Source organism: Phacochoerus africanus, chromosome 7, assembly GCF_016906955.1.
Source record: "Phacochoerus africanus isolate WHEZ1 chromosome 7, ROS_Pafr_v1, whole genome shotgun sequence".
Classification (NCBI taxonomy): domain Eukaryota; kingdom Metazoa; phylum Chordata; class Mammalia; order Artiodactyla; family Suidae; genus Phacochoerus; species Phacochoerus africanus.
In genome coordinates, this window is record NC_062550.1 from 61,104,291 (window position 1) to 61,392,648 (window position 288,358).

At 40.0% G+C, this 288,358-nt stretch overlaps 4 protein-coding genes across 8 annotated transcripts; 3 read left to right on the forward strand and 1 right to left on the reverse strand.

Annotated features, from left to right (window-relative positions):
* The first annotated feature begins 1,297 nt into the window (after positions 1–1,297).
* Positions 1,298–115,831, forward strand: RERG (RAS like estrogen regulated growth inhibitor). Of its 2 annotated transcripts, none has more exons than XM_047787483.1 (5): positions 1,298–1,551; positions 5,456–5,611; positions 102,059–102,115; positions 112,527–112,600; positions 114,114–115,831. In XM_047787483.1, the coding sequence occupies exons 2-5, from the start codon at positions 5,551–5,553 to the stop codon at positions 114,519–114,521; spliced, it is 600 nt and encodes a 199-aa protein (XP_047643439.1). In that variant the 5' UTR covers positions 1,298–1,551; positions 5,456–5,550; the 3' UTR covers positions 114,522–115,831. The 2 variants fall into 2 exon arrangements, with proteins under 2 accessions (XP_047643439.1, XP_047643438.1); XM_047787482.1 differs by having other exon boundaries at positions 1,299–1,551; positions 5,448–5,611.
* A 94,299-nt stretch (positions 115,832–210,130) lies between these two features.
* Positions 210,131–221,180, reverse strand: PDE6H (phosphodiesterase 6H). Its single transcript, XM_047788552.1, has 4 exons — positions 221,125–221,180; positions 215,864–216,038; positions 214,440–214,480; positions 210,131–210,945 (listed from the first exon to the last, which is right to left on the reverse strand). The coding sequence occupies exons 2-4, from the start codon at positions 215,995–215,997 to the stop codon at positions 210,869–210,871; spliced, it is 252 nt and encodes an 83-aa protein (XP_047644508.1). The 5' UTR covers positions 215,998–216,038; positions 221,125–221,180; the 3' UTR covers positions 210,131–210,868.
* Positions 221,181–231,536: 10,356 nt separating this feature from the next.
* ARHGDIB (Rho GDP dissociation inhibitor beta) lies at positions 231,537–253,353 on the forward strand. The gene is made up of 6 exons (XM_047787484.1): positions 231,537–231,673; positions 241,556–241,739; positions 242,556–242,639; positions 245,539–245,615; positions 250,028–250,091; positions 252,612–253,353. Exons 2-6 carry the CDS (start codon positions 241,562–241,564, stop codon positions 252,809–252,811), a joined length of 603 nt encoding a protein of 200 aa, XP_047643440.1. The 5' UTR covers positions 231,537–231,673; positions 241,556–241,561; the 3' UTR covers positions 252,812–253,353.
* Positions 253,354–254,487: 1,134 nt separating this feature from the next.
* Positions 254,488–281,297, forward strand: ERP27 (endoplasmic reticulum protein 27). Of its 4 annotated transcripts, XM_047787487.1 has the most exons (7): positions 254,488–255,126; positions 255,515–255,612; positions 257,859–257,996; positions 273,131–273,247; positions 277,626–277,751; positions 279,686–279,883; positions 280,529–281,297. In XM_047787487.1, exons 1-7 carry the CDS (start codon positions 255,033–255,035, stop codon positions 280,574–280,576), a joined length of 819 nt encoding a protein of 272 aa, XP_047643443.1. In that variant the 5' UTR covers positions 254,488–255,032; the 3' UTR covers positions 280,577–281,297. The 4 variants fall into 4 exon arrangements, with proteins under 4 accessions (XP_047643443.1, XP_047643441.1, XP_047643445.1 ...); XM_047787485.1 differs by having other exon boundaries at positions 254,488–255,612; XM_047787489.1 differs by lacking the exon at positions 279,686–279,883.
* The last annotated feature ends 7,061 nt before the right edge of the window (positions 281,298–288,358 follow it).

Here is a 288,358-nt window from a genome sequence, read left to right on the forward strand (position 1 = left end):
TAATATGCAATTAATAATTTTTATTTCAGGTAGCTTTATTATGTAATAAGTAATTTTAACTCATATCTAATTATTATGCAGCTAATAATTTTAACCTTTAAGGTAAAATATCTCATGAGGTGAGTAAATATATTAAGATCCTGTTCAGGAAGGCAATTCCTAGCTTTGTGCAGACACAGCTCCTCCATTCAGCATGGCTCACAACTGGTGGCTTTCCAGGTCAGCTGGTCCTAGAAACTGCCTGCCCTGTTACACCTCTTCCATCAGGGACACAGACTGTTCACCTACCGCTGCTCACTTAGTCTGTTCTACATGGCAGTGGTTTTCTGGAGGCCATCGGGTGTCTTGTTAAGAACACCAGGCTTTACAGGAAAACAAATAATATGGGTGTTTCGTGCTTCTCATCAGAAGTTTCATAGTTTTGGGAAATCTTTTAATCTCCCTGAAACTCACCTCCTTGGCTCTGAAATGCAATTTTTTTTTTTTTTTAAATGGCTGCACCTGCTGCATATGGACTTTCTGGGCTAGGGGTTGAATCCAAGCTGCAGCTGGGGCCTACCACAGCCATGGCAACATCAGATCCTTAAACCCACTGAGCAAGGCCCAGGATGGAACCTGCATCCTCAGAGAGACAATGTGGGCTCTCCGCTGAGCCACAATAGGAAATCACGGAAGGCTAATAATTTTAATGAGTGCCTACCTTAATGAAGGGAGTAAATATCAGATGAGATGAGAGATGTGAAAGGGAATCTAGCACAGCACAAATATTAATCATCTTCGTTAGGTTTGAGGATGATTGAGTGTGATTTCAATTCGAACATTATCAATGCTGATCTTGTAAGGGGAAATGTGAATCTTTTGGAACTTTCTCCAGTATAGAGATATGAAGTTCAATTTAATGCAGTACATATGTCTCTCCTAGCATCTCAGCTTCCAATTGGCCTGGATTTTTATTCCAACCATTTACTAGCCTTGGACAAGTGATTTATCCTCTGTTTCCTTGTGGGAATCATGGGGAAAGTTAAACGTACCTCTAAGGGATGTTGTGAGGACCTTCTGAAGTAAGGAATCGAAAAGATCACATACTGATGCTTTTACAGGCAAATGTTTTAACCAAGGAGTGAGATCCTTCTGCGAGAACCTAGAGGCCGGGAATCTAGCAGGAGAAAAGGGAAGCCTGTCCGGGTGCAGCTCGAAAACTGATTTTTGGATGATCCAGCCTGGAGGCGGCTTCGCTGGAGGAGCCGAGCGCTGGCCCCAGTAGGGGGCGCGCGAGCGCCACACTGCAGCATCCCGGCGGCCTCGTCCGCCGGAGCCCGCGTCCTGCCGCAGTCCATCCGCCGCTAGTCGGAGAGAGTGGTTGCGGGGAGACCCGGGCCACTCCGCCAGCTATTACTGCTACTGCCGCTGCCCCCCGCAGTCGCAGCCCAGCAGCTGGGAAACGCCACGCACAGATTGGGCCGCGCAGCGTGGGAGGGGTAGCGGTCCCGGGGGACTGATTCTGAACTTGCAGGGGGACCGCGGCTCTCCGGGCCTGGAGAGTGTGAACAGGTGAGTGTCACGCACGTGCCCAGGTGGCTTTTTCGGGATGACTTCCTGAAGACCCTTCCGAGCCCCTGAACGCTCGGCCTCCGGGGCGGCCCTCCTGCCCACGGGGTCCTCTCAGCCAGGGCTTTGGGGGTCGCCGAGAGGGAGATGTAAGCGCTGGCGCCCCGAGCTTGACAGCGCCCTCGGTCAGAGCTGAGACCTAGAATGCCCTTTTGACTTAGGCAGCGTTTGCTTCCCAGGTTGAAAGCAAGTGACCCGCAGTCCATGATGGGTTCGTTTATCATTCCAGGATACCTGTTGCTTTCAGAATAACGCTATAGCCAGGGGTCTCTTACAACGGTACTCATCCCTGTGCGTGCTGCGTTGTGATAAAATGTGGGAGAATTCCTCATATTGAGACCAGGAAAACTTGATTTCAGAGCTAGGGAAGTAGCAGCCGGAAGATCAGACTAGATTCCCACGACCAGACTAGATTCTTTGCTTCCCTAAACACCTGCACTTTATTTTGATGAGACCATAAATACAGCAGTTAGAAACGCTATTACCTTATAAATCGTATATACCTTATCAAGATGCTTGTTTTTTTTTTTTTTTGCCAAGAGGAAGTAGAAAGCATGGACCTTGATAAGTATAATAGTCTGAAAAATGGTTTATGATGCATAAATTATTTTTTAAATAAATTTAAAAATCAGCTTATTAGTGAACCAAATGTCATACATCTATGGGATTGTAAGCTCCTTGAAGGTGGCCGCTTTTATTTATGTATGATTAGCATAAAAGTGGCATGAATCAATGCATGCATCAATAGTAACACAGAATTTCGAGTCTGGCTTTTTTTTTTTTTTCTTATTCTAAGCATTATTTTGGTATCTTTATGTTTAGGGGGAAAAATCAATACACCTTTAATCTCTGAAATATCTATGTGTGATTTTAGCTTTAGGAGTGATAGGAACTAAGAAGTTTTTGTCCTAATAAAGCACTATCCACATAAAAAGTGAATGGCAGCTTCAAGACCCAGCCAGAATATTTCTGCACAACAACATGAAAACGAATGTCTTTTTAGATCCATGTTATGGAAGGTCTTGGATCATGAATTATTTAGAACATCAGAGACTTGGCAACAGGTCACTTATTAAAATAAGGTACACATTTATCTTTGTTTTATACATTTATCAAATGTAACTTTGCACATTTTCATGTGAGAAATAAAATGTTGAAGGGTGTATGTCCGTTTTGTGTCTTTAAGGGATGTTTCTAAACATAAGATAGGCAGTAACTAGCTGTATCCTGATTAAGGTACATATGAAAAATTTAATCCACACAATTTTCCTTTCTCATGTCAAATTCCTATGCCTCTGAGGCTATTTGGGAGTTACTGAAAAATTAACTTAGCAATTTTTTTTTTAATCACATTTGATGGCTACTTTCTTGAAGCATAAATCAGATAGTAAATTATCTGGATTTTATGTGCATGGGAATGAACAGTTTTACATGAAATAAATTGTTGTTTATATAAGCTCCAGACACTTTCATGTTCTATGTTTCAAAGAAATGCTTGCCATTCTTATTTAGAAGGTATTTAGATAATATATCTCGATATATTATGCTTCTGTGATATTTCTGTGATGAGGCTCTGAACCTTAAACATAGAGGCCTTTACTTAATGAATGCATATAAAATGACAAATAAATTTCTTTTATCTTTAGCCAAAAGTATGGGACTAGACAAATTACAGATGTTAAATCCTTCTGGGGTTTATGCTATTAATGATCTCTAAGGAGTTTTTTCATTTGGGATGAAGTAAACCACAGCCAATGTTAGTATTGACCTTTTTGTCCTTCCGAGGAAGCTCTGGCACTGTAGAAATCAGCAAATGCAAAATTTGTCAGGTACAGATCAATGGTTTAGATGCATAATGAAGGAAACAATTGCATGAAGGAAACAATTTCTTTGTAGAAACACTTTTTCAAAAGAACCTTTACTTCTTTCTTGCTCCGGAGAAGCTCCTTTTGAAAATTTATAGATGCCAACAAGCTGGCAGAAGCAGTTCATTTGTTTAGATAACAGACTTGAAAGTGAAGTCTTGGGTTTAAGTTGAAAACATTGATTGCAGAAGTTCAGAACTGGAGAGCCTTAGTTTGAATTACTGTGAAAATATACCCCTAGTGCCCAGATGACAAAGAGGAAGAATCTCATGAAACTTTTGTTGGGTCATGGTCAGGTCACATCTCAAGGGGCAAATGCAGTAGATGCCTGGCTTCTAGAGTGAGTAAAGTAGCAAGTGCCAGAGGTGGGAGCTGCATATGGTCAAGGCGAGGGTCAAAAAAAATATAAACAAGAATAGGTGTCCTATAAAGAACAAGGAAGACACCATTTTCCTAGAAAGCAGGAGTCTTGAACAGAGCAAAGGTTCCTAATAGCTACTAGGCTACTTGAAGGCTCCGAGTTAAAAGTTACTTTAATGCCCCTTCTCCCCCTATATCTGGAAGTGGTAAGTTAGACACAGGATGGTTGTTAGATGGTTGTCTGATAAAAAGGAAAAATTCTTGTGATGGCTGGAGGATTTTTTCTTTTTCTTTTTCTTTTTAAACGGCCACACCTGCTACATATGTAAGTTCCCAGGCTAAGGGTCAAATTGGAGCTGCAGCTGCCAGCCTACGCCACAGCCACAGCAATGCCAGATCCAAGCTGCATCTGTGCCCTACACTGCACCTTGCAGCAACACCGGATCCTTAACCCACTGAGCGAGACCAGGGATTGAACCCACATCCTCAGAGAGACAACATCAGCTTCCTAACCCACTGAGCCACAGTGGGAACTCCTAGAGGATTTTTTCTTTGAATACTAGGCTATTTCCAACCTTTCATTTCCATAATACCAAGAATCTAAGTGTTGTTCCTAAAGCACCCACATATGTACGATGTGCTTATGTTGTATGTAATGTCACTTCCCAAGTGTCAGGACAGTACCATAAACTAATTTACCTGAGATTGTCATAGGAAAGGAATCAGAAGTCAGCACAGGGTGTTTGTCTTATGTGTATGAGGGCCTTGTGCCCAGAAAACATAAAATCTAGATGTTATATAACCATTCCTGGAACATGGGTATCTGTCACATGACTTGACCATGTGATCTAGTGTGAACATAGATAAACTTTAAACCTTGAAGTGCAAATTCAATTGTATTACAATGGGGTTGACTCATATGAATGTGTATTATTCAGCTCAAAGGGAAATGGAGTTCCAAGTGTGCCTCTCCCCATCATGTGTGTATATTTATTGGATGTTTACAGAGACATGGTAAGGACGTGTATTTACATACATCAGGTATTGGTATTAATTACTGACAAAAAAACATTCCTTGAGGAAGCACTTTTAAATGTACTATCTTTTACATGCACCCCAGTGTTCACTGTAGCACTGTTTACAATAGCCAAGACATGGAAGCAACCTAAATGCCTATTGACAGATGAATGGATAAAGAAGATGTGGTATATATATATATATATATGGGAATATTACTCAGCCATAAAAAAGAATGAAATCATGCCATTTGCAACAACATGGATGGACCTACAGGTTCTCATATTAAGTGAAGTAAGCCAGACAAAGACAAATATCATATGATATCACTCATGTGGAATCTTAAAAAAAGAAAAGATTATCTTATGTAAAAATTCATATGTTTTAGAACCAAACAGATATAAGTGCAAGTCCTGGATCTGTTGTTTCTTCGTTAAATAGTTTACAGTAAATAGCTATAGCCCTCTCACAAGAGTGTGGTGATGATCAGCAGGGAAGATGTTGATTAAGTGAACGGTGCTGGCATGTGGGAGATGCTTAGTAAATATGAATTTCTTTTTCTGGTCACTTATGAATCCCAAATCTCTTTTGTTTAAGAACTGCAGGTTTACAATGCTATGGTGACTCCAAAGGCCGGAACCAAAGAGATCTTCTCAGCTCTTTAGTTTGAACTACAGTGAATTGTCTACCAACACCCGGCATGGCGAAAAGTGCAGAGGTCAAACTGGCAGTATTTGGGAGAGCAGGTGTGGGCAAGTCAGGTAAGATTTTTGTTGTGGTTGCTGTAGTGTGTGTGTGTGTGTGTGTGTGTGTGTGTGTGTGTGTGTGTGTGTGTCTTTGTTACTGTGCTTTGTTATTCACTGAGCAAGAGGATGGTTGGCATTTCTCCCATTCTCAGGAGCTGCTCTTTTCGATGAAGCCTCTTACTCTTTCTCTAGAATTTTCATTGTGCGGAACCAGGTTTCTTGTACTTCTTGGCTTCTTTATGATAAAGTAGCTCTTCTGATAACACACAAGGCAATGGTTATGTCATAGGTCTTGGTTTTCTGAAAGAGGATGTTAAACGTCCAAAGAAATCAAATTGCGGAAGTTAAAAAATATATTTGCTCTTTTTGTTTCTGTATGAGATCCTCAGAGGCCAGTTTAATATCTCATCAATCCTGATATTCTCAGCAACCGACTCGATGTCAAGCCTGTGTTTGGTGCTGAATAAAGGCTTGCTGAGGGAATATATCTTTACGAGAAGCAGAAATGTATTATCGCCCAACACTTCCAAACTTGGGGAGGTCCAGTGAAACCTGACGTGTGCTTGACCTTAAGGAAAAAAGCCATTGCCCCATGTCTCTGGGGTGAATTTAAATGATCCAGTTGTGACCCACATTTGTAATTCAGAGGCTTTTTTTGTCCATACCCGAGTAAAGGTTTGCAGACCTTTAAGCTTAAGAGCAACAAGGTGGTATTAAAAATGTATCTAATGCAATTTGAAAAATGCATCACCGCTTTTATAATTAATGAATGTTAGGTGGATGTTGCCAAAATGTCAGGGCGACATGACTTTTCAGATACTGTTGCTTGAATCTCTTACTGGAGGAAAGACCCATAATTGACTTTGCACCGTGAGCTTTTGGTTCTCAGGAAGGGACTCAAACAGACATCTAGTAGGTGTGTGTTTATGGAGGGAAACCTGTTTGGATCACCCAGTTCAATGGACAGTCTGCATAATCTTCAGCAAACACACATGAGCAGCTTTTAATTCTGCGACCAACCTCTCTTTATGAACCAGCTCCCTGGGGTAATTTCAGCAGTAAATCTTCCCCATTCTAAGTCTCTGTCTCTGTTTATGTCTCTGTCTCTCTCTTAATTTTCTCAAGAGGGCTCTTTTCTGCCATCACCCTTTCTTCAACTTGCTGCTTGTTCTGGCCTCTGGCAGAAACCAAGCCAAGAAAATAGATGGTTGGCAAAGCTAAGAAACTGCCAGCCTTCACAAGACTGAAGATTAGTTAAACTCCTCCCTATTAATCTCCTCAGTGTTTCCTGATGGCGTGAGAACCTAATTTCTGAAGCTGGTAGAAGGATCTGGAGAATGAGGAAACTGTTCCAGTGAGTGGAGGATGAAGGTGAGGGAGGGTGTGGGAAGGCTCTCCCTCTGCCAACAATAGCTGGTGTGAGTTTTTCACAAGCCAGGGGTCTAGGCCTAGAGCTCACTGTTCAACATGCATTTGTTCAAAATTTAACACAGCCAATAAGAGATGGGGAATTTTTAACCTTATATCATTTACCAAAATAAACTCTCCATGATTTGAGAAGTAAAACCTAAAGAGGATAATATGAGGAAAAGAGTATATATATATATATATATATATATATATATATATATATATATACGTATATGTATATACACACATATGTATCTAGTCTGGGTCACTTCACTGTACCGCAGAAGTGGACAGAACATTGTAAATCAACTATAATAGAAAAAAGAAAAATCCAGTTGAGAGAACCACTTGGCTGTATGTATGCTTTCCCAACCCCTTTTCATCTGTGTGATCTCAGAACAAGCTGGGTGTCTTTCCCTCATAAGGCTGATCCAGCAGCAGGAGCTTAGACCTCAGTTTCCTTTGTCTTCCCTGAAAGAGTTTCAGTGATTGTTTCAGTGATTCCTCTCATTCTCCACTGACCTTTCTCCTTTAAGTTTTTTTAAGCCCACTACTGCATCTTTTTATTTTCTCCAAACTTACTGAACCTGGGCTCTGCTTTTACCGTCTTAAGTTTTTTTATAACCTCCCTTTATTGCTTAAAACATGGCAGTCGTCCATTGAGATCATGTTGCTGAAACTGCATTTTCAAAGGTCACTGCTGCTGCCAATCAATAACCAACCCGGCAATGGATATTTCCCAGTTCTGGTCTTCTTAGAGCTCTTGTTACCATTCAGCACAACTGCTTATTCTTTCCTAAAACTCCTTCCTTCCCAGGTGCCCATGACATCACATGCTTGGCTTTTCTGCCACCTCCCTTTTGACCCTAAGCAGCCATCTCCATGGGCTGCTTCTCGTTGGCCCACCTCGCAAAAATCAGGGCTCCAGGGTTCTACATATCATCCTTTGGTCTTCTTACTCAATACCCTCTCTGTAGGGGTGAGGCCTCACCCTTAGAGCTGAAGATAACACCTGTAATTAGAATCCATATTCTGCTGACCTTGGTTTCAATTTATGGAAAATGCAGAGGTTGAGTTTCTTCCTTAGGGTCCTCTCCAACTCTAAAATCCTGTAATTCTCAATTAATGAATCTTCTTTGGACTGGTTTCTTTTTTTTTTTTTTTTGTTTTTTGTTGTTGTTGTTGCTATTTCTTGGGCCGCTCCCTCGGCATATGGAGGTTCCAGGCTAGGGGTTGAATCGGAGCTGGAGCCACCGGCCTACGCCAGAGCCACAGCAACGCGGGATCCGAGCCGCGTCTGCAACCTACACCACAGCTCACGGCAACACCAGATCGTTAACCCACTGAGCAAGGGCAGGGACCGAACCCGCAACCTCATGGTTCCTAGTCGGATTCGTTAACCATTGCGCCACGAGGGGAACTCCTGGACTGGTTTCTTTATCCACCTTATAAATATTCTACCGTGTGTGTTTATTTTCATTTAGGTGAAAATGGCAGTAATAGACTACATGCCTTTAAACAATTGCCTTTTCGTCTGTCATCTGTAAACAGACAGTGTTTTCCTGTTTCAACATAAGACTGTTTTCCTGAAACCTTGTAACCACACCTCACATGTAAAAAGGGGTACCCATCTGACTTACGCATGGGAAACAGTTCTGAGACCTTTTCCCAGAGTTCAATGAAAACAACAACAGAGTGCTTTGTATCTATCAACGTTGAAACCAGACTGTAGTAATATTGAATGCATGTTTATTCTAGTTCTTTATTAAGGTGGATTATCTCTTGTCTCTGCCTTGTCATTGGATCCCAAGTTCACCTTCATATTGTGCAGATTATATCTGTCTTACAAGTGACTTTTGTTTCTCCAATTCTGCAAGAAATTATACCTCCTGGAATGTGACTCCAGCCTCCTCCAAATGGTCATGACCTGCCCATGGGCTCAGTCAGTTTCTCTCCAAACATCCAGTAGGGGAAGTATTCATCTGGATGGAGGCACAACAGCTTGTGAACTTGGAATGTAGAAACTGATCATCTCTGATTTGAACCTGGGTCTGTGTGAATTGCTTCAGAGACTTCACATCTTACCTGGCCCATTGATTTCCCCCACACTCAATACAAAATTGGAATTTGGAGTAGATAAGACCATGTTGCCCATTTGTTAATAGAGAGAAGGGTAGCCTGGAGTCAGAACAGTAGCCCTGGAGTCATACTATTAGGTCTCACTTCCAGTTCTACACTTTATTAACTGTGTGAACTTGACACCTTTGACAAAGTACTTAAATTCTCAATTTCCACAATTGTTCAAAGGATACAATAGTCCCTATCTCAAAGAGTTGTTGTTAGGACTGAATGGGTTACTACATGCAGATGTTTCAGAATAGCAGCTGGCATGTAGTAAGTGCTTATATATCAGCTTATATTGTTACAACTTTTCGAGGCATGCTCTTTTTAATTTGTAAGTTTGTGAAAACATACAAAGATATATTTATATTCAAGTGAGTATTTGGGTTTTCAGTAAAAATTAGAAGGCTAATAAGAAAAGAAATTCGGTATTGCTGCTGAGTACACCCTAAACACACACACCCACACACACAAGCACACGCATGTGCACACACACACCCACACACGGCACTTTCTCTGTCCCTCTCTTTCTCTTAAATCCACAGTCTGGTTAATGTCAATTACAGTTTGACCACTGATGATCATAACAATCCTTCTCCTGGCTTATATCTTGGAAATCTTGGAAAAAACAGCCAGAAATATTTTAGTGTCATCAATAAATTAACACCCTTAAATTTGAAAGTGCTTCTGGTATGTGGTAGATGGCTTCCTTAGCCCAGGTAATAGATAAGCCTTCCATGTTTAAAACAGAATTTAACACTAACCAGAACTCTTTGCTTGGCAGGCTGACATTAGATGTGTCAGCACAGGCGAAATTTAATAATGTGTTAATCATACAACGTGAGGTACGTGTGTGTGTGTGCAGTGTGTGGATTGCAGTATTTATAGGCTCTTTTCAATGGGGAGTATTTGTCTTCCTTCAGTTCAGTTTTGTAGTTCTTGCAATTCTGTCTTTAGCTGAGCTTCCCGGCTTAGCGAGCTTGCTGTTTCAGCATGGTCGCACTTGTGGATGCTACAAAGTGTAGAACTATGCTTTCCCAACCCATTCCTTCTTTTCTTGCCCCAGCAGAGTAAATGTGGCAGGCTCCAAGTAATTAAAGCAAAAAGAACTGCCATAAAACCTAGAATGCACACCGTATTTATTCCAGTGCTTCCCAGATTCACATTATTCACATTTGTAGTAAGTGTGGGAAGAGCTGAGGAAAAAACAACTGAAATATTAAATTTCATTTCACAGTTGACATTCTCCTTTTGGGAGTGAAATATGGCGTGCCATTGCTAAACATATTTCTTGAAAGGGCTGGTCTCAAAGTTAATGGAGTAATGCCATCCTCTAATTCAAAAGCCAATCGATGCACTCATTCTTGAAGGCTTAAGTTCACAGCCTCAGATTGCTGGGCTCTAAATCGGGTGCCAGGAGTTCCCATCATGGCGAAGTGGTTAACGAATCCGACTAGGAACCATGAGGTGGCGGGTTCGGTCCCTGCCCTTGCTCAGTGGGTTAACGATCCGGCGTTGCCGTGAGCTGTGGTGTAGGTTGCAGATGCGGCTCAGATCCTGCGTTGCTGTGGCTCTGGCGTAGGCCAGTGGCTACAGCTCCGATTAGACCCCTAGCCTGGGAACCTCCATATGCCGCGGAAGCGGCCCAAAGAAATAGCAAAAAGACCAAAAAAATAAATCGGGTGCCAAACACAAGCAAGAGTGTGATGTAGTTTCCCTTAGAAACAAAAGATTTATTTTTTCTTCCATTTTCTTATTCTCGTTTGCTTTTCCCTCTCTCTCCAGATTATAAAAAGTTTTGGAAAAACTCTTTTTCATTTTATTTTCAAGTGGGACAGGCAGGGACAGTTCTGATTTCAAATGTGACTTTTCCAGTGAGCACCAGATACTGCTTTAATATATATGTGTCCTTTATGGCTGAGTTATGTTTGTGAGATCTCATATATATATTAAATAAAAACAAGATCAATAGCATCTTGGGTAGGTCAATTTCCTTAGGCTACGAAGCTAATCTTTGTGTTTTCAGAACTTTTTCTTTACCCAAGTAGCTGTATATCAATTTGTTCCTCTCATTAATGATGCTTAGTGAACATTATTTTCAAAGTGCTTATAAAAGAAGGAGAAAGATCTAGAGGCTTGGGGGAATGTAAGCATCTTATAATCATGTAACAATTTTGCAAGTTTTACTAATTATGTAAAACATAGGGAAAACTCAACATCAACCCATAATATGTCTATGTTTGTTTGAATATAAAAATGATGTCTGGAGTTCCTCTTGTGGCTCAGTGGTAATGAACCCAGCTAGTATCCATGAGGATGTGGGTTCTATCCCTGGCCTTGATCAGTGAGTTAAGCATCCGGTGTTGCTGTGCGGTGTGGTGTAGTAGGTGGCAGACATGGCTTGGATCCTGCATTGCTGAGACTGTGGCTTAGGCCGGCAGCTACAACTCCAATTCGACCCCTAGCCTGAGAACTTCCATATGCAGGGGTGTTGTCCTAAAAAGACAAAATAATAATAATAATAATAATGATAATAATAATAATAATAATTTCTCCCCAAATCAGTGACTAAAATGAACTCTTCAGGAAGATGTAGCAATTCAATCTGTGGTTTCAATAACCCTTAGGCATTGAGTCCAATTTCAGGATCATGAGTAGAGGAAACGCCTCAACTATTTCACCTGAATGTGGACATTGATAACAGTCCTGTACCTCACTTCTAACCTACAAATTCTACAAATTCCCTTCAAATTCTTGTTTATTTTTGTCCTAAGAGTATATAGTATAATCTTAATGTTAAATTTTCTTTAAATATTTGTTTAGCTAAGAAGAGGGACAGATTGTTGTTTCAGGTATGTGCAGAATTTCCACAGCTCCTGGAAACAAGTGTGTGTGTGTGTGTATGTGTGTATGTGTGTGTGTGTGTGTGTGTGAAGCCTTTCTTAAATAGTTATTGAAATTCAAGGATTACCAGAAAGGAAACCCATTGGTTCCTTGTGTCGTTTATGGTAGAGAAATAATTGTTTTTTAATGAATTGGGCCACAGGGAGGAAGGTGGCACTGAGAGAGAGGTTTGAATGGGGCTGGAAAAATAGCTGTTCCCTTGTCACAAAATATGGTCATGTGGTTACCTGTGGCTTTCAAACATTTATGCCTTCCTTTACCTGCAAAGACAGAAAAGCAAGAAGAGGCAGACAATGAAAATGAGTTGATTTTCATTTGATTCATCCAACTCAAGAGGAATAAAAGGGTGTTTTCAAGTTGCAGGCATATACCTATGGATATGTACTAAAGTCAAACTTATATGCAAGGCTTAAGTCGTGCTCACCTTTTCTGCATGCCAGGAAGTAAAGCAAAGATGAAGAATGGTGTTTAGGAGAGCTTGGAAAAGGAAAAGCAAAGGAAAGAAAGAAGGGGAAAGAAAAAATAAAAATTACTAAAATCAGTTATTTATTATTGGGTAAACATTTTGGTATGTTGGTAGTAACCAGTTCTTAAGCTTTTCTCTTAAGAAAAATATAGTTAGGGAAGTTCCCATTATGGCTCAGAGGATTACAATCACAACTAGTATCCATGAGGATCCAGCATTGCCCTGAGCTGTGGTGTAGGCTATAGGCTCGACTTGGATCTGGCATTGCTGTGGCTGTGGTGTAGGCTGGCAGTTGCAGCTCTGATTCAATCTGGGAATTCCCATATGCCACAGGTGTGGCCCCACACTCCCCCCCAAAAAAGCAAAAAAGAAAGGAAGAAAGGAAGGAAGAAAAATATAATTAGGAAACAGTACTGGAAAACAAAAACAAAACAAAAAACAAGAACTGGTTTTTTTTTCAGAGTCAAAAGAACTTATCTCTGTCCCTGCTTTTTGCTGCTAGAATATATTGTTAAAATTAAGTTGTCCTTTATTTTTAATCTGATAGCTAATTTATTCATTTGAAATATTTCCCTATAGTTAATTATCTGTCACCCATTGGTTCCATTTTGATCCTGACTTGTTTTCTTGGCAACTGACAAAAACTAATTTTGAGAGAAGGGAGTGAAGAAAATTGTAAATCATCCTTGTAATTCCCCTTTTTATTACTGGTATTTCTCCAATTTATGGGTTTGGGGAAATCAGCCAAATTTTCAAGGTGGTGCTGATCTTGAAGCCAAGATTCCAGTGCAAACGCATCCCTGTTGCTCCAGCTGCCTTTGAAAATTGATGTGGTTTCAGAAAAACAGCCGTAATTTCCTCCATCCCATTAAAAATGAAGATCTTTATATTATGAAGACAAGGCAGCCTGAACTATGTCATTTCAGCCTAGAATAAGCAGATATATAAAGCTCCTATGCACACATATGAGAGATGCATAGGAGAGGGAAAGAGAGAGATAGAGAGAAGAGAAAAGAGAGAGGGAAATTGATTCTTAAGATCCCTCAGCTTCTTGGCATTGTTATAGGTAGGCTTCCAGTCCCCTTCAAGGAGATTAAACACCAAAGCCTCTGGCCATGTCTCATTGTAATACCTCTCCCCCACCTTAACCAGCTTGGGCTGCTCATTCCCTGCTAGAGAAGGAAGGAATGTTGCCCATTCCTCACCTGCCACTATATAACCTGTTCCCCATGCAAATAAGGTATTGTGCCCAAGACCAATCAGAAGATCAAATTGGGTTTCCACTCAGGTCGCATTGTGGGGTATAAAGACTATTGCAGAGTGAGTCAGGCCCTCTTTTTTAACCTGCATGCTCTTGAGTCCTCTCTCACTCTCTCTCTCTCTTTGAAAATGTACTTTCCACTTTAATCACTTTGTAAGACGTCTGCTGTTCCAATGCTTTGCTATGGCGAGATGGGGACGGAGGAAACTGTGACTGTGTCAGTGTCACAGCCAAGTCTAGAATCCCAGTTTATGACTATATAAGGCTTTTGCAACTTTTCTACTAAATGTAATCATTTTGTATCAGTCTGCTCTTTTCCACAGACTTTTCAACGCAGATCTTTTCAAATACCTTATATTTGGAAATGATCATTAGAATTTTGTAATGTGAACATTATACATTAAAAAAACTAACATGTTTTGTTTTTATAATATATTTCTGTAACCAATGAATTACTGATGCATGGCAAAGCCCCCAAGGGAGTACTGGGTATGTTGCCATTCACTACAGCCAAGATTCTCAGCAACCTGTGTGTTTATACGGAAATTTCCCTGTAATACAGTATTCCATTTCTTATAGCTTTGGATCAAGTGTAAAAGAACTGAGGAATCATCTTCCATTAAAGAATTCATTTTTCATTGTTATCAGAAGAGCGTATAATACACCATGTTCTGTCAATATGATCTAAAGAAGAAAAAAAAAGCACTCAACCCAATTGACTGAAAGGACTGGGATCTGAACTTCAACTTCTTCCACCCTTGTCTCTCTCTTTTTTTTTGTCTTTTTTTGTTGTTGTTGTTATTGTTGTTGTTGTTGCTATTTCTTGGGCTGCTCCCGCGGCACATGGAGGTTCCCAGGCTAGGGGTTGAATCGGAGCTGGAGCCACCGGCCTATGCCAGAGCCACAGCAACGCGGGATCCGAGCCTCGTCTGCAACCTACACCACAGCTCACGGCAACGCCGGATCGTTAACCCACTGAGCAAGGGCAGGGACCGAACCCGCCACCTCATGGTTCCTAGTCGGATTCGTTAACCACTGCGCCACGACGGGAACTCCTGTCTCTCTCTTTTTATTTATCTGTCAAATGATACATTTATTTGCTTTTTTTTTTTTTTTTTTTACAGTGGTGCAGGTTGAATAGGCTATGAAGGGATTTTGAAAAATTATAAATGTGGTATAAATAGGTCCTAATACTATCATGCTCTTATTATTGAAAACCATGAATCTCTTCCCCTGTGTTCCTTAACATTTGTGTTTGGAAAAGCAGCTTGGTCAGTTCCCTGGCCGTCCATCACTGGGCTGCATGAAGACACTCAGACCAGCGGTCAGCTGTGAGTTTTCCTCCGCTGAGTGTTTAACATCACAGCCCATCCTGAGATTGCAGATTCTATGCTGAAGGAATTTGCACTTTCAAATGTGTGAAATGAATAGATGTTGAGTCTGGGTGGGTTTTTTTGTTTGTTTGTTTGGGGTTTTTTTTTTTAGGATCAATAGGTAGAGGGAGGCAAAAAGGGGAATTTAGGAAAATACTTTGGACTTACACCTTATTGAAGAAGGAAGCATGATGTATCACAGAATTTTTTGATCATCATTATCTTATTCTTGTTAAAAAATTAAAGCTTTTAAACATTTAAACCTTTTTGATAGAAAGAGTTCTTAAAAATACATATAAATACATGTATCTACGTAGTTTACTATAATCTTAAACCATGTTTTTATTCATTCATTGCATTCAACAAATATCTGTTAAGCACCAAGTCAATGTTCCAGAATAACTTGCACATAGTACAGGGTTCATGTACATTCCAAAAAGGTAGAGTAGTTGCCATTTTTACTCATTATTGTACCCCTGGAACAGATGCAGCCTGGGTCCTTAATAAAATGAACAAATTGAGTAAGACTAAGTAGTCTATGCTTCCTTTATAATTTCATCCAGAATTGTATATTTTATTTTTTATTGAAGTATAGTTGATTTACAATGTTGTGTTAGTTTCAGGCATATAGCAAAGTGATTCAGTTATACATATGTATAAATATATTCTTTTTCAGATTCTTTTCCCTTATAGGTTATTAAAAAATACTGAGTTTAGTTTCCTATGCTATTCAGCAGGCCCTTGTTTTTTTATATATATATTTTTATATATAGTAGGATGTATTTGTTAATCTCAAACTCCTAATTTATCTCTCCCCCTCTTTTCCCTTTGGTAAACCATAACCTTTGTTTTCTATGTCTGTGGGTCTACTTCTGTTTTGTAAATACGTTCATTTGTACCATTTATTTATTTATTTTTTAGATTCCACACATAAGCAATACCATATGATATCTGTCTTTCTCTGTCTGGTTTACTTCACTTAGTCTGATCATCTTTAGATCCATCCATGTTGCTGCAAATAACATGATTTCATTCTTTTTATGGCTAAGATTCTGTTGTATATATGTACCACATCTTCATCTGTTCCTTTATTGATGGACATTTAGGTTGCTTCCATGTCTTGAATATTGTAAATATTTTAGTGCTACAATGAACATTGGGGTATATGTATCTTTTCCAATCAGAGTGGGATTGCAGGATCATACAGTAACTTTACTTTTAGTTTTTTAAGGAAACTCCATAGTGTTTTCCATAGTGGTGGTACCTACGTGCCCACCAACAGTGTAGGAGGGTTCCTTTTTCTCCCTGCCCTCTCCAGCATTTATTATTTGTGGACATTTGATGATGGCTAATCTGACTGGTATGAGGTGGTATCTCACTGTTATTTTGAAGAATCGTAAATTTTGAATGGTTTCTTTATTATAACCAAAGTGGTTTCCTCACCTGTGCTTGAATCTGGTGACAGAAACTCAGCATGACTGGAAATAGACCATCCTATTTGGGCACCTGTCTTAGTCACAGTCTTCCAGAGCAACAGAACCAATAGGACACACACACACACACACACACACAATTTATATATCTAAGTATATATGTATGTATGTATGTATATATTTGTGATGGCAGGACTGAAATTTGTAGAGGAAGGCGGCAGCCTGGTTACTCAGGCAGGAGTTAATGTTGCAATCTTGAGGCGGAATTTCTTTCATTCTGGGAAACCTCAGTTTTTGCATTAAAGGCCTTCCAGTAATTGGATGAGGCCCACGCACATTATTACGGCTAATCTCCCTTGCTTAAGGTCAACTGATTGTAGATGTTAACCACATCTGCAAAATACCTCCATGGCACCTCCTACATTAACATTCGATTGAATAACTGGGTACTAGAGCCCAGCCAAATTGGCACGTGAAATTATCACAACAACCCTTCCTTTCTGTAACTTTACTTCTTTGGAACCAAAGGCTGTTCATACAACTTCTACTCATTGACTTTAACCCCTTCAAGTCACATGGAGCGCTTTAATCCCTCTGCCTTAGGACAGCCCTAAGCATATTGGAAGATAGCACTCATCCCTGACTTTTCTCTTCCATTGTCTGGTTACTCATAGTTATTTCATTTGCTGTACAGAGATTAAGATTACTGGTCACAGACTCATCCTTGCTGTTCTACTCCAGCTATGCAGTTTATGGAGTGTGGGACTTGGAAATAAATGTGGCTATTCCATATGTGGGAAGTCCAGACCAAATCAGAGCATAACTGTAGTTTTTTGGGTTTTTTTTAAAATCTTTTTGTCTTTTTAGGGCCACACCAGCAGCATACGGAGGTTCCCAGGATAGGGGTCCAATCAGAGCTGTAGCCACTGGCCTACACCACAGCCGTATTAATGTCAGATCTGAGCCATGTCTGCAACATACACCACAGCTCACGGCAACGCCGGATCCTTAACCCACTGAACGAGGCCAGGGATCGAACCTGCAACCTCATGGTTCCTAGTAGGATTCGTTTCCGCTGCACCATGGCAGGAACTCCTAACTGTAGTTCTGATGCTGGATACTGTGCTTCCCCTAAGATGTTTGCAGTCACTGTTGCTTTTAGGGTGGCAGCAGGCACAGGGTTGGCTCATGGGGAATTTACGGCAAATGAAGCCGTATTATTACTTTTTTTAATATATATTCTATTGCAGAGTCAAATCTTCCCAAACCTATACCTAAGTGTATGTATGTTTCATTCAGGTGTAGAAGTTAATTTTTATCCTCTTGAATACTGTTTCATTCGATTTAATTTATTCTTCTGGCCTGCCAGGAGCCTTTTGGATTCAGCATGTATATCATCCTTTCTCTCCTTTTTGTCATCTAGAAATATGTTGGTTTTGGAACATTTTAGGCCCTTGATGCTCTTATTGAATCATAGAATTTTTCCACTTTGGTATTAGTTAGCTCATGGAAATGATGAAGGATCCCAGTGAGTTTTTTGGATAATTTACAGCTAGCAAAGAAAAGCAAAGTTCTTTGGCTCTTGGTGTAGGGACATTAACACTGTATCACATTACTTCTATATTTGTTAAATAAGTTCTATTTAGCTTTGCCATGAAAAAAAAAAAAGTTGTCTGGGAGGAAACCTCACCATTATAATCCCTTGTTTAATAATTTTTTAAAAACATTTCTTGTCTCTGTCTCACATTCTTGGCTTAGGACTCAAGTGTCTTGCTATATTAAGTACATAAGAGTGACCAACTTTATCTATTCTATACAGAAAGTCATTTTCCAGAGTCTCATTCCAGGATATGTATGCATACTTCTGTACTAAAAGAGCTGAATTAATGTGATGCAACTCAGAGATGAATTTGGGAAAGAGTTTTCTTCATTGGATTATACCAATAGATATGAAATTTTAGCATGTTTCAGAATCACCTGGAGAGCTTGTTAAAATATATGTTTCAGGTTCTCATCCCTGGAGGTTGATTCAGCTGGTCTATAGTTGGGCCAGAGAACTTGGATTTCTGGAGTTCCTGTCATGGCTCAGTGGCTAACAAACCCGACTAGTATCCATGAGGTCTTGGGTTCTATCCCTGGCCTTGCTCAGTGCGTTGTCGTGAGCTGTGGGGTAGATCGCAGATGTGGCTTGGATCTGGGATTGCTGTGGCTTTGGCTGTGGCCGGCAGCTGTAGCTCCGATTAGACCCCTAGCCTGGGAACCTCCATATGCTGCTGGTGTGGCCCTAAAAAGATGAAAAAAAAATTGGATTTCTAACAAATTCCTAGGAATTCCTAAATGGTGCTGTAGCTGCCTGTCTGGGGACCACATTGGCGGAACAATTGTTTTAATTTGCTAAGTACCCAATTTCCATTTGAAATCTGTGTCTTCTGCTTTAAAAAAGTACATAGCTTTTTGTGAGCTGCATGTAATCAACACTGAGTGCCAGACACTGTCATGAGTATCGATGATACAAGGATAATAAAACAAACAAACTCTCTGCCCTCACAAAGCTAACAATCCAGGAGAGGGTATTCTGGGTGAGTCAAAAAATACTCTATTGGGGAAGAGCCAATGAGAGGTTTTTCTGTGGCTCTATAAGACTAGAATCTTTCATTCAATTCATAGAAAGGTTAAGTGTTTTTTTAAAAAAGAAAGGAGGGGTAAGCTTCAAGGGACTATGACACACTAAGCTTTGATTTTAAGATGATACTTTGAGCTATTTGGCAATAGTAGGGGCAGGTTGGGCTAAACTAGTGTTAAAAGTCTGGGAGTTAAACATATAGTCAAAGACCATGGTACCACATATTCTACTGACAGAAGCTAAGTGGACCACATAGGAATCAAACCTAATAAATTTGAGCTTATTAACACCATGCGCCATCAGTCAATTAAAGCTAATGTAGAACCATATTAATATAAGAGAGTTGTTCTTTCTCCAACATTTGGAAAAAAAGTAACTTTAAATCGCTTGCTGACAGTGGCATTTATAAAATTTATGCAATGATTGTGTAGACAGAACTGCAATATTGAGAAAAGTTCATAAATTTCCACTGTTTTGGATAGAAAGATAACATCTTTTTCTCAATGATGCATTTCCTATTTTTTAAAGAAAATATTCTTTAAAGTTCTCTTTTGTGTTATGCCAGTGGGTAGTAATTTAAGAGGAGAAGCCAAAAATTTTAAAAAGAATAAAAATTGTGAATATTTATCTGTCTAAAAAGCATCTGACTTCTTTTTACATTAAGAATCTCATAAATTACAACTGAACCCAGCAACTGAGCCAACTTCCTAGTTTTTTGGCAATACGTGTTGAGTTAGATGTTTTAAAGGAAGACTCAACCACACTTGGTAATATGCGTAATGGTTATCTGTTCCAATTCCTGGGACTATTTTTCCATTCAGATATTTTATATGTTGAATTTATTTTTCTATCATTGTTCCAAAAGAGGAAATCAAGGACAGAATAACCATGAGCCACAAAATTTAACCCCACTTGTCTTATGTCTCCCACATGTCAATTTACAAATATTTATGAAATCCCCCTTCTGTTCCTGATTCTTGTACCCTCTGCATCCTCTCACCATGTTCCCAACAAAATGCCAGTATTGGTGGGGGATTCCAGAGAACTAGATGATTGTTTTGTCTTCAAGGACCTTCGTGTTTTGTTGGGTATGTATGACGTACAACTAGAAGTCAACTAGTGATTATTTCCAGCATAGTGATTGATTTCTACACATTTTTGTCTTGAAATATATTTGAAAATTGTCAGAGTTGCAAAAACAGGACAGAGAGCCCTTGTGTACCCTTCACCTTGTGTCCCCCAATGATAACACCCCATATAACAACAGCGCATGATCAAAACCAGGAAATTGACATGAACTCAGTATGAGTTACTTGACATGAATACAGCAGAGCTACAGATCTTAGAGTGATTGATTTTCGACTCAGTTCAAGCTCAGGGCACATTTGAAAAGACAAGTGGGGAGTGATCCAGAAGGATAGACTTCAAGAAAGGATAAAGCTCATCATGAGTTTTCAAAAGGGGAAAGCCCATAAGTTCTTGATGATCGGAAATGTATATGTTGTGGTCTGTGAGAGTTAGTGGGTCTTAAAGTGTATACAATACACAGCAGTTAAGTTCAGGCCATAAATACTCTTGAGTCAATGAGAGGGAGAGAAATCAGTGGGAAATACGTGCAGAAGTTTTGAGGGAGGCAATGAGACTGTGATACTATAAGTTCAGTGGGATTTTTATGGTTCTCTCTCTTGTTTTTCAAAATTATGATGTCTTCTTCATGCTAATTCATCTATGTCATTAATATTGGAACTAGAAGCGGACAAAGGACAATCAAGTGATAAAGGAAAGAGGTAGTAACTAAATGATGCTTCAGAAGGGAGAGGAGCTTTGGAGGTCCTTCTGGCTCAGTTGCAGGGAAGGCCCTCTTAAAGCTCCCCAGAGCCAGCTCTTCAGTCTCACTTTCCTTCTGTGGCAAGAACATGGGTTTCGAGCCCGACAGTCGATATATTAACTGTGTGTGTGGTCAGCTGACTTAACTTTGGTTCACTCCAGTTTCATCTTTAGTAAAATGCAGGTGATGATAATCATCTTCTGTTAGGTCTGTTTTGCACCCAACCCCAATGAGATCAGATGATAACCAGCAATCATAATAATTATGCTTATGGCATTGACTATAAGCCAATCACTATTATAGGACTTGACAGATAGGAAATCACATAATCATCACCACTTCTGTATGAATTGGCCTATTATTAGCCCTTCCTTACAGATGAGGAGCTTGAGGAGCAAGTAAATAACTTCTCAGTGTCTTACAGGCAGAGATGGGACTATAGCAGAAAGAGGATTTAAACCCAGGTAGTTTGCCTCCAGTGTCTGTGCTTTTCTCCACATATTCTGAACATGTCTAACAAAATGCCAGTGCAGAGTTGCAGGTGCTCAGGAAATGCCTTCTCCCCTTCCCCCTCTCTTGTCTTCTCTTCCTTGTTACTTAGGGACATTCATTTAGATTAATCAGTATCTACGAGAAGTACTTTACTCCACTTGAACTGTTACTAAAGAAAAATGAGGAGCCAGAACAGAGAAAACAGTGATTAAAGTACCAACAGGACTTCTAGTCTTATATTACACAGTTTTCTTCAGCTCAGTTCTTAAAATAATATTTCTATTCCAAATTCTGCCTATGATTTCATGCTCAAACCTTTTACAGGGCTTTTGAGGCACAGCGGTATGTGAAGGAGATATTACAGGAGGAGGGTGGAAGTTGTAAAGAAAGATGGGAGAGCTTAACATTTAGTATGTGAAAAATGCAACGTGTGTTAGTTAAATGTCCTCAGTGGAAAGGGAGGTTACATTAATAATTTGACCTGGAAGCGCCCCAAAAGCAAGACTCAGAAGCTATTTAAAAATGTGAAAGTCCTAGGATGTCTACATTAGGAAAATATATAGTCAAGTAAAAAATTTTAAATGATGAGATGTATTAAAAATATTGGATTGCAGTGATTTCTTCATTATTTATCACAATAAGAGGATGTTTTTTCCTCTACTGAAATACAAGATGTTCCTTGAACCAAATAGCTGGAAGAATCAGGCTCCTACACAGGGCAAAATGCCAGAGGCTTCAAACATTTTATGGGGGCAGATTGGGTAGGATTGGGTCCCATCAGATAACTGGAGATCTTTTATCTGCTATGAAAAATTCATGACTAATTATTGCCAGAGACTTCTAGGTCAATAAATATTGTTGAAGGCTATGATACCTCTTATAAATGCCAAGGACCACTGTCATAATTGTTGATGACTGTTTTTTATTCCATAATTTATTATTCAAAATTGCTTTATGATGGTGCTATTTTGGGGTGAATAATTGGTATAAACAGCCTTGATGGCAATGTGGAAACTTTACATATAGTTTTCATAGGTCACTTTTTCAGATTCAGTAAAAAGGAGGGTTTGTTCAGTATAAATTAAGAAAGTCCTCAAAATAACCATCACAAGGAAACATGAGCTTTTGTGAGTGTGTTTTATTTAAGGTATAATGAAACAAGATTTTTTTTTTGCTATCTTTTATTTATACGGTGTAGCGTTGCCATCGTTAGTAAGTAAACACTTTTATCTTACTTGGTCACCTACAACATGTTCATTATAATCTCCCAAATACCTTTATCTGTCTGCTCAGCCAAGTTAATTGTTTAGTCCTATGCACCTTGCACCGAGTTCCAGTATCACTCACAGTATTGGGAAGTTTTATTTCTAATGCGTTCTGGTTTGAATGACTTAAAATTACTGTAGAGTAATTTTATGACAGTGAAAAGATTTCATTTTATTGAGGGACAAATGAAAACAAAAAGAACTGGCCAAGAAATACCAAATTCATTTTTATTTTGGAATGCTTTTTCTATAAAGATATATAGTAAAGTTAGAAAGAAAACCGAATTCTTCAAGTTCCATATTTTAAAGATACTGGACTAGCCATTAGATCAAATTAGATAATGTTCAAATCCCTATTTTTTAATGAGTATGTGTATGTGAGTATGTTTATGTGAGAGAGAGAGAGAGAGAGAGTGTGTGTGTGTGTGTGTGTGTGTGTGTGTGTGTGTGTGTTGGCTAAAGAGTGCTAATCCAGAAGGTCAGAACCTCAACCAAATATGAAAGCAAAATTTTCTACATTTTAAACACTTGAAAAAATTTTGAGATACTAGTGGGCATAATATTTAGTCTCATGTTTAGCTTTTTCCTCCATATGTGGCAAACACTAATCTAGAATACAAGAATATAAGAAGAGCATGTTAATTAGCTCCACCCTGGGAGTAGAGAGTTACAGTCAGAATGGGAAGATTGAAATGGCGTATGATGGACCTGGTGAGGCATGCAGGAAAGCAAAAAAGAACACTTAGGGTCTTTTCCATAAAACAAACAAACAAACACCAAAAAAAGAAACACAAAAATACCCCCTCAGAATGTCATTACCAAATGGAAACATTTGATAACATGTGTACACTATAAAAACAACACGAATTATTTTGAAACATTCCCCTTGGAAAAAAGTTACCTTATGTTGCCACGGAGAGCCTCAGCCATACTTGGTTTATCTGCAATAGATAATAAGATTTGGGACTTGGAGTAGATACTGTAATGGATTGAGAATATTGAGGCCCTGAGGATGGCATGAATATATTTTCATGTGGAATTCCTTTTGGGGACCAGAGAGAGGGATGTGATGGACAGAATAATGGTCCCAAGATGTCCATGACCTAATCTCTGGAACCTGTGGATATGTGACCTTACATGGCAAAAGGGATTTTCCAGCATGATTGAAGTTATGAACCTTGAGATGGGAAGATTATCCTAGATTATCTGGTGAGCCCAACCTAATCGTGTGATTCCCTAACATTGAAGAAACTTTCCAGGCTGAGGTCAGAGGCTGAGGTCAGGGGAGCTGGGCACAGAGATAAATGTTGCTGGCTTTGAGGACAGAAGAAGGGAATCTTTAGCCAAGAATTATGGATAGACTCTGGAAAGCAGAGGAGGCAAGGAAATGGATTTTCCCCAAGGGCCTCCAGAGAGGCCCTCATCACCTGTGTCAGACTTCTAACCTACACAAGTGGAAGGCTCAAATTTGTGTTGTTTCAGAACATTTGTGTTGTTTCAGAACATTCAACTTGTGATCATTTGGCCTCTTATGCATGAAAATGGATCGTGGCTCCCAGGAGCTTTGATTTCATACGTTAGAGCCTGCCAAGAGTTAATGTGCACTTCACAGGGTAAGGACTCTGAGTCTGAGTCTGACCCTGAAGATCAGAATTGCCTATGGAAACATCAGAGTTGAGGGAGACCAAGGGCGTGTGGATGACCGACAGCCTAAAGACTCATAGCTGGTCAGTGTCCAAGTTCAGGGAATCCCATTCAGTGACCACATGAGATAGGAGAGCCCTCAGTGGACTGGGGTCCTACACTGCTCTTAGTGAAGGAGAGGGTGCCTTTGAGAACCACACACACAGGAGAGAAGGCAACCAAGAGGCATAACCCTATGGACTGGTCAATGGAAGGACAGGAAGACAGAGAACGAATGGATTCCAGAAGCTATGAACGGAAGAGAATTGAGGTACCAGGGGCGAAGCAGTCAGGCAAGCACCGTCCTCATGGACAAAGTGGTTTGTGACCATCTCTGTTTTCAATGGGCCCTGGGTGACCTGGTCATATTGAGGCCAGAGACCTAAGGAAGTCAAAGCTGGGGACTCAGGATAAAAGACCCAGGGTCCTTGATTCAGGGAGCTTGGTTTCCAAGTCAGGCTAAATGGTGCCCCTGGATAATGCAGGGCACCCTTCCTTCTCCCTTCACTGCACACACACACACACACACACACACACACAAACACACACGCACACACATACACACACTGGAGACAGATGGGCTAGAGACCTCTGCTCTGCCTCAGTCCATGCAGTCAATCATTTAGACATTGCAAGGCTGACATTCCAAGATGATCTTCTACCTCCTGGGTTTGTGGGCCCATAAACCACAGATCCTAAGAATAGTTTATAAAGCCAGACGCTTTACAAAATATTTTCTTTCTATTTTCTCATTTAATAGCTCACCACATCACAAGTAGGGTAGGTCTTGCTATAATCTCTTTTCCAGATGAGGCTCAGAGAGGTTTAACAAATTTGCCCAAAGCATCCAAGGAATAATTGGCAGAGCCAGAACTTGAACCAGGGGGTGCTGACTCCAAATGCCAGCTCTTTAGTTTCAGGCCTTGTCCCCACTATCCCCATGGAAAAGAGCTGGATCTCAAGACTCCAGCCATATCAGTCACAGAACCCAGCTGTCTCCCAGTCATTTCACATTGAACTATTGGTGATCGAGGATTCTCTCACTTTTCTCAGGTCTCCAAAAGAGGCTGTATTTTGTGACACCTGGTATTAACTATGGATTTTACAGCCTAGCAGCCAGACTTCTTGGATTCACACTTTGGCTACACTGGAATGTTAAGTAAAGAATGCAGGCCTTTGTATGGGTTTTGGTCAGTGCAATAGCCCTCAGACTAGCATTTGACACATTGTAGGTACTCGATAAATATTTGGAGAAGAAAAGACTGCCTCAGTTGTTACTGTAAACATTAAGTGGAAGGATCTATGAACATACTTAGAACCATGCCTAACAACTAATAAGTGCTCAGCCCATGTGAGTGATTGTTATTATACATGAGATTAAAGCCCTTGGTCTGTGGTCCAATAGGCCTGTGATCCCTCTGGATGCCAGTGAGAGGTTTGATTATTTTAGATTAGAACCTTCCTCCTTCATTCTTGGCCTTTCTTATTTCTCTTCTCATTCTCACCTAGGACTGTTTCAGTTCAGGGGCAGTAATTAAAGATTACACAGTGTTTATACAATATAAATAGGTGCTATGAATTCTGAAGAATAGCTTCTCCTCTCCGGTATAATTTGTATAAAATATCTTTCTCCGAATGAATTGCTGACGGTAATTGTGGAATCACCACTTCTAAAGGTCTTTCGAAACCATTTCTAAGTCCGAAGAGATGGCATGGATTTTGTTTTTAGTGTAAACTAAATGCTCATGAATCATCAAAATCATTCCCTTCTCTGGTGTGTTTACTTGAGTTGACACTTAACATCTTTCTGGTGCAAAGTCCACAGTCTTGGTAGCAGCGGAGACCTGATTGACCTTCATGCCAGGGCTTTAAACTTGAGCACAGTTGCTAATGTGAAGCCAAGTATGGGGTTGCATCTGTTTTGAGAAATGCTTGCTCAGGGGGAAAAGCATGATTAAGACAAGGTGTTATTTTCTAGCATGTTTGTGCCAACCTTTTAACAAGCCGATAATGTTAATTATCTCTGTCCATGAAACCAGGGTCAACTCCTCAGTCAGACAGAAAAGCTTTGCCTTGGCAGAATGACATGTTCTTTTTTTATTCGTACAAGCTCTGCCTCCATGCCATTTCCCTGGGCTGGAGGGGTGTGCTCCTTCCTGCGGTCTCTCTCCTCCTGGGCTACGTTCTCCTTTGACTTAAGATGAGTCCTGTTCACCAAATCGTTGACTAGGGAGGGCTCACTTATATAACCTTGGGGAGGAACAGCTATTCCTTTCTTGGATTTTTAAATGTCCTGAAAGAAGGAGGGAAGTGATGGGACATATACCTCAGTGATGGGGATCAGAGCGCACGCGCTCAGCTTTGGATGGGCCACATCTGCCGCCCACTGGGTTTCATGGGTGGATGGCTATGTCCCTTCCACATGCTCGAACATTTAGCCTGGAAAGTGACTCACGATGCACAAAATCCAAACCCTCCAACATCAGTTCTTAAATTGTTCTCTTCTCCTTAAGTTATTGTTCACCTATCCAATTTAAGCCATGATCTGGAAACAGGAGCATAGGATGGGAGCCAAAGCTGTGAGCCATCCGGGGAGAAGGCTGACGTAGTAACAGTGCATTCATCTCAGTGATGCAACTTCTACGTATCTGCTTACCTCGCAGCTGACACTGGTTTCCTCCCACCTTCCTGAACTGATTTTCTTTGGACCTCAGTTCAATTTGAGACAAATAAATGCTGATGGATTTAAGTAATTAACTAAACCAATGGGGAAAACATACAAACAAACCCATAGTCAAGGCAGCTGTGCATTAACAAGCTAAGTAGAGATTTTTTCCGTGGATGGCTATAGAACCAGGGTACACAATCATCTGTGAGGCAAGGGGAAGGCCACCTACTTTGCAGAAAAAATACAAGTGGGCAGAAAAGACTGAGAGCTTAACAATGACCTTCCTCTGTTGATCCAACTCTTCGTTTCCTAATGAGGCACCTTTGGCATGCCGGGCAATGCCCCTTCTGTGTAAGGTGGGAAGGGGAGGGGAAGCGGTGTTGGAGCGTTTACACCTCATTCGTTTTTTGACACCTTAACCTCATCCTCAGCAGTATTGGACCTTACCCAAAGCAACACTCCTGATGGCAGTGTGGAAAATCTCTTCAATTCTGCCACCATCTCCAGGCAGCTAATTAGAATCTTTCCATTTCAGTGTTTATTTGTCCATTAGCCACAACTGTAATGATGTTCGGAAGGGTTATGCTCAAGTCACTTTGCAAGTTTTAATTTGAGACTCTCTCTAGCTTTCTGGGTGGTACATTAAACTTTTCCACAAAGTGTATTCTGGAAGATAATATCGGCGGATGCTTCAAAAACCAAACCAAACCAGAAACCTCTCTCCACTTACGATGGATATAAAGGGGTGATTCCTTGACATAAGTTGCCATGTGCCATCTGGCAACCGGAAATTGGCCTTGCTGAGATAGTGGAAATCATACTCGGAGAAAGTGACATCACCAGTATGATTTCCTTTGTGGATTTCATCTAGTTCTCAGTGGGCAGACTATCCACCTAGGATCTTGCAGCAACCAGAGGGTGAAAAACAGACATAGCAAGAGATCCTGCTCTTGTCAACAGAGTAGCTTTTAACCAATAAAGCAAAGTAGAACTTCTTTCTTGGCAACTGCCAACTGGACATCATGTGAAGCATTCTTGGAAAAGATGGGCTCCAGGCTTTTAAACAACATCGAGGCTGTATATACAGTGCATGCATCTGAGATAATGGAATGCTAGTAAAAGAGTAAAGCTTTTCTTGTACAGATTTCACTGAATACCAGTTTTTTTTCCAGGAAATCAGACTTTTTTTTCTTAAAAATATTCAGTCTAATAAAACCAATTTTCAAAAGCATAGGTTCTGAGGGGACCTATGTATATATTTGGGGGGGTGGAGGAGCAGCAGACTATATGTGAGAGGAAAGAGTAGGAAAAGGATATTTCAAGAGATCTATTTCTAGTGACTTCAGAATGATCATTTCTAATCATCCTTAAATGTCTTCTGCCTTTTTGCTCCCTTCACGGCAGGCCTGGAATGTGCCGTTGAAGGAAGTCAGTGTTTATTGTTAAGAGTCCAGCCTGGATCCTGTGAATGTGTGTCAGGCGAATGTGGATGTCCTCCAGCTGTAGATATACGCTCTCCTTTTTCCCCATCAGTGTATAACTCAGCACAATCCCCTGAAAATTCTCAAAACAGGGAAACGGTCTTAAATCCCTGCCCCAAGTTTGTGAGTCATTGTTTTGATTGTTCTTGTAAAGGTACTTACTTTCTTTTTCCTTGCTGGCAAAGTGAAATCTCAGATTCAAATCCTTTTGGAGGCGGGGTGGGAAAGTTGAGAATAAAAAGAAGCAAGCCTCTTTTCACCAATTCACACCTTTTTATAGTATAATAAGAACCTGAATAGTTTTGCCTGCCTCTCAAATTCTGGAACATGAGAATGAATGCAGGGGAAATAATAGCCAAGGGTTCATAGGCAGATTTCGCTCACTTGCAATGGAATTTATGATTTCCCTTACTTCCAATGTCTTTTCTCTTCAAAGCAGACTGGGTCAAAAATGCCAGATGATCAGAATGTCTCCCAGCTCCAAGTTCAGCGCTCTTTCTGCTCTACTGTATCACCGTGTGTCAGTTATTGTGTCCTGGACCCATAGAGCTTCTAAAACTGTCATTTAAGGTTTGTCTTTCTTTGAGGAAAACAGAAAAGGGGACTTCAATGTGGGAAGCATGGGAATGGGTGCAGAGCTAAGACAATCACAATGTTCAGAAGCAGATATAATTCTCCTTTAAAGGAACCCGAATCCCTTGGAGAAGTGGTTCTGGGTCTGGAGTAGGCAAGTGAAAGATGAGCATGGAACATCTTGTGGTGCCAGGACGTAGGAAAGTGCTGAGAAACAAGAAAAGATGGAGGTGTGTCCAACCTGAAAGGGTTCCCAATGGCCAGAGTTGGAACAATTTGAGCAAAATAAATAACAACACAAATCCAATAATAGTATTGATTATAGCCCAGTGGATAAAATGGATTTAACCCAATGGTATCCTTGAGTTCACACTTATATAAACAACTAACCACATAAATCAAAGAGGAAGAAATAACAAGTCTTCTTCACAAAGCAATTCCAATTAGTAAAAAGAATGAATGAGGGGAATAGAACATTAGAACATTGCCGTAATAATTTCTGCAGGAAACTATGGATGGATTTCATGGGTGAAAGTTTAAGCAGAAAGAAGATATTTGCAGAGTTTCAAAGGATCTCCCCAAAATAAAAATTTATTAATTGCAAAGGAAAAGATGGTAACTTTACAATGAAGAAACCTGGCAGGAACCACTTCAACTGAGTACTAAAGGGAAAATTAAATAAGTAAGTAAATAAGTCAATCAAACAACCACTCGATCAAATAATAAATAAAAAAATCACTAGGTATAAGGCATATTGAAATGATATGATTCACTGAGAAGGGTACATTATCTCTGTGGCGTTCTTTCCAATTATGTATAATCTTAGTTTCACCATGGTTTAACACAGGACAAACTCAAATTGAAGGACATTCTGCAAATAGCTGGCCAGTACTCTTTAAAAGCGTCAAGACTGAAGTCCCCTGATGGCTCAGGGTTTAAGGAGCCAGCATTATCACTGCTGTGGCTCAGGTTGCTGCTGTAGCACAGGTTTGATCCCTGGCGCCACAACTTCTGCATGCCATGGGACTGGCCAAAATAAAATAAAAGTGTCAAGGTTGAGACAAGGAAAGTCTGAGAAACTGCCACCGTGTAGGGATACTTAAGAGATGTGGTGACTGAATGCAATGTGGTATACTGGATTGTACCCTGAAAGAGAAAAAAGGACATCATTGGAAAAGCTGATGAAATCCAAATGAAATCTGTGGTTTGGTTAATAGTACCAAATCACTGCTAATTTCCTAGTTTGGATCATCGCACTGTGGTTACATGAGATGTTATTACGTGAATGTAGTTGCAGGTTGTGCGGAACTCTCGGTACTATTTTTACAACTCTTTTGTAAGTCTAAGTGTACCTCAAAATGAGAAGTTATAGCATAGGTGATATGTAGTTATCTCTCTCTATTTTTCAACACTGGATAGACGCCTGTAAGGCATCCGGGATAGTAGCAAGAGAACAGCTTACAGGAATACTTGGCAGATGTTCGTTGAACCAGAAGCTACTAGGTTGAATCACTGCGTTAGTCTCAGGGATTTAGCAGCTAACAAGCCAGACAGATCTTGACAAGGCAGTAAGTGCCCGGACTTAGGAAAGTGGTTCTATGGGAAAACAGAGAAGCAACCCTTAACTGAGGCTTGAAGGATCAGAGAACACAGAGCTGAAGAATACAAACTAGACAAGTTGGTTGGCTGGAGAGGGGGTGTAGGGTTGGGGGGAAGTAGAGACGTGTTTCAGGCAGAAGAAACAGCATAAAAAGAATGGAAGCAAGAGAAAACATGAAACTTTTGCAAAACAGGGAAATAGTCAACTTAGCTATATCGCAGAATTCAAGAGGAGCTAAAAAGGGAAGAAGACACAAGATAATGTTAAGAAGTTTGTAACTTAACCTAAATGTGAAGGGCAGCTAGAAAAGAGCTCTCATCAAGGGGTGATGTGATCAGATTTCCAATTTAGAAAAATTACTCTGGCTTCCTTATGTCGACCAGATTATACAGAGGATGCGCCCAAGGGAGAGGGGCAGGAAGACCAAACAGGAGTCAGCAGTCCCAGCAAGGGATGCTAATGGCCTTGATGCAATGGCCAGAGCCAGAAAGTGGACATATTTAAGAGGTTCTAGGAAGGCATAATCAACAGAAGTCAGTGATTGACTATATGAGGGTGGTGAGGGAGAGGGGGAATCTACCATTTAGAATGTTCAAATCTGCATCTAGAATCATGACTCAGTCTGCACATAGATTTATGCTTTTTTTTTTTCCGTCCTTTTTAGGGCTGCACCTGAGGCATATGGAAGTTCCCAGGCTAGGGTTCAAATCAGAGCTGCAGCTGCTGGCCTACACCACAGCTCAGGGCAACACTGGATCCTTAACCCACTGAGCAAGGCCAGGGGTCAGACCCACATCCTCATGGATACTAGTTGGGTTCATTTCCACTGAGCTACAACGGGAACTCTGATTTATGCTGTCTTATATGGCATTGGCTTATGGCTCAACTCTGATTATCTGGAGATTTTTGATGATGCTCGTATAAGTATGACAGACACACCTTAATCTGACCCCTAGTGAGTCATGGCCCTTCCCCTTGAGTTTAGGTAGAACCTATAACTTGCTTCTAACTAATGGAAGATGGCAAGGGGGATGGGATGTCACCTCTGTGATTGCTACATAATGGAAGACTGTTTTAGCAGACTGGAGTGAGAGAGCCATCCCCCCCATACACACCCCGCCGCTAGCTTTGAAGAAGTAAGATGCCTTGTTATGAGAGAACTATGTGACAAAGAATTATAGGTAACTTCTAGGAGCTGAGAGGGCACCCCCCACAGCCAGCAAAAAAAAAAAAAAAAAAAAAATGAACCTTAGTCCTACAACCATGAGGAATTGAATTCTACCAACAACTGAAAGAGGCCTAAAAATGGATCTTTCCCAAGTCAAGGTTCTGATGAGGCCAGTCCCAAATGACACCTTGATTGCAGGCTAGTGAGACTCTGGACCCAAGAAACTATGAGATACTGAAGAGTGTTTTGAGCCACCACATTTGTGAGTTTGTTACTTGGCCACAGAACAACAAATAAACTTGCTGCAGATTCCTTTATTCCCTTGTTTGTATGTTCTGTCTTTAACTCTGTCCATTATCAGGGTCTTCAATCAGGGATCTTTCTTCTGGTTTTTATCTATCCCTTTATTTTCAGCTCTTTAACATGGATGTTCCAAATATCAAAAACTCTCCTTGGCTCTAGTTCCAGAACTGGGTCAACTTAAAAATTCAGGACCACCTTACCACCTTTGGACAACCATAGAACTATGCTATGTACATAACCCATAATCAGTGACATTTGCTTACAGGTTTTGGAGCAGCCCAGATGTCTTCCCACTGTTTAAACTCTGAGGACCCATTGTAGATCCAAGCTGCCTTTCCATGCCCTCCTGTGTCCCTTACCATAGACCCTGTGGGTGTAAGGTGCTTTGAAGCTTTGCTGTCATCATCTGCTTGAATTCTTATGGTTCTTTGAACTCCCTAATCTAATCCCTAAACTGGACTCTATTTAGTTCACTCTCAGCTACTCCCTGTCTCACTAAGAAATGTAACATTTCAAATTAATATTAGGAAATGGATAGATGCTTATGAAAAGTGTATATTTGGGAGTTCCCACCATAATGCAACAGGATTGGCAGCGTCTCTGGAGTGCTGGGGCACAGGTTTGATACCCAGCCAGGCACAGTAGGATCTGGCATTGCTGCAGCTGTGGTCACAACTGTAGCTCATATTTGATACTTGGCCTGGGAACACCATATGCCTTGGGGTGGCCCCCCCCCCAAAAAAAAGTGCATATTTGAGGATCTACAGAATCTAAGAAATCATACATATTTCTTTTTTTTCTTTCTTTTTTTTTGGTCTTTTTTGGCATTTCTTGGGCAGCTCCTGCGGCATATGGAGGTTCCCAGGCTAGGGGTCGAATCGGAGCTGTAGCCGCCAGCCTACGCCAGAGCCACAGCAATGCGAGATCCGAGCCGCGTCTGCAACCTACACCACAGCTCACGGCAACTCCAGATCCTTAACCCACTGAACAAGGCCAGGGATTGAACCTGCAACCTCATGGTTCCTAGTCGGATTCGTTAACCGCTGCGCCATGATGGGAACTCCCAGATTTCTTAATATCAAGATTTCTGGTTTGTATCCTTGCTGATTTGGGTCATCACTGGGAGATTGTGGCTTTTTGCCTTATTCATAATTTTTGAGGATGGGATTTACTAAGCTCTCCAATTCTTAACTCTCACTTATAGAACATCATGTAAATTTCTCTCCCAGAAGCCCCTTCTAACACTCTAGCTGCAGAACCATTTATTCAACTAGTATCTACTTACCATCTATTATATGCTAGTCACTGAGACTCTGGGGAGAGAACAATAAAGAAACTAGTTAAAAACAGTGGAATTAACATTCTAAAGGATCAGAGATATAATAATAAAATCAATATTTGCAATGTATGTTATCTCAGATGAAGATAGCTGTGATGGGGAGAAAAATAAAGATGGGAAGAGAAACAGTGTTGAGGATTGCAATTCTAAACAGATTGATCAGAGGAGATTTCAAGAAGAAGATTGCAATCTAAGCAAAGATCTGAAGAAAATGAGGGAGTAAGTCATTTGGTTATCTGAACAAAGAGCATTCCAGGCAAAGGGAACAGTGAGTGCAAAGGCCTTCTGTCTACAAGAACACCAAAGAGCTAGGCCAGTTTAGTTGGAGAGGAGAGAAGAAGAGTGGAGGAAGAAAAAGATACCAAACAGATTCTTGGGGGTTCTGAAGCCATATTTGGTGAAAGTCAAGGTCACTGTAAAGACTTTGACTCTTACTGGGATGACCTGAAAAGTCTTGGGACTATTTTAAGCAGAGGAATGACACGATTTGGCTTATGTTTTTATAACACCACTCTAATTTCTACACTTAGAACACAATATAGTATATGTTGAGGGAGAGAGGTTGAAATCAAAGAACAGAGCGATGAGTTAGGAGGCTATTTCGATAAGCCAGGTAGCACAACTATAGAATGTTTGCATCATCACAGACAGTTCTGTTTGACTTATCAGGAAGAGGGACAGTGTGGGAGACCTTGGCTGCTTTTGGTGACTGATATCAAGAGGTCAAGGGATGCTCTACTCTGAGAGGACATGGGGGGCTGGGGTGTTCTCTTAACTCTTGCCAGGGGAGAATAGAAAGCTGTGGGAGGAATAATAGATTTTTCCTTCTCCCAAGTAGAACATTTATTGTTCTCTAAGAATTACAATTTGGGCTGGAAAATCCCTTCAAAGCAAGAGCAGATAAAATATTACTGAGCATCCACTACGTGTTAAATACAATTTTAAGACAACATTGGTATAAGCACACATTATGTGTGCCCATTATGTGCTGAATACAGGACTTGTTAATTTTTTTGGCCGCACCAGCAGCATGTGGAAGTTCCTGGACTAGGGATCAAACACATGCCACAGCAGTCACCTGAGCCACAGCAGAAACAATGCTGGATCCTTAACCTGCTGAGCTCTCTAAATACAGTTAAATGTTATCTCGTTTTTATTTCCACACTATGTATGTAAAGGATATCCTCATTTCTTGGTCAAGCCAAAGTTCAGAAAAAAAGTAAAAATCAGTGACATGTTGAGAGTTCCCGTTGTGGATCGGTGGGTTAAAGACCCAACGTCATCTCTGTGAGGATGTTCCATCTCTGGCCTTGTTCGGTGGGTTAAGGATCCGGTGTTGCTGCAGGCTGTGGCACAGGTCATAGCTGCAGCTCCGATTTGACTGCTAGCCCAGAACTTCCATATGCTGCCAGTGAGGCTGTTAAAAAGAAAAGAAAAAAATAGTTAATGACACGTTCCAAGTAAGAATTAGTGTTACTAATTCAGAGCAAGAATTGATCCCACAGACCTTTCCCTTTTCATTGATATACTTTGTCCTGCCTCTTTTCTGAGTGTTTCTTCTTGCATGACTATCAAAGAAGAATGTTAATAGATTTGAAATCTTTGTATATGTGTTTGGGTACCTTTGTGAATGTGTCTGTAGAGACACTGTGAACTTCAAGTAACAGTGATTACCCAGGCTTGGATCTTTGAGCAGAATGTGCTTTCTTACCTTTTGTTAAATCCTATTCTGTTAGAGCCTAAGAGATAAACATCTCTTCACCAAAGAGGCGTTAAAGCTGGCCATGTGAGAAAAAGAAAATACTGGCGGAAGTACAGGAACATTGGATTGGGGGAGAGGCAGGCAACAGAAGTTGGGTCTTGGCTTGGCCACTGATTAGCCTTGTGACTCTGGACAAGTAATTAATCCGTCTCTTTGGATATTTACTTCCCATCCTTAAAATAAGACCACTGCCTGTCCAAGAACCCATTCCAGCTCTGGAACTCTAGAAACTAGCTTGGTGTTCTCTATTCTTACTTACTCCTGTGGGAAGAAATTTTCTAGAAGCTTGTATCTTCAGTATTTGTGTATTTCTTGATAATGAAGAGGAAAACAGTATGCAACCTCATAAAATTATGATAAAGTCTTACTTCAATGTAATTTCCCTAGAATAATGCAAAGCAATGTCTCAGTATTTCATTTTGCTATTAAAAATAGCCAAAAGACCAAGAAGAAGCAGTATGTGTATATGATTTTAATTCACATTTTTACCTAACATTGTCAAACTTAAGAGCTAGTAGTGTTATGGCTGGTTGTGGAAGTATCAGCAAATTAGTAATAGTACTAAAACCCCAGACCAAAAGCTCTTTCTGGCTGCCAGTCAAATCATAGTTAAATTTTGTGTTAATATATTCATATTTAGCATTTGGTTTTGCTAGATAATACATTTACTCTCAGGTCTGTTGTAAGTTTTGCTCTTCAAAAAGAGTAGTGTCTTGGAGTTCCCATCATGGCTCAGTGGTTAATGAATCTGACTAGGAACCATGAGGTTGCAGGTTCGACCCTGGCCTTGCTCAGTGGGTTAAGGATCTGGCATTGCAGTGAGCTGTGGTGTAGGTTGCAGACACAGCTCAGATCCCACATTGCTGTGGCTCTGGTGTAGGCTGGCGGCTACAGCTCCGATTCGACCCTAGCCTGGGAACCTCCATATGCCACAGGAGTGGCCCTAGAAAAGGCAAAAAGACCCCCCAAAAAAAAAGAAAAAGAAAAAAGAGTAGTGTCTTTTAGGGAGTTCCCTGGCAGTCTAGTGGTTAGGATTTTGTGCTTTCACTGCTGCAACCTTGGCTCAGTCCCTGGTCTGGGCAATGAGACCCCACATCAAGCTGCAGCACACAGAGGCCAAAAAGAAAAAGAAAATGGAAAAAGAAAAAGAAAGAAAGAGAAAAAGAAAGAAAGGGAAAGAAAGAAAGAAAGAAAGAAAGAAAGAAAGAAAGAAAGAAAGAAAGAAAGAAAGAAAGAAAGAAAGAAAGAAAGAAAGAGGAAGGAGGAAAGAAATAGTAGTGTCTTTTACTTGGGATTCATCTTGGTACCTTAATCCTACTTATTGACTGGAATGCTGATTCTACCATCTATTTTTTTCTGTTTTTTTGTTTACTGTTTTTTAAATGGCTGCACCCAAGGCAGGTGAAGTTTCTGGGCCAGGGATCTAATCTGATCTGCTGCTATGACCTTCAACCTATGCAGCTGCAGCAGCACTGGATCCTTTTTGACCCACTGTGCTACTGTGAGAACTCCTCTACCACCTCTTGAAATCCCAATTTTCATAAAGTCTATTCTTCCGCCTACCCACCTCCACCAAAAATTATCTTGGTCAAAACTCCCAGTTTAGCCTGGGATAGCGAAACGTTTTTAACCATAGTTAAGAGACTCGACGAGAGAGAGATGAAATAGGCAGTCTAATTATCTCCGTAGGAAACTTCATTGAAACCAAATTATCCTGTGTGTTAATTTTTTTTTAATAAGACGGGAAAAAAAAGAAAGCAAAACCAAGCACCCAAGTCCTTCTCTATTTTCTGCTTCATAGCAAAGTTAACAGGAGGCTTTTCCTGGGTATTATTCATTGACTGGGATCATTTTGGCTGTCCCCAGGGCCACCAACTCTTCCCAGCTGCTCCATTAATCTCCGGGAAATCCCCAGCGCTGCAAGTGTCACTGTATAATTTAATGCTTTGTTATTTTCTGCATGGTCCTAAACTTTGGCAGCGTATTTTCATTAATAGCGGGGCCTGTTCTTTGTCACTTATCCCATATGGCTGCGAAGAAGTAGCCTCTAAATCTTTTCTCTTTTTTATTTCTTCCTCTTCTCCTTCGGAATCAAGCAGGTTCCTTCTTCCTCCTCCTCTTCCTCCTCCTTCTCCTCCCTTTCCTCCCCTCTTCCTTTCCTCCTCCCCCTGCTCCTCCCTCTTCTTCTTCTCCTCCTTCCCCTCCTCCCCTCCTCCTCCGCCTTTTTCTCTTCCTCCTTCCCCTCCTCCTCTCCCTCCCACTCCTTCCCCCTTCCTCCTCCTCCTCCTCTCCCCTCCTCTCCCTCCTTCTCCTCTCCCTCCCCCTCTCCCCTCCTCTCCCTCCTCCTCTCCCCTCCTCTCTCTCCTGCTCGCCCCACCTCTCTCTCCTTCTCCTCTTCCTTCTCCTCTCCCCTCACTTTCCATCACCTTCCTCCTCCTCCTCCCCCTCCTTTTCCTTCTCTCTTCTCTTCCTCCTTCTCTCCTCCCCTCTTCACCCTCTTCCCTTCTTCATCATCTCTTTGGCTCAAAGATAGATTCTCCAAATAATATATCAGATGGCTAGCCATGGTTTTTTATTTTCCTTCTAACCTTTTCCTCCTCAGAAGAAGATTTAAAACTTGAGAATTTAATGTGCATTGCTTTTTCATTTTTTCCCCACCAAGATTCATCTTTGGTGTGAATGCTTGGCTCAGCAGACATCCAGACTGTGGATGGTTCTCAAAGCTGAACAGGAAAAAAATCAGCAATTTCACTTCTAAATCTTATCATTATGCTAGTCTTTTCTTAATTGTGGCAATAAGGACTACCCTGTGATCATAATACAGGAAGACCTTTTACATTTTAAATCGTTATTTTTCTCCAGAGAGCTTGATCTCAGAATTTTCCCTTAAGATATTATTGATCAAAGCTATGCCATTGCTCAAAGTGATGCCATTGCTTTCACGTATGTTATGGAGGTTTCTTGACAGTAAAAGGTAGCAGGGTCCCAGGAGATCTAGAGGAATGAAGTGTGCTAAGGGCAGACAGTCACTGAATTGAATTGCAAGCTCCCTAAAGAGCTTCCTACTCATGTTTGACCCCCTATCAATTGGTTCTCAGCCTTTGGGTGCACATTAGAATTAGGTTGGGGGAGCTTTAAAAATCTTGATGTCTAGGCCATTGCCAAGACCAGTGTGAGAAGGGATTGTTATGGGGAGACGTGATTAATTTCGTAACTTTAGAGGAGCAAATGAAGAGGGAAAATGACTGAGAGAGCTCATGGGAAACCAAGTGATGACACAGTTCCAATCTGGTCCCTGCCTGGTTGTCTTCCTTTCTCCTTCAGTGGAGGTGGAACAGGGCAGCCGGTGGTGCTTAGGCTCCGGAGTCACACCTAGATGAGAACCAGCACTGCTGCCTACACATCTGAAGTGACATCTCCGAGTCTCAGTTCTCTCATCCGCAAAGGGGAACAGTGTATGTGTGTGTGTGTGTGTGTCTATATATATATATATATATATATATATATATATATATATATCCCACAAAACTTCAATAAGAAAACACATGTAAAACACACACACAATGTATGATACTCCCCATGAACTTAATATATGATGACTGTTCTGTACTTTGCTTCTGTTACATACATGTGCCTCTGTTCCCACAAACTCACAGCTTACGGTCCAGGATTCACAATGGTCTTTCATGCCTGTATGGTTTTATAGGTATTTTCCATCTAACCCCAAGAAACTACCTCCTTTAACTATTTGCTTGGTAAAGTCATATTTATCCTTCGAGGCTTAACTTGGTATCTAACTGTGGAAGCATTCTTCACCTTCCCTAAATCAGACTTACATATTCCTTGGGTAACTTTCCTCCTGTACTTTGGACATACCTTGCAAAGGGTTGAAAGTATGCTGAAGGTTGAAAGCCCTGTCTGTCTGCCCACTAGATTCTAGTTGTTAAGGTAGGAACTAAATGGTTCTGTTTCATATCCCAGTGCCTTACACGATACCTAGAGTAGAGTAGGTGTTCAATAAAGATTTTTTTGGAATGAAGGAACAAATGAGTTCTTTTCATATATTTTTCACAAAAACAAGGTTGGAGTTGCCCAGAATGCTGTCAGGAGTCAGAAGGGAGAGGAGGACATGGAGAACGGGGCCCCCAAAGGTGGAGATTACTGGCAGTTAGAGAAAAGAAACTTGGACGATGAAAAGAGGGCAGTCAAATGCCATTAGTCTGCTGAGGAAAAAATGTTTTATTTTTTGAGGAGCTTTATACCTATTTTGCTTCCCTTAGTCACTGACTCTCAATCTGTCAGGGCATATTGGAATTACCTGGTGGCTTAAAAAAAAAAAAAAAAGTTTAGGTTACATCCTAAACCCAGGCATTAACATTTTTTAACGTTCCCTGACTGATTTCAGTGAGAAGCCAATGTTGAGAGCCTTCACCCCACACAGAACTTAGCTTAGCTGGTGGCCCATGGTAGAGGCTCAGAATCTGTTTTCTTTTTTTTTTTTGATAGGTATTTTTAATAATTAGAATATAGTTGACTTACAGTGTTGTGCCAATTTCTGCTGTATGGCATAGTGACCCAGTCACACACACACACACACACACACACACACACACACACACACACACACATTCTATATCTCATACTGTCTTCCATCATGTTCTAGTCTAGGAGACTGGATATAGTCTCTGAGCTATACAGTAGGACCTCATTGCTTATCTATTCTAAATGTCATAGTTTGCATCTACCAAGCCCAAACTCCCCATCCATCCCTCTCTCCCCGCTCCCGCCCCCCCACTTGGCACCACAAGTCTCTTCTCTATGTCTGTGAGTCTGTTCTGTCAATCTATTTTCTAATTATGTAACCTTTCACTCGTTACCCAACTCCTTCCTAGCTTATCATAGCTGAGAATGAAAGCAAATAGCAGCGTTTTCCAAATGCTGAATTAATCACCCCTACAAGTCTTCAAAACAGACAGGAGCAACTAATTTGTAGCTTCAGGGAATGAGTGTTTGTTATTACTATTTTTGTGTGTGCTCATCTTTGCTGTCAAATTGATATATTATGTTCTTAGAGGGGCAAGACAACTCGAAAGCTCTTGTGGCAGGAAGTAGTGATTCAGGGAGGGAGATAGAGTGATGGGGCCTTCTGTTTCAGCCAGTTGATTGCTCAGATATTTTGTCACCCTTACCAAAGCAATCAGATGATTGTTCCATGAGGACTTGGGCCATTCAGCACCTAAAGGCTCCTTGGCTTTCCCCCAAACTGCTGCTCTGCACTGAATTGTTCATGTCAGTGTAGAATTCCACAGCATCCTATGGTAAAGAAAAGAATCCACAAAGATCAAGATAACCTTCGCTCCCAGAAGGAAGAGAATGTTTATTGCACACTTGAAGATAGGAAGTGAGGTAGAAAAGAGATTAAGAAAGGGTACCACTTCAATGCTGACTTCCCTTACCATCTTGGTAGTCAAGTCATTCTGACCTCCGAGCTAAACTTCAGAGCTTCTGGATTCATGTTGAAACACGTGTGTGCCTGCCAATGGCTTCCGCAGCACTTGCATGCCATAGAGAGAAACTTATAAAAGCTCATCTTTCATCAGCATTCCCCGAGGGGGTGGATAGGCTGTTCCTTATAGATTGTCATAGATGAATATCATTAAGGAGATTGACTTCTCATCATTCAGAAGTGTATTACCATAGGAGAAGCAGTTTAACGCTTGAATCTTTACAGGTGTTTAATGTAGTACCTTGTGCACCTAAGGCCCATATATTATAAAGATAGATGACATTTGTACTACTTTTCTACTGCCACATTAAAAAAAATTTTCCACACGTCATGACTTCACACAATGCCTCTTTATGATCTCATAGTTTTCAGGGGTCAGGAGTCCAGAATCCTCTTAGATGTGTTCTCTGCGAAGAGTCTCAATCAAGGAGTCTGCTGGGGGTACATTCTCATCTAGAGGCTTGATGAGGGAAAAATCTGCTTCCAAGCTCATTTAGGATTTTGACGGAACTTTCTGCTTTGCAGCTGTATGTCCGAGGTCCCCATTTCCTTGTTGACTGTCAGCCAAGGAACCTTCCCTCCTTCTCAGCCCCAGAAGTGCCCACAGTTCCTCGCTGCACCGCCTCCTCACAACATGGTAGCTGGCTTCTTCAAAGCCAGCAAGGGAATTTGTCTCATCCAAGTCTTATGTAGCATGATTATGAGAGTGACATCCCATCACCTTTGCCATATGCCACTGGTTCAAAGCCAGTCACAGATTCTGCACCAAAGATGTGTGAGAGGAGGGGTTTACACACGTTGTAACTCATTGGTGTGACTATGTATTGCATTGATCGCAAAATTCCAAATAAGCATTTTATTGAGTTGTTGATTTATTAGAACCAACTCGGTAAAGGTGGCATAGTGTAGAGTAAAACAGAAAACACTGGGATAAATGTGCTTTGCAACTGTGCAGCTCCATAACCTTGGACTAGATACTTAAACTCTGAGACTCAGTTTTGTCACCAGTAAAATGGGAACAACTGATATCTACCATATAGAGGTGTAAATGTAAAATTACACATGTATTTAAAAGTTCCTATATGTTCCATTCAAAAGAGTGACCATGTTATATATTAAAGAATGATCATGTTGTATGAGATTATGTTATATGTCTGTGTCCTTTAAACCCAAGATGAAGTCACCAAGATTAAATCCTTCTTCATTTCACTCAATTTCTGGAATTTTAGCAACCTATCTGAAAACAGTATAACTTATTTTCACTGGAGAGTATGAACTCCTATATGCAGGGTGAAACTCCAGTTGAATCCTCCAGGGCCAGATTATATACAGGGAAAAATAATCGGACAAATTGAAGTAATTTAATTACCATAGACTTTTCTCCTCTCTACAAAAAGATGAAAGAGGCACATCTTTTCACATGGAGATTATAATGAAAGTCTTAGAATTCTGCGACCTACAGCTTGATATTCTATCACAGCCCACACTATTCCTTTTTAAGGAGTGCAGTCAGGGGTTTAGGTTGGTAAAGGACACTATTTTAGGAATATAAACCATACCTCCAGAGCAAAGAAACTAAATATTTTGTGTTCTATATTCTAGTTGTTGAAACATTGCAAAGTTTGGATTTAATTTATGCATATTCTGGCAATTGTTGCAAGGAACATAAGATCTAAGTCTTTAGGGGGGAATGAATATTATATAAATATAGCCATCAGGAAAAAAAAAATCAGTGGCATACCCCCTTCCCTAAGACCTTGCTTGCTTAGGAATGAAATAAATGTTGGGGAATTATATGGAGGCTGTTTATGCAGTGCTTCGTCTGTGTTTGACAAATTACCGGAGCTGCTTTTCTGTCATTTTCCATCAGGGTGTTATATTAGGTTAAGGGAAAACAAAATGATATGTAAAATAGAATCTTGTTCTTTATGCCTGCTTCTACCCTTCCTGGTGATATTTCAAATCATACCACCTAAGGGAGACATTATAAGTCCCTCGGTTCATATTCTGAAAAAACTCCTGAGGGGTGGCCCACTTAAGAAGTAAGAAGTACAGTCGCCCCCAAAGTGACTTGGTGATATGCGTTTTTCACAATTTGCCTCTGACAGCTTTTATGTCATTCTGATTTGCTGGCACTGGATGCTATTAAATTCATCAGTTCAAACATACTCTCTCCCTCTGTTTACAGCTTGTAATAATGATCTGGATATCTATGCAGTCCTGATAAATTAGGCCCATGTCATCATCTGGCATGCATGGGTAAATTCTGGGTTAAAAAGTTCCAGACATTCTGGCTTATAATATCATCTATAGAAAAAAATTTCATGGGTCATAGTTTTTTTTGAAGAAGCAAGCCGAAAGTTGAGAAAAACAAATAACATCCATTTGAGGATAAATGAGACCTACTTTCCTTCAAAACTAGTCCTATATACAAAGGAACATCTTTCCCTTTTGTCTGGACTAGGCCCGTTTGGATTAAATAACTATCGCTACAGTATTATTTGCATTATAAAAAAATATATAGACTTTTTTTTTGTCTTTTTTTTTTTGCCTTTTCTAGGGCCATTCCCGTGGCATATGGAGGTTCCCAGGCAAGGGGCCCAATTGGAGCTGTAGCCGCTGGCCTACCTATACCAGAGCCACAGCAGCGCAGGATCCGAGCTGCATCTGCCACCTACACCACAGCTCATGGCAACGCCAGATCCCCAACCCACTGAGCAAGGCCAGGGATGGAACCCGCAACCTTATGGTTCCTAGTCGGATTCGTTAACCACTGCACAATGACGGGAACTCCAAGTATAGACATTTTTAAAAGAAGAGGTTAAAATTAATGGAAACAACTGTGTAGCACAGGGAACTATATCCAATCTCCCAGGATAGACCATGATGGAAAATAATATTTTTTAAAAGAATGTGTATGTAAGTATGACTGAGGCACTTTACTGTACAGGAGAAATTGGCACAGTATTGTAAATCAATTATACTTTAAAAAAAATAAAGGAGTTCCCACTGTGGCTCAGCAGTAATGAACCCAGCTAGTATCCATGAGGATACGGGTTCGATCCCTGGTCCCACTCAGTGGGTTAAAGATCTGGTGTTGCCACGAGCTGTGGCATCGGCCAGCAGCGGCAGCTCCAGTTCAACCCCTAGCCTGGGCACTTTCATACCCCATGGGTTCAGCACTAGAAATAAATAAATAAGTAAAATTAATAGGAAACAATAATTTGAATATTTCCTCCCTGTATCCCTTTAGAGATTATGGGTGTAGGTGAGGCAATGGGATTAAAGGCGTGGTGATTCAGCCCTTTTCTTCCCTTGTCTGATTTGTGCTCCAATGAATGTCATTGGGTTTGACGTGAAGGTCTTGGTTCCAGGAGGTGAGGCGTGACAGCACATGGAGTGGGTTTTCCATAAATTCACATCACACATTTTACTTTTAGAAAAGTTACTTGGCTTCCTGCAAATATTTGATAGGAGGACAGAGATAGTAAGTGTTTGCTCACAGGCTCCTCATTATGCTCTTCAGAGAAGATGAAGGGATACATAGTTGAACTAAAACTGGGCATTATTCCCAGCTGGGTTCATGGCAGGCTGACGCTGAAATGTATGAGTTTTGGGTTAAGATGAGCCTTTGCTTTCTATACCATTCATGGGCCTGTGTAAAAACTGTGCTTTTTATGGACCTAGGATAAACTTTAATAAAATAATTTTTCTAAAATGAAATATGAAGGTCAGTTATTTAAAGAAAACATCTTCCTAATTGCTTTCTAAATGTTTGACATCTCAGAATGACACAGTGTAAAATAAACCTGCTGCAAGGCATAAAACTTTACATAACATCAGGGAAAATATTATTCTTAGGTTAGAAATTGTACACCTGAACTGGGATGCCATATTTCATGCTTTCATTGGCTTTTTTTCACTAACAATTGAGATAGATGCTTACTTTTTTTGGCTGCCAGAAAGAAAGACTTTTCTTTATCAGTATAAATTTCAAGAAGGTGACACAAATTTTTGAGTTGCAAACATGGTGGAGAATAAGTATACCATTACACATTTAAATTTGTAAACAAAATTAGTTTTATTTAACATTTACTTTTTAAAATTCTAAACTGTGTTAATTAGTCAATTTTAATCCTCTAGGGCTTTCTTGATCACAAATTATGTATTTTCTGGCTGTCTCACAGGTTAATGTTAAAATTTAAGTGGTGTCATGACTGAAAAGACATTTTTTCAACCATTAAAGGTGCTATGAGTTATTATTACATACTATTATTACTACATTTCCAGTTATTTATTACTATATTCATTGCCATTTATGTCTTCCAGTTCACATAGCTTACATCCCACTTTTTCATAATGTTTGGACAGGAATATCCCTTAATACCTTCTTAAGGAGCTAATGTCTGTGAAATATTTTTAAGTCATCAGGAAGTGAAAGATCGTCAAGTCAATGTAAAGACGAACGTTTATATCACTTGATGTTGATGTCATTTTGGAATCAACATGTATATGCAGAAAGCACATGTTTTGCAATTTAGCAGTTGATTCATCTTTCTTAGAATTATACATAGTTTAATGGCTTTAGATGAACAGAGAAGAAATAAGACGTGTGCTTTATGGTGCAATTGATGTTACCTCTTCAAGTCAATAGTTGATTATTTTTAATATCTGAAATTCTTTTTTTTTTCTTTCCACTTTTTAGATCCACACTCGTGACATGTGGAAATTCCCAGGCTGGTAGTAGAATCAGAGCTGTAGTTGCCTGCCTATGCCACAGCCACAGCAATACCAGAGCCAAGCCTCATCTGTGACCTCCACCACAGCTCATGGCAACACTGGATCCTTAACCCACTGAGCGAGGCCAGGGATCAAACCCACATCCTAATGGATACCAGTCAAGTTTGTTAACACTGAGCAACAACAGGAGCTCTTAAGCTCTGAAATTCTTATTAGCCAACAGCTATCCCTTGGTTCCATTACAGTTAACACTTGGGAGGGATTTCTTGGTGTAGATGGATAGTTCTTTTATCAAGAAGCCAGGAGACTTTTTTTCAAGCTGAATCTGCCAATTGTTTTCCTCTTCTGGGATAAAACTGTAATTTAATTTAATTCTTGAACTGTAATTTAATTCTTCAAAGTATAAAAGAGACAATGACTGAATTTCTTGGTGGCTCCTACTGATGGTCATTATGACATTCTTCCAGAGTTTGCTGTATAGCCAAGCCACTTGGTCGCACCTTTGCAAGGACCTCCAGGGCATTCTCCACCTGGCTGTATGTGACCTCACTTCTCACCTTCTTTTCTCCATTCTCCACTCTGTCCTCATTGATGATGAAACTTAGAGGGCCATGCCTGCAGGCTTTAGTCAATTCTTTCTTCCTATATGGGATGGAGAGTAGGTTCACCCAAACGTAATAACAAAACTAACGTTTATTGAGCTCGTCTGACATTCCAGGAATTGTTCTAAACATTTTGTGTATATTAATTAAATCCATTAAAATGTTATGGTATAGTTAATTAACATTATCCCTGCTTGTAGATGGGGAAACTGAAAGAGGAGGTTAAGTAAGTCGAACAACCAGGATTTGAAATCTAGCAGCCCTGGCTGCCAACACCCTGCACCGTGACCTTACAAATACTCATTGCTCTCGAAGTCTGCAAAGCTGGAGTTCCCGTTGTGCCCTAGCGGGTTAAGAACCCAGTCACTATCCATGAGGATGTGGTTTTAATCCCTGGCCTTCCTCATTGCATTAAGGATCCTGCGGTGCTGCAGCTGCAACCTGTATAGGTTGCAGCTGCGGCTCAGATCTGGTATTGCTGTGGCTGTCTAGGCCCTCAGCTACAGCTTCGAATCCGCTCCTGGCCTGGGAACTTCCATATACCACACATACGGCCCTAAAAAAGAAAAAAAAAAAGTCTGCAAAGCCCAGCCGTTTTAATGAATGGCATATCTGTGGACACAAACAAGGAAACAAGCCTCATGCCAGCTTTTGAATTGGATGTGGAATTTCATAAACGTGTTCTACTTTAACATGTCACATATTGTTTGGATTATTAAGATTTTTCAGGATGAAGACTCCCTTGCTGGCTCTTGGGTTCCTGGGTTAAATCCACATGGCTCAGTCATTATAGGGCTTCCACTGTCCTAGGAAGGTTGAAGGCTTTATTTGGATTGCTGTTTATGTGCTGGTTCTAAATGAAAGCAGAGTCTCGGATGCAGAAGGTGAACCGAAAACAGATTTTCAAAGCTATTGATGCCTGTGTTTGGTTTCCTCCCAAGGCGGGGGCGGGGGTGGTGGTGGAACAAATGCATGTCTGGGTATAATGGAATTGTCGGTCTTAATCATTTGTACACGTTATAGAAGAATTGAGACTGAGAACATATGAAATATCTCTGTAATTCATGGTCTCCCTAACAACTAGGAGCAACCTGTGTGGTCTTGTTTCCCAGCTTGGATAAAGAATACTGGAAAATTCTGCTTTCTATTCCGAAAGCTCGGGGCTCCCCCTCCGTCCCTTACCAAATCAGAATGGGGAGCTATGTCTGCATGGAGTCTTGAGTGAGACTGACTGGATCAGGAGTACCCAGAACAGCTGGTGGCTCCGAGTCATTGTGTTTCCAGCAGATGGGGGGGGCGGCCTCCACATTCTCCCTGTCGCCATAGGCCAGTGTGACTTCAGTCTCAAAGCTGGGGGCCTCCCGTTAGCGGGTGCTGGGAATGATTTATGAGATTTGCCTCAAGGGCATGGAGTTTTGCATTAGAACATTCTTGGCCACAGTCTGTGGCGCTACTGCTTACAGGAAGCTTGGCTGTGGGGCCTCTGCAGAGGCAGGATTCCTCCTGCTGCCAGATCCAGAGCCGGTAGCTCAGGGCTCCCCCTTCACGGCCCCAGCTTTCCTACCTCTCACTCAAGGACAGGAAAGAGTAGTTTAAAGAAGGCTCTGGAGGGACCGAATGGCCCCCAGCAGGGGCTCTCAGGACTCACAATGGATGTCCTTGTGGATTCATATCTTTGGGTTTTTTTTTCTGTTTTTATTTACTTTCATTTATTTGTGTATTTACTTTTTTATTTATTTTTGCTTTTTAGGGCTGCACCCACAGCATATGGAAGTTCCCAGGCTAGGAGTCAATTCGGAGCTGCAGCCACTGGCCTATGCCACAACAATGCAGGATCTGAGCTGCGTCTGCGACCTACAGTACAGCTGGGCAACACTGGATCCTTAACCCACTGAGCAAGGCCAGGGCTCGAATCCACATCCTCATGAATATTGGTCAGATTCTTACCGCTGAGCCACAATGGGAACTCCTGCATTTATTTCTTTAACTGAGGTATATTTGATTTACAATGCTGTGTTAGTTTCAGGTGTACAGAAGTGATTCAATTTTATTTATTTATAACGGAATATTATATATTCTTTTTTGGATTTTTTTTTTCCCTTAGAGGTGGTTACAAAGTATTGAATATCGTTCTCTGGGCTGTACAGTAAGTCGTTGTTGGTTATCTATTTTTTTTATATATAGTAGTGTGTATCTGTTAATCCCAACGTCTTAATGCATTTTTAATTTTATAATTTAAACCTTTGTTCACTTCCTGTATCAGCCCTTTGCAGTACAATTCCAAGGTTCCCATTGCTTGTGGAATATCATTCCTCTTGGCTTGAAAGGATAGTATTACATGATAGTTTTTGACTTTTCAGTTTTGAAAAAGTTCAATTCCTAGCTGAGAAATCCTGTTATCTTTTTTCTTTAATATTCTTCCACTGGAAACTCCCAAATGGGTTCATATGTGCAAATTTCATGTCTCTTCTTTCTTCTTCTCCGAACTACTAAACTCAGCCCATCTGCTTTTCATTACAACTTTGTCCTGGCCGCTGACCCTGATGATCGGTGTCCAAGCTTGGAAGTGCTGTTCTAGGCACTTCTATGTGAAGTCCAGACGTGCTCTTTTGAAGCTCCCGCTATGCAGTGGAGAAGCTGTGATAAAGCAGGGCTATAATTGGAGCTGCCCACACTATATCCCTCAGTGTCTCACTTTGCTTTCTCTGTTGATTGGTAATTTTCTTCGCGAGAAGCAATGAGTCACTGTGTTGTGGCTTTCAGCAAAGGCAATTAGAATAAGAAAACCCGTAGGCATTTTCTCACACATCTTTTAATGCCTTGATATTTTTGGATGTTACGTGGCAGCAAGCAAATGTTTCCTAACAATTTTTTGGAGAACGATGCAGCTTAAATATGGAAGATAATGCATTCAGCAAAATAAGCCAGATACTTCAACATTTTCCTGATGGAAATTCAGAAAATCTGTGCATTTCGTTACAGCACAGTGGGGCAGGAGATCGTTTCTGAGCAGGTACAGAACTCTCATCCTGGACTTGAACAGTAATTGATGGCAGAGACCTTAATGCAGTTCTACAGTTTGATTTAGATGGATAAAAGCAGGGCAGAGCCCTAGCTTTCAGCTTTTCTCCAAATTGGAGATCCTTTTGGTCCTTTGAGCTTGCAAAAAGTTATGGGCAATCAGGTAAGAAGAAAAATCTCTGCTGTCTTTAGCAGAAGTTGTATTGATGAAAGGACAGTAGAGGGGTTTAACTTGGTCCCAGGATAGCTAAGTAGTAGCCACTTAGCTACTCCACCTCCCCCACATACACACTCATTCCTATTCCCCACTCTTCCTCACCACCACCCCCTCACCCCATAATCACACATCCTTTCCTGCTCTCTCCCTTCTCTTCCCTTCTTTCTTTTCCTTCTACGTTTCTGATGTCCAGAACGTTCATTTAACTGGGGCACCGAGAAATGATTGTGTTTTAGGCAACATACCAAAACAGTAGAGTTATAATTTCAGTGCAAACACTTAGTAATTAATTAAGAAGCATTTCCTGTAGGCATTCACCTTTTATAACTGAGATAAGAGTTGACTGGATTTTTAATACAACTGTAACTCCAGAAAACAGTTATTGACTGATGGGGAAGCCTCTTCAGGAAAGCATATTGTTTTCACATCTCTAATGGGATCCTCCCTTTACTGGATCTCCATGTGAATTGAGGGACTCGGACAACGTGGTGCACATGTCCTGGATGGATGTCTTGCAGGTTTGTAGGAGTCAGACTTTCTTTCAGGGGAGTCATTTAATTTATGTTGTCATTTGGCCCTCCTATCAGGTTCCATTATACCTTTTTTACAGATCAGAAAATTGAAGCTCAAAGATAATATGTAAACTTGCATAAGATCACACAGTTATGTAGTAAGAAATGAACTTGGAACTCAGATTTAGGCTTCCATGAATTCTAGGCATAGTCTTATCTCAAACCAAATAGTTTGTAAAATTAATGAAAAAAAAAACCCAAATAGACGGATGTTGTCTTGTGTACCTTCATTGATACTGTATTGATCATTTCTTTCTGGTTCTTTGATCTTGCAGAGAAAAGATCCAGTCTATTCATTACTGCTGAGGTCCTAGTCTTCATATTTTTACTACAGACCCCCAAAACATATTTTTCTAAATGTTGCAGTAAACCCAGTGGTGTCTTTTTAAGTAATGACAAAGAAGCATGTTTGGGTCAGAAGTGGTTGAAATGAATAAGAATAGAGTCTGTGAGTTTCTAGAAAACTTAAAGCTACTCAAATTTATTTCATTACAGAATTAAGTTCTTAATACACAGTCAAAATGAGAGAATTGTAGAGTATTCCTTCATTATACCATTTAGCTTTCCCCTTTCCTGCTCCCGTCTGGCAGTAAAAATGTGAGATGTGTTCCCTCAGTTATCCAAGGAAGGGTTTCACCCTGTTGGGAAAAAAGCAGAAAAGGGCAGATCTGGGGTTGATAGCATGTAAGCATCTAAATGGACCCTTTGGACTCCCTTTGTTCTATGTGCTTTGCATTTCTGCTTAATACCACAAACAGTTAAGTTTGGTGCTATGCTTTTAAGCAGCAAAGGTAATTTAATAGATGATAACAAGTGAAAAAGAGATGGAATCAAGAGAACACAATTTTAGCTCATTCATTTTGTCTCTTGCTCCTTTATTTCTCATGTCCTTCATAGGTCCTTCTTTCAAGATGTGTGTGTGTGTGTGTGTGTGTGTGTGTGTGTGTGTGTGTGTGTGTCTGCTCTAGATTTTTAGTGGTAGCTTATGTGTTTATAGGATAGGAGGCTGAACAAAAGCCCCTTTAAGCTAATAGCTTAGGTGTCTTTAATTCTAAAATATTGAGATTATTTTTGCTGCCTTTCATGTTCAAACATGAAGCCATTGGACTTATTAGAAAGAAATACACTTTGAAGTGCTCTATTAAGCAGTGGTATGAATCTCAGAAGAAATTCATGAAGAAGTTGGCTAAATTATAGAGGGAGAATTTTTCTTTTGCAGTTTTAAAGTTTTTAAGAAATTAGAAATTATCATACTAAAATATATTCTTTTATTTTTTTGTCTTAATGTCCTTTTTTAGGGCCACACCCATGGCATATGGAGGTTCCCAGGCTAGGGGTCCAATCGGAGCTGTAGCCGCCGGCCTACGCCAGAGCCACAGCAACACCAGATCCAAGCCATGTCTGTGACCTACACCACAGCTCACGGCAATGCCAGATCCTTAACCCCCTGAGCAAGGCCAGGAATCAAACCCGCAACCTCATGGTTCCTAGTCGGATTCACTTCCACTGCACCCCAACGGGAACTCCCTATTCTTAAATTTATTTGAAAGTAAATGAAAGGATTATGCACACTTGTATATCATTAAGAGGTAGAAATGGGTGATGACTTTTTCAATAATATCAATAGTTTTCATACATTATGATAACATTTTAATAAGATATCATAAAGATGTAGTAGCCAAATAAATGTGTTTACTCTTTTTCTTTATGTTATTGGGATTTAAGGTATAGGGGGCATTTAGTTAAGGGGAATAAGTTCTTTTATTGAAAGATCAAATATTAGAAAAGTACTCTAGAAGTTCCTGTCATGGCTCAGTAGTAACAGACCTGACTAGTATCCACGAGGATGCAAGTTTGATCCCTGGCCTCGTGCAGTGGGTTAAGGATCTGGTCTTGTTGTGAGCTATGGTGTAGGTCGCAGACGTGGCTCGGATCCTGCATTGCTGTGGCTATGGCATAGGCTGGCAGCTACAGCTCCGATTCGACCCCTAGCCTGGGAACTTCCATATGCTGCAGGTGCAGCCCCCACCCCCCCAAAAAAGGAAAGATACTTTAAGTTAGTGCATTCCCCAGTGGAAGAAGAAATGGAAGAAAAAGCTAAATTAATCTAGTTTTTAAAAAAAAAAAATATATATATATATATATATATATATATATATCTTTAAAGAGTAACAAAATAAAGTACCAAGTAAAATTTTGTGTGTGCTAGTATTTTATTTTATTTTGTTTTATTTTATTTTATTTTATTTATTTTTTGGCTGCACCCATGGCATATGAAAATTCTTGGGCCAGGGATGGAATTGGATCTGCAGCTGCAACCTCTGTCACAGAGGCAGCAAGCGAAAGCCTTAACCCACTTGTGTCACAGCAGGAACTCCTGTGTGCTGGTGCTTTTCATTAGATCTTTATAATCATGAAATATAGATGAATATTTTTTCTTTTCATTATTGCCTAAAATATTTAGACATTATGGCAAGCAATTTGAAAGATGTGTTTCAGCAGACTAGCCTACTGACTGACCTTCTTCAAATAGCAAGATAACCAAGTAGCTGACCTCCACTAGAGAAAAACTTTTTTAAGCATCTGTTTTACAATTTTCGTTTTCCAATGTCCACTTCAAGCCAATGCAGGTTCACATACTCAGGTGATAAACAACAGCAATATAAACACAATTCCTATTACAGGGAGATGGAAAAGCCCTCCTATATTCTGTGAAGGTCTGATAGCATAGGAATATTGTGTTCTTTTCTGGGCACTAATGGTAAGAAAGACACAATCAAAATAAGGGGAAAGAAAGGAAGGTCACTTAGGAGAGATAATCTTTATAATATGAGGAACTATGTGATGTGAAGAGTGGACTGGGAAAAAGAAGGAAAATTTAGGTTTCTGCTGCATGTCATAAATTCATGAATTTTGAACTAAAATATGTAATTTCCTAATTAAATTAGATGAAAACAAAGATCAAGCATTACTTAGAATGTGCAAAAAGTTTCCATCTTATTTCCCTTTAAGAATAAATAATGGTGGGGGACTTCTGGAATGGCAGAGTGAGGGCCTCTGTGAATTTACTCCTTCATAAAAACAGTGAAAACACTGGTCAAATCATCAAAATCAGCTTTTAGACCTTGAGAAATTAACTGAAGTCTTGCAACAATCTGAAAATAGTTGTTCAGGAAAAATTGTTGAACCTCATTAAGAATTTTAGGGCTTGTGGCATTTTAACTTAATCTCCTGTTATCACTCTTTTCCCAGCTCTGCAAGTAGCCTTGAAAACCAGCAGAGTCACAACCAGGGTAGCTGTGAAAAATGGCCACTTTGGAGTCACTAGAGGGGCAGGCAGGGCAGGTTTGGAGCTCCACAAAAAGTTCTACCTACAGCATTGTCATTATTATTTGACTTATTTCACAGCCTCCAAAAAGCACATTTAGAGTGTTGTTGTTATTTGATCTGACTCAGAACACCTGCTGGAGGAAAAGCCCTATCTCCAGGGCATTTGTCAGAAAAAATCAGTAGTGATTGTTTAACATTACAGACAAACAAGAGCTTGACTAGAAGCTTAAAAGGAAGATAAGAGAAATATGATGTCCACAGGGGAGGTTGAAAAGCTCTAACATGTTCTTGGGGATCCAGAAGGTTGTACTTATGTACAAAGCTATATGCATGCTAAGAAAAGACCTGAGAAGACCTCAGTCTCTCATCTCTGGCTAATTTTGAAGCTCTGTGCAAGCAGAAAATGACGTCTAAAGCAGTTATAAATGGACTGCCCGATTATTGAAATTGTGCCCCAACATACACAGAGACTCTGACAGAAAAGGTTGGGAGACTTATTTTTTTCAAGATGTTTTTGTTGGTTTTTTTGTTTGTTTGTTTGTTTGTTTGTTTGTTTGTTTTTAGTTTTTAGTTTTTAGCACCCTGCCTGAGGCATGTGGAAGTTCCCAGGCTAGGAGAACTTCCCTACACCCCTATGCCGGCCTACACCACAGAAACTTGGGATTCAAGCCACATCTGGACCTACACCACAGCTCATGGCAACGCCAGATCCCCTACCCACTGAGCGAGGCCAGGGATTGTGAACCCACATCCTCATGGATATTAGTCAGATTCGTTTCTGCTGCACCCCAATGGGAACTCCTCAAGACATTTAAAGAAATCTCTGACCAGTCATTAGCTGATTAATAAGTTAACTGAACAGATGCTGCAGCTGTTATGCACTACAAAGAATACAAACTTTATAGGATTGGTCTAGGGAAGTTATAAAACAGACATCAGCAGCAGCAACAGTAAGAAAATTATAGCAACAGCGACAACAAAAAACTTGGTTGGAAGAAGGTGATCTAATTTCAGAATTTCCACATTATATTATTTAAAATGTCCAGTTTTCAACAACAAAAAATTAAAGTTATAAGGACTATAATGAAAAATTCACTAGCAGGGCCCAACAGCAGATTTTAGCTGACAGAAGCGATAGTCAATGAACTGGAATATAGGTTCATTGAGATTATCCAATGTAAGGAATAGAAAGGAAAAAGAAAGAAGTAACATAAATAGAGCCTCAGAGACCTGTGGGACACATTTAAGAATATTGACATACATATATAATGGAAATCTCAGAGTGGAAGAGAGAAAGAAGTGGAAATATTATTTAAAGAAGTAATGGCCTGGAGTTCCCTGGGGTCTAGCTGTAAGGATTTGGTATTATCCCTGCTGTGGTTCAGGTCTGACCCCTGGTCCAGGAACTTCTGTATGCTGCAGGTGTGAACCACACACACACACACACACAAAATAATAATGATGATAATGTCCCAAACTCCCCAAATTTGATTTAAAAAAAATTAGTCCAAATATCAAGGTAGGATACAAACTACAAGCAGGATAAACTCAAGGAGATATACTTACACATGTCACAGCCAAAGTTTCAAAAAGCAAAGACAAAGAAAGAATTTTGAAAGGAGCAAGAGAAAAATTATCCACTGCATATAATGAATCCTCAATAAAAGTAACAGTGAACTTTTCCTCCAAAGCTATGGAGGCCAAAAAGCAGTGAAGACAACCAAAGTGCTGAGAGAAGGACTGTCAACTGAGAAGTCAATATCCAGCAAAACTGTGCTTCAAAAAAGAAGGATAAATTATGGCACTTCCCCCAAAAAACAGAAGCTGACAAAGAATTTGTCCCTAACATATCTGCCTTACAAAACATACTATGGAAAAACCTTCAGGCAGAATTGGAAAGACAGAAGGAAGTGCTTGATACCACATGAAGAAATAAAGGGCATGGGTAAAGTTAACTGCATAGCTAAATATAAAAGGCAATATAAAAGTATTTTTAATAAAAAGCATCTAAAACCAACTATAATGGAAAAAATAAAAATCATTAAATAAATAAATAAATAAAGAAGAAATGAGATCCTGAGTATAGCACAGGGAACTATATCTAGTCACGTATGATGGAACATGATGGAGGATAATGTGAGAAAAAGAATGTGTATATGTATATGTGTGTATGTGTGTGTGTGTGACTGCGTCACTTTGCTGTGAAGTAGAAATTGACAGGACACTGTAAAACGACTGTAATGGAAAAAATAAAAAATCATTTTTAAAAAAGCATGTAGAGTAACAAAGAAGTAAAACAATACCTATTTGCATCTGGCATGATTGTGTGCATAGAAAATCCTAAGGAATTTACCAAAAAATATATATTGGAAGTAATAAATGAATATATCAAGATTTTAGAACGCAAATCAATTTATAAGAATCTGTTAGATTTCTAGACACTAGCAAGTAACAATTCAAAAATGAAATAAGAAAGAAATTCCATTTATGATAGCATAAAAGGAATAAAACACTTAGGTATAAATTTTACAAAATAAGTGCCACACCTGTACACTGAAAACTACAAAATATGCTCAAAGAAATTAAAGAATACCGAAGGAAGTGGAAAGATAACTCATGTTTATATTTTGAGTGAATTTCTGCTAAGTTGACAAGAAGGAAGTACTCCCTGAAGTGTTCTACAGATTCATTGCTGTTTCTATTGAATTGTTATCTGACATTTTTGCTGAAATTCATAATTTGAGCCTAAATTCACAGAGAAAATCAATGGGCCAAGAAGAGTTAAACAATTTTGATCAAGAGGAACAAAATTGGAGACTCGCATTCCCTTATTACAAAGCTATACTAATCAAGAAAGTGTACTGCTGCAGTAAGAATAGGAATATAAATCAATGAGACAGAATTGATAGCCCAGAAATAAATTCATATTCACGACAAATTGATTTTTGACAGAGGTATCAAGACAATTCAATGGAGAAAGGATAATCTTTCCAATAATTGTTTTGGGGACAACTAAATATCCAAGTGTGAAAGAATGAATTTGGACATATACCACACCACATAAAATATTTAACTCGAGATGGATAGATCATAAATCTAAATGTAAGAGCTAACACTTGACGTTCCCATTGTGGCTCAGTAGGTTAAGGACCCGATATTGTTTCTGTGAAGATGTGTGTTCAGTCCCTGGCCTCACTCAATGGGTTAAGGATCCAGCGATGCTGCAAGCTTGGATCTGGTGTTGCCATGGGTGTGATGTAGGCTGTTGCTGTAGCTCTAATTCCACCCTTGGTCTCAGAACTTCTATATGCCATAGGTGTAGCTGTAAAAAAATTTTTTAATTAAAAAATAATTTAAAAAGAGCTAAAACTAGAAGCTTTAGAAGAAAAAAGAAAAACTAGGAGTATTTGTGACTTTCAGTTAAGCAATAGTTTGTTAGATATGACATGTAAACACAAGCTACAAAAATTAAATAGATACATTGAACTTCACCAAAATTAAAACTTTTCATGCATCAAAGGACATTATCAAGAAAGTAAAAAAAAAAAAAAAAAAAGAAAAACAGCTCACAGAATGCGAGAAAGTACATTCAAATCAAATATCTTTTAAGGGACTTGTATCTAGAATTTATAAATGATAAATAATGAAAAGATGAATAACCCAATTTAAAAATGAATAGACATTTCTCCATACAATGAGCAATAAGCATATAAAGGAAACATCATTAGCCATTAAGGAAATGCAAATCAAAACCACAGTGATATCAATTTGCATCACTAAGATGGCTATAATGAGAAACACAGACAATGATAAATATTGGCAAGGCTGTGAAAAATGGAACTCAAACAATGCTGATTGGTATGTAAATTGGAGTATCCCTTTGGGGATAAACAATTGCAGTTCCTCAAAATGTTAAACATAGAGTGCTATATGACCAAGCAATTCTTCCAGCTATATATTCATTCAGTAGAAAGAAAACATATGTCCACATAGAACGGTGTATACAGATGTTTATAACAATATTATTCATAATAGCCCCCAAAGGAAAACAACTGAAATGTCCTTAAACTGATGAAACACATAAATAAAATGGTGTATCTATATAATGGAATATTTTCAGCAATAAATAGGAATGAGTACTCAACATGCTATAATCTGGATGAACTTTTAAACCATTATATTACATGAAAAAAGCCAGTTACAAAAGATCGCATATTGTATGATACCATTTATATGAAATTTTCACAATAGGAAAATCTGTAGATACAGAAAGATTAATGGTTGCCTAGGCCTGGGGGTGGGTGAGGTAGGATGGAGAATAACTACTAATGGGTATGGGGTTTCTTTTGGGGTGAGTAGAATAGTCTAAAATTAGACTATGTTGATGGTTGTACAACTCTGTGAATACACTGAAATGAACTGATTTGTTCGCTTGCTTCCGGTGAATTTTGTGGTGTGGTAATTATAATCTCCTTAATAAAACTTTTTAAAAAGCTCTTGTGTAGCTTAAAACACAAAGTTTAGGCCTTACACATGCCAAATATTTTACTTCATGAAAACTAGACTACTCTAAATCATAATTTTATTAATGCCTAGCATAATTTTTATCATTAGAATGTTTAACCAATATCTCCTATTATTTTAGGAAGGTTGTGCTCTTAGAATGTGTTAATGTTATTTTCTGTGGAAATACATCACTTACAAAATACTCATTTGTATGAGCTCAAGGAAACTGAATAATTTAATTTTATTGAAATTTCAAGATGTTTTCAGGTTAATTTAAAACCCATTTCAAAATAATTTAGTAACAGTATAAAATTAAATGAGAGAACAGTTGCTTTGTAGGTATGTCTAGATATTTACTCTGACTCATCATTGCTCCCAACCACTTTCTTTCAGTGTGTTCCTGCCCCCTGCAAACCCTTTATTTTTATTTTGTTTTTCTTTTTTTACTGCTAAAGTATAGTTGATTTACAATGTTGTGTCAATTTTTGCTCCATAGCAAAGTGACCCAGTCAGACATATATTGACATTATTTTTCTCATATTATCTTCTATCATGTTCTATCTCAAGAGATTTAATATAGTTCCCTATGCTACACATAGGATCCATTGGTCATCCATTCTAAATGTAATAGTTTGCATCTACTAACCCCAAATTCCCAGTCCATCCCATCCCCTCCCATTTCCCCTTGGCAAACACAAATCTGATGAGAACCCTTTATTTGTTCAGTTTCCCTTCGCCCCTAGGCTTCTCTGCTGGCTGGGCTGGATTTCCTACAGTCTAACTCCAATCCAAAGGCCAGTCTTACTTGCTGTTCTTACTAAATCATTCAACTTATTTGGTCTCTGGCCTCACCTGACGTTTATCCATCATTTAGTTCCTTAATCTTTCAATTAAAATACTTGTTCAATGTCTACTATGTATCATAAGTACTATAAGCTCAGGGTCTTGGTATGTGGGGAGGAATCAGAAGAGCACCAGGCAGAGTGAAAAACAACAGTATTATTCAATTCATACATGTGCAGCAAGAAGGCCGAACACCAGCTTTGATTACAGCTTCCCAAACAGGTGGACACACACATCCCAAAAAGAGATAGTGGCATCATACAGAAGTGATGCTCATAAGCCAAAGAGACCTGAAAATCCTCGTTCATGTTACACAATGATAAACCCAGTAAATACATCAATTACAGCCTCTGTGTTGGTTAAGTCAAAGAGAGTAATAACTGTGGTTTTCTAAAGCTTCCTTAAATTGTCTGCAGAGCTTTATGCTCACAGTCAGATAGTGAAAGAGAAAGGTGATTTCTACTCCCCCTGGCTGGTAGGGAAGTGGTTTCAATTTTTAAAAAGTGATCGTTTAGGGTCATTTTCTCTCCAGGGAGCTAAAGTCATTAGGAGGCAGAATTTATGGGAAAGCTATGCTATCTTCAGTAAGAGCTGGGAATGTCATTTTGACCCAGAGTGCCTTAACCCTGCAGAATTCTACAAATTTCCTTAAAATGAGGCTACCCATCTTGTGCTCTATAGAATGCGTTCATTCAGAACAAAAATCTGAGACCAAAAGTTAAGCAAGAGTACTGCCCTGAAACCAACATATTGCACTCAGAGATTGGGTGCCATTGGCCCTTGCAAGTGGTAAAACGCAGCAACACTCCTAAAGCCTACAACTCCAGAAAGTATGTCTTTAAAAAAAATTTATGAATATTTCTTTTTAAAAACGCTATGTTTTAGAGCAGTTCTGGGTTCACAGCTTAATTGAGTAAAAAGTACAGGGAGTTCCCATGTAAACTACTATCCCTGCCCCTTATTGCCTTCCCAACGTTGACATTCCATATGTGGTACATTTGTTACAATCAATGAACCTACAGTGACACATCATTGTCGCCTAAGCCATAGTTTATGTTAGGGTTCATTCTTTTAACATTTATGTTTGAAAGATGTAAAGCATTAATTGTATTTAAATAAAATTAAAATGTTAAAATGGTTCTAAGTCTTACTATCATTAGAGTAGTTGAATTCAGTTATGATTGCCATTTCTGTATATTTATGTCTCACTTTATATTGGGTGGGGTTTAAAGCAATTAAAAATACAAAAGCTGCTGCAAGCTGGGTTTTAAAAAATCTGGTCCCCTCAGCATTTCCTGCAATGAGGTCCCCCCCACACACACACACACACGCTTGCGCGCACTGTTAAGTGGATGATGTGTTTGTGTGTGTGCCCTCCTTGTTTCACTGCTTATATGGTGTCTGGCTTCTGTTAATGTTCCCACCTACTGCTCTCTATAAGAAGTGTAGATTAATCATTGAAAGAAGTTTAGTACAGGCCAGGAACTGCCGACATGTGAATACCTGGCTGGGAACTCATAAAAGTAAAAATCTGTACACATGTAAGAGGGAGCCTTTTATAGCTGGAGGAAACACTACAGATCTGTCTTTATAGGTTGGTTCTTACTGAACCTGTCATGAGCTGAAACCATTTAAACCTCACCACTTCAAGCCTTGTAGATTAAAGTTTGGGTTTATGGCTCATTTCACTGACAAAACAGAGGCGACTCCCGTTCTCTTGTTTTATTTCTCTGCCTTGGGATCCCCTTGATTTGTAAACTAAATCAAATCTTTTCTTCCTAAAAGTCATTAAAATAATATTCTCAAACAAAGGAGAAAACTTTAGTGTATCAACAGAACACATCCTTTGGTTGGCTATCTGCTGGTCTATCTGTCTATCTGTCTGTCCATCATCTATCATCTATCTGTCTATTATCTATCTACCTAGCACCTGCCTATCTCTCTGTCTCCCTAGCTAGCTAGTACCTTTCTACCTACCTGTTGCTTTATTTATTTTGGTTTCCCAGAAGAAAAATGTCCTTGTGATGGAAAGACCCCGGACATTTTGACAGGGCTGGGTTCTGTCCCTTACTTTGTATTGGGAAGATGGTAAGAATCTGCATCTTTGTTTCTTCATCTGTATATTGGGGGAATGATATTAACTGGACAGGGATGTAAGGATTAAGTGAGGTCCTCTCTTTGGAAGTGACTTCAGAACCTATGATGCAGCAGAGAAACGATAGCACTACCGTGGGCCTAGAGCTGTAATCCTCTCATCCAGCCACAAGCATACATCTGAAAAGCTGCTCGCTGGGAGCAGAAGCGCAGCCTGCGAACACAGACCAGGGCGGACTAACCATCCATCACTGAGAATATAGGGCTCCTGGAACATGACACCCAGAGAAGAAAACCTTGCCATTTTTAAGGCAAGGTTCCAAAGTGCACTCACTTATATTATCTCATTTTTATTTTGGTCATCAAAACAACCCTCTGAAGCAGTCCAGGCACAGATTATTGGCTTCATTTTAAAACTGGAAAATCTGGGGAATCAAGGGCTTCCTTGATGGTCTGGAACCAGTGAGCATTAAAGCTGGATGGAGGAGGAGTTTCCTTGTGGCTCTGTGGGTTAAGGATCTGCTGTTGTCACAACTGTGACTTGGGTTGCTGCTTTGGTGTAGGTTCAATCACAGGCCCTGGAATTTCTACACACTGCAGGCATAGCCAAAAAAAAAAAAAAAAAAAAAGCTGGATGAAGGCATTGTCTTTATAGATTCAGAACAGGACCCAGTCATTACAGGACTGCTTACCTGCTAACAAGGCAAGCAGACTAACAGACTGAGTGAGGCAGAAGCTGGACCATGCTTCTACTTCACTCTGATTTGTGATTGATAATTGAAGCTATAGGGGTCACACCCACATCATTAATACTGAACATGAAAACAGTACATAAATCTCAGGAAATGTAGTCTGTTTAGAAAAGTCGGGAATAGTACCTGGATTTTGTTGTGAGATAGTGTACTATTCAGGTGGAGCCCTGGAGCTCTGAGTGTGACAACAGAAAGGCTAAGAGCTTAATTGGTTAATTAGATGAAAAGCAATCATAAGCCAAACTTGAAAGTCTAATGAACAGGAAAACTGAGGTATAAAATTGACCTTACCTTCTCTCAGGGCATAATTTCTAATTCGTATTCAACTTTCAAAGGACAAATTGTAAATCGGTCTTGAAGTCTGAAAGCCTTTTGCCTCCATTTGGGTAAAGAACCAATTAAAACCTTATTCACTTTTATAACCAGAGGGATATAAAAAGATTAAACAAACAAAAGATACCAGAGGATTTTGTGTCTAACAAAATAGTAAAAAGAAGAGTCTACATGAAAAAAAGAATATTTATTTAGATGTAATTTATATATAATAGTATCTGTTTTAAAAGTTTATACCTATTATCCATACTTTTTTTGTTTGTTTCTTTAGGGCCATGCCTATGGCATATGGAAACTTCCTGGGCTAGAAGTCAAATTGGAACTACAGCTACTGCCCTACACCACAGCCACAGCAACACCAGATCCAAGCTACATCTTTGACCTTCACCTCAACTTATGACAATGCCAGAACTGTTTTTTGTCTTTTTGCCTTTTCTAGGGCCACTCCCTCGGCACATGGAGGTTCCCAGGCTAGGGGTCTAATCAGAGCTGTAGCCACCAGCCTACCCCAGAGCCACAGCAACGTGGGATCCGAGCTACATCTGCAACCTACACCACAGCTCACGGCAATGCCGGATCCTTAACTCACTGAGCAAGGCCAAGGATCAAACCTGCAACCTCATGGTTTCTAGTCGGATTTGTTAACCACTGTGCCACGATGGAAACTCCAACAATGCCAGAACCTTAACCCACTGAGTGAGGCCAGGGTTTGAACGTGCATCCTTATGGATATCGGTCAGGTTCATTACCACTGAGCCACAGCAGGAACTCCCTTGAGACACATTTAAAGGATTATTTTAGTTACCAGCATAAACGACGGCCCTTCAGAATGTGATTCTCAACATGTGATCCTCAGACCACCAACATCAGATCAGCATCATCTTGGAAATGCACATTTTCAGGCTTATCCCAGACCTAGCGAATCAGAAACCCTAAAATTGAGGGTCAGGGATCTCTCTGTTACAAGCTCTCCAAGTGATTCTGGTGATTCTGAACTTTGAAAAAAACTGCTCTGGAAGAGTCAGGCATTGGCATGGGAATGGGATAGGGTCCTTCCAATGCAGGACCTGCATCCCCACTGATTCCACCATAGAACAAATGGGGAGAGCCAGTCGTGGAGACTGGGCTGCCCTCAGGGCAACACAGCACAGGGTCACGTCCAATCCAGGCTGGGTCTAGTCTCTGAGAAATTCTCCTGTGCCTGAGCCTCCAGGCAGGCCCAGCTTTGAGAAAGCCAAGCCAGGCGAACCCTGAGGAACATTTACACATGCCCTACACTAGGTAAGGAAATGGATCCTCTGCACTTGACACAGGGGATATTCAAGTCTTGCTTATGCATTGTCTCCTTAATAAGCCTCACCTTACTTGCAAGATGTTATATTTTCTTTGGTGTTTTGACCTTGAGAGAGAACATGAGCCCATAGGATAATAGAATCTTAGGGTCAGGAGTATTCTTAAAAGCCCTGTGGTCCAGCTCATTGTTACAGTGTGGTGATTAATTATAACATTATGAATATTAATAATGACCATAATACCAAAGTACAACATCTTTTATAATTTCATACATGTTAACTTAATGTGATTTTCAGATAACCTGTGTATTAAGGAAGGTGGGTATTATTATCATCATCTTGAAGCTCAGAGTGACTTTTCCAGGGTCCCAAAGTTCAACGGGAGAGTTAAGACAAATTCACATTTTCCTGTCCTCTTTGCGTCACAACTCCACAGGATAAAAGAATTAGATTAAATTGATTGGATAGGATGAATGTGATATTTTATTTGTAAAAGCTCTCCTTGCAAGCCCATGAGAGTGGATATTCCTTTTCAATAATATTTATTTGTTTATCTATTTTTTATTTGCTATTTAGGGTCATGCCTATGGCACATGGAAGTTCCCAGGCTAAGGGTCAAATCAGAGCTGCAGCTGCCAGCCTATGCCACGGTCACAGCAACACCAGATCAGACCCGCATCTTCGACCTACACTGCAGCATCTGGGACCTTCACCACAGCTCATGGCAATGCCGGATCCCTGACCCACTGAATGAGGCCAGGGATTGAACCCACATCCTCCTGGATACTAGTCGGATTTGTTTCCACTGCCCCACAGTGGGAACTCCCCATTTTCAATAAGACACCTGTGCTCCTCTGCCCTTGGTCACCACCACCTTGCTTCAGTCCCTCGACCACATATCCTCACCCAGGCAGACAGCAGACCACTCTCTCATGTTTTTAAGAGCTTGACAACAAAAGAAGTGACTTAGGAATTCTTGAGGGGTTCTTATGGATCTAAGCCCTTCTCCACCCTGTGCATACAGAAAGGAGTGTTTTGAATTACCTGCAGCGGTGTTGATGCCTGTACACCACCTCCATATCCCCTCCCAGTTCTCCTACAATGAGTGACCTACACCTGGGAGATGATCAGAGAGCTCATTATAGTCATGGAGCCAACTGTGATCCAAGCGTCTCCTGGCTTTGTCGTTCTATCACCAAAAGATTGACAGGGATGGAGAGGAGAAGATTCTAAGATTAGCCAGTTGCAGAGTAATCCTGAGGGTTTGGAGTGAGAGGGTTAGCTGATCTCTGAAAGCAGAGTTAATTTTCAGGGCATCTAAACATGTACCAAACTGGGAGTGTTGTGGTTATTTTGTTCTTATTTTATAACTTCCTTGGGTCTTCCTGGTACTAACTCTAGGGCACCATGACCCCAGTTTAGAAAAAAAAAATTTTTTTTTCTACTTGTGAAGGCTTGCACAACAAATTGGGTAAGGCTGTTATTTAAAGCCCTTCTGGTCACTTCGTGCTGCAAGTCTGCAAGTCGAGGTACCTTATACATGGTAACTCTTACCACCACCCATGACAACAAAACCACTTGCCAGAGGGCAGGCAGTGCAGGGAAGGAGGGAGCCCAGGATCCCACATCATCCATCCTGTGAGCACCTTTAGGGAAGTACAGAGTGTATATTTTCTGGTAGTACAGTTTATTATGGTGTTTGAAAATGTTACTCTGAGCAACAGATGTTATTTTTGGAGCCCCAGCAACTTTATTTTAGTGAAAAAAAAAAAAAAGCTTTGGCAGAAGTTAAAAGATTGTTGGCTCGAAGAAGGGGTTGGTATATGGGCTTCCAATCTAGTCTCTGTAGTGGTACTGGAACAGTTTACAGGCAGAGGCAGAGGGCTGTAATTTTGCAGCCTCCAGGTGGCCACTGCCTTGCCAGGCCTAATGCCACCAAGGCTCAGCAGGGCAGGAAGGAGCCTTCCTCTCGTCTTCAGCTCTCAAGTGCCATATGGAGAAGGAAAGTGGTTGTGGCCGAGCAGCTGATTGTGTCCTCAAGTCCACCGGGGTTTTGGGACACTTCGTTCCCCCTCTTTATTTAGCTCAGAGTTTACTCTGGAGGAGCAGATTGAGACCTTGAAGAGAGAGCAGGATCTTCAGTGCCAAGAGGATTATTTACAATCTGCTCTTACATTTAAATGTTCAGAGTGGCACTCTGGCTTCATGATGAGAGGACGTCAAAGGAAAACTTCAGTGACACCCTTGTCGATTCTCTCCAGAGGGTTAAGGGTCAAGTTTCCACAGGAAATTTAGTTTTATTTCTACCTTTATTCTCATACACTTTTGACGATTTTGCAGTAATTAACATCTTTCATGGATGGCAAATTATCGAAGGACAGATAGAGAAAGAAACCCGGATGTGACTGCTTTGTGGACCAAGGGCATGGAACTGAGGCTCTGTTGCCCCCAAGGCTGGTAGCCTCTGCACAAAGACATGGCGCCACATAGGAAATTCTGCTGTGACCACATCAAGGAGATCCAACCTGACAGAAAGGGACACAGTCTGCGGACACTCACAGGTGGTGGTCAAGGACATCCCATGGGTGACTACACCAATGCACCAGACGATCAACTTGTTTTGGATCAATATCCTGGTCCAAATTTGAAGGTTCTGGCCCCACATCCCTTGGAATAGGGAGTTAATAAGAGCTGCACAGGCTTTTAGTTATTTATTTTGTCTTTTTTTTTTTTGCCTTTTTGTAGGGCCGCACTCATGGCATATGGACGTTCCCAGATTAGGTCTAATCAGCACCACAGCCACAGCCACGGCAGATCCAAGCAGTGTCTGTCATGGCATCGCTGGGTCCTTAACCCACTGAGTGAGGCCAGGGACCAAACCCATGACCTCATGGTTCCTAGTCAGATTTGTTAACCACTGAGCCATGACGGGAACCCCTGCATAGGCTTTTAGAGTCTCAGAAAAATGCTGCAGGATCAGAATGGACTCTGTGATGAGCTGGCGGTTGACTCTCTGATGGCCCAAACATCAGGGTTAAAGTTGGGTTGTTTAGGCAAACACTAAAATTTGGCAAATAGACAGTGAGTTTGGAGCTTACTTCAAAAGCACTGGAGAGGAGGATGGACAAATCCAGACTCCATGGTAACAGATGTTCTAATGGAAAACTTGCTTCACTTAAGATTGGCTCAGAGATCAATAGAATGGGATATGCTGGAATCAGATTTCATCAACTCTACTCTGTGTTCTGGTCACCAAACCGAGTAATTCCGGATTCATTTCTGTCCTTTCTCTGCTCTTTTCCATTTCAAATAGAACTATAGGAATTCCCGTCGTGGTGCAGTGGTTAACAAATCCGACTAGGAACCATGAGGTTTCGGGTTCAATCCCTGGCCTTGCTCAGTGGGTTAGGGATCCGGCGTTGCCCTGAGCTGTGGTGTAGGTTGCAGACGAGGCTCGGATCCCACGTTGCTGTGGCTACAGTTCCGATTAGACCCCTAGCCTAGGAACCTCCATATGCCACAGGAGCGGCCCAAGAAAAGGTTAAAAAAAAAAAAGACAAAAAAATCAAATAGAACTACATTTCCTAGGCTGCCGTTTCCTTTGCCTTCCTAGTTTGTTTGGCCAATGCAAGGCAATGACAGAAGACTGAAGGGTGAGAAGGAGGGGAAACCACCATATTTCTCCCTCTTTCTCTCTCTGCTCCCCCTTGTGTCTCCTGTACTAACAACATTTCCTCTTGAGTTCTAATTACCTCAAAAAAGTGCTTTCCTCCGTGAGCCTTGTCTCACTCACTCCAGCTCCTCTTGGAAGGCTCCAGATGTTAGACCCCAGTTACCCACTTCCTCCTTTTGTCCTAGGAGCTCTAGTTGTCATTGTAGCTTTCTGCTGTTGCCTCCCCATCCTTTGACTGGCTTCTCAGTTCTTCTATTGCTTTGGATAACAATTTCCCTCTATTAAATGCCCTCTGTTTGAAAGACTGGGCTGGTTTCTGTGTTCCTGGCAAGACTGTAGGATACACTCCCATTGAGAAGATGTGAAATTGCATCAAGACACCATCTGACTATTAAGTTATTTCCCTTCCCCAGTTCTAGATTTATGTTCCATCCTCTACTAGAAACCTTTCCCCTTTCTAGCCTTATTTTTCACATCCATGTTGAATTTTAGTTCTTTGGGGGTCATCCTGTCCTTTTCATCTCCAAGCTGTATATTCATCTTGAAATTAACTGGCACTGTTTGAAATACAACCTAGGAAAAATGACTCTGTGAGTCACAAAATGAAATTATAAATGTTAATTCTCATCTCTTCTTTTTCTCCCTTGTCTGAGTCATCTAATTTTCCTAGTATGTTATTCCTCTCTCCTATTTGAATATCAAGCCACCTGGCAGGGCTGGTGTCCGCTCAAGTTTGTGGAATGCTTCCGGCATTGTTGGCTCATAGCAAAAGGAGAGTCTCATAATCTCCACCTGCATCTGTCACATTTCAACAAAAGGCAGAAAAGCCATGTCTCCACGAAGCTAGTGATCCTCATTAACACAGCCAGGGGCTCAAGTAAAACAATAACTTGTATTGCTTCAGCAGAGTTTGTCAAAATTCTTAGCAAAAATTTAGGTTTAACACAAGCATCACTCTATAAAGCTACATTAATGATAGAATTTAAATTTCTCACAATAGAGACATGTATTATAGGATTCCAAGATCTGGCACAATATTATAAGGAGCCCTGGGTTCCATTATTCACTGTGCCAGTAATTAGCTATGTGACCAGGAGCAAGACTTTGCTTTCTGGGTTCATTTTCAAATTTGCAAAATAAGATAATTGGACTAGATAAATTCTATGAGCCCATAAGTATAAAGTTATAACTGTACAGTATATATGGTTGTGTGTGTGGGTTTTATATAAAGTTATAACTGTATAGTATATATGGTTGTGTGTGGGGGGGGTTGTTTTGTTTTTGTTTTTGTTTTTTAGTCTTCATGCTTTATTTTCCCTCCTCGAAGACAAAAAAAAAAGTGTCATGAGCAAAGAAAGAAAACCTTTTTCTTTTGCTGCCTTTTCCCACTCCAACACTCCCATCCATAGTCTCTTTTTTCCTTTAATGTATGATGCTTCCTTCATATTATCCTTTTGCCCTAGAAGCAGTGCTAAGACTGAGAGAAAAGACTAATGGGGTCTTTGATTCTGCATTTTTCAGTTTGTGGAGTTAGTGTTCATATACCCAAGCCCTCCCACCTTTTTTCGCTTGGAATAGCTTAGCTTTAGTATACTGGAAAACTTGGTCCCATTCATTTTTTCTGTATTCTGATTGTCCCACCCGTACTTTCTCCTGGTGGCAGTGCCCTGTCATGGCTATATATGAGCCTTGGGCCATTCTGTACATAACCAGAGTAGGGAGCCATTGTAACAGTGAGACTGAGGAGCTCCTATTGTGGCTCAGTGGCTTAAGAACCCCACAGAGTAAACATGAGGATGTGGATTTGATCCCTGGCCTCACTCAGTGGGTTCAGGAAAGAAAACAAAAATGAGATTTGGATTCTTCTGCCCTCAATCATTCCTCTTCTCAGTCCCCTACCATTGTCCTGTGTAGGGACTCCAGAAGCTTCATAAGAGATTCATTTCTATTAAGATAATATCTCCTTTTTCAAGTCTCAGTTTAGACAACTTCCTCAAGAAAGCCTTTCATTTCTACCCCCAGCATGGGTTAGAGTATGTTTCTACAATGCCCTCTACTCTTATTATTTTATTTTTATTTTTTTATCTTTTCAGGGCCACACCCATGGCATATGGAAGTTCCTAGGCTAGGGGTTGAATCAGAGCTGCAGCTGCCAGCCCACACCATAGCCACAGCAATGCCGGATCTGAGCCACAACTGTGACCTACACCACAGCTCACAGCAACACCAGATCCTGAACCCACTGAGCAAGGCCAGGTATCAGACCCAAATCCTCATGCATACTAGTCAGGTTCATTACTACTGAGCCACAATGGGAACTCCTACTTTCTTCACCAAATAGCACAGGTTCCAGAGCCAGACTAGGTTTAAATTCTGATTAGGTTAAAAGATGCTTCTGAGGGTACACAACAAATTTCTGTATACCTTCTACTGTATGGTTCTTTTTTTATTTTATTTTATGGAGGATGAAGACTTTAAACATCTTTCCAAATATGTGAGCTTTAAGAAGCCACATTACGGGAGTTCCCGTTGTGGTTCAGCAGTTAACATACCCAACAAGTACCCATGAGGATGCAGGTTCGATCCCTGACCTCATTCAGTGGGTTAAGGATCTGCCGTTGCTGTGAGCTGAGGTATACGTTGCAGATGTGGGTCAGATCCAGCATTGCTGTGGCTGTGGCTGTGATGTAGGCCAGTGGTTACAACTCCGATTTGACCTCTAGCCTGGGAACCTCCATATACTGTGGGGGTATCCCCAAAAAAGGCAAAAAAAAAAAGCCACATTTCAGTAGTATCTGCATATCCTTGTGTGCTGTATTCTAGCTCATGAGGTAACCTGGGACCACTGGGTTACTGTGCCACCCGGCAAGGATCACTATACTGAAATCAGTACAATCTAACACTGCTGCTTTCAGTGTCGTATCAAGAAAAGGATTTAAAATGAAATTGATATAAACATGTTACTTTATATATAGAATTCCACAAAAAACCCTACTCAACTACAGAGAAAGTTTATCAGTCCTTCTAATGAAACGTATTTGCAGTTTGACACAAAGAAAAATTTTTTATAGATGCCAAGTAGCTATGACCATTTTTCTCTGTCCATTTCCCAACATTCAAGGTAATCTCTCCTGCTTTCTTCCTTTTTATGTGAACAATGGAATATCACAATTTCCTTTCATTGTCTAAGGCCTTGGCTAACTCTCTAAGCCACTAAGTCTCTCTTTTTTCATTCTTACGAAGATAAACTTGGTTAGAATTTTTTGTTGTTTCTTTTGGTTTTGGTCTAATTTATTCTTGTATCTATAAATATTTAAAAAAATAACTGACATAAAGAAAACCACAAGTCCAAAAAAGCCAAATACATACTACTTAATAATACATAGATATAGATAAATCAATCATTAATCACTATTCTTCTTGTAAAGGTAAAATAAATCATCTTTATGTAAGAACTAAAAGAAAGACTAACAAGGCAGTAAATTATGCAAAGGAACAAAATACTGTTATTATTGTGCCCCCAAAATTGGGGCCTGTCAAAAGGACATAGGAACCAGCTTGAAAGGTCACTTGCTGGACAATTCTGAGATAAAATATTGATAGTAATAGATTACAACCTTGAATAAAATAAGAATATTTTACAAGTATTTAAACAGGCCTATGTTTATATATACAATAACAGTAGAATACCAGCTAATAAGTGCAGAAAGAACAACAGATTTAGACACTATCATCTGGGAACCATTATAGTACAAATTGATCAAGGTCAGAGTCCTCAATGGATGCTGAAACTAATGGATAAGAGTTTGATGAGGATCAGGATATGTACTTAGTCTTAGAGGATCTATCACAAATTAGTTATTAATTGGAAGCAGAAAAACAGCAACTTTACCATGGACCAACCTGAAAAATGCCACCTTAATCAAGTGATTAGAGTTAACCTCACTCATGGTGGGATGAGCCAAAAGCCTGTACCATCTGATATGATTTCCTGGGAAGGACACACTGTCACTTCTGTGACATTTCTGCCCCCAAATGCATAAACTGAATCTAGTCATGAGGAAATGCTAGACAAATTCAGTTGAGTGACATTTTAGTCTGCCTTCCTTCAAAAACCATATATTTTTCAGGGTGCCTTATATGCTTCAAAAATGTCAAAGGCTTGAAATATATATTTTTTGAACACAAAAGAAATATTCTAATTTAAGAGAGAATAAAGATGTATAATACTATATCCTGGACCAGAAAAAAAAAGTAATTATAAAGGGCATTATGGGGACTATTGAATAAATTTGAATATGAATTATGGGTTAGATATTATTGTATCAATGTTAAATTTTCTTTTTTTTTTTTCTTTTTATGCCCGTGCTTGTGGCATACGGAAGTTCCCAGGCTAGGGGTCAAATTAGAGCCACAGCTGCAAGCCTACACCACAGCCACAGCAACACCGGATGGAGCCGCAGCTTGCAGTAACACATGATCCCCAACCCACTGAATGAGGCCAGGATTGAACCTGCATCCTCACAAACGCTATGTCAGGTTCTTAACCTGCTGAGCCACAATGGGAACTCCAAATTTTCTGATCTCATTAATTGTATAATTGTAATTCAAAAATATCATTATTATTAAGTATATAAATTGAAATATTTAGAAGAAAGGATGCACAATATCTCCAACTTTCTAATGGTATGTGAAAATGAATTTATGTATGCATACATATGTGTGCGTGTGCATATATATATATATATATATATACACACACATAGAAAGAGAATGGTAAAACCAATGAGGCACACGTCATAAACAATGAGTAATAAACTTGATAAAAAGTATATGAGATGTTTCCTGGTGGCTCGACAGTTTAAGAATCTGGCATTGTCACTGCTCTGGTTACTGTTGTGGCACGGGTTTGATCCCTGGCCTGAGAACTTACGCGTGCAGTGTGTGCAGTCAAGATAAATATATAAATAAAATTTTAAAAGTATATGAGAATTATTTATTCTACTTCCATAGCTTTTTTCTAAGTTTGAAAAATATATTCCAAAAAACTGACCAAAAATATTGGACAGCAAAATCTCCCCATCAGTGAATGCCATCATTTGCCTTTCACTCTGATAAGAAAGAAAAGTCCAGCTTCCAGAAATAAGCAGCCAAAGCACTCATTTCCTAGTCATCAGTTATCTTTGTGTGCCTTGGAGTTAGAATTTTTAAAAGATTTATTTTGTTTTTATCTTTTGCGTCCTAAGAATAAGGTGGGAGACAAAAAAAGTAAAAAACGGGACAGTGGTAGTTTAGCCCTACCTTTAGGGACAGAAAGCAGTTAATCAATTTTAACACCATATTTTCATGAAACAGGAATATGGTTGTTTCCCAAGAATGGCCATAAATTACATCCTTCAAGTCACCCAGAACTACTGGGAATTCATATGAACAATTATTTTGCTAGTTCTCAAGCTTCTTGCACATCCCTCATGACATTTTGGCAAAGCAAAACTGGGGGTGGCTGGATTGTAAACTATTTCCCCAAATTACAAAATATTTTGGAGCTGATATCAGACCTAGACTCTTATCTGCTGACTACAAATAGTTTTAATCTATTCTGGTATGTCCTACGCATCTGCCTTATAGGCAGTCCAAGTGGCCTCTTCTCTTCTGCCTTCTTGAACCAAAGAGATCTATGGGTCAAATAAAATGAAATACAGAACCTATCTTCTAAGGGAAGACTCCAGACCAGGTCCAAAAAAAGAATCCTTTTCTCCTTTCACGACAGGGGAGGGATACTTTACGGCAGACATTGGTTTAGCCCAGTTAAGTACTGTGCGTTATCGCCCTTCATCCCTTAATATTTCTGAGATGGGCAGTACTTTTATCTCCGTTTGGCAGCTCAGATAACTGAAGTTTAAGAGAAGTAAAATGATTTCCCAAATGTGAGCAGTAGGGTTGAGAGCTGAATGAAATGCTCGTTGATTTCGGTCTTCCTTTGCTCTATCCTGTTTTCCGAACTAGAGTGAGTACCTTCTCATGTACAGTAACAATGTCATTTGCTCTTGCAGTTTGCTGCATATCTTGGTTTAGAAAGAAATTACTAACGACTATCATCAGTTTTCTGAACCCAGCGACTTGATGAACAAGCATTCATCCAACTTACAGCCTGATAGTATTTGATCCTCAGTGTTACCTCTCAGCATTACCATAAGAGGTTTTTTGTGTTGTTTTTGTTTTTGTTTTTGTTTTTGTCTTTTTGCCTTTTGTAGGGCTGCACTTGTGGTACATGGAGGTTCCCAGGTTAGGGGTCCAATCAGAGCTGTAACCACTGGCCTACGCCAGAGCCACAGCAACATGGGATCCAAGCCATGTCTGCAACCTACACCACAGCTCACGGCAACGCAGGATCCTTAACCCACTGAGCAAGGCCAGGGATCGAACCCACAACCTCATGGTTCCTAGTAGGATTCGCTAACCACTGCGCCACGACGGGAACTCCAGCATACCATAAGATTTTGAATTGACTTCTGAATTATCAGAGACAGAGATTGAGTTAACACTTTTTTGAAGTGGGTAGTCATAATACAGTTACTCGAAAACTGATGTGGCATTTGTGGCAAATTTCTGCATCAGGACGGACAAACCTCTATGGCAGGCTTCCTAACCTGAGGTCCAGACCCACCAAGCAGTCCATGGGTAGATTTTAGAGGGTCTCTCAACTTGGATGGGAATACATTTCCTTTTCATTTTCACTAACCTTTAAATTTCATTTAAGTAAAATTGAGTCCTGTCTTCCACTGTGAATATTGATACAAATCACAGTGCTATTAGCCATACCTGTGACTGTCACCAATAGAAACCACAGATACTGTCAATCATATCAATTGCTGCTACTATTTCAAATGTCATTTACACTCATAATTATCTTGAAGTTATGACAGTGGTTAGATAATTATTAAACTTGTGATGAGGTCTTATTGAAAATGTTAACAAAGAGGCATGTAATTGCTATATCATAAATTTGTTTAGAAATCTTTTAAAACAGTATATCAATATTTTAAAATAGTTTAACAGTGCATTTCAACATATATATGTTGTATATATAAGTAACATAATGTGTGTGTATATATATCATACTATATATATATATATAATGTGTGTGTGTGTATAATGTATATATATATTTTTTGGCCATACTTGAGTCATGCGGAAGTTCCTAGGCCAGGGATAGAACCCACACCACAGCAGTGACAATGCTGGATCCTTAACCGCTAGGTCACCAGGCATCTCCTGTAATTATACTTTTTCTATTATATATTTTAAAATAGTACTCTTAAAATTGATTTAGGAGCTATGCCAAAATGGCCCACAGTACAAAAATGGTTAGGAGTTCTGCTCTGCAGCATAAACCCCATCCTAGCCTGAGTAGGGGATACCCTAGCTTAATAACTGCCTGCTTTCAGAGTCCCCTGGGGCATTGCAGTGACCCCAGGAATGGAGAAAAACTCTAAGTGCTAGAACAAGATAATTGCTAGGTACTCCCAAGCTCGCCCTACCCAGGGCTTCAGCAACCTCCCCCGCCTCTAGCCCCAACCCCTCACAGGTCCCCTGAGGTAGAGCAATGATCCTTCTACCCAGCCCCACTGCCTCTACTCCTTCCTACTCAATTTTAATGAAAGCAGCTCTTCTGGGAGCAGCTCCAGTACAACCCGAGTGCTCTGGGGAGCAGGGCTTGTGTTAGCAGGCTGCGGGGGTGGATTGGAGCCAAGACTTTTGTGATTCTCTCCACCCTCATTTTCCTGTGAAAACACAGCCCGGGAGGACTATGCTGGAGGGTTGATCAACTTAGCTATATATTTACTTTGCTGGAAACCAAAGTTGTCCTTTTATGTGTCATTTTCTCTAATTTCATGTTTTTTAATCCTTTATTTTCTAATAGGTGGATTCTGATCACACCTACACAGGTGGTACCAGGTGTGCATGCATATTTTTCTGATAGTTACAATGCATCATAGACCCTTCCTGGAAAATGAAAGATGAAAAAAATTAGTGGTATTATATTACCTTATATATTCTTATACCATGCCTACTCCCTTTCCTTTTTTTGGTAATTGCTTGCTTTATATAGTCTTTATCTAGGTTTCCTTGTTAGGCCTTTTTTTTTTTTTTCAGTATGAATATGTCTTAGCTGAATTTCTCATCACAACTGATCATCTTATACATGTACTGTTCAATATCTTTTCCAAGTATCTTTGTGAAGCAAAGATCAAGACAGTGTGACATCAGTGTCTACATGCCTAAGCACATGTAACTTATATTTCAAAATATAAAAATGTATGATTCTATAATCGCATTTAGATTGGCTTCTCTAGGAGTTCCCATTGTGGCTCACCAGGTTAAGAACCTGACTAGTATCCATGAAGATGGGATTTGATCCTTGGCTTCGCTCGGTTGTGTTAAGGATCCAGTGTGCCACAATCTGCAGCATAGGTGTCAGATGTGGCTCCAATCCAGCATCGCTCTGGCTGTGGCATAGACCTTCAGCTGCAGCTCTGATTCAAACTCTAGCCTGGGAACTTCCAACACCACAGTGTAGCCCTAAAAAGAAAAAGCAAAAAAAAAAAGAAAAAAAAGGCTTTTCTAAAGCGCCTTCATCAAATATTATGACAAGCTCCTTCTGAAGTTTAACATATTTTAAAAATTGTAATTGTGAAAATACTGTTTGCGGGAGTTCCCATTGTGACACAGTGGAAACAAATCCAACTACTATCCATGAGTATGAGGGTTTGATCCCTGGCCTCCATTAGTAGGTTAAGGATCCAGCGTTGTCATGAGCTGCAGTGTAGGTCGAAGATGTGGATCTGATCTGGTGTTGCTGTGGCTGTGGTGTAGCCTGGCAGCTACAGCTCTGATTCGATCCCTAACCTGGAACTTCCATACGCCACATGTGCAGCCCTAAAAAAAAATAAATAAATAAATAAATAAATAAATAAAGAATCCTGTTTGCATAAGTGTTTTTAAGTCTTTATCTAACATAAAGGCTATCAGAGGTAATGTTCATAAACATGATTTCTGACTTTGACAGAGGCAAATTTTAACTTGCTTATTGCCCTGTTGGGCAGGGGACCAATGAGCTGCTAAATTATGAGAGCACCTGAAGACTTGCTGTGCTCTTGGCCACCACTGGATGTCCACGATGGCTTGTAATTCCAGTGTTTTTTACATTCTGCAGAATTTTCTTGAATCACACTACTCCAGGTATTTGGCCAAATTTTCCTTGAAGACAATGAAACACAATCTACCCCTGATTCTTTTCTAGTTATTGGGGCCACTGCTTCCTTCATGAGGAGCAATAATCAAAATAGAATCTGCCTGACTTCCTAACGCACTATGTGGGTTTTTACAACACATTCACCCTCCAGATTGCTCTGCTCTGGCCGGTATTCAAAAAAGCTTGCCTTATGTGAACGGTGTTGTGAGATGGTCCCGAACCGGATCGGGTGGTTCAATGTAAGGCAGTCTGGACGCAACTTCTGTGCTCTGTTGATTGCCAGAGAGACTCCATGGTAAATGGCAAACCAAAAGACAGATGTCAGGCATATATATCAGTATTTGTTTCTGAGGGCTGCCACAACAAAGCATCACAAACTAAGTGTCTCAGACAACAGAAACATGTTATCTTACAGCTCTGGAGGCAGGACATTAAATCAAGATGTCAGCAGGACGGTGGGTTCCTTCTGAGGGCAGTCAGGGAGAATCTGTTCCAGCCTCTCTCTCCTAGCTTCTGGTAGCTTCAGGCATTCCTTGGCTGGTAGATGATGTTCCCTTTGTGTCTTCACATTATCTTCCCTCTGTCTCTGTATCCAAATGTCTCCTTTTTATGAGAATGTGGTCATATTGGATGTGGGCCCACACTAATGACCTCATTTTAACTTCATCATTTCCAAAGACCCTATTTCTAAATAAGGTCACATTTCAAAGGCACTGGCAGTTAGGACTTCAATATCACTATCAATTCCACCCATAGCAAAATCTATCTTGAAAAATCACCAAATAGTTTATACTTATTGGTAAAATTTATGTGAGTCCTATGGTGTGACTTCAGGTAGTTAATTTATTCTGGATGTCTTATTTGGAGGATAGGAGGTCAAAAGTAATGCACCATAAATTGTGTCTATAAGTTATCAATGCTATTCAATTATTTCTATGTTGTCCAGAGGAATGTGGTTCTCTATTATTTTCTCATAGGCCTTGTTGGTATTTTTCTGAATTTTGTTTCATTCCCTTCATTTATAAGCACTAGGTGCTCCTTCTTTTATGCTGGATAAGCAAATGTTTACAGAGTGGGGTAAAGGATCTCTTTTGTAAGTCAAGTTCATGTCTGGGGCCCTGCTATTTTGGGAAATTTAATTCAGTTTCATTCATTTGAACCCTTCAAAGTCTGTACCACTGCTTCCTATTTTTTGTCATCCAAGACAGTAACCTTCACAGAGATTAGCTGTATTCTCTTAAAGTAGCATACAATTGTAATCAAATTTAAAATGAAACACCCATCACAACTCCCCCCATTCTTCCTTTCAAGAAAACCTAAGGAAAACTTGGGTGACCCTAGAGCTCTGTGGAATGGCTGGAAAAACACTGACCCAGAAAATAAATGTGTAGCAAGTCACATTTTTTCCATTACTTAAGGGAAATTGTAGTGTTAATTTTTTTTCTTTAATCTCTGGGCTAAGTATAAATCTGTGACTCACCCGAACTACCTCATTCTTAGACCATAAATATTAAGAGTGATGACTTATAAGGAGGTTATGTTGACGTGTGGTGAGTAAATGCTTGTCCACACATATTAATTTACCAAGAAAATAACACTTTCCTAAGTAGCATAACATAAACAGTGGATAATTCAATATAAGGAAAAAGCAGTGTTATTTTTGAAAAGTTACTATGACAAAAGAATCCTTTTTCTTTCCCCAATAATAATGTTATTGTATTAGGCTTTAGTACCTAAGAGCATGTGTGTAGATCTGGTTCCAATAAAAAAAAGTTCCATTAAATTCCCAATACTATGGGAAAATTAACTTTTTAAAAATGTATTTGTTCATAGAAAATTTCTATTCCTAGGACATGGAAAACCACGGAGAGGTGTTCCAGCTGGATTGGTTTTCTCAAATCAAGTTGTCAGTGTTAAACTTCACTCCCAGGGCCCGGCTACGTGATTTGAATTTCAGTGGAACAAATGGTGTGGTATCATGTGTTCTTTGTTCTTGGAGCAAAATCCCTACTGTGTACAGGATCAGGCAGGACACAGTGAGAACTTCAGCCTCCAAGAGGTGGCTTGCTTTAGAGTCTACTCTCTCTGGGAAAATAAAATGCTATAGATAACAGCTTCAGAAAATACAAAAAGCCCACCTATTACAGTAGGTGGGACAGATGTATCACTTGGTCTCTAAGGCAGGTGGACTGGTTGTTTTACAGTTTTCTAAATCAGTGTAGACAACCAGAGATATTAAATGAAAGGCATTAATTTTCATTAAGAATGAAATTTCTACTTCTAGGACTTTGCTAATGCTAGTTTCTGCTTTCCTTTCTGCCTCTTCTAGTGGCACATCCTTCTGTGCTTCCCTCAGATGGCTTTCCAAAATAACTGTGGCCAATATTCCCATCACTGAACAATAGCATTTAGCAGTGCAAAACAAAATAGCATTAAGCTTCTATATTTCACAGTTCCTAGGTTATTTCACGTGCTTCATAGTTTTCTCAGAAGCTGTTTATTGCCAATCTGCTGACAAGAGGGGTGTCTCATAGTTAATTATACCACCATGGTGACAAGCTCAGGACTTAGCACATGGGAAACACTCAATGTTTATCATAAAATGACATTTTTACAATCAAACGATGACAGCGATTTAAGGGGGTCATAACAGTAAGGATAATCCGTAGTCCGTCGATCCTTTCGTAAGGAGAGAAGAAACCTTACCTGATTTACGCAGAAAGAGCAAACAGAGTAAAAGTGGAATTTTGTTGACCTAATCCCATCAGCTTTCTCTGCTTAGAATTGGGGGCAGGGGGGTGGGGTGGTGAGGGGGATGTTCCTGAGAAAGTTTTGTATATACAGGTAGTGCCCTCTGGTGGATGGTAACAATCCTCTCGCATCCCTCAGTTTGTGGACATTGCACTTCACCTGAAGGATTTGTAGCTTTTGCTACCACTTAGCACTTTCCCCCATCTCAGCTCTAATAGGCTTTTCTTTCAAAGTGTCTTGGGATGTTACAGTCTACCACAAATGTCGCTGGCGTGTGGTTTGAAAGAGATAGTGAATTCAACTGAAGTGAATACCAGTTTTTACCCTTCCAGTTTTTACCCATTCAGATGTCAACAAGGGTGCAATTTAACTGTTGCGTGCAAACCCTTGGCATGGGTGTGTTTATGTAAACGGTTCAAAGCTGTGGACTGTGCATCTGGCAAGCTGCTTCCAAGAAACAAAGAAAAAATCAGCATGTTTTCCATTTAAAAGACATGTGGTTCTTATTGCTGTACAGAGATTGGTTTTTGTTTGCACTTCGTTTTATTTTTAAAGTGAATTTTCCACTGTGAAATAAAGTGTGTTCATTATAGACAACGATGAAAAGACAGGAAAAAAAATCACCTGGAATTCCACCAAAGCCAAGACAGATTTTAGATGTAGTCTGACAAGGTAGCCTGCTTCCCTGGGGTGCATATCCTAAGGGAACAGGATGTCATGGACTGAGGGTGAGCATGTCATTAACCTTCCTTGCAGCTGTTTTCTCAATTTATAAAGTGCAAGGATAATATTGCATTTGTTTACTTTCATTTTCTGTCTCAAATTAGATCTGGCAGTTGCATAATAATAATATCAGCCATTTATTTATTTAGCAGAAATTTTGAAGCCTAACCCTAGAGTTGCCCTTTGTCTCCTGGAGAATAGCAATTTAGCCCAAACTCAATTCTTCCCTATACCCTTCCACATCTCTGCTAGGGTTTGTTCTTGTAATGGTAATAACTACCATTTATTGAGTTCTTATTACACTATAATTCAGTAGTTAAGTATGTAGCCCCACTGAATTTTAATTCTGGCTTTTCCCCTTAATAGCTGTGTGATCTTGGATGAGGCTAAAGTCTATATTATCGTTTCCTCCTTTGTCAGACAGAAGCTTTGCCCCATGATGTTTAGGAGAAAATTAAGTCCCTGGAACAGAACTGGACACATGGGGAGCACTCTATCACTATTAGCTTTTATTATGACTATTTCGTGATGACATGTTAGACATTATACTAAGTTCTTTTTGTTGTTATATCATTGAACCCTCATAACAATCCTATGAGTTGGATATTCTTTTCCTTGTTTCATATAAGGAAAATGAAGCAGAAAGCCTTAATGGCTTGTCAAAATCACATGGCAGGTTACCTATAGAGCCCAAATCCTAGCTGGATCTGACTATCAATAAAGCCTGAGCTCACCATCTTTTTTTGGATGTGGTGGGTTATATATTACTTTGTTTCTTTAATTTTTATTGGAGTATTATATATGTGTGTGTATGTGTGTATATATATACAAAAATCATAAACTTAAAGCTGTGCGAATTTTCACAAGCGAAATCACCTACAGCATCAGCACTGTGACTTTGCCAGGTCCTCGAAATTGTCACTGTACTTGCATTCAGTCACTAATGCCTCCAGTGGTCACTTCCAAGCTTATTTCCAACACATACCTTGGTTTGCCTGTTTTTGAACTGTATATAGGTGGAAGTACACAGGTCAACCTTTTTGTGTCAGACTTCATTCACTTAGTTTTATGTTTGCAAGATTTATTCAAGTTGTTCCTTCACTTTCATTACTATGTAGTGTTATATCCATCTTCACAATGTACCCATTCTATTCTTGGACATTTGGAAGATTTCCAGCTTGGGGCTAATATGAATACTGCTGCTATGATAATGCTTGGTCATGATTTTCAGTGAACATATGTATGTCTTTCCATTGCATGAATCCCTGGGAATGGCATTGTCCAGTCATAGAGTAAGCACATTTTTAGCTTTAGTATTTATTGCCATATACTTTTCTGAAATAATTGTAGCAATTTACACTTCTTAGAGAGTCAAATTGTAACCTATATAAGAGAATTTGAGGCCACTTTTTATTTTTAAAACCATTAGAACAAAAGATAGTTTGATCTAAATTTTTTTTTTTTTTAGGGCCTCACCTGTGGCATATTTAAGTTCCCAGGCTAGGGGGCGAATCAGAGCTGCAGCTGTCAGTCATAGCCATAGCCACAGCAATTCCAGAGCCAAGCCACATCTGTGACCTATACCACAGCTCTTGGGAACATTGGATTCTCAACCCACTGAGTGGGGCCAGAATTGAACCCATGTCCTCATGGATACTAGTTGGGTTCATTAATGCTGAGCCACAACAGGAACTCCTAAATCATTTTTTGATTTGAAAAATAAAATCAGTTTATAATCATTTGCTCCTAAAGCACAGGAGTTTAAATTGACTAACCCAATAGAAATGACTCATTTTTTGACATAAGTACTATAATATGAATGAAATATCAAGAAATTTAGGGAGTTCCCATAGTGGCTCAGTAGTTAACGAACCCAACTGGTAATCATGAGGTTGCGGGTTCGATCCCTGACCTTGCTCAATGGCTTAAGGATCTGGCATTGCCTTGAGCTGTGGTATAGGTTGCAGACACGGCTCGGATCCCACATTGCTCTGGCTGTGGTGTAGGCCAGCAGCTGTAGCTCCGATTTGACCCCTAGCCTAGGAACCTCCATATGCTGCAGCTGCAGCCCTAAAAAGACAAAAGACAAAAAAAAAAAAAAGGGAAATTTAGGCGTTCCCATTGTGGCTCAGTGGGTTAAGAACTAGATAGTTTGCTGTTGTGGTAGGAAGTGTATATAGTCTTTATTCTATAGTCATCCATAAATTCTGTGTTTCACACAGAAGCAGCTGTTCAATATCAGGGATCTTGTCCTTATTCATTAGGGAGCTTGTACAAAAACAGAAAGGGACCACATTAGAAAGTCTTAATAGTTTTCAACTTCTTAGTAGCAAATTCTTTGCCCCAAAGAAATCTTATGCTGAAGTGCAAAATGTTAACCAGAAGAGCTGCTGTGGCAGAAGCAAAACTGAGAAGCCTTGGATTTCCACCTGCACTGCCTTCCCTACATTGCCCCTAGCAGTCCACAGACGATGACAATCCTGGGGAGCACAGCATTAGAACAAGAGCCTATATCCTGGATGATAAAATGCACTCATCTCATGCCACCTCAATCAGTTGGTAGCAGCTCTCAGGAACAATATGTCAAAAAGGAAGGATCATAAGACCATGGTGAGAGTACAGAGCAAAGTACACTGTGATCTATTAGTAATGTCTGTCACAGGCACAGAAGGGGATAGAGAGGGTCTGTAGTCTGGCCCCAAATATCATTTTTTTTTCTTTTTATGGCCACACCTGAGGCATATGAGAGTTCCTGGGCTAGGGGGTCGGATTGGATCTGCAGCTGCTGGCTTACAGCACAGCCACAGCCATGGCAACACCAGCTCCTTAACTTGAGCTAGGCCAGGAATTGAACCTGCATCCCCACGGAGACTATATAAGGTTCTTAACCTACTGAATCACAACAGGAACTCCTAAATACTTTCTTTTAAATATTTTATTTCCTGTTAACTCCAAATTCAAGAACAGAGTGATTGACACGTTGGCACAGTCAAATAAATAGCTATTTATTCGGTAGAGATAGACTAAATATTGATATATGAATCATCTAGGTACATCTCTCTCTCTCTCTCTGTATTTGTTCAAAACATTCTTTGGAATAAATTATTAAAAGTGGCAGTTCTTCCATTAGTGTTAAATCTCTGAGCAGAACTCTGCCCTGCTGACAAGTAACACTGGGCACACTCGGCCCTGTACTATGGTCAGTGAACAGTTATCTCCCCATCAGAACTGCAAAGTCCTGGGATGTAAGTTCTGTCTTTCATCCCCCTCCCCATCCAACAATGCCTAGTATGAAGTTTCTTTTTCCCATAATAGATATGGAGGCATGTCTATGTTTCAAGTAATAATGAGACATTTTAATATTTTGAAGAAATGCTAAGAAAAAAGTATCGGAATTCAACTTAGATAATGAAAGCCTGGGAGGAGATAATGAAACAGGGGAGACATTTTTCAATGTTGTAGCATAGAACAAATAAACACACGCTGCCTTGTTGTTCTCAGTCGCTGTTAAGGACAATATGAACAGTTAAAGGGCCACTAATGAATTTAATGGAATCATTGTCCAGAGCATTGATATGTATTGCTGAGACCAAAATTTCAGAGCTAAACAGACACATTAACGTTGGAGTATTTAAAAATCTCTGTGGAATCTGCAGTTTTGATAGAAGTGACTTTCTCTGATTCACTCCATGTCCCCTTAGAACTTCTGCCCTTGGCATCAATGGCTGACTTATCAAGTAAAGCTTTTTCCTTACATTTAGATTAATTCTTACGAAGTTTTTTTGTCCTGACATCCTAGAGCATTTTTCCAGTGTCTTTAGGTTTGATTCTTGCAGCACTCAGCTCTATATCCTTCCAGAAACAGGAGGTTCCCTAAAGCCTATCATGACTAGCATTCCCCATCACTAGCTGGATGTTTAAGATCATTTTGGGTTTGGGGCTCTACATTCTTTATTCACTTCTTGTTTTATCCCAATTAGCATTTTCAGCTGTCCTTTTGGGAATCCAAAGAGTCCCCAAAATGGCCAGTGTGCCCAGCTTTCTCTCCTTTGGCTTTGTAACCTACAATTCACTTACAGTTTGTTTTGAATACACCTGTAACCTTGTCTTCTGGAAAACCTCTCCCTCTGGTTTTTTTCTCTCACTTCAATTATCTAAGAAGATATTCTACTCACTCCCTAGGTTGTGCAAATGCTTTCAACTTTTGCAGTGTTTTCTTGGATCTACCTAACCACTCTCTCCAAGAGAGGAGATGCCAGATCTGGACACGCCTCCATGTTTTTCTGAGGGAATCAGATGTACTTTACATGTCTGTTTGACATATTTCATGTTCACAGTCTACTGGTATCTATCAAGATGCATGGACATGCTCTCTGAATCTGGAGACTCATTTTTATAGATATGGGAGAAGGATTAGTCCCAATTTTATGAAACAAACATTTTTCCCAAATGGAAATCAATTCAGTGGTCTCTCTTTTCTTGTTCAGCATTTTAATGTATGACTGTCTCACAATCTACCTTCTAATGCATTTAGATCTTGTGTTCTGTTAATCATGCTAGAGCAATTCTCTGTTTGATGTTGAATTCTGCTAAACAGTTCGTCACATCTTGAGAGAGGTATTCTGGGTCAGTGGGTATAACTTGAGATACAGGTTCTACATGTTCATGTACTTTTTTTAAAAGTTTCAATTTCCCCTGTCTTTTATCAGTATAAAAGGATGCTAATTTATGCACTTGCCATTCTGAAAAACAAATGTATCTGCACAATTACAGTTATGAAGTGATTCCATTTTTCCTCCATCATTATTCAGATTATTTCAGCTGGTATTAACTAAAGACCATTCCCCCCAAATATTCACCCTGACTTGTAAAGACACAGTTTTAGTTAAAAAAAAGGTTACAAAATACTTCTTTTGCTTAGAGCAAATTTTACAGTATGAATAAAGTTCATTTTCAGACCCAGATTTTCATCTTTTTGATTTATAATATTAACTTAAGGTCACAGAAGGCTGTAAACCAAAGTCGGAGAGTCTTTCTGGTCACCAGTATGATTATAACTTTCATCCAGTGTTTACCGAGGGATGGTGAATTCATTTTGTTAAAATGAGATCTGGCAATGAAACTCACTCCAGGCTTAACTGAAGCAAACATACCCCCCTTTTTCTTTTCTTTTTTTTTTTTTTTGACGTTTCACCAAATTAGATTTACAACTGGACACAATTAAAAGCTTTAGAATACCAAGGAAAAGGCCGCTTTGAGGGAGATGGAGATTTTCTTTTAAGAATAGTTGACAAAAACCAGAAGAAAAATAAAACTTATGAGAGAGGTTGTTAATGTCATATTTCTAACTTGATTTGCTTAAAGCTAATCTGCATGTTTTTATACTGCTTGCCAACTGAATGCAAAGGCCAAATCCCTAAAGGTAAACAAGATCTGGGAAGCTGCCTGCTCAGGAATTCAAGAATTAGCCTTCGCTCCACTCTTTACTTGCTGCTGTCAGTCTAAGTGGGCTCCATCCTCTGTGCCTTAGAGAAATTGCTTCAGTTTACAGGCATGTAGTTCTAAAACAAATCAAGAGAGTAATAGTGCACCTTAAATGATGGAAGAGTAGATAGAACAGCCTGACCTTTCAAGGGGGTGGGCTTAGATTTGATTGCTGATAAAGCAGCATAACCTACTGTGAGAGTGTAGATAAATTGCTCGAGCCATTTAAACTTTATGAAAAGGAAATAAAAATACCTCCTTTCCCATGCAAGGATCTTGTATGAAAAGTATCTACAGGGTGACCATGTAATTTATCACTGAAACCAAAATTATTTTTGAGAGGAAAAGGGGCATTTTTTAAAATTATGCCAAGGCAATAGCAGTAAAATAAGACTCTGCCGGGCAAGCCAGGAATAATAACATGCATAACGTAACGTAACATCTAACACAGCACAGCATAGCATAGCATAACATAACACAAAAAAACATAGCATAACATAACATAATATGGTTACTACATATAATACATTCAATATAACATAAAATACATAATATATTTACCATAATATAAGAAGTCTGGTACATTGCAGATCAATCTGGTGTCTGTTTCTTTATCCTTTATTTTAGAACATTTATGGTTTTTAAAAAAACTTGTGGATATACTGTGGCATTTTATAATCACAGCAGTCTCATAAGGTATATTTCCTTGTTCTCATTTTACAAATAAGCGCACTAGAGCTCCGAGATCATAATTACCTTGCCTGAAATTCTTGGAAATGTAGCAGAGGTGGGACTCAAGTCCAATTCTGGCCATTTCAAGTATAGTGTATTTTATTTCCATATACCACAATTTCTCCCAAAGAACCTATAAACACACTTTCTGTGTAATTGTGGGCTCGTGCGGCCAGCATACATTTTTCGAAAACAACCTAACTTCAATCTCAAGGCTTACTCTGTGTTCCAATATAAACTTAATATAGTCAATTATTTATGAGTTTAGTCTGAAGCTTCAGATTTTTCTTAGTGGGCTCATGGTCCGCTGTAGGTTTTTGCTGTCACCTCTGTGTCTACTGGTATGAGGTATAAGAGACGTGGGCTTCCATTGAGCATCAGAAGTTCGATGTTTGTCCCTGCAGGCTTCTGCTGGCACTGGGATTCAGGCAAGGTCATCCCTCTGTGGTGCCACCCACTGATGAACTTGAACACATCTGCTGTTGAAATCCCCTTGTCAGACTACAGGACATGCTCAGGCCCACTGATGGCACACCTCTGGCATTTCAGGGCCATGGAGCAAGGTTTTGGATGTCCCTTGGGGGGTCCTCCAGTGGCTCTGTAACCCTGTTTGAGCTCCATCTGCCTACTCATCTCATGGGCTGCTCCTACTGTTCCTTCTTCACTACCAGGCATTTGGAGAGGGCTTTCAGGACCAAGACAGGCTGTGGAGGAGAGGTCTCCCCTTGTTCTAACCCTCCTAAAGGTAATTAGGGGCTCCTGTGCCACTTTTTCAACATCTCTGGCTCAGCCTAAGAGATATAGGTCCTCATCAGAATTTCTCTCACGTACTTTTCTCTCGGGCCTCTCTCATCCTAGTCTAGAAAGGGTGCTTGTGAAGCCCCAGTCACCTCATGGATAAGGCACTGGTCTCCCAGAAAGAGCACTTATCCCAGGCATGTAAGGATGGGGGTGTTTGGGGGTTGGTGATAGACAAGGGGTTCTGGCTAGAATCTAATTGTTAATGCCCAAAATCTTGGCCCCTGGAATGATAAAATCCGGGAATAACTATCTGGTTTCTCTTTGTATTTGTGCTCTGGCTTTCCTTCCCTTGAGAAAGTTAAGGTCAAGATCTAACTTAAAGGGGAAAAAAGAATGGGGAAAAACTCCAAGACATCCTCTGCTTAAAAAACAACACTTGAATAAATGCTTTACCACATTGTTCCCCACTTTCATTTTACTACTTTCTGTCATCTTGTTCTAGTCTATACATGCAAACTGTATTAGGTCCACTGCTAAACAGTAGCTGAACATATCACTAAATTTGTGTGATTAACAATGGTATCTTCAAACACAATGATGAGTGGGCTATATAAGATATGATTCCATCTATATGACATTCTGGAAAAAGGCAAAACTATGGAGACAGTGAAAAGATTCATGGTTGCCCACAGTTAGGAAAGAGGGGAAGATGACAAGGCAAAAGACCTAAAACAGCTCTAAAAAAATCTAGTCTGGAGTTCCTGTCATGGCGCAGTGGTTAACGAATCCGACTAGGAAACCTTGAGGTTGCGGGTTCGACCCCTGGCCTTGCTCAGTGGGTTAAGGATCCGGCGTTGCCGTGAGCTGTGGTGTAGGTTGCAGACATGGCTTGGATCCCACGCTGCTGTGGCTCTGACGTAGGCCAGTGGCTACAGCTCCAATTCAACCCCTAGCCTGGGAACCTCCATATGCCGTGGGAGCGGCCCTAGAAAGGCAAAAAGACAAAAAAAAAAAAATCTAGTCTTTTTTTTTTTAATGCCAAAAATCTGAATAGACCTCTCACCAAAGAAGACATATGGATGGCAAACGATGACATGAAAAGATTCCCAACCTTATTTGTCATGAGAGAATTACAAGAAAAGAACAGCGGGGTAACAATGCACACCTAATAGGATGGTGAAAATTAAAAATAAAAATAAATTTGACACTACTAAATGCTGACAAGGATATAGAACAAGAGAAACATTCATTCATTTCTGGTAGGAATGCAAAATGGTTCAGTCATTTTGAGGAAAACAGTTTGGCAGTTTCTTATAAAGCTAAATGTAGTCTTACCATAACCCAGCAATCATGTTGCTAAGTATTCACCCAACCTATCTGAATAATTAGGTCTAATTTAAATTACCTTCAAGCAATTATTTATGCCCAAAATAAAATTGCTCAATATTGGAAGCCTCCAAGAAGTTCTTCAGTTAGTGTTCAGTCGAAATTAGATCTTGGGAGTTCCCATTTATGGCTCAGTGGTAATGAACCCAACTAGTATCCACAAGGACATGGGTTCGATCCCTGGCCTCACTCAGTAGGTTAAGGATCGGGCATTGCCATGAGCTGTGGTGAAGGTCACAGAGGGAGCTCAGATCCGGCATTGCTGTGGCTGTAGTGTAGGCTGGCAGCTGATTCAGCCCTTAGCCTGGGAACTTCCATATGCCATGGGTGTGGCTCTAAAAAGACCAAAAAAAAAAAAAACCCCACAAAAAAATAAGTTCTCAAGTCAGGACATGACATAATTTAAATGCACACTGCCAAGTGAAAGAGGTCAGACTGAAAAAGCCATGTGCTATATAATTCCAATTATGACTTGACACATTTATTGGTGAATAGAAGTGGAGAAGCAGCCATTTTGCCTAACTTTTTATTTTTCCTTCTGTAGTTCAAGAATAGCTTCTTAGCTAGTCCTCCTGTTTCCAGCCTTACTTGCATCCTCCCAGCTCATCTTGGTACTAAAGCAGCAGTGGCCTTTATAAAACAAAAAGATGATCGTGTCATCTATGTGTTTCTAATACTTTAATAGCTTCTGATCATCTTAAGCCTAATTAGGAGTGTCTTAGCTCAGCTTATAAGCTGTTTATAATGTGGGGACTTTTCCAGCCACTCTCTCACAATTCCTCTCACTTACACCCTTACTCTTCCAGGATCTCCTTCACCATACACACTGCAACTTTTTGAGATCCCACGTTTTGTTTTTGTTTTTATGAGGTTATGAAGACAGCAGAAACGGAGGGGGGCTACAAATGGAGACACCCCATTGCTAGAGATAAATCCCTTCAGACAAGAGGCATAAGCACAGCCTCTTAAATCTTTTTGTACCCGTATAGACAGGACGTAAAATGAGTCTGGAGCAGAGGCCGTTGTGAACAGAGTAACTTATAAGATCCTTGGTGCTTTATAAAAGAGGGCATTCAGTGGGGATCATAGGAGATATTTCTCTGCTTGTCTGGGATACTTAGTCACTCTGAATCATTTTTATGCCCCAACACATTCATATGTTTCCAGTTGCTGGTGTCTTGTGTGTTCTAGTAACATCAGCATAGGAAAAGGAATTCGGATACTAACACCACATGTTTTCCTCTTCCAGAAAAAGGTAAAAATTAAAAATTCAAATTTTATATCCAATCCCTTGAAAGATTTAGAAAACTGCTTAACGCAATACAGATAATTCTATTTAAATATAATGCCTTGGTATAAAATATTATTTTTAATGAAAATAATGACAAATCATAAATTTAAAACTAGCTTGTTAATTAATTTCGGAAATTTATTTCTTAAGCATTACTCATAATTAAAATGAATAATATTTTTCAACTTGTATAAACTGATTTGAGAAGTTCCATTGTTGCTCAGTGGAAGCAAACCTGACTAGTGTCCATGAGGATTCAGGTTAGATCCCTGGCCCCGCTCAGTTGCTTAAGGATTCGACATTGCCACAAGCTGTGGCTTGGGATCTGGCATCGCTGTGGCTGTGGCTGTGTCTGGCAGCTGCAGCTCTGATTCGACCCCTAGCCTGGGAACTTCCATATGCCACAGGTATGGCCCTGAAAAAAATAAAATAAAATAATAAAATAAAATAAAATAAAATAACCTAGTATGAATCCCTGGGCACAGTACCTATAGCTTTTGACTTATTGATTTTCAAATACAAACAAAAAGACAAAACCAAATCAGTTGGTTACCATATTTCAAATTTTAATTTTTCCTGTTTTTACTTTCAATTTAAGTTCAGGAAGAATTTATTGTTATTCAATCATACAAGTTAAATTTTAATTTAAAATAAAGTTTTTTTTTCTTTATTTTGCCTTCTTTATAAGCATTCTCAAACCCCTACTCCATATCAAACATGTTAGGAATTATAAGTCATGGTCCTGCCATTTTTCCCATTCTCATTTGTCATCCTAAAGCCATAATGTCAGTACCAAATCCTAACTTTACCATTCCACAGCAAAATAAGTCAATTTTCAAGACTTAAAATGCACTGAAGCTAGACTCTGAGGCTAGGTTTTCAGATACAAAAGCATTTCCCTAATAATTCTTGGAGAATACACCATTTATCTTTAAGAAATTCCTTGCTCAGAGAACTGACATTAATTCTGTAACTCTTTCTCAGAGTGATATTTTTGTCAGACTGCAGGACAAGTCAAAATGTTCAGTCTTAAACAAACATTAATTTAAAAGCAATCCCCATACCCCCATCTGGAACTAATTTACTTCTCATTTGAACTTATGGCTTTATAAAGCACCCACTTTTACATTGCACTAATTTAAAATTTCCATCAAATTGCTCAATTTCCATGTTTTTATGAGGCTTAAATGTTTTTCTGTCAGTTTATTTTAACCATCACAGGAAATAAAGCAAGGAGCAGGTGAGTTAGGGCATGGGGCATGGGACTGCTTCAGAAGCAGTAGCTGTATGAACAAATTTTTTAAAAATTTATATTGGCATTTAGTTGATTTACAATGCTGGGTTAGTTTCAGGTATACAGCAAAGCGACTCTGTGACACACCCACACACAAACACACACACACACATATTCTTTTTCAGATTATTTTCCCATATAGGTTATTACAAAATATTGAGTACAGTTCCCTATGTTATACAGTAAGTCCCTATATGAACAAATGCTTGTTCCCTGTCTTGATCTGTTAAGTTTTTTAGTTCAGCTAGAAATTTTAAGGCACTGAGATGGAGGATAATGTAGGAAGCAAGAGAGGTTACTAAGATGAGACAGAAAATAGAGTTTTGTGCTAAGGCCTCTTTAAGAAAAGAGGCCTTTAAACTGTCTACTTGGGGCATCTTAACCATGCCCATTGCATTGTCCAGCTACCATAAAGTATGGCAGTAATCACCCTCTCCAGTTTCATGCTGTGATGTTAGCTGCCTTATGGGACAGTGCTTAGCAGTAACTGGGACATGACAGACATTCAGTAACTGTATGTTGATTGTATGATAGATGGGTGGATAAATAGGAGGATGGAAGATAAATGATTGGATGGATGGATGGATAGAGATGAGTGGAGGGAGGGATAGATGGTGCTTCTCTACTTGGGTGTTTTCACTAATGTTTTATTTCAACATGTTCAAGTTCAGCCTTATTGCTCTTAACTCATCTCCCCATTATATTCTGCCTCAGAGAATAATGCTATCCCCAGATTTTATTCCACATGGACCAATCCCTCTCTAGATCTAATCACTGAATAATTTCTATAGGTAACCAGCTCAAATTAAGCCAACCCCCTAATCAGAATCTCTGTGTACCCATAGACTTTAACATAAGATCCAAGCTCCTTAATCTGATATATAAGCTCCTTTATATGGGATTTGAAATCTGGAGAACCTCACACACTACTCCCCACATAGTTCCACCCACACATCAGTCAGCCTACCTTGAGCCACATGTAATTGCTAAATGAACCAGGGTCTCCCATGTCTAGGCCTTTGAACATGAAGCTCTTTGCTTGCAATGCTCTCCCTCAGCAAACTTCAACTCATCCATGATTCAGCTCATAATTTAGGTCTAATATGAAGTCATTGCAGAGATCTAGCTTAGGGAATCCTCAGTCTTGCTTTCTTTGGTGTCTAGCACAGTGATCAATAAATACTTATTGCTTAAATAAATGTGTCTCAATCTCATACGTGTGGGGAGGAGAGACAGATTTAATGAGAGAGCCAAATGGGGAAGCATTTGAAAGTGATTAAATTTCAATATCGTTATATCTCTGTGAACTCTGACTGCTGCTTTGCTCTGAGCTCCTCTCCTTAAGATCTGACATTTCAGGTCACACAATTTGCTGGTGCCTTTTTGACATCTCTTTTGCAGTCAAGCCTATTTCCATCCCCTTTCAGTTAAGCTTCTCAGTCTAGAAAGAGCTTTTAGCCCCCTCAGCTAGGGGTCCTGTAATTCCAAAAATGCCACATTCTTGGTTTCCACCATCTCTTGTGGCTGTTAAGTCAAAACGTCAAAGAGCTGTGCTGGACCCTGCATGTCCTTCTAGACCAAGGTGCCATGCTGAGATGTCCGTAGATCACTCCTTGATCTGAGGCACAATGGCCTATGTTTCTCGGAAGACGCTGGTGTAATTATAGAAAGAGTAGACTGCTAAAAGGAAGGACATGAACTTGGGGGTTGGTGGTTGAAGAGAAGCTCAGGAATAAGGCACAAAAGACCAGAAGTGTCAGATCCAGGGGGTCGGGGGAAGAGGGAAATTTGATTCGGAGGCTTTGACTTGATGCAAGGATGATAGAGCTCCCAGTGAGAGAGGGAAGAAGGTAAAACTGAACTTGCTCATATTTTAGCCAAACCCCTTGGTTTGCTGTCTCAAAGAAGGAATAGCAACAGTTGACTATATATATTACTCTGATTTTGTCTAGTACACTTTCTTTTCCAGAAAACACTAGGTTTTCTCCCTCTGAGGCACTTAAGTCAATTAGACTTACCTCAATCTGACCTCCCTTCTTATATCGTGGCATCATAACAGCGCTTAAACTAGATAATATTTGAAATTATTCACATGCTTTTTTTTTTTTTCCTGGAACATTCAAATGTGCACCTTCTCAGCTCCTCAAGATTAGGAATTTTGTCTTATTCTCTTTGCTGTCTTCTTCCCTGCCTAAAATGGTTCCTGACACTGGAGTTTGTGTTGCTAGAAGGAAATGTTAATGGACTGAGGAAACCAGTAAGAAAATAGTTACTGTCACGCACCATTTTGTGTCTATGTCAGCACATCCTTGTTTTCCTCTTTTGCCTCATCTTTAAAGACCTTTTCAAGAGAAAAACCAAAATCATATTTATATAAAATTCCCTTCTTGCACCCTGAAATTCATATTCTCTTTCTGTGTTGCCATGGTTTCTGGTCATGGATATTCCCTCCACTTATGATGAAAAACTCTAGTCACGAACAAAAAATGCACTGTTCAAAACATGCCTCTTTGTAAGATGTAAGCTCGTATGAAAAACAAGTTCCACCATTCAGAATTAAATATATCCATAGAAATAGTAAAATGTAGTAGTAAATGTTGGATATTATAAAAAGTATGAGTTTTTTTTTTGTCTTTTTGCCATTTCTAGGGCCGCTCCCACGGCATATGGGAGGTTCCCAGGCTAAAGGTCTAAAAGGAGCTGTAGCCACCGGCCTACGCCAGAGCCACAGCAGCACAGGATCCGAGCCGCGTCTGCGACCTACACCACAGCTCATGGCAACGCCGGATCGTTAACCCACTGAGCAAGGGCAGGGACCGAACCCGCAACCTCATGGTTCCCAGTCAGATTCGTTAACCACTGAGCCACCACGGGAACTCCAAAAAAGCATGAGTTTTTTAAAGTAAGCAATTTTTTTAAAATTTAATTTTAGGAGTTCCCGTGGTGGCACGGTGGTTAACGAATCCAACTAGGAACCATGAGGTTGCGGGTTCGGTCCCTGCCCTTTTTCAATGGGTTAACGATCCGGCGTTGCCGTGAGCTGTGGTGTAGGTTGCAGACACGGCTCGGATCCCGCGTTGCTGTGGCTCTGGCGTAGGCCGGTGGCTACAGCTCCAATTCAACCCCTAGCCTGGGAACCTCCATATGCCGTGGGAGCGGCCCAAGAAATAGCAGCAACAACAACAACAACAACAACAAAAATAAATAAATAAATAAATAAATAAATAAATAAATAAATAAATAAATTTTATTTTATTTTCCCACTGTACAGCAAGGGGATCAAGTTATCCTTACATGTATACATTACAATTACATTTTTTTCCCCACCCTTTGTTCTATTGCAACATGAGTATCTAGACAAAGTTCTCAATGCTACTCAGCAGGATCTCCTTATAAATCTATTCCAAGTTGTGTCTGATAAGCCCAAGCTCCTGATCCCTCCCACTCCCTCCCTCTCCCATCAGGCAGCCACAAGTCTTTTCTCCAAGTCCATGATTTTCTTTTCTGAGGAGATGTTCATTTGTGCTGGATATTAGATTCCAGTTATAAGTGATATCGTATGGTATTTGTCTTTCTGGCTCATTTCACTCAGTATGAGAGTCTCTAGTTCCATCCATGTTGCTGCAAATGGCATTATGTCATTCTTTTTTATGGCTGAGTAGTATTCCATTGTGTATATATACCACATCTTCCGAATCCAATCATCTGTCGATGGACATCTGGGTTGTTTCCATGTCCTGGCTATTGTGAATAGGGCTGCAATGAACATGTGGGTGCATGTGTCTCTTTTAAGTAGAGTTTTGTCCGGATAGATGCCCAAGAGTGGGATTGCGGGGTCATATGGAAGTTCTATGTATAGATTTCTAAGGTATCTCCAAACTGTTCTCCATAGTGGCTGTACCAGTTTACATTCCCACCAACAGTGCAGGGGAGTTCCCTTTTCTCCACAGCCTCTCCAGCATAAAGTAAGCAAATTTAATCTAGTTATTCACTTGACAGCTCTGCAAAATAGGTATATTTAGCTTTCAGTTCAGGTTTCTCATGTGTAGACATAGGAACACTTTTGAGAGTACTTATGAGAAATAAGTAAGCTTATAGTCAGTATTCAAACTCCCCTTTTGATAGCATTCCAGAGGCCCATTAGTATTTTTACTTAAGTCATAACTAAAATTTACCTAATGGTATTTTCTAAGATGATATACACTTTAATCCAACAGTTAATATGGTTATTAAATGGGTACTTCATTCCACAAAATTAGTTTATTCAGCAATAAACCATCTCTACAGATTTAGGGTAGAATTCACTCTATTTTTTGTAAGTAAGTTAATTCTTATTTCTCTGAAGTTAATGACTACTGAAAGTTTGGGGTTAAATTTAGGGCTGATAGTAGTAAGAGGTCAAGGGTAGTGGTTCTCTCTGGCCCAAGAGAAGGGGCCTGTGGGGTCCTGTGAGTTGACCAATCAGGTTTTCAATAGACCTCTGAACTAGGTATTGAACCTGAGAAATAGTGACATATTCAATGGAAGTTCTGCTGTAAAGAACATGTTTTCAAATAATAAAAACACACTGGAGTACAGACCTGAGTACAATAGTGATGGGGGGGGGGGCAAAGAGTTTATTCAGATTCTAATCATTTCCTAATTCATTTTAAAAATATTTATGGAGGATGTATCATATGTCAGGCAGTACGCCAGCCATGGGAGATAAAGATGAACAAGGCTTAACCTCTGACCTCAGATCACTCGGAATTTGTAAGACATATGGGAATGCAAATGAGTATTTTACAAGGCAATTGTGCCTGTTCTATAATAGAGAAGAGACAAATGACAGTTTTACATCACCTGGGGAAGTGATTAATGGCTTGGGAAGATCAAGGAAGACTTAGAAGTTAAGGTGGTTCTTCCCTAGTAGAAATGTTCTCTGGTGAACGGTATTATCTATGAGTCTACTGTATTCTAAATCCATCTTTTTTTTCCATTTCTTTGATTTAGTTCTATTCTGGATTACCTACTTACGATGCTGACTAGTTTTTAGCTTCTTTGGACTGTCCAGGTTGCAAAGTCAAAAAAGAAATCAGCCGGAAATTATTTATGGAGCACCCAAAATAAGTAATGATCTCTGCATTATATTTAAAATAATAATAATAAGCCCTGAAGGCACACTTAAAGAAACATACTGCCAACCATATTAAAATGAAGCCAAATTATAACATGAGGATGATTGCACTGTCTGTGTGTTAGTCCACCACGGATTACAGAATTAAAGGAGTAGAGTCAGTGTTCCACATGGAACCAATAAAAGAAGTGTTATGTCTAGAAAGTCATTTTTTTATAGAGATGTTTTAAGTCTTTATTTTGACCAGAGTTTTGATCCCTTTTGTCATCACAAAAGCAGTGTTGGGTGATTAAACAATACATTTTCTTCAAAATGGACCCTATATGCAAAATACATACAATGTTCAAATTTTTCAAAGTAAGAGTTTCGTAACAGTAGAGGAATACACCGATAAGACTCTTCAGCTTCTAGGTGGCAAATTCCTCATGAGCAAAAATTGGTAGTACCACTAAATGAGTGAGGGTAACACACTGAAAGAAAGTGGTTCCTGGTGGCAGACAAGATGGCACATCTATCAAGAAGAGATGTAAACCACCCGAGCTTCACTTTCTTCCTTGATGTACACACGTGTGTATACACAGGGTATCCATACACACATGCACATATGTATACGCTATGTTGTGGGGCAATGAAGAGTAAAGATATACAAGGAATGGTATAGCACAGCACCGGAGCTAAAGCACACCTAAGAGCACACACTCCATCTATGGAAGTGGATGGCAATACCAACAGAACTGCATTCTTTTTGAATTATTTTCCCACTGTAATTTTTGCAATATTATTAAAATTGAGGTTGTGCTTACTGAAGTGAGAAATCAATTCCCAGGTGATATTAGACTCTCTCATCCTTCTCTTTTTTCATTGTTTTTCAAATACTTTATTTATTTTGACATTTTCCCCAGAGATCATAAAATTTAAACTGAAAGCAATTTAGGATTGATTTTTTTCACCTATTGAACCCTGGTAATAATACACCATTGCTGCATGCTTTTTTTGTTTTTTCGTTTTTTTCTGGCCAAGTAGTTATACTCTAAGTACTATAATGACGTAGGAAGGGAAAAAAAAAAAGGAAAAAAGAGATTGTCTTCTATGCATCATAATTTTGAGAAGTTTCACATTTGGGATACTGTGTAAGTTTATTATAATGTCTCTTCATAGTTTTTAAGCCTTAACATTTCTATAAGACATTGGAGGATCTGCTTGTAAACAAATGAGAAAAATAATTCAGATAACAGGTGGTGAATATCTTTACAGCCCAGAATGGACTCTGATTGTGCTGACATTAGCCATTTGCCTTCTTTGCCTATAACAAAAACTTTCATTTCTTTTTTACACAATAATTAAAACTTGTGACATAAGTATTCTAAACTTAGTAGACTCTTGTGGAAAGTTATTAAAAAGTTTTTAGAAGTAAATATGTTTTTTATGAAAGACCTGCAGATTACAGAATGAAAGTCATATATCTCACTTAACATATTTTTGTAATAATTTTTTGTTATGATATAATGTAGGAGATGATAAGCATCATCTTAGAGCATATACGAAGTCAAGGGTTTTCAGTGGGTGTGTTATCAGGGTCAAGGCAAGATCAAAAGGTAGTAAAAATGTGCAGGTGAAAAATAATGTTTCTTAAAGTACTCAATTGATACAGAAATTCTTTTCGTATCCTAAAAATTCTAAGGTAGCCATTTAAAACGCCTTTAAGCTGGATTTTTTCCAAAACAATCAGTTGGCCACAGTTCTATAAGCACATGATAATTTTCCCATAATGATTGACAGAACACTGTAAACCAGCTATAATGGAAAAAATAAAAATCATTATAAATGAGATGTATAAAAATAAATACGTAAAAAATAAAAAAGAAAGGAAGAAAGGAAAGGTTTCAAAGAGGAAGTTATATTTGAACTACACTTTGAGGGATGATTAGGATTTTATTAGTTGAATAAGGACTTTCAAGCCAGCAGTAACAACAGGGTCAGAGGCATTAAGAGATGAATATGCATGATGTTCGTAAGCAGAACCATCAGTCTGGTGCAGTGATGTAAGGAGTGCTGTGGGAAGTGATTGAAATTCATGTTGCAGAAGTATGTGAGGATCCAGGAGCAGCAAAAGAATCAACTCTGGGAGTTCCCTGTTGGCCTAGCAGTTAAGGACGCAGTGTTGTCACTGCTGTAGCTCGGGTTTGATCCGTGGCCCGGGAACTTCTGCTTGCCATGGATGTGGCCAAAAAGTAAAAATTTTTAAATTTTTAAATTTTTAAAAATCAACTCTGAGCCCAAGGGTGATATTACTATCCATATATTATAGTTTTAATAAACTTAAAGAAGTATAATTTGTATAAGGATTGTAAAATAAGCAATTCAGATTATATATTTATATCACTTTTTTAGAAAAACATTATAGTATTGTTCTATTGAAAATTTTCTTGAGTTAATTTTTCTGCTTATTTTCTCAATGCCTGGTTATTATTTAACTGTTAAGAAGAGTGAACAGTGACATGAATTGGTACCTCTTTTCCACCCATTCAACAAATATTTTGAAGTCTGTGCCAGACACTGTTCTAACACTAGAAAACAGTAATGAATAAAACAGATACCATACCCTTAAGGAATATACATTCCAAAGGAAGAATTGAGTAAAATAGTAACAATAATGATAATAACAAAGGAGCATTTTCTTGTTTAAATAATTACTATTAGTAGTAGGGGGGATGCTGGTAGTGGTGGTGGTGGTAGCATTATGGAAGGGGAAGGCTGACTGACAGGAACTAATCTAATCAACTACTAACTTACTATTCTGCTTTAGCCATACTGGTTTGCTTAATGTTCCTTGAGCATATCAAGTACACATTTCTGCTTTAAGGCTTTGCACTGGCTGTTCCCTCTTCCTGCAACACTGTTCCCTTCCCATATCTTTCCTCATCTCTTTCTTCATCCCCTTCTCAGTAAGAATGACCCTGGTCACCCTATCTTAGCTCTCACGCCCTTATCTTCCTATGCTGAATCCCCTTTACCTTGATCTTCCTCTCTTATGCCATCACACTTATCATCTCTAACAGACCATATAATTTATTCATTATTTTTATTTTTTAATCTACCTCCTCCTAGTAGAATATAAGCTTGATAAGTTCAGAGCTCTTTGTCTGAATTGTTTACTGGATTATTATAAACACCTAAAACAGAACCTGGTGCAGAAAAGGCACTAGATAAATATTTATTCAATGAAGTGAGGGCAGAGAGAATTAGGGGAATAGATGTGAGAGACGGTTTAAGTTTTAACAGAATCACTGGCTGCTGTGTGAAGAGTGGTTTAAGGGAGTTCTGGGGAATGTAGTTAAAGCAGGGATACTGCTGAGGAAGAGGTAAAACCATGGTGGAGAAGTGAGACGGTGAAAGTGGCCATGGTGGAGAAGATGAGACGTGGTAAGAAACTGAAAATTACATTTCATAATAAAATTGTAATAAAATTGGAGGCTAAATAACACTGGTGAATTTTATAATTACATCAGTAAATGGTGACCGTCACTTAAGTACCCCAGCCACTTTACATAATGAGAAAGCCTTTAGCAGATATCATTTCCACAGATGTAAAATTATTTTCACTCTTTAAACTAATAATTTTGCATTATATTATTGAAAACTTAAAAATATATAAAGTGTATTTGACTTTTCCATGAATAATCTGTGAGAAAGAGAAAAAAACATGTTTTCAAAGAATGAATATGTGACATCAGTTTTTTAAAGGAGGTTTTGATGTTTTTTACTGCATTTGAAGTAGATTGAATTTTTTGAAAAATGTGTGATTCTATTGTTAAAATAACCCTTACATAGGATGTGGGTCTCTTAAAAAGAATACCAAAAATGTGTAAATTGATTTCATTGATTAAGCCCAGCAGCACTGCTCTTTGGAAAGTAACTTTAAGAAACTGAGCCAATAACCCAGAAGTCAGCGGGAAGAAGTTATCAACAAGAAAATAGTCTCCCAAAGTGCACCTGAATCATTTTTATATTCATAGAACAAGTTCCTTAGAACCAAACCCTGGAGCTAATTTACTCCAATATTAAGACAAAATTCTAACAAGCTTGTTAATATGGCTTATCAGTCTTGGAATAGTAAAAAGTAACCACGTAGATGGGCAGATAGGTTATTAGAGGTGGGCTCAAGAACGAAGGCAAAAAGAGAAAGCCATTATATAAGAGAAAAAATTATATATGTGTATATGAAAAATATATCTATATAATCGGAAACTAAAAATAGTCAAAAGCCCTAGCCCTCTGGAATTGTTTCGCCTCGACCACTCTACAGCCTCTAAAAGTATTGTCACATAACTATTCAGGGCCCTAATCAAGATTCTTAACTAAAATCCAGACATTTAAAAATGATTTGGTTATATTCAGTATCCTCGTTTTGAAAGGCGTTTCTAAAACATTTCAGAAAGAGTTATAAAGAGAAATAATTAAGGCTTGAATGGTCTGGGAACGGGGTGCTTCACACTTCAGTTATGTAAAAAATTTTGTTAATTTTAAAAGCTCAGTTGCTTGAAGATGCCAAATAAATGAATTTTTCTAGGTCACAACCTTGGGAGTTAAAACTCCATATTCTAACCAAAGATGAAACTCTTTGAATCCTCCAGGCAGGCAGTTCAATTTACTAACACTGGCAATTTAAAAAGAGAAAAATATCTGCTTAGCACTGGCTACTTCTTACATGCAACAACAACAAAAAAGACTCAGTCTCAAGAGAGTGAGCAGTGACAGAATGCAAATTGAAGATAAAACCACAAGTACATTCACTGTGGGAAGTATCATAGGGTCAGTGGCCTTGCTCCTTTAGGCACTGCAAACATTTTGGCTTAAATCCAGCCTCACACTCTGTAATTGGAAAGAACATTACTGCTTTCAGTCTCCAGCCAAGCCACGTATACTTGTGGTCTGTTGTATGAGGTTTTCATGGCCATTTGTGCTGTGATCTCTCACATAAGCCCCTGCGGTAGAGGGTGTAGACTTCTGTTGATTCTAGTGGAGGCGATCGACAGAGAGACCTCCGGAAACTTTCAACTAACTAGTCTTGTTTCTTCAAGAAATATCTTTAGACTACTACCCACAGGGCATTTCAGTAAAAATAAAACTACCCTAATAAACAGTTTTGATATTGATTCTTTAGTTAGGGTCAATAAGATCCCGGGAGGACCATCAAGGGTCTTCAGAGGGCCACTGAGCCTGCTGAAATTACATGCTAAACTGTACATTTTTCCAGGGAAAGCTTCCAAGGCTTCATTCTCTCTCTTTTTTTTTTTTTTCTTTTTTAATGGCCACACTTGCAATATATGGAAGTTCCCAGGCTAGGGGTCCAATCAGAGCTGCAGCTGCCAGCCTAAGCCACAGCCATGGCTGTAACCTACACTGCAGCTTGAGGCAACACCAGATCCTTAACCCACTGAGAGAGACCAGGGATCGAACCCATGTCCTCACTGATACTATGTCAGGTTCTTAAGCTGTTGAGCCACAGTGAAAACTCATTCTGTTTTTAAAGTGTCTGTGAGACTCTTTTCCAAAAAGAATTTCTAAAGATTAAAAAACCCATTGTTTTCAATTACAATACAAATATAGAAAAATGTTCAGCCTGGGTCCCATCAGTTTTTAAGGACAAGTAGAATTCACCTGTCTCAGCCTTGCTCTTTCTCTGACTCACCTTCTATTAAATATTATCCAAATGAGCTAGGTCTTAAATTCAGTTTAGACAGTGGATAAATTATAGGCTTTGGAAACCCTTTTGGATTCAAATCCTGACTCAGCCACTAACTAGCTAGGTGAGCTTAGTTAAATGAGTTAACCTCTCAGAACCTCAGGTTCTTTTTCTGAAGAAGGAGGTCAATCCTGTTACCTGCCTTATGGGGTGAAGTGCTGATTGAGGAGATCATGAGGTGACATGCTTAGCACGGTTCCAGATCCTGACCCTGCCTGGAAGTTCTTAATCACCCTTACTTTTGAAGAACTTTAATGAATCACTAATAAAATCCTTAATTTTCAGGGGTTTTTTTGTAATACAAGTATCTTTTCACTACCATAAAAACTGTGACATTTTAACTCACCTTTATCAATTATGATCAAAGTTCAAATTTTAGACATCCATACTGTGCTGCTTTATGGCTTAATTCATTGTTTTACTAAAAATTGCATATGTGAGCATGTTTACATTGTGATGTTTTTAACAAATCTAAGCTGTTCATTAGTGCGCAATAAACCATTAAAACATTTTACAAATTTTTAGGCCACAATATGAAAATTTTTAAATATTTGAATAAACATAAATAAATACATTAGGCTTATATGCAAGGACATATAAAATACATATACTTGTATGGATTATTTCTCTTTCTCTTTCCTGATATAGGTAAGAACAATGAGAAAATTAACAAATCAGATTGAAATGTTGTTCTTTTTTTCCCCACAGCTCTTGTAGTGCGATTTTTGACCAAACGGTTCATCTGGGAGTATGATCCCACCCTCGGTAGGTCAAATTTTGTTTCATCTTCCTCTCCAGTTAAAGTTTACGACCCAAAAGAGAAAATGGTATTTTCTGTGGCAACATTTTTAAGCATCCCGCAGCTGTTTGGGAAGTGCTTTATCAAATCGTGTGAAGTCCTGTAAAAAGATGGATGTGTGGTTGCACGCCACATCTGCCTTAGAACCCTGCCAGATTTTAATGCATAGACAAAGAAACTAGGTCAAACTGGAGCCAAGAAAGAAGTGGATACAACTTGATGCTCTTCCATTAGGAAATTCTAATGGGAGAAAGAAGATACAGTGGGAGTTCCTGTCTCGGCTCAGTGGTTAACAAATCTGACTCGGAACCATGAGGTTGCGGGTTCGATCCCTGGCCTTGCTCAGTGGGTTAAGGATCCGGTGTTGCCGTGAGCTGTGGTGTAGATTGCAGACATGGCTCAGATCCCGCATTGCTGTGGCTGTGCTGTAGGCCGGCAGCTATAGCTCCAATTAGACCTCTGGCCTGGGAACCTCTATATCCATGGTGCAGACCTAGAAAAGACAGAAAGACAAAAAAAAAAAAAAAAGATGCAGTGGACGTGGCTAATTTGGTGTAAGAGAAAATGGCAACAGAGAAGAGAATAAAACACAAAACTTGTGAATGCCCATTTTGGGAAGACGTATAAATAAACTATGTGTCTCCTCCTCTTCTCTCCTATGAATCTGATGTAAGCCTATTTTTAAAATAAAAAAGAGGGAGTTCCCTTTGTGGCTCAGCAGTTAACGAACCTGACTAGGATCCATTAGGATATGGGTTGGATCCCTGGCCTCCTCACTCAGCATTGCCAGCATTGCCATGAGCTGTGGCATAGGTTGCAGACATGGCTCAGATCCAGCATTGCTGTGGCTGTGACATAGGCCAGCGGCTATAGCTCTGATTTGACCCCTAGCCTGGAAACTTCCATGTGCTGCAGGTGTGCCTTAAAAAGCAAAAAGATAAAATGAAAAAAATAATAATAATAAAAAAATTTTAAAAATTTTAAATTAAAAAGAAGCAGCAAAAATTGGTATCTGTGGATCTGAAAGTAGCCATAATGCTGATGGATAAAGTATTCATCTCGTGTATTTTCCATAGTCTGAAGCAGCGTACTTCCTAGTAATCTATTTAGTTCTCATCTTCAAAATCACACTGAAAATCCATGGGTTCCAAATTAAGCTTTGACTCTGAATTAAGCCTGTGAGTGTTTGGTTGTCTTGCTTCAGTACCCCAGTTGGTTTTGGAACAGCCACCAACTTTGAAATCCAGAGGAAGAGGAAAAGACATGCATGATTTCATTACCAGGCCCCATGTCCTAGTCAGAGCTGGCCTTACTCAAAACAATGAAACGGTCAAAGACGACTGCTGATTTGTGTTTTGGGTTTTGTCTTTGAGAATCACTACAATGTTATACACATTTAGCTTAAAAGGGAGTTGCTCTTTTCCCTTGCTTTTACTCATTCATCCAACAAATATATGTTGAATGCTTCCTATGTGTCAAATTTTTCTAGGTGCTAAAGATAAATCAATAAAAGGAGAAAGCATGGGCTTTTGTTTAACTTACTGTCTAATGAAGAGAGAAGAGTCAATAAACAAATAAATAGATGTCAAATAGTGAATGAAGGGAAACTGTACAGGGAAGGGGCTAGAAAGTGATCTTATGTTTTATTTAATTTTTAACTTTTTAATCTATGGAACTTATTTTAGTGAGAACTACAAGGTGAACACCCAACATTTTTTCCAAGTGGTTAACCAGCTATCCTCCTGTTATTTACTAAATAATCCCCACCTCTACCCACTACTTCCTATGCTGCCTCTTTTTAATACATGGGATCATTTAGACAAGGATGTGGTTCTAGATTTGCTTTCCACATCCAACACCAGTACCACGCACTTTTGACAATTTTATGTTTTTTAGAACATGTTGATTCCCAATAGGGAAAGCCTTCCTGCTTTCCTTTTTTACACAATTGTGTTGGCTACTGTCTCTAGTTTTATTTTTCCAGCTCAATTTTTAAAACTCTATTATAACATGACATAATTTCCATTGGAATTACATTAAAACTATAAATTACTTTGAGAAGATTCACATCTTTATGATATTCAATCTTTTAATCTAAGGAATAGCAAGTCTCTTCATTTATTTATCTTTAGTTCTCTGTTTTTGCTTTTAAATAAAAAGTTTTTCAACATCAGTAATTCTGACATGTTTTTAACATAGCCACAATCTAATCTTAAAACGATGTGTTTGGATCTAAAAATGCACTTGGGGGAGTTCTCTGGTGGTCTAGTGATTAAGGTTGTCACTGCAGTGGCACAGGTTCCTTTCCTGGTCTGGGAACTTCCGCATATGATGGGTACAGTCAAAAAATAAAAAATAGTTCCCGTTGTGGCTCAGCCATAATGAACCCAACTAGTATCCATAAGGATATGGGTTCGATCCCTCGCCCCACTTAGTGGGTTAAACATCCGGTGTTGCTGTGAGCTGTGGTGTAAGTCAAAAACATGGCTTGGATGTTGTATTGCTGTGACATAGGCTAGCAGCTGCAGCTCGGATTTGACCCTTAGCCTGGGAATGTCCATATGCCACAAGTACAGCCCTAAAAAGACAAAAAAAAAAAAGGCACTTGGTTAATAAAAAAAAATCATTCATTATCTATTGTTTGCCCACCTAACCACATGCTTACCCTCCTCTTATATTTTTATTCCTTGTGTAAGCCTTATAAAGATTATAGTCCCTGAGAATCTTAATGATTTATGGGAGTTTAATAGAAAAATACTAATTTTATGTAGCTGTACCAGTATATCTCAACGAAAGATGAAGCTTATAAAAAATCATCTCAAAGTTTTTGAACCCTCTCTGGATATGTTCCGATAACTAAATGTTACATTTTAATTAGTCTTAGGTGAGCCATTTTCCCTTTGGTTTTATTCCCTCAGAAAAATGACTGCTATTAATAGAAATCTCCTGCATCACTTATTTGTAATTCAGGCTTCCTTCACAAAGAACAATGAAACTTTATTCAGTGACCTTGTACTGTGCTGCTCCAAAAGGACTACAGCTGCTAGGCAACGAGAGCTCTCCTCAGATGCAGGAGTATCAGACAGATGACTCACTCCCAAGTGATGCTTTCATTCAGTCACCCTGGAAACCTGATGTATGTGTGTAGGTGTGTGTGCACAGGAGTACCAGAAGTCACTAATGTTCTGGCCTGCAGGAGCTCCCAATCCATTTGATTCAAGATGAACCAAGCATTTCCTGGGCATAAAACCTCATGCTATTGTTGAGTTTCAAAACCACCACGCCTCCTATTCTAGAGCACAGAGAACTCTACCCAATATTCTGTGATAGTCTATGTGGGGAAAGAATCTGAAAGAGAATATACTGTGTGTATATATTACTGAATCACTTTGTCATAGAGCAGAAATCATTACAATATTGTAAATCAACTATACTTCAATAAAGCTTTAAAAACCCCAAACAAACAAAAAAACCCAACACCCCAAGGGAAAGCTAACTTAGAAAGCAAAGTGGCATATTTGCAAAAAACATTTTTGAATTCTGAATTCAGAGCCTTCCTTAAAAGCATGGGGCTGTTTTTCAACCTGTAACAGAATTATTGCTCCATGAGAAGCTGAAGGCAATGAACATCATTCAAAATGTTAACATTGGCATATGTATTGCTCTGAAATAATTTTATAAAGAACATGCTTTCTACTCTAATAGCTAGTGAGTCCCAAGCGTTTAGAATTTTTTTTTTTAAGGGAAGGAATTATCATAGGAATTCCAATTAGGGATACAAGTGTCAGAGGGTGCAGGAGAATTAAACTCACATTCTACTCGCAGTTACATTTCCTAAAAGAAGGAAATATTTTTAATATTCAAGTGTTTTGAAGAATATGGTCTAAGAAAAATTCAACCTTAAACATTGGACAATTTCAGTTTTCCTTACATTTTTTTCATTTTCCCATGGACCAGTGAAATCTTTGTTAGAGGGAAGAGCTGATCTATGAATTGTACTTGAAAACTTTCACTGATGCCTATAAGATTTGGGACCTGGACCATCTAACCAGGAAATTCTCCTGATGGATGGCGGTGGCAGCAAGGTTCTGGTTGCAGAATGACAACTTCGGTGTTTTAATTAGATTCCAAAAGAAGGAACTGAGTCTCTGCCTTCAAGAATCATTCATATTACCCTCAGAAAATGCTGATCCTGGCAGAGAATACAGACAGAGGCTTAGATCATGTACAGTTTTGTGTGTGTTGGGAGCATTTGTAAAGGAAGTGAGAGACCTCGTTCCAGCATATGTCACCACTGCTACTACATAAGAGGCACCCTATTCTGTGTTTGAATGTATTATGGTGTCTCTGTTTGATTAGTAAAGGCTCAGACTATAGTGAGGGTAGGAATCGGAGACACTTGGACCCACTGGCACTTTGATTTTGTGATTGGTTCTTCCTGCCTATTTTACAGTTCCCTCTGCTTGGAAAGGCTCCTACTAAGAGAGAGAAACACCCAGAACACCTTCTCTCAATTAGATATTAAAGCAGAGGTGCTTTGCCAGCTCACAGAACTATTTGATATTGGCACAGCAAGGAACTTTGAGATTGTCATTTGGCAAACAAGGCAACAAGTCCAATGAAGTAAATTTATCCAAGATTATATGGCTAGTTCATGGTTAGACTAGCAATAGAACTCAAGTCAGGACAGTTCCCACTCCAGCATAAATCAACATTACTGACTCTTATTGTTACTGTACTGGCTAGTTCTCCATATTAATATGTTGAAATTTGCAAAAGAGCTAAATTAGTAAAGGGATTAGTCATACAAAAGAACCCTTTGAGCATCAATTTCTCTTAGTACACAAAATATACTTCTATTCATAAATGGTACTAAATGCAGGTTTTAAATCATGTATCTAATATGCGGTGAACTTCAGATATACATTTAATATACGTACATTTAATGTGCCTAATTCCATCTCGAAATTAATTTTTTTTTGTCTTTTTGCCTTTTCTTGGGCCACTCCCGCGGCATATGGAGGTTCCCAGGCTAGGAACCGGGAGCTGTAGCCACCGGCCTATGCCAGAGCCACAGCAACACGGGATCCAAGCCGCATCTGCGACCTACACCACAGCTCACGGCAACGCCGGATGGTTAACCCACTGAGCAAGGGCAGGGATCGAACCCGCAACCTCATGGTTCCTAGTCGGATTCGTTAACCACTGCGCCACGACGGGAACTCCTCGAAATTAATATTGATCTTACAGTATACAATATTTGTTTCATTCTGAAGTAGCTCTTAAATAATCATCCCCCAACCTTAAAAAAAAAAAAAAAAAAGGAAGACTTAAAAATCATTATTTTCTGTTGGTTTGAACAAAAAGAAGTGTTTTTACCCTCCAAACACATACACATTTTATCTCAAGTTTTAGAATGGCTAGTAGAATTTCATTCCAAAAGAACTTAGTACATTTTTTAGAATTATATTCGGGAAACCTAACACATGGATGTATAGGGTTTTGCTTCTGTAAGCAATACTTCCACTGTTTTACACATAGACATGGGTTCCTAATGAGAGAAGAGGCTTAAAGAAAATAAATGCTCCAAATGGCATAAAACCAGTATTCAGCTCAGATGAAATCCCTGCTACCACCCTCCGCTCTGTCTGTGGCTGACATTCCCTCATTTCCTGCCTTTCATCATTCGTTTCAGTTAACAAACAGCCAAAGAATCACACAACTTCATACCATTTTCATTATATTTTATTTCTCCCCTGCTGTGGCCTTCTGTGGTTGAAATACATAGCCTATTTATCATGGAAGCAACTGAGAAAAATGTCCCCGTCTGTCAGACAACTTTTGGTGCAAAGAGATGGACCAGAGCCCAGAATTCTGTTTTCCAGGCTCCAGGGCTAAAGCCAGTCCTTTTAAAAGGGAAAGCAGAACAAAGGTCACTGCAGAACAGTAGAGGGAGAAACAAAAAGGGTGTGGATCCTGGCATGGGTGCTGCCCTCTGGGCCTTTCCTGTTCAGGCCTGGAGCATCGAAGATGAAAAGGAGATAATTGAGAGAGCGCTTATACATGAGTAGTGGCTATAAATGATATTTTAACACATTCAGTTATACAAAGCAATAATCACCCATCTAACATAAAAGAGAAAGGAGATGGAATGGACTAGAATTGAGAATTGTTGCCCATACTGTGTAAGGGTTACATAGTACCAGAGAATGACAATAATGTAAAATACACTTATTATGTGGAACATAATCTCATTTTCTTTTCCCAAAGTGAAAAATAGTGATTTAAAATATTGCATTAGTTTCAGGTATACAACATAATGATCTGGTATTTTATAAATTACACACCATAGAGAGCCCTTGTAAAATATTGGCTATACTCCCTGTGCTATACACTTACTGACAATAGCCAAAATGTAGAAGCAACCTAAATGTCCATCGACAGATGAACGGATAAGAAGATGTGAGATATATACATATATGTGTGTGTGTGTAACCATATATAATATATATATATATACACACACACACACACACACACACATATACAAACAATGGAATATAACTTAGCCATAAAAAAGAATTAAATCTAGCTATTTGCCATAACATTGATGGACCTGGTGGGTATTATGCTGAGTGAAGTAAGTCAGATAGACAAAGACAAACACTGTATTTTATCACTTAGATGTGGTGTCTGAAAAAACAAACCCAACAAACACAACCTGATTTTTAAAATTTTTTTATCAAGGTGTAGTTGATTTACAATGCTGTGCCAATTTCTCTGACTTTCAAATTTTATTTTTTGGAAAATCCACCCACAATGTGCCACTTGTGTCAATGATCCTTACACAGTGCTGATGACAAGTAGAAAGCCAGTTGTGGTACTTAATTAAGCTTCCTCCCTGTGGTTTCTAGGTAGGATATTTGATTTACAGCAAAGTAACACAAAACTGTTGTTAGAAAAGGACCATAAAATAGTTGATGATCTGAAGGTAGGAAACCTGAGATAGATAGGGAGGAAAAAATTAAAGCACTGGCTCCCTGGCTACCCTGATGGGAACAAAATTTCTAGGTTTATGTAGTTAGTTGACTGGTTAGTGAGTTGGGTACTTTAGGTGCAAATAATTGAGTTAGTTGAGTTAATACTTAAGTTCATCATGCAGCTCTTTTCCTGGCACCATGCCATGTGTATGTGAAGCTTGCATATTATTTCACATTATTTTTCCTGCATCCCCTATTCTGACACCACCACCCTCCTATTTCCCATGGGTACATAATCTATTATGGTTGATACTTAGCGAAGTGGTTCAAAGCCTGAATTCCTAAAGGTAGTCTTCTGGGTTCTACTCTCAACTGTACCATTTACCTGTGGGATTTTCAGCAACTTCTTTAATCTTTTTGTACCTCAGCGTCTTTATGCAAAGTGGAGCTGATGGTAACACATACTGCATGATATGCTTGTAAGGATGAAATGAATTAACATAAGTAAAGCATTTAAAATAACTTGTGTTCGAATGGTAAGCAGTATGTGCTAGCTATTACATATCTTTTGAAAAAAGTATTTTTCCACATATGTATATATTTTAAATTTATATACATTTTATCATGCTATAGAGGTAATCATGTGATTTGTTTTCTTTAGACTTTTAGTGCATTGATTGCATTGATAGTTATAAACACTCTGTGTTCCTAAAATTAACTCCTTTAGATCATGAAGTACTTTTCTTATTACACTGTTGGATGCAATTGGGTAATATCTTATTTAGAATTTTTGAATCTCTATTCAAGAATGAAATGAATCTACATTTTTTTTCTTTTCTTTTTAATTTTGTAACACTTCTTGTTGGAATTCATGTAATGGGTAGCTATGCTTTTTTTTTTTAATCCCTAGAACAGCTTTCTTAATATTTACTAGAAGTCTCCTATAAAGCTGTTGGGTGTAGTTTTTTATGGTAAGGAGAAATCTACAACTCTCATTTTTATTTCTTTCCTGGCTATTGATCTCTTTAAGTGCTATTTCTCTCTGCACCAATATGTGCATTTTTTTCTTTTCTTTTTTGGGGGGGCTTTATATAATGATTTTTTTTCTATTATAGCTAGTTTACACTGCTCCATCAATTTTCTACTGTATAGCATGATGACCCAGTTACACATACAAGTATACATTCTTTTTTCTCACATTATCACGCTCCATCATAAGTGATCAGACATAGTTCTCAGTGCTACACAGCAGGATCTCATTGCTAATCCATTCCAAAGGCAATAGTCTGCATCTATTAACTCCAAGCATCCCATCCACTCCCTCCCCCTCCCCCTTGGCAACCACAAGTCTATTCTCCAAGTCCATGATTTTCTTTTCTGTGGAAAGGTTCATGTGTGCCATATATTAGATTCCAGATATAAGTGATATCATATGATACTTATCTTTCTCTTTCTGACTTACTTCACTCAGTATGAGAGTCTCTAGTTTCATCCGTGTTGCTGCAAATGGCATTATTTTGTGGGTTTTTTATGGCTAAGTAGTATTCCATTGTGTATTTATACTACATCTTCCTAATCTAATCATCTGTATGGATATTTGGATTGTTTCCATGTGCATTTTTTTCTTACAGAATTTAGGAGGGTTTGAAATGTGTTTGGCATACAATTCATAATGTTATTCTATTTTTACTTGATCAGACTGTGTAATTATTTCCTCTTTTTATGCTAAATTTTATTTGATGGCACATTTTTTCTTAATTTACTAGTCAGTATTGCCAGATTTTTACCTCTCCCCCACTCACCTCTTTTTAAAAAACTTTTCAAGCACCATACTTTTTGGTTTTGTTAACTTTATCTAATTATTTTCTGGTGTTTTCTCTTTTACTTCTTTCCTCATATCTTCTTGGATTTATTCTGTTTTCCTCTTCTAATTTGTTGAGTTGGAGACTCATCTTTTTCTAGTCTTTCTTTTTATTATGTCATTATTTGGGATAAGACAAGTATACCAGCCCACTCAAAACTGCCTTTGGTCTCTTCCCTCACCTCCACCCTCATATATTGATATTTTCTAGAATTGTAATTCTGGATTGCTCTTGGTGTAGTTTTGCTGCTTTGACTCCATTAGGATCTCGAATTCAGTTTTGCCTATGAGAAGTCCATCAGTAGTCACACACTTTTGTAGGTTATATGTTTTTTTTTCTTCTAGATCCCTTAAAATTTTCCTCTTTGTCATTGATATCCTTACAGTTGGTTGTAATAGGTTGAGATATGGGACTTTTTCCTTGTATGTCCTGTTAGTACTTTTGATCTGAAGTTGTTCAATGCCTCTCACCCTCAGTAATACTCACTCACTATAACCTCAACTATGCTTCTTTGTATTTTATTCTCTCATTGAGGCTCATTTTATAAAGTATGTCTATTTGTTATCTGTATCTCTTATATTTTGCTTTCACATTTTCCTTCTTTTTTATCATTTACTAGTACTTTCTGGGAGAGTTCTTCAACCTGAACTTTGTCAACTCAGTCAATCATTTATTGAGTGCTTTATGTCAATAGTTCCAGTTTCCATATAAAGCAGCACCAGGTGTTAACCTCTGGTTTCCATTTCATGTCAAGGGCACACTCAGAGTCACCTAGTGCTCTTGCCTCTACTAACTTCTCCTCACCTTAGCAGAGTTGGGGGTTACTCTGATATTAACCTATCAGCCTCTAGCTGGTACTGAGTTGCTGTCATTTTCCCACCTTGAAGAGATAGCGTGAACAAGAGAACTCTACTTTGTTCCATCTCCCTTCCATGCTGCCCAGCCCTCCTCTACTTTGGGTAACTATTCCTCACAACCCCCAGACCCTGGGGTCCAACCTCCTTCTACTGCCCCGAGAGTTCCTCATAACTTTAGTCATTTTTTAAATGGATAGCCATCTGCTTCTCTTTAATGTTTATTACTTTTCTAGGCTTGAGGTCTAGACAGAAATGAGCACCTCCTGTCTATCTGCCATCTTGTCAAGAACAGAAAATAACGTATTCCAGAAACTATATTTTTAGGAGTATCAAGGTAAAATGCACTTGTGGGAATCATTTTTTCATTTTCAGATATGGAGGCTTCATTTTAGGAGGAAGAGAGCATCAAGATGCTGGCGTCATAGGAGAATAAAATAAGAGGCAAAAAGACTCTCTTATAATGTATCTTGAACATGTGTGTCTGCATGTTGGAACCTGTTACTTCCAGAAGCCCTAAGAGTATACAGATGGCACATTCTTCCACATCCACCCTCTCTTTCCTAGGATGCACGTTCCCTTATGCTCTAAAAACAGACAGCCTAATTTGTAATTTTAAGGATCGAATTAAATCATGCATGTATTTACATTTTTACCTTCTTCTTTTGCTCATTCCCCCAGAATCAACCTATCGACACCAAGCAACCATTGATGATGAAGTTGTCACCATGGAGATACTAGATACTGCTGGTCAGGTGAATAAAGAATTCTGCTCAGACATTTTCTGGATCAAATAAAAGAGGGACCTGCACAATCTGAACAAAATTAAAACACTTTCCTACAATTAACTGACTTTTTATTTAATTAACTAATTACTTTATATATTAACATATTTGTAATCGCCTGTGTATGCATCCTTACATAAATTACACAGTACTCCAAGGGGGTTTTGAAAATACCATAAAACTCACGTGATATCATCTAGAATAGAATTGCCTACCTATATTTTGGGGAGATGCAAGATATTAATATGTTTTCATGGATAAATGTTTTGGAATGCTCTGATAAACAGTTATCTTTACTGCAGAAGTTCTCAGATTCTTTAATATGCTTATGTATAAACTGACTATATGAATTTCTTTAAGAAATTTACTATATATTACATTCTAAACTTATATGACTTCAAAATCTTTTTCCAGTACTTTATTTTAGGAATACCTTCTCTAATATTCTTTTCAAGCCTCACCAAATCCAATTGAAAATTTGAGCCACATCATTGAATAACAGTAACTTGTTTAAAAAGGAAACTAATGTAAATTTGCTTTGCAGCCAGTCAGTTGTGAAATTATAAGTAGGTTCATAGATATATTTGATGCCCAAGAATAGGAATGACCACAAGTATTGAGTTACGAAGCTGAAGGATTTCATGGTACATTTCAGCTACTTGGGATCCCACGAAGATTTGAATTTAAAGTAATCAAAGGAATATTCTGACAGCTAATTATATATTTTCCTTCTCATCACTACCCCCTTCCTACATATGCTCTCACCTATCACCCAGCACTGATTCTACAGAAAGAGACAGCAGGGAAACAGATGCCTACAGAAGTCATTTTCAAATCACACATGCTATCTTAGGAAGGAGTGATCACCCTTTTGAGAATCACTTCAAATGAGTATCAATAAGACTACATAATATTTGGGGGGGTGTTGAGATAAAAAAAAAGCCAAACCCCCCTGGCTTTGAGTTTAATTCTCTACGCAATTTTCACTGTTTTTCTGCCCTAGTGGCTAATTGTCTATAATCTTCTATAATCTGAAGAGAGAATATTAAAACAACAACAACAACAAAACAAAATCAAAATCATTTCATTAAGCCATGCCTCTAATTCTGATGTCTAGAGAATGGGTAAGGTCAACTTGTCTATTGCCTATTTGCCAATTCAATTGTAATGAAAAACCACAGAGGCAATGTGCTCAACTAAGAGGATAATTTCTTTAAATTCTTGGAATTACAGATTTAATGATGTGGCAAGAAAAAATGAGAAGCAGAAAGGTTCTATGCAGTTAGAAAATGTCTAGTCTCCTAAGCAATGCTTCTATTCAAAACTGGTTGAGAAGGTAAGCCTGTACAGGGAAACCACCAAGAAATGTTAATGACACTGAACATAAAGAATAGTCATTAAGGGGTCATCGTTAACATTTGCAGCATCTATACATTGCAATTACTTCCAGGTCTCTCAACTGCTATTTTTTCCGTGCCAACAGGAAGACACCATTCAGAGGGAAGGACACATGCGATGGGGGGAAGGCTTTGTGCTGGTCTATGACATTACTGACCGAGGAAGTTTTGAAGAAGTGCTGCCACTTAAGAACATCCTAGATGAGATCAAAAAGCCCAAGAATGTGACTCTCATCTTGGTTGGAAACAAGGCTGACTTGGACCACTCCAGACAGGTTAGTACAGAAGAAGGGGAGAAGCTGGCCACAGAATTGGCATGTGCTTTTTATGAATGTTCTGCCTGCACCGGAGAAGGGAACATCACGGAGATATTCTACGAGCTGTGTCGAGAGGTACGACGCCGGAAGATGGTCCAGGGCAAGACAAGGCGACGCAGCTCCACCACACATGTCAAGCAAGCCATTAACAAGATGCTCACTAAAATCAGCAGTTAGGCAGCTCTGTCCTTGTGAAGGTCCTGTTCAGGTGGGTCTGGTAATTGGAAACACTTTCTTGCCCTTTTGCCCTTTTTCACCCCCCAAATAAGAAAATATTCCATTCCTTGTTGCGACTCTCAGAAATGTCTGGCCCCAGCCTCCCGTATGTTGGGAAGTTAGAGAGCGTTTCAATGCAGTTTCAGTGCTGACAATCTTTCTTATGCCTGCTTGAATAAAATATGCTCTACTGTAGTTTGAACATGTAATCAGATTCTGAAATGGCTGGGTTCATATTAAGCTCTTCGTAGCCATCTCCACTTTGCTTCAATAGGTTGAAGTCTTTTCAGAGGCATTTTTAAATTCCCTTCTTTGTCATAGTCTACAAATGATCATTGCAAAAGTCCAAAATAATAGAGGATGCAGTAAAAACACAGGAAGAGTAGCTGAGATGTTGGACTGGGGAATGGAGCCTTAGTTCCTATTTGAAGTGAGGATTTCCTAACTATCTTAAATCATCTAGTTTTTCTTTAACCCTTGTTTTGCTCTTAAATTCAAACACATCCTCAAAGTTTTCCATTGTCCTAGAGAGTTTCATTTCAATTTGGGGTGGTTCTTTCTATGGTCTATTGATCATTGCACCCTCATTCTCTATGGCTCCAGAAAGATTTATATATAGCAAAGGCAGCAGGACCCTTCAATTCAAACCTTGCTGGGCCGTTTCTCACCAAGCCCAGGCTGATGTAAAGACAAGAGGAATCTTTGCACCAAATGCTGATTTTATTGAATGCTAATAGAGGATTTAGAATCAGAAGTGTCTAGTTCATTTCTTTCTCTGATTATCATCTTAGCAGAAAGACAACATTCCAAAGAACAGGTAAGTTAAGAGTAAAACTTAACTACCCTTCTGTTGGGGAGTCCAGGCTCTGTGCCAGGCACAGTAAGAAGAATTAGCCACTGATTTGTTAAGTTGGCAACTTGACTTCTAATATTTTGGATAAATTAATTCATTAGGAGGATTCAGAAAAGAAGGAATGATTAAAGTTCACTATACCTGGATAAATGTGTATAAAACAGATTGCTATATTGTGAAAGTACAGTCTATAACTAATAAAGCTTTATGATTCTTTTTTCCCTACTATGGCCCCTTATATCAAAATTTGGGCACTTTATTTTAGAAAAAAATATATCTTTTACATATATGTGTATTTATAAATGCATAGATATATGTATAAAAATTTGTAAGAGTTGGAGGCTTTAATTCACCAATGCATTTGGACGACTCAGTGTAACTATTTTATGTGAATACAATAAAAAGCATAATTTTCACATTCTGTCATATTTGGGCAGTTTTTCTTGTGATAGCATGAAAAGTTTGTCATTTTAGGAGAGACTTTGGGAAAGACTTGGATTGCAAAGTTGATGAATCAGTGACCATGATACAGAAAATAAGTACTTGTTCATAATAGTAGCTAATATTTTTAGGTGGTATTTTAGGCACTTTTATAGACTCCTCCAAACGTTAGCAATATCCTACTGTTGACCAGAAGCCTTACCAATCACATAGTCAATTAACTCATATTTTGTATATTATATGGATTATGAACTGCATTCTTACATAAAGTAAGCTAGAGGAAATAAATTATTATTAAGAAAATCATAAGGAAGAGAAAATATATTTACAATACTGTAAATTCACATTGTGTTTACAAGAAGAATCATCAGTACCTACATCAACAGTCTTATATGATACAAAACATTGTAGCTGTTATATGTACCACTAACACTAGATATCAAAAATGTGAAAAAGAAATTCATTCATTTATTTACGGTATAACAATTCATGCACCAACAACAAAGAAACAGCAATATGATTGCTTTGTTGTAGCCTAGTATAATCAATACAGTTGCTTCCTAGCAGCATAGCCTTACACTACTGAATAAATCATTATAAAATTTTATGGCATTCATAATACAGTATTGGAAACATTAAATTAAAAAAATATACCCATGAAGATAGACTAATATACAGTTTCTTCAATTATAATAAAGAGATATACTGTATGGTAATGTAATTCTTTGAAAACAAAGTCATAAAATGAAATTAAAAAATGGAAAGAAAGCTAACACATTATTAATTTTATATTAAACATCACTCACCTTATGTCTATATATAGACACTCACCTAATGCCTAAATAAGGATACACTAGTATCTACACGGGTTTTATGCATTCATGACATACCTAACTTTTTCTTGATTATTTTGATATTTATAGGCTATGTGAGTTTTTTTGATGCAAGTTTTTTCAAATTGTCACAACTATCCAAAAAAATTTTCCAATATATTTATTGAAAAAAATCTGCATATAAGTGGACCCGCCCTGTTCAAAGCTGTATTGTTCAAGGGTCAACTGTAGAGACAAGTTACCCAGGAAAGAAAGATAGTAAAAATATCTAGGAAAAAGGAGCAGAATGAAGCTGAAATATGGAGACATGAAAAGTGATGGTAAGTGTGGTAAGGAAAAGAGTTTAGAGAGTCCCACATATCGTTCTTCAGGAATAAAAGGGAAGTGAAGCAGAGAGAAGGGATTAAGCAAAAGAAAAAGGATAAGGGGTTTGGAAGTAAGAAAAAGCGTTGAAAATTCATAAAATTGCCAGTTTAGGTAGCTACATATCAACCCAAGTAGGTAATATAGCTGTGATTCATTTTCAGTAATGTCCATTTAGACAGGGTAGGGAAAATTAAAATGGAGTTAAATGGTTTTAAAATGCAATCTCCTTCATTCTCTCATATTTTACTTGAGAATGAAGCTCAGCCAGTTCCTATTAAGATCCAACTCCTAACGAGATGTAGTGTGATACCTGGATGCCATCTAGGGCAAACATTAAGGAAGCAAAATTCAGTCACCAACATCAGCAACTTCCTTAGATATAGACTTACAAATCCAGACCTGTTTAAACATACAACCACTGGCCAAAGTCCCAACTGGTAATTACAGAAGAACATGAGACTGCACAAATATAAATTAGTTATTCCTCTCATGCCTCAGGCTTCTCCACAAATGAAGACTATAAACAAGGTTTTTTTTAACTGTATTTTAGTGACAGAAACCTATGTGCTCTTGAACAAAAATAAAGAGCTGTTATCACCATGCTACCTCCCCAACATTTGCTGTTTGTAACTGCTTTTCTTTCAAAAGTCTAGAAACGTTTTTCTATATGTTGTGTTTATACTCATGTATCTCACAGAACTGAGGGAAGGGACCCATTAATCAAGACCTTTCTTTTAAATATGTGTAATATTTACATATACATACACACAACATCTTGCATTATAAATAAGGTACAAACCAAGCTGAAATTGGCCTATGCCCTCTTTGATAAGAAAGTAGCCAGTTCATTTGTCAAATTTAATCAGAGTAAAGCTGAATTCAGTTGTCTGAGCTAAAACCTTTTTTTGGGTTGGGAGGGCTGCACCTGCGGCATGTGAAAGTTTCTGGGTCAAGGATCAAACCCACACCACAGTAGCAACAAATACCTTACTAAGAATGTATATCTAGAATATATAAAGAACTTTTAGAACTCAATAACAAGACAACTAACCTGTTTAAAATATTGAGCAAAAGTTTTGGATAACTCACCAAAGAAAATTGGCATATAATTAACAGATAATTACATGATAAGACAAATGCCAGGTAATTACATGAAAATATACTCAACATACTAGAGATTAGGGAAATGTAAGTTAAAACCACAAATGTATCACCACTACACACCAAGCATAATGGCTAAAATTCAAAAAGACTGACAATGCACATATTGGTGAGGATGTCTACATCCTGGAACTCTCTTACATAGCCAGTGGGAATACAGAATGGTACAGGGTTTTTGGAAAACTCTCTGACAGTTAATTATGAAGTTAGACATGTTTAACATACAACTCAGCAATCCTTTTCCTAAATATGTCCCAAAGACAACTGAAAATCAATGTCTACGTAAAGACCTGTCTGCTGACATTTATGGTAGCTTTATTCATAATTGCCAAAAAACTGGCAATAACTCAGCTTCCCATCAACGAATGAATGCGTAAACAAATGGTATGTCTACACAATGCAAAACAATTGGATGATTCTCATAGCACTATGCTAAGAAGCCAGCCACAAGATACTACATATGGTGATTCTATCGATACAAAATTCTATAAAGGAAAACATCGGTGTTCATCAGAATCTGAATGTAGCAAGTAAGAAGAGACCACAATCTGATATTAGGATTCTAGGGTAACGGCACTATCTGATATTATGATTGCTATCGTAATTATATGACTAGATACACTTTCTAAAGCTCATTCAATTTGTAAACTTAACATTGATGTATTGTATGTGAAGTACATCTCAAAAATGCTGAGCAGAAAAAGAAACATAGCTCTCAGTTGCAAATTCAGCAAGGAGAGCACGTCAAAGAAAGTCATCCCAAAATCTATTTAAAACAAATGTTCAATATCTCAGAATAGGCTTGATTTTCATCTTTTCCACTCTTAATAAAGTATAAGTAGTTTTACAACAACAGCTTAATTTAAATACTCCATGCTCTGAGGTCATTTCAGGTTCCTTGACCTGAAGTACCTCTAATTACTAGAGACCCATTGCAAGTAAATGTGTCATCCTGTTCTCTTGTGAATCCGAAGATTATTTTATTTTTCCTTAGGAAGCATGAGTGAATGTTTGGGTTTATTGAGTTTGGAAACGTGCATATGGATATGTGTCTGTGTAATCTTTGTATTATTTATGAGAGAAGAAAATAATTTGGTTTATTCTATGGAGTACTTTTAGTAATAAAACCTGATAATTTAGTAATCTAGGAAAGTGATGTTGATACCTTCTTGATGCTCCTTTGTGATTAATGAGATACTGTAAACATTGTTATAAAAACTTTTGTTCTATCATCCTCTCCATCTTCTCACTGTTATGAGCAACAAAGGGCTTATTTAGAAAAGCAAGGTAGGGCATTGAAACAAATACAGGATATTGATTGCTTCTGTCCCCTGAGCTTCTGAATCAATCTATACAATGGAAGTGTCTAACTACAATTTATATTCCTAACATTTGCTTGTAAATTGGCTTTTTGGGATGCCGAATACAATTTCTCTGGAAAACGGGGTTATAGATCACATTTAGGTTCCCCAATTTGTCCACAGCCACCTATTAACCCATAACATAGCACTTTTTTGGTGAGAAATACATTAAACATAATGTTTCAAAAAGGATATATAGGAGTTCCCGTTGTGGCGCAGTGGTTAACGAATCCGACTAGGAACCATGAGGTTGCGGGTTCGGTCCCTGCCCTTGCTCAGTGGGTTAACGATCCGGTGTTGCCGTGAGCTGTGGTGTAGGTTGCAGACACGGCTCGGATCCTGCGTTGCTGTGGCTCTGGCGTAGGCGGTGGCTACAGCTCTGATTCGACCCCTAGCCTGGGAGCGGCCCAAAGAAATAGCAAAAAGACAAAAAAAAAAAAAAAAGAGAACAACAACTTAAAAAAAAAAGGATATATAATTTTTTAACATCCTCTTATTTCTCCCACAGATTCAAGTGTCTTCCTGTCCTCTGAACCCTTCACTACACATGCCTTCTTTGGGGAATGGGGCAAATCAGGAATTTTTTGAGAGGATGACTGGTAACCTAAACATATCTAACTGGTGATATTTCAAATAGCCTAGAAAACTGAAAGGAAATATTTTATGAAAAATAAGGAAAGGATTTTTTAGAAAAGAAGCTAGTATACACAGAAACAAGTACAGTTTATGTAAACATTCAAGGAACAAAAGGAACTGGGTGACCATCTACTCCAACAATCTTTCCACAATAACAGATTTCTTGAGTCTATAGACTACTAGTAGTTGTCGTTTTTAAAAAAAGAGGACTATGTTTCAAATGATTAGAAAGCAGTACATTAATATCAGAAAAGCATTATTAATTTATTCATTCAGGCATTAGTATTATGCTAATGAATGTTGTGAATGAGTACTAGTTGGCTCAACTCACTTAGCTATGGTAATGCACCTTACAGAACTAATGTTCTGTGAACTATACTTTAGGAAATAAATTTTTCATCACATCTTCAAAGAATTTCTTCTACATCATTGAGGTGTTCCATCAGTAATGGAGAGTTACCTGCTAGTTAAGAGGGTTCCTTTGTAGGCACTATTTTTAGAATAGTCCTGTGCAATGAAAACATAATATGAGCCAGATATGGAAGTTCCAATTTTCTATCTTAAATTTATTAGATTAGCATTAATTGTATGAATTTAAAGCATTTAAATGTAAAAGGTTTGTACTTAAACACATGAAAAATTCATCTTACTATATTTTATTTAACCTGATATATCCAATATATAATCATTGCAACATATAATCATCAAGAAATTATTAATTTGTCAAGTATTTCACATTTTTCTGTTAAATCTTTGAAATTCACTGTTTACTTTACACTTATAGCACATCTCAATTTGGACCAAGCAAATTTTGAGTTCCACAGCCACGTGTGTTTAGTGGCTACTATATTGGATGCTGCAGCTTTAAAACAGTTTAGCATCTATTGAGTCTCAATCTGCCTTTACTTTCAACAAATCCATTCACTAGAAAATTGAAAGTAGAATCATAAAATTTTAAACATGAATGTGTTCTTAAGAAATCATTTAATACAATGCTCAGCAATGTAAAGTAATGAAATAGCAGTGGGACTGGAGCACAGGGTACATTCTCCTGGCCCCGATATACATACTGTTTTAAAATGGAAACATTAGGAATTGAATTTATAAAAAGAATTACTGGCTTTACCTTAAAAAATAATCACTACAGAGTTGCCCTTAAAAATTGTCCACCTCCAAAAAATTTAATACGTGATTCTTTGCCCTTTTTTTTGGAGGGGGGGTCTGCCCTACAGTGGCAATAAGGAGTTCCCAGGCCAGGGTTTAGATCTGAGCCATAGTTGCAACCTAAGCCATAACTGCTGCAGCAACACTGGATCCTTAATCCATAGTGCCAGGCCAGGGATTGAACCTGTGTCCCAGCGCTCCCAAGACTCTGTGGATCCCATTCCACCACAATGGGAACTCTAAGGATTCTTTAAAATAAGAATTCAACTTGCAAACAAATTTTCCAGACTTTATCTGCTGAATAAAGTGGTACCACCTGCTAATTTTTATTGCCAAGCTAAAGACAGGGCATATTTTGTAGATTAAAGAGCAATTCTTGTCTGTTGCTGCATTTTCAATGTATAAAGTACTTAAGTCAGCAGTGCAAACATATAATAAACTCAGCAACCACAGCCAAACCAGTAATATGCTGGTTCTTCTTCATTTCTCTCAGGAGAAGGGGCATCCAGCTTCCATTCATCTGCTCAGCTTTTGTCCCTAAGCCAAATGATATCATTTAAAACTTGAATTTTAAAATTCTCACTTTGTTGTTTTTCTAGCCAACTCATTCTACTAGCCCTGAGGGTAAAAACAGAAATATGAAAAAATTAAGACATTTAATAGGCAAACTGAGATTTAATGCAATCTTTATCAAACTATTTTTCAATGGAAAATTGGGACATTTCACATCCATATTGGCTTTCTGCAAAAAGTAGGTCTCTAGTTTTGCTGGCTTGGCTTTATTACTCTAATCCCAAGTTGATAGTCAATATGATGCATCCAAGTCAATCAATGTACCAAATGAAAGCTTCTCTGGAAGAAAAGGAATATAATCAAAGGATATGTGAGAACAAAGTAGGCAAAGCCCTGCACATCCAGGTATCTCAGGGACAATGACAAAAAAATTCCAACAGGAGATATGCTGCTGTGATTCTCTTTCCAGCTAAAATTAATTAAAGTGAACCAACCAACCTCCACCTTGGCCAGAAACAATCCATTTAAATCACAGCTCAGAGTGGGGAACAAAAAGTATGCTGGACAAGTGAGAATTGATCAGATCATGACCATAAAATATCATGAGCAATTGAAACAGATTAGAACTCTTCTCACCAACCCTAGCTACTGGGCACCTGTCAAGAAACCCTATTGCTGTGTCTGAATTCTTCATGAACTAAAACTAAGCTACACTGGACCACCAATCTACCCAATGTTACTTCCAAGTTACAAATCATGTCTTGCAAAAGAATCAAAGGTGAATCGTGGCAGTGGGGGAGATTTAAACCCATAAGTAGAAAGCTATTTCTCCTGGAAATGTCTTAGTCAAAACCTATTGGAGCCACACTAACAGCCACGTACTACATCCCATCTTTACACAGCTTGTAGGCTGGTGTGTGTGTTCTGTGGGCACTGTAAACATCCCTGGACCATCCTGACACAGCTGAACACCCTATTCCCTAGAGCAGCACTTCTCAAAATAATGGCCCATGGAACACTTAAAATAGAGCCATGTGGAAAGCACGTTTAAAATTTAAATGCTGGACCGACTCCAGACCTATTAAACCAGAATATATAGGAGCAGAGCCAAGAAATCTGCATTTTAACCAGCTCCCTAAGTGATCACTATATACATCAGCGTACCCAAGACATTTGGCGGGGGGGGGGAGGTTGCACCTGCTGCATGTGGAAGTTTCCCATCAAGGGATTGAACCCATGCCACAGCAATGACCCAAGCCAGTGCAATGACAACACCAGATCCTTAACCCAATGTGCCACAAGAGAACTTTCACAAGACGGTTTCTAAAGAATTGGTGACTCCTGTGAGGCGGGGAAGTATGTTTAAATTGTAACCATTTTCTGGCACCCTACAAAAGGATATGCCACACTTTCACATTACTGTGCAAGAGGCAGAGCTCTCCAATGTTCTTAGAGTTATAAGACCTTTGACAAAAGCACCTGGGTCATTTGTAGAACTCCTGGAGACAGAATGAAACAGAGCTTCTAATGAAGCCTCTTGTTTCCAACTGGGAAAAAATTCCATAGACCTTGATGGTCCTGACATGCTCATTAGACCCATCCTCAATCCATTCACTGTGCCCCATCTCTTGGGTACTCTAATTGCTCACAACTGGGTTGCTGTCAACCCGTCTGGCTAGAGAAAAGATCAGCTGCTCCCAGATGACATGCACTGGTTTCCATATACGAAAGCGTGGTTCTAGTTCTGGGAGAATGGAGATGTAGCCCTGGGTGTTTGTTTGTTTCTAAACCATGGAAGCAAATAAAATGGAGCTCTGTGTGAAACTGCTAATGTGCTGACAGATGTGTTTCTCTTTGCTGCTGTCACCCAGAGGTAGAACGGGACCATGTCTGGCTAAAGAACATAGCCTAGCTTGGTGTTTCCTTTATTATGGCCATCACCAGCTAGTAGGCAAGGATTCTCAACTTTCTATCCTTTGTGACTAGGTGGGGCACACCAGTGTTTCCTGACCTGGTAAAAATATCCTTGTGAGATTTGAAGAGGTTTCTTGTCACTCAGCAGCCAAGCTCAGCTCCCTATAAAAGCACTCCAGAAATTCCTCCCAAGGTTCTTCCTGTGATCCTTCTGTTCTAACCAAAATCAGTGGCCTCTAGGGCCCTTTCCAGACCCCATTTCACCCCTAAAAAAATAAGATCTTTTTTAGATTCTCTGTATAAATTTTGTTTGTCCAGTGCCTCACCATCAGCTTTTCCTTTCATGATTTTTGAATCAGCATCTCTGGCTACACTGTGTTTAGCTGTCTAGATTCCCTCTATTAGCGAGTCACATAACTAGTAGACTATCTCAACTTAAAATCACTTTTTACTTATAATTTACAACCCTTTGCCCACCCAGACTAGCTGTAAATTTCCTCTTTCTCTTTTGGAGACATCTCATCTCTGTTTCTACATTCAGGGATTCATAAGGTTGTTTATAATTTAAAACATGCTCTCAGGCTCCTGCTCTGTTTTGTTTTCATACATAGAGGACCCTGTATTCACATAACATATGACCTCTGTGGAAAATCATCTCTGCATTTCACAGATATCTTTCTAGATTAAATTTATATTTCCACAGTCATTTTCACAACCAGGAAACAGTCTGCCTGTGATTATGCTGCTCCTTGTACCTAGAACATTATTTCTGTCCCTGTCCCTTTATGCCTTCAAGTGTTTACACTCAAGAGTCTAATTCCAGAAAACTACTGGAAGAAAATGCAGCAAGGACTTAATGCCAAAGGTATTAAGGTAATTGCACTAACTCTCATAACAACAACAAAAAACAAACAAAAAAGGAAGTCATTACATACCCAGGAATAAGACATTTGTTTAACATTATAGTATAGGCAAGTGCAGTTTACATAGACATTAAATATTACTGACAAAATTTTTAAAAATATGAAAATGCTTGTGACATTTTAAAAAAGATAAATGGGATATAAATAATTCAGATAACTCTCAACCATGTACAAACTATGCATAAAAAGAAAACACTTAAAATGCTAATGCCTTTGCCTTTTACTGGATTGCGGAGGACTGGTTTTGGTGTTTGTCAGACAACCTGCATATGCATAACTTTCAGGATAAGAAAAATAAGCTATAGACAGTATTAAAAACAAATACAACCTAATCTTAAGGATTCAGCTTAAATATCATCTTTTTTTTTTTTTTTTGTCTCCCTGCCATTTCTTGGGCCGCTCCTGCAGCATGTGGAGGTTCCCAGGCTAGGGGTCCAATCGGAGCTGTAGCCACTGGCCTACACCAGAGCCACAGCAACGTGGGATCCGAGTTGCGTCTGCAACCTACACCATAGCTCACAGCAACATTGGATCCTTAACCCACTGAGCAAGGCCAGGGACCAAACCCGCAACCTCATGGTTCCTAGTCAGATTCGTTAACCACTGCGCCACAATGGGAACTCCAAATATCATCTTTTTAATGCATGTTTCGCTGACCTTTCACCTTTTCCTTCTTTGTATTCACAGATTACTTGGTTTACAATGATCACTTTTCAACTTGCGTGGTAGAGATTTATGCTTTTGTCAGTCTTGTGAACCAAATGACCATTCATTTAACCGTAGGAGCCCTGCATTGTTTGATTTTGGTTTCCTTAGCCCTGAGGACAAGCTCTTCTAAAAGCTTTATACTCATTTGCAATATGTGCATTAAGCTGAAAATGTAAAAAAAAAAAAAAAAAAAGTTCTCTTGATTTTTAGATACCATGGCTTCTACCTTCTATGTTAATGAGCTTCTGAGGATGCGACCAGGAACTTAAAAAAATCAAACTAGTGTCTAAGTGCCTGATCACAAACAGGAGACATCAGATATTGGTTGCTTGAATACAAAATCAGCTCTGGAGGGAAATTGCCATTGTTCTCAGAAAAGAGTGAAAATAAAAGGGACAACTTATAATTCCAGAACGAGAATGATAGCCCAATGACAAAGCCAAAATTTAAACCTCAGGAGCACATAATCTGTGATCTCTGTCCAAGATGAAAATATCACTTTTTGTTTTACACGTCTGCATCCATTCAGTCACAATCAAGGATTGGTTTTGATCCCTGATTCTAGATGTGACCACAGAGCCAAAGCAGCCTGCTTAAAAAAGCCCCTTTGGCAAAGCCAGTCATTTGTTTCCACGGGACCCAAAATAAACCAGTTGTTAAGATTCTTTAAAATCTGAGGTTAGTAAATTGATCTGTGGTTTTTGCCTTGCCTAAAATATGACCTTAAACATGAACTCTGAGCAGTTGAATATGGACTGCGCCAGCTCACACTGCAGGTTTGACCAACCTCAGTCAGAATTTGGAAATAAGCAATTTGCCTTCTCCTTCCCTTTCCCTATTCATATTCACTCTTTCTTTCAGTCTTTTCCTTTCTCAATATCTACTGTTTTGTGACCTTAGCGTATCCCAATTTTCCATATAGCAAATGAATGTTTTTAACTAAAACCTAATTTCAAAGTAATGACTTATTAATTATGTTTTTTAATATCTTGAAGTGAATACATAATCCACAATAGTACATTTTTTTTTGTCTTTTTGCCATTTCTTGGGCCACTCCCGTGGCATATGTAGGTTCCCAGGCTAGGGGTCGAATCGGAGCTGTAGCCACCGGCCTACGCCAGAGCCACAGCAACGCGGGATCCAAGCCGAGTCTGCAACCTACACCACAGCTCACGGCAACGCCAGATCCTTAACCCACCGAGCAAGGGCAGGGACCGAACCCGCAACCTCATGGTTCCTAGTTGGATTCATTAACCACTGCGCCATGATAGGAACTCCCACAATAGTGCATTTTAAAATCCTCTTTCTTCTTTTTACTCCTAGTAGAGCTCATCTGGTACATTTCTGCTCAGCTCCTTAAAAAAAAATCTCCCATTCTTTCTCCTCCCATTTGCCCATTTCTCCAGATTCTGAGTTATGAAAGCTCAAAGGACAAATCTAAAAGTGACAGGCTTTTCTTTTGGTGGGCAGTAAAAGGAAGAAACTGATAGAGAAAAGCTGAAAAAGACTTTGATGGGGAAAACAAAAGGAAACACTTGGAAATCATTTATACATATTTTTAAAATTTACTCACAATGTAAGCTACCTATAAATGTCTTTGGGACTTCACATAGGAAGTCATTTATTACTATAAATCTAAATTATTCTCCTTTCCCACTTTCTTTGTATCAGCCATTTGGAAAGCTGAAGACAAAATAAAATATAGTATGAAATACTGAGTGCTTCCTGTGTGTTAGATATTGGGATAAATATGTTTCATACATTATTTAATCCTCAAATCAAACCTATAAGATATTGCCACCATTTAACAGGTGAAGAAATGAAGTTTATATATGGTAGAACTTTCCCAAGGCTGTTCAGCTAGTAAATAACAACAGAGCAAGGGTTAAACTTCGATATTTTTTACCATAAAAATCCAAATTCTGGGAGTTCCCTCATGGCTCAGTGGGTTAAGGATCTGGCGTTTTCACTACTGTAGCTCTGGTTACATCTGTGGCATAGGTTCTAAAACTGGCCCAGGAACTTCTGCATGCCATGGGTGTGGCTAAAGAAAAAGTCCAAATTCTGAAGTATTGCTTTATATTGTATGAATAGAGCAGATGAAAGATTAATATGTATTGGTTAGCCCTGCTATCTCATGTGCTGAGCAGAACTGGCATCTATATGCCTAATGGAGAAGTATAACATACCTATATTTATAGGTATATTTTATATATATATATATATATATATGCTTCTGAATTATAGCATTAGTTTATTTTAGGACTAGCTCAATTAATTGTGGCTTTTAAGAATCTTAGAATATGTAATTAACCTCATTATCAAGTTTTAATATCTAGGAATCATATAAAATTCCAAAAAACTTTTGGAGTAGAACAGTTGAAAATGAGATATTGTACTTAAAATATGTGGTAGTTATTGTGGTCTATTTCCAAAGTAATACCAGGAATTTGAATTTGGAATGTAAGTGCTATCAGTAAAGCACTAAAGTGAAAGGTAATCAATGAGGTAAAAGACAAGTGCAGGAAAAAAAGAAAAAGTAAAAATTTTATCAGAATATAAGGAGAATTGATAGAATTTTTGTTTATGGTCTCGGTAATCAGTTTTTGTTTCTCATGTGGCTATAGGATAAAGGCAAGAAATCGTATTCATTGTGATATTGTTACTCCCAAATAAAAATTATGCATTAAATATTCATAAATCTCTCAAGGTAAGCCTCTCGATCATATGTCCAATTTACTGTTAATGAATTGACTCAAAGAAAATGCATTCAAGGATACTGTGGTAGGCAGAATAATGGTCCTCATTACTGTGAACCAGTGATTATGTCACCTTACTTGGCAGAAGGGACTTGAGAGGTATGAATTAGTAGAGGACCTTCACATGCGGAAATTAGCCTTGATTGTCCAGGCAGGTCCCATCTAATCACAGAGGTCCTTAAAGCAGAGAAAGGACATGTGACAATGACAGAAGCAGGGCGAGAAAGATGCTGACTCAACCCACCATCGGTGGCTTTGAGGAAGGAGGAAGGGAGCCTCTAAAAGCTGCAAAGGACAATCAACTGCATTCTCCTCTACAGCCCCCAAAAGGAACACAGCCCTGCTGGATCCTCGATTTTAATCCAGTGAGACCTGTGTCAGACTTCTGACTTCCGGAATTGTTAGATGACAAATTAATGTTGTTTTAAGGCACTAAGTTAATGGTAATTTGTTCAATAGAAAATGAATACAGGGGTACAGTTAGTGCACGGCAGAAGGAGAACTATCTTATGTTTACTGACATTTGAACACTGCTATCTGTCAGCCACTATATTCTCACTTCAAATATTACAGTTAGTCTATAAAATAATGTATGAGATAGATATCATCCCCATTTTTCAGGTAAGGAAAGTAATGTTCAATTACTTTCCTATGTTCATATAGGAACATATGAGCTGTCTTTGCCATTGAAATATCTTGTCTTTGCCATTGAAATATCTTGTAGGTTTCCACCATTCCCATACTGTTTAACAGTTCAGGGTTTTTGATTTTCGATAGAGGCTGTCTTCAAGACTTAGAATGCTATTAGCCAAATTATAAATTACAAGATGTTTGTTTCAAACACTCCCAGCTGTGCAGTACTTTTAAGCAGTTCAGAGATCCTCTCAAGTAGGACTTGTAACCTACATATGCTGTTCTGAGCTGAATTGAGTCGTACCCCGTTCTGTCCCTCTTCATTCATAGTGGAGCAGTCTTAATTCCAGTATCTCAGAATATGACTATATTTGGAAGTGGGGCCTTTAGAGAGGTAATTAAGGTAAAAAGAGGTCATTAAAATGAGCTCCTAAGTTCCCATTGTGGGCCAGGGCATTAAGAACCCAACGTGGTGTCTGTGAGGATGTGGGTTTGATCCTTGGCATTGCATAGTAGGTTAAGGATCTGACATTGCTGCAAGCTGCAGTGGAGGTCACAGATGTGACACGGATCCAGCTATGTCGTGGCTGTGGCTTTAGCATGCAGCTGCGGATCCAATTAGACCCCTAGTCTGGGAACTTCCATATACAGCAAGTGCTGCCATTTAAAAAAGAAAGAAAGAAAAGAAAAAAGAAAAATCATTTTTTTACTAGCTATTTATGACAATTGTATGTATGAACACTGCTACTTACCACTCTAGTCTGGGTAATGAAAAGCCTAGGAAGGATAAAGAATAAGGAAAATAGAGGCTTCCACTTAGCCGATGCCAAGTTCTTTGAATGGTCAAGTTCAGCTACCTTCATGCTGCTAGGAACATGGAGGGCAAGGGTGGCAATAGTTCCACGCTCCTTTCTGTTTTAGTATCTTTCTGAGGGGAAAAAAGGGAGTTTTAATAAATTCCCAGCATGTACTTACTTGCTCTCCAATGGAACCTGTAGCCTTAAGAAAGACAATTCTAAAACTGGTAGTTATTTGGATTTTTCAAAATGCTGTTCTTTAATGCCAGTCATAGCAATCCAATTTCTTCTAACGTTCTCAGAGCATTAGTTTCTTCAGTCTCTTTTTTCCTCGCTGTTTCTATGTGCAGAATTTCCAGAGAGTAACTTTGTTCCATGAAGAACAAAACGGCCCTTAAATCTGAGTAACTGACTCATAAATAAAAAGGAGGCTCTTTATTGTGCCATTTGTTTCCCTGGGCTGCAAATATGGCAGCAGTGTGTGTAAGTGCTGGAAAAGCATTGATGTTTGGCACATAAGCTCCAAGCACAGGTTACTCTGCGCATCATTCAAAGGCTCAAATAGCAGGCAAATTCGAGTTGTCTCCTCTTAAATGCCTTTAAAATTTTCACAAGTTATATGTTCTGTCACATAAACTTATATCTTATTTGTTGTGAATTTACGCTTGTATAATTGTCTCATGCTTCTCTACTGAACTTTAGATTATTTCTTTATATAAGCTAGGACCTAAGACAACACTAAGAACAAAGTTGAGGCCAAATGTTTCACCTACTTGAAACAAGAAAAGCGCTTGTCAGAATATAATTTTTTGACAAACTTGTGTTTATTGATACTGTGAAACAGTATCTATGGCTTAGATAATGAGTATATAATAATAAATATAAATAGATAATGAACGGCAGAGGGAAGTCCCCTTTCACTGGAAAACTTTCTGCTCTTTTCTGCATAATGGACCGTCTTACCTATAAATATAATCCATAACAATTCCTTTCTTTTTCCTGAATAATTAGAAAATACTTGCTAGAATTTATTTGCGCCAAAAACAACAGTAGCAATAATAATAATCCAAAATGCACTTAGTATGATGTCAAGTCATTTCTTCCAAATATAGACACTATCGGTGATCAATTTTCAGTCATTATGATAAAAGGACTGCTGTCACTCCTCAAAGGCCACAAATTGTGTTTCAGGACCATTAGAAAGTCAGTGTGTCTATGGGGGGCTCTCTTTCAATCAAAAGCTAATTATTTGCTGAAGAAAATGCTTGTCATCATTCCAATTTTTTAGAGACTCTAAGCATATAAGGAATCAGAAAATGTTTCCAACTTACCTTTAAAAAACACACCAAAAAAGTAGTTTGGGAGTTCCCATCGTGGCGCAGTGGTTAACGAATCCGACTAGGAACCATGAGGTTGCGGGTTCGGTCCCTGCCCTTGCTCAGTGGGTTAACGATCCGGCGTTGCCGTGAGCTGTGGTGTAGGTTGCAGACGCGGCTCGGATCCCGCGTTGCTGTGGCTCTGGCGTAGGCCGGTGGCTACAGCTCCGATTCAACCCTTAGCCTGGGAACCTCCATATGCCACGGGAGCAGCCCAAGAAATAGCAGCAACAACAACAACAACAAAGACAAAAGACAAAAAAAAAGTAGTTTGAGTATGGCTTACACTTGCTAATAAATAAGGCGATCATGTTTACCATCTAAACTGAAGCAAAAGAGAGGATTATTAATAAATTTGCCAAGAAAATGGGCATAACCTCAGACTGTCCCAGGCAAAATAGCTTCTGTGGTCATTCTACTCATAAACAACATGTTTGCCCCAAACGTGTAATTTGTGCCTAAAAGTATATTATTGAAAAGTATATTATTGCTCTAAAAGTGTCATGATTTTCATCAAGATCTTGCAGTCTGTTACTGTCTGCATCATTTTCTCCTGCCTGCAGGAAACTAAATGTCAGTCCAAGGCCTACAACTCACAAGGATGCAAGCAGAAAACTCAAAGTTTGAGCTTTCCTATATCAGATGTGACTTCCTGATAACTGTGCAAGTCTGTCCCACAAGGCATGCAGAGAAAGAGTGCCCAACGGGGAAACTGACCTCTTTCAACACTCTATCTATCCTACTCGAAACAACAGAGTGAGAAATATAATCAATTGTTTTGTCTAGACAGTATCAATTAATGCCAACCATTTAAAAGTGAACAAGGATGCGAAAATGAAGTGCTCGCAATTAACTAATTGCATAAATATCATCATACAGAGAATCTCAAAATTTATGTTTAGTCCTTGCTAATGCCTTCAAATGATGTGGCTGATATAAATCCACAAGAGTAACCCCTGCATAGGCACAACCGCTCCCCGGCCAAAGGCATTCTGATTCTAGAGTCTGAATCTTTTGGAAAAAGGAATAGACTAAAAATAGGTTTATACCACATAGCTGAATTTAATACATGAATCTTTTTTGGTAATAGAGAAAAAGACTTTAAGTTTGAAGTGCCTTTGCCTCGAGACCTCAGGGAAATGGGACGTTATTTCATTGATGCTGGATGACCGCCCTGTCCAAATTAATGTGCATAGTTCTCAAAAGCTAAGGTGGCTCCTGGGACACAGACAAAAGAAGCCAATGGCTCTTTTCTCCTATGGAGCCTGCCCTCAGATGATGTGGAAGGAGACTATACCCCGATCTAAGTCAAACCCATTCAGTGTCTTTGTGCAGAAAAGGTGTCAAAGTCAATTTCAGGTTTTAGTTATACTCATCATCAGTGTGTTACTATTCCAGGGTCTGGCTGATGATAGAATATTGTAACAAAGGCTTCTGAGGGGGAAATGTAACTGAATTATTAGACTGAGCTAATGTTTTTCACAAAAGTCTTACATACTTTCAATTCTGTAGTCACAGTTTTCATTCCAAAAAAATTGGGAAGAGTTTGCCAAAAAGGAGAGTTACCATGCCTTCCTTCCTAAAAAGAAGCTTCAGTGCAAATAGATTTTGTGGTTTACCTAGGGTCACCCTGAGTGGGTGGCAGCACTGAGGAGGTATAATACCAGCACCTTATGCTTTGTTAGGCTAAGGGAAGTGAAGGATATTTGGGGCATTTCAAGAACAAAACATTCTGGCATTGTTCTCTGTGAAGAGCACACTGTTTTTAATGTTTTAATATATCACCTGATCAGTGGTTCATGATGTGTGGTCTCTAGATCAGCACCACAAACATCTCTGGGAACTTGCTAAAAACTACAAACGTTTTGTTCCCACCCCACCCCCAGATCTCTTGAATCGGAAACTCCACGTGGAACCCCTCGAGTCTACTTTAACAAATATTCCAGCTCATTCTGAAGCATGCTAAAATCTGAAAGCTACTGATCTAGCTGACATATTTAGGAGATTCTCTCCCCATCCCTGATTTAGAAAAACAAACAAACAAACAAAAAAACAAACTTTGAAATCATGTAATGGCTCTAAATTGTGAGGAAATAGCTTAAATTCCTCATTTACTCATTTCATTCTTTCAAACTGACCAATTATAAACTTCATTCAATAAGCCACTCGTCTGTGTTTTTTAGGAGTGGGAGAAGGAACCAAAAAAGTAAAAGGTAGGATTTCATCCTTGAGGAACTCAAGTAATACCTGTAAATTGTTCTTGTGGTCAAGTCAGTTTCTTGATAACAGATCTCTCCAATCCTCAATCTTTTGGTCTTGATGTGAAACAGAGCTGTCTTCGCATTCTAAAGATCAAAGCAAAGCAAAATATAAAACACCCACATTATTGGAGTTCAGGTCGTGGCGCAGTGGTTAACGAATCCGACTAGGAACCATGAGGTTTCGGGTTCAATCCCTGGCCTTGCTCAGTGACTTAAGGATCCGGCATTGCAATGAGCTGTGGTGTAGGTTGCAGATGCCGTTCAGAACCTGCGTTGCTTCGGCTCTGGCGTAGGTAGGTGGCTACAGTTCCGATTAGATCCCTAGCCTGGGAACCTCTATATGCCGCGAGAGCAGCCCAAGAAATGGCAAAACACACACACACACACACACACACACACACACACGCACAGACAAAACAAACAAACATTATTCACTAATGCAGTTAGTTTTGAGGTTGATGAAAAAGGGTTCTACAGTGAAGCAATGAAAAGGGATTCCAGTCATAGAGAGGATTTTCAGATACTTAACATGTCTCTGTGGTTTTCCCCTGATTTTATCCCTCACAGGACCCAGCCTTCCAGCCTCCCAATTCTTCTCACTTCACACTTACCCCTTCTTTTGCAGAGCAAAAATTTCCTTTGTTGCTTATCTTCAAGTTTGCTACCATCCCACGAATTCAGTTCCCAACCCCAAACAAGGTTTCCTTTTTTCTATAACCTAGTAAATCTTCTCTAAGAAATATATTGTTGTGCTAGATGTTCAGAATGATATATATTCACCTCTTATAAAACGGGAACACTCAAAATGTAGTTGGTGACTAGAAGAACAGCTGAATTTGAGATATTAATAGGACTTTTAAATGGATAAGATCAATTAACATTTACTTAAGAAAATCTTTATCAGCTGTGTCCTGAGCACAGTAAAGTCTACAGAGATGAATAAGACTCTGCCTTTGCTTTTATGGAGCTCATGAATGAGTAGGTATTGATTGGGAAAGGGTTTTGATCATTCTATAGCTTCAAAAAAGTCTGTGTTTGATGCATGACCCTGAGAAAGTATTTAGGACCTTACAACTCTAGACCAAAAAGTGTTTGCTTAGTGGTAATAGTTGCATTCATAAAAGTAGATTTGCATGACTAGAGAGAATATAGAAAGAATATACTCTAAGGAGAGAAACTCTGTAATTACTGAGGACATGAAGTAGAGGGCCAATAAAATGTTATCAGAGATACAAATACAAAATAATACAAGGAGGAGAATATTAAGAGTAGCAAAGTTGTTACTCATGATAAATGCTGCAGAGGCTAAGGAAACTGAAATCAATATAAAACCTATTGTCTCAAATGAACTGAAAGTCACTGAACTTGTACAGCAGATACCACAGAGCAAACAGGTTGAAAATCATATTGGTAAGGTTAATGGATTGGAAATAAAAGCTCAAAAACAATGTGTTTACCCTAATCTGCCCATTCCGCATTTGAGCATTCTTGGGAGAGAAGGTAGGAATTTGATTGGCTAATAACATAAAGATAATACATTTCACATGAAAAGTCTTTTGATAAAAATTTTTGAAAAAATTTATATTATCACAATCTAAGAGGGAGTAGCTGATATTTTGCTTATCCTCCTGTCATAAGTAGTTAAGAGACAAAACATATAAACAATGCTTTGTAGGCACTAAACAGCAACTAGAGCATAGCTCTAGTCCTTGAGAGAAGGAGAGAAGAAAATGAGCCTTGTGTTCTACCTGGCTCTCCTAAGGGCAAACCTCAGAGCAGGAAAACAGTCTAAGCAAAGAGAAATGGTTCTTGCTGGCAAGAAGATGCAAGACTTTGGTGTTTCCCAGGCAGATAGGATTTGGGGGAGAGAGTCCTCAAACAACAGAGGACACCAAAAAGGAACTCTAAAAAAAAAAAAAAATCTGTGTTCAAAATTCTCTTCAAGTCCATAACTGATCTCTAAGCTGTATACCCACAGAGAAAAATTCTAAGAGACCCAGCAGAGAACACCCCACAATTCTGGGGAGATGGAGGTTGGAGTTTGGGCTAAACAGGATTGTAGAGACCTTGGTGATTCCAAGCCCAGAAATGTCATATCTTAGAAGTAGGGACAATATGAAACAGACCTGCTCTAACAAAGTCCAAAATCAGAGTGATCTGGCAATAATTTAACTGTCAGAACAAAATGCATACCTCTTAAAGGGAAGACATGGTCATGTGGAAACTGACAATGTATCAACCAAAATATGATAAAACAGGAAAAGGTTAGGAAAAAAGTTAAATAATGAGAAGCAGAGATGATTCACATGCAAGAGTTTGTTGGTAACATAATTAATGTGATAAAGAAAATGAAGGAAAAGGTAGACAAATTATATTTTACAAATGGAATGTTTAAATACAGAATATGAATCTAAAAAAATTAAATGGGTGTTCTAGAACTGCAACTTACAATAACTGAAAATATGTGAAATGAAGAACTCCTTGAATAGGTTGAAGAGTAGACCAGAACAGAAGACTAGTGAATGCAAAGACAGTTCAATAGAAAGTATCAAAACTGGAGTTCCCGTCATGGCGCAGTGGTTAACGAATCCAACTAGGAACCATGAGGTTGCGTGTTCGGTCCCTGCCCTTGCTCAGTGGGTTAACGGTCCGGCGTTGCCGTGAGCTGTGGTGTAGGTTGCAGACACGGCTCAGATCCCGCGTTGCTGTGGCTCTGGCGTAGGTTGGCGGCTACAGCTCCAATTAGACCCCTAGCCTGGGAACCTCCATATGCCGTGGGAGTGGCCCAAAGAAATAGCAAAAAGACCAAAAAAAAAAAAAAGTATCAAAACTGAAGCACAGAGAGACAAAGAATGGAAAGAATAGAACATGTAGGACATTTTCTAAAAGCCCAGCACCTTTCATTAGGGTTCCAAAAGGTGATATGAGAGAACGAGAAAGAAGGAATATTTGAGAAATATTAGCAAAAAACTTTTCAAGTCTGATGAGAGAACCTACAAATCTGGGCTCAATAAACTCCAACACAGGAAAAACACAAACAAAATCATACCTAAGCACTCTATAATCAACTACTGAAACTTCAAAGGGAAAACCTTAAAAGCAACCAGAAAAAGAAGCATAGTATTTCTGAAGGAGCCAGAAGAAGACTGACTTTCCCCATCTTCTAGTTCCCTCCTGCCTCCTCCTGTGCTGAGCTGGCCAGCAAGCCCTGCATCTTTCATTAGTAAATAATTCTCTGATATTACTTGTCCTGATAGGCCACACTTTTTAAAGTTTTGTCAAAGACAGAGAGAAAGATGACAAAACCAAAGAAATATTGGGCCTGAAAGTTTTAGTCCACCTGGTGGCAAGCTCCACAATGTCAATTTTGTCTGTGGCCATTCACCTAGGAAACAATGGGCCACAAGGGGTGGTTCCACCATGTTTTGAATTATGAATGAATGATAAATATTGAAATCTGAACCTAGTAGATTATGACCAAAAAATACGGAAGTAAACCCTACTCTAAATCAGGAGTATATTATTAAACTTTATTTGACATGTTAAACATGGTTTAAACATTATGTAAACACCATAAAACAACACTTAAGAGTGTTATAAGTTCATTCTTCAGTAAGAAACCAAGATTACTAATAAGAGTCTACCTGATATGGAAATACATCTTACTTTATTTTAGCACTTACAAATATTATAATACTTCTTTTTTTAAATGTCAGGTTTTTAGAATTTATCTTTCTAGATAGTCAAATTTCAAGCAAGGAAACTGTTTTCCAGATATTTTATCAAATACTTGCACTTACTTTAAAATTGTCTTTCATTGTAAGGAAAATCGCTTGGCAAAGACATTCCTTAAAGTTGAAAAATGGCAGGGGAGGCGCGGGTAGAAAGCCAAAACGATTTTAAATTGAAGTTCTACCCATAGTATTACACGCTCTTTGATCTTTCCCTTAAACAGTAGAGATTGAGAAAGCACCACCAAGATTACTCTTACTCTTAGAATATAGTTAAACTTAAATGGCTTGAATATCAGAGTAAAGAAGACACATCACCATCTCATGCGAGTAGGATCTAGTAGCAGTAATATGAACAGTCAGAGGGTCTCTCCCAGAGAGATCAGAGTAAATCTGAGCCTGTTAAAAAGAGTATACTGTCCACACTTCTGAGTTTCTGATCCTGCTTTAGCCATCCTATAATATTTTAGAAATTAGCCCAAGATTATTTTTATTGAGGTATAGTTGATATTACATTAGCTTGAAGTGTATAACCTAGTGATTCAATATTTTTATACATTATATTTAGCCTGATTCTTATTAATTTAAAGCTGAGATAGCACCTACACATACACAAATTATGAGCTAATAAGATTTTTAAAAGTTGAAAACTTTAACTGCAATAACTCACTATTAGCTTTTAGTTATAGTTTCTATGATAATCTTAGAAAATTTATTTGTACCATATGTTTCTGTTTGAAGACAGGTTAAGTTACCTCTCTAGCTACATCTAACATACATAAAGAAACAAGTGGTGTGAACATTTGGCATTTGCCACAATTTTACCATTCTTATATTCATTTGGGGAAAAAAAGTGTTATTTCTGGTATTTTTATTCATTTTGTTTATAGACCTCTTTCTGTGTGTTATATTGGCCATGGTGCCATGCATTGTGCAAAAGTAAAAAGATAAATTCCTACTCTCAGAGTTCAGAGTCTGCTGGAAGAGAAAGACAAATTATAACATTTGATATGATATAATATAGTATTGATATAGACGTAATGCTGTGCTTTGATAGAAGTAATTACAGACAGATCACTTGATCCAGAAGGATGGATGTGAGAAGACTTAGACCTCCACCACAGAGAATGAACACTGGAACTACATCTTGAAGGCTGAGTAAAAGCCAGGTCGGTGTGAGTGTTTCAAGAAGGATCATGAAAAAACCCATGCAGACTGAAAAGGGCAGGCCATCTATCATAGTGTGTGGGTTAGGAGCAAAAAAACTGGTGTGGAGTTCTTGCTATGATACAAGTGGGTTAATGATCTGGCATGGTCTCCGGGTTTGATCTCTGACCCAGAGCAGTGGCTTAGAAGGATCCAGCATTGCTGCAGCTGTGGTATAGGCTGCAGCTGGGGCTCTGATTTGATCCCTAGCCTGGAAATTTCCATAGGGTACGGGTGCAGGAAAAAAAAAGAAAAAAATAGGTGCATATACACAAAGCTGGCTTGGCATAAAATTTACCACTGTTCAACATAAATATTCATGAAATGATAGATACATATAGGTCTATACTGGCTAACAAAACCATGTATAACATGATCATAGCACAATACCTTCAGAACGAATACAACTTTCAGATGGCTCTAGAAAAATTTCTCCAACTATCTTTTTAAAAAATTGTGATAGAGATTTTTGTCTTAAATCATACTGAATACTCCTTTCATCTAGTTATATATTGTAACCACCTTCTTCATAAAGTAAGAGGACTGCAGGGGTCCTACCCGGGGTAGTAAATTGTGATAAAAATATTGACAGTTCTAAGTGTATGGAAGGAAGTACTTAACACTATTACTGCTCTACAGACACGAGGATTGTAAATCTTGAGAGTCAAGGAAACATCAGTTTCCTCTGCTGTTTCTCCCAAGTGACCTAGACGTAGCTTCATCTGGGCTTGACTAAATAGCGAAAGACTATACAACACCCATAGATCTTCCCAAGTCTCAAACCACCCTATTTTAGGGTCACATATGTATGTTTGTATTTGAGGGAAAGCTGTTTTATTCCTAAACATTGTAGATAAAATAAACACTGCTTTTTTGAAATGGTATGAAACAGTGTAACCTGCCAACCATTTTTATTCAAAATGACTTAAACATAAGTCCCTTGATATTCTTGTTTCAAACTCAATTTACTCATGATTCAAGTAAAAAGATGCCAGAATAGATAAATAACAGAGGGGCACTGGATAAAGGCAGGAGTGAGAGGTATTATACCTTAAGATGATCAAGTCCTACTATCTAATGCTAGGGTTTAGGTATGGGATAGTTTGTGTTTCCTGTCTCTATAAATTCCACCACCTTAATCAATAGCTCCAGGCAGTACTGGGCTCTTAAGTTACATATTATATGTATGATCAACTGCATCTAATAGAAAAATCACCATCCTGCTTTCGGGGTTGGTAAATTTTGCCATTCTGGCTTGAAAAATTTTTTGTTTGTGATTTTTGTTGTTTATATTAAAATTAGGAAGGAATAGGATAGATTTGAATCTAACATACTTAGCATATTTTTTCAAAAGTTCTTGAAATTTCTGAAGCCAATTGTCATGAAGACCAATCAATGTACATTCAAATGATCACAGCTGGGATTGGAAGGGTAATTAGAGAGACGATCAGTGCAACTTAAAATATAAGATGAAATGCCAGAATAATAGATCATTTACTTCAACATCCTTAGTTTGTAAGTAAGGAAACAGACCAGGAAGGAAATGTGGCATTCCAAAAGTCGCAGTGGTTGAGTCAGAATGCCGGGTGATTCCATAACCTAATCATTGAGCTAGTGTGCTTGACATACATATATTAGACCAGCATTAGTTTACAAATATTGGTGGTTAGAAGTAATATTTAGCACTGCATTTGTCTACTCATCATTTCCTTTTCAATTCTTCAGAAGAGTCTAAGGACATGCCAAGGCATTTTGCAAAGGAGGAGACTAACAAGCACAGAAAATAAAAATCTCAAATTATATGAAGGGAACCACACCAAGTATTCCTCACTTTTTTCAGTACCAATATCACCTAAATCAACTTTATTCCAATCATTATCATTCTTTGTGTTTATAAGAGTTGCACTGTATTATTTTAGCGAATTTAATTTTACATCTTCTTCCAGAGGCCCAAAAGATTCCAATATCTTTCTTTAAATACCTCACAGGATGCCACACAGGCAAGTTGAAGAATTAAACAGTCCAAAAAAAGTGAAAAAAATATGGTATACGTCTCATTTCTAAAGGCATTGTTTTTAATATAAAAATTTTGACCATCAGAGTTCTCATGACACCAATAACAGCTCTGACTCCACCCCTGAGAGTTCATGTCACAAGACTGAGTATAATCAATCCAAAAAAATTAACTTTGATAACCAAGGAAACATAAAAACCAGTGTTTTCAAATAGGAAACTGAATACACGAATTTATGATTTTACTTGTTTTATTCATATGGCCTGGATTTCATATAAGACAAAATATTGACATAAACAAGCATTTGTTGCTAACAATTTCAATACCGGCTGTTGAGAAAATGATACTTAGGATGTCTGTAGCAATGGTGAACATTTGATTAACGAATGTACACTCTAATTATTTTATTCAAAGAGGTAAATGGGGGAGCTCCCATTGTGACTCAGGGGGTCAAGAACCCTACATAGTGTCTGTGAGGATGTAGGTTCGATCCCTAGCTTTGCTCAGCGGTAACCCAGGACTCAGTGTTGCTACAAGCTTCGGCATGGGTCCCAGATGCAGCTCAGACCTGGCATTGCCATGGCTGTGGCATAGGCCAGAGCAGCTGCAGCTCCAATTCGCCCCCTAGCCTAGGAACTTCCATATGCTGCAGGTGTGGCCCAAGGAGAAGAAGGAGGAAAGGGGTGGGGGGGAGAAGGGGGAGAAAGAGAAGAAAAAGAGGAAGAGGAAGGCAAAGAAGCAGTAAACAGGCATATGTTAAACTACAAGGCATAAAATTTTCAAAGAGGGATCTCAAGTTTTTGAATCTGCTGATATTAGAAGCAAATTTGCGTGACAATGTCTTCCTGTAAAACAAGACTTTTTATTAGATTTAGAAAAAATATAGATGAAAGATTATTTGGTCATTCGAACAGGCCACACAGAGATAGCAGCAGACTTCCCACAGTTTAATGGTTTCTAAGTATATACTACATATATATATATTCTTAAATAAAATACATATCTATATCTTTACCTTATAAAGATAAGAACTGATAAATGCCAGAGCAATGCATGAAATTCTGAGACAATGAGGTTTCAGTAGAAGGATGATGAATACTACAACTTAGAACAAATTTAGGATTTTAGGATTTTTTAGGATTAATGATAAAGTGTATGTTATATATTCAAAGACTCCAATCCCTTCCTCTTCTAAGTAAGTTCTAATGGAATGCTTAGTAGAACAAAGAATTTTTTAACTGAAAGATGAGCTACTTGTTACATTGGTGGTAGTGATATGAGGTTTTGAGGCCAGCATAATTCTGATACCCAAAACCAGACAAAGATATTATAAGAGAAAACTTCAGACCAATATGTACCCATGAACATGTATGTAAAAAAACCTTAACAAACTTAGCATATAGAATTTTGTAATCTATAAAAAGAATTCAAAAGTTCTACTTACAATAACATCCAAATAAAATGTTTAGGAATAAATATAACAAAATATCTAAAGGCCTATATAATGAAAATGACAATAGCATTGCCCAGAGAAATTCACCTAGGAAAATGAAAGGATATATTAAATTCACGGATTGAAACATTCAACACTGTTTAGCCATGAATTCTCCCCCAAACTGAGCTATATATTGAAACACATTCTAATTACAATCCCAGAAGGATTTCATCAAAATTATCAAGTTATTTCTAAATTTTATTTATTTATTTATTTATTTTTTGTCTTTTTGCTATTTCTTTGGGCCGCTCCCGCGGCATATGGAGGTTCCCAGGCTAGGGGTCGAATCGGAGCTGTAGCCACTGGCCTACGCCAGAGCCACAGCAACGCAGGATCCGAGCCGCGTCTGCAACCTACACCACAGCTCACGGCAACGCCGGATCGTTAACCCACTGAGCAAGGGCAGGGACCGAACCCTCAACCCCATGGTTCCTAGTCGGATTCGTTAACCACTGCGCCACGACGGGAACTCCCTCAAGTTATTTCTAAATTTTAAATGGAAATGCAAAGAATCAACATTTGTCAAAATATTTTAACTAAATCATTGGAAGACATTGTCATTTCAAGACCTACTATTAAATTTCAGTTATTAAGATACTGTGGTATTGACATGGGATCAAACAGATGGTCCAGAAATAAAAATACTTATGTGGTCAACTGACTTGAAAGAAAGTAAAATTATTCAATAAGGTAATAAACAACTTTTCAATGAAACAGGAGTTCCTGTCGTGGCTCAGTGGTTAACAAATACAACTAGGAACCAGGAGGTTGCAGGTTCGATCCCTGGCCTTGATCAGTGGGTTAAGGATCCAGCATTGCCAAGAGCTGTGGTGTAGGTCACAGATATGGCTTGGATCCTGCGTTGCTGTGGCTCTGGTGTAGGCCAGTGGCTACAGCTCTGATTGGACCCCTAGCCTGGGAACCTCCATATGCTGTGGGAGCAGCCCAAGAAAAGACAAAACAAACAAACAAACAAAACAAAAAAAGAAGATTACTGAAACAACAAACTATCCACATGGAACAAATTAACCTCAACGCCAATGTTATAGCATACAGAAAAATTAACAAAAAATGGGCATAATGTAAATGTTAAACATATAGACCAAAATGTAAAATCTAAATCTATAAAACATTTAGAAGAAAAGTTATCTTTGTAGTCTAAGGTAAGGCAAATATTTCTTAAATAGAATGCTGAGAGCAATAACAATAGGAAAAAATATTAGACTTCTGTTTGTCAAGACAGCTTTAGAGAATGAATAAACAATCCACCAACTCAGAGAACATATTCACAACACTCATCTGACAAAAGATATGTATCCAGGAGTTCCAGTTGTGGCTCAGTGGGTTAATAATCAGACTAATATCCAATAAGATGTGGGTTCTATCCCTGGGCTCACACAGTGGGTTAAAGGATCCAGCATTTCCATGAGCTATGGTATAGTCCACAGATCTGGCATTGCTGTGGCTGTGGTGTAGGTCAGCAGCTGCAGCTCTGACTGGACTCCTAGCCTGGAAACTTCCATATGTCATAGGTACAGCCCTAAAATGATTTTTAAAAAAAAGGGGGGGGTGTGTATCTAGATTATATAAAGAATGCCTCTAACTCAATGACAAAAAGACAATCCTTCTTAAATATGGGGGAGTTTCTTGACACTTCACAAAGATTCACACGTGGCATCTAAGAACAAGAAAAAAGCTCAGTAAACAGCCCTTTTAGTTTATGATCACAGAAAGGACACTTAGTTGTGAAATTAAAGCTGGTTGCCAAGGGAAATAGCAAACCTAAAAGGCTTTAACCAAAGGAATGCAAACTACAGCACCAGGAGATCCACTATATACTCACTACAACAGCTAAAATTTAAAACACTGACAATGCTAAATACCAACAAGGTTGGGGAACAACTGGAATATTCATACTTTATTGGTGCTGATATGAAATGGTACAACCACTTTGGGAAAGTCTTGGAAGTTTCTTACATGTTCCATCACCTAACATGTAGCCTAGCAATTTTCCAACAAAAATGAAAATTTATATCCACAAAGAAAGCTGTGCATGAATGCTCATAGCATTTTGATTTTTAATAGCTAAATATTAGAAAGGCTCAGCAGTAGGAAAACAGATGAATACATGTGGTACATCCATGTGATGGAACATTACTTAGTAGTAAAAAAGAATGAAATAAACTTGCAACAATGTGGTCTATTCAGACATTATACTGAATAAAAGAAGCAAGATACAATAGTATTTACTGTATGATTCCATTTGTTTAAAAAGGTCTAGACCAGGCAAAACCATACCGTTGTAGTAAAAAAAAAAAAAGTCAGAACCATGATTGCATTACCAAGTTGAAGCTCATACTGCTCACTGCCTAACAGGCCAATAAGTCAAGAGATGAGTTGTTGCGGCAAGAAGTAGTGACTTTATTTGAAAACCCAGCAAACCAAGAAGATGGTGGACTAGTGTTTAAAGAATCCTCTTGCCTGAGTTAGAATTCAGGCTTCTTTTATGCTAAAAGGGGAGGAAGTGTGGTTGGTTGTTGTAAATTTCTTCATTTCAGTCCTTTGTTCTTGCATCTGTTCACATAAGTCATAATGTTCTATGAACGTCCAAAAAGACAAATACTATTCTGTTCTGCAAGTTTTTACTTCTATATGACTGAAAAAAATGTTATCATACCTCTAAAGGTCAGAGCCTTGAGAATAGGCTATCCTATATATTTCTGGCCACAGGCAACATTCTTTTATAAAAAGTACAGAGCAAGCATGATTAAGCACAGGCAACAGAGCTCAAAGTTTAGAGCTAAAGGTATAGATTCAAGATAGAGTCAGGTTTGTTCTCTGTTGCAATTGCTTGGAGAAGTTATGGGGAAAGTCTCCAGGGAATGTCAGGGAAATGGAAATATTCAATGTCTTGACTGGTGCATTTGCTGTATAGGTGAACGTGTTTCTCAAAATAAAAGTGAACACTTAATATCTGAATACTTCCCTTTGTAAATGTTACCTTAATAATACCCAAAAAAAAAGCCTCAAATATGATCGAAAGAAACTTGCCCTATGATCTAGAAAAGCTAAAAATGAGTCCAAATTCTTCCTAGTGACCTTAGGAAATCATTTTAACTTATCAGTGCTTCAAATACCTATTTTAAAAAATAAGACATGTCCACGTTGCTGTGGCTGTGGCATAGACCTGCAACTATAGCTCCAATTGGACCCATAGCCTGGAAACCTCCATATGCCGTGGCTGCAGCCCTAAAAAGACAAAAAATAAAAATAAAACAAGACATGAATATCTACATTTCATTCAATGTTTAAGAACCTACTACATGCCAGGGGTTCACTAAGCAAGTCTAGTATTTCATAGGCTTACAATACAGTTCAAATGAGAATATGAAAGTGATTTGAAAGTGATGAGATGGTATACAAATGTTACATTTTGCTACTGAGTGAAGTAACAGAAACCACCTCATGGGGGAAAAAAAAAGATATGCTCAGTGCTTCAATTCAAATCCCATGTAGCAGTGACTAATTTCTGCTTTTTTAACATGAAAGTACATGAGTGATCACAGATGGGAGGGAGTATTTTAAAAAGCAAACTACAAGCATCTCTTTCAGCTTATGATCACAGAAAGGATTCTCACTTGTGCAATTAAAGCTGGTTGCCAAGGGAAATAGCAAACCTAAAAGCCTTTAATATAAAAAGCCTAAAGATCAAGAATCCCTGAAGGAGAAGAGTTGACCCACTGTGAATCAGAAGGAAATATTACAAACAAGAAAAAGGAGGTAAAGTCAGAATTTGAATAGATCAGTCCTTTTCTTATTCATTTAACATTTGTTCCATATGTACATTAAATTAAACTTTAAAAATCTCTAAACAGGAATAACACTTTACTTTTAAAAAATTGTTTAACATTAAAAAACATGTAGTTTAGGGAGTTCTCGTCGTGGCGCAGTGGTTAACGAATCCGACGAGGAACCATGGGGTTGCGGGTTCGGTCCCTGCCCTTGCTCAGTGGGTTAACGATCTGGCGTTGCCGTGAGCTGTGGTGTAGGTTGCAGACGCGGTTCGGATCCTGCGTTGCTGTGGCTCTGGCGTAGGCCTGTGGCTCCAGCTCTGATTCGACCCCTAGCCTGGGAACCTCCATATGCCGCGGGAGCAGCCCAAGAAATAGCAAAAAGACAAAAAAAAATATTTTGAATCTCTTTTTACACATTTTCAGAAAAATGAGATCTAATTCATCATGTGCATGGATAAAATTAAATAGGGAATATAGAGAATAATCACGATGGTGATAATAAGATTAATGAAAATTTAGAGCTCCATAATCTTGATATTAATATCTACTGTTTATCCATGGTCAACAAGCAATTTTTATTTCACGTGTTTATTTTTTTCGCTCTCTTACGCCAGCCCTCAAGGAACGTTCTCATAGCTCCATTTAAAGAAAAGAAACTGGCACTCAAAAATTTAAGTAACTTGCCCAAAGTTATAAAACAGCTAATGGCAGAGGCAGGATTTAAACCTAAGGCAGCCGAACTTCAAGACCTAGGGAATGCCATTTGGGCTTTTTACCATATACACAATTGAATTATGGTTTTCAAAATTTTTTTTTCTTTTTATGGCCACACCTGTGGCATATGGAAATTCCCAGGCTAGGGGTCAAATTAGAGCTGCAGCTTGAGGCAACACTGGATCCTTAATCCACTGAGTGAGATCTCGTGGAGACAATGTCAGATCCTTAACCAGCTGAGCCACACCAGGAACTCCTGAATTAAGTTTTTAACCTGTAGTGTTTATAGCCTACCCTTTCTTCATTCTATAAGTAATTTGTAGCCCTAAAGCAAAGCCAACCTATCACCCCTTGGCTTAAGCAGCCCTAATGGAGTCAGTCCCTTTCCATGTGGCTGAAAGATCACATGTAGCCAAATGACTAAAAACTCTTCTACCACCACGTGAACATAACAATTAAAAAGGAATGTTGCCCTATCTTTCTAGTCAGGACAGCCTTAGATTAAAGTTAAAAGCAACAAACAAGCAGTAAGACCCCTAACTCCAAAAGACCAGTTATTATAAAGACTACAAGTACATTGTAAATTAACATTCATACCAAAATATAGATACTTTCCAAAGGCTTAACTGAAACAAGAAAAATTTCAGTTTGTTGTCATTTTAACTTATTGGTATATGAGAGAATAAATGGAAATAAAACATTTTGAAGAATGATATTTGGTCAGGTCAGTCTCTCATAGCTGAACATACATTGGGGCTTCAAGGGGTTGGCAGATACTCTGTGAATTTCCTTCTATACTTGCACTTATTTGGCAACAAGAGAGAGAAATAAAGAGCATCACTTTTGAAGAAACCAAGGAATAATTTAAACAGTAGGAAGTTGTTCTACCTTTGTATTCCATTAAGTGAATATATTTTTCATTCAGTATCATGGACGTTAAGTGTCAGATGATTTGTTAGAAATATCCCTGGCCTTGTTTATAGTAGCATAGCCTTTGGATCAGCTAATGTTGTTTGGTTCTTAGCAGTCTTGATGGTTTCATTTTAAAATTTGTTCATTTATTTATTTATTTTTACCATATCTGAGGCATGCCAAAGTTCCCGGGCCAGGGATTGAACGCAAGCCATAGCAGTGACAGCACCAAATCCTTAACTGCTAGGCCACCAGGGAATTCCCTTGATGATTTCATTTTTTTTTTTAAGGTAACCATCACTTACCCCATAACATAGTGGGGCCCATACTGAACCAATCTGCCTTCAAAGAATGTTTGAAATAAGGGAAAATAGAAACTCTTTAAGTAGGAGAATTATATAACCAAAGATTAATTCAAGACTCTATCCCTCCCTTTTCTTTTCTCTTTCTTTTTCTCAACTGAAATGTTACAATATATTGGCTTTTTTTTTTTTTCATGCTTCCTTATCCTCCCTGAACAGAAAGTAATCCAAATTGCTTTAGCATGCAAGTCTTTGTTATTTTCCAAAAAAATACTTAGTAAAGGAAGAGACATTGAGAACAGGAGGGCAAAGGGGATATTCTTTGGACAGAGGAAAATGGCTGTCTGGTGCCCTTCAAATTATACAACATAAAATTCCACTGCCTGAATCCCAGCTCTGAACAAAAAGGGAATTTTCTAGTGCAATTCTAAACTTTGCAGTTTATGTTAGAATACTAGATATCTAACTACTTGGCTGACATTTAAACATATGGCTAACATATGCCAAATTTGTTTAAATTTGTGTCCAGAAGTTCAAATGTGGGAGACTAAAAGTCCTTACTCATGTTTTCTTATTATATTCTCCTGAAGATAAATCAGTACTGATATGTCTGTGCATGTGTGTGGCAGGGTTAGAGGGTAGGAGGCGATGAAGGAAGATTAGTGGGAAGGGAGAAGATACTTGTTTGCCCTTCTCCCTCATTGGCAAATGGGGAAGCAAGACACAGCACTGAAAGTCTTGTAGAAAGCAGGTCTGTATTTCCAGCTGAATATACGTGTTAGATGATAGTTGAAGAAAAGGGCAAATTTTATCTAGAGCAATGTAATGCCACCACGATTCAATAAAGCAGTGCATATAATAGGGTAGTTTGTTTGTTTTTTCAAGGCTGTATAGTAGTAAATTTTCAGTGGTAGAAAAAAAATTAAGAAAACTAAAATAGGTAATAATGTTTAACTATAATCACATAACAGGGAGTTCCCATCATGGCTCAGCAGTCATGAACCCGACTAGGATCCATGAGGACATGGGTTCAATCCCTGACCTTGCTCAGTGGGTTAAGGATCCAGTGTCGCACTGAACTGTGGGGTAGGTTGTAGACTCAGCTCAGATCCCACATTGCTGTGGCTGTGGTGTAGGCTCGCAGCTGCAGCTCAGATTCAACCCCTAGCCTGAGAATTTCCATATGTCATAAGTGCCGCCCTAAAACAAAACAAAACAAACAAAACTATAATCACATAACAATTTGTATTCTTACATTGTGCCTAGCAATTTTTAGAGACATGTATTAATTACTTGAATCTCAGAGGAATCCCAAAATATAGATACTTATTATCATCTCCATTTTACAGATAAAAATAGAGGTGGACTGAGAAACTAAATATTTTGGCCACGTCAACAGTCCTAGAAAACGGTGGAGCCAAGACTCAGACTAAGGGAATGTGGTTCCAATATTCCTATCCTTAACCACAATGTCATATTGATGCTTTGGGCTAGAAGAAGGGCTGAACCGATCGCGTCTCTATTACTATTACTTTGAGAGGAAAGGAAGAATGGCCTATCCTCAGAGATCTAGGGATTATTTCAATCTTTTTATACACATCTATGCGTATACTTCTAGTCACTTATGAGAAGTAGAAAGAGCTAAATCAAACAACCAAGAAACAAGACACCACATATGACTTCCTTTGAGAGAACTTTATCAGCAAAGGAAAGTAAGCACCCCTGTGTGGGATTAAGTATGAGCTCTCTAGCATCATTAAAAACACAAAAGAGCAGGTTGAGGATAAACAGTGACTAGTGAAAATATAGTCCTCGACCTCTACCATTACCAGGTAAGGATGAGCTCAGAGATCAGGACTAAGTACTCTAAACACTCATTGAGGTTGTGGCTCAGCAGTAACGAACCCGATTAGTATCCACGAGGATGTGGATTCGAACCCTGGCCTGGCTCAGTGGTAAGGATGCAGCGTTGCCGTGAGCTGTGGTGTAGGTCACAGAGGCGACTTGGATCTGGTGTGTGGCTGTAGTGTAGGCCGGTGGCTATAGCGGATTCGACCCCTAGCCTGGGAACTTCCATGTGTTGTGGGTGTGGCCCTAAAAAGACAAGAAAAAAAAATTCAGTGACACAATTTAAAACAAGACATATGCTCTTAAAGTACATTAAAGAAACAACTTCATCAGGAGTCTTGTCTTAATGAATAGAATTTCATCAAAAGGGCAAATAAATTTACAAATGTGTATTTATTAATATAGTGATTCACAATTTGTAAAGATTATATTCCATTTGTAGTTATAAAATATTGCCTTTACTACCTTTTCTGTACAATATATTCTTGTGGCTTATTTTATACCTAATAGTTTGTACCTCTTATTTGCCTATTTTTATGTTACTACCTCTTGGTAACCAGTACTTTGTTCTCTATATCTATGTCTGTTTCTTTTTTGTTATATTCACTAGTTTGTTTGATATATTCAATTCCACATACAAGTGATATCATATAGTATTGTGTTTTCTCTGTCTGACATTTCACTTAGCATAATGCCCTCCAAGCCAATCCATGTTGCTGCAAATGGCAAAATATCATTCTTTTTTATGACTGAGTACTGTTCTGTTTTGTGTTCACGCTTGTGTGTGTGTGACATCTTATTTATCTATTCATCTTCTGGTGGACACTGAGATTGTTTCCCATATCTTGACAATTGTAGGTCATGCTGTTATGAAAATTTGGGTGTGAATATCTTTTTGAATTGATTTTCTTTTAGACAAATATGTTTTTCTTAAAAGGGATCTGAAATTGAACACAAATCTTTCCTTCAGCTGAGATATCGTTAGTGATCTAACCTATTGTCTACATATTGTTAGTGATCATACCTCACTTATTCCTGTGGCAATATTTTAGTTCATGTCATTTGCAAGAGAATAGTCTTACCAAACACTAAAACCTTCTTCAAGGCTTTTCCTTCAAGCCATTCCTTTTCCTTGACGCCTTAGCTGATCACATATCTTTTTTTTTTTTTTTTGACTTTTCAGGGCCGCACCCACGGCATATGGAGGTTCCCAGGCTAAGGGTCCAATAGGAACTGTAGCCGCCGGTCTACACCACAGGCACAGCAAGGAGGGATCTGAGCCGCTTCTGTGACCTATATCACAGCTCATGGCAACACCAGATCCTCAACCTACTGAGCGAGGCCAGGGACTGAACCCACAACCTCATGGATGCTAATCAGATTCACCAACCACTGAGCTGTGACAGGAACTCCTAATCACATATCTTATCTTTGGAATCTGTGTCACTGAATATTTATGTACTGCCCGTATGTTGCCCACAGTCTGTGTGTTATCCTGTTATGTAAACTATAAACTCATAATGGCCAGACATTTTTATCTGCACACTATTTTAAATACAAAAAGAAATCTCAGCACACTTGAATGATTTTACATTTCCATAATTACCATGTAATCTTAAAAAGAGTGACAGAAGATATGAAAATCGATTGTAAATAATTGTAAATTAATAGCTAGGAACTTTGGGTAATTGCATTGTTTCAGCAAAGCAGATAAGAATAATTTTTACAAATCACAGGTACACATTGGTACTCTTGTCAAGATAAATTCGAAATATTCTCTCCCACGATAGTCCAGACTCAAAAAGAATCACAGTGTCTGTGACAATTTTTGAGCTCACACGTTTACTTGTTAAACCACCAAAACAAGCAAGTTACAGCACTTGTAACTTGTACAGCACACCAGCCACTTATTTATATATTTTGCAGGCAGTCATTGGAGTGGCCAACAAAGGTTCTATAGAAACTTTCAAACCCTCTACCTCAAAGGACTGGCATGTAGCCATTTCTACATGTTTTAAGTTTCCTAAACCACAATCCTACCCAAGGGGTAGAGTCTCAAACATTCAGCTTATTCCACAAACATCAAGAATTTTTTGATTCTGCCAAGATCCACAAGTTTTAACACCTGCAGTCAAACTAGGATTGGTTTGGGCTTTACCAGAAAGAAAAAATATTTGGGTATCTTGCAATACATTAAGCCGAGGAAACTTTATTTAGGCTACTAGACTCTAACAGCTGTTGCCTGGGGGGATAAAAATGAGGAATGTGGTAAGGTAAAAGATGAGTGCATAGGTGGATAGGTGGGAAAACCTTAGTATGTGATACCTAAAACCAATATTCCAATATCAAAACCAATACTCCAAAAATCTGATTAATAACATTAACCCTTAAAGAAGTGTGAAAGCGAAACTATATGAGTGATTCTTCTCTAAGTCTCTCAAATGATATAATGTGCAAAAATATTTCTTCCAATATGTAATTGGGAAAAAATAGGTCCTAGAATTATTGTAGGGAATAAACAGAATGATATTAGTCCTTAATACAGTGTCAGACACATAGCAAATGTTAAAATTCCTTGTAAGTCTTTCAGTGAACAAGTCCTTTTAATGGAGGTCTAGAATCGACCTGTCTTATTAGAGTGTCTTCTACTCTGGTGAAAAGTATGTTAGTAAAACATCACTGTCGAAAAATAGTACTTCTGACTAGTTCAGATGTTACACATTAACACCAAGATAACAGCTGACTTTTGATTGACTATGATGCTGTTCTCAACACTTAAACTAATATATTTAATCCACAAAACAAAGAAAAAAATATCACCACCATGTCTCACATGGGAAAATTGAGGCAGCGAGGCATGAAGTATACCTCTGAGGTTATAGGATAGCTGGGCTGGTATTTGAATTGATGCAGTTTGGCTCCAAAACCCATGCCATTTTAACTGCTAAACTACAACCACCTCTGGAGTTTGAGGAGCTAGAGGTAATAATCGAGGTGAAATTGTACCCTTATAACTAAACATAGTGGAGCAAAGGAATTTTTACTCCATTCCTCTCTCTTAAAACAGCTGCAAATAAAAATTTAAATAAAGATCCAACAACCCTCAAATGTAAACTTTAAAACCTGTTTGCCAAGTAAGTTTGAAATAAAATAATGGAGTAATTCAAACTGACTGGTGTTCTAATCCTATATTTTTCAGTTACTGATGTGGCCTCAGGCAAATTATTCTGCCTTTAGCTTTTGATTCTACATTTAGTTGAAAATACAACTGTTGTGGTGGTAATTAAATACCTGAAACTATATCCTTTACAGTCTTGGAACATACAGCATCTATAAATTATAAATAATCATTCTTCCTTCTTTCTTAAGGACACTAGAGTGAAGTAACGGGAGAAGAAAAAAGAAGCATTAATTAAAGTAGCATTCTTAGCACTGAGAAGCCTGTTTCTTATCTATTTCAGAGGAAGTAAGAGTATTTGCTGTTAAATTTCTAATTAAAAAAAAAACACGTTTATTGGAGGGAGGTTGATTTACGATTTTGTGTTAGTTTGTACAGCAAAGTGAATCAGCCATACCTATATACATATCTTCTCTTTTTCAGATTCTTTTCCCATCTAGGTCATTACAGAGTATTGGGTAGAGTTTGTGCCAAACAGCAGGTCCTTGTTAGCTGTCTGTTCTATGTAGAGTAGTGTGTACATGACAATCTCTAACTCCCAATTATCCCATCCCCCAACATTTTCCCCTCGACAACCACAAGTTTGACTCGGAAATCTGTGAATCTGTTTCTGTTCTGTAAATAAGTTCTTTTGTATCATTTTTTTAAGATTCCAAGTATAAGTGATGACATTTGTCTTTGTCTGACTTGCTTCACTTAGTATGATAATTTCTAGGCCCATCCTTGTTGCTGCAAATGGTATAATTTCATTCCTTTGTATGGCCGAGTACTCCTCCATTATATATATGTACCCCATCTTCTTTATCCATTCCTCTGTTGATGAACGTCTAGGTTTAATAGACATTTCTCTAAAGAAGACAGCCAAAAACACTGCAAAAATGCTCAACATCACTAATTAGTAGAGAAATGTAAATTAAAACTACTACAGGTATTATGTCACGCCTGTCGGAATGGCTATCATCAAAAAGTCTATAAACAGGAGTTCCTGCTATGGCTTAGTAGGTTAAAGGATCCAGCACAGCCACAGCTGCAGTATAGGTTGCAGCTGCAGCTCAAATTCAGTCCCAAGGCTCAGGAACTCCCATAAGCCACAGGTGCAGCAAAAAAAAAAAAAAAAGAAAAAAGAAAAAAAAAAGTCTACAAACAGTAACTGCTGGAGAGGCTGTGGAGAAAAAGGAACCCTCCTACATGATTGGTGGAGATGTATATTGGTACAACCACTATAGAAAACTATAGAAGTTCCTTACAAAACTAAACATAGGACTGCCATATGATCCAGCAATTCCACTCTTGGGCATACATTTGGAGAATACCACAATTCGAAAAGATACAGGCACCCCAGTGTTCATTGCTTCACTATTTACAATAACCAAGACATGGAAGAAACCTAGACATCCATCAACTTCTAATTTTATTTATGCCTCAACTCTGCCTGCACTTTAGAAACTCTTAGAGCTTTATAGAAACATGAATGCTAAGATCCCAACTCGGTCCTATTAAAGCAAATTTCTGGGGCTTCATAATATTTTAATACTCCCAGGTGATTCTAGCCTGGGATTGAGACCCCCTTTGCCATGTTCTTGTCACCTTATTCTACCAAGGAGCCCACGAATGTGGTCATGATATAGCTGCAGGTGTCACAGCTCAAGTCATTCCAGTCACCTAGCAGGGTGGGAAGCTTTTCCAGGGAGGGAATGGCAGGACTTACTGTACCATAGTTAATAGAAGATTAGTACAAGGTCATTATAGTTAATGAGACTCAAGATGTCAGCTTTATTTATGGCCGGTCAGGTGCTCATTTCCCTCATAAAGTACTCTTCATCAAGACTGATTTTAACACAACAGTAGGCCATTTTTACCCAGCCCTAAACTGCAGACATCAAAAACAGGAAGGACCAATCTGATTTACTCACTCCATTGCAGGCTAAGAAGATGGAAGACAGAGCAAAGACTTACTAGCAGGAACTTCCAGGAAAAGCCCTTAATTCTTTTCTTTCCTCAAGGAACAAAAGAACACAGGATGTCAATTGCCTTTTTGACCCAATGGCGCCATTTTCCTTGTGTTAAAGCAAAGTACCCTACATGCTAGTAAAAGCTATGACCCAGCGAATGAAAACTCTGATGATCCACTCTCCAGCTGAAGGGAGGAGGAAATAAGGATATGAAGTAGGAGGTTAACATTCCCTCTTATTTCCCAAGTGCATGGAAAATAGAGAAATCCTTGCGTCTGTGCCAAAACAGCAAGATTGGCTCATGCGTGTCATTAAGATTCCACCAATTTTGTTCTATCCTAACCAGTAGACTTTGAGGCAAACCTCTGATCACCAGGAGTGTGAATGGCCCCAGTGGCTGTCCTTCATGATGACATGCCATGCCATTTCCAATGTTCTCATACATGCTCCTAAAATTCATGAAAGGGCCACTTCCATGGTTGCCTTCAAAAGGCTTTGACATGGATCAGAACAGAACATTAACTAAAAACAATGCTGTCTACATAAAACATCACCTTTCTTCTATTTCTCATTTCAAATTCTGCCTAGTAACTTTATTCACTATAACCTATACGAGATTGTATGTGACAACAGAAATACTATCCCAAATGATAAAATGTCCTAAAAATTAATAACATAGATTGTCTAAATATGAAGTTACCAGAGAGATTAATTTCCTAAATGGAATATCCTTCTCATGCACTAAAATATTTATGTTCAAAATCAGTTTTCTCTTTAGCTCAGCTGAGAGGATACTCACTTAATCTGGGTTTCCTCATCAGCCCCTGCATCCTGTGTTGTCGTCCACTGGCAACTCCCAGACTGTTATTATTTCAACTTTAAAACTCTGTATGGGGTTTCCACTGTGGCTCAACAGGATTAGTGGTGTCCCTGCAGCGCTGGGTTCCATCTCCAACCTGGCACAGTGGGTTAAGGATCCAGTGTTTCCACAGCATAGATTGTAACTGCAGCTCAGATCTGATCCCTGGCCCAGGAGCTCCATATGCCATGGGGCAGCAAAAGAAACACAAAACACTGTCCTTATACCCATAAACCTTGTAAAACAGGAGTTCCCACTGTGGCATTCTGGGTTAAGAAGCCAGTTACAGTGGCTAGATTCCCAGCCACCTGCAGTGAATTAAAGGATTCAGCACTGACGTAGCTTGCAACTGCAGCAAAGGTTGTAGCTGCAGCTTGGATTCAATCCCTGGCCTGGGAACTTCCATATGCCATGGCCATGGCCATAAAATTAAAAAAAAAAAAAAAGAAAGAAAAGAAACTTGTAAAAAAAATATATTTGGCTCCTGGGGGTATATTCCTAGGGAAAGAAATTATATTCCAGACTTTAAAACTACCCATACCTACAAAACGATACCAGTATTATCTTGGAAAGAATGGTAGACAGGAAACATGTTTTGCCTTCAGTGGATCAGGATGCCATTCAGTCTGTGAACAGCAGTCTGAAGCTCACAAACGGAGCTGAAACTCATTTCTAAGAAACTGCCCACCGAGAGGTAAATAGTCATAATGTGCTTCCTCACCCTGGGGGTAAAATCTATCTCTGCACTGCTTGATCTCTCAGACTGAGCATCTGAGACATTTCCATCTTCATAAGCCTTCTTTTTTTTTTTTTTTGCCCCTTGATCCCACATACTTAAAATTTCTTGAAGTTCCTGATGTCGCACAGCGGGTTGAGGATCTGGCAGCATCTCTGCACTTGGATTTGATCCCTGGCCCTCAGCCAAAAAAAAAAAAATCTTAATTTCCATTTTCCATTAGAGCTTTAGTATTTAATACCCAGGGCATAAATTTTGCATAAATTATTTCTCATGTAACCCCTAGTACTTGTTACACGTTGAGCTTCTCCCATTTTTAACATGCCTCTTAAACACCATTTACTCTCCTTCCTTCTCTACAGCCTTTTTATCCCTTTATGCATCCCAGTAAGGCCCCATAGTAGAGGTTCCCCACTGATCCTATATACATGCCAGCTGGAGAGCTACTTTCAGCCAATTCCAGAAATGAAGCTGCTATTGCTGTTCCAAAGCCCATGTCCTCTGGGGCACTGGGAGGTTCACTGCTTCCCCTCACCTTCTAAGTTTTTAGGATGGTACAAAATAAACACACAAACAACAACAACAACAAAAAACACAACCTGAAGCAAATAAGAAAAAGTCAATTGTTAACTCCAGGAGAAATTTAAAGTTGTACAAGAAAAAAGGTAATCACAGTACATCAAATGTCTCAGTGAGCAACATGTCTGTAGTGCTAATAATATAAACCTAATGCTGATTTAACCAAATGTGTCGAAAGGATGAGAAATGGAAGTGCATGGAAACAGGATGTAGTATAAAAGGACTAAAAATCTTCACCTTCTGGAGTAGGAAACCATCACACAATATCCTAAGTTGAAAAAAATCAAGAAATAACTGAGGAGTTCCCGTTGTGGCGCAGTGGTTAACGAATCCGACTAGGAACCATGAGGTTGCAGGTTCGGTCCCTGGCCTTGCTCAGTGTGTTAACGATCCGGCGTTGCCGTGGGCTGTGGTGTAGGTTGCAGACGCGGTTCGGATCCCGCATTGCTGTGGCTCTGGCGTAGGCTGGTAGCTACAGCTCCGATTCAACCCCTAGCCTGGGAACCTCCATATGCTGCGGGAGCGGCCCAAAGAAATAGCAAAAAAAAAAAAAAAAAAAAGAAACTGATAAGCATAGTACTCAGAAACATGGATGTACGTACGAGAAGCAGAATCTGAAAATGTTGAAAAACAGTTTTCCCTGGGAAGTAGGGCTCAGGGATGAGAAGTGGATCATGTGATTGCTCTGTGCATGTTTATGCATATGTGTGTTTAATATAAGCCTTTGTGGCTATGGAAATTTCCAAACCATGTACAGGTACCACAGTAAAAATTAATGTACAGAATTGCGCATACAAAACTGAGTGAGTTCATTTTTCTAATTTTTCTTTTTGTCAAACCACATAAATACACTAGAAAAAGAAGGACTGGGGATTTAAGGGCTAAGAACATACCCGCAAATATTTAATATAGCCTACATCTTAATTCTATACACAATAAAAACAGACTAATTCCTTGGGATCCCCTCTCATTTTTTTTTCTTCTTGTCTATATGTAATTTCTCATTCTTAAACAGAAAAAAGCTATATACAATTTTCTATTTCCAAGAAGCAAAGAAATAAGAACCATCTGGAAAACACTGTCTCCCAGACGAAAAACTTCAAGGAAGCTTTACTTGCTTGGCTCCACAGTGCCTTGAATTAAAAAAATCAAGATGGATGAACGCTCCATGGAGAAAGATGTTTTTGAATTTGAGCCAAGGGAAGGATAAAGGGTCCTGTCTTGCAGATGGAGAAAGAGGCTGCACATTTGAAAGTAGTTTTCACATGCAAATCCAACTGACAACACCTGACAAAGACTTTACACAAGCAAAAAGTTTATTCTTCAGATATCTAAATGTGTTCCCATTAAAAAAGAAGATAAGAAGAAAGAAAAAAGAATCATTTTCCCCTCTGGATGCAGGATGTAGCATTATAACTTCTTCATAATGTCTATAGACAGCTTTGCTTTGTTGAAAATGCCAACGTAATTTGAACCAATATCTTTAGTGGCAGAGCAATTTCATGCCCCATCAGTCCCTGTGATTCCTGCTTAATTTGCAGGATTCTTATGTTTGGTTGAGTCTCTGTTCCTATTCTTTAAGATCTACTGATATGTATCAGCTATTTCAATGTTCTCTGTAATTAAAACTTAGATTTCAAGACTTAAAAATGAGAAAAAAAAATAATGAAAGGATTGAAAAAGAAACCTAAGGTAAAGCTAACTGAATTAGGAATTTTGAATCTGAGTAGACATTTGAGAAGGACATTCATCACATATTTAAATGTACTCAAGAAATTATTATAAGAGAATAGCAATCATATATATATATATTGTCTCATGGAATAAATGCCAGAAACAATGGTAATTTGCTTCAATTATGAATTGAATACATAACTTCTTATTGACTTTCTTTTATCCTGAAATAACCAAACAAGGAGCAAGCTTCATATTAAGCTTGGCAACATCAGCTTCCTGCCTCCAATTATGCGATCTGTTGAGCCTAGCTTTGGCCTGGTTTCCGGTGTTGACTTCTGCCTGCTGGTATTTCTCTGCATTGCATGGCCTCGTGGGCAGCTGCTTCCCTTCATACTGTCCCTGTCGGAGGTGGCCAGGCTCAGCCCTTTCGGTGATCAGTAGCCCCCAGAGTGTAGTCAGGCTCTGCCTCTGCTCCCCAGCTTCCTGCCTGCCTCTTGTATCACTCCCCATGTTCCCGTTAGTCTTACTGGGTGATAACTATTTTAAAGAAAGTTCCAAATACAAATACAGTAAAAATAGAGTCAAAGTACCTGTATAAACACTTTATCAAAATTTTTCCATATTTCTTTTTTCTCTTCCTTAGATCCTCTTTTATTGCAAAATTCTCTATTTTTAAAATAAATCCCAGACTCCAGGAGATTTGATCTTTATCTACTTTAGAATGAATCTCTAAATAATAATAATTATAGTAGTAATGCTAAAAGGAATAACACCTCTATGGAAATTGGTCTTCTTGGATCTCCTATCTCAATTGCAGTAATTTTTGATAAATCATATTTTCCTAGAGACTAATGCACTTCATTTACAACTTTTTTCCCAAAAGATGTATAGTCACATGATATTTCAAAATTCTTTAGGCCTGCTATTTATTCCCCAATTATTTATTACGAATTTGTACATCAGAGCTTGCTTTTTTAAGTAGACCCAAAAAGTAGCTTCCATCTTGATAATTTAAAAGACGTTTAATATTTTCTTTATTATTGTACAGTTTCTGATTTCTAATTTAGATTTAGCTTTTATTTTTATCAATTACTTCTACTTTTTGTAAAGTTAATTTTTCTGTTCTTTTTTTTTTGACTTTTTGAGTGGGAGATTTAATTCACATATTTTCAATGAGATATGTCAGTCTGCTACTCTAAGTTGTGTGGGCAATATGCTCAAGTTTTAATATGCTAAAGCTGTAAATTTTCAAATCTTAACCTATTGCATCTTCCATCTTTCAACGGTACATTCCCTTCATCCTGCATTTGGTCACTTTCCAGTGCCACAGGTGGTTGCTTTTTTGAATCAATCATATTTTATAATTTGCATCTTGAAAAATTAATTCAACTAAGCTGTTCTGTCATTACCACAAGCTAGTGTGTCTATCTGGTTTCTAAAAAATTTTTGAAAAGATAAAAAACTATCGGAGTTCCCGTCGTGGCGCAGTGGTTAACGAATCCGACTAGGAACCATGAGGTTGCGGGTTCGGTCCCTGCCCTTGCTCAGTGGGTTAACGATCCGGCGTTGCCCTGAGCTATGGTGTAGGTCGCAGACGCGGCTCGGATCCCGTGTTGCTGTGGCTCTGGCATAGGCTGGTGGCCACAGCTCCGATTCAACCCCTGGCCTGGGAACCTCCATATGCCGCAGGAGCAGCCCAAGAAATAGCAAAAAGACAAAAAAATAAATAAAATAAAATAAAATTGTTAAAAAAAAAAAGATAAAAAACTATCTTGTTTTATTTTCCTCAGGGCATCAAATCTCAAAGTTTCTGCCGTAAAGAAGAAAAAAAAAGGGAAGCATTCTCCATGTAGCGTGTTTTTAATAGAATTTTGAGATCATATATGAAGTGATAATGAGTTGTGATCAGAAAATAAGATTGTCTTATAAGCTTTAAAAAAATGAAGATATATTTTAGATTATATATAAACATACATATGTGTGTGTATATATATATATATATGTATATAAAATTACCCTCAGTGAAAAAGACTGACTAATGAATGACATTAACTTATTTAAAGAAAAGTCACATAACTGGAAAACTCCTAAAAAATATTAAATTCCTACCATTGAACAAGTTATTATTTAACTTTTTTAAGGTTAAATTTTAAAATTTTATTATAACCATTTTCAAACTAAGAGATAAAATAAAGGCAATACTAGAATCAATCTCTTAATACCTCAACCTCAATGTTTCTTTTCTTTTTTAACACATGGTAATATAAAGTATAACTCAGTAATACGAAGAGGGTAAACATAAAAAAAGTATCTGTCAGAGTAACTCACCATGTCACCAGAAAGAAAGAGAAAAATATCGATAGAGGAAGAAAAATCCCGTTATAATGCTTCAAATCTATTAATGATGTTATTAGAAAATTATGAATAGACCTTACTTAGCCTTATGACTTTCTTCCAAACATCCTTAATATAAAAATTTTGACAAACTTTATAAAAGTTTAGGAGCCTTACAAGAATTTTTGCCATTATAGTGATTCCTCAACAAAGTATTATAGGTCAGGTAAATGAAACAATGTATAAATAAATACATAAAGCTATAATGACAAGTAGATATTAATTATTAATGATTTCCTTTACAAGTAAGTCCCAAGAGAATTACTGTATAAAATGCTAGAACTATAAAGAAATTAAAATAATTTTTTGCTTAATAAAAGAAGTACATGCAAGATTTAATATTGTTCCTCTACTCTATTCTGATAATAATCAACCATTAAAAATAATATTCCATAAAATGTATGGAGGTTTTTAAGAAGTTTCTAGGAATTAACATAGCAAAGATAGAATAAGGTATTTATGGAGAAAATTTTAATATTTTAATAGAGAATAGAAAAAAATGTGTGTACACATATGTATTAACAGGGCACAGTATCCATTCTTATGGGCTGGGGGGTATGCTTACCAATGGTAGAGGCAGCTCCACTGTGATGAATGAAGCATCAGATTAACAGAATTTGATGATATTAGGTATTAAATCATGTAATTGATTTCTTTATTCTGAGACCATGCCTCCCAGTACATGATCATTAGTTTGCCTGTAGGAAAATATATTGATTAGAAGAAGGAAACAATTAGAAGTAGCAAACAGCTTTATTTCTTAGAATAAATTAAGAATATTGATATTATGGTTGACTTTTATAACACATTGTCTTGAACATACAAAATTGAAAATGAGATCTTGGATCCAGATAAATTAATTCATCAGGATTGCTTTTCATGTTTACTTAATCTAAAATATGCCACAAATGATCCTATCTACAAAGCAGAAACAGATCATGGACATAGAAAGCAGACACGTGGTTGCCAGGGGGGAGGGAGACAGGGAGTAGGATGGACTGGGAGTTTGGGGTTAGGGTAGATGCAAACTATTACATTTAGAATGGACAGGTGATGGGATCCTACTATATAGCACGGGAAACTATGTTCAGTCTCTTGATGTAGAACATGATGAAACATAATATAAGAAAAAGAATGTATGTGTGTGTGTGTGTGTGTGCATGACTGGGTCACTTTGCTGTACAGCAGAAATTGACACAACACTGTAAATCAACTTTAATAAAAAAAAAAGTTTGTTTGGATTTTTTAAATGTTTCCTGGCTCCATTTCAGTATTTATGAGAAGTCTGAATTTGAATGCTTAAACATGGAATTTCCCAGTTTATGATTGAGGAAATATTCCAATAAAAAAGGAATTTTATTACCCGAGCCATTGTCTCAAATGTTTCTCAATTGTTATAATAGTCTAGTTTCCCTGTGCATGAACTTGCAAAATAAACCATGACTCCCGCCTTTAACTCCCAAAATATCTCATAAAAACAAGGAATGATATTTGATCAAATGCCTTTTTCCTTTTAATGTGTTCTCAAAGCCGACATTTTAATTACACAGTCAAGCATTTATATTTACATTTTTTTCCTGCCAGAAATAATTTTTGGTTCCTTTACCATTAGAAATACAACCTAAGTGGTCTCTGAGCTGAAATCATCTTTCTCTTTTCGTAGAAAGAACCTCCTTGGCAGTGTGTGTGACCTGCCCTTCCAAAGACGGGAAGACCCAAAGGAGGTCTTTTTTTTTTTTTTTTTTGGTCTTTTGTCATTTTAGGGCCTCACCTGCGGCATATGGAGCTTCCCAGGCCAGGGGTCAAATCTGAGCTGAAGCCGCCAGCCTATGCCACAGTCACAGCAACTTGGGATCTGTGTCTATAACCTACACCACAGCTCACAGCAACGCTGGATCCTTAATCCACTGAACAAAGCCAGGAATTGAGCCCACATCTTCATGGACGCTAGTCGGGTTTGTTAATCGATGAGCCAGGATGGGGAACTCCAGCCCAAAGGAGGTCTAACCCCTCCCTACCTAAAGAGTGGTGCTCCCATTCCAACGCATAGCATCTGCTTCCCCGAGAGGCCCTTAGAAATGTGGAGTCTTAACTCCACTCCAGGTCCATGAATTAGAATCTCCATTATAACAACAGCCCTAGATGAATCATATGCACTTTAAAGTTTGAAATGCACTGGTCTCCCCGAAAATATTAAACCTTGGATCTCTTCCATGGAAATTTTGATTTGCTTAGTTTCAGATGGATCTAAATCTCAGCTTTAAAAATTTCCAATGCTTGGTCAAATTCAGGAAGTGATGCATAAAATGTTTTCATCAGTAATGTCCAGAGATTAATTCCATCAAGTATAAGTAGCTATTTAGTGGCATTGGGGAAATGACTTTCCCCTAACATGAGAGAGGCAGATAGACCTTTGAAGAACCTAACTAGGTACCCTTTGGAGGTAAACATTTTGTTCTATAGGAGAAAAACATTTAGCTAGGGATACAAAGGATTTGTTAAAGTACATTGCTAGTAATGCTAGGACAAATTGTTGAACATAAACAACCTGCCTCAAAATATAGTAATTGTCCCACTATGCCAGAGCAGTCTTTTCCTCCTTTTTCTTTTGCAATCCTGAAAATTTCCTCACTGCTCCCTGGTTGGGAAGGAATGTAAGGAGGTGAGCAGAATACCTCATTTCCATAGTGTTTTATTAATAAGAATTATTATAATATTAGTATTAAATATGGAAAGAGGTATTCATTTCCAAAATAAGTCTTGTGTTCCCTTCTCTCTGGAAGAGGGTAAATTGGGCCAAATGAGATTCCAAATTACATCCTTTTTTTCCCCCTGACAAAGCTATAAGATATACAGTGTACTAAGCTCCAAACTCTAAATTTGAATATTATTTTCAAAATTCATGGGGCAATAAAATCCTATAACATCACTACCCTATTACAATGTTTATTTTTGTATTGACACTTTTAGTTTTTTTATTATATGTATTCTACGTATTTACATGGTGACAATTACTAAAGCTTTAGCTCTAAGAATGATCAAAATCCTCCTCCCAAAGCATTGATTGTGGTGACACAGAAGCCATTGGATTCACCTTGGTACAGAAAGACAACATCAAAGGGAGAGAGAGAGTCTTGAGGCTCACAAAGAAAACCTCTTGTCTGCAGTCAAAACTTGGATTTGGAATATATCTTTAAATACAGTGATAGCAGCATAATTTCTGCACAGACAGTCCCCATTTCTAGTTCTGCATGACTTTCAGTTTTGTTTTGGTTCTGAAAATAACAAGTGAGAGTGAAATTAGTGGTGACTTTGACTAGCCTCTCATATCTAAACTTTAAAAATGATAAAATTTCAACAAGAGAGAAGTTGACTGACTGACTTATTTCCTCTCCCCTCAAGCAATTGTCCTACATATTTTTCAGGGAAATATGAGGTAGGAAAGTTGTTTTTAAACTGTTGGCAGAGATACCTCCTCCTCAGGTATCTTACTGCTAGGAGAACAATTCAGATCCATATGCTTTATTTATGTTACACATTCATGTTAAAATAATTTTTTTTAAAAACCCTAGATTTTAAACATTGTGAAGATTGGTCTGATAATGGAGTTTAATGTGGTGTAGTAAGAAAAAGTGGGGATAGGCAATTCAGGGATAATGGGTGCCAAGGAAGAATGGCAAATGCCCAACATTTGTATATGCTGCAGTTTGCAGAGGCCAAAATCAATGTCTGTATCACTACTTTCCCCAAAGTTAAAACCTGCTGATGTGTTTTCCATAGGTGTTTTGCATTTCAAGCTGTTTATTTCTGAATGTAGAAAAATAATTAAATAACTTGCCCCCTCTTTAAATTTTATTGTTGTTTTGTGGTGGCTGTAAATTTTTTGGGGGGCCGCAGGTGCAGCATGTGGAAGTTCCCAGGCTAGGCATTGAATCTGAGCTGTAGCTGCTGGCCTATGCCACAGCCACTGCAATGTGGGATCCAAGCCACATCTGCAACATACGCCATAGCTCATGGCAACACCAGATCCTTAACCCACTGAGCAAGGCCAGGGATTGAACCCACATCCTTACGGATCCTAGTCGGGTTCAGTACTGCTGAGCCACTATGAGAACTCCAAAATTTTGAAATCATAACAAGCATGAGCACATACATATATGGTGGAACCCTTTCTAGTAGCCCTAAAATCATATTTCCTTCCCGCAAGTAAAATAGACCAAGCTGGTAGAAAAAAATGAAATCTGTTTGTCATAGGATCCACATATCTGAAACTCTTAAATGTTGAATTCTAGGGACTCAATAAAATTTTAGTAAATCTAATCAAATATTACATAAAAGGAATAAAACATCATGACCAAGTAGCATTTACTCCACATAGGTAAACTGATTTAATCTTCAGAATTTAATCAGTCCAACTCACCATAACTACAGCTAAAGAGGACAAATCATATGATCATAACAATTAACATAAAGAAAAATTCAACATCATTCAACTTCCATTCATGATTAAAAAAAAAAAAACACCTCTCTGTACACTAGAAATTGAGAAGGGCTTTTCCAACCTCATAAAGAACATTCATAAGTAATTTACAGCTGATATCACATTGAATGGTGAAAGATATAACGCTTTCCCTCTAAGATCAGAAACAAGGCAAGAATATCTCACTTTTACTTAACTTAGAACTAGAAGTCTTAGTCATTAAAATGTTACCACGTCCAAGCCCATACTGCCTGCCACATGCCAGATCAATAAATTGAGAGACAAATCGTTGGGGCAAGGAACAGAGACTTTATTCAGAAAGACAGCAGATGGAGAATATGGTAGAGTGTCCCAAAGAACCATTTTACCTGAGTTAGAAAAACTCAGGTAAAAAAAGCTTCTTTTTTTTCTTTCTTTCCTTTTTTTAGGACCATGCTTGTGGCATATGGAGGTTCCCAGGGTAGGGGTCCAATTTGAGCTATGGCTACTGGCCTACACAACAGTCGCATCAATGCCAGATTCAAGCCGAGTCTGCAACCTACACCACAGCTCATGGTAATGTTGGATCCTTAACCCACTGAGTGAGGCCAGGGATGGAACCTACAATCTCACGGTTCCTAATTGGATTCGTTTCAGCTGCACCACCACAGGAACTCCCAGGCTTCTTTTATACTAAAAGATGATGGGGTGTGGCTGGTTGTTGTAAAGTTCTTGGTTCAGGAATCCTTTGTTCTTGCAGCTGTCCATGCAGGTCTGCTCACAATGTTCCTATAAACCTTCACTAAGGAATTCCCTGATGGCTCAGCCCGTTAAGGACCCAGCATTATCACTACTGAGGCTCGGGTTACTGCTGTGGTGTGGGAACTTTTGCATGTTGTGGGTGCAGCCAAACAAACAAGCAAAAAACCTGCACCAAGGTGTTCCTGTTATGGCTCAGTGGTAACAAACTTGACTAGTATCCAGTGATCCCTGGCCTCCTTCAGTAGATTAAGGATTTGGCATTGCTGTGAGCTGTGGTGTATGTCATAGATGAGGCTCAGATCTGGCATTGCTGTGGCTGTGGCATAGACTGGCAGCTGCAGCTCCAGTTCGACCCCTAGCCTGGGAACTTAAGTATGCCTGGGTGTGGCCCTAAAAAAAACAAAACAAACAAAAAAACCACAAAACCTCCACCAAGACAATTATTATTTTTTGTTCTGCAGCTTTTTGTCTCCTAAAAGCATCATACCTTTAAAAGTCTGAGCCTTGAAAATGGGCTATTCTGTATATTTTGGGCTATAGGCAACATTCTTTCACAAAGCTGCAGAACCAGCATGACTGAGCACAGGCAACAGAGCACAAGGGTTAGAGCTAAAGGAATAGATTCAATGTGATGCCAGGTTTGTTCTTCTCCATTACAATAATAAGGCATGAAAAAGAAAAGGGAGGCATCCAAGTTGGATGAAAAGAAATAAAACAACTTTTTTTTTTGTCTTTTGTCTTTTTTGTTGTTGTTGTTGTTGCTATTTCTTGGGCCGCTCCTGCGGCATACGGAGGTTCCCAGACTAGGGGTCGAATCGGAGCTGTAGCCACCGGCCTACACCAGAGCCACAGCAACGCGGGATCCGAGCCTCGTCTGCAACCTACACCACCGCTCACGGCAACGCCGGATCGTCAACCCACTGAGCAAGGGCAGGGACCGAACCCGCAACCTCATGGTTCCTAGTCTGATTCGTTAACCGCTGCGCCACGACGGGAACTCCTAAAACAACTTCTATTGCAAATTGACTCATGTATAGATAGAAATTTGCAAAGAATCTACAAAACAAGACCCTCTTAGGAGGGTCACTGGGCCCATGATCATCACACAAAAATATTAACAATGACATTGACAATGAAAAAATAGAAACTGAAATAAAGCATGCATGTTATTTACAACTGCTCAAAAAGTGAAATAGATAAAAATATAGCAAAACTTGTATGTGATCTGAATGAAAAAATTGTGAGGAAAAAATCAAAGAAGAATTAAACACTTGGAGAGAACATGTCAAATATGTCATCATCATGGATTGGAAAATTCACATGATAAATGTCAATTCTTCCTAAATTTATCCATATGTTTATCAAATACACACACGTGCATGCACACACACACACACACACACACACACTGGAATATTACTCAGTCATAAAAAAAAAGTACAAAATAATGCCATTTGCCACAACATGGATGGAACTAGAGACTCATACTAAGTGAAGTATGTCCAACTAATTTTTGACAAATAGGAATAGCAAATCAACAGAGAATAGCTGAATATTCATTGGCAAAAAAAAAAAAAAGAACCTTTTTTTTTCTTTTGTCTTTTTTGTTGTTGTTGTTATTGTTGCTATTTCTTGGGCTGCTCCCGAGGCATAAGGAGGTTCCCAGGCTAGGGGTTGAATTGGAGCTGTGGCCACCGGCCTACGCCAGAGCCACAGCAACGCGGGATCCCAGCCGCGTCTGCAACCTACACCACAGCTCATGGCAACGCGGGATCGTTAACCCACTGAGCAAGGGCTGGGACCGAACCCTCAACCTCATGGTTCCTAGTCGGATTCATTAACCACTGCGCCACGATGGGAACTCCCAAAAAAAGAATCTTAACTTAGATCTCATACCTTATACAAAAATTAGCTTATACAAAAATGGGTCATGGACCTAAATGTAAAATTATGAAACACCCAGGAGAGAACATAAAATATTTGAGACATAGGACTAGTCAAAGTGTTCTTAGACTTGACACAAAAACTGTAATTCATAAGAGGAAAAATTGATAAATTGAATCTAATCAAAATCAAAAGCTTTAAAACAGGAGTTCCCGTCGTGGCGCAGTGGTTAACGAATCCAACTAGGAACCATGAGGTTGCAGGTTCAGTCCCTGCCCTTGCTCAGTGGGTTAACGATCCGGCGTTGCCGTGAGCTGTGGTGTAGGTTGCAGATGCAGCTCAGATCTGATGTTGCTGTGGCTGTGGTGTAGGCCAGCAGCTACAGCTCTATTTCGACCCCTAGCCTGGGAACCTCCATATGCCTAGGGTGCAGCCCTAAAAAGACAAAAAAAAAAATCAAAAGCTTTTATCTGTAAAATATCCTGTTAAAAGACAAAAAAGACAAATTATAGACTCAGAAAATATGTGTAAATCACATATCCGAAAAAGGCATTATATCTAGAGGCGTGAAAATATGTTCAACATCATAACTAGTGAAATCAAAATTAAAATCACAAAAAGATATCACTACGTAACTGTAAGAATGGCTAGAATAGAAAATAATGAAAATACCCAGTGCTGGTGAGGATGGAAAAAAAACAAAAAAGCTGCAACACTCATACACTGCTGATATGGTTATAAAATGTAAAAGCCACTTTGAAAAACAGTTTGGCAATTAAGTAAAAAAAATAATTAACACGAAACTATTATATAGCCCAACAGTTGTAATATTAGGCATTTATCCCAGAGAAATGAAAACGTATGTTCACACATAAACTTATACACAAATTGTCATAGCAGCTTCATTCATAATAGTAAGAAACCAGCAAAACCCCAAATGTCTTTCAACAGCTGAATAAAATGTATTAAAATCATACCATAGACTAGACTTTGCAATAAAAAGGAGTATTCTCTTAGTACATACAACAACTTGAATTTTCCAGGAAATTAGGCTGATTTAAAAAAAAACCAATCCCCAAAGGTTCATACTATATGATTACATTTATATAACACTCTTTTTTTAAAAATTAAATTATAGTTGATTTACAATGTTGTGCCAATTTCTGCTGTACAGCAAAGTGACTCAATCATTTACACATTCTTTTTAATATTATGTAACACTCTTAAAATGATAAAACTCTAGAAATGGGAAAGAGATTAGTGGTTGCCAGAAGTTAAGGAAGAGGGAAGAAGAGATTACTTTCAACAAAACTTTCAATAAAGTTTAACAGAAATTTTTTAAAAGTGATCTTATATTATCTCTGATGCTGAGAAAACTCAATTACAACGCTATGCTTCTCTAAGGTAGAAAGAAATAGAAAAGATATTTGTTGGAGATACTAGAAAATCAGTCCCCACTCACACTACTTTTGATCTTATCATTGGAGTGAAAACCAGCTAATTTCCAACTTTAGGAGGACTTTCTTTGCAGCCTAGAACCTGCATAAATCTGGCTAGAAGTGCTAGAGAATGAGAGCTCCCTCTTTACACTCATCTCTGCAACATTTCTTAACTCTCACCCTTTGGATGCGCAAACTATAACATCCTGGGAGAATTAAGCTCCTATCACAAACTGTGGAAGCTGTAGGAACCACCTCCCAATCAAATTTCTTGCATTAATATACTTGTATTAGGATCTGTTCCTGAAGAACCCAAAATAAAACATTCACTCCACCAATCTCAGAGTGAATTTTTGTGGGCTTGGGAAGGTCTCTTCTTCCACTGCATGTTTCTGCACTTCACATACGCTTACGTAGACCCTGGAAGTAGTGTAACTGAGCAGGACCCTGTGAGGCCTTCCCAAAGTGACCCCCACTCATGCCCTCCAACTCTCTTTTTTCCTATACAAAAAAACTAGTCAAAGAATCAACTTAACCAGAGGAGTGAGAAGACACAGAGAAAAAGGAGAACAGCCAACCAAGACAGAATGGTAGTTTAGCTATTCAACAAAGTCAAGGACCTTTAGTTAGTTCTCTTCAAAGACTACAGATAATATTCTGAGCCATGTCCTTGAAGCTGTTTTTCAGGTGCTGAAGACCCCACCAGGTGGAAGAAGTCAACTGTGTGCTGCCCACAAGCACATAGACCCCTGACTGGATGGAACCAGAAGATTGATGACTCTGACTCCCAATTACCTCACCACGAACCAATCAGGAAAATTGAGCTGATGATGCCCTGCTCCTCAAACACTATAAGACTCCTCACTACCCCCCCGGGGGGGGGGAGGGGGCGGAGGGGGGCAATGTCTTTGAGGCACTAGCCTGCTGTGTTCCCCTCTTTGCCTGACAATTAAAGCTACTTTTTCTGTTTCTTCCAACTCTGTCTCCATGTTTTTATTTGGCATCTGTATGAAGAGGCAGCCGATATTTTGGCAACAGTAGGAGCTCTGAGGTCCATTCTTTTCCTCTATTTGCTTTGACTCCTGAGCAATGAGTCCAGAACCAGCCTGAGCATCCCTTAATTGCTTCCTGAACTCGGCCTGGAAAGCAACCTCCCTGGCACTTTTTTTTTTTCCTCAGGCAAATAGGGATAACAGTATCTGTCTTACTGCCATCACAAATTTATCATGAGGATAAAAGGTGAACGTGGGAGTTCCTGTTGTGGCTCAGTGGTAACAAACCCCACTAGTATCCATGAGGATGCAGGTTCTATCCCTTGTCTCGCTCACTCAGTGGGTTAAGAATCCAGTGTTGCTGTGAGCTGTAGTGTAGGCTATAGATGTGACTCAGATCTGGTATTTCTGTGGCTGTGGCATGGACTGGTAGCTGCAGCTCCAAGTGGACCCTACCCTAGGAACTCACATATGCTGCAGGTGCAGCCCTAAAAATCAAAAAAGGAAGGAGGGAAGGAGGGAGGGAGGGAAAGAAGGAAGGAAGGAAGGAAGGAAGGAAGGAAGGAAGGAAGGAAGGAAGGAAGGAAGGAAGTAAGGAAGGAAGGAAGGAAGGAGGGAAGGAGGGAGGAAAGAAAAAAGGAAAAAGAAAAAAGGTGAATGCAATTGGGAAAGAATAAAGCAAGATAAAATGTGAAGTCAGAGCAACCGCACCTTTGTTTTCATGGGGAGATTTCTCTCTAAAATCCCACTGCCCTGGTATGACCAGCTCCAGAGAAAGGAGAGGCTCTGACTCATCCATTTAACCTTCCTTTGAGGCTTTCTCTGCATTCCACCAGCACCAAAAGGCTTGCTTTTGTGGGGGCGGTTAGCAGCGTAAGTCTGGTTGTGTTCTATCTTGTTGGGAACATCAAGATATCTAATTCCCTTTTCACAAACCCTGCCCCAATGTCATTTCGTGTTCCGTGTAAGCCACCAAAGGAGCTTCCGTTCTGTAAAAAGCAATCACATGTTCCCTTTGTTGTTTTGTGTGAACCTCTAACAAAGGGATCTGAGTTTTATGAATTTTCCCTTCCCCACATTCACAACAGAGTCATGCTATTTCCTCTCTCTTTTAAACTCAAAGGGAAGACGTTGCCCAAGGCAGAGAATACTTATTACCAGATAATCATTTTTCATGTAGATTTCCCCCTGCTGTGGCTTAATGTAGAGATGATGAAACTACAGTTCTCACATCATCTGGGTTTTAAATAACTGTGACAAAGTTCTCTCTCACATGATCTTGGCTGAAGTGGTGTGGATTCTCTTGAAATGAGGGAAAGAAAGCTTCCAGAGTAAAGATCTGAGAAAGGTATAGTGTGTCAGGCTCTAAGAAGTTAAGCTTCCAAAACCTTCTCTCACGTCCAAATCCTCTGTTTCTACAACCTCTTGGAGCCAGTAGTAACTGTCATGCCAAAGAGGTCTTTACATTATACTTTCATTTAATAGCTGTGTGACCTACAGCAAGAGACTTAACCTCTGTGATCCTTCATCTGGAAAATGGGTATGATAATGACGACACTTACCTCATGGGTAAAATTGCTTTGTTCCTGACCTTTGGTAGGCTTTTCAACAAATGTTCACTGCTGTTGCCATTACCATCATCATTAGTAGCATTAAGTCTATTTTTTCAAAAATGATGTTATGGTTATTAAAATTCTCTTCTTAGATGACATAACAGCTGTTATAGAACTACTTTTTTCCTTTCTTTAAATAGCAGATTATTCATTTGTTTCCAAGAGTATGGCAGTGCTGATTCATTTGACAAACTGTCCCACTTCAAAGAAAGACAAAACTTTCCTGGAGTTCCCGTCGTGGTGGTTTACGAATCCGACCAGGAACCATGAGGTTGTGGGTTCGATCCCTGGCCTTGCTCAATGTGTTAAGAATGCGGCATTGCTGTGAGCTGTGGTGTAGGTCGCAGATGTGGCTCGGATCCTGCATTGCTGTGGCTCTGGCATAGGGCGGTGTCTATAGCTCTGATTAGACCCCTAGCCTGGCAACCTCCATATGCCACGGGAGCGGCCCTAGAAAAGGCAAAAAGACAAAAAAGAAAAAAGAAAGAAAAACTTTCCTGAGTGTCCTGAAAATCACCAGTTCTTCCCCTGCCATGCTTGGCACTAACGATGCCAAGAAAAAAGTATCTGCCTGTGTTTCCCAGTATCGTCTTTCCTTCAGTTTCTTAATATTCTTATGTTCAGTGTCATAGGGAAAAGTGCTTACTAAAGCAGACATAAAAGGTAAACTAATTACTTGCCTGTTTTCAGGAATTGGGGTATATATTTTTTTTCTTTTTAGGGCTGCACCCGCAGCATATGGCTAGGGGTCGAACCAGAGCTCAGCTGCCAGCCTTCACCAAAGCCACAGCCACATGGGATCCAAGCCATGTCTGCAACCTACACCACAGCTCCAAGGCAACACTGGATCCCTGACCCACTGATCGAGGCTAGGGATCAAACTCATATCCTCATGGATACTAGTTGGATTTGTTTCTGCTGTACCACAACAGGAACTCCTGGGGTATACTTTTTAAATATATAATAGATTTTATTTTTGGGTCATTTTAGGATTATGGGGAAATTGAGCAGAAAGAAGAGAGTTATATAATTGTGTACTTTTAAAATCAATAAAATAAGAAAATAATAGTCATGAGCCAGTTACAAATAAGATTCAATCTGGCTAAGAAAATGCATCTCTTTTGTAAAAGAACTCACCAGACAAGTTTTCAGGAGAGTATTCCGGTCAAAGGACATAACCTCCCATGGTGGCACAGGAGTGAAAGCAAGCTTGGTGTGGTCTTAAACCAAAGATTCAATTCTGCTTGAGGATGGGATGCAGAGGTCATATAAGTAAGAGATGATGCTTAAGAAGAGGACCAAGAGGGAGTTCCTGCCATGGCTCGGTGGTTAATGAATTCTACTAGGAACCATGAGGTTGCAGGTTCAATCCCTGGCCTCGCTCAGTGGGTCAAGGATCTGGCGTTGCTGAGAGCTGTGGTGTAGGTCACAGACATGGCTTGGATCTGGCATTGCTGTGGCTGTGGCGTAGGCTGGTGGCTACAGCTCCAATTCGACCCCTAGCCTGGGAACCTCCATATGCTGTGGGTGCAGCCCTAAAAAGACAAAAAAAAGAGGACCAAGAGAGAACTCAAAAAACACACAAAAGTGGAAAGATTTTACCTTATGCATAATGGGGAACTATTAAAGAATTTTGTACAGAGACAACAACATGATCAGATTTGCATGGTAAGGTTGTTCTGATAGCAATGTTTCAGCTGAATTAAGGAAAGTCAAGTCTAGGTGAGTGGAAACTAATGAGTCTATTGAAATAATTCAAATGTGAACATTCAAATGAAAACTCAAGCAGTGACAGTAGCAGGAAGAAGATGCTGAATGGTTTAAAATAAATTTTTAATACTTTTTTAAAAATATAATTATGATCTTAAAAAAAAATAAAATTTACTATCTTAACCATTTTAAGTGGTCAGTTCCCAAATGTTGTGTATCCACACTGTTATGCCACAGATCTATAGAACTTCATCTTGCAAAACTAAAATTCTCTGTCAATTGAATAATTCTCTATTTCTCCCTCCCCCAGCCCCTGGCAACTACCATTATACTCTGCTGCTTCTATGAGTTTGGTTACTTTAGATATTTCATATAAGTGCATCATACAGTGTTTGTCTTTTTGTGATGGGCAAGTTGTCCTCAAGCTTCATTCACGTTGTACCACATAAAATAGAACGGTTTTTTAAACATCGTTTCAATATCTTTCTCCCGAAAGTTCTAAGAATCCAACACCACATGTAAAGCATACAATTTCAAGTTAAGTAGGAATCATGAATGTTTATCAGTTTTGTGAGTTTCCTTAACAGGGAACAAACCATTCAGTGATACAGAACCCACTAACTTTGAGGGTACCTACCCCACATTTCAATACACCTCACCATTAAAAATGAACTCTACTCTCTATACTGTGCTGGAAATGCATTTATTGAAATCCTAGAATTTGATAGAAATAAAACAGCTATCTAAGGCAAGTTTGGAACACTGATTTTCCTCAAAACCTCACAACGTTCAAGTCACCTTTGTCTTTCCGGCAACTAGCAGTTTATTCCTTGTATCATTAAACTGTGGTTACTTATTAATTATCTCCCCTGAGACAAAACTGAAGAAACAATGTTTTGCAAATACGTTTAACTCTCTGGTTTGGCAGAATGAAAGGAGGGAGAGGTATAAAAGAGGGAGGTTAGAATTCATCCCCAAAGACCAGACAGGAAGAAAAAACAAGTCTGCTGCCTCAGCTGCTAATGGTTACCTCCTACACGACTAGATTTTACTATAATTAAGCTCTCAGCATCCAACTTTGTACAACGGCAATTACCAAAACATTCCAGATATAGAAAGCCCAAAGCATATTCCACACATTTTCGTTTGTAGTTTGTTCAACAGAAAACTTGAAAATGAGAAAGGATGGTGCCCAGTATCCTTCATAAACAGAAGATGGAAATAATAATAATAGTCACTATGTTTAAAAGTACACTTCTCAGTTCTTCCATGCCGAGACCAGCTCAGCAGGTTGGCACTGAAGAACGGGTGCTGTGAAACATAAGGGAAAAAGTTAACATAAAACAAGACATAGAGACATGTATCTTAAGTAAAGGTGGGAACCAGGGGACTCAAGGTCTCAGGGACCAAGAGCGCCGCTTCAAGAAACCACATTGCTTTTTATGTGCTCTTGAGGATTATGTCAAGTGAGGAGGGGGTTGTAGGTGCAGAATGTAGGTTTTTTTAAGTTATTTTAAAAGTCACAGAGCCGGTTGCTGATTAAGCTTTTTTTCTGAACTTGGGCATTTAACAATCATTAGCATTTGAGGAAGCTTGGCGTCAACTATCTATGCATAGCATCTAGAGAATCACCATTGTGCTTCTGCAGATAGCGTGCCTAGGTTTGCACCTCTGTTCTCCTTGCTAATGCATATCCTGCTAACGACCCCTCATAAACCCCTTGGAGCCATGAGGCTCCTCTTTCTCTTATTCTTTAGAGGACATATCATGCTGTGCAAACGGCAGAGTGCCAATCTGCACAGGTCCAGCATGCCTAGACCAACGCATTATGTCCTCATTCAGCTGACCCTATGAATAACTTATGCCTTTAGGTCTTTGAGCTTAAGCTGAAGTCATTCACCAGCACTGCGACTGCTTTTCAAGCAGGAAGATGGGGTAAAGTAAAGCAGGATGAGATGGAGTTTTCAGCAAAGAGGCTAAGAAAATATTGTAGAAACATGTCTTGTGACACTTCCACACATGCATTCCAGTAAGAACTGGGTTAATCTTAGCTGATGTGGTGCTACCTTTGGGCCAGGTATGAAAGTCTAGACTTCCAAGGGCACACATGCTTAGTTACTTCGACTAGGGTTGAGCAAGTAAGCACCACATCTGTCTTTAAAAGTTGAGCTGATCCTCAGCAGAAACTTTTAGGAAGTTCCTAAAGGTTTTGTTACCTGAAATTTTCAACCTGGTGTTTTCACTTTTTTTCCTGTGGTCTACTAGCCAATCTTCATCTTTCCATTTTTTTGTTTTGAGAAAGATTTTATCAGCTCTCCATGTAAATTATGAGAAAAAAAAAATTCCATGATTACTCTGAATGAAGTTACCTAAAATACATTTTGAACTTTTTGCCAGGCAAGTATTCTTTTTTCCAACATAGAACACAAGCAGACAGTTCTTTAGCCTAATTGCTAATATTTAGGATTTCCCCTTTGAGATGACCCATAAGTGTACATTGAGATTAGTAGAAGTTCCTTGGAGTTCCCTTAATGGCTTAGTGGTTAATGAACCTGACTAGTATCCATGAGGATGAGGGATCAATCCCTGGCCCCTCTCAGGGGGTTAAGGATATGGCGTTGCATCGAGCTGTGGTGTAGGTCAAAGACACGGCTCGGATCTGACGTTGCTGTGGCTCTGGAGTAGGCAGGCAGCTACAGCTCTGATCAGACCCCTAGCCTGGAAACCTCCATATGCCATGGGCACAGCCTTAAAAAGACATATATATGTGTTTATATACATATATATATATATTTAGTTCCTTTATATGGAAGGTGCATTGCTTTGAGCTGTGGTGTAGGCCAGCAGCTGCAGCTCCAATTGGACCCCTAGCCTGGGAACCTCCATATGCCTCGAGTGTGGTCCTAAAAAGCCAAAAAAAAAAAAAAAGATTGTAAATCTGAGTAGATAGGACAGTAAAATTCAACTGTTAGCACCTTCCATATAAAGGAACCACTCCCTGAGGATTCTTGAGCTGATGATTCTGCTGAGCTCCAGAAACCTCTCATTTTTCTCAATACCCTGCTATGATTTGGTGCCAGTTCATAGGGTGACTAATGGAGACAATCATTTAGGGCAGTGCTTCTCAATTAGGGTGATTTTGTACCCTAGGGGGGCTTTGACAATGTCTGGAGATATTTTGTGCTACTGGCATCTAATGGGCAGAGGCCAGGGATGCTACTAAACATCCTACAATGCACAGAACAGTTACCTATGACAAGGAATTCCCCAACCACAAATGTCAATAGTGGTTGGAAAATCAAAGTTGAAAAATCTTAACTTAGAGCAATAACCCTTCCCACAATATTTATTATAAGCATTTAAACAAAAGAAAGACCAATGTCAGGCCTTTGGCCACCATTGCAGTTGGAAAAAATAATAGGATTCAATGGAGTGGGGATGGGGGAGTGACAAGAGGGGATGGTCTTGCTTTTAGTAAGGTCACAGAAGCAATAGCTTAGTTGGATTGGGTGAACTGATCATCCTTAACACCATAAAGCCCCAATAACTTGGCAGGGCTGCTTTCTGGCAACATAGCAGGATCTTGCCAGGAGGGAGAAACAAAAAAAAAATGAACAGGACCATGGAGTTCTCCATTTCAGAGACACTCAAGGTTTGTTGTGTGTGTGAGCCCCACAATGGATTTCCTGCTTCTGGAGATGAGTTCTGGGCAAATGAGTCCTAGGCAACGACATGAAATGATTATTCGATGGGCCGCAGCCTTGAGAATTAAAAGACAACAATATTTTTCATGTAGCATCTCATGGTGAGGAATGCATGGTAGATGTAAGAACTTGAACGTGAAATCCCGTCTGCTTTTCCTAGGCTGAATCCATCAGAGCCATGGGTCATCTAATTCCACTCCATCTACAGAATAAAATATTTATAAAAATGCATTCTGAGACCTGTACTGTGTACCCTTCTAACCAGAAGTGCAAAATTCCATTTCTTCTGAAGGACGAAGAACAACTTGCTTTCAGCTCCAAGCTTCCTTTCTTTCTTCTCTGACATCATCAATTTTGTTCTTGGTTCCTCCTATTTACCCTCTTATGGACCAACTCAAAGCACAAAGGTATCCTTTCACCCCCTTGTTCGTTCACTTTCATGCCCATGACATGTATTTACAATATCTTGAATGGTCTCTCTTTCCTTAATTCTAACGTTTTTGGAGAGAACCTTTTCCTTAAACTCTTGCACTCAGACCCCAATTCTCTCAATCCAAAGAAATGTCTCCCCTCCCATCAGGCTAAATCCAAATCTTTGTTATCTACCTTCTGGACCTTTATCTCTCATTTGACGCTTTTCTGTATTCTTTCCTTGAACACTTTCCAGTTTCAGCTGCAGAGGCATTTGTTTTTATCCTTCCTCTCTTATTGCTTTTTTATGTTACCAAAACACCACATGTACACAAATCATCATTTTCCTTTCTTGGGTACAGTAGAATCGGAACTATATGGATATATAAGTTCTAAGTGCCTCTACTCATGGAAAGCAGCATTTATTTTGAGCTTTCATCTCAGTTAACAATAGCCCTCTCTTCACAGTCTGATTCATCCTCTGAGATAAACGGGTTTGAGCTCTCCTAACACCTCTCCTTTCCATAATCAGTTTTGAACAAAACTGATTATGGGGTGTGTGTGTGTGGGGCGGGGTGTGTGTGTGTGTGTGTGTCTATGAGAAAAAGAGAAAGAAGGAGATTATTTTCATATATTTATAGATGATAGAAGTTCTTTTGCTTAAATAAGTTTCTACCTTGACCTTGGCTAGTGTGGTACATACAGCATAAGCAATGACCCCTTGTTCTTCCGTTTCAAGGTTCAAAGCATAAGGAAGATACAAAGAAAAGAAGGGTTTAGGGTTGTATTGGTTTCCATTCACTATTGGAGTCTCTTCCAATGGTTGACTGTTTTTCATCCTTTGGCAAGGACATGTTTTTGTTTTGTTTAGAAAACCCTTTACTGTTGGCAGTAGCAGATATTTCAAACAAGGAGAGACCGAAGGAAGTTGAGAGAACTCTGTGACAGAATATTTTTCTTTTTTTGTTTTTTTGTCTTTTTGCTATTTCTTTTTTGTTTGTTTTGTTTTGTTTTTTGTTTTTTTGTCTTTTTGCTATTTCTTGGGCCGCTCCCGCGGCATATGGAGGTTCCCAGGCTAGGGGTCCAATCGGAGCTGTAGCCACCGGCCTACGCCAGAGCCACAGCAACGCGGGATCCGAGCCGCGTCTGCAACCTACACCACAGTTCACGGCAACGCCGGATCGTTAACCCACTGAGCAAGGGCAGGGACCGAACCCGCAACCTCATGGTTCCTAGTCGGATTCGTTAACCACTGCGCCACGACGGGAACTCCAGAATATTTTTTCTTGATCTTTTCCCTCAAAATGGAGGGATAGTCATCATTAGGATGAGAAAAATAAGGTGTATTTTGACCTCTGCAAAGCAAACACCGTCCCGAAGAGCCTAGTTAAACTTCTGTAACCAGTGTCAGGTCAGTATGATTAACAGTCTGTTTTTGGCTTGAAAGTCTAATTAAAAAAAAATCATCAAATAAGAACTTCATGAGAAAGTACACATTTTATCTTTATCATAAATACCGGTCAGAAGATTAAATGAATCCATCCAGTGAAAGGGTTTACAGGGGCTTTAATCCTTTCAATGTGCTGCTCCCTAGTGAAAATTTGTTAAAAAGACATCTCTGCCTGAACAATTTGTACTGCAGGCCAAAGGCAGGGCACAGCCTATGGGGCCAAGTTGGTAGTGATGATGGTGGGACTGATGGTGTGGAGGAGATCAAGGGAGGCAGGAAATTCACCAAAGAGCCTGAGACAGAAATTCAGAAACACAAACTGGTGTGGAATGACTACCAATCAGAAGTTTCTCTGAAGCATTAACAGATTTTGTGGACTAAGCTAGCCCAGCGTAAGCCACGGCAAGTTCCCATGATAAACTAGGCACTATATTTTGGAAACCAGGGACTTAACTGGAGTGATTAAGAGGCAGTAAGCAAGAAGCTGGCCTATGAGCAGATGGTAAACAAATGAATTTGAAGTTCACGTATAATCAGAGTCCTATCTGAAAGAGCTGGCTGGTTACTGAGAAATACTCTACCTTCCACACATTTCTGTCTCTATACAACAAAATTATGGTGGGAAAGGGAGAGCTGCAGAGTGAAATTTATGCCCTGTTTGAAGCGGGTGGGTCTGGGAAATTAGCAGGTCTGAGACTGGGACTCTGCCAGAAGTGAGATGTGGGTATGCTGAACACAGCTTACAAAAGATAAGGACTTTGGAGGTCTGACCACACCAATAAATATGAATCTTTTGTTTCAGCATTCTAAGGTAGACTGCTGTCCCCTCCTTGGGTATGGAATATAGGATTAAGTCTCTCAAAATTAAAGGTGAGTTCCCTGGTGGACTAGTGGTTAGGATTCAAGGCTTTCACCATTGTGACCCAAGTTCATTCTCTGGTCTACATCAAGCTGCTGCACACCAAGACAAAAAAAAAAAAAAAAAAAGAATAGCTCTAGTAAAAGGTCTACTTTAAAAAAAAAAAAAAAGTAGGAGTTCCCGTCCTGGCACAGTGGTTAATGAATCCTACTAGGAACCATGAGGTCGAGGGTTCGATCCCTGGCCTCACTCAGTGGGTTAAGGATCCGGCATTGCTATGAGCTGTGGTGCAGGTCGCAGACATGGCTTGGATCCTGTGTTGCTGTGGCTGTGGTGTAGGCAGGCAGCTACAGCTCCGATTAGACCCCTAGCCTGGGAAACTCCATATGCCACGGGTGTGGCCCTAGAAAAAGACAAAAAAAATTGTAAAATAGTAAAATACATTTGCCATCTCTTTAGATCGCAACATATCATCATTATTATCATGAATGTCGGAAATATACTAGCCATCATTTTTGAGTACCTACTATGTCTTTCTTTAATCCAAAAAATAACCAACCTTGGATATAAATTTAATTGCCCAGAAATTGCCTCTAAGAGAGTTACCGTGATTAGGAAAGTAGTACAAGGCAGCACTGAGACTCAAACAGCTTTGTCTAATATGAAAGACTCTTTCTTCTCACACTGTTGGAGTTGCCTTTTCTCCTACCTAATAATCATTTCCCTTCAAGATATACTTCATTCTCTTGGCTCTTCAGGAAGATAATCAATTAAGTTGATGAATTAATCTCAGCAAAGTAATGCTCCCTCTTCTCCTGAGGAATACTTGCATTGGTCACCATGGCTTTTTGAGCTGGTGTCAAATTCAAGGAGGTCATTGGATATTTCCAACCTGACATATAGAGAGACTGAAACCATGACAAAATAGAGGAAGAAAGAATTCTGGGCAGATGAAATCTTAGAATTCCTCTCTAATTAAGCAATATTTGTTTGGAGGAGGGGACTTTGCCTCCTGCCTTTTCGTATTAATGCACTGTACTGTATAAAATAGTGTCCCCCTGCTCAGCTCATGTCCATCTGGAACTTCAGCATGTGTCTTTATTTGGAAGTTGGGTCTTTGAACAAGTAATTCTTTAAGATGATGTTGTACTGGATTACAGGAGGTATAAACCCAATGACTGATATCTTTATAAAAGAAAGGAGAAGGAGACTCAGCATGGGAGACACAGAGGGGGCCTAAGGAAAAGGAGATTTAGGGAACAAAGATGGCAGTGATGCAGCTAAGAGTCAAGGACTGCTGGGAGCCGCTAGAAGCTACGAGGGAATTTCTTCTCCTAGAGCCTTCAGGAGGACCGCAGCCCTGCTGACACCTTGACTTTGGACTTTCAGCCTCCTGAGCCATGAGAGACTAAATCTCTGCTGTTTCAAGCCACCCATCTGTGGCATTTTGTTACGGCAGCCCTAGGAAACCAGCGTAACCCTTGTAAACTACTGATTTATCTGTATCATTATCTCCTTGAGCACTGAAATAGCACAGAATCTGAGAATGAAATAGGAAACACTTAAGTTTTAGTGGCTGCTGAAAGCATAGGAACAAGACACCCCAAGAGGCTGAAGAGCACCTAGAATCTGTAAGCTAACGGTAGCATAGCTACATTTAGAGAAGGGATGTCTCTGTTTATGCCATATTGATTTTCGCAACCATTCATATTCTCATTCATTTATTCTTGTATTTATTCACCCATGAGTATTTATTGACATCCTTCTCTTCCCAGGCATTTTGGGGAACTGAGGTGGTTATAATAGTGAATAAGACAGATAAATTCTCTATTTGGTAGAGCTAAGATTCTAACGGAGTAGATGGACCACAAACACATACATAAGCAATGGCAAATACAGCAAGCAAGGAACGGAGGAGAAAGCAGACAAGATGAAAAGGACATGTCAAAAAAAACAATATTGAAGTCAGACTGCCTACTGTTCACTTTTGTCTAAGGGTCCCAGTTGATGGTAGTCAGAATTACCGATTTTCTAAAAATCATTTAGAAGAATTAACATGCTTAGAAGATTTTTGTTTTGTATGGAGGTACAGTTGATCTATAATAACTTCAGGTGTACAACATAGTGATTCAATATTTTTATAAATTATACTCCTTTTAAAGTTACTACAAAATAAAGACTATACTTCCATGTATTGTACAATATATCCATCTTGCTTATTTATTCTATGAGTAGTAGAATGGGTCTCTTAATCCCAAACCCCTACCTCACCCCTCTCCCCTTCCCTGGTAACCACTACTTTGTTCTCTATACCTCTGAGCCTGTTTCTGTTTTGTTATATTCATTCATTTTATTTTTAGATTCCGCATATAAGTGATAACATATGATGTTTGTCTTCCTCTGACTTATTTCATTAAGCATGATAATCGCTTAGAGGATGTTTTTAAAATTAGAGTATTTCCTTTAAGTTATGCTTTAGATATTTTATGTAAATAAAGCCAGTTTTTCCAATAAAAACGTTATTTAACAAACTTTGATTCTGGTATGCTAAACCAAAACATACATTTTTAGTGATTTTTTAAAATAAATAAACTTCAAAAACTGATATTCATATGAAGGCCTTCTTAAAGTCAACAGAAAATGTAAGTTTATATTAGTTCTAGCCAGAAAATGCTTTCAAAATGGTATTTGTACAAACTGTTCTTTGCTTAAGGTTTCATAAAACCCTTAGTTGAGTTAAAGTTAATTGCTTTCTCAGAATAAGCAAGCAGGAGTCTTGGATGAAGTGTGGAAATCCCTTCTAGTCCCATTCATTATTAAGGAAAAAACAAAAGGACTTCATAGTTTAATAAAAGGAGACTTGTGCAGAGTCAGAGGACTCCAAGAGAATTATATAGCCCATGCTCTGACAGTGACTTACTGTATGACTTTAAGGCAAATACTTCATCTCCCGCTATCTCAAGTTTCAACTTACTTTTGACTGTGTAACATTCAACGAGTTATCCTGTTATGGCATCATGCCATATTACTATATATCATATCATACAATATCATATTATAAAGTTATGTTATATTATCATGTTATATCATGTTAATATCAAGTTATATTATCATGCTCTACCTCATCTAGTAAAATAATAACTCCAGCGATTATCATGCTTAATGAAATAAGTCAGAGGAAGACAAACATCATATGTTATCACTTATATGCGGAATCTAAAAATAAAATGAATGAATATAACAAAACAGAAACAGGCTCAGAGGTATAGAGAACAAAGTAGTGGTTACCAGGGAAGGGGAGAGGGGTGAGGTAGGGGTTTGGGATTAAGAGACCCATTCTACTACTCATAGAATAAATAAGCAAGATGGATATATTGTACAATACATGGAAGTATAGTCTTTATTTTGTAGTAACTTTAAAAGGAGTATAATTTATAAAAATATTGAATCACTATGTTGTACACCTGAAGTTATTATAGATCAACTGTACCTCCATACAAAACAAAAATCTTCTAAGCATGTTAATTCTTCTAAATGATTTTTAGAAAATCGGTAATTCTGACTACCATCAACTGGGACCCTTAGACAAAAGTGAACAGTAGGCAGTCTGACTTCAATATTGTTTTTTTTGACATGTCCTTTTCATCTTGTCTGCTTTCTCCTCCGTTCCTTGCTTGCTGTATTTGCCATTGCTTATGTATGTGTTTGTGGTCCATCTACTCCGTTAGAATCTTAGCTCTACCAAATAGAGAATTTATCTGTCTTATTCACTATTATAAATAGTGAATTGAGGATTAAATGAGTTGCTATGAGGATTAAATGAGTTAATAATATGTCTAAAGCATTGAGAACAATACCTAGCCCAGAGTAGCTAATATTAGTGATTGCAATATTACACTTCTTCCCTGCCCTTCAAAATTTTAAGCTTCTTGAGGACAGGGTTCATATTTTCACTCATCTTGGTATCTCTCAAAATACCTAGAAAAGTATGTTGCAGATAGTAGTTGCTCAATAATTACTTACTGACCTTAATTTAAACGTCAAGGACAAGGGCTATATACTATCTAGGTTGTTGGGGTTGTATTCATTTAAATTTTCTTAAAGTCCACTCATCTGGGAAAATAAGAGAAAGCATCTTGAGGAAAACATCTGTGAGCAAAGCGTTCCCACGAGAAAGTTTCTATCAGGTTGAAAAAGCATTTTAAAAAACCTTCCCTCAGTGAGAACCAGAGAATTTTAGTCTCTGTGGGCACCAGTGTCTGTTCTCTTAGAACAGCCTGTAGTATACCCACTGTCTGGAAAAATCCAGTTTTCCTCTTGATTCCCTTCTCTTCTTTCTACTTTCCCCGTCTTAATCCATGTCTCACCCCAGTCTCTTGCCCACTCCATTGGAGGCCTCTTTCTCCCAAGAGAACTATTTGTAAACTCTTTATTATTCTAGTTTCATTGCTTTTAGCTCTGGAAATCGCATGCTTTTAGGTGGTAATTATATTTCATTTACAAATATTATCTCTAAGAGAATAGCTAATAGCTTTTCAGTCATGCTATCTGTAATTCTGCAGCTGCTAAATTTATGTGTCAACTAGAATCTTGAAGTAAACAAAACTTATAAATTGATCCCTGTTGTAAGATCTTGCTAGACTCTAATACAGTGCAGATGAGAACAACCAGAGGTCATGAACTAAGCCAGCAGCAAATAAAATACAGTGAATCTCCTGAGCAGCCTTCGAGAATCAGGACAAATTAACAGTAAAATGGGAATGTCAGTTGTTTGTGAAGCAGTCAGATCACAGGTTACTCAACCTCCAGATGCTCAGGTGGTTTTTGCACAGTTAGCTTCAAGTTAGATCTTCCCAATTAAAAAAAAAAAAAAATACAGGATTCAGCTAGAAAGAGTCTTTAACCTTCGCAGCAAAGAGGTCAAGGAACTGCAGAGAATATATATCATAGGTAGCTGTGCTGACCTCTACAGAGGGTCAGAAGACTGACATCTTCTCAGTAAGAAGTTAACATCCACTCTGATGTCTTAGCTGTAACAATGGTGTAAAATAAGGACAGGGTGATGGTTGATCCCATCTTCATCCAAGAGGGGCTTCTAAGGAAAACTACTTGGAAATGGCCTTCTCAACACTAAGGAGTCCTCAGTGTTGGCAACCATCTGTATACTTGGGTGAGCTTCACTTTCTCGCGAGAGCTAGGGTTATAGAATGGTAAACTGCGTAAGCTCTGAGGACAGTCCTTCATGGGTTTCTATCTAAACACTGGTTTTTGTATTTTTTTCTTTTTAGGGCCACACCTGTGGCATATGGAAGTCCCCGGGGCTCAGGGTTGAATTGGAGCTGCAGCCGCAGGCCTACACCACAGCCGCAGCAAGGCTGATCCCAGCCTCATCTGTCATCTACACCACAGCTTGCTGTGACACCACATCCTTAACCCAGTGAGCAAGACCAGTGATCAAACCTGCAACCTCATGGACACTATGTTGGGTTCTGAACCTACTGAGCCACAACAGGAACTCCTCAAAATACTTTTTGAATTGGACAAGCTGTATAGGTGTTTTCCATTTGTCAAATGGACAATAGTTGCAAAGATTAAATGAGTTCATACATCCGAAGGCCCTAGTACAGCATAAGAGATCAATGAGCGTTTGCTATTATGAGGTTGTTATTACTATTATCATTATTTAGAAATTTTTTGGTGCCTGTGGCATGTGGAAGTTTCCAGGCCAGGGGTCAAACCCACACCACAGCAGTGACACTGTCCCATCCTTAACCCGCTAGGCCATGATGGTCCTCCAAGAATTATTTTTATTTAGAATATTTATCAGGATTATTTCATTCCGAATTGTTATATTATTTAGAATTACTATTTAGCTCTTGCTAACTTTATTTCAGCCCATCTACTGCCAAACTACTGCCACCAGCTTTACTGTCCTGAAGAGGCATTCTGACAACTTTCTTTCTATGACTACAGTATGGACAGGAGGGACCATTTCTCCCTCTCTCCCCCTCCCTCTCTCTGTCTCTCTCTCTCTTGATTTAAATCAAAAGACCAGGAAGTTCCCATTGTGGCTCAGCGGTAAGGAGCCCCATTGGTATCCATGAGGATGTGGGTTCAATCCCTGGCCTAGCTCATTGGTTAAGAATCTAGTGGTGCCATGAGCTGCAGTGTAGGTCACAGATGAAGCTAGGATCTGGCATTGCTGTGTCTGTGGCATAGGCTGGCAGCTGTAGCTCTGATTCAACCCCTAGCCTGGGAACTTCCATATTGCCACTGGTGCAGGTATGGTCCTAAAAAGCAAAAAAAAAAAAAAAAAAAAGAATAAAAAAATAAAAGACCAAACAAGAATTAAAAACAATTACAATCCAAAAAGAACGTTAATGCAGAACACAGCATTGCAAAATGACTCATTACTACTGTTAAGGGAACCAAGGTCCCTGGGGGAGCATATGTAGGCTCCAGGGTAGGGGAGAGAGAGGTTCTATTTTCAGAAGTACAAGGAATTGAGGCAGTTTTTCCCCTCCTCTGAGTTGTGGTTTCTGTTTTCATCTACTGGGATTTCCTCAAGACTGGTTACAGAATGGATCACAATTCTCCCCGACCTTTCCCTCTTTGTACTATCTCCTCAAACTAACAAACAACCCTCAAGCTAATAATCGGCATCCAAGGATTTTATTGCTCATCATTACAGGGTAAAAGAATAGTGCATACCTTTAAAAAAAAGAAAAAAAATCTTTTTAAACAAAAAGTAAAATCGGGAAGTTGCAGAATCCCCAAAATTCTTAATGAAAGTGGGATTTTTGACCCTGAATGTCTTTCCTGCATGGGGCACAGACCCCACTGTCCTCCAGTTCAGTCTTAAAGATGGGATTTACCAAAAGATCATCCATGACTAAACTTTCTCCAAATCCTCTTCTTTTTGAAGACACTTCAAAATAGAGATAAGGACATAACCGAGGTGAATGAATTAGACTCTTAAATGAGTACCTTGTACCTCGGATGAATTCCAGACACACATCTCTCACTTGGGCCCACCTCTGTGTTCCTCCACTTCCATAGGTGAATGGTCACTGGGTGATGTCTGTTCATTTCAGGACCCAGTTTCCATCCTGAACCCCATGGTTCTCAAATGTTGGCATGTATCACAACAACCTGGGGGGCTTTAAAAAGCACAGATTACTGGTCCCCACTTTCAGAGTTTCTTATTCGACAGGTCTGGGATGGGGTCTGAGAATTTACATTTCCAACCAGATTCCAGGTGATGCTGATTCTGCTGGGAGCACTCTGAGAACCACTGACTTAGGGTCCTCCTATCTTGGTACTTGACGCTCAAATGGGGAGAGCCTTTCTGCAGGATGAAGCCAGAGACACACAACATCCAGAGAAAGGACCGGGCACACCGAGAGAAACAGAAACAATATCGTTCAGCTCTGGGACCCATCAGGGTCTGAAGCCAGCTGTCAATATTCCATCTCCCAGCTAAATATTCAAAGTCATGAATATCCTTTTTGCTAAGCTAGTATGAGCTGGGGCCATGTCACTTGCCACAAAAGAAGACACAGCCAGTAAAATCTCAGTAAAATCTACAATTATAACAATGTCCATTCAAGGACATTTCTCACAGCTCCTGTAGATAACAAAAGACATTAGTTTATCAGCTTGGTCAACAGCAAATATCCATAACCAATGTGACAACAATCACGTGCTTAATTAAGGAGATCTGGTGGTGGTGAGAGCAGATGGAAATTTCCTCCAGGTAGATGCAGACATAGGAGGCAACAGTGGGCATGTATTTGGTGAGCCCAGAATCATTCATCCATTTAGTCACTAAATATTTGGTAAATACTAACTACAAGTTCCTCACTATGCCAAGTGCTGGAAGGAAACAGTGAAAAAGACCCTTCCGGTCAAGTTGAGGGGACAGAAGCAAACAGTCATTTACAGTTAGCAGCAGATCAGTGCTCTGTAGGCATCAACATGGCAACACTGGCTTTGGAGTAAACAAACAGAGGCAATGGGAAACGAGGAATGTACTCTGTAAACCATGGCTCTGAGACAAGCTTTGGGGGATGGTGAACACAGTGGCCAGGACAGACAGACAGACAGACTTTAGTGTCTCAGGGGATAAGCTTTCAGCATTGAATAGACTTGGATTGGAGACAAGGCTCCACTTGTCTTTTCACCTAGTTACACTGAGCAATTTCCTCAAAAGTCATGGTTTCTCTTATAAACTGAGCTATTTTTGCCTAATTTAGGTAATATTGCAGTAAGAATTGCACATTGGTATCAAGCATACAGTATCAAACATATAATAGCAAACATGTAATAAATGCTCTATCAATGTTTGTTAAAATTACATAACTTTAGAAAAACAGTAAAGGAAGCCTCCCCCACCCTTTCTACTGGAAAGACCCTTCTCCTACTGGAAAGCTACTTATAAAGGAAAGGGGAAACCTGAAATTCCAAAGACCAACGTGACACTCAAATTAAATAGAGGAGGAAGTCTGAGTGCTTAATAGCGTCAGACCTGAAAATTCTAAGAAACATCTTTAAGAATAAATACTGATACTATAAAAATTATTGAAAAATATAATAAATTGCATAATACCTATTTTCAAAAATAGGAAAATAATGGCTGTGAGAAACATAGAAATTAGAAGCAGTAAAGATACAAAAGCTCTGTGACCCTCATTAGTGGACAACAGGAAAATTGCCCCTTCGTGATTGTGTGTGTACACATGGTGGAAGCAGGGGAAAATGGCAAAATACCAGGCCTTAGGCTTAGATGTTATCAAGGACTACATCCATCACTTCCCAGTTGTAGGGCATTAAATTCTGGTTTCAAGTCTCATGGTAAACCATGTCATCTTAACACCTGCAAGACAGGTTTATGGAGAATCAAGAGAGACAAAAAGTGTAAAAACCCTAGGTCAGGGCTTTGCATCTAAGAGGCACTTGAAGGATGGGAGCTATGAGAATGGGCGAGAAGGTGAAAAACGAATTGATTCCCACTCCACTGGACCAGCAACACTTGATGCTGATGGCTTGAACTTTCCCATGGCGTCACTCTTTCATCCATTGCAGAACAGAAGAAAATGCTGTGATAGCCAAAGTCACGTTGGTTGCTGGATCTTAGACCAGCAAGTCTGAGGCAGAAAGCCTACTTTGGGCATAGATGTGGAATTACAAAGAATTTCAGCCATTTTAGATGGTGACTTCTGTCCTGAGTCTGGCCCCAGCCCAGATGTCTCTAATGAAGAATCAGCTGTTTGAAAGCTTCCCTGACTCTGACCCAGCAGGAAAGGAGAGTTTCTTAAAATGTGGTTCTCAGAGCTCCCACCATGGCGCAGTGGTTAATGAATCAGACTAGGAACCATGAGGTTGTGGGTTCGATCCCTGCCCTTGCTCAGTGGGTTAACGATCCCGCGTTGCTGTGACTCTAGCGTAGGCTGGCAGCTACAGCTCCCATTGGACCCCTAGCCTGGGAACCTCTATATGCTGTGGGAGCGGCCCAAGAAATGGCAAGAAGACAAAAAAAAGAAAAAGAAAAAAAAGATGTGGTTCTCCATCTCCTTGGACCTGCATCCCTTCTTGCCCTGAGCAGATGCTGGCAGCAGCAAGCAACTGGGATGCTGAGACTGGGCATTCCTGAAAACTCCTCAAATTACTCCATGTGAAAAAATTTCACCTGTCTGAGGATGGAATTATAAACCCATAGGCAGTTTTTCTCCCCTCTAATATGATAGGAAGGGATGATCTCAGAATCCATGGACCACTGAGTTTTTTACAGAACATTTTTTTAAATGGGTACTTTTTTAAAGTAAGAAGAGATCCCATTGTGGCTTAGCAGTAACGAACTGGACTAGTATCCATGAGGATGTGGTTTCAATCCCTAGGTTCACTGGGTTAAGGATCCAGCATTGCTGTAAACTCCTGTGTAGGCCACAGACACAGCCAGGAACTGCTGTGGCTATGGCTGTGGTCTAGGCCGGCAGCTGCAGCTCCGATTCAACCCCTAGCCTGGGAACCTCCATATGCTGCATGTGGCACTGAAAAAACAATAAAAAATAAATAAATAAAAATAAGAGACTATTGATCCCACTGAAATGTGTTCAAATTGTTAAATAAGATTATGGCATTTATATTCTGCACATACGTCAATTTGTTTTATGCATTTAGATATCTGCCATCAGAAAAACATTTTTAAATTAAAAGAAATCCTGCAATTAAAATTAAGTTAAATATCAAAAATCCCTGCAAGTCTGTGATGATTTGTTAGAGCTTTGAAATGCATAATTTGTAGAAACAACCATAGCTGTAGGTAAGAATCTTTATCCATCAGAGTCTAGTTCACAAAACCTGAAAGTATATACTGATTATATTAACATATGGAAATTATTATAAATTGATGGCAGTAGATTATAAGGAATTGCCCAAATAGGTGTTAGAGGGCTGAAAGTGCAAAAGGGGACACTGAGATAAAACAGATAACTTCCAGAAGCGGGAACCACCAGAGGGAAGGTGGAATTTAAGGAGAAGCCCTTAAGAGCCTAGCCAACCTGAGAAGGCACTGCCTACTGCAGACAGTAGGGGGCGCACAGAAAGAACTGAAGGACAGAGCCAGTACAACCACGCTGCCAAGGCAGGGCGGCTGCCAAGGCAGGGCAGCTGCTGCTGGGAGCTGTTGCTGTCAAGAATAGGAACCTCTATCTCCTCCCTCTCGTCCTCTGCCTCACAGCTTTCTCCCAATGCCTCCTCCTTCAGGAAGACCAAACTGCATTTCCTAGCCCCCCGGCCCAGAGTCACAAAGCTGAGTGTAGAATGGTGGATTTGGAGTAAAGAGACAGCAGCTTCCTAAATCAGCACAGTAGCTTCTTAACAACCCCTTGAAGGAAATTCAGGCAGTGTCACAAATCACAGCAGGAGCTTCAGCTGGCACCTGCAGTTTGCAAACAAACAGCATGGCTGCATCTAGAGAAGGATGCCTCTGTTTATGCCATATTGACCTTTGCAACCATCCATATACACCATCATCTCATTCATTTAATTCTTGTATTTATTCACCCAAGAAGTATTTATTGATGCCCTTCTCTTTGCAGACATTTTTCGTGGTGCTGAGACAGTTATAATAGTGAACAAGACAGATAATTCCCCTGTCCTTGTGGAATTAACATTCTAACAGCATAGATGGACAGGGAACACACACATAAGCAATGGCCAGTAGTTCTTGGTCCATGGGGAGCAGAGGGTATTCAATCCACTTTCTTTTTCTAATGTGATGGACACAGACAATTTTATAAAAATAGCAAATTGCTCTGGTTCACCTGGATTGGCATTTTTCATTAACTTTCTTTTTGTCATAAGCTGTCATTTCAACTGTCAGGAGCTCATATTAAGCAGCCTGATTGACATAGTGTCCCTGATAAAAACAACAAAACCTAAGATCTATTGCTTTCTGAGAAGAGCCCAAGTACAAATACATGAGCTCAAGCCCAGCTCATGGAGTTGGGTGAGCTGCAGGACCTTCCTTTTGAGGAAGTTCTAGAGTCCCAGACATATCCTGTGGGTGTCTGAAATGATCCTTTTCAATGAGATTTACTGATGAGCTGCAGGCATAGATTTTGAGGGAGAAATTAAAATCTAGAGGAGATGTTTCGGGGACTCATCCTTCCTTTAAAGCTTTAGTGGCAAATCCCCTATTTGTAGCATAGTGTACAGTTAGTTGCCTAGATAAAATAAGATGGTTATTTTAACTTAATTTTTTTCTTTTTCTTTTTTTAATTTCTTAATTTATTATTATTATTTTGTCTTTTTAGGGCTGCACCCACAGCATATGGAGGTTCCCAGGCTAGGGGTCGAATCAGAGCTACAGCTGCCGGCCTACGCCAGAGCCACAGCAACATTAGATCTGAGCCGCATCTATGACCTACACCACAGCTCATGGCAATGCCAGATCCTTAACCCACTGAGCGAGGCCAGGGATCGAACCTGCAACCTCATGGTTCCTAGTCAGATCTGTTTCCACTGCACCATGATGGGAACTCCTAATTTCTTTCTTTTTTAAAAAAAAAATTTATTGTAGTTGATTTACAATATTCTGTCAAATTCTGCTGTACAGCAAAGTGACCCAACCATACACACATATACATTCTTCTTCTCATGTTATCTTCCATCGTGTTTTGTCACAAGTGGTTGTATACAGTTCCCTGTGCTTTACAGCAGGATCTCATTGCTTATCCATTCTAAATATAATTGTTTGCATCTACTAACCCCCTAATCCCCATCCATCTCACTCCCTCCCCCCCTCCGCCTTGGCAAACACAAGTCTGCTCTCCATGTCTGTGAGTCTGTTTCTGTTCTGGAGATAGGTTTGTCTATGCCATATTTTAGATCCCACATATAAGTGCTATCATATGGTATTTGTCTTTCTCTTGCTGACTTACTTCACTTAGTATGAAAATCTTCAGTCCCATCCATGTTGCTGCAAATGGCATTATTTTGTTCTTTTTATGGCTCAGTAGTATTCCATTGTATATACGTACCACATCTTCTTACTCCATTCATCTGCTGATGGACATATCTAAACATTCTAATGTTTATGTGTCTTGGCTACTGTTGAGTAGTGCTGCAATGAACATAGGGGTGCATGTATTTTTTGAATGAAAGTTTTGTCCAGATATATCCCCAGGAGTGGGATTGCTGGATGATTTAGTAGTTCTATATTTAGTTTTCAGAGCAACCTCCATACAATTTTCCATGGTGGCTTACCAATTTACATTCCTACCAACAGTGTAGGAGGGTTCCCTTTTCTCCATACCTCTCCAGCATTTGTTATTCGTAAACTTATTAATGATAATCATTCTGACTGGTGTGATGTGGTACCTCATTGTAGTTTTGATTTGCGTTTCTCTGATAATTAGTGATGTTGAACATTTTTTCGTGTGCCCAGTGGCCATCCATATGTCTTCTTTAGAGAAATGTCTATTTTAGTCTTCTGCCCATTTTTTGATTGGGTTTTTTGTTTGTTTGTTTGTTTGTTGGGTTGGTTTTTTGCTATTGAGTTGCATGTGTCATTTGTATATTTTGGAGATTAAGCCCTTGTCAGCCACGTCAGTTTGGAACTATTTTCTCCCATTCTGTAAGTTGTCTTTTCAGTTTTTTAAGAATTTTTAATTTTATTTTTTACTGTGGGAAAAATATATATAACAGAAGCTTTCACCCCAACATTTTTGCTTCTTCTAGGCACCATGAATATTGAAATATGGAGAAAATTAGTCAAGTTTATGTGTGTGTGCATATGTGTTGTGGTAACCTATGTTAGAAAAAAATAACTGAGGTTATAGCATATGTTTACTGATCCTTAAATCAATGCAATATCTGCAGATTATATAGGCTAACTTGTTTAAAATGCCATGGGTATAAATCTTAATCATCTTTAGAGCAATTAAAAAAAACCTCTCAGTTCCCACTGTGGCAGGTCAGGTTAAGGATCCAGTGCAGCAGCTCAGGTTTAATTCCTGACCTGAAAACTTCCATATAGTGTGAATGTGGCCAAAAAAAACCCCACAAAAAACCTCTTCTCTGCCATATGATCCTGCAATCCACTCCTTGGCATGTATCCAGGGAAAACTATAACTTAGAAATATATATACGCTCTGGGTTCACTGCAGCACTATTCACAATAGCCAAGACAACCTAAATGTCTATTGACAAATGAATGAAGAAGATGTGATATATGTATATATATATATATATATATATATATATATATATATATATATTCATACAATGGAATACTACTCAGTCATAAAAAAAGAATGAGATAATGTCATTTGCAGCAATGTGAATGGACCTAGAGATTATTGCATTAAGTGAGGTGAGTCAGAAAAGAAATACCATATGATAGAACTCACATGTAGAATCCAAAATAGGACAGAAATGAATTTATCTACAAAAAAGAAACAGACCCACAGACAGAAAGAACAGACTTGTGGCTGCCAGCAGAAAGGCAGGGGGAGGGAAGGATTGGGAGTTTGGGATTAGCAGATGCAAAAATTACATATAGAATGGTTCAACAACAAAATCCTATTGTATAGCACAGGGAAATACATTCCATATGCTATGATAAACCATGATGGAAAAGAATATGAAAAAAATGTGATATAAATATAATATATATATATAACTAAATCACTTTGCAGTATAGCAGAAATTAACACAACATTGTAAATCAACAGTATTTCAATAAAAGAAGTGCTTTTGAGACAACTCTTCTCACCATATTCTTTCTCATACTTAACATCAAAGCTCATGTTCTGACTCCTGAGAGTCTGAGACTACTGGGCTTGAATTCCCAGATGTCCTTTACAAGGTAGCATGATCTCTGGTTCTGCTCAACCAGGCTCACCCAGCTCCATCATTTACTGGCCCCCAGAGACACTTGAGCTTGGCAGGCTCTGTATTCTAGTCAACAGCTCAGAAGAGATATTAAAAATATTGAATAACCTGTAAGGCATGGGCCTTAAGGTCTCAGACAACATTAGGCATTAATGCCTTGGTTTCTGACTGTGTGGAGCAGCTAGGGTGTGGGAGTGCAGGGAACACATAGGGGGCTCAGGACAAGAGTGGTACTTGCCTCTGTTATGGAAATATCAATGCCTGAACAGCCCCTATGGCCATATCATTGAATATCAGAGCTACGCAAACACTAGGTAAAGGAGTCGTGAAACCCCTTCATGAGTTTAAGGTAACTATCGAAGGAAGGAAAGATATCCAAGGCAAAGAAAAGGCGTAATGAAGAAAGAAGACATGGGACCTCCAGTTGCATAAAACTAAAGGATAAAGGAAGAGTGTGTGTGTGTGTGTGCGTGCGTGTGTGTGCGTGTGTGTGTGTGTGTGTGTGTGTGTGTGTGTATTTCTACCAGAAAACCTAACTGAGGAAAACCTGTAGAGATTAAAAGAATATTATTTCTGAGGGCCTGAGCTTTGAGCTGTATCAAATGCTAGACCTACAAAGCACCTAAGAGACTCCTACTTTAAAATGATAAGAAAAGCAACGATTCCTTTATCTTGGAAAAACTAAAGCAAGGAGACCTCTATTAGATTCCTTATCCCACTTAGCTTTCTTCTTCCAAAGTCTCTTTTGTCTTTGTATTTCTCATACATAAGACAGTGCCTGGCATGACGTGCTCCCTTCTGTGCCCTTCCAACTTGTGCTGATTTAGGGGCTCCCCTTTACTCCAGTTTATCCATCACACTTGGAGGGTCCCTGAGGGAACAGACTATACCTTATTTGTTTATGAATGTGATAGTGCCTGGTTCAGAGTAAAGATTAACATACATGTTGATAAGTGGATGAATATCAATCCATAAACGATCTTGGCAAATTCTTGTGGAGAAAATCTGTAAGATTAGACATTTATTTGTTTAAAGTATGCTGGATGATTTATGGAAAAATGGGCCAGACCTTGGTGACTGGCTACCCAAGTCATTTGCAACCCTTTCATCCCAGTGGTCTCTTTGTATAGCACTTGGAAAGCTTTATGGCTCCCTTCACTTAGAGGTGACCATGTAATACAGTTCTGATCCACAAGCAGAAGTTTACTGGGGAGAAAATAAAGTGGGTATTGTGTTTCCTGGCTGTTTTGAATATTTCCCCAGTTTCCCTAATTCTATCTCAAACACGAATGTGATAGTTGGTGCTGAAGCAGCCATCTTGTAGTAATAAAAAAAAAAAAAAAAGGCATGAAAATCCAGGCCAGGATCTCTTAGAGCAACTGAATTTTCACAAGAATCTACACACTTTCACTCTCCCTTTTTATGATTAAAAAAAAAGCAAAAGTTAAAAAAAAAGGTTTAACAGACCAATATCCTGTTACTTGCAGCTGAACATATTACTAATCAATAAATAGCAAATATTAAAGTTCTACAATTCTGGAATATACTCTCTCTGACAGGCACATTGTGGGAATGTGGAATGTAAATAAATTCCGATCCAAGGATCTGAAAGAGTAGGGTGTCCAAAACCAAGGTACGTTTTCTGAATTTTTTCTTTAGACAATCTTTAGACAATTTCCTTCCTAGATATATACTAAGAATTAACCTACCCTGCTAAAAAAGGGGAAAAAATAGACTTAGAAATATACTCCTCCATTGCTCTGAGACGACCAATAAGTTACGTAATTAAACTCCTTTTCACTGTTGAGAATGTTGCCAAGCTTCTGAGTACAATTTCCCTCCCTTTCCCATTTCCCAGTGGCCTTTGCACCTGTTTTATTAACTAAGAATAATAAATGTAGCTCAGTTCAAAACTATAGCCCTTCTGTATTTTCACAATAAGACTATCTTAGTAAGAAGTGCTTTAATACTTAGAAAAAAAGTGCTTTTTTACAATGTTACCAAAACAACCACAGTAGTTAAAGATTAATCCTATTTCTATCCATTAATAGTTATTATTGAAAACTAATGAATATTGATTACTTCAACTCTGCTTGATCTTGTCATTTATTTCCAGGAGTTTGAAAGCTTTTAGGTCCAAAATAAAATAAGCCAACAGGGAGTTCCCGTCATGGTGCAGCAGAAATGAATCTGACTAGGAACCATGAGGTTGGGGCTTCGATCCCTGGCCTCGCTCAGTGGGTTAAGGATCCGGCATTGCCGTGAGCTGTGGTGTAGGTCACAGATTTCCGCTTGGATCTGATGTTGCTGTGGCTTCTGGTGTAGGCTGGAGTCTACAGCTCTGATTAGACCCCTAGCCTGGGAACTTCCATATGCCCTGAGTGTGACCCTGAAAAGATAAAAGACAAAAAAAAAAAGAAAGAAAGGCCAACAACTTATTGAATAAGACATTTAGAAGGAGGCTTAGAGACTCTATCACCTGATATAACCTCTTCATTTTACAAAGGAGGAAACCGATAAACCTAAAATGGGAGGCATCTTTATGTATGGTTTCATCAGCCATGCCTATTTATGTAAACTAATAAAGGACAACAATTGCATTTTCACATTCTTTTTCCTGTTTTATTCATCCAGTGCCTGACATAGAACTTTGCACATAGGAGATGCTCAACTAATATTTACCAACTGAAGAAGTGATTCCATATATTTGATTGTGTTTTGTGTCTTTCATCAGACAATCATAGGCTGGCCTCTGTAGTGTCCTCAGGTTGTGCCTTGATCACTCACATCTGTCCATCTTCTCCCTAAATATGCCCTCCCCACCCCCCCCACCCCCGCATCCTGCCAGTTCAAGTTCTATCTCACCTAAGGAGCCATCCATGTAATCTCCAGACCTCATGGTTCTCACTCTGCTAAACGAGCTTCAAGGACAATCAGCCTATTTAATACAATTTAGGATTTCATTATGCAATCTCTTTTATTGATTTCTGTTTGTCTTGAATATTTTTGTCCCAGCTGTCATTTTAACTCCCAGGAGGCAGTAACAATGTGCTGTATTTTCTGTTTACCAAAGTGCACATCCTGTTCCAGAGCACATAGAGGTCTGCAGCCAGTCCTTGACTTGTTAACTGGAAAGAACAGAAACTATCTCCAAGTTCCTTTGTAAATCTCGACTCTAAAAAGTAGATGGGAAATAACTGCCATATCATGAAACCAACATCCTAAAAAACAAATGAAAGGAAGAGTATTTTGTTGAGAATCAGAAAACCACATTGGCATGAATAAAATAGAACAATTTAACATCAAAGGGAACCTAATAAATTGTTCAAGATGCTGGACTGGTTACATGACTTTACATTCTGTACCTCCCAGAACACAGTGAAATAGTTCTGAAACACACACACACACAGATCAAGGAAACAACAGAGAAAGGGGACAAGAATAACCAATAGATAAGAGGTTTTAGTAAGTCGCTAGAAGACAGAAAACAGATGGAAGTATATTGAGGGACCACAGCAAAGGAAGGCATATTCCAGAATGCTCCATGAGGGGGCGATAGAGGGTTGGGAGGGCAAGGATCTGCCAAGGAGAACTCCGGGAGGCCCTGGACTCAGGGGAAGGGATTGGTCTGAAGCCAGAAACAGACCGATTTATTGAAACTAGAAACAGAGAACAGGTATACCAGTTAAATTCTCCTCTCTCCACCTCCCTCCTTACTGACATTTGCAAGCCAACTGGGGAGCTGAGGCTTCTAGTGTGATGTTGGCACTCACGGTAAAGTCTTCTCACTCTGATTTGGTTTGTTTGTTTGTTTGTTTTGTCTTTTTTGCTATTTCTTTGGGGCGCTCCCGCGGCATATGGAGGTTCCCAGGCTAGGGGTCGAATTGGAGCTGTAGCCACCGGCCTACGCCAGAGCCACAGCAATGCGGGATCCGAGCCGCGTCTGCAACCTACACCACAGCTCACGGCAACGCCGGATCGGTAACCCACTGAGCAAGGGCAGGGATCGAACCGGCAACCTCATGGTTCCTAGTCGGATTCGTTAACCACTGCGCCACAACGGGAACTCCTCACTCTGATTTGTGAAAGCACCTCACCCGAAGGGCATCTCCACATCCTATCATTTCAAAGCTAAGCCTACCATTCCACAAGCTCCTGCCTGTGTAAACAGAACTGCCTCTCAGAGTTTCCACTCCTAGGAACAGTCTATCTGGAAAGCAACATTGGAAACCCACAGAACAGGGCAGATGCCTACACCAGGTCCCATCCTTCATTCTTACATGTGCAGAGACAGACCAGAGATAACCAGACATGAGATTACAACCAACACCATAAAGAAAAAAAATGAAATTAACAAAAAGCAAAACATAACCACAGGGAGGGAAAAGAGAGAATTCCTGTATACAAAGAGATTTTACATCCCTGAATAGGATATGAAGGAAAAGGAGCAAGCAGAGAACAGTAAAGAGGTTAGAAACAGAATAAAATAATCAGTAAAATAGTGGAAAATAAAGGACAGAAATATCCCAAAAAGTAAGCAAAAATAATAAAGAAAAATACCATATGAAATAAAATATAAGAGAAATAGAAAACCCATCTTTCAACTTAAAATTCCAGAGAGAGAGAACAGAGCATGGAGGGGAGGATATTATCAACGAAACAGGTAAAAAACAAAATTCCCAAAACTTCCACAAAAGTTTGCAACAGAGAAGCGTTCCCTGATAGCTGAGTGAGATGTGTGAAAAATCTTTATAAATTTCAGAGCACCGATGATAAAAGATAATCATAAATCTTTCCAGAAGGGAAAAACACAAATATGATCTAAACAAAGAGTGTGTCTGGGATGACACAGCAATGCCACAAGGCTGGAAAATGAGTCCAGAATGGTCCAGTGGGATAAAGGCTCTGGTATGAATGATTCCCCTCAAAACAGTCAGAGGACTTGGTGCGATAAACGAAATAATTGTGATGCTAGATAAACTTGGGGATATGACAGGCATATCATTCTTTTGCCAAAAAAAAAAGAAGAAATATCACTTGAACTCTATTATGAAAATTATAGTGATAATCAACAGGAGATATAAAACGAATACGTATTGAATTTAGGGAATAGGAATGGATAGAGAAAGTAAGTAGCCAGTGGTATAAGTTAATATCTCATTGGTTACAGCAGGGAGCCTATAACTATTTAACTAAATAAAGGTATAAACCTATTAAAGTTGTAGCAGTAACAATGAGAAGATAAAAAATAAAATCAGATGAAGAGTTGCCTCTACTTCCCATTGTTTCTCAGTGCTTTAGGAACCCAACTAGTATCTGAGAGGATATGGATTCGATCCCTGGCCTTGCACAGTGGGTTAAGGATCCAGTGTTGCCCTGAGCTGTGGTGTAGGGTGCAGATGAAACTCAGGTCTGGCATGGCTGTGGCTGTGGTGTAGGCCAGCAGCTGCAGCTCTGATTTGACTGCCAGCCTGGGAATCTCCACGTGACACAGGCGTGGTCCTCAAAAAAAAGAAGTTGCCTCTAGGAAGTAGAGAACAAGAAGAGTATAATGGGCACTTTGCTCTTTGGAATAAGCTCTTCAGATTTGTTAAACATGTATTTTTACACTGGTTTTACATTAATTTTGTAATAAAATAACATTAAGAATCACTGCTCAGAGAGTTCCCGTCGTGGCGCAGTGGTTAACGAATCCGACTAGGAACCATGAGGTTGTAGGTTCGATCCCTGGCCTTGCTCAGTGGGTTAAGGATCCGGCATTGCCGTGAGCTGTGGTGTAGGTCGCAGACGTGGCTGGGACCCCGCGTTGCTGTGGCTCTCGCGTAGGCCAGTGGCTACAGCTCCAATTCGACCCCTAGCCTGGGAACCTCCGTATGCAGCGGGAAGCGGCCCTAGAAAAGGCAGAAAGACAAAAAAAAAGAACCACCGCTCAACCTCATCCCCATTCCTATTCCTATCCTTATTCTCACACCAAATCTCCTATCTGTCCAACCTGTGACTTAATGGCCACTTTCACTATTGAGCTTGGTAGGATCCTGCGTGCAGCTGGTGTATCAGAACGGCCGGGCAGATCGGTCAAATGAAAATATTATGAGTGACCGTTCATTTCATCCTCTGGACCTCAAGATTTTTCTTCTGTAAAATGAGGACAAGCAGTGAATAATCTAAAGTCTCTTTAACATATCCTAAGAACATTTGATTATGCAGTTTTGTTAGCACAAGAATGTGACGTTAGATGGCCACCAGATGGCAGTCTAACTCCAGCTCGCCAAAGACTGGTTTTGCTGTGCTTCGTTTTGTTTTCCGTAATTCTCCCAGTCTTGCTGGTAGAAAGCACACAGCATAAAGAACTAAGAAAAATATTTAGAGGAAAAGTTCAGTATGTCCATAAACACCCAGAGACCAGACTTGTCTCCCCCAACTTTCAAGCATTCATGAAACGCTCCAATAGCATGAGAAGTGCATTGCCACAAGTCCTAATAGCCTGAGTGTAAACGGGGCACCCACGTTGGGAAATTCAATCCATGGCCCACTCCCCTAAACCCTTCCAGCTGTTTCCGAGATCCCAGGCAGGTTCTTTACCAACCAAGCTTCTTAACACCTTCCCTTTTGTATCAGCCAGTTTTCAGCCAGAGAAACAGAACAAGTAGGGTATAAATACATTTTTAAAATATTGCAAGAAATTTATGTACATGATGGGGGGGGCGCTGACTCAACACGTTTGAAATCTTTAGGGCAGGCTGGAAATGTGAAGGCAGGAGCTGATGCTGTGGTCCTCAAGCTAAATTTCTTCTCTAGGGAAATCTCAGTTCTACTCTCAAGTCTTTACAAGAATCCGTTCAGGCTCACCCGCATAAGTGAGGATAATCTCTTTTAAATCAACTGATTGTAGATGTTAATCATACCTACAAAAAGCCTTCACAGCCATTCCTAGTGTATGACTGAATAACTCAGCACTGTGGCTTTGCCAAGTTGATACGTAAAACTGACCATCACAATTTCCTTGCCATTCTCCTTTCCTCTTGCTCAGTGGGCTTGGTGGGGAGCAATTTGGGATAATATTGGCACCCAAAGATGCAGGTGTTGCTGGTGTTGCTTACCTGCAGTGTTTCCGGAACACTCCCTCTGAACTACTGAAGCTGCGGCTCCTCCCCAGGGCTTGAATAGCCTCGTGCTCCTTTGTCTTCTTGATTTCTTCCCCCAGATTTCAGTAAATGGTCTTCCCTGGGTCTCAAGACACAGGATAATCTAAGTGGGAAGAACCCAGGATGTAATTCATGTGCAGACCCACCCTCAGCCACCAGCTATTGTCTTTGGACTAAACTTTTTCTTCCATTCTCTTAGAATGGATGAATAAAGAGATAATTTTCCCTCTACTGTTCAGTTCCTTGAATTTGCCAACCTCTCACCTTCCTTGGGGCTTTGTACATGCTCTTCCCACTGCCTGGTGGATTCCTAGCCACCGCGCCTTCATTGTCCCATTATCTAGCTAATTCTATTTTCCTCCAGATCTCACTTCAAGAATGTCTATCCAAGAAGTTTCCTGGTGGCTCAGTGGGGTAAGGATCTGGCATTTTCACTGCAGTGGCTCAGGTCGCTGCTGTGGCATGGGTTGGATCCCTGGTCTGGGAACTTTCACATGCCACAGGCATAGCCAAAAAAAAAAAAAAAAAAAAAGCCTATCCTGACAAACTTACCTTGTAATTTCCCCATTATATACACCTATAGATTTATGTGCCACAAATAATTGTGGACCTTACCACAGTTATAATGTTTTTTTATGTCTTTTTTTTTTTTTGGTCTTTTTGCCATTTTTTGGGCGGCTCCTGTGGCATATGGAGTTTCCCAGGCTAGGGGTCTAATCAGAGCTGTAGCTGCCAGCCTATGCCAGAGCCACAGCAACGCAGGATCCGAGCCGCATCTGCGACCTACACCACAGCTCACAGCAACGCCAGATCCTTAACCCACTGAACAAGGGCAGGGATCGAACCCGAAACCTCACGGTTCCTAGTCGGATTCGTTAACCACTGCGCCATGACGGGAACTCCTTATGTCAAATTTTTTTTAATGGCTGCACCTAGAGCATATGGAAGTTCCAAGGCTAGAGGTCCAATCAGAGCTATAGATGAAGGCCTACACCATAGCCATGGTAACATTGGATCCAAGCCACATCTGCAGCCTACACTGCAGCTTGCTGCAACACCAGATCTTTATCCCACTGAGCAAGGCCAGGGGTTGAACCTGCATCCTCATGGACACTATGTCAGGTTCTTAACCTGCAGCGCCCCCATGGAAACTCCTTTTTATATGTCAATTTTTTAATGTCTTTCTTCCCAACTGGAGTGTAAGGGCCCACAAAGCCAGAGAATATATCTGGTTTTGTTCTTTATTATGTCTGTAGCACTTAGCAGACACCTGATATAATTTGGTGTTCAAACAATGTGGGGAATGAATAAATAGCCTTTGTAATCCTCTTGAGACCTAACACAGTATATTCATTTCCTAATACGCTACCATAGCAAAGGCAAATAGGGCTGCTATAACAAAATACCACAAGCTGGGAAACTTAAAACCACAGAAACTTCTCCTCTCACAATTTTGAAGATGGAAGTCTCACATGAAGATTCCGATCAGGCCATGTTCCCTCCAAAACCTCTAGAAAAACATCCTTCCTTGCTTCATCGAGATTTTAGTTGTTCCAGGCGTTTCTTGGCTATGACAAGATACATTCAATCTCTGCCTTTATCATTACATGGCCATTTTGCCTGTGTATGTCTGTGTCTGTGTCTAAATTCCCCTTTTCTTAAAGACAAGTCATATTGGATTATGGATGCAGAGCATTAGAAGGAACTCGATTCACATTGTACTGTGTTCACTTATATTACTCCTTTCATCTTGATCTTGGGCATGAACAAACATGATAAGCATGGACAGCCAAGTAGGATAACAGTTTAAACTGGTCAGTAAGTGGGAACAATCCAGAATCAGCTTAATGGACTCAAAAGTCTAATAGAAATGGTCTTCCGAGGGCTCATGCAGTGCTCGTTCAAAACGGCAGGTGGCAGTACTGTACCTGATTTTGTTTAAGTGAGCCCTGGAGAAGAGGGAAGTCCTTCACCATTCTTTCTGAAAAGGGCTGCAAACAGGCTCAATGCCCTAGGACCTCTAGCTGTAGAGAGAATGGGGTGTTTATATTTGAAATACGTTTAGGAGTCCCCACTGTGGCACCATGAGTTAAGACTCTGACTGCAGCAGCTTGAGTCACTGCAGAGGTGCTGGTTCCATCCCTTCTACATGCCACGAATGTGATCATATTTAAAATAAATGAAATATGTTTAAATTTATAACTTGATTTTTAGAGTTTTATACTAGAAGGGTCCTGGGCAATTATCTAATCCAGTATCATTGCTTTAATTCTCAAACCTTGAGCCCAAAGAAGACAAGTTAATTAGCTGTTTGTCTAGCTGGTGCTGTATAGCAGAAACGGGCAGAACCCAGGCCTCCTGACTGTTTTGCCCCAAGGAGATGGTGTGACTGGTGTGGACAACTGTCCACGTGATTCTTGCTTTTATTTATTTATTTATTTATTTATTTATTTATCTTTTCTAGGGCCGCTCCCTCGGCATATGGAGGTTCCCAGGCTAGGGGTCCAATCGGAGCTGTAGCCGCCAGCCTACGCCAGAGCCACAGCAACGCAGGATCCGAGCTGCGTCTGTGACCTACAGCACAGCTCACAGCAACGCCAGATCCTTAACCCACTGAGCAAGGCCAGGGATCGAACCTGCAGCCTCATGGTTCCTGGTCAGATTTGTTAACCACTGCGCCACAATGGGAACTCCAATTCTTGCTTTTAAATTTCAGTATTCAGCAGCCTGATCCTGTCCTGGTGAAGTATGGAGAAAGCCAAGCAGTTCAAGTTGCAAAAAGCACATGCCAGTTTATACAAACACATGATTTTGTGACCTGTATAAGTTTCCCATTTAGCCTGTTATAAAACATAAGCCCTCTTCTGTTTCTCTCTTTGAAATAATTCATAGCACTGGGAACTGTCTAGTCACATGTGATGGAGCATGATAATGTGAGAAAAAAGATTGTATACTTGCATATGTAACTGGGTCACCATGCTGTACAGCAGAAAATTGACAGAACACTGTAAACCAGCCATAATAAATAAATAAATAAATAAATAAATAAATAATTGCTATAAAATAAGGAATAATTCGGTGTCTTATTTGCTTAGTTCTCATAATATTCATTTTTCTGTGGTTCAGTCTGGTGTGATTATTTTTCCTTTTGCACTGAATATTGGATCTATTGATTACTCTTGTCTGTGTTATCTTTTCCCATCACAGCTCTGGTTGTTGAGAACATGCTCTCCTTTCCTCAGTATATGGTGATTCTTGCTTTTCTCATAATCAAGGTCGATGGCACAGTGGCAGTTGCGTCATAGCTACTATGTCTGTTTGCCTCAGGTGTGAACACCAGAGGAGCATTTTCTCCTTTCATACTGTTTTTCTGCTCTGACTGTGCGGCTAGGAGCCTACATCATAAGCATCACCCACCACGGATGCAAACAAACAGGAAAGGGGAGGAGGATAAAGGCAGGTCATTGCCTCCATCTGCCCAGAAGAGGCTCCCTCGCTCCTTGGTCCCCCCGCTCCTGCAGATGAGGAGGCAGATGAGGACAGGGAGTGACGGTGCTACTACAGAGGGACGGGAATGGTAACAGGTCAGCCCGGAGAATAATGGTGCCTATTTGGCCCTCGCTTCTTGGAATCAGTCCCACACTTAGATGCTGAACTCCCTGACACTCTCTGCAACTGAAGAAGCATTTAATTAGGTTAGGTGTGGAGGAGGGAGGCAATGTCTCTTTTACAGGGAGTGTCAGAACACATGAATGTCAGCCCCATGTTCTCCCATGGATTACATAGTTTAATGGGGGCAAGCAAAACCAGTTAAATCAGTCACCGGGTGGCAACAGGTTAAGAAGTAGCTGATTCCCAAGGTTTATAATGTAGGCTTGGACTACATCCCGTGTTTTCAAGCTGGCGTGAATATAAGAATCAGTGGGGACTCATTAAAAATACTGATTCCAAGATGTTTTCCTTGATTCAGAAAACCTGGGTGGAGCCCACATTTTGTATGTTTTTTCACAAGAGATTCTCAGTGGAAAGTGTGAGGAAGATTTCAAAAGATTTCAAAAAACAATTCCCTTCTGCAATTGTTCCCTTTCGTCTATGGTGTTCTTCCTATTTATTCTTCCCTTTTAACATTGCGCATCCTCCACTTCTGGGGTTTACCTTAGCACCACCTTTTGGAGGTTTTAAATACACCCATGCTATTTCCTAGCTCTGAGCGAAGACCACTGGCTAACGAATCGTGTCTGCTCTTCGAAACTGTTGTTGGGGAAAAGTGATTCTGGCTCGGATCGTCAGTGCTGGAAACTGAGACACATGAACACGGGGAGATCTCCACAAGGCTCTTTACTTCTGCAGAAGGGCGTGAGTGCCCACAAAGCATGCCAGAGAGGGAAGACCCCTCCCATTTACCCCTAAGGCAGGTGGCATACCTGTCCCCTTCCCATTGTCAGGTCAGGGCGCACATTCTTCTCGGTTGGCTAATTTGAAACAAATTGGGAAAGAGGGGGGTGGAGGAGGGTGTCTCAGACGAAGCAGGAACAAAATGGAGTAACCAAGACTTCCTTTGATGGAAAAGGCATATGTTAATTCTCACACTGTTGCTATGCCGGGTGTTTCCAGTTTGCCCCTTCACATCCACTCTCCACCTCCCTCTCCCTGATCTTTGGTGTTGCAGATAAACCCTACTGACCGCATCAATGGGCTTCTTTGCCTTCCAACTTCCGGTTGGGTTTATCCAATGGGAGGCATCAACGGAAGAGGAGAGAGTGGGAGAACATTGGGGGAGTATTGATTAGCCTCATCCATGCCCCTCCTGACTATCCTCTGTGGGTTGGCTGTGTATCTCTGCTGAAGGCCAGCACCCTCTCAGGGGACCCCTTCTTAGAATTGACCTACTGGGGTTCCACTGGATCTAAGTTGATTGATCTACATTCTTGCTATACTCAAGTTACCCTTGCGATCCTTTGTAGGTTCTCCTCAACCCTTCCCATGCCTTTGTAAAAAGTCCCTTTGTTAAAACTTCCTCGATAACCCTGAGTATGGGATCTCTGCTTCCAGGATTTTGATGGGGACCATAATCTACCTTTGTCTCTTTCCTGGATGCTGTTTATGTAATAAGGGCTGTCTTAATTCTGAGTAAAAATAATAGAAGAGAAAGAATTGGAATTTAGGAATAGGAAAAAAGAAATTCTAGAGTTTGAATGAGCTTCAAATTATATCTATTCTATACCATGTTGTGTAATGTAATGTCATAGGTCAAATACACTTCAAAATCAAGCCAACAAGCAAATAAACTTGTAGAAAAAAGAGCTCAGATTTGTGGTTAGGGAGAGTGAAATGGATGAAGTAGGTGAAAAGGTACCAACTTGTGGCAAAAGCTAAATTAGTACGAGGGATATTATGCACAATATGGTAAATTAATGCCGCTGTTTGATATGTATGAAAGTTAAGAGAGTAAATTCTGTGTTCTCATCACAAGAAAAGCATTTTTTTCTATTTCTTTAATTTTGTATCTATATGAGGTGATGGCTATTCACCAAACTTACTGAGGTAATCATTTCATGAGGTATGTAAGTCAAATCTGAATGCTGTATACCTGAAACTTACATAGTGCTGAATGTCACTTATATTTCAATAAAACTGGAAAAGGTAAGAGTTCCCATTGTGACTCACTTGCTTAGGAACACGACTAGCATCCATGAGGATACAGGTTCAATCCCTGGCCTTGCTCAGTGGGTTAAGGATCTGGCATTGCCATAAGCTTCAGTGTAGGTCACAGATATGGCTTGGGTCCTGTGTTGCTGTGGCTGTGATGTAGGCTGGCAGTTCCAGCTCCGATTCAACTCCTAGCCTGGGAATTTCCATATACCACAGGTATGGCCCTAAAAAGAAAAAATAAATGAATTAATTGATTTTTTTAAAACTAGAAAAGAGAAATAAGTTATATCTATTTTAGCTACCGCCAAGTACTAGAATCCTACATGAAAGAGGTCTGCTTCCTCCTGTTCATTACAACTTCTCATAAATTTGCTGGCAATGATCATTTTCTCTTCCAGACTAAATATCATGCATTCCTTCCACAGTTCACATAGCCTGGTTTCTAGATCCTTCTCCATCCTGGCCATTGGCTATGCTCCTTTGGATGCATTCTATTGTGTCCAGTTATTATTATTGCGTATTATTGCCTCACATTTAGAGAAACATTTGCAAAGTAAGCCCAGTGTCTCTCAGCTGGAGAAGAGCATGGGTGTCCTTGAGAGAAAGGCACACCCTTCCGTTGGGACAAGCAAGGGCAGACCTAAAGAACAGCTGTCAAACGGAACAGCTGCTTGAGACCAGGCGCGTGGGTGGAGGCAGAGGTTCCTGCTGGAGAGGAAGCATTCTTACCCCTACACTCCTTGCATGTCATGGTTTCACTTCTGAATTGATACCTCCCTTTTTCTGTTACACTTTTTTATTTTTTCTGCTAAGTGTAATAGGGAAGAACACATCTGACTTCTCATTGGATGTGTTTCTTTTACTTTAGCCTGTCTTCTGTTGCTTTTGCTACAAGTGAATCACTAAAGGGATGTTATCTATAACTTAAAGTACACATGATGGCCCATCTCCAGGAACCTTGCCTTCCATGCCTGAGCATTAAGTTAAAATACATTTGTTGACGCTCACAGGAAACCTCCCGACCACGGCCACCTGTGAAAGGTTGCAAGAAATTAACACACACCCTCCGGGGTCTGGCCAGAACCAGGAAATAGTTGCAACAGTTTATCACCATCTTTACCTCTTTGTTCACCCCCTCTTTGTTCTATAAAAGAAACTAGCATCCAAACCCAGGCAAAATGTTTCTTGGGGACACTAGACAGCCATCTTCTCACCTTCTGAATAGAGTTACTATTCCTTCAGATCATAAGACTGATGCACCACCAGTAACCTTAAGAGGGCAGTTACCCAAACAACAAGGTCCTGGCATAGAGTACAGGGAACTATATTCCATATCCTGGAATAAAACATAATAGAAGAAATGTGTGTGTATGACTGAATCAGTTTGCTGTACTTCTAAAATTAAGACAACATTGTAAATCAACTATACTATTTTATTTTATTTTATTTTATTTTACTTTATTTGATTTGATTTGATTTTTAGGACCGAACCTGCGGCATACGGAAATTCCCAGGCTAGGGGTCGATGGAGCTACAGCTGCTGGCCTACACCACAGCCACAGCAACACGAGATCCGAGCCATGTCTGTGACTTATACCACAGCTCACTGCAATGCCAGCTCCTTAACCCAACGACTGAGGCCAGGGATCAAACCTGTGCCCTCATGGATACTAGTTGGGTTTGTTATTGCTGAGCCAAAATGGGAACTCCTATACTTCAACTTTTTTTTATATATATTGATATTCATTGCCCCAACAACTTGTCTTCTCTCAGTTTATTGGCCTGTCATGCTGGGAGCAGTACGAGCTTGGACTCAGTAACATAAAGAGGGAACAAAGTGAAATTCTAGTTGGCCTAAGAGTGAAGATGAAAAATAAGTTGTGCCTTACATTCCATGATCCAGAAATCCAGACTCCTTACCCAGTTCCAATCCAGATGTGTTCCTTGGGCTTCTAGATTTCAGGTGAGAAGGTAATTATGTTGTTTGTATAAATCAGTCAGTGCAGAGCCTGCAGCAGAGCAAATCATTCTCGAGCACTGAGCTCTTTTCATTCTTGCGCTCAGATAAAATCACAGAATGTGTTGCGACTATGAACTTTAGAGGATCTAATTCAAGCAAACTGGAGGATCCAAAGAGTGAGATCTTTGCCCAAAATTACAGAGCCAGGCTTAGAACCCAAGTATCTTTCCTCTCTATCAACCTGCCTCTGTTTTCAGTTAATTTACTCCATTCTTTTACCACAAATTACAAAACTGAAATGAAGAAACAAATACTGCTAGTACCCCAAGCATTCAAGTCAGACAGAGGCAGCCTTCGAATTGCACAATGGCCTTGAAAATACTGGGGAAAGATAGCTATGTGCACATGACATTTGACACAACTTCAAAGGTGAAGCAAACCACCATTTTATTTTTTGGATTCCATATCTGTCTTTGGCATCTGAGTCTAAAGTTTAAGGTATATAACTCTTTTTTTTTTTTTTGGTCTTTTTGCTATTTCTTGGGCTGCTCCCGCTCCCGCGGCATATGGAGGTTCCCAGGCTAGGGGTTGAATCGGAGCTGTAGCCACCGGCCTACGCCAGAGCCACAGCAACGCGGGATCCGAGCCGCGTCTGCAACCTACAGCACAGCTCATGGCAACGCCGGATCGTTAACCCACTGAGCAAGGGCAGGGATCGAACCGCAACCTCATGGTTCCTAGTCAGATTCGTTAACCACTGCGCCACGACGGGAACTCCTCCTAAGGTATATAACTCTTTTCAATCAACTGAATCAAGGCACTGAAAAGAAGGTTCACTCTGTCAGAGTCTTGAGTTCAAATCTCCAGTCTTCCATGAACTTAGAACTGTACGATTTAACACCGCATCAGACCTCAGGGATGACCTAGTTCAATAAACTTTAGACCCAGGCGTTCCTGTTGAGACTCAGTGGGTTAAGGATCCAATGTTGTCTCTGTGCAAATGTGGGTTTGATCCCTGGCCTCACTCAGTGGATTAAGGATCCAGAATTGCAGCAAGCGGAAGCATAGGTCACAGATTCAGCTTAGATCTGCTGTTGTTGTGCTTGTGGCGCAGGCCTTAGCTGTAGCTCTGATTCCACCCCTAGCCCAGGAATGTCCATATGCTGCAGGTACTGCCATAAAAAGGAAAAAATAATTTAGACTCAGAAAGCTCATGATTTACAAAGTTACAAAGCAGAATCAGGACTTGAGTGTTAACCTTATGCTCTTTCGCATGCCCTGTCCTTATTTCTTGTGTGACTCTGCTTTCTCTATTTCGCTGGTTCTCAGAACAGGGCATCATATATTTGCATATAGCATTTAATAGAACTTATCATGAAATTCAAGGTAAATAGCTCCTTTATTAAATGAAAAAGGGGCAAGGAATGACATAAATGGTATCTTAAAAGCCTACCACCAATTATCATGAATGCTGAGCAAAGACAGATTTAAAGGATTCAACTTTAGAGAAATACTGATGACTTCTAACCAGCTGATAGGACAAAGTAGAAACATTTGAAATGCCCTATCAAACGTTGATTTCACCCACTATTCTGAGCTAACTACACTGCATGGGCGTCTGATACTAAGAGAACATTTAGTAGTGACTTATGGGAAATGACTGTGCAAACCAAAGAAACCACTTTCAGCAGCTGCATGTCAAGAACTCTGGCAGATCAACAGGGCAGAAGTAATCAAAGTCACAGCAGATGCTGTCGAGAAGGGGCAAAACCCCTGGTGCCTTAGATGATCCCAAACTGAGCGAGCTCGTGCAATTCCAAGTGGCTGAATGCCTCCCAGGGACAGATCACTGTGATATCTGCAAGAGAAGTACAAGAACTTAGAAGCCATCCTCACCCCCACAAGAACCTCTTCTGCTCGAAAGGTTTACTCCTCTCTCCTATCCATTAATCAGGTGACTGGGAAGTTACCTGGAATGGCCCTGCAGCCCAGGAAAGTTCAGACCAGTTGTTTAATTAATCCTCTGCTGAGCTCTGGAGAGCCCCTTAAACAGAGCCCCCCCCCTCCCGTATCTGTGTTGGTTTCATTTTGCATCCTTTTTGGGGGTGGGGGAAAGGGGGGTGATCCAAGGCTTTGGATAGGGGCTATCCTGTGGACTGTAGCTCTCTGATCGCACGGAGTCTCACCAAAGCCCAACCAGTAAGGTGGGAGCAGAGGGGGAATTCTCATGAGGCCAAGGGTTAAAATGAGAAATAGGGATGCTTTAAATTTGTCTGGTCTGGAAAGCCATTCTCTTTACTCCCTACCAGTCCAGATGTGCTCCTTGGGTTCCTCTGACTGCTCTTCAATTTCTTTACATTCAAAATGCCTCTGTCCAATTGCACTCTGAGAAATGACCTCAAGTCATCCTCTCATCCAGACCCCTTGCATCAGCAATAAAATACTATCATTCCCAAGTTATGGAGAAGCTGGCTGATAGCCAGAGAGATTAAACACCTAGGAAAAAAATCTCACAGTTGTAGAGATTGGACTAGAACCAGGTCAACCACTTCAGAGTTTCCCCCAGTAGAAATCTCTTGCCATCATTCCAAATATGTTGGCAGAGTTCAGGATATATTCCAGAGTCCAAAATGAATTTGCTAGTCTTATATACACCTGGCCAAAATACAGAAGCAGTTGATTTAGAAGAATTGGAGTTCCTGTTGGGGTGCAGCAGAAGGGAATCTGGTATCCATGAGGATGAAGGTTTGGTCCCTGTCTTTGATCAGTGGGTTAAGGATCTGGTGTTGCTGTGAGCTATGGTGTAGGTTGCAGACACAGCTCAGATCTGGCGTTGCTGTGGCTGTGGCTGTGGCCAGCAGCTATAGCTCCGATTCAAACCCTAGCCTGGGAAATTCCATGTGCCTGCAAGTGCAGCCCTAAAAAACAAAAGAAAAAAGAAAAAAAGAAAAGAAAAAGAATAGCATATGAATTTTATAAAAGTGGCTAGAAATTCTATGTGGAACCCCAGGAGTGGAATTGGACAACAAAAAGCAGATATACTGAGAGCTGCCTATTAAAGACTTTGATTGTTAAGGGCATCACTATTTATCAAAAGTGTGTTGGATAAGCCATGAGGTCCTGCTTTATAGCACAGGGAGCTATATCCAATCACTTGAGATAGACCATGAGGGAAGATAATATGAGAAAAAGATTGTATATAAATGTTTGACTGAGTCACTTTGCTGTACAGCAGAAATAGACAGAACATTGTAAATCAACTATACTTTTAAAACCTTTTAAAAGTATATTGGATGAGTTGAAAAGCTGTGCACACATAGAAACCTTCACAAGCAAGTTTATAGCAACTTTCTCGCCAAAACTTGGAAGCAATCATGATGTCCTTCAATAGGATAAATAAATTGTGATACAACTGTGCAATGAAATAGTATTCAGCAATGAAAAGAAATAAACTATCAAGTCATGTAAGGACATCGAGGAACCTTAGTTAAATGTTACTAAGTGAGGCGTTCCCGTAGTGGCTCAGTGGTTAGCGAATCCAACTAGGAACCATGAGGTTGCAGGTTTGATCCCTGGCCTTGCTCAGTAAGTTAAGGATCTGGTGTTGCCATGAGCTGTGGTGTAGGTCACAGACGCGGCTCGGATCCTGCGTTGCTGTGGCTCTGGCGTAGGCCAGCGGCTATGGCTCTGATTCAACCCCTAGCCTGGGAACCTCCATATGCTGTGGGAGTGGCCCAAGAAATGGCAAAGAGACAAAAAGAAAAAAAAAAAGTTACTAAGTGAAAGAACTCATATTATATGACCTCAGCTGTAGAAGTATCTGGAAAAGGCCAAACTATACAGAAAGTAAAAAGATCAGTGGTTGTCAGGAGTTTGTAGGGAGGGAGACTGGAGAGGGTGGGACAGTGAAACAATTCTGTATGAACATGTCATGGTGGATATATGATACTGTGCATTTGTGAAAACCCACAGAAATGGACAACACGAAGGGTGAACAAGCTATTTCGGTTTCTGTAGCAATACTGGTTCATGAAGTCTAACAAAGGGGCCACACTAAGGCAAGATATTAACAATAGGGGAAACTATGTACAGGGGGAGGAAGGTGGCAGAGGGTTGTGTAGGAACTCTGTAATTTTTCTTAGTTTATCTATAAACCTAAAACTGTGCTTTAAAAATGTCTATTAACTTTTTAAAAGGACATTCAATCATTTACATGCATTGTCCAACAAATAAAAATTCCTGCCAATGAAAACATATTGTACCTGATATTTTCGTGTGTTGGGGGCAGGGAGCCCTGGTTCTGGGTGCCAGAGGATGTGTAAAAAGAGGAAGTTGATGAGGGAGTGGTTTGCCTCATGCACTGGAAAGGCTCTTCAGGCCCCGCCCCTGTTTCCAATACCTCAGTCTGTGGCCTCAGACTGTCACTTAATTCCTCTAAGTCTCAGATTTCTCTTCTGAAAAATTAAGATGTTGGGCCAGACTCACTCTGAGACGCTTTCTACCACGAATATCTACAATTCACCATCATGTGACCTCAAAGGTATTTAACCAAACAAGAGGATTCATTAAATTTTGGGCCTAGTCTGATTTCTTTTATTTATTTATATTTCATTTTTTATTTTATTTTTTAGAGCTGCTCCTATGGCATATGGAAGTTCCCAGCCTAGATGTCTAATTGGAGCTGCCAGCCTATGCCACAGCCACAGCAACTCAGGATCCGAGCCACATCTGCAACCTACACCACAGCTCATGGCAATGCCAGGAAATGCTGGATCCTTAATCCACTGAGTGGTGCCAGAGATCAAACCCCAAATCCTCATGGATAGTAGCTAAGTTCATTACCACTGAACCACACAGGAACTCCTGGTTTCTTTTAGAGTCTTTGCTTCTGGGCACACACAGACTTACTTAGGAGGCTAAATTAAAGCCCCAGGGAGGGAGTTCCCATCGTGGCTCAGGGGTTAATGAACCCAACTTGTATCCATGGGGATGCGGGTTCGATCCCTGGCTTCACTCAGTGGGTTAAGGATCTGGCGTTGCTGTGAGCTGTGGTGTAGGTTGCAGATGTGGCTCGGATCTGGCATTGCTGTGGCTGTGGCTGTGGCTGTGGTGTAGGCTGGCAGCTGTAGTTCCAATTTGACCCCTAGCCTGGGAACCTCATATGCCACAGGTGTGGCCCTAAAATAGCAAACAAAAACAAAAAGCAAAAACAAACAAAAAAACACCCCACATTTCTAGAATCTGCTGCCTTAGGTATTTCTGGTGACTTTCAACTGCCCCTTGAGGCCTGAAGTAGAAAAAAAGGTAAAACTCCAAAGGTAAAGTTCTCACTCAAATTTTAGGGTGTCTCACCTGTTCCTAGCCCCTCCATGCCTGGAATATCATCTCCAAACCTACAGAAAAAGCACAGAGAAATTAGCTGATATCAGAGCGAAAGGATCCTGAAATGAGCTACGTGAGGAGTTTCCTTATTCAAAGGGAAAGAAGAAGAGGTTTAAGTTTTTGTATTTGAGAAACTCCTTTGGTTTGCATTGAGCCGAGTCAAAGAAAATGTCACTCAGGCAGGTTTTAGACAAAGTGTCCCAGAGGAGAGAGAATTTCCCTTTGTAAAAACTTAACCGAAGACAATTGAGAGCCAGAAAAAAATGATCAGTGGGGAGATTTAGTCAAACTCTATTTTTAAAAATAGAAATTGAAGGGCTTCCCTTGTGGCACAGCAGGTTAGGGTCTGGCATTTTCCTGCAATGGCCTGGGATTACTGCCGCTGTGGGTTCAATCCCTGGCCTGGGAATTCCCACATGCCACAGGCATGGCCGAAAAGAAAAAAGAAAACAAGTAATTGGAGTGAGAATGCAATATGAAATGCATAAAAATGTTTGATTTCGCCATTTGTTTAGTTATCCAAAAGTGGGTATTAATCATCTACTATGTCCTTAGCATTGTGTTTGGCACAGGGAGTTAAGGAAAAAGCAAGCACACGTTTTCTTTGCAGGATCTCAGTCTCAAGGAACAGATGAAAGTAGATAAATGCAATAGAAGACAATTCAAGTTTACCATGGCAAATGCAAACATGGAAGTAATGACAGTATTTGTCTGAGGGAGTTAGACAGTATTTGTCTAAGGGATTCAAAAAGCAATTAACATGAGTGTGTGCTGAAAAATAAGATTTCACCAAGGAGAGAAAGGGAAACACAAAGAACTGAGTAGAGAAGATTCAAAGCCATAAAAATAAACTAGCTTCTGGGAGTGGTTCCGTATTCCAGATTAAAGCACAGGTTACATCAGCAAAGAAGAGTGGTCAAGAAATGTCCAGAAGGTCTGGAGTTCCTGATGTGGTGCAACTGGATCAGCGACATACAGCTTAAGCACGCAGGTTCGAACCCCAGCCTGGCACAGTGGGTTAAAGGATCCGACAATGTCACAGCTGCGGTGGAGCAACTGTGGCTCAGATCTGATCTCTGGCCGGGGATCTCCACATGCCGAGAGGCAGCCAAAAACAAAAGAAAAGTCTAGAAGGTCAAGTCAAAGGTCACTGTGAAAGGTTCAATTTTCCATGTTAAATTTGGCTGGACATCTAGGAGTTGAGCGAGAAAAGATTCCAAGACTGAAAACATGATTCAGCAAAGATTGTGTTATAGAGGAAAGCAGAGGGTGGGATGGAAAAATTTTAAAACTCTGTCTAATATCATGAGCATTTATTTCTCAAAACCAAAGCAATCTTGGGGGGGGAGTAGGGGGAACAACAGGAGAAATTTTCCTTTTCATCTGGGTCTTACCCTTTCACACCTTTCTTAGGAGGCTTGCTCTTGAACTGACGAGTCTGCCTCTGCTTGAACTTGGGGGGCCCTTTGCGTGGGGTGGTGGGACCCTGGTTTGAAGTTGGAGGAGCCAATGTCGTGTTGTCACTCATTCTGAATGCTCTTGGGTGGCTGGTGGTTGTCTTTGAGGCTCCTTAGAGGGTAAGAAAAAAAAAAAAAAACCCTTCAAGTTATGAGGACCACTCCTTGTTAGACCTTTAGGATAAATTTGGGGGGTGGGGAGCCCCTTGATAAAGAAGCTCAGTACTTTGTGTTGCCATCAAAATGGAGAAGTTATCATCTTTTCAAGGAATTTTTAAGAAAATATGATGTAAGAGTTCCCTTCATGGCACAGCAGAAATGAATCCAACTAGGAACCATGAGGTTGCAGGTTTGATCTCTGGCCTCGCTCCGTGGGTTAAGGATCCAGCGTTGCCATGAGCTGTGGTGTAGGTCGCAGACACGGCTCAGATCTGGTGTTGCTGTGGCTGCGGCGCAGGCTGGCAGCTATAGCTCTGATTAGACCCCTAGCCTGGGAACCTCCGTATGCCGTGGATGCAGCCCTAAAAAAGACAAAAAGACAAATATATGATATAAATCAATGGCAGCACTCACTATAGTGGGCTATAAAATGAAAATGGATAGATTTCAAAAATCTGGGTAGATTTGTTCTTCCAATAAATCTGCCACCAGCTTTCTGTGTGCATTTATTATAATGAGGTACTTCTCTTTGATCACCAGTTCCACCATCTATAAAGGGAGAGAAAGAACTAAAGAATATCTACAGTCTCTACAGCACTGAAATGTTCCTTAAGTCATGGTATTTTTCAATCCAGCTGTAAAATAACATGACTATAAATGTTTATCGACCCATTTTTAAAAATTTTTTTTGGCCGCATCTGCAGCATACGAAGTTCCCCAGCCAGGGATCAAATCTGAGCCACAGTGGCGACCTAAGTCACAGCTGTGCCAATGCCAGGTCCTTAACCCACTGTTCCACAGTGGGAACTCCATTATTGACCCATTTTTTTATGGCCATTTTTCTTTATGGTCCTTATTTTATTTAATCCTCATGTGATCCAGAGACTTCTTTCCTAGTTCTTAGGGGATGACAATGTTGTCATCTTGTCAGAGGGGAAACTGAACCAGGTATACCAGCACTAGGAAAGTATTCAATATCCCAACAAACACACACACACACACACACACACACACAGGGAAATCGATGCAGAGTGATTAAATAGCAAGTTTATGCTTTAACTCTGTAGTCACGTATTTCTCAGAAATCTTGAACATTACCTCCTACCCAAATCAAGACCTATCCAACATGGTTTTCCTAGACTTTCATTATAGCTTCAGAAATGTATATTGTCATTCTTTAAGAACAAATGAAAGAACATAAAAAAGAACATAACAAATTATTGTTATTCAATGTTACAATAGCATGTAATAAACAGGATTTTTTTCTTGCACCTCTTCTATAACAAGAGTCAATAATAATTACTCTGGGAAGGAAGATTCTTAAAAACTCCAAAGGCCTTCCAACCAGCCTTAATCTCCAACCTTGAGCCAACCTCTTCCATAGTCGGCCTGGGAGCTTGTTTTCATGGAATTCCATATTTCATCCATTATAGGTTTATGCTCATATTCTTAACTTCAATTCTCCCTGACAATGTTTGGCTTGTGCTAACTGTCCTTTCTATCTCTCTGCCACACGGCTCATTCTTCAAGTCTTACATTGTATAACTTTTTCTTATTATTCTCAAAATTGTGTTAAATTATTTATCCTTGCATCCAAGATATTTTTCCTTTTCTGTATTACCCTCCAAATATTGCTAATTAGTAAATCCTTGCTTCCAAGATAACTACCCTTATTTCTTTTCCCCAATTGCTATTTTCATTCTCTCCTGCCGGTCTTCAGCTTGTTCAATAGAAACACATTGACTAATCTGTGATCTGGAACAGGTTGATGGTGAACCTGGCCAGGGCCTTGATCACCTGCTCATGCAATAGATTTTGTCTTAATCACCCCACTAGGCAATGCTTCATGAAGTTGCTTTTTCAGTCTTTATTCATTTCTGTAGCCTCACAACCTACCACAGTACCTGGAACATAGTAAGTATGCCATATATATTTTCTGAATGTGTGCGCAAATATTTGAAGAGACTGAACCAATACCTTGAACCTTAGGTTATAAGATCCTGAACCCTTGACCTTCTCCATCAAACCACAGGGAAGGCATCAGCTGATCTTGACCTAAACCCTCAGTGGTTTTAGGAAATGTACTGACAGCTCCTCTGCTCACTGAATCCAATGCTTGTGCTGAGGGCCCTCTCCTGCCCTTGTAAACAGGCAAAGACGATGCCTCTGCCAAGAGCGGCTGGGACCATGGGAATGGCTGGTGGGTAGCCAAGAACAGCATTGCTCTCAGAGTTGTGCCACCAGTAATGGGCATATCCCAGCTCTGACAAAGCCACAAAGGAAAACTAGAGAAACTCTCTCAGATCAAACCTTTGGGCCTTCCCAACCCTTTCAAAGAAATAAGAAACTACAAACTTCCCCTCCTCTAATCTAGAGAGCCTCCTGAGATTAGGTGGCCAGATTCACAGATAAAAATACAGGACATCCAGTTGAATTTGAATTTCAGATAAACAACAAGTGATTTTTAAGTATAAGTCTATCCTAAATATTTCATGGTATGTACTTAGAAATTTTTGTTGTTGTTGTTGATCTGAAATTCAAATATAACTGGACATCTTCTTTGTTATCTGGCACCTCCAACTGGGATCCTATTATGTCAAATCTAAAGTCTATAATAGGAAGATCTAAGGTAACGCTAAGCAAGGGGGGCAAACCAGTGCAAAGAGTAGATACTTTAGGATCGAAAGCAAACCATTTCAATTCCTGCTCCACAAAACAGTGTGTTCTTGAATAAATTGCATAACCTCTCTAGGCCTCATTCCATCTATAAAATGAATCAAATATCTTCTTTGTAGGATAATGGGGAAAATAAGGGGGAATGAATGTAGAGTTTGGTGAAAAGTACACAAAAAAGAGTAACTCTGCAGTTGAACTTCTGACAGTCTATGAAGCCATGCAAACAAATTCATGACTGCAACACAGCTTCACTGGGACTCCCACACCACTCTCCTGGACCATCTGCTGACAAGTCCTTGTCGTGCACCAGAGAGGGAACTGTCATCTGCAACTTGCTGGGTAATCCTCTTCCTCCGTCAAACACCCCAACGATTAACTTATTTCTGGTCTCGAAATTCTTTCTTAAGAAGCTTTCCTTGGATTCCTTTGACACTCCTAATGGCAACCCCAACGAACTTAACAATTACCCTTGACTTCCCTGTACTCCTGATTACACTTCCCTTTTCTCTGGCAAGTTTCTTTTGCATGCTTATACAATTTTTGGGGAGAGGGGTGCTGAGTCTGTGGCATATGGAAGTTCCCAGGTTAGGGGTCGAATCAGAGCTGTAGCTGCCAGCCTACGTCACAGCCACAGCAAAGTGGGATCCGAGCTGTGTCTGCGACCTACACGACAGCTCACGGCAGCAATGGATCCCCAACCCACTGAGCAAGGCCAGGGATCAAACCTGCATCCTCATGGATACTAGTTGGATTCACTTCCGCTGCACCACAATGGGAACTCCATGTTTATGTAATTCTGAAGTTGCATCTCTAGACTTAGACAGAGTGCATGTCTAAGTGTGATGTATTATGTAAAAGAATTCTCCTAGGAAAGAGTTACATAGCAGTTGCCTGGCTATCCCTGGGTCCACAGGGCCCTCGGGATTTGCACTATGGCTAACAATTTTTATTGTGTTTATCGTACTGTACATTTCATGTACATTTCACTTTTTGGAGTACTTAAGACAGTCAACCAATCCATAGGATGTTTCTGTCATAGACTTTCCCTCCAGTTCTCCCTGTAAAACCATTGGGAGGAGCAGAACAGATATGACCTTGTCCTGACTTGGAAGTCATGCCTGTTAGTCACAGATGTCACCTTGGGCTGATCTTATCCTGACCTTGTTTTCCTAGGAATTCCAAGGGCATCCTGCGATAATCCTGAACCTAGCACGAGACCTGATTTTAGCTATAGGAGTGGGATTCATACTTTTGCGTCCAAAAGTATCAAGTAATTCATGCCTTTGTGAGGCAGAGTATTTTCCTGTTTTTAAAGCAATGTTAGACCTTCCCCTTTTGAAGATTACAACCTCTTCTTCTGCAGAAAGACGTGGATACGGCAATGTATTATTTCAAGACACAGTTTTCCAGGGATCTGGGGTTAGCGTTCCATTATACCCCAGACAGCAGAGCTCGGCTGTAGGAAGCTGCAGAGGATGCCGCTCCATAAATTCTAGCTAAGGAAGGGAAGATGCTGAAGATTCTTGAGTCAAACTCTCTGATCCTACTATTGTCACCCTAGGCTTCAAAATCCCTCTTTCTCAGCAAAGATACGGGCAGATAGACAATTCCGCTGTTGATGGACTAAGATAGGGAGGATATAGATGGGGAAACAGTTGCTTCCACTGACAAGGTGGGACCCCTCAATGTCACCTGGGGTCCCACTGAGGCAGAGAAAATCAAATAAATCAGAGAGACAAGGAAGTCCAAAACCTAAGCCATGGGGGAAAAAAAAAAAAAAAAAAAAAAAAAAACAGAAACAAATATCCAGCAAGTACCTTTCCTCAACTAGACACAAACAAACACTTTAACCTTGCTCTGCAGGGCCCTACCCTGCCCTGCACTGCGGTCACTCCCCTGCTGGCTCTCTGCTCTTTCCCTTCTTCCTCCCACTCCCATGTCAGCCTCTCGTGCCTGGACCAAGTTTTCAAGCATGTCCTGGGAGTAGAGAACTGTTTTCTCTGTGGTTATGCAGTGGCCCAGATCCCTCCTTTCCCAGAAAACTATTTGCTTTGGAGCCACCAAAAGGGAGAGTCAGTTGGGGGTTCCTTGGAGATGAATTTAGTCATCAAGGTTTGCAGTGGCCTTGTAATAATCATTTCACATAGTAGCTTGTCATATGGCCTGATAAGGAAGTTTGGGTGTATTTCCTCCATATTTTCTCCCATCTCCATTCCCAAGCCCTGGTCCAGGTCCATGGGCTGAGCATGTTCTCCTCTTCCATTTCTTTGTTTTAGAGCAGGGTCAACCCCCATCCCCACCCCACTGCAAAAGCCTTCTGATTATACCCTGCTTAAACTCTCCAGAAGTTGAGAAATACTCACAACAGAGCTGAATGTTTCTCCTATAAGCTGTCCAGTTGCCTGCTTCACAGAAGGTGAATAAACGATCTTTGCATCGAGATTTATCTCTCTGTAATACCCACATGCTGCTTAATCCTGTCGTCATAGTCTTAAGAGCATCAGCCCATGGGCAAAGAAATTGGAAGAGTGTTGGGGTGAGACTGGGACAGGCTTTTCTGATAAGTGGATTCTCTTACAACCCGATTTGGGCTCTCCCCTGTCAATAAATAGGTATTGAATTCACAAACACATGCACAGTGTTGATGGCCAAGGAGGGAGTTGTAGATTGTGATCCAATATCTTTTGTCCTTCTCCTTTAGTCTTCGCTACCTCCCAGCTTTCCTTTCCCTGGTACACATGCACCCATGCACACTCTCTCTGTCTCTGTCTCTCTCATACACACACACACACACACACACACACACACACCACATCATGTAATTCTTAGGGACCCTAGACAGCTGAAAAGAAGAGGGTTAACCACAGCACCCCCTGCTTCAGTGGGGATGGGCTGAATCAAGTGAACAGTGTCTTGGAGAAGTACCAATCTCTCTCCCTAACTGATATTGTAAGTATTTTCTCAGGAGTTCCCTTCGTGGCTCAGTGGTTAACGAATCCAACTAGCAACCATGAGGTTGTGGGTTCAATCCCTGGCCTTGCTCAGTGGGTTAAGGATCTGGCATTGCCGTGAGCTATGGTGTAGGTCGCAGACACAGCTTGGATCTATCGTTGCTGTGGCTCTGGCATAGGCCGGCGGCTACAGCTCCAATTGGACCCCTAGCCTGGGAACCTCCATGTGCCGCGGGAGCGGCCCAAGAAAAGGCAAAAAGACAAAAAAAAATTATTTTCTCAGAGAGATGAAATCACAAAATAGGAATAAACTAAAACTCAGTGACACAGAACAGGCAAAGAGCCCAAGTGCTGGCTGGGAACCCTTAACTGATGACATTTATTTGAGAGTTGATTGCTGGTTTTTCCACTTTCAGAATCTTTAGGGTGTACAGCCTGGGCTGCAATCCCATTCGGTGGGACCCGTGGCTTCAGTCTTGAGCCCCTCTTATTAATCTGTACCTCACTTTTTAGTTTTATATATATATATATATATATATATTTTTTTTCCTTTTTAGGGCTGCACCCACAGCATATGGAAATTCCCAGGCTAGGGGTTGAATTGGCGCTGCAGTTTCCAGCCACAACAACGGTGATCTGAGCCATATCTGCAACCCACACCACAGCTCAAGGCAGCACTGGAGCCTTAACCCACTGAGTGAGGCCAGGAATTGAACCCACATCCTCATGGATCCTAGTCAGGTTTGCAACCCACTAAGCCACATGGAACTCTGACTTTAGACCTTAGTTCATATGCCAGGATCGTTAAGCTCTTTTGACAGGTTTGTCAGAGAGGAATTAAATGATTTTTTTTTCAAGACAGCTTATGAAGTTAATAGGGGATCCAGGAGCAAAGCCCATACCTGCAACAACCTGGCATATTCAGCTGTCTTTCTACTATGCTACAGTGAAGCAGACCTGGGTCAAGATGTCTGTGTTGCTGGTCCCTCTCATGCATTGTTAGTGAATTGCACTGCGCTTCTCTAAATTGTACCCCATAAGATTACAGAGAAAGAAGGTCAATTTATCCTTTGCAGGCAGCGAGAGATTCTTAACCTGTTGCCCCAAGCAGATTACATGGCAGCTAACCAGCTTGAAGGGTTTGTTCAGTAAGATTTCCCTTGGTGTTTACCAAAATTACAGTTTTGAAGGCAGCAAACAGCTTGCAGAGCCAGCAGAGGTTTTTGTCTCTAGTGGGTTCTTTCCGCTCCCGCCTTTGTCTCCATTATTATGCACCTCCTTCTCTCTACTCCTACACATCAGGTCTGTGGATGTTTTTTTTCTTTTTTTTTTTTGTCTTTTTCTTTTTAGAGCCACACCGAAGCATATGAGAGTTCCCAGGCTAGGGGTCGAATCAGAGCTACAGCTGCTGGCCTACACCACAGCTACAGCAACCGGGATCCAAGCCACGTCTTCTACCTACACCACACCTCATGGCAATGCTGGAACCTTAACCAATTGGGCAAGACCATGGGTCAAATCTGCATCCTCATGGATACTAGTCAGGCTCATTACCGCTGAGCCGCAATGGGAACTTCCGTGGTCCATGGGTGTTTTGATGCTTCTCTGTTCAATTCTTCTACATTCTCCACTTCTTTGGTGAAAGACAGGAGATTTCTCATCAGACCCAATGGGGGCCAGAAGGAAGTAGCACATTTTTCAAGCCCTGAAAGAATGGAGCTGCCAACTCTGAATTCTATCATCAAGTGAATTGATCCTTCAAGAACAAAGGTGGAATAAAGACATCCTCAAAGGAAGATTAAGAAACTATCACGAGAATACTCTAAGAGAATAATAAAGGAGGTTCTTGTTTGTGTGAGTGACATGGCACTCCCTCTGTTATAATTGTTATTTATTTATTTATTTACTTATATTATAGTTGATTTACTGTGTTGTACCAATTTCTGCTATACGTAATCTATATATGTATGTATATACATATATATGTGTGTGTGACTCAGTCATACAAGTATATACATTCTATTTTTTTAATATTATTTTCCATCATGGTCCATCCCAGGAGATTGGCTACAGTTCCCCGTGCTATTCAATGGAGGAGGTTCTTAAAACAGAAAGGAATTGAACAAAGAAGAAAATTTTGAACATCTAGAAAGAAACAACAGTGAAAAGGGTAAAAATACGGCAAGGAGGAGCTTGGAAGACAGGGAGCGCAACCAGCCTCAGCAAGGCTTTCTGGAGAATGAAACATTGTTCAAGATACTGTGAAGATCTGGTCACCTCCTATCTTCAGAAAGTGTATCCAGTCTTCCCTGTTGCAAGTGGCTGCTCTTTCTGTCTCTGCTCTGTTACTCCTGCTGCCATTGAGTCTTAGAGGCTTGGAGCAGAGTAGCCAGTCAGTCCCCACCTGCCTCTGTCGGACACAGCTCTTCTACCAGGTCACTTCATTGGTCATTGCCTTGTCGAGTGTGGCTAACTGTTGGTCAGTGATCTATCTCTGATCTTGTCAACCAGGTAACAGGGTCACAGAGTTTAAATAAGGGGATCAAAGATCAAGTAATTTTGCTGGAAGAAACTTGGGTGTGTCTGGATTTCACAGAAAAGATAAATATAGCAAGCAGGAACCTTGCTGGGGGAAAAGGAAAAGAGAAAGACCTGACAGATGGATTAAGTGACGTGAATGTAATGACATTCTTCTATCGTTGACTATTAAACACATTTTTCTAAGGGAAAGAATCCAAAGTCAAAAGGCTCTATACTGTGTGATTTCATTTATGACGTTCTGGAAAAGGCAAAACTGTAGGACTGGAAAACAGATCAGTGGTTGCCAGGGCTTGAGAGGAGGAGTAGACCCTAGAGGGAAATGAAAGGAATTGTTGAAGGATGATGGAATTATTTGGTATCTTGATTGTAAAGGTAGGTTCACAACTCTATGCATTTGTCAACTTACAAAATCGTACACCATAGAAAGTGAGTTTTCCTCTATGCCAATTTAAAATCTAAACACTATAGAATACTTTAAAAAAAATTGTTCTCTAACTCTATAATCCTTGGTTCTTGATCCTTTCTGACTGATGGAGAAGTGTTATTTACTAGATATATCCAGGAAAAGAGTTAAAGGGCAGTTACCAAGTAATTAGAGAGTAATTAACATTTTAGCTGTCCTATAAGCTGCTTACACAAGTGCTAATCTCTAATCTTCCTTTAGTGTTTCTTAAAATACCAGTGAGTCGAAGATACACATCAAAGTCACATCTCCTCCACAGTCTGAATCTTCTAGTCTGAGCTTCCTGTTCTGACTAATGCACAGTGGACTCCACTGAGGAACACTCTGAATGGGAAGGGGGAGTGTACAAGGCTGGCTTTTAATTCCCTTAACATCCCACCAAGCTGAGGGATTCTCCAGAACATTATTAATCTTGGGGGAAAATTAAAAATACAATATTCACTTTCAGGAAATACAAAGAAGGGAACACTTCTCAACTCATTTTATGAGGCCAGTTTTAACCTTGTATATTTTAAAAATTATTATTGAGAGTCAGGTGTACGGAATTATAATTGAGCATCTGTATACACTATAAAGTGATCACCACTAGTCTAGTTACTATCTACCACCATATAGTTAATCACTTCACTCATGCCCTCATGACATTTTCTGATACCAAAATCAAAGAGAATAAAAAGAAAAAGACTGACCGATATATCCCATAAATTTATTTGTAAAATTTTAGTGTATATTTACAAAGTTTAGTATTTATAAAATTTTAGTATCTAATATAGCATTATATAAAAATACTAATACATCAAGACCAAGTGGGATTTATCCCATATATACAACATTGGTGCAATATCCAAAACTCAATCAACACAATGCACTATATCAACAGACGAAAGAAGAAAAATTGTATGATCATATTAATTGATGCAGAAAAGAATTCATCTGGTCATGATACAAACTCTCAACAAACTATAAATAGAGGGAAACCAAAAAGAGCATCTAGAAAAAACCTACATTTAACATTTAATTGGGAAAGGTTGAATGCTTTCTCTCTAAGATCAGGAACAAGTTAAGGATTTCAGTTCTCAGCGCTCTTACCAACACAGTACTGAAAGTTCTGGCCAATGCAGTCAGGCATAAAGAAATAGAAACCAGGGGTTCCCATTGTGGCTCAGTGTGTTAAGAACCTGACATCATGTTCATGAGGATGTGGGTTCAATTCCTGGCACCAGTCAGTGGGTTAAGGATCCAGCATTGTTGCAAGCTGTGGCATAGGTTGCAGATGCAGCTGTGATCTGGTATCTATCTCTGTGGCACAGGCCGGCAGCCGCAGCTCTAACTGGCCTCCTGGACTGGAAAATTCCAGATGCCACAGGTGCAGCCCTAAAAAGAAAAATAAATAAATAAATAAAAACCATAAAGAGTAGAATTGAAGGAAAAAACCTGTTTCTATTCATAGATGATATGACTATCTGCATAGAAAATCCTAAGGAGTCTGTATCTTAAAACCCTCCTAAAATTAGTAAATGAGTTCAGCAATGGGTGATCTTAACCATGGGTGTAGTTTAAAGCCTTGTTTCTCAAACTTTACAATTTACCTGCAGAGTTTTTCAAAAGAGCTTCCTGGCACCAACCCCAAGAGTCTGATACAATAGGTCTGATGTCAGGTCAGGCCTAAGAATTCGCATTTCTAACACAAATACCTAGGTGATGCTGAGCTGCTAATCCACAGACCACACTTTGGATAATTTAGTTTAAACTACTGCCCAGAACCTGATGAAGTGTAAATAATTAATTTTGGATTGAAATCCAGTTTCATATATCTTATTTACTGTCTGAAATCACTGCCTAGACATGACAAAATGTTTTTCATTTTTTAATAAAAATTTTTATTGTAGTTGACTTACAGTGTTCTGTCAATTTCTGCTGTACAGCAAAGCACCCCAGTTATACATATATATGTGCATTTTTTTCTCATCTTATCTTCTATCATATTCTATCACACGTGATTAGATATAGTTCCCTGTGCTATACAGCAGGAGCTCATTGCTAATACATCCTAAATGGGACACAATGCTTTTCAGATTCAACACTCAACATATCCAGACTCAAGTCATTGTTTCCCCTGATACCTTTACTCCTTTCATATTCTCTGCTTTAGCTGGTGTTCCTACCAAGGACCCACTCATCCTAGTGAGAAAAGTCACCTGTGATCCCTCACCCCTCCTCCCCCATCCTTCACATCTCACTAATCACCAAGTCATGCCAATTTCAATTAAATCTTATCTGATCCCCTCTGTCTCTACTATGAGTGCTCTAGGTTGGGCCTAAACTGTCTTTTAGCTGGTGCCGTCCCCATCAAATCCATCCACACAGCTGTCAGGGTAAACCACAGAGTAAAACACATCATCAATCATGGTCTCCTTCATTTTCAATGGCTCTGAATCCCCAACAGGATTCAGGCCAAGTTCCTTGTTTACTTAGCATAAGGGATCCACTGTGATCGGGACCCTGTGCCCGTCCTCCTCCTGGCAGGATTCTTATCCTTGTGTCATGTATGCTTTGAAGTCCAGCCACCTTGACCTCTATGTAGTGTGATTCCCTACAGACACGACATGAGTTTAGGATACCAGGACTATGCTCATGCTTCCCATTCCTCAAAATCCTTCCTCTCCACTTCCAACTCTCCCCATGTCAACTACCCAACACCTATCCTTTGAGACTGAGGGCTGGGGTCACTTCCTCCAAGAAGCCTTCTTTGATAGTCTCACTTAGTGCTCTCATAATACCTCATGTACATTTCTTTTCCTAAGTGTTTTGTGTGTGTGTGTGGAGGGGGGGGAGTTGCCATTTCTTGGACCGCTCCTGTGGCATATGGAGGTTCCCGGGCTAGGGGTCAAATCAGAGCTGTAGCGACCGGCCTATGCCAGAGCTACAGCAACATGGGATCTGAGCCGCGTCTGCAACCTACACCACAGCTCACAGCAACGCTGGATCCTTAACGCACTGAGCCAGGCCAGGGATCAAACCCACAACCTCATGGTTCCTAGTCAGATTCGTTAACCACTGAGCCACAATGGGAACTCCCCACAGAAAGTTTTATATTTGTTTACTTCTGTCTCCCCCGCGCACCCCATTACATCATTGACAACTCAAGGTCTAAGACTGTGTCTTGTTTATCTCTGCACCTGGGCACAGGTCCTGGCATGTCACTGGGAATGATTAAGGGTTTGTTGAATTAAGAAATGAGCTTTTGTGGTGTTGGCCAGCGGCTACAGCTCGGATGCAACCCCTAGCCTGGGAACCTCCATATGTTGCAGGTGTGGCCCTAAAAAAGATAAAAAAGACCAAAAAAAAAAAAGAAGAAAGAAAGAAAGAAAGAAAGAAAGAAAGAAAGAAAGAAAGAAAGAAAGAAAGAAGAAAGAAAGAAAGAAAGGAGAAAGAAAGAAAGGAAGGAGGAAGGAAAAGAAAGAAGAAAGAAGAAAGAAAGAAAGAAAGAAAGAAGAAAAGAAAGAAAGAAGAAAGAAGAAAGAAAGAAAGAAAGAAAGAAAGGAAGGCAGGCAGGCAGGCAGGCAGGCAGGCAGGCAGGCAGGCAAGCAAGCCTTTCATGCCAAGGCTGTGAAATCTTATATATATATATAAGAACAGAAGAAAAAGAAAGGTTGGTCTCAATGACCCCTGCAGACAGGTGACCATCCCCATACTCATCCTTCCCCAAGGCAACATTCTCACCATAGAGAAGAGATGCGGTGGGAAGCAGAAGGTAGGCACTTCTGTCTAGTTTAAATAGATACACTTCTACCAAAGAACTCTGGCATGATTTGGTCAAGTCTTACACTGGGCGTTCCAAAGACTTACAGGGTGTGTAAAACACTGACCATTCTTCGTGCAGTTTATATTTGGGTGAAGAAATAAGATCAACATTCATAAAATAATCACTAGATAATACACAGCCATGTTTACCAAAGTATAGAATTATGTTATATAAACAGTGCACACTCTAGGGGTTCAGAAAAAATGACACATTTCTTTTGGATCAGCGGTGCTAGAAAAGTTCAAAGAAGGAAGAGGTTATCTTGGGTATTCATGCAGGCTAATTATAAGCACTGAGGTGTAAACAACTGTTTTTCAGTTATTTTAATATTTGTTCTGCAGAAATAAGGGTTAAAATGCGATGGGGAAATGATGGCAGTGGTGATGATTCTCTTAGCCTGGATCATTTATTGAGCACTTACGCTGAGGTAGGGACTCTGCTATGTCATTTCTCACACATTATTTCCAATACTGCCAGCAAAGCTGAAGACTGATAGCATCCCCCTTTTACAGAAGAGAAAACTAAGGCTCAGAGAAGTTAAAACATTGTCCTGGAATTCCCATCGTGGCACAGTGGTTTACGAATCCGACTAGGAACCATGAGGTTGCAGGTTCGATCCCTGCCCTTGCTCAGTGGGTTGACGATCTGGCATTGCCGTGAGCTGTGGTGTAGGTTGCAGATGTGGCTTGGATCCTGCATTGCTGTGGCTCTGGCGTAGGCTGGTGGCTGCAGCTCTGATTTGACCCCTAGCCTGGGAACCTCAATATGCCACGGGAGCGGCCCAAAAAATGGCAAAATGACAAAACAAAACAAAACAAAAAACAAAAAAAACATTGTCCTAAGGATACAGGGGGAGAAAGAGACAGAACCAGGATATCTACCTGGACTGCAGCAACGCCTTCCATCCCAGGTATTGTTTGAGCCTCAAGGATATGTTGCAGAATGAATAGCTCTAAGGGCAGAAAATCTTCTCTAAGATTCTGCTGTCCCTACTTATGGCTTCCAATAAATTTGTCTGTGCAGAAAGGGGAAATTTTATCAGTCTGCCTCCTTTGTCACTTTTTCAGGCTCATGGTGAAGGTTCCATGGAAGGTTTGCTTAGAATTTACCTGTAAGTATCCCTATATCAACAAAGAAAACTCATCATTTTTCTGGAAATTCACGTTTCTATTTCCCAGTTGTATTGATTTCACTTGGCACTACAGGGTTCAGGTCCTTAGAGTAAGAGCATCTTACTGCCATGACAGCTATTTCCTTGCATGGGCGGGAGCACAGATATGGAGATGGGAGCCTTGGTACACAGCACATCATTGTCAGCATGGACTAGAAGGGGGAAATCTGTCGGACTTACTTCACTTAGTATGATAATCTCAGGTCCATCCATGTTGCTACAAAGGGCATTATCCCATCCTTTTTATGGCTGAGTAATATTCTACTGTTTTGTATATATATTTATTTATATACTGTTTTATATATTTATTTACTTACATTGGGGTGCATGTATCTTCTCAAATTATAATTTTCTTCTTTTCCAGATATATACCCAAGAATGGGATTGCTGGATGGTATGGTAACTCTACCTAAGTTTCTTAATTGCCTGTCTCCCCGAGAACATAAATTCCACAAGAGATTAGAGATTTTGAGATCACGTCTGTTGTCTACTGCTTTGTCTAAGTATCATCTATTTGTATGAAATGTATCTAGATGCAGTGTCTAGCACAGCACCTGGAGGAATTATGTGCTCAACCAATGTTATTGAAAGAAGAAATATCCTCTCTTGAGAGTTCTGAACTACAAAGTTTACTATCTTCTGTGTAAATTAATATTTGCTTTTATTTATAATACAGTCCGATACTTTGTTACGAGGGCTTTCTTCTATCCACATCATTTTGAAATGTATTTACTAAATAAGGTTTTCAATGCTTTTACTAATTTTAATTCTACACTATCTTCCTTTTTAAATTTTCCTGGATGAATCCCTTTTCTCCAGCCAAAGGACCATCTCCTTGATGATTTCGGTGCCATTGACTAAGGTTAAGATTGAGCTGGTGGCATCAATTTATAAAATGAAGTGAACAAAATGCACTACAGTTAAACAACAACAAAATACATGCTAGTTCCTCCAAATATTTTGCATCATTTGTTGGCTCTGAACATATTTTAACAATATAGATACCGAATATTGAAATATTAGTGTAAACAAGCATTTGTTACTGGCAGCAGCTATGGAAATGCAGAGCAGAACTGTGGCCTTGTGTGCTTTAAAAACTGTTCCCTCCAATGATTTCAATGTGGCCTCTGCAGCTTGTTCCCATTTAAATTACTTCATAAAACATTTCCTCAAATATGATATGAAGTCAATTTTAGCACGTGTCAAATTATAGCAAGTTGTGAGAAGACTATGAATTAATGAAGTTTTACTTTATTTTGTAATCTGCATTCCTAGGTTTAATCAAAACAGTGCTTTGGCTTTTTTTTTAATTTGAAAGAAAAATTCATGAAAACTACAACAAATATCATTTGATGGTTTGTGCTGCAATACAAGCTACATCTTGAAATTGTGACCAACAAAGCTCTAAAAATCTGTTGGAGGACAAATGTTATAATTTAAGGCCAAATACATGTAGTTAAAATTCATAATTTCTTAGCACCCTGCCTGTATACACTGCCAGCAGACTTTCAACATATCTGGCTGATAAGGAAACTGGCAGAGGCCCCATAGGAACAGAAGCTAGTGATAGAAAGTAAGGCCTCTGCGAATTTTCTGCTACTGGTTTTAGACTGCTTTCCTCAGAAGCTTATGCACTGAAATGACTTGATTTTTAGACATATGCACACAATTATTCACAGCACTCACGGCTATGGGCTCCAGACCCTTGTCTGAACATCCAGGCCTATCTGGGCTCCCAGGGTGGTCAGGCCCTCATAGGTGCCATTAATTGTCAAGAATGCTGCTCAGGCTTGGCTGATCAAGAGATACGCAGAGCAAAGGAACAGGATTTGAGACAGCCCCGGGTTTCCTCTTCGGGTAGATTTAAAACATTTTTTTTTTTTTTCTTTTCTCACAACTTCCTTCCTGTTCTAACTGCCAGTGCTCAGAAGTCAGCCTTGAGAGGCAGAAGCACCCAGGACGGAGACGTGAACCACTGAATGTAAGTTGAAATACCTTCAGGGTGGGGGTGGCTACAGGTGAATACGGAGAGATGGCAGAAATCTCTACCCCAAGCCATGGCACTCCGCAGTTTATCTTTTGAGAGGGTCTGTGCCTCTTTTAAAGAAATTTTACGGTAAGAGAGGACGGAGGAAGCTGCAGAGAAGGGGGAAGTCAGAGCAGGGAAGGGCAGCAATGACTCAAGGGAGACTGCCGGGTGAGGGAGGCTCTGCCCTGCTGCCCAGTGGACCAGTCCTGGATGTCCTGGAGCAGGACTATGAATGGAACCACTGGCAGTGCCTGGACTGTTTCCTGCAAGGTCGGAGCTGGAACCTGGCCAAACGCTGAAGCAAAAAAGATCCAAACTGATACCAAGCGCGTTGGTGGATGGTGGGTTAGTGCTGGGTGGAGATGTGTGGTTTCCTGTTTTGAAGCCGACTTAAAGAGACTGGTTGAAAAGGGGAAAAAATTGTTTAAAGTTGTCAAACATTAAACTGTTTTTCACTGAAGAATTTGCTGGTGATAGGAGAGAAAGGCATCATGAAAGCCTCCCTTAGGGTGTTGTGGGATTTAAGCATCCTGGGGGAAGTAGGGCGGCGTGCATTGCTGTTTATTCACCAGCCAGTACAGGGATAGCGTTTCTACCACAAACAAAAGCCAGGTATTACATTCAGGCAGTGCTACGTGAGCAGAAATGTACGTGCTAGGTTGTTGCCAGAGACTAGCTCTTTACATCTGAGAGAACTGAAAGCAAACACAGAAGACACTGAATAATTTGAGTTTTAGAAAAATCCGAGTGGCCCGGCTAGGCTACCCAGTCAGTGGGCTGTCAAAATATCAGGGTCTAGGAGTTCCCCTGTGGTGCAGTGGGTTAAGGATCTGACGTGGTCACTGCTATGGTGCAGGTTTGACCCCTGGCCTGGGAACTTCCACAAGCTGAGGGTGCAGCCCTCAAAAAAGATATATATCAGGGTCTGAATTTAGCCACCCTGAGAAGTGCTTTAGGTATCACCTGAAATACTTGCTTCCTTTTTAGAGGGTGTCCCAGGCAGCATGTTTTACAAACATAGTCTGTAATTAAACTCTGGACCTCAGGTGACTTGTGGCTTGGGTCTGATAAACTCTGAGCTGTTCCAGGGCACTCTCACCTGGAGGTCCCAGAGCTTCCCCTTCCCATAGCAACCAGGAACCCCTGAATTCAGGGTCAGCATGTTGGATCCTCAGTGCAAGAATGATTAAGCAAGGGAAACCAAGAGGTCTGGGCTGGCCCCGCGGACTTCAGTCACAGGCTGCCACCGTCCATCTTTGCCTCTGCTTTGTTTCATTGCATTTATAAGGATAGATCCTTCCCAAGTCCAGATATGACCCAAACCATCTTATTCTTTTGTGAGATGGGTGGAATTCTAAGAGAATAGTTGATTCTCAGTCTGTGCTGCACAGATCCTGCACGTGTGGAATAACCAGGTTACAGGCAAGCAAAGGCTGGCATCTTCCAGGCACTGGAATCTGGTCCTTCCTTATCTGGGAGAGCATGAGTTTGTCCCTCAGGAAGGATGCTCCGAATGATATCAAGATTCTGTTTTCAGTGGGTAAAAATTAATCAGATAGGGAAAGAGCACCAGTTTATGAGGAGGGCCTCCTATGCGTCAGGCCTGGCCTTAGATATGCATTTGAATTCTGAGAGGACACAGGGAGGACAAAGAGGCTCAACAAGTGTTAAATGACTAAAGTCACACGCTGGTGCAAAAGAAGAAACTGTAGCTGCAATGTCTTAGGAGGACATTTGGGGAAATGCCCCCATGAAGAAATTTTCTTTAATCCCACATTCTCAACATCCTTATTCTTTTTTTTTTTTTGTCTTTTTGCCTTTTCTAGGGCCGCTTCCACAGCATATGGAGGTTCCCAGGCTAGGGGTCCAATTGGAGCTGTAGCCACTGGCCTATGCCAGAGCCACAGCAGCACGGGATCTGAGCTGAGTCTGCGACCTACACCACAGCTCACGGCAGTGCCGGATCCTTAACCCACTGAGCAAGGCCAGGGACTGAACCCTCAACCTCATGGTTCCTAGTCAGATTCGTTAACCACTGCAGCCACGATGGGAACGCCAACATTCTTATTCTTGAGTCAATGCTATTATCACCCAGGACCCTGGTTAGAATCCATACTAAGAGTTCCCACCATGGCTTAGAGGGTTAAGAACCCAATTGGTATCTATGAGGACACAGGTTCAATCCCTGGCCCTGCTCAGATCTGGGGTTGCTGTGGCTGTGGTGTAGGTCGCAGTTGCACCTCTGATTCAACCTCTAGCCTGGGAACCTCCATATGCCACAGGTTCTGCCCTAAAAAGAAAAATAGAATCCATACTGGGTCCCCCAGAGATGAGTCTTATGTTGCTCCTGAAACATCAGCATTTCTCTGTTCAGTGAACAATTCCTGAGTCCCTCTCAGGTTTTCACACACCCTGTTTTCCTCAGCCTGAGGTGGCAAAAATTCACTTGGGTTTTCTCAGAGGGGTTGATATTCGCTCACCACTTGTGCTCATAAAAAACTGTCTCCATGTCTGTCTTAACTTTTTGTGCTTAATTTAAAACCTCTGTGGATGGATTAAGTAATTGCAGTGTAGCCTTTTGCCGCCAAATGGCTGCCTTAATGCAATTTTCTGGGAGGATTATTTAAAATGACTATCTGTGAAAGTACCTAGTGCAGTGACTTCACACAGTAAACACTCAGAAAAGCTTAATCTATCCATTGAGTTCTCTCTCTTTTTGCATGTGAATCTGGGTGTCCACGGGGCATTGGTTCCAGGACCACCCTCTTCCTCCTTGGTACCAAAATCCACAGATGCTCTGAGTTTACAACCCTCGGCATCAATCGAGGCTCAACTTCACTGTGAATGCTCAGGAGAGAAATAATGCATCCTTTTTCTCACCAAAGGGAAATGCTAAAGAATTCTGCTTCTAGGAATCTGCATTCCCCTCTGGATTGATCTTAATGTTTATTATCTGTGACAAGACTGCCCCATCGGCCACTGGGTCTGTTCCCCTCAGCCAGCTGCGGTTTCAGATGTGGTGGTGGGGCTGAGGTGGCAGAGAGCAGCTCTGAGGGGCCCAGGAAGCGCTGATGCCTTTGGGTCACTAGGGAGTAGTGACACCTCACAAAGGAATCCAGAACCAAGGCAGCTTCTGGTGTCCCCAGGGGTAAGCTTGGCTTCCCCAAATGAACTGACTCACCAAATATAATCTGCACAAAGCAGACCCAAATCCTCCTCCTCGACTAGCTCTGAAATGTCAGTGTGACTTGGGAGCTGGCCCAGCTCTCTACAATGTGCTGTAGAGCTATGGGCCCCAGAATGGGGGAACGCGGGCATGTCCTGGCCATCGGGAAGTGAAGTTGTCAGGGGCGACCGAATGCTGATGCTGGCATAGGTACTTCTCTGATGGAAATCCCCTGCTTCTGGTACTTCCACATTCCTCTCTCTCCCCCGCCATCAACTCTACCTCTTCTATCTAATACTCCCAGCCTGGGCACCCAAACATATGATCCGGCAATGTTGGGCCATGAGTTGTATCACCACTGTCCTTTGCTCCAGAGCCAGAGGGCATTCTCTGCATTAGCTGTGCCTGCATGTCCTACCCTTTCCCGTCATTCACCGGGTGACCTCTGGCTTCCCTTAGGAAAGGGAGAAAAATAGAATCTAAAATTAAATTGCTCATGAGGAAGCTTTTTAAAGACATATAAGACAGGGCCATTTTAAGGCTGATTCAGTCCATAAACAATCCTTGCAATTCCCAGAACGTCTCGTTTCTTCCTTACCTCTCAAAGAAACAAGCCTATTTTTAAGAAGGAAGGAGGGGACCTTGTCAACACTGCAGATCCAAAGGAGAGCCTCACTGCTGGAGGTCAGGTACCCAGCTGAAGCTGGAAGTAGAGAAAAACAGGCAGCGTCACAGAAAAGGGCAGCAAGGATGGGTAAATGTAGTTATCGAACACTGACTCTTAGCCCAGGATAGTCCCAGAATGTCTCATGTTTTCTCCAACATTTCAACCCCATAAAAAAAGATCATTGTTCCCACTCGACTGGTGTAAAAACTTGGGCTCCGCAAAATTAACTCCCTTAAGTCCTGTTATGACTGTACCCACTCATCGTCAATTGCGGATACACATTTTGCATCTCTGGTCCGTTGGACCCAATGCTCAATTTCCAGGAGGTATAAATTCCTTCCTATGAGTTAACCAGGTGATTTGCGTCATCTAAATTCAAGAATGTTATCTTTCTTTGCTTTCAACTTATTTGAAACTGCATTAATGAGCCAGACAAGTATGCTCTAGCCTGAGATGGGTAAATGGTTAAGGGCATTTCACTTTCAGCATCTTGAAAATTTCACTGAATTTGAAAAAGAAAAAAGCCCAATCTGTGTCAGCTCATACTCATGCCATGAGGCCCCAACCTAATTTAATATGACATTTTAATTGAGCCTGAGAAGATTAAGTTCCTGCCTCAGCCTGTCTAATGCTTGATAGGGTTTTACTGAACAGCAAACATAGGGGTGTGACGGTTCACTGTGAAAATTCACCTGTGTAGGCATCTGTGAAGCAGGAAATGGAGATAACTAGAGTGGTAAGCACATTATAAAGAAGAAAAAAAAAAACAAAAAGCAGACATGCCTTGGGGCCTGACAGAGTCCACACTAATCTTGTTAAATATATAACTGATAATTCCCCATTTCTTTTTTACTGTGGAAAGAACCAGTCACCAACAACATACAAAGAAGCAAACAAAGAAAATAACCCTCCTCTTGATGGACCAGGGGGTGAGCTGCAGAGGAAAAAGAGACCAGCCCAACCAGCATGTTCTATTCTGAGGAGCTGGGTTCACCCGGACCTCACCTCCACTTCCTCTTTCCCTTTTTCCACTCACAGGCTTTTTTACATCTAGGAGCATTAGAGTCATTGAATTAAAAGAGGCCTCAGCGATCTTTCAATGCAATGATTTCATTTTGCCGAGGACAGAACTAGAGCGGAGGTTCAGTGACTTGCGCAAGGAGACTCTGGCCGAGTTGCACCAAAACCCTCTTTAGGTGACACTTCCCTTATTTGCTAAAATCCTCCCTGCAGAGTTTTGCAAAGAAGCATTTACCTCTGCCTGTGCACCCCCAGGGGAGATTCCCAAGATGACCAGCGAGCTCTCTAATTTCATTGTTACTTCTTAATAAGGACAGCTAGAGCAACGGAGCGGAGTGCCTAAGGTCAGACCACCCAAGCTCCGAGAGTCATTCCAACACTTACCTAACAGGTCTTCTCGGGCTGTTACTCACTTCAGCTTTAGTCTCCTGATCTGCAGAAGAGAATGATGATAAGGCCTGGTCCTTAAGGCTGTAGTGAGGACTCAATGAGATCATCCGTATGACAGCATTTAGCACTGTGTATATAACTTTTAGAATTACTAACATCAATAATAAGACCTGCTATTCTTTAGACCATGAGATTAGAAAAGAGTCTGGATGTTCCATTAAATGCCTGGTCTCACCCCAGCAAGCACCTATCCAATGGGAGGATTAATAGAAAAAGGATATTTGCGGTTAAACGTACACACATGTAGTTTGGGAAATCGTGACCAAGCTCTATAGACAAGTTATGGCTGGGGCTTTGAGAGACTCTGAAGTGCCCCAGAGATGAACTGTGAAATAAAAAATGCAGCATCTTTGGGAAAATCACCTAAATGTGAAATAATAAAACAGAGAGAGTTTCTCATTTATACAGATGACATAAGGTAACCAAACAGCAACTTAGCTGACACCTGACTACAGGTCGGGGAAAAAACGTGCAGGCAGAGGCCTTAGAAAAGGAAAGCACCTAGAGGTGCTTAGGGGTCTGCCCTAACCCCTCACTTCCCAAGTGGAAAGGAAGATCACAGGGGTTGGAACATTTGGCCGGGGTGGGGTAGCGGGGTCTCAGCTAGTGAGCAGAAAAACCATGCATGGTGAAGTCTAGTGCAGTGAGGAGATGATGATGCAGAATTAAGTAGATTGACACAGAACTTTTCTCCTAAAAGCCGCTCGCTGTGCCCTGTTGCTCTTCTGCCAGGCTTGGTGGTCCTGCTCCCCCAGCCCCAGATGTTACCCAGTATCTCCTCCTCCTTCTACATATCCCGTGTTTCAGGTTCACAGACAGGATCCTTGGCTTGAGGTCGAGTTGTGTCCTTGGCCAGGCCCAGCCTCAGAGAGAAGCAAGCTTCCTTTTTGACACTCAGCAGTCTGCTTCATGTTTCCAAAAGTGACAAAGTCAGGCTCCTAACCTTGGACTCGAATAAAGTCTCTGAAGGACTTCAGGGGCCCAAGAACACCTGTATTGAATGCACAATGTCATGGGCTTATCCCATTCTTCCTTTTATAAGGACCATGCATGGCTCTTAGCAGATTTTTAAAGAGACTTACAATCTCCAGAAAGATAAAGAACCATCCATCAACCTAGCCAGGCCATTTTTGTATGGCTAGATTGCTCAGCCTCCAAATTTTCTCCGCTTTGGAGGGTAACTTAAACATCAGTGTGTACTGAAGTAAAGTGTATTTTAAGTAGCAGGTGCCCATCAAATATTTGTGACCTTAATTTTGCTTTTAAAAAGCCTTTCCCTGAGAAGTGCTTTCTGGCTCTTTATTGCCATATTATGACATTTTTATCTTTTTCCAATAAGCTTTCTAGAGTGAGCTGATTTGGGCTCATTTGACTTCATATCTCTTTTTCTTTCTTTCTTTCTCTTTCTTTCTTCTTCCTTTCTTTCTTTCTTTCTTCCTTCCTTCCTTCCTTCCTTCCTTCCTTCCTTCCTTCCTTCTTCCTTCCTTCCTTCTTCCTTTCTTTCTTTCTTTCTTTCTTTCTTTCTTTCTTTCTTTCTTTCTTTCTTTCTTTCTTTCTTTCTTTCTTTCTTTCTTTCTTTCTTTCTTTCTTTCATCTTTTTGCCTTTTCTAGGGCCACTCCTAGAACCTCCTGTGGCATATGGAGGTTCCCAGGCTAGGGGTCCAATCAGAGCTGTAACCGCCGGCCTACGCCACAGCACAGCAAAGCCAGATCCAAGCCATGTCTGCGACCTACACCACAGCTCATGGCAACACCAGATCCTTAACCCACTGAGCAAGGCCAGGGATCAAATGCACAACCTCATGGTTGCTAATTGGATTCGTTAACCACTGAGCCACGATGGGAACTCCATATCTCTTTTTCTTATGCTACATAGTGAGATAAAATTTTTTCCATGTGGTCCCAGATTTCCTCCTCTAGAAGATACAGTAATCCCACCTTATCCTCCACTCTTTGATGTCTTTAAATAAATTTGTGGCTCACTTGTATACACCAATTCTTGTATCTGTTTGCAGTGAACCAAGGAAATTTAGAAATGACACCAGCCTCAGATTTACTAATGAAAGCATTAAGATCTAGAAGACAGATAAATTGACTTGCCAATGATCACACACACTGTTAGAAGTTAGCAAATGGTATTCCAGACCAAATCTTTCCCCTCCTCTCTCTCTCCTTTCAAATTTGAGATTTGAGGATGTGGAATTACAATTCCCTGCAGGTGATTGTAATTTCTTGAGGTACTTAGTGGCTGGATGTGATGTCATCATCTCATAGTCAGACTTCAAGCACATGACTTGTTAGAACCAAACAACCCATTCCAGAAAGGTCTGTCCATAGGAGCTGAGATGTCTTCATCTGTAGATAGCTTTCCTGATGCCCTGTCTGGTTGGTTTCTTACATAACCTCTACTCTGGGTATCTGGTCAGGCTCCTGGGTGTCACCAGAGGAGAACCTGTCTCATCTGATTAGTCTCATCTGTGTTACTCTTTATCTGTTACTTAATGGCTGTCCTTAAACGACCCACCACCTACAACCTCCACCCACTGCATCCTTCTTTGTCTTTCCAAGCAGTTCATTCACTCCCTGAGTGTGGTTTGGAATATGAGTTGAGTTAGTCACTGTTTATTGTGCTGTTCTCTGGAGGCTCAGCTCCAAGGGGGCTGGTTCTTCAGCTGAAGCAAGAGTTGCCTTGGGAACAGGCCCACTTTCTTCCCTCCTGCACAGGAAGTGGACCTGGGCATTGCAATGCTGTTTTCAGAGCTGGTCAAGGCTCATAGTGTTTGGCTTGTTATTTTGCTGGAAGACAATGGATGAGCCAAGAGATAGCCTTTCTTTGCCTTTTCTTTTTTTCTGTTAAAGTTGCTTTCATTTGGCGTCACTTCCAAATTATTTTTCTTCCCGTTGCCAATAATAGTGACATGAAACTCAAAACCACAACTGATTTCAGCCAGAGATAGCTTCACTCTCAGGGGACTTTAGAGAGGTTTGCAGAGTCACACAGGATGAGATATGATAGATGTTGTCTTAGAGTTCTGCCACTTAAGAGCAATGAAGCATTTTCCCAAGGCAGGAAAGAGAGTTACCCTCGGAGTAGAAAAAAGGGAAGTGAGGAAATTATCTCCTTGGCCAAATATCTCCCTTGTTTCCCCCAAAAATAGCTTCCCTGCTACTTGCCACAGGGCCTGAAATTCTTCCAGGAGAGATTCTTCCTCCCTCTTAGGACACTGCATCTCATCCAGCTACATGAACTTGGGCAATTCTCTCAACCTCTGGGTTTCAATTTTCTCAAGGATTAAAGGAAGGGTAGGAACATATCAGCTCTAAGGTTCATTTCAGCTCTGAAAAGCTCTGACTATACATGCCCTAAGAGGAAGAATTTTTAAATCTATTATTCAGTCATCAACACTTAAGTGTGAATAATTTGGAGTTCCCTGGTGGTTCACTGGGTTAAGGAACCAGGAACTGGCATTATCACTGCTATGGCACAGGTTTGATCCCTGGCCTGGGAAATTCCATATGCTACGGGAGCAGCCGAAATGAAAAGAAAAAAACAAAAACAAAAAACAAAAAAAAAACACTTAATTGTGAATAATTCTAGTAGCTCTTTCCTTGATGTTTTAACACAAAACAAAGAAATGTAGATAATAAAGAAGACAGACCCCAAGGAATGCCCAGGTGATGTCACAGGAAACCTGGAGATGGAGGGATATACTAAAAAAGGGAAGTGGAGTTAAATGGAAGGGTACTAAGGACATAGTTACAATTTGGAGGAATTTAGAGTCCTTTGCTATTTTGTGTCATTTCAAAAGAACAGAAGATCTTTATAGATGGAACCTAGTAAGTCAATCAATGAATGCTTAGAAAATGGCTGAACCATTCAAGTGTTTGGGGAGATTCAAAGGAAACACATAACTTAGTACCTGCCCTCAAGGAATTATTAGCAGTGTTGGACAAACAATTCAGATACTCAGGCAGGTATCATAGAAGCCCACAGCTTCCCATGAGTTGCCTTTGAGCCCTTGCAGGGGTTCAGGGAAAGATACAATGAATGTGAGAAAGCTAACTCTCTTTAGCAAACACTTGAAACCATCATAACCAGGATGCTGAGAGCTTTGACGCTGGCAAGGCTGGCTGGATTTGAAGAACTGTGACCATCTCTGTAACTGCATGAACTGGGGCCATTCATTGAGTGTTCAGAACAGTTTGTGCTTGTGCTGTGTTGTTTCACCTGTATTACAGAATTCACAAATGAGTTTGTTTTTGTTTTTTGTCAGATTTCTTCAATGAACAGGAGAGACTCATCCCAGTACAGGAAAATATAGGCATATCAGAGAAAAGACTGGAAACATTATATTCTTATTTCATGAATGGGAATGAGGCTGAATTAGGGGAAAATTTCCTGGAAAGTCACTGACAATTAGAGAAGTTCATTAGGGCAGAGATAATGCTAACAGCAGACCCATAAATATTGTTCTTATCCATCAGCAGCCTAATAGATCATCATATTATCTCGCTCCCTCTCTCTCTCTAGATCAAAATGACTGAAAAGGACCCAGAACCGCACCTGGAGGAGGACGACGATGAGCTAGATGGCAAGCTCAATTATAAGCCTCCACCTCAGAAGTCCCTGAAGGAGCTGCAAGAGATGGACAAAGATGATGAAAGTCTAACTAAGTACAAGAAAACGCTCCTGGGGGACGGTCCTGTGGTAGCAGGTGTGTGTGTTTGGAGATGTGGGGCGGGCAGAGCGGCACAAAGGAGGCATGTATTTCAGCTATTCAGGAGCAGGTGCAAAGGACAGGGCACCAAGTGCTTCCAGGGTTAACTGAGTGAGGTACAATCTCTATGTGCTGGATCAAGTTAGAGACTGGATAATTAAGTGTACTTTGGAGATAAGGTGCAAGTTGCCATTGAAAGAGACAAAAATAACACATAGGGAGGATTTAGAAAGAATTTCAAACCAGGAGTTCTCTGGTGGCTCAGTGGGGTAAGACCCAGTGTTGTCACCACTCCTAGCCTGGGAATTTATGCATACAATGGATGCATAAAAAGTAAAAAAGTAAAAAAAAGTAAAAAAAAAAAGCATTGCATACTACCACTCAGAATTGTATTTTCTTCATGATATCTCTCATTCTCTCTCTTTCTTTTCTTTCTCCTTCTCACTTGTACTTAACCATCCATCTCTTCCACATACACAATGGCAAACTAAGACATGGCCTAAAGATATGCATGGGCCATGCTCAATCAGCGGAGTACCTTACCCATAACCACTCAGGCAATGTTTGCTATTGATGATTAAAATCGACCTACAAGCCCTGGAAGCAGAAATAGCATCATTGGAATTAACAAAAATCACTAAGATCAAGCATGGTGAATCTGCCACTTCCTTTTCTATTTCTTCTCCAGACAGAGATGTCCCTTTTCCTTTTATCTTCTACACACACACACACACACACACACACACACACACACACACACACACAGTGTATATGCCTCTTCTCTGTGCTCACATTCCCTTTTGAACCCTGCAGACCCTTCGGCCCCCAATGTCACTGTCACCCGCCTCACCCTGGTTTGTGAAAGTGCCCCAGGACCGATCACCATGGACCTCACGGGTAAGTGGACACATCTGTTCTGTTCAGCGGGGCCTAATGGTATCACTGGGAAAATTTGGCCTTTGTCCCCTGTCCCCACAAAAGCAAACCCCAGTAAGGTGATTTCTAAGAAGTTGTCCTGGGACTGGTTCACAGGTCATTGCTCTCAGAGTACACAATATTTATCGTGCTTAATGAAAAGCCCAACCTCTGTCTCTATTTCACGGAAAAATGAGCTGGCATAAGTACTTGAATCATATTTCCTTCAGATTTTTATTATCACGTGATAGCAGAAAACTGATCATTCATGTAAAAAGACTGCTGATGGAAATACTAAGGAGCAAGCTGTGTGCTTCTGATATTGTAATATTTATACAATCTAAACACCAGAGAAAATATTGTGTTTTGGTTTTTTTTTTTTGCCACTTCTTGGGCCGCTCCTGCGGCACATGAAGGTTCCAAGCTAGGGGTCCAATCGGAGCTGTAGCCACCGGCCTACACCACAGCCACAGCAATGCTGGATCTTTAACCCACTGAGTGAGGCCAGGGATCGAACCCGCAACCTCATGGTTCCTAGTCGGATTTGTTAACCACTGAGCTATGACAGGAACTCCAAAAATATTGATCTTATATCAGCTATAGAACTTACCTGAAGGCAAGAAGCAGTCTAAGACCTCCTGAGGAATGCCAGGAATTCCACTGTTAAATGCTTATTAGTTTAGCTTAAAGCTCTGATTCTTTTAGAGAAGCAAATTCTGCCACAAAAGATGGGCAAGTTAAGATGTTATTCTCTTTCACTTTCTTGTGACAAGGGTCAAGTTCTCTCCTGAGACATAGGTCTGGAGGAGAATAAGGAAAGACTGAGAATGTGGCTGTTGAGGGAGAAATGGGCAATGGAAAGGCATGAGAAAAGAGCCACTGAGCTAGAGGTTGGAAGCCTCACAGGCAGGTCTTTAGTGAAAAAAGAAAACATTATTACCAGATTCAAAAACTGGACCCATGAGACAGAGCAAAGCGTGACTCTAGAACAGCAGGCTTGACAGTGAGTTGGTTCTGCTCTCACAGGATGCAGCCATGCTTTACCTTATACGGGCTTTTTTGTCAGAGGGAGGAAATTGGAGGCTGAGAAGACATACTTCCTGTTCAACTGAAATCACTAGTTCAGGCTCACAAACTCAACCACCCCCACATTCTAGCATTTCTCCAGGAGAGAACTCCCTCCCTCTCTCTCACGGTGCTCTTGGACCTCTTCCTGTGTGAAATTGCATGTCGTTATCATTTTTTATGGTCAGGTCTGAATTAGCACTAAGGAAATTTGTTCTGTTCAGAAGGGCTGGATGAAATTGCCAGAAATGCTTGGTCTCTGTCCCTTGTCCCAGCAGTAAGAAATACAAATTTCGTTTTCTGTCACACACACAAAAAGCTATTGAGTTCCTGTTGTGACTCAATGGTAAAGAACCTGGCTGGTATCCATGAAGATGTGGGTTTGATCCCAGACCTCACTCAGTGGGTTAAGGATCTGGCGTTGCCATGAGCTGCAGTATAGGTCGCAGACTCAGCTTGGATCCCACATTGCTATGGCTGTGGCAGAGAATTCCACTCTTAGCCTGGGAACTTCCCTATGCTGCAGGTGTAGCCCTAAAAAAGACAGAAAAAAAAAAAAGAAAAAAAAAGCTATTGAGATGAATCCCAGGTAATTACATAGCATGTTGGTACCAGCTCTGTGTTTGAAGCATCTACATAGACATGTGCAAAACACACACACACACAGTCACTCCAAATGTCAAATTACACAGGGTCACATTGGGAGAAGAACAGAGAAAAATCACCTCTCTAACCAGGGAAAAGCAATGAGGGGCAGATCTCAGTGTTACAGACACTAAAGCTTTTATCACTTCAGGGACTTTCCTTAAGAAAAATGACATGAACTTGCAAACGCAAAAGCGAAATTAAATACCAACGTAATTATTTACTTAGAAAGATAAAAAGGGAACCACTTCGAAAAAAGACTTGTGGCTGCCTGATGGGAGGAGGAGGGAGTGGGAGGGATCGGGAGCTTGGGTTTATCACACACAGCTTAGAATAGATTTACAAGCAGATCCTGCTGAGTAGCATTGAGAACTTTGTCTAGATACTCATGTTGCAACAGAACAAAGGGTGGGGAAAAAGATGTAATTGTAATGTATACATGTAAGGATAACTTGATCCCCTTGCTGTACAGTGGGAAAATAAAATTAAAAAAAAAAAAAAGGGAACCAAAGGAGACCACTATTAAAAGCTAGAAAACATCATAAAGGTTAACAAACCTATAAAAACTGAGTAAGCTGTTACTCTTATACAACATTTTTCCTTATATGTCTCTGTTTGAGGGGTGGGGGCAGTCTTTAATTACAATATCTTGCATATTCTTAGGGTTGCAGTCAAATGTGGGGAAAAGCTCAGTCATATGTCTTTCATTTCTAGCTGTAAGATTTCAGGCATTTCAAACGTGTGTGTGTTTGTTTGTGTGTTTGTTTGTGTGTTTGTTTGTTGTCTTTTTAGGGCCTCACCAGAGGCATATGGAGTTTCCCAGGCTAGAGGTCGAATCAGAGCTGTAGCTGCCGGCCTACACCACAGCCACAGCATCTGCAACCTACACCACAGCTCATGGCAATGGTGGACCCTTAACCCACTGAGCAAGGCCAGGGATCAGAACCTGTATCCTCTTGTATGGTAGTCAGGTTCGTTTCCACTGAGCAGCGACAGGAACTCCTCAAATGTGTGTTTGTGTAGCAACTAATCTCAAACACTCTTACTCAACGGCCACATGGACCATGGTGCTCCGAGGGGCCAGCAAATGGCTCTGGAGCTTAAACTTCACTCATCTCCTTGTGAAGCTTCTTCTGAGAAGAGCTGTCTCTTTCTCTCTCTACTTCTACAGGGGATCTGGAAGCCCTCAAAAAAGAAACTTTTGTGCTGAAGGAGGGGGTCGAATATAGAGTCAAAATTCACTTCAAAGTAAGTATTTGACCGTGTATGTTTTCATAAAGTTTAAATCCTTCCTTTAATCAGAGGAAAGAGAAATCTAATTTCCTGCATTATCTTGTTGTTGTTTTTTTTCTTTCTTTTTAGGGCCACATCCCAGTCATATGGAGGTTCCCAGGCTAGGGATCCAATCAGAGCTGTAGCTGGGCCTACACCACAGCCACAGCAACACACCAGATCTGAGCCACGTCTGCAACCTATACCACAGCTCACGGCAAGGCCAGATCCTTAATCCACTGAGCAAGGCCAGGGATTGAACCGTCGTTCTCATGGATCCTAGTTGGGTTCTCCCTTGTTGTCATGTTTTTTTGTGTGATTCTTCTTTGCCCTTGGACCTGGACTGTTCTCTCCCCAATTTTGAGCTCTGCCCTATTAAGACTCACCTTTGGAGTTCCCGTCGTGGCTCAGTGGTTAGCGAATCCGACTAGGAACCATGAGGTTGCAGGTTCGATCACTGGCCTCGCTCAGTGGGTTAAGGATCCGGCATTGCCGTGAGCTGTGGTGTAGGTCGCAGACTCAGCTCAGATCCCACATTGCTGTGGCTCTGGTGTAGGCCAGTGGCTACAGCTCTGATTGGACCCCTAGCTTGCAAACCTCCATATGCTGCGGGAGTGGCCCAAGAAATGGCAAAGAGACAAAAAAAAAAAAAGACTCACCTTTGCTCCATGCCTTTTCCCAACCGGAATCCTCCCCTTGAACTCTCTATTGATCACTTAAGCCAACAGGATCTCTCTCCTGTGACCTAATTCTCCCATCCACAAGGCACACATTGCTATGTATGGCAGCATTTGAGTCGTTTCTCCCCTATTCCGCCTAGGCACCTTGACACAGGGAGAGATTCTAATCCCTTCTTTGCAATGTTTCACACCAAACTTTGTAAACGGTAGCTATTTAGTGACTTTTAATTGAGAAAGAGATAAATGAATGAATGAATGAATGAATAGGGAAAGAAAAAAAGAACAGATAGAGCCTCAGCTCTCATTGCTCCATGATATGTAAATCCAGGCAGTGTGGTCCTTAGTAAGTATCTGGAAATTACCACTTAGTTGTGGAGCCAGTAAACAAGTACGAGCAACACTAAATAGGAGATAAACCGACGTGGAACGAACATGCCCACATCCCAAAGAGCAGCCAAAATCAAGGAGAAAAGCAAGCTTGCCTCTGAAAACAAATGGGTTAGAAATTCACCATTTGCTCTTAACTGCTTGTATGTACTTCAGTTGCCCCTCACTCCCACTCAGTCTCTTCCTCCAGGGCTTGGGTTCCACCAAAAAACACCCCATCTGCCCTCTTTGTTTGCACATCAGCCCTTCTCTCACCCTGAAGTGCAGGATATGATTCAGGGTTGAAGGAAAGTCCTTCCCCACCATATACAAACATGCCTCAAAATAATTTCCTTCTGAAAATATTTGTTGATGCCTACTCTACAATAGACACTGAGCACTGGTTTCCTGTATTTCTTACCAAAGTACCTGAGAGTTTGGAAAGGCACTGTATCCTAATATGACTCAAATGGATTTCTCATCAGTCCATTTTTTAATCATTAATGCCGTGGCTTTGGAGTTCCCGTGGCAGCTCAGTGGTTAACGAATCCAACTAGGAACCATGAGGTCGCGGGTTCGATCCCTGGCCTCGCTCAGTGGGTTAAGATCTGGCATTGCCATGAGCTGTGTGTAGGTCGCAGACATGGCTCAGATCCCTCACTGCTGTGGCTGGGGAGTAGGATCTCGGCTACAGCTCTGATTGGACCCCCTAGCCTGGGTGCCATGGGTGCAGCCCTAGAAAAGACAAAACAAAAACAAAACAAACAAACAAACATTAATGCCATGACTTCAATTTGTCCATTTTATAAGACAGTATTTATCAAATGAAACATAGCTGGTAACTTTCAGTGTGACTAAGATGGGAAAGGTCTGGAGCTTGTGCTTCTGCCATGGGCGGGAAGGCCAGGGCATGGGTCAGAAGTTACACATGAAGGTGATGGAGGTTAAGGGCACATCGGGGGTGGAGGGGGAGTTAAATCCCATCCATTTCCGAGGTTTTGCCTTGTCTCTAACGGAAAGATCACTCACATAAAGTTGACCCACCCTGTGGCCTGTCCCACTGTGGAGAGAAGAAACACCAGTTCAAAACTGAAAATATGTTACTGAAAAGCAAGTTAAATCTGAACTGATGTCTCTTGAAAAATGGCCAAGAGGAGTTCCCTTTGTGGTGTAGCGGAAATGAGTCTGACTAGTATCCATGAGGATGCTGGTTCGATCCCTTGCCTCGCTCAGTGGGTTAAGGATTCAGCATTGTGGTGAACTGTGGTGTAGGTCTCGGACACAGCTCTGATGTGGTGTTGCTGTGACTGTCGCATAGGCCAGTGGCTACAGCCCCAATTCGACTCCTAGCCTGGAAACTTCCATATGCCTGCCGTGGGTGCAGCCCTAAAAAGACCAAAAAAAAAAAAAAAAAGGCTGAGGAAGTTTACATTCATAACAGCAGCAACATATCCTAGAATCTTCTTTCGTTATCTAACTTAGCTGTTCTCAATGTTCTTCTCTTTCTCCCCACAAACTTAACCCTCTCCAAAAATTGGGACAGTCCTCTTAATTTATCCCCTTATTCCTTCTGCCTCCCAAGGAGATGTGGGATATATGATGTCCATAGCTCTTTTATTCACATTCCCAAGGCGTCTTCCTCCTGGGGTGCAAGAGCCAAACAGGAGGGATGTGCAGACAGAGGAAGAGAATAACTAGGAATATTCATACTTTTCTTTGTCCATCTCAACCATACTCATATTAAATGGACCCTCTGTGAAAGAGGAGAAAAACAGGGGTCTCTTGGTTGTGAAGTCCTTATTACTAATCTACCACCACTCCTGTTTTTTGGTCTTTTTCCCACCAGACTCCAACTCCTACTGGGCCCAGGGGACCAGCTCAGGGACTTCTAGAAAGATGCAGTCATTTTTTTCCTACTTCGATGACCCACATGTGCAAGTCAGAGTAATTAGAAAGTTTGGATTTCATTTTATCAGTTTCTTCAATGAAGCTGTTTTCATTCCTCCAGCCTTTGATAGGTTTTTGCTACAGACTTTTCCTGAGTGACACGTCTAGAACCTCAGCTGGCAGTATTCACTGCTCTGCTACCTCATTGCCAACAAAACAAAATGCAGCAGTGACAGATTGCTTTAATTATTCTGTCCAAAATAAAATGGGAGCCCTAATTATTGTTGGGGAGAAACTATTGGAAGATGCTTTAATTTTTACATTGGCGAACAATGAACCAAGCCATCCAGCTAATGGTGCCATGTCCACTTTCGTTTGTCTGTATAAACATGACCACGGTATAAAATTAATGGCCAACCCAGTTCAGTCCTGGGTAAAGTGAATCATGGAAAAACAAAGTGCTTGGGTGTCTGTATTTTTGTTCTTCTTTAGTGAACGTTCTTTGAAAGGCTTGGGAAAGTGGCAAGTTCTCAGACAACATCTGAACATGACAAAATACTTGTCAGAGGCAAATGGAGTCCACCCATTATTTATATATGGGAGGGATGTTTTTGTGTGACCCATCTGCTCACCTCTAGACTCCAATCACAGTTACATTACAGGCAAAACCATCTTCTAGACCTAATTTTCCATTACAGCTTTTCTCCTGGTTTGTTTTTCATATGCTAGGTGGATCATTTCTGAGGTTAGGATTTGGGGATATTTACGTGGTAATTTCCAATGGTACCTTTGTAACCTTTCCTAAGACAAGGATGGTCTTCCGGCCAGTTGCATCGGGGAGGGGGAGCTCAAGACCATTCTTCGGACCACTGAAGAAAGAAAAATATAATGGAGAATATTGAGACAGCACTTTAATTAACCAGCCCCTCCCCCAACCAAAAAACCCCAGTATTTGATGATTAAAACCAGATTGGCAATGTTGAGTCTTGAGACTTCCTCTCTCCAACTTCTGCCTCCCTGCTGAATGATAATAACACTTATTTTGGAGTTCCCATTGTAGTGCAGCAGAAACGAATCCAACTAGTATCCATGAGGATGCAAGTTTGATTTTTGGCCTCGCTCAGTGTGGGTTAATGACCTAGCATTGTCGTGAGCTGTGATGTAGGTTGCAGACTCGGATCAGATCCCACTTTGCTGTGACTGTGGAGTAAGCTGGCAGCTGTAAAGCCAATTCGACCCCTATACTAGGAATTTCCATATTCTGTGGGTGCACCCTTAAAAAAGGCAAAAATATATATATATGTATAGCAATAATAATAATAACACTTATTCCGAACTAAATCTTGAGTCCTTTCATCCTCAGAGAAGGCTCAGCTAGGTAGGATCAGCAGGAAAGATGTGCAAAAATGAAAGAACCGCTTTAATCTGAATTGCTTGGATCCTTCCCACCCGCAGGTGAACAAGGATATTGTGTCAGGCCTGAAATATGTTCAACACACCTACCGGACTGGAGTGAAAGGTAAAGTGTCCATACTTGCTACTGTCCCAAACTCTGCTTCTCACTGACAGACTTCTGGTTATTAGCAATTTTTAGTGTTAGGTTCATTTAAGAATCTGAGGAAGGCTGTGGACACTCAGCCTAGGAGAGGCATGCAGAGACCTCTAACCTGCATATTAACGGCAAGGTCTGCATTCGGCAAACCTTCAACATTCAGCTTCTGGAATTCAACTTTATTACTTATAAAGGGGGAGAATAACCAAGATAAGTTTGACTCAAAGTACATAGATGTACTTTAAAATTTAAAAAATGTAGTTCAGGGAGTTCCCTGGTGACCCAGTCATTGGGATTTAGCGTTTTCACCACTGTGGGCTAGGTTCGATCTTTAGTCTGGGAACTGAGATCCCACATCTAGTCCCTGCATGCCACTGCCAAAAAAAAAAAAAAATTCAGTTTACAGGCATAAAACCCGTGTCAGAGAAGTCCAAGATGAGAGAGAGCTATCCAATGGGAGGTGGTAGCAGCATGTGGGTGGAGGGGTAGGGGGCAGGACTCAATTTCCTAAACAAAGAAACAGGCAAAAAAAAGTACTCTTTCTAGATTGAGAAAAGCTTTCCTACTGAAAGAAATAATATCACATTACTTAACCTGCGGTTGTCCTTGACAAGTTATACCTAAATGGTACATCATGTCCTGGGAACCTGTCCTCTTGCATCAACAGGGGCAGGGAGAAGGGAAAGGTGGAAAGCTGATGGGAGCACTTTTATGGTTCCCTTTTACCTGAAGGTGTGAAACAGCGCCCCCTAGAGGTGTGAAACAGTAATGTAGAGGTCAGTTCAGCCAAATCAATAAATGGGAGCTAGGGAAGACACGGATCAATTTGCATGACACAGAGAACCTCAATTACTCAAATCCCACAGAAGACTGGTAACCTGAAAGATCTCCACTGGCCTTTCCAACACCTCGTCTCATGAAAAAACAGCTCAGTTTCTTATTTTCCTTGGGGCGGAAAGACTGGATTGCCTCACTTAGGGAAGAGGTCAATTATGTGTCTGTACCGGTTCCTCCAAACTTACTCAAAATAACAGCCAACTAAATGTCACCTGCCTGCCTACCTTGAGTTATACTTTCTAATCCCTACTTTTCTTAATATATATCCCAGTTACTCACCTACTAATAACTGGTTGGCTACTCTCACTTTTCTTTTAATCATATTATTGTTTTCCCCTTTTCTTCTAATTATTGTAATCTAATCATAATTATATATTTAGATATTAAAATTATAGTTTTATAGTCAGATTATTGATTTCCCTTTTCATCTAATTATTCCATCCATGAATTCTGTTCATTCTGATCACCAGTTGTTACCTTACCTCCCCCAATAGATATGTTCATAGAATGGTAGTTTGTAGAAAGAAGATCCTTGAAGTTCATTCTATAGAAAGGAAACCGAGGCTCCAAAATTATTCGGTAGTTGCAGAGCTGACACCAGAACTCTCAACTAGTTCGAGGGTTTTTTTATTATTATTATTTTTGTTTTGTTTTGTTCTTGTTTTTCTTATTAAAGTATAGTTGATTTACAATGTTTCTTGAATTTTTGTTGTACAGCAGTGACCCAATCACACACAGTTCCCTGTGCTGTACAGTAGGGCCCCATTGCCCATCCATTCCAAACATAAGGGTTTGCATCCAAAACCCCCAAATTGCCCATCCATCCCAGTCCCTCCTCCTTCCACCCGGGAACCACAAGTCTACTTTCCTTGGCTGTGATCGGTTTCTATTTTGTAGGTAGGATCATCTGTGCCATATTTCAGATTCCACTTGTGGTGTTTGTCTTTTTCTTTCTGGCTTATTTCACTTAGTATCTTTTTTAATTGAGATATAATTGACATATCACATTGTATTAGTCATACGGCATAATGATTTGATATATGTTTATATTGCGAAATGATCACAGTGATAAGTTTAGTTACCAGCCATCACACCACATAGTTAAAGTTTTTTTTCTTGTGATGTGAACATTTAAGAGCAACTCTCTCAGCAACTTTCAAATATACAACAGAGTATCGTTAACTGTCATCACTAGGCTGTTGGTGACACCCCCAGGACTTACCTATCTAATAGCTGGAGGTCTGTACCATTTGACCACCTGGGTTATTTTTATGGTATAATCTGCTACATCTTCATAAAAAGAATCTGATCTCCATCAATTTAGGGCCCTGATTCCCCAGCTTCTTGATACTCAGAATCAGCTGGGATGTATTTTAAAGACACTGATTCTTGGGACCCATAGCAAATTACTAACCATGATCTTTGGAAGTAGGTCAAAGGATACTGTGTGAAGAGGCACTCCGATTTTTTTTTTAATATGTTTTTAAGGGAAAAAAAATGTTGCCCCAGGTAAAACTGATGTGTAACCAGGCTTGGGAACTATTTCTCTTGGCTTTGATCACACTATACGCCTGCTCCAAGCTCTCCTATTTGCAGTGTTTGTTTTCCCTCTATCAGACTTTCACCCTCAGGAACTTTTCTTTCTTCCAGTGGATAAAGCAACATTCATGGTTGGCAGCTACGGGCCTCGACCAGAGGAGTACGAATTTCTGACTCCAACCGAAGAGGCCCCCAAGGGCATGCTGGCCCGAGGCACCTACCACAACAAGTCCTTCTTTACCGATGACGACAAGCACGACCACCTTACCTGGGAGTGGAACCTGTCCATTAAGAAGGACTGGACGGAATGAGCACCTCTGCCCATCCCTTCCCCTCACACTTGCCATCGGAAGAGCCCACAGTCATGGTCGCCACCCACTGCCCCATCCCTCCCCGCCTCACCACCGCGGCAGGGCCCCTTCCCCAGCACTCCCCTCCCTACGTTCCCACGTTCCGTTATTGCTGCGTCCTCCTCTACACTGTCCCCCACCGTGCAACCTCCCCCCACCCCTGCACAAGATGCTTCTTCAAACCTGGGCTTTCACCCTGCCCCACCCTTCCGATCCCCTCTCACGGCCAGATTTCCGAAGTTCTTGGTCCCAACCTACGATCATTTACTTTTTCCCTCTTTTATTCCCATTCAAGCAACTAGTAGCCAGGAAATGGGCAAGCTATCACTAGCAGTCCTTTGCCTTGAGTTCCAGGATCTCATTCCCACCCCTGGATTTTTCTGTGGTTGCTGCTGGCTCAGTGAAGGTCCTTAATCACATTTCCTGCTAACTGGGGTTCTGCCTTTCTGGGAGACACTGTAAACAGCACAAGGGAATCAGAATAAAAGAATTGTATGATCTGACTGAGAACATCTTTGCTTTCTTTCTTCCAACAAATAAGGAACTGCATGGTTCCCATTCATGGGTTTGCTCAGAGGAGGTGGGGGCAGAGCATAGCACAGGAGGCGTTTCCATTGTCAGGAAGAGTTCTGCTCTCCTGTGCTGGTGCAGTGCAGTGGGCAATGAGCTTTCAGAGTAGGCATGGTAGAGAGCCTCAATTTATTTTATTGAATAATTTTATATAGAAGTTTCTCCTAAGCTAGAAATTTGTATATCCCTCTGCCGATAAGAATCTCTTGGATTTCCATAAGCACCTGGGCTGAATCAAGCATTGTTTCTCTCCTGCTTAAGATCCTTCAATGGCTTCCCATCACCTACAAAACAAAATTGAAGCTCCTACACTTAGTGTATAAGGCTCCCTGCAACCTTGCCCCAGCACAACTTTCTGCCAGGATTTATCGTTCCCTTTATCTGGTAATTCTCAATTATTAATAGTCTTCTCACACATTACATTTGTCTCTCTGTACCTTTGCTCTTTACACGAAACTCCCTTTCCATCTTCATTGCCTGCCAAAATTTTATTTACCCAGGTCTCCACTTGAGCATCCCCTACAGAAAGAAAGCCTTCACTGGACCCTACTGTTATCCAAAAGTTCCTTAGTCTGTCCTCTCATTACCAAATTGTTGACTCACGGAAACTGCGTGAGAGAATCAATTTTTACTATTTTAAGTGGTTAAGTTTTAGAGTAAGCTGTCATGCATCAGTAGACAACAAACACACAGTGTAACATTTTAGTCACTTTATTCAACCCGTTTTCATGCGGCCTTTGACTGCATCTTAGGGTGCCTACTCTTGAGTACTTACTATTTTCAGGTCTTTACATATAATAACTGATTTAATCCTCAAAGTCCCAGTTTTTTTAAATTAATTAATTAATTAATTAATTAATTGTCTTTTTGCCATTTCTTGGGCTGCTCCCGCAGCATATGGAGGTTCCCAGGCTAGGGGTCTAATCGGAGCTATAGCCGCCGGCCTACATCAGAGCCACGGCAATGAGGGATCTGAGCCGCATCTGCAACCTATACCACAGCTCACGGCAACGCTGGATCCTTAACCCACTGAGCAAGGCCAGGGATCGAACCCGCAACCTCACGGTTCCTAGTCGGATTCGTTAACCACTGAGCCACAATGGGAACTCCATCAAAGTCCCAGTTTTATAAGTGAAGCAACCGAGGCATAAGATCTCAAGTCACAAAAGTGAGCTGGTATTCACAGCCGGCAATGTGTCTGTCCTCTCACAGCACCCTGTGAGTTTCCCAGTCTTTTACGACTTTCCATTTTTTATTTAAATGATCTGTTGATTTATCCATCTCTCACATTAACACTCCAAGTTGGGAGAAGCTGGTCAGGTCGCAGTCATCCTGTATCCCTACTGCATAAGTCAATACCTGGCACCGAATATTTTATTTAAATGAACTGACCTGACTTTCTTCCTGGCTTTATGGAGGCCCTGTCCCTGAACTCGGGCCTCTTATCTCAGAATTTGAAGGTTCCCCCACCCCACACCCCAGAGCCAGCTGCAACGTTCCCAGAGCATGAATAACACCGCAGTCAATTAACCACAGAGTAGATTTCCCTGGATAGGCATCTGCAAACACCAGGTCCAGGGCTTGGAGCAGGAGCAGGAGAAGGAGAAAGACAATGGAAGCCATGGGGTCCAGCCGCCTGCTTCTATTCTTTCTCTTCACATGCAAGCTATCCCCAGAAGTTGCTGCAGAAGTTCAGGAATCCTCAGGTAAAAGAAAAAAGCATTTGAGTGACCCAGAGGGTAAAAGGGTTGTTAGCAGTCAGGAAGGGAACATGGTAGTACGGTGGGTAGTTTTCCTCTAAACCAGGGAAACTTTCCAGGAAATGCTGGGTAAAACTCTTGCCTGAGTGAAAGAGGGAAGTCTGACATTATCCTTCAGAAATAGGCTATTACGTGAGGTCCTTACTCCACAAGTTAGAAAAATAAAGCCTTGGAATGATAACTGCATCCATAAATCTCTTCGGCCTTAATCTAAAGAGAAAAATAGAGATGTCTCATTGTTTAGAGCTGCTGCTTCTCTACTCAGTGACCCCAAACTTCCTGCCTTTCTCTCACTCTCCATCTCCCCCACCAACCCTCCTCTATTTCTGTCTAGATGGCCCCTGGACCCAGAAACTGGCATCGCTCAGAGACGTCGCAGCTGCCGTGGAATTCATCGCTGCTGCTGAGGTGGCTGTCATAGGCTTCTTCCAGGTTTGTCCAGATACCCCCACCTGTTGTTACCCCCAAAGAACCAGAAATAGTCTACCTTAAAGGAGACAAGTTAGTCACCTGCTGGCCAGATGACACTGCCTTAGAAGCCAAAAGGCCCCCCGAGTCTGCTTTTAGCTTGTCAATCAAGAGTTCTCAATCTAGACATTCCCAGTCTCTGAATTATGTCTCATACCTGCTTCAGGAGTTCTGAGGCTGTCAACTAGGTCTTCCCGTGCTTTGAAGCTTCAGTCAATATCTGAATTCTGAGGCAGGGGCCAGAGCAAAACTAACTTCTATCATCCAAACAACACATTTGTCAATTGTTACCTCTAGCCAAATAGGTAATCCCTCATTCTTCTTTCTTTTTATTTTCTCTGTAATGTTTCGGGGGTTTTTTTTTGTTTTTTGTTTTTTTTTTTAGGGCTGCAACTGCAGCATAAGGAAATTCCCAGGCTAGGGGTCATATCGGAGCCACAGCTACAGCAACGCCAGATCCAAGCTGCATCTGCGACCTACACCACAGCTTGTGGCAACGCCAGATTCTTAACCCACTGAGCAAGGCCAGGGATCGAACCAGCATTCTCATGGATACTAGTCAGGTTCTTAATCCACTGAGCCACAGTGGGAACTCCTGTTTGCTCCGTAATGTTAATAAGGTTGGCATTTTGTCTATTGAAGGCATTAGCCTCCATCTTCCAGATCGGCTGCCTGGCTAATAAAAGCAGCCATAAATGAGAGAGCATCATTCCAGCATTTTTCTTTTTCTCTGGAGGTGACATCTGGTGATTCTCACAGCTGATCAAGCCCCTACTCTCTCCTTGCAGACCTTCTTGTCTGTTTCATAATTCCAACTCACCATCACCCTGTCTTTTCTGTGCACACAGCTGGAAATGGCCTCGATGAGATATGAGCAGGGGGAGGACCCGAGGGGAGCACATTTTTCAGTGATGAGAGATCTGAGCCGTAGACAAAAAGAGCCACCCTTCCACAGGCAGGGAGTGGGAAGAAAGTAGAACTGGAGGAAGGTGCAGTAACAGAAATGGCCATAAGGTGTCGCGGTCCCATCCCATTCTAAGGAGCAGCATGAAAGTCCCATTCCAAGGATCAGAATTAAAAAAAAAAAAAAAAGAGGACGCCTTGATGAACAATTGTTCATAGCCTCAAATGAACTCCATACACCCTTTGGGATGAACAAGGTGCCAACTCCCTCTGCTTGACCCCAGATGCAAGGTTAATCATAATCTTTTTTCTTAGCATGTCTCTTCATTCAGCCAGAGAGATGTCAGGAAAGAATATATTCATTCCTGTTCAATGCCTGGAACTGCTATGGGCAAGCGTCCTGTGACAGCAGGGAAATAATGCCAGCTTGCTATAGAAAGACTGGAATCCTCAGAAGAGGCTTCCATGCTCCCTCCTGCAGGCCTGGGTTCTAGAGTGGAGAAATGCACAGTGTGTTCAATAGCTTACACGCAGTGGAAAGAGGACTATTTGTTCCTGTCCTACAAAAGCCTTTGTTAAAAATAAAAACCTTCTAAGCTTCCACTCTAATTTCTTTTCTTTCTTTCTTTTTTTTTTTTTCCCTTGGCCCTTTAGACAGCATTTATTACTTATTTTTGCCTTTCTTCTCTCCTCCACAAATTATTCCCCAAACATTTGTCTTCTCTGTTATCCCAATAACAAAGCAGTCCAGCTCAGCAGGCCTCTCTGATTTTGAGCCCCATCTCAACTACTAATAAACTGCCAGTTCTATGGTAAAACCAGACAGAAGTCCCAGGCTTAGCAACAATTTGAGAGTTACCTATTAACCCACCCAGCCTGGAAAATTCAGCCTTCATTTTTAGAGGTCAATGTTGTCTTATTGGACACTATGATTTCTGATTGAGGGAGCACCTTTCTAGTCCCTAATCTGTTTTTTTGTTTGTTTGGTTTTTTGCCTTTTTATCTTTTTAGGGCTGCACCCGCGGCATATGGAGGTTCCCAGGCTAGGGGTCTAATCAGAGCTGTAGCCACCTGCCTACACCACAGGCACAGCAACACCAGATCCGAGCCATGTCTGCAACCTACACCACAGCTCATGGTAACGCCATATGCTTAACCCATTGAGTGAGGCGGGGAATCAAACTTGCAACTTCATGGTTCCTAGTCTGATTCATTTCCACTGCGCCATGACAGGAATTCCCCTAATCTGTTTCTAAGTCTCTCTCCTCCAAAAACAATCTGTGGGGTTCTTTTCCTCTTCTTTTTAGGATTTAGAAGTACCAGCGGTGCATATGTTCCGTAGCGTGGTGCCAAATTTCCAAGACGTGTCCTTTGGAATCAGCACTGCTGCTGAGGTTCTGGCCCACTACAATGTCACCGGGAGCACCATTTCCCTCTTTCGGCTGGTAAGTCGGCTGGACAGCTCCAGTCTTCTTGCAGGTTTTCCTTAGGTTGTGGCTGCAGGGACTCCTGAGACCAGAAAGGAGTCTAGGTCTTGAACACTGATGGTGATGCCAGAGTCAGGAACCACGATGACAAGAATGATGGTTCAACTCAAGCTTCAACTCATGCTTCCTAAACAGATGCTATCATAAAGTGGAAAGAGACCTGGACAGAGTCAGGAGATGACATTTGTCAACCATCAGCCACATGAGTGGGCACGCCACTGACCATTTTTTTTTTGGCTTCCATTCTTTCCTCCACTTAAAAAGAAAGATTTGCAGTTCCCATCGTGGCTCATTGGTTAACAAATCCGACTAGGAACCATGAGGTTGCGGGTTCCATTCCTGCCCTTGCTCAGTGGGTTAAGGATCCGGCGTTGCCATGAGCTGTAGTGTAGGTTGCAGATGCAGCTCGGATCCTGCGTTGCTGTGGCTCTGGCGTAGGCCGGCAGCTGTAGCTCCGATTGGACCCCTAGCCTGGGAACTTCCATATACTGTGGAAGCAGCCCAAGAAATGGCAAAAAGACAAAAAATAATAATAAATAAATAAATAAATAAATAAAAAGATTTGACCATATCAGCTGTAAGGTCTTTTTGAGCTATAAAATTTTATCCTTTCATGTCTTTGAGAGTTCACTTGGGTTGATCAAACCTATGTGAGACAACTGCTCTGTGGCCTACACAAGATGTTGATAATAAAAAACATATAAAGTATATTCTCCCCTGTTGTAGATCTTAAAATGGAGTAGAAATTGTTAACATAATGTGCAAATATCTATAGTACAAAGAGCATCACCACGGATAAAATATTATGAGGGTTCCAAATGATAAAAGTAAGGTAGGAATTCTGACCAAAATAAATTATGAAGGAGACAACTGAACTGGGACTTAAAGAACAGATAAAACTTGGACAAAATAGAGGAGAATTCATGGCTAAAATGGGGGAAAAAATTAAACTTAGGAAACAGTGGTGAGGCCAAGTTGACTGGGTCTCAGGGAACATGTTTTGGGCAAATGAATATGAGACAGAGCAACTTGATTGGAACCATATTGCGGAGAAATGTGAATACCAATTTAATGGGTTTGCACTTAAGTTGGTTGGCAATGACCAGCCCTCCAGTCTTCAGATCAGAAAACATGAACAGTGATGTGTTTTCACAAGATTATTTTGGCAGTAATGAATAGGATGGATTGTTAGGCAAAAAAAAAAAAAAAAAAAAAAAGCAAGAGGAAAGAGAACCTTTATAAGGATGATAAAATAGGTCATGTACTAGGGAGCTGTAGAAAAGAGGTGACAATAGAAAATAAAGAAAAGGCAGGTCCTGTGATAATTAGATATCAAAATTATGAGAAGTTCCTGCCATGGCACAGTGGGTTAAGGATCTAACTGCAGCGGCTCATGTTGCTGCAGAGGCTTGGGTTTGATCCCTGGCCCGGTGCAATGGGTTAAGGAGCCAGTGTCGCCACAGCTGTGGTGTAGGTAGGTCACAGCTGTGGCTTGGATTCCATCCCTGGCCCAGGAATTTCCATATGCCATGGGTGTGGCCATTAAAAAAAATTATGGAAAAGAGGCAAGGTTTAAAGCCAGAGTACCTAGGAATAGTGAGGGTGTAACAGAAGGAGGGATTTCTGATGCTTTAGTTGGTTGTGGAGTTTGTATTGTTGATGGAACATCAAGATGAAGATGACCAGAGTCCACTGGAAATGAGAAACTGAGCAAAGGTTAAAATCCCAAGATTTCTGGACTGAATGTTTTCCCTCTCTCACCTCCATCCTATCTATCTCTTATACTTTCATCCAAACTTCATTTTAAATGTATTTTATCTTCAATATCTCCAACTTTCTTTAAGCTCTTGATACATCATTATCTAGTTTGTGCATCACACCATTAAAATGGTTTTCACCTGGTCCTCGTGGGTTCCATATTTCCAAATCCAGTGAACACTGCTTAGGTTTTATGTTACTGAACATTTTGGCCATATTTGAAAGTGTTGGCCATGCTTTTCTCTTTAATACTTTCTCTTTCCTTGACCAGAAAACCTACCTCTCCTGCTCCCCCGACTTTTTTTATGAGTCCTTGAGACCTTCTTTACCTCATCCACACGACTGCCTGGCTCAATGCTCTTCCCAGTCTAGGTCATAGGATCCACACGCCTTGGAAGCAAAGGCTATTTTGTTCATTACTTCAACCACTGAGCACTTAAAGGTTCCTGCCATGCCAAAATCGAGAGGAAGATACAGAGAGTCCTTATATATCTCCTGCCCCATTCATATGTAGCCTCCCGCATCAGAGTGGTACATTTGTCACAAATGATGAAACTACATTAAAACATCATCACTGCCCAAACTCCATAGTTTACATCATGGTTCACTCTTGGAGTTGTACCTTCTATCATTTTGGACAAATGTATAATGACATGAACCTATCATTATGTTATCCCAGTATTTTTACAGCCCTAAAATTCCTCTGTACTTTTCCTGTGAATGAATTAGAGAATGAATGAAGGTGTAAACCTTAAGTAATGTAATTAGTTCTCATGATAACCATTATATGCTTGTTGAGGATCTGGAGTGTTTTATCGCTAGCCTGGACCACTCGTGATTCAAATGCTTTCTGGATATAACTATTTGGATGCCCTTATAAGCACTGCAGTCTTAACTTGATCAATATTGAATTTGTCATCTACACCCACTGAATCATATTCTTCCCACCAAAACACTGTTTTACTGAATGGCTATGTTCGTTCAGTCTCTAATTGTTGTCAATCTCACCTCCTTTTATTCTCCTCCAATCTTTCTCTTTCGTTCCTTGAACAGACTCTGAGTGTCTTTGTCATAAACATTTTCAATATCTTCTTTTTTATTTATTTTTGATTAAATTAGTTGATTTACAGTGTTGTACTAATTTCTGCTGTTCAGCAAAGTGACACAGCCTTATATATACACACACATTCCTTATCTTATATTTTCTTCCATCATGTTCTATCTCAAGAGACTGGATATAGTTGCCTGTGCTGTGGAGTAGGACCTCACTGCATATCCATTCTAAATGGAATAGTTTGCATCTACTAACTCCAAATAGATTTCCCTTTATTACCACTTATCCTGTTTCCAGATTGATATCACAATGAAGGATTTTTTGTTTTGTTTTGTTTTTGTCTTATTTGGGGGAGGGGGGAGGTGCACCTGAGACATATGGAAGTTCCCAGGCTAAGGGTCAAATCAGAACTGCAGCTGCTGACCTACACCACAGCTCACGGCAATCCCGGATCCTTAACCCACTGAGGGAGGCCAGGGATCGAGCATGCATCCTCATGAAAACTAGTCAAGTTCTTAATCAGCTGAGCCACAAGAGAATCTCCACGATGAAGAATTTTAAATGCAAATTTGACCATGGCATCTCCTTTTTAAAAACTCTTCAATATTCCTCATTGCTTATGAGAAGAAAATCAAGGTATGTAATCATGGAGTTTTTAAAAAGTGACCTGGCCACTAAATGCTTCTCTATTCCCTTTCCTAGCACATTCCCACCCTGGACTCTACCTCTGACCACCTAACTACACACAGCATCAGGACACAATTCCGTCCTGTCACGCAGGCTATTTTTCTGCCTAGAATGCCAACTGACACCCTTCACTCAGCCTCACTCAGCTAACTCCTCGAATTCCAGCGAATCAGTCCAAGCATCTTTTTTTTTTTTTCTTTTTAGGGCCGCACTTGCAGCATATGGAGGTTCCCAGGCTAGGGGTTCAATTGGAGCTACAGCTGCTGGCCTATGCCACAGCCACAGCAATGCAGGGTCTGAGCTGCATCTGCAGCCTACACCACAGCTCACGGCAACGCCGGATGCTTAACCTACTGAGCAAGGTCAGGGATCGAACTTGGAACCTCATGGCTTCTAGTCAGATTTGTTTCCACTGCACCACAATGGGAACTCCCCTCAGTTCAAGCATCTTATCCTTCAGAAAGCCTCCCTGGAATCTCCAAACCGGCCTAACTATTCCTCTCTACTTCCACATCCCTGTTTTCATTGACCACTTTTTAGTGCATGTCGTGTATTTCTGTGTCTATCTCATCTTTCACCCCCATCCCCACCCCAGATCATGAGCCAGTCAAGGACAGGAACCATGACCCATTCATCTTTGAATTCCAAAACCTGCAAGATGTCCCCAGTACCTAGAAGACATTCAGAAAGTGTTCGGGGAACTGACTCACACACCAAAGTGTGTCTGAATGTGCACGGGTCCCTTCAGCAATTCTTCCCCCACCTGGACCACAGTTGTGGGTTTGCACTGTCACATAGGATTAAGTCAAACTCTTCTGTAAAAAGCTTCAGTGAGAGAGATACATAGTATATATAAAATAGAAAAATAGAGTCCTACTGTATAGCACAGGGAACTATATTCACTATCCTATAATAAATCATAACAGAAAAATATGAGAAAGAATATGTATATGTGTCTGTGTATAGGTATACCTGAATCACTTTGTACTGCAAGAACTAACACAACATTGTAAATCAATTATACTTCAATTAAAAAAAATTTTTTTTAAAGAACAATATGAAAGGTTACACGAATGTCTTTCATGTTACTGTTGAACTATTCGTAGCAACCTACCAATACAAAAATTCTAATTCACTACCGATCCTCAAGTACTTCTTTCCCAGTTTATTATTTGTCACTCTATGAAAGTCTGGTTTGAAAGTCTCAGTACTACCCAGATACACATGTGGGGAAGAAAAACAAGTGCTCTTGCTTCCACTGTCTCTACAGGCTTTACAACCTCTAAAGGGTGTATTCACTTTGTTTACAATTTATTCTCTACAAAGCCCTGTTGATGACCTCCCAGAGCTGCTGGCTCTTCTTTAGGATCTGTTTTTTGTTTACCACTTGACAGACCTCCTCTGAATGAACTCCTGGGACCTCTGTGGAAAGGGCCTTTACCAAAAACAAGCACACTGGTTCCTGTCCTGCTCCATTGGCAGGTCTGGGAGAGGTTCAGCTCATGCAATGAAAGCTTCTAGATAAACATTTTTTTCCCCTCAGTTTACACTTACGAAAATTCAGTCCAAATTTTAATAGTGCTATTATTCAGGAGATTGGAATAGCCTTAAAAAAAATCAACCCAAACTATTTTCTAAGGTTTTTAATTTGTAGTGTATTTAAAATGTTTGCATTGAACAAACTAATACTTATTATTTTTCTTTTTAGGGCCTTTCCACAGCATATGGAAGTTCCTAGGCCGAGGGGTCAAATTGGAACTGCAGCCGAGGTCTACACCACAGCAATGAGGGATCTGAGCCTTGTCTGCAATCTACGCCACAGCTCACGGCAATACCAGATCCTTTAACCTACTGAGCGAGGCCAGGGATCGAACCTGCATCCTCACAGACACTATGTCGGGTTCCTAACCCACTGCGCCACCATGGGAACTCCAAACTCATACTTTTAACACATTCAAACATATCATTCAATGCCATCATGCTCCTCAGAGGGTGAGCCCAGTATTTAGAAACAATGGTCAATTCCCAAGTCCGGCAGGAGTGATGTGGGAGCAAAGGGATGACCTTACAGGATGGATGTGGTCTTCGGTGATTCCTGCCAGTTGGTCTCTGTGATTCTGCATAGGTCCGTCAAGAGGCCCTTTGAGTCTGCAATTAAAAATGTTCTTTTTTACATCAAGAAACATGAGCCAGTTGCAAGTTTTATAATACCTACCTTCATCTCAGATCTATAATTTCCTCCGTTTGACTTTGTGCTTAATTTATGATCAGCACTAGCCCAGGTGTTTCCGGATGTTCTACCATTCCAGTCTCACCAGAATCTGATGAGATAAAATTATTATCTGTGCATTATCAATAAGGACACTAAAGTTCCCTGAAACAGAGTTGTCCAGACTCTCACAACTATAGATTCTGTGACCATTCCTCCTCTACCATAGTGACTTTCTACAGCACTTAATCCTGAAGCAAACCTTCATTCGTACTCCAGATTCCATCTACCCCCCATGCTGAAGTCTTTTCAAAATATCGCTTTCTTCTAAACCGTCTATTTCCCTGGCACTATTTAATCAAATTCTAGAATTATTTCTTAAGATTTAATCTAGGCATTACATATTTTGGCAAAGACATTTCAGAATTTACACATATAGTACGTTTCCTCTGCAGGAACATATTTAGAGATAAGCTGAAATAATAAGTGGAAATGTGAGTTGACAGCTATGATGGTGCACTAAGAGGATGGGAAATACTGTATTTATGGAACACATCCCTCTCCAAAAATAATGTGGGCCATCTACATAAATGCGATCGGGAAAAAATTTAAGTAAAATGGAGTGATAGTAAGTCGTGTATGACATCCTCTCTGCTCTAGGACACAACTTGTCTTTTGTTAGTGTCACAGCTGGAAGACCCTCCCCATTGCCAATAGGACCCTTACTCTTTCCCTAACAAAGATGTGATCCTTGCTGAATAAACCATGAGCCTGTCTTAAAGTGGAATATCAGATATTATTCGAATGTTTACCTTGTTTTGAGTATTCTCAATGACTTCTCTTTTAAGAAACAGAACTAGGAGTTCCCTGGTGGCTCAGTGGGTTAAGGATATGGCATTGTCCTTGCAGCAGCTTGGGTTGCTGCTGTGACTCAGGTTTGATACCTGGCCCGGGAAATTCTGTGCCATGAGTGCAGCCAAATATATATATATATATATATATATATATATATATATATATATATAGCCAAACTTAACTTTGACCCAAAGGGATAGTAATGGAAACACAGAAGAGGTATTTTCATGCCTTTCACAATTATTCCTTGGATACCACAATTTAAGAAAGGCACCTTGCCAAGCAGAAACTCAGAAGGAACCAGTGCATAAAGATAAGCTGATTAAAAAATGCAAAAAGTAAGATATGTCTAATTTTAAAATACTTTTTTTCTAGAATATATATTTACCAAATACATGGTGAGGCTAAGCAGGTTATAAAAAACAAACCCAGAGACATGAGGGCATTTGTTTAACAAGTGACTTCCCAGTGCTAGCCAAGATATTTTATATTGCAATTGATGTAAACCATGACAACTTTAATATGTTATGTGAAAAGCTGGTTTGTTAATTAGTGAAATCTATCTAAATTCAAAAGAATATTGCTGAAATACAAAAAAAAAAAACCCACAAAAAGCAAAAAACAGAAAAGGAGTGATTAAATCCATTGGTATGATACAGTGTCTGAAATACAAACTATTCTACATCTGATACTCTTGGCGAACCTCACAATTACATTGTAAGGTGACAACCCTTCTGGTTTACTGTTTCTGGTTTTCTTCTCGTGCCTCTTTTCTTGGGGAGGAAAAGAATATGATTTTTCAAGGACAATTCTTTCCCGAAACTGGAAAAATATATAAATTTTTTTCCCCATTATTGATCCCAGGGTAGAATTTTCTTTCCAGTGCATTATGCAAATAAATTCCCTTTACAGAAGGGAGATTTCCTGTTCAAAGGTTGTTTCCAGGAACCCTCCACATGAACAGTCCAGAGTTTATTGGTTTAAGAAATAGCGAAATAGTCAAGCATGTTTTGTTCAAAGAAGCGTGGCCAGCCTGAGGCTTTAGGAGGGTGGTTTTTACTAAAGCTCTTTGCTTCTTAGAGAATGTTATCACCTGCCCAACATCCTCTGGCTGCCTTATATCACATTATCACATTCCTTAAGTCCAAAAACACCTGGAGTGGCTGATGTTTCCTGTCCTCCCGATTCTGGGAAATGTGAGGGGTTGCCTGGCAAAGGGAGCCTAAAGGGGGGAGCTCCTGGCCCAAAGCACAGCTCTGTCTGCCGAAGCACAGGCCCCCAGCCCACAAGTTTCTAGAAAAATGACCTGGAAATATTTAGACATATTAAATACCAAAACAACTCTGATTTTGGTTGTCATGATGGTTTTGATGGTTGCGCAAGTAGCAATGCCATTTGCAGCATCGTGAATGCAACTAGAGATTCTCATACTAAGTGAATGAAGTCAGTCAGAAAGAGAAAGACAAATACCATATGATATCACTTATATGTGGAACCTGAAATAATGGCGCAAATGATCCTACCTACAAAACAGAAACAAATCACCATGGACGTAGAGAGCAGACTCATGTTTGTCAAGGGGGAGAGGGGAGGGAGTGGGATGGACTGGGAGTTTGGAGTTGCTAGATGCAAGCTATTACATTTAGAATGGATAAGCAATGAAGTCTTACTGTACAGCCCCAGGGAACCTTATCCAGTCTCTTGGGTTAGAACATGATGGAAGATAGTATGAAAAAAAGATTGTATATGTATGTATCACTGGGTCACTTAGCTGTACAGCAGAAATTGAAGGAACAATGTAAATCAACTATACTTTAATTTAAAAAAAAAAAAAAAGCCCTATGAAGGAGACGTGCCAGTGGCAAAGCAAGCCTTAAGCAGCTTTAAAGACAGTGTGCATATATTTTCTTTCTCTCCTCCCTCTTTGGTCTGCTGGAGGGGGAAGGGAGAAGGATGGACAAGAAGGAGTCCTAGGAAGACTTTTTCTCCTGCTTTTAGACTCCTGCCTCAAGCTTTCTACTCAAACTGTGTGAATTTTGAAACAATTAAATAGGCAAAGGGAGTTCACATTTTAAAATATCCAGAGGTTTTAATGAATTTTTTTTCAAAATTCTTTTTTGAAAATACAAACATTTTCTGTGTCTTGGCATGTATGTATTTCATATGTTTGAGCTGTGAAAGAAGGTCATAAAATAAAAAGCTCATAAAATAAAAAGCTTAAGTTGCTACCTGAGTGAATGTCAGCTCTTCTGGGCCTCAGTGCCTGACGTATACTAGGGACTCAACAAATAATTCAACACAAATGGATTACAAGAGATATATCCAAATGTGACTCGATATATTCAGAATTAATAAAATTAACCATAAAGAGAGTATTTGGTTTCTTGGAGGTTAACTAACCCAATGAGAGCCCACCTTGAACAAAACAAAGCAAAAATAGACAACAGGGGTTATACTGGGGATGACAATAATGAAATATCTTGGATTTTTACTGTTTAGTAACTGTAATTTAGCTTCGATTGAGTTCCCTCCTGCATAAACTTAAATGAGATTTATGTCTGCCTCTGCTGGCTAGACCAGGAGAAGGTATCTTGGGAGCAGAAAATGGTTCTGGAACGGGGCAAGATCTGATTGGGGAAGACCTTTATAAGATAGCAGATGTAGGGGGAAAGGGTTGGAGTTCCCGTCGTGGCGCAGTGGTTAACGAATCCGACTAGGAACCATGAGGTTGCGGGTTCGGTCCCAGCCCTTGCTCAGTGGGTTAAGGATTCGGCATTGCCATGAGCTGTGGTGTAGGTCGCAGACGCGGCTCGGATCCTGCGTTGCTGTGGCTCTGGCATAGGCTGGCGGCTACAGCTCCGATTCGACCCCTAGCCTGGGAACCTCCACATGCCACGGGAGCAGCCCTAGAAATGGCAAAAAGACCAAAAAAAAAAAAAGGGGGGGGGAGGGTTAAGGTTAAGGAGATGGTCAAGAGTTTGTGACCCAGGGATCTCAAGAGTGATTCAAACTGTTTTAGGAAACAGACAGAATTGTTCAGGAATCAGCCCTGATCATTTCGTCTGTAAGCATAGTTGCTATGGGTAACTGAAGCTTTATCTTATGTCTTTATGGGCATGAGGAGATGAGGGGAGGGGAATGGCAAATTGGGGAACAATGTTTGGCAGTGTGAAGTACTATCTTTTACTATATCTAGATATCGTGGTGAGGTAGTTCTAAAATGTGAGTCTGGGATAAGAGACCAGGTAACTCCTCAATCCCTTCCACCAAAGATAATTTTTTTTTTTAAGCTGAGCAAAAAAAAAAAAAAAAACCCAAAAAACACAAACAAACAAACAAACACCAAAAACCCCACAATTATTTTAAAGGGGCATTTGGAGAACTAGCAAGAGAGGGGAAAATGTCTCGGCTAAGATCTAAAATAAAATGAACACCTCAAAAAATGGAGCCCATACTGCGACTACTTTTCATCGGGGGGGCTTAGCCAGTTCTAATAGGAACGGCAGAGAGGCTGAGAGGTTTATTAGCACACTGGATATCCTCAAGGTGCCAGAAAAGTAAATGTTGGCATTTGGGGACCACAAGAGGAAATAGGAGGTAAATCCAGAAAAATTCCTTTTGTTCCATTTTGGACCCTAAAGAGCGATAGCCTCCAATCAAAGATGAGCCATAAGTATATTGGCCCCTCATGGTCTGCAGCACTGATTCAAGTCACCTCAGTCCCTGAAATTGATTAGGATGATCATATATGAATATATATAAATAAACACACACACATACATACACATATACATATATACATACACTACATACACCTGCACACATTTATAATTATATACGTTTCACATTTATAATTTACCCTTAGTCCTGCCATAGTATAATAACTGAAGGTCAAAGGGAAAGAGAAAAACCCTTAAATCAGAGAAAAAAAGATTACCCTCAAAGTAACCTCAAAGGGGTAAAACTAAGATTCACAGATGCCTTCTCAACAGAAAGAGTGAAATGCAGACTGTAAATAATTACATCTTTCAGAAACAGAAAGAAAATAACTCTCAACTAAGAATGCTACCCCATGGCAAAAATAGCCTCAAAAATAAAAGTGAAATAAAAGTTATTTCAAACAATTAAACTGAAAGAATGTCACTGGACAAATCTAACATTCTAAAGGGAATATTAAATATGTTCTATAGGCAGAAAGACAAAATCCCAGACAAAGCTCAAAAATGCTGGAAGAAATGAAGAGAAACTAAAATGTCAATATGTGCATAAGTGTAAATGTATATTGACTATTTAACAATAATATCAATGTCTTGTGAGATTTAGAATTGAAATACACAGGAGTTCCTGTCGTGGCTCAGTGGTTAACGAATCTGACTAGGAACCAGGAGGTTGCGGGTTCCATCCCTGCCCTTGCTCAGTGGGTTAAGGATCTGCTGTTGCCGTGAGCTGTGGTGTAGGTTGCAGACGCGGCTCGGATCCCGCGTTGCTGTGGCTCTGGTGTAGGCCAGGGGCTATGGCTCCAATTAGACCCCTAGCCTGGGAACCTTCATATGCCACGGGAGCAGCCCAAGAAATGGCAAAAAGACAAAAAAAAAAAAAAAGAATTGAAATACACAACAATAATTACCTGTAAATTGTGAGTTTGGGCCAGGGATTTAGAGTTGGAAGGAGGAAAAGCATATTAGAATGTCCTAATGTCCCATATGATATCACTTATATCTGGAATCTAATATACAGCACAAGTGAACCTTTCCACAGGAAAAAAACTCATGGACTTGGAGATCAGACTTGTGGTTGTCAAAGAGGAGGCGGAGGGAATGGGATGGACTGGGAGTATGGGGTTAATAGATGCAAACTCTTGCATTTGGAGATAAACAATGAGATCCTGCTGTATAGCACTGGGAACTATATCCAGTCACTTGTGATGGAACCTGATGGAGGATAATGTGAGAAAAAAAAATGTGTGTATGTAAGTACAACTGGGTCACTTTGCTGTACAGTAGAAAACTGAAAGAACACTGTAAACCAACTATAATGGAAAAGATAAAAATCATTTAAAAATTTTAAAAAAGAATGTCCTAATGTCTGCATTGCCCAAGAAGAGGGTAAAATTGCTAGTTTGCATTAGATTCAGATAAGCAAAGTATGCATGTAGTAATGCATGCTGGTGATCCTTAAAAGAATAATTACAGTGTGTGTAACTTCTGAGTTGATAAAGAAAAAGAGGGCATAATAGAAAGTTCTCAGTTGATTCAAAGTAGGCCAGAGATGAACGAAAGTGGGATTTGGAACAGACAGAACCAATAGAAAATGCATATTTAATTAAATATATTAGTAATTAATGATATAAAATAATCTAATTAAAAGGAAAAGATTATCAGACTGGATTTAAAAATAAAACTATGTGCTTTCTACAAGGGATACAATGTTCCAAAACATAGGGATATGTGTAAGATATAAACATAGATTGAAAATAAAGGGATGAAATATACCATGATGACACTTCCAAAAGAACACTGGTATAAGTATATTAATAAAATAAAGTGGGCTTTTAGGCAATGAGCATTCCTAGAGATAAAGAAAGACTCTCTACATAATGATAAAATTTCAATTTTCCCAAAGGATTTAACTATTCTAAATTTTCAGGTATAACCTGAGAATATATAAGCAGAGACTGACAGGACTGTAAGAAAAAAAATGGTTAAATACACAATCAGAATGGGAGATGTTGACAGCCCTCTCTTGATAGAATATGCTGGTTAAAAAATAACCAGTAAGAATATAGAAAATTTGAACTTTAAAATTAACCTGCTGTGTAGTACCGGGAACTATGTCTAGTCACTTATGATGGAGCATGATAATGTGCGAAAATAGAATGTGTACATGTATGTATAACTGAGTCACCATGCTGCACAGTAGGAAAAAAAATTGTATTGCGGAAATAACAATGAAAAATAAATAAATACAAATAAATAAATATTTAAAAAATAAAATAAAATTAACTAATACCCTGATGCACATATATAGAATACTGTATTTAAGACTATAGAATACATATAACTTGACACATATAATATATCTAGAAGCTGACAAATAATAAAAATAAAATGTAAATTTCAGCTAGAAATCACTAACAGGAATAGAGCCAGAAAATCCTAACATTTTTAAATTGAGATATATTTCTAAATAATCTATAGGTTAGAGAAGAAATAAGAACCAAGATTAGAAAACATTTTGAGCTGAATGATAACAAAATCTACACATGAAATTTATGGATGCATCTATAGCCTTCTAAAAGGGAAATGTGGAGATTTTACTGTGTATTTTAGAGAAGAATAATGCTAAAAAATCAAGAACCTAAGCATTTTAAGAAGAAAGAAAAAATAAGTCCCAGGCAGATTTTATATCTATCATAAGAGACAAAATAATAATGTTTCTGCAAGACTTTGGCGTAGTCAAAGAAAGCAAAAAAAAAAGCAAAAATACACAGTAGATAAAAGGAAAAGATCGATAACTTGACTGAAATCACCATCTGTTCATATATGATCACCATTAAAAAGGAAGTCCCGGAGTTCCCGTCGTGGTGCAGTGGTTAACGAATCCGACTAGGAACCATGAGGTTGCGGGTTCGTTTCCTGCCCTTGCTCAGTGGGTTAACGATCTGGCGTTGCCGTGAGCTGTGGTGTAGGTTGCAGACGCGGCTCGGATCCTGCGTTGCTGTGGCTCTGGCGTAGGCCGGTGGCTACAGCTCTGATTCAACCCCTAGCCTGGGAACCTCCATATGCCGCAGGAGCGGCCAAAGAAATAGCAACAACAACAACAACAAAGACAAAAGACAAAAACAAAAAACAAAAAAACAAACAAACAAAAAAAGGAAGTCCCCAGCGGGAAAAGATACATAATTTTAGAACCATCAAAGGGCTCATATCCAGAATATATAAAACCTTTTCAAATCAGTAAGAAAATGATGAATTCAATAGAAAAGTAGGCAAATGGCTGGAACAGATACTTTAGAAAGAGGATATATACCTGGTTAATCAAGGAAGTAAGAGTAAATCTATTATGAGCTACTACCGGATATTCACCAAAATGAGTAAAATTAGAAAGGCTGATAATACCAAGTGTTGACAAGGATGTGGAGCAATGGGACCTTTCAAATAGTACGGGGACAGATATACATTCTTTTTCATTTTAGAAAATAGGTTGGCATTGTCTCCTAAATATACATCAGAATGCCTGTCAAAAACATACCGTTCTATAATCAAAAATCCCAATCCTAGGAGTTCCCTGGTGGCTAAGTGGGTTAAGGATTTAGCATTGTCACTGCTGTAGCTTGGGTTCAACCCCTGGTCTGGAAGCTTCTGCATGCCATAAGCATGGCCAAAAAAATTAAAAGTCCCAATCCTAGATACATGCTCAACAGACACAGAGGCATGAGTACTAAGATAAATGAATGAGAATGTTCACTGCAGCATTATTTTAATAACCAGAAGTTGAAAACACTCTAAATAACCACCAGTAGTAAAATGAGTAAGTGTTTTGCATAGTGATACGAGATATTATACAGAAAAGAAAATGAACAAATTACAGCTATGTGCAATAACAAGAACGACCCTCATAAACAAAATTTTAAGCAAAAGAATCAAGATACACATACAAAAAAACATAGTTTGTTTCCACAGACATAATGTTTTTTAAAAGATGAAACTGAAGTATAACATTAAGAGATGCATTTTTACATGGTAAAGCTATAAAGAAAAGGATGAAAATCCTCATCATAAAAGTCAAGATAATGATCAACTTTGGCAAAAAAAGGAATGGATTACTGATTAGAACAGATCACAGAGGGCTTCAGGCCTTCTGACAATATTCTATTTCTTTACCTGAGAGGTTGTTCTACAGTTGTTTGCTCTGTGTTAATTTACTGAGGTTTATATCTTCTGTTCTGTGCTTTTCTCTGTATGTGTGTTTTATTTCTCATTGAAAAAGTGCATCAATAAAACATAAATCTGATCCTGTAAACGCCCCCCCCCGCCCTGAGGTTAGAGTTTCATCTACTCACCTTGACTTCAGGGCTCTTTGGAAATGTTCTCTGCCTACCCCACTGCCCTTGTCTCTCTCCTACCTTCACTTATTAGCTATAGTAAAGCGAACTGCAACTTCTAGAAATGGGGCATCTTTCATCTTTTTGCCTTTTGCAAATACTGTTCTTTATTTAAAATTCCCGCCCCCACCCCCCACCGTCTGACCAAGTTTAGCCTTCAAGAGCTGCATCTTCCTGGAAGCTTTTCTGCTCTTCCTCAGGTGACATTCCCTTGGGAGGACACTTGCCACAATCTGTGGGATGTTTCTGTTTACTTCTCTGTGTCCCACAGGACAGTGTGTTCCTAGAGGGCAGGGAACATTTCCTATTTACCTTTCTGTCTTTAGAGCTTCAGTTAGTGCCTGGCATGTGGCAAAGAGTCCAGAAACACTGATCAATGAATGAAGACAGAGCTGTGACAATTTCACCCTTTTTGTTTGACCCAGGTGGATGACAAACAACTGGATTTAAAGAGTGAAGACATTGAAAGGATGGATGCCACCAAATTAAGCTATTTCATTGAGCGCAACAACCTCCACTTGGTGACAGAATACAACCCTGTGGTAAATAGCTCCTCTCTAGAATCTTAAGTCCCTACCTCAGGAAGGGCACTTGCTTCATAGCAGAAATCCTTTTTCTCAAGAGTTCTGATCCTTTGACCAATAATAACATTAACCACCATTAACTGAACACCCAGTTGTTTGTGTTGCCATCTTTATAACAACATTTAAGATTGATGGACTTTCCCCTACCCAGCAAAGAAACGGAAAAATTAAATGATGTGTCACATGACTAGTAAGAAAGTCAGAGTGCAAAGTTAAGGCGACTAGTTAAAATGTCTGGGTTTGGTCGCCTGAGAGAGTTCAGCAAAGTTCTCTGATTCCAGCAATCATCTAGACCATGCTTCTCAAACAAGATTGCAAGCTTGCTGGCTGCAACTACGAAAATACCGAGGGCTCATTTTTTTCCCCCTAAAGCATCGATAACCAGTACTTTGGAAACTGCAAAAGAAGTAAATTAATAGACAAATGAGATGCTTAAAAACAAAGCCCACTGTTCACATATTTGGAGGCTGCAGCAAGGTAAAATTTCTAAAAAGTTTTTACACACCTATTCCCAGTATCTGTGCCTATTGCTTTGTGGACTAGTAACTAGCAGTTCTCAGTCTGGCACCATCGCCAGGTCTCTAGACCTTCATGGAACCTTAGCTTTCTTTCCTTGGATGGTACCTGCTACTTGCAATCTGGGTGGGAGTGTTGGTCCATTCATCCAGATAATCTTCTGGCCTTCTAACACTCTACAGCTTATAGAATTCCCTTATATGTCCTGCCTTTTACCTTCCCCAACATATATCATCTTCTGATGGAGAGTTAACTTCCAGTGATCTGCACCATCTCGGAAATGCTGTGCATTCCCTAATAACCATCATGATTTTTAGAACTTACAAGGCCCTTTCACATCATTTTCTCATCTAATACCCAGAGTGATTTTTTTCGAGGTTGAAGAGAGAAAATTATTATGCCCATTTTATAGAGGAGAACGTTCAAGACCCAAATACATTCAAATTACACAGTAAGTAGAAAAGGCATCATTTAAGGCAGGAAACTTAACTGATGATGCATTAGCTCATTTTGTCTATTTCCATTTTACTGGAAAGGAAATGGGAGGTCAGAAAAGTGAAGTAACTTCCTCAAGGCCATATGACTGGTCATTTGAGCTTCAGTGACAGCTCCTTGTCCCCTGCTTTTTTCATGGCTGGTCTGTCTGACGGAGTCCTGTGGTTTTCCCATTGCCCCACACAGCATTCAACAGAAAACACCCCTTTTCCTGTTGACTAAATTCTTGTCCACCTCTCACAGCATGTTTGTCACCGTGGGGTGTTGACTCCATTTCCACTTCTGCTGAGATTCCAAACACACACACCCCAGGGGTGTTGGCAGTAATAACTGAAAAGGCATTTCTCTCCTAGACCATCATCATTCTGGTCATTGTGTCTATAAAGCTGCCAGGAGTGCATGTGAGACCTGAAGGGATGAACTTCCAGTCCCTAGGTTTATGGCCTCAAGGTCCTGGACCAGCTTTCATGAGTTTTCATGCCTGGTCCATCTCTCATCTCATAGAACAATGACATATTGTGTGAAACTCCACATTCATAGTGATAGCAAATCATACGAAGAAGAAATTAGGAAAGAATTTCTTTAGAGAAGCAAGTTCAACTCTGTGACTTTTTTTATTTGCCTGACGTAGTGTTTTTCTCATTTGGAGACCTGCTTATATCACTATAGTCGTTTCCCATTCGTGGCTGGTGCAGAGATTTGTACCAGTTGCAAGCGGACAGAAATTCACAGCCACATAATTGACCTCCTCTGCACTTTTAATGCACACACTCAATACTTGTTTCAAGATGAAAATCTGGATATTTCTATTAGGATTAAACTAATCACTTCTGCTGTGTCCAATCCTTTCTGCTAAAACAACTATATCATTTGACTATTTAGCTTTGAATTTTTTTGACTCTTTCCAAGATTTTTTTTCTTTCTTTCTAGGCACGCCTGCAGCCTATGGAAGTTCCCAGGCCAGGGATTGAATCCAAGCTGCAGCTGTGACATATGCCACAGCTGCAGCAATGATGGATCCTTAACCCACTGTACCCAGGGCTGGGGATCAAACCCTCACTGAGGCAGAGACAATGCTGGAACCTTGACTGCTGCACCACAGCAGGAACTCCAACTCTTCCCAAAATTTATTCTCCATCTCTGCTCTAGGAGGATAGATGCATAATCTAAATTTAAGAAGCAGGATCTACTGAAACAAGAGACAATTATTTAACATCCAATATTCCAAATTTAAAATCTAAAACCTAGTTTTAAACTCCAGGGAGGAAGAACTCATTGGATCCTCCTTGACTACGTGTTGGCCAGTAGAGCTGGAAAATCTCAACAGAGCAGCGTACAGCTTCTGGAAGGATCTTACCTCATTGCTTCCCTCCCTGCCATCCTGGGACCCTGCCCAAAGATTCACACTTTCTTCCTGTGTACAAGCTTGTTTTACAGAAATGCTTGCAGATTTAGAAGAGAGACGTCAAAAGGAAAGGGAGTTGTTTAAGAGAGACCCCTGGGAGTTCCCTGGTGGTTTAGTGGGTTGAGGATCCATTGTTGTCACTGCCGTGTCTCAGGTTCAATTCCTGGCCTGGGAAGTTTAGCATAATGTGAGCATGGCCAAAAAAAAATTAATAGAGACCCTTTCAGGAAAGGGAAATGAAGGGAGCCAGTGCCATAGTTTCACACCATCTCTTCTCACCTCCCCCTGCTTCATAGCTCTTCCCTCCCCACCATCACCAACAACTTCATGGGGAACCACCATCTCTAATCACCAAAAAAGGACACGATGCTTCTGGTCTCCCGAAGAGCTTATTTTATTGCGAACCTGAAGTAGACTGAGTCAACCATGCTTAGGGTTGAATTGGTTTAGATGGGATTTTGCAATCAGCTGTGCAGGAGGCAGTATCTTGGTGATCAAGAGCATGGACTCTGTAGACACATTGCTGGCTATGCATCCCAGCTCACCACTTCTGTGACTTTAGGAGATCTTGTGCCTCAATTGCTTCACTTAGAAAACTGGGACTTTGAGGATTAAATTAGTTATTACATGTAAAGACCTGATAATAGTAAGCACTCAAAAGTAGGCACTCTAAGATGCAGTCAAAGGCCACATTGTAAGTGCAACTTGCAACATAAAAAAGGGTTGAAAAAGTGACTAAAATGTTACACGATGTGTTTGTTATCTACTGATGCATGACAGCTTACTCTAAAACTTAGCAGCTTAGGAGTTCCCTCCCTGGTGCAGGATAACGAATCCGACTAGGAACCATGAGGTTGCAGGTTCGATCAATGGCCTCACTCAGTGGGTTAAGGATCCGGCATTGTCGTGAGCTGTGATGTAGGTTGCAGATGCAGCTCGGATCCCGAGTTGCTGTGGCTCTGGCGTAGGCCGGCGTCTACAGCTCTGATTAGACCCCTAGCCTGGGAACCTCCATATGCTGTGGGCACAGCCCAAGAAATGACAAAAAGACAAAAAAAAATTGATTAGCTCACACAATTTCTGTGAGTCAACAATTTGGTAATGGCAGGGGCTAGGTGTTTCTAATCCAGGGACACTTGTGAAGTTGCAGTCACTGGTCAGGGAAGCAGTCATCTGAAGGTTCGACTGTGGCTGGAGGATCTGCCTCCACAATGGCTCAATCACATGGCTGGCCAGTCTGTGCTGGCTGTTAGCAGGAGGCTTTAGTTCCTTGCCATGTGAAGCTCTTCACAGGGCTGCTTGAATGTCCAGCATAAGAGAGTAAGTGACATAAGAGAGAGCAAGGCAGAAGCCACTATGTCTTCCTTGGCCTAACCTTGGAAGACACACTCTGTCATTACTGCAATATCCCACTGGTTACTCAGCTAATCCTGTTCAGTGTGAGGAGGAGGGAGCTACACAGTTGCATGAAAAACAGAGGGTAAGACTAATTCAGAGCCATCCTGCAGGAATTGCCATTGGTGTTATGGATGCACAGGTCTCATTTATGTTCTACTGTACCTATTCACTGGGTTGCCATTAATATTTTTTTGTTTTGTTAGTTTGCTTTTGCTTTTCTTTTAGAGCCATACTTGTAGCATATGAAATTTTCCAGGCCAGGGGTTAAATCGGAGCTACAGCTGCCGGCCTACACCACAGCCACAGCAACTCAGGATCCGAGCTGTGTCTGTGACCTACACCACAGCTCATGGCAATGCTGGATCCTTAACCCACTAAATGAGGCCAGGGATCAAACCTGAATCCTCATGGATACTAGTTGGGCTTATTACTGCTGAGCCACAACAGGAACTCCCACTAATGGGTTTTTTTTTTTCTCTCCTTCTTTCTTTCATTCTATCTTAATACATTTCAATTTGCCAGACTTCGGTTGGCCTTTTACACAGTATTGTTCCAATTCATCTTCTACTGATAATGCACAAGACCTCCCCAGAGTTTGAAGAAAGCATGCACAGATACCAGAAGGCAGCTAAGCTCTTCCAGGGGAAGGTAAGTCTGGACTGGGAGATACCCCTTGGAATACACAGCAACGGGACACTAGTAAAGGGGAGGTAGGGACAGGGAAGAGAGATAAATGGGGGAAAAAATGTGGTTAAGTGATAACAAAGTGAGAAGTGGAGCATAATAAATCACATTACTCTGATGTAAAAATAAAGATGTATTTTATACTATTAAAGATTCATATAGTCATATCTTCCATCAGCAATACATCTAATTTTTTTAATACATCGATGAGTGGAAAGAAAATAGAGACCCGAAGATACTGAAAATAAAAATCACTTAGTAGTCATGATTTTTTTTTTTTTGTCTTTTTGCTATTACTTTGGGCCACTCCCGCAGCATATGGAGGTTCCCAGGCTAGGGGTCAAATTGGAGCTGTAGCCACTGGCCTACACCAGAGCCACAGCAATGCGGGATCCGAGCCGCGACTGCAACCTACACCACAACTCACGGCAACGCTGGATCGTTAACCCACTGAGCAAGGGCAGGAAACAAACCCGCAACCTCATGGTTCCTAGTCGGATTCGTTAACCACTGTGCCACGACGGGAACTCCATGTAGTCATGATTTGTTTATTCCTTGCTATAAACTCTAAAGTTTTAGACCTCAGTGGTTCTTTCTTTTTTTTTTTTTAATTTTTTATTTTTATGGCCACACTGCGGCATATGAAAGTCTTCCTGAGCTGGGGAGTGAATCTGAGCTGCAACTGCAACCTGCGCCACAGTGGTGGCAACACCAGATCCTTAACCCACTGTGCTGGGCTGAGGATCCAAGCAGAGCTTCCACAGTGACCCGAGCCACTGCAGTCGAATTCTTAGCCACGGTGCCATGGTAAGAACTCTGGAGCTTATTTCTCAAATAAAATGCTTGTGTAGCGAGTGCTTATTGTATAGCCAATAAGTATTTATTTCTTTCCCTTCCCTAGCCTGTGTATTTCTACTTGATATGACTGAAATAGTAAAACTTCAACTACTTCAAGGCCACCGTGCTGAACTAGAGGCCTGTTCAATGATGAGGGTTGTCTCGTTATAAAACAAGCTGATTTTCCAATGATTGTTTCCCTAATACTGGAAGTTTTCAGTGTTACTAAATATAGATGATCCTCTAACCAAAATATTATAAATAAGATTTCTACTTTGTGTAGAAGGTTTGATTTAATAATATAAAATAATGAACATTTATCAAGCATGCAGTATATGCCCAAACTAGAAATACTAAATCCATTCACCTGTTTAATCCCTGTCAACAAAAGCCCATTTTTCCAATGAGAACACCAAATCTCAGAGAGGCTGAATAGTGTCCCCAAAGTCACACAGCTAGAGAGCACTAGAGGAAACATTTTAAAAGAATTCTCCACTTTTAGCCATTAGGCCATACTTTCTCCCTTAGCTAATCACCAAATTCTCTTCCAATTCCATGTTCCTAAAATTAAATAAACCTGATCCAAGGGATAAAAAACCAGAACAATGCCAAATAAGAAGGAATTCCTTTTGGAGTACCCACTGTGTCTCAGTGGTAACAAACCCAACTAGTATCCACAAGGATGCAAGTTCAATCCCTGGCCCTGATCAGTGGGTTAAGAATCCGGCATTGCTGTAGCTGTGGTGTAGGCCAGAAGCTGAAGCTCCAATTCGACTCTTAGACTGAGAACTTCCATATGCTGCACCTGAAGCCCTAAAAAGACAAAAAAGAAGGAGAAGGAGGAGCAGGAAGAGGAACAGGAGGAGGGGGAGGAGGGAGAGGGGAGGAAGAGAAGGAGAGGAGAAGAAGGAGAAGGAGGAATCCATTTTAACTCAATGGATATTTCCATCGTGTGGCACAGACCATGCATTCCATCAGTATAAACTGCAGCAATTATAAGGTGTATCTTTCTCCCCAGGACCTCAGATAGATCTTTCTCTTTCAAACATCTCTGACTGCAGATTCTTTTCATCCTGGTGGACAGTGGTCAGAAAGAAAATGGGAAGGTGATCTCATTTTTCAAACTAAAGAAGTCTCAATTGCCTGCCTTGGCAATTTACCAGACCCTGGATGATGAGTGGGATACGCTGCCCATAAGGGAAGTCTCAGTAGAGCATGTGCAAAACTTCTGTGATGGATTCCTAAAAGGAAAGGGGTCGGTAAGTGTGAGACTCCTGGTAAAGCAAGTGGAGGTTTTCTTTGTCTCTCTGTCCCTTTAATTTCTTTTTGAATAAAAACTCTTAAAAAAAGAAGAAGAAGAAGAAGGGTTCTCCTTCTGGCTCAGCTGGTTAAGAACCCAACATAGCCTCCATATGGATGTAGGTTTGATCCCTGACCTTGCTCAGTGGGTTAAGGATATGGCATTGCCACAAGCAGTGGCATATGTTGCATATGTGGCTCCAATTTGACCCCCAGTATGGAACTTCAATATGCTGTGGGTGTGACCATAAAAAGAAAAAAAAAATTCTTTGACCTCCACCGGATTTGATTAAGAGTAAAGGAATGGGAGGATATGGTGGTCAGAGTTGGTATTCTTTCTAGGATATAATCATGGAAACAGAACTCCAAAAGCATGTTTGGAAAGGTCTTGCATATTCAAAGGAGGTGAATTTGGGATTTTACCATTCTGTGTACAATATCAATGGGAAAATAAATCAAATTCCATGTAAAGAGTTCCTGAGATAAAAGTTGAAGATGGATTTAGGACTTTTAAGTAGGAATTAAACAGCTCGATTTGCCAATCTCAGAGTTCATAAACAAGAGTGGACTCCAAGTCTAAATATATGTGTCATGATGTTTTTCAGAGAGAAAACCATGAATCAGAAGAAACGACTTCAAAGGTGGAACTCTGATTTCTCCCTGATTCTTCTATGTGCTACCAAGTAACTACTTCATGCCAAATAAAAAGGGGTAACTCAAACCTCAGAGACACTAAGCAACAGGGTCACCAGGCTCACATATACACACACAGAGATACACACACACACACACACACCACACACACACACACACACACGCAAATGCACAGACAATATACACACAGCTCTAGATCATTCCTTAAAATCTTATTTACTCTTCTTGTCTTTTGTTTTAAAGACACTACCTCTCTCACTACCCATCCCATTTTTTCTTATGTGTCCATACTGATTTGGCCCATACACTGTCATAAATGCCACCAGATGGAAGCTTTAAGAGAAATACTGTGCTCCTGCTATGAAGGGGCAACATTCCTAGAGGGAGATGGTTCTATGTGTCCTTTAATACTGAATTCATATATGGCATGTGACTCACACTCAGCCTCTTATAGAGTCGCCTAAGGGTAGAAACTCTGCCTTCCTCCTATGCCTGTGTCCCTCTCTGATTCAGGGCCAAGGACAAAAAGATGGCTTTTTACACCTCTCTGGAAATGTCTTTTTTCCAGAAGTCAAATGATGTTTCCAAGCCTCTGAACTCGGCAGAAACAGGCCATGTCAAAACTCTGTGCTTGTTTAGTGTTCCTAACTCCCCATATAAATCAACAACCGCATGATAAATAAAAGGTAATCATGTTATAGGAAAAGACTGGCCTCTCTTTGCAGACCAAACTTCTTGCAAATACTGCACTGCCCAACTCAGCATTGCGGACCCACCCCTCAGTGCCCACCATTTAGGGTCAGGCTATGAGCCACTGATGTGCTGTTGTTCACCCTGTGGGCAGGACGGGAGCTGGGGGATATGATCCCGAATGAAGATTGGCATAAACACAGCTGAGGAGCAGGAACAGAATTAGGTAAAAGGTTGGGGAAGGGGTAGGAGGAGAGGGGGGCCCTTGGCCCCGGGGGCGAGCTGGAGCTCAGTGTGGATTATTGCAGGTGAGCTATGCAATTTAGCCCATGTGGGACGGAGGGAGAGTTTGGCTGCGTGTCTCTGGCCCACAGGCTGTTACTGTCAACACACAGATGCTGCATTGTTCCCGGAAGGCTCTTGGCTCTGAAGGAAAGTACCTAAGTGCCGAAGAGCTGAAAAACCACAGTGTATACCTAAGGACTGGTCCAAGTGGGGAACGGAGACTGAAAGACTTAGTTGTTCCTTTCTGTGGAGAAAACTCCACGGCCCCTGAGCTGGGAGTCAGCTGCTGGCATGAACACCACTGTGAAAGCAGCTGTGTATTGCACACCCCTTGGCAACGTGAGGCCAGTGGCTGGTGAGGAGGCTGTCCCTCCATCCACAGGGCTGCTGAAAACCACCCAAACAGTCTCTTGCTTGAGGCTGAAAAATATTCCTGGGATAGGCACATCCCAGAAGTCTCCCTTTGATCCTGCAAACCAGAGCTCTTGACATTTACAGTCAGGAAATTCTCCTGATATCCAGCTGAGGTCCACTAGCCACACACGCTCGGGTCTTCTTACCTCTACTGCCTGGAAATTCTTAACGGCTGCCAGTCACTATTTCTAAATGATACCTTGAACTCCTTGCTGTTTGTTCGTAGGTCCTCTTTGCCAGTCTTCTTTCCTCCATACTCACAACACAAATTTTTCAACCTTTAAACATTTTTCTCCAAGCTATTCGATTTACTTTATTGTTTTCTCTCTTACCTCTTCCTCAGATTTCCCTCTTTCTTGCTTAAAATCATGGGACTCCAAGCTATGGTAGCAATTTAGTAAATGCTATAGTATAAACTCCCATGAGCTATAGTTTGTTTAACGTGGGGTTCATTTTTCAGTTATTTTACTTGACGTCTTCCCCCTAATAACAATGGTCAATACTGACTACATGGGTCTTAATAGTTTTACACTGTATTTTGCTGCTTGTTGACATTCGATACCAATTTTTCATAACTGTACTTGATATGTTTATTTTTAGCTTTATGGTATTTATTTTATTTATTTATTTATTATTATTATTATTATTTTGTCTTTTTGCCATTTCTTGGGCTGCTCCCGTGGCATATGGAGTTTCCCATGCTAAGGGTCGAATCAGAGCTGTAACTGCCAGCCTACACCAGAGCCACAGCAATGCGGGATCCGAGCCGAGTCTGCAACCTACACACCACAACTCACGGCAACGCCAGATCCTTAACCCACTGAGCAAGGCCAGGGATCGAAGCCGCAACCTCATGGTTCCTAGTTGGATTCGTTAACCACTGCACCATGATGGGAACTCCTATGGTATTTTTAAGTATTCCTTTTCAGTTTATGTTTCCCCAAAGTTGAAAGATAATTGTTTTCATTTTTTAAACTTTTATTGAAGTATAGTAGTTGATTTACATTGTTGGGATAATTTCTGCTATACAACAAAGTGATTCAGATATATGCGTGTATATATACGTATATATATATGCACACACACACATCCATTCTTTTTCAGATTCTTTTCTCATACAGATTATCACAGAATATTGGGTAGAGTTCTCTGTGCTATACAGCAGGTCCCTCACTGGCCAACCATTCCATATACTACAGTGTGCACATGCCAATCCCCAAACTCCCAGTCCATCCTTCCCCTCCATATTCGTATTATACATTATACTTTGTATGTTTATTTTTATCTTTATGGTATTTAAGTTAATTATTCCTTCTCAGTGTGTTTCTCCAAAACTGAAAGATATTTTTGTGTCTTCTTCATAGCAAATCCTGTTCTTTGTGGGATACTTTTAACCAAAGAATGGAACTTCTTTAGTAAGAAGAGATTTATAAAAGTTCTCATTCACTCACTAGAGATCAGACTTACAAAATTCTGTAATTTCTAGGTCTTCTCCATCTTTGGGTAATACCTTCCTAGGACTCTTCCTCCATTTCCCCAAGGCGATTGTTGAAATATCTAGATATATCACAACTATTTTTCCCTGCGGAGTCATTCATTGGTCTTAGCTAACAAGACTGCCATATTTTTTCCTTAGACTATGAAGGAAGTGGCGATGTTATGCAATAGAACTTCATAAAAGCTATTGGAAGGTTTGGAAGACTATGATGGAAGGAAGAAGTGGGAGAAGAACCTGGGTCAGAGGAATGCCAGGAACATTTGTTTTTGAGTCTAATCTCTTCTGTGTCTGTGGCTCTGTGACCTTGAAAAAAACCACTTCTATCTTAGAACTTCAGTTTGCCGAGGATAAATACAATAATAATTCATAGGATTTTCTGAGATCCCAGGGTGATTATACATTTAAAGTTTGTCATCACTTTTATTTTTTGATTTAATGCTATCCTGCCTTCTCTGGGTGACAGTTATTTCTTCAGTCATCAGAACTTAGGGCAAAGGAGAAATTTCCTTCAGGATCTTAAACAAATTAGCATGGGAGGCCTCATGAGCACTTGAGATTGGAAAAGTATTTGAAAGAACTTTTAAAATGTAGACTTTATTATTATATGTATAGGGAAGCCAACAGATATGAGGTGATTGCTATTGAAAAGATAGTCATTATTCACAGTTCCCAAGAGGAGGGAACAAGCCATGCCACAAAGGGCCACATGGGGCAGCACCAGGGTTGGTCAGGAGACAGAAGGAGCAAAAGGAAATGTGAGCAAGAGCCTTTTTTGTCAAGGCAGGGTAAGCAGGATTGGCTGGTCTGAATAATTTCAGCAGGGTCTAGGGCATAAGAGCTGTCCCTAGCTGTCTAGAACCTGGCCCTAGTGTTATCAGGGCATTGCATCCCAGAATGTGGAAACCCTGTGAGAGCTCAGCAAAGGAGGTGGTTGGAGAATGGGGTATGGATTTGTTGGTTTGCAAATGAAAGAAACTCTAGAGAGGGAGTTGTTCATGATCTCTAGGAATTGGCTAGCTCTGGGAAGAGCAACCTCTCCAGGGTCGGCAAGGCTCCAGAAGTCAAAGCATCAGAAACACACGGTTAATACAATACTCTTAATACCCACCTGTCATGAGATTTCTCTCCCAACTCACCTGGTCTGTTCTTGCTACAAAGGAAGGAACACTGTCTTTATCAGGCCCCTATTAGTACCCATATATCTTGGGTATAGAGGCAGAGGATGGGTGCTAAGTGGAGTGTAATGAGAGAGCAGTTCATTTACTTATGGCTTCATTCATCCATTTAAATACTTACAGATCAAATACAAGGATGTCAGGCAAAAGCGCCTCCTAGAGAGCAAAAGTTGGCCTTGAGCAAAAAGCTGTAGAACAGGGAAGTTTCCATTGTAGTGACAACAGGAAGCCATCGGATTGATTCTGGGTCTTGAAAAGAGAATAGCAAAGGAGGGAAAGTTGGATAAAGGAGAAGGGAGTGCTATAGAGAGGCATGGGTAGGAGGCTGGCTGTGGGCTGAGAAAGCCCTAGAGTTGGGGGAAGAGAAATGACAAAGAGACAGAGTCTAATCCCCAAAAGGGAAGAGGCTCATCACAAAGAAACTTTATTTCACAATTGATTAATTCACCTTTCTGAAAGGTTCAGGTTTCCTAGGTAGAGAAAACAAAACAGGAAGTGGATGTGTGTGGCACACGCTTTTAATTATAGCGCTTTTACATAGAGAGACCTAAGAATAGAAAAGGAAGGGCTTTAAAACATCTCTTGAGTTTTGAACCTTGGGGAAAAAGGTACTTGAGAAACCAGTGAAACAAATGTTTTTTAAAATCATACTTCATCCTCAAAAAAAAAAAAATCATACTTCATCCTCATTTGAATCACTTCTAAGGCAGACCAGCGTGTCATTCTTTTCTTTTCATTCTGCAGCCAGAGGTCATTGCTTCTGTGAGTGTCACAATGAACTGAGTGACACTAGGAGCAGAAGATTAGGGAAAGTTGAGAATGAGAGGGTTAAGCTACCTGTGTAGGTTATGAACAGTTTTGTGGAATCCAGGCTTGAATGTGTTGTTGCTAAGTCTTAATAGCAGGACCCAACTTCCACCTTAGGCCCACTTTTCCTTAATATGTTAACATGGATTTAGCCTAGGCTTGATGAATTAAAAATAGATGAGATTAGGAGTTCACATGATGGCTCAGTGTTAACGAATCCGACTAGTATCCTTGAGGATGCGGGTTCGATCCCGGCCTCACTGAGTGGATTAAGAATCCGGTTGCTGTGGCTGTGGTGCAGGCTGGCAGCTGCAGCTCCAGCAGAACTCCTAGCCTGGGAACTTCCATATGCCATGGGTGCAGCCCTAAAAAGACAAAATAAAGATGAACTTGGATGTAATTCCAGCTGTAGTGAAGTTAAAATTTAACGCGTATGTTGTGTTACAGATCATATTTCTTGGGAAGAAGACTCTGAGACTGAATTTCCTCATGGGAAGTTTATTAGTGCAGGGGGTTGGACGTGTGCTCTTAGAACCTGTGAGGAAATGAAGAACGTGAGATTGGACAGAAGGGAAAGCTGGGATGTGTTCTAGTCACACGAAGACTCTATTAGCCCAAGGGGATATCCTTGCAGAATGTCCTTGCAGAATTTCCCAAATTGGAGAACGGAGACGGGGCCTTTTTACCCTGATGTTGATCATTTGATGCAGGCGACACACACACACAAAGAGGCTAGGATCATGGGCAAGGTGATTCTTCTTAGCAGAGGGAAACCTCTGGGTTTGAAATTAGTGTGAGGGGAATGCAGTGAATAGCAGTCCTCTGTCAATACACCCAGCAGCTGGGGTGCTGTGATCTGAATATTTGTGTGTCCCCAGTGTTCGTATATTAAATCCCAAGTCCCAACATAATGGAATTAGGAGATGGGAGGTGATTAGGTCAGAGCCTTTATGAATGGAATTAATCCCTTTCTAAGAGACCCCAGATGAAAGAGAATGGATGTGTGTTCATGTACAACTGAGTCACATTGTCATACAGCAAAAATTATCACAACATTGTTAACTTTAAAAATGAAAAAAAATCTTAGCACAGAGCCTTTAGAGATTTAATAAACATTAGTCCCTTCCTCTTTAAAACAAAACCAAAAAGCAAAAAAACAGACACCCCTGTGAAGGTACTATTAAAAGTTTGCAACCCAGGTGAGGGATTTCACTCAAACATGCTGGCAACCTGACCTCAGACTTCTGGCCTCCAGAACCATGAAAGATAAATTTCTGTTATTTATAAGCCTCTTGGTCTGTGGTATTTTGATATAGCAGTCTGAATGCACAAAGATATGTGGGATGAGTGCTTCCGATGTAAAGAAGTTGGGGGTGATCTGCTCCCCACAGCATTCACCACATGTAGCAAACACCCTATCTTCTTCCAGGCTACTGTCATCACTTCACCAATGCTATGTCAAAGAATGAGCAAAGGGAGTTCCCGTCGTGGCGCAGTGGTTAACGAATCCTACTAGGAACCATGAGGTTGCGGGTTCGGTCCCTGCCCTTGCTCAGTGGGTTAACGATCCGGCGTTGCCATGAGCTGTGGTGTAGGTTGCAGACGCGGCTCGGATCCTGCGTTGCTGTGGCTCTGGCGTAGGCCAGCGGCTACAGCTCCGATTCAACCCCTAGCCTGGGAACCTCCACATGCCGCGGAAGCGGCCCAAAGAAATAGCAAAAAAAAAAAAAAAAAAGAATGAGCAAAGACTGAATTTATTTTATCAGATATAATATGGAGCTCCTTCACTGAATTGGGATTGGGAGAGAATGTGTTATCTTCACAAAAAGGATTAGGGCAGGCTTCTAACAGTTTGTATAGTCACTGACCCATGCATCCCTTCATCAAGCACGTTTTGAGTCTACCATGAGATGAAGATGTATCAGGAACCAGAGCAGATCCCACAATATTGATTTTACCCTTCCCATTCCCAGCCGTCTGGTTTCCCAGTGGAGGACAAATATGAAGTTAACTGGGGATTTCATCTATTGGTTCTCAAATCTGAGAGCTCCCCAGGTAAAATCTGAAATTGGCCTTTGTACACTAAGAGCAAGGAGAGATGGAAGAAAGAGGCAGACCACTCAGGTCGCTAGGTGGCAGTTTTAATCAGCAAGGGAACTGGCATACACGGCTGGTTTGGGGTGGCCAAGAGACTAGTAGATATCTGCACACCTACCCCCACCAGAATCCTAGAAGTTTTTAGAGAGGTCTTAACAGGGTTCAGCCACATATACAGTCCAGATGGGCTCAATAACGCATTACTCTCTCAAGGCTGTGACCTTGAAAGGGCTCCAGCTGTGGGAACAGTGGGTGGAACATACATTCCAAGGACAGAGGAGGGGATGAGGAGCCTTCCATTGCCCAGGTCCCACTCACAGATCAATGTCCTCTCAATGACTTCTTCCAACGTGATCTGAATTTCTAATATACTCAGTTACTCTTCAAATATTTTAATGATGTTGATGATAATGATGTATGCCCAATAAAGGGAAAGTGAAGTCTTGAACAGCAATTTGTGAGTGAGCAAAAAGCGACATTAGATTTAATTTTAAATTCTCACCATAATGCTTACTTATACCAACTAAATTTCATAAACACTATCATATTTCTTTTCTTTTCTTTTCTTTTCTTTTGTCATTTTGTCTTTTTCCAGGGCCACACTTGCGGCATATGGAGGTCTCCAGGCTAGGGCTCTAATCGGAGCTGTAGCCACCGACCTACGCCAGAGCCACAGCAATGCAGAATCAGAGCCGCGTCTGCAAGCTACACCACAGCTCATGGCAACACCCAATCCCTAACCCACTGAGCAAGGGCAGGGATCGAACCAGCAACCTCATGGTTCCTAGTCAGATTTATTAACCACTGAACTACAA

What these genes read in the sequence shown, in the direction of transcription:
- ARHGDIB (XM_047787484.1), top strand. Translation starts at nt 241,562, where the DNA reads ATGACTGAAAAGGACCCAGAACCGCACCTGGAGGAGGACGACGATGAG. An exon ending in GGACGGTCCTGTGGTAGCAG is followed by an intron (nt 241,740 to 242,555) that starts GTGTGTGTGTTT and finishes TGAACCCTGCAG; the next exon opens with ACCCTTCGGCCCCCAATGTC. An exon ending in GAGTCAAAATTCACTTCAAA is followed by an intron (nt 245,616 to 250,027) that starts GTAAGTATTTGA and finishes TCCCACCCGCAG; the next exon opens with GTGAACAAGGATATTGTGTC.
- PDE6H (XM_047788552.1), bottom strand. Translation starts at nt 215,997, where the DNA reads ATGAGTGACAACACGACATTGGCTCCTCCAACTTCAAACCAGGGTCCC. An exon ending in CCTAAGAAAGGTGTGAAAGG is followed by an intron (nt 214,481 to 215,863) that starts GTAAGACCCAGA and finishes CTTTTTCTGTAG; the next exon opens with GTTTGGAGATGATATTCCAG. An exon ending in CATGGAGGGGCTAGGAACAG is followed by an intron (nt 210,946 to 214,439) that starts GTGAGACACCCT and finishes CTTCTCTTGCAG; the next exon opens with ATATCACAGTGATCTGTCCC.
- ERP27 (XM_047787485.1), top strand. Translation starts at nt 255,355, where the DNA reads ATGATAACTGCATCCATAAATCTCTTCGGCCTTAATCTAAAGAGAAAA. An exon ending in TGACAGAATACAACCCTGTG is followed by an intron (nt 273,248 to 277,625) that starts GTAAATAGCTCC and finishes TCAATTTGCCAG; the next exon opens with ACTTCGGTTGGCCTTTTACA. An exon ending in TCCTAAAAGGAAAGGGGTCG is followed by an intron (nt 279,884 to 280,528) that starts GTAAGTGTGAGA and finishes GATGTTTTTCAG; the next exon opens with AGAGAAAACCATGAATCAGA.
- RERG (XM_047787483.1), top strand. Translation starts at nt 5,551, where the DNA reads ATGGCGAAAAGTGCAGAGGTCAAACTGGCAGTATTTGGGAGAGCAGGT. An exon ending in GGAGTATGATCCCACCCTCG is followed by an intron (nt 102,116 to 112,526) that starts GTAGGTCAAATT and finishes TCATTCCCCCAG; the next exon opens with AATCAACCTATCGACACCAA. An exon ending in TACTAGATACTGCTGGTCAG is followed by an intron (nt 112,601 to 114,113) that starts GTGAATAAAGAA and finishes CCGTGCCAACAG; the next exon opens with GAAGACACCATTCAGAGGGA.